This window comes from Rhinopithecus roxellana, chromosome 2 (assembly GCF_007565055.1).
Source record: "Rhinopithecus roxellana isolate Shanxi Qingling chromosome 2, ASM756505v1, whole genome shotgun sequence".
Taxonomy (NCBI): domain Eukaryota; kingdom Metazoa; phylum Chordata; class Mammalia; order Primates; family Cercopithecidae; genus Rhinopithecus; species Rhinopithecus roxellana.
The window spans coordinates 184,233,960-184,522,317 of NC_044550.1; the positions used below are offsets into that span (position 1 = coordinate 184,233,960).

At 40.8% G+C, this 288,358-nt stretch overlaps 4 protein-coding genes and 3 non-coding genes across 16 annotated transcripts in view; 2 read left to right on the forward strand and 5 right to left on the reverse strand.

The window, feature by feature from the left end:
* Positions 1 to 2,106: 2,106 nt before the first annotated feature.
* Positions 2,107 to 33,229, reverse strand: DCK (deoxycytidine kinase). The gene is made up of 7 exons (XM_010384070.2): positions 32,742 to 33,229; positions 28,464 to 28,579; positions 10,143 to 10,336; positions 8,984 to 9,131; positions 6,772 to 6,887; positions 5,951 to 6,041; positions 2,107 to 3,644 (listed from the first exon to the last, which is right to left on the reverse strand). The coding sequence occupies exons 1-7, from the start codon at positions 32,830 to 32,832 to the stop codon at positions 3,618 to 3,620; spliced, it is 783 nt and encodes a 260-aa protein (XP_010382372.2). The 5' UTR covers positions 32,833 to 33,229; the 3' UTR covers positions 2,107 to 3,617.
* Positions 33,230 to 38,779: 5,550 nt separating this feature from the next.
* MOB1B (MOB kinase activator 1B) lies at positions 38,780 to 122,344 on the reverse strand. 4 transcript variants are annotated; one of them, XM_030924883.1, is made up of 7 exons: positions 122,130 to 122,318; positions 74,366 to 74,477; positions 66,947 to 67,113; positions 57,086 to 57,179; positions 52,115 to 52,248; positions 47,578 to 47,741; positions 38,780 to 44,894 (listed from the first exon to the last, which is right to left on the reverse strand). In XM_030924883.1, the coding sequence occupies exons 2-7, from the start codon at positions 74,392 to 74,394 to the stop codon at positions 44,817 to 44,819; spliced, it is 666 nt and encodes a 221-aa protein (XP_030780743.1). In that variant the 5' UTR covers positions 74,395 to 74,477; positions 122,130 to 122,318; the 3' UTR covers positions 38,780 to 44,816. The 4 variants fall into 4 exon arrangements, with proteins under 4 accessions (XP_030780743.1, XP_030780745.1, XP_010382362.1 ...); XM_030924885.1 differs by lacking the exon at positions 122,130 to 122,318 and adding an exon at positions 89,883 to 89,901; XM_010384060.2 differs by lacking the exon at positions 74,366 to 74,477 and having other exon boundaries at positions 122,130 to 122,344.
* A 58,414-nt stretch (positions 122,345 to 180,758) lies between these two features.
* LOC115895879 lies at positions 180,759 to 180,864 on the reverse strand. Its single transcript, XR_004055960.1, has one exon. It is a non-coding gene; the product is annotated as a U6 spliceosomal RNA (small nuclear RNA).
* A 4,181-nt stretch (positions 180,865 to 185,045) lies between these two features.
* On the forward strand, positions 185,046 to 185,150 carry LOC115896011. The gene has a single exon (XR_004056044.1). It is a non-coding gene; the product is annotated as a U6 spliceosomal RNA (small nuclear RNA).
* An 8,561-nt stretch (positions 185,151 to 193,711) lies between these two features.
* On the forward strand, positions 193,712 to 214,225 carry GRSF1 (G-rich RNA sequence binding factor 1). The gene is made up of 10 exons (XM_010384050.2): positions 193,712 to 194,177; positions 197,219 to 197,375; positions 200,346 to 200,501; positions 201,187 to 201,330; positions 201,957 to 202,092; positions 205,011 to 205,195; positions 207,162 to 207,283; positions 208,359 to 208,494; positions 209,415 to 209,489; positions 212,899 to 214,225. The coding sequence occupies exons 1-9, from the start codon at positions 193,824 to 193,826 to the stop codon at positions 209,462 to 209,464; spliced, it is 1,440 nt and encodes a 479-aa protein (XP_010382352.1). The 5' UTR covers positions 193,712 to 193,823; the 3' UTR covers positions 209,465 to 209,489; positions 212,899 to 214,225.
* A 7,078-nt stretch (positions 214,226 to 221,303) lies between these two features.
* LOC115896278 lies at positions 221,304 to 221,405 on the reverse strand. The gene has a single exon (XR_004056180.1). It is a non-coding gene; the product is annotated as a small nucleolar RNA U13 (small nucleolar RNA).
* Positions 221,406 to 226,106: 4,701 nt separating this feature from the next.
* RUFY3 (RUN and FYVE domain containing 3) overlaps positions 226,107 to 288,358 on the reverse strand; it is a 106,892-nt gene continuing 44,640 nt past the window's right edge. For 2 of the 7 annotated variants that reach the window (XM_030924908.1, XM_030924931.1), the window contains 17 exons: positions 276,124 to 276,297; positions 274,781 to 274,898; positions 273,874 to 273,975; positions 269,518 to 269,641; positions 265,031 to 265,092; positions 263,350 to 263,415; positions 261,873 to 261,942; positions 257,425 to 257,517; positions 255,725 to 255,808; positions 251,384 to 251,551; positions 250,765 to 250,862; positions 246,157 to 246,276; positions 245,164 to 245,263; positions 233,709 to 233,773; positions 230,602 to 230,629; positions 229,180 to 229,248; positions 226,107 to 227,094 (listed from right to left, as the gene is read on the reverse strand). In XM_030924908.1, the coding sequence (XP_030780768.1) occupies positions 226,951 to 227,094; positions 229,180 to 229,248; positions 230,602 to 230,629; positions 233,709 to 233,773; positions 245,164 to 245,263; positions 246,157 to 246,276; positions 250,765 to 250,862; positions 251,384 to 251,551; positions 255,725 to 255,808; positions 257,425 to 257,517; positions 261,873 to 261,942; positions 263,350 to 263,415; positions 265,031 to 265,092; positions 269,518 to 269,641; positions 273,874 to 273,975; positions 274,781 to 274,898; positions 276,124 to 276,297 (1,685 nt within the window). In that variant the 3' untranslated portion in view covers positions 226,107 to 226,950. Of the gene's footprint in view, positions 227,095 to 229,179; positions 229,249 to 230,601; positions 230,630 to 233,708; positions 233,774 to 245,163; positions 245,264 to 246,156; positions 246,277 to 248,438; positions 249,136 to 250,764; positions 250,863 to 251,383; positions 251,552 to 255,724; positions 255,809 to 257,424; positions 257,518 to 261,872; positions 261,943 to 263,349; positions 263,416 to 265,030; positions 265,093 to 269,517; positions 269,642 to 273,873; positions 273,976 to 274,780; positions 274,899 to 276,123; positions 276,298 to 288,358 lie in introns of those variants that run through there. The other 5 variants (XM_010384001.2, XM_010383995.2, XM_010384036.2 and 2 more) reach the window with 3 other exon arrangements.

The following is a 288,358-nucleotide window of genomic DNA, read 5'->3' on the forward strand; positions in this document are numbered from 1 at the left end:
TTTAAAATGCAAAACTATAAAATTCCTAGAAGATAACTAGATGACCTTGGGCAGAACAATGACTTTTTAGCTACAACATCAAAGGCACTATCCATGAAAGAAAAAACTGATAAAACTGGACTTCATTAAAATAAAACACTTGTGCTCTATGAAAGACAATGTCAATGGAGTAAGACAAGTCACAGACTGGGAAAAAATACTTCCAAGAGACTTGAAAAAGGACTGTCATCCAAAACATACAAAGAACTCATACTCAACAATTAAAAAAATGAGCCCCAAAACACAAACAGAACCTCGCCAAAGAAGATATACAGATGGCAAGTATGTGAAAAGATGTTCAACATCATATCATTAGGAAATCAAAATTAAAACAAGATACCACTACAGATCTACAAGAGTGACCAAACTCCACAACAGTAACAACACCAAATGCTGCAGTGGGTGAGAAACAATGGGTACTTTCATTGCTGGTGGGAATACAAAATGGCACATAACCACTTTCAAATACCATTTGGCCATTTCTTATAAAATTGAATATATTCTTACCATGCAATCCTGCAATGCTCTCCTTGATATTTACCCAAAGGAGTTGAAAACTTAGTCCACACAAAAGCCTGCACACGGATGTTTATAGCTTTATTCATAATTGCCAAAACCTCAGAACAATCAAAACATCCTTCACTAGGTTTGTGGGTAAACTGTTTTACATCAGATGATGGAATATTATTCAGCACTAAAAATATATGAGCAATCAAGTCATGAAAAGACACGGAGGAAACTTAAATATGTATTACTAAGTGAAAAGTGAATGAAGCCAATATGAAAAAGCTACATACTGTATGATTCCAAGCATATGACATTCCAAAAAAATGCAAAACTATGAATATAGTAAAATGATTACTTGGCAGCGATGATGGGGATGAACAGGCAGAATAGGGGATTTTTAGGGCAGTAAAAACAATGGCAGATAAATATCATAAGTTTGTCTAAACCCACAGAATGTATAACACCAAGAATGAACCCTAATGTAAAACATGGACTTTGGGTAATATGTTGATGTAGGTTCATTAATTGCAACAAATGTACCAAGTACGGAAGGAAATGCCAATAGTAGGGATGGCTCTGGAGGGCAAAGGAGGAACAGTGAGTATATGAGATGTTTTACTTTCTGCTCAATTTTGCTATGAACCTAAAACTGCTTAAAAAATAAAGATGTTTTAAAGTTTATGAATTAAAATAAGACATAAAACTGGTAAAATACAAATTAGGTCTGTAGTTTAGTTAAGAGTAGTACACCAAAGTTAACTGTTTTCATAAAATATTATTGTTAAATAAAGTGTTATCATTGGGAAATAACTGAGTGACAGGTAAACAGGAATTCTTACAACTTTTTATGAGTCTAAAGCTATTTCAAAAAAAGCTTTTAGCGCAGGGCACAGTGGCTCATGCCTGTAATCCCAGCACTTTGGGAGGCCAAGGCAGGATGATCACTTGAGCCCAGGAGTTTGAGACCAGACTGGACAACAATACCCCATCTATACAAAAAATAATTTTAAAAAATTAGCCATCATGGTGGTGAAAGCCCTGTAGTCCCAGCTACTTAAGGAGCTGAGGCAGTACTGCTTGAGCCCGGGAGTCTAAGATTACAGTAAACTATAATTGCACCACTATACTCCGGCGTAGGCAACAGAACAAGACCCTGTCTCTAACAAAAAAAAAAAAAATTAAAAGAAGAGGTAAGTTAGTCAAATGAAGAAGGCTATTATTTACCAGAATTTATATACACTTTAATGTTGCAATGTATCTAGCATTTTTCTAAGGTAATAATATCTATATCTCTATTTTAGAAACATTTTACAACTCTGTTCTTTAAAATACGACAGACGTAAGTTCTTGGTGGCTCAGTATAAAGTTTTAGGCATAGCAGAAGAGAAAATTCTGGATGAGAAAAATAAGTCTTGTATTATTAATTACCTTTCTAGAAGAGCAAACTATAAGGAACAATATATAAATTCTAATGGAAGACATGATATAGGTAATAGATCCAAGAGATAATCCAGACCACCATTAGGCTCAATTCTCTTATGACCACCACACTGAGACAACTTTTGAGTCATGACAAACTAAATAATAAATTTTTATTAGCATCTTTTCAATTCTACAAATTTTAAAAGTCATTATACATTTTTAGAGGTTACTAAAAATTACTGAAATATGTCTCCACTTAAAAGGGAATCAAAGTAATTTATATAATTTTCACCTTTAATATTCATAATTTTTTACTTAAAAGTAGAATAAATTTTAACTCTAAAAAGATTATTACATCTTTTTAGAATTGAAATTACATTTCAATGAGTGTAGCTCTGCTGTAGTTCATGAGGTTTATACTTATTAAGAAATATTTAATTAAGTAAATGAATTCATTTATACCAAACCAAAACAAACCAAAAAAAATGTATATGTATAATGAGACAGTTTATGTATGGTAATTACAGATTGGAAATTAAATCCCCTTTGCAAAGATCAGTGCATCTGGACTGGTTAATCCACTAAATTATCATCTTCAAATAAGAAAGTGACTCTTCCCCTTATTTTAAAATACATAAAATTTTCTAAAATGTAAAATGGAAAGGCTTAATACACAGGAAAAACACTGCATATCTTAACTAAACAAACTAGAAAGAAAATATATTTATATACAGAACTAAGATGAATCCACGCATTATTTTTACAAATATTCACATAGATGGTTTAGAGATAAGTAGTTAAGTGTGTCTCATTAACTAATGGATGCTTTCTAGCCTCTGTCTTCATTAATTTTATTTTCTGATATTCAACAAAAAACAATGCTTTCAGGATATATTACATATAGAACAATATCATTTTTATCAGTAATTTGTCTGAAGAAGAGAAAAACTTAAAGCAGAAGCCTACAAAGCAAAGCAAAGTACAAAGCAAAGAGTAATCACAATGTTTGCAAAATAGAAATGTGTGACTTTAACTTTACAGCAGGCTGCCTAATTAATCCAGACAGTAGAGAAAGCAGACTGAGGCAGGAAGTAAGAGGTAGGACTAAACTGTTAAGAAGATAATCATTTAAAATAAAACTTTAGAATCCTTATTCTAGGAATTCCTTTAATTCTACTTTGCAACTTTTAATAGATACACTAATTTACACAGGACACACTACCATTTACTATGTAACATTAAAGCTTTCAGTTAAGAAACTGGTCACCAATGAGATGAGAGGCACCAGGGGAAAAAGCCAACCTGCTGAGGAAGACAAAAGAGGGGAAAGACGGAAGCTGGATCTTTTCTAATGTAGTTTAGCCACTACACTGATTCTGGAACTATCTACCTCTACACTTCCTGCTATGAGAAATAATGTCTTTGTCTTTAAATGTCTTTTTTTAAAAAAAAGAAAAGAAAAGAAGAAAAGAAAAGAAAACTGGTCAAAAAGTTTCACATAAGATTCATTTAAAAATCTTTTTTTTCCTTAGCACAAAAATGGTTAAAAACTTGGGTTTTCTAAAGAAACCTGTATTAATATGAAGCTACGAAGATACACAAAGCTGAAGTATCTGAAACCACTTGGCCGCCTGTAGTCTTCAGCAAGATCACAAAGTACTCAAAAATTCTTTGACCTGAGGAAAGGAAGAAAAAAAAAACAGTATAATTCCTTGACTAATTTGAGGTATCTGATATTCATCCTCATTTAAAAATATGTAATAGTTGAAGACCCCAGCCATATAAGTAACTATCACAATGCCATTGCATTTAGTTTCCAAAGAAATATTGTTAAGGCCGGGCCCAGTGGCTCATGCCTGTCATCCCAGTGCTTTGGGAGGCTGACGTGGCTGGATCACTTAAGGTCAGGAGTTTCAGACCAGACTGGCCAACATGGTGAAACCCCTCATCTCTACTAAAAACACAAAAATTAGCTAGGCATGGAGGCGTGCACTTGTAATCCCACCTACTTGGGAGGCTGAGGCAGAACTGGTTGAACCTAGGAGGCGGAGATGGCAGTGAGCCAAGATTGTGCCACTGCACTCCAGCCCAGGCAACACAGCAAGACTGTTTCAAAAAAAAAAAAGAAAGAAAGAAATATTGTTAAATACTTCAGCAGTAAAAGATGAATGACCTAAAAGGTCATTTTAGGAGTTATTCATTGCTCTGTCGCCCAGGCTGAGCACAGTGATGCAATCAAATCTCACTGCAGCCTTGAACTCCTGGCTAGGTGCACACCATCATGTCTGGCTAGTTTTTGTTTGTTTTTTTATAGAGATGAGGTCTCACTATGTTGCCCAGGCTGGTCAGGAACTTCTGGGCTCAAGCAGTCTTCCCACCTCAGCCTCCCAAAGTGCTGGGATTACAGGTGTGAGCCACTGTATCTATCAATTTTAGATACAGTTCTAAAATAGCTGTAACACCAATTTTATAATCTCTTTATTTAATATCATAGACCATTGACATATGCAGCTTTAACACTGATAACATTAATAAGCACAATAGTTCAAGCAGCTCTGAAGATCAAACACGTAGTAGATTTGTCATGTTTCTGAAGCACATATGTGAATCATACTCTGTAGTGTCAGTGTGTGGGGAAAATCATATAAGGAGTCAATGAACCTAGCCAATTGACCATAATGTAAGAATATGCTTGTTCTCCACATATTCTAGGCTACTCAATAATTCTCAAGAGACAAAGATTATTGCCTTGTAAAAACACCTTAAAAAGAAAGTCAACTGCTAGCATTATTAATAAAAGTAAATATAATAATGTGAAATGATTCTTAGTCAAAACAAAGAAGTGTTAGATAAAATTAAAAAGTGATTTACAAAGTCAGTTAAATTGATGGTTGGCTGTTAACACTTAATGCTGACTTAATTTCATTTAATAGTATTATAAGTTAATTTATCCTATATTTTTAACATCATTAATAGTATGAAGAGGTCACTGGAATTTTCCAGATAAGCTTTAGTTCATATCATGGGAAAAACAACTACATGTATACGCTACGGTAGTTACATAAAAAGTCAAGATTTTCAAAATCCTTGATATATCCCTTATGAATGTCAAGTCTCTATTAAACAGTAGACATTATGTCACAAAAGAAAGGAAAAACCAAATTTCTCTCAAAACTAAACCAAACAAATTGTGGTTTATTTTTTATAGCTTAATCACTGAGTTATCAACATGGGTATAGGGATATTTGTTATACAAATTCCCTTACTATTCTCTCTCAAATCTTCATCAATAAATTCTCACCCAGTCCCTTTATCAAGGGGCACCACTCACTTAACAGAATATGGTCAACTCCCAGTGATTTGGGCGATAAATGCACTGTGATTAAGACAATGACTCAATGATTAAGCAATGTCAATTAATCCTTGACATGATCCCAAATGAAACTCAAAACTAAAACCCTCAATCTCAAGACTTTAGCCAACGTAAAAATGGATGAGATCCATATCCTACAACTTTAAATATCCTCCATATTGAATTTAGTTGAAAAAGATAAATTTAACTTCACAAGCAGTTTATTATTAAAGTATCTAAAGATTGGTGGTGTAGGGAAGAGAGGAAGAAATGGGGACAAAGCAGAGAAAAAGGGGGTGAGAAAGAACTTTTGTTATTATGATTATCCCTATCCTACAGATAGAGGCACTAAAGGATTAAAACACAATCCTTGTTTTATTTTTATTTATTTAACTTTTTTCTAAAACATCTGTCAGATTCTGAGATTCCGAAGGATCTTTATTTTAACTCAGGCCACAAAGCTAGAATTTAGTCAGGACTGGAATCTAAACAGTCTAAAATCTTCTAGAGCTCTTAACTGTTTCTTAATGTAACTTTATGGAACCTTTTCTGTTAGAAAATTGTTTTCTCACAAGTCAGTACACTTTTTTAGAAAAAACAAATATTTGTTTGTAGTCTGTCTAAACCTACCTTTTCAACCAGACTTTCATGTTTGTCTTTAAAGTCTTCATTAACATCCAGTATTAAGATAGGCACCTCTTGAAGATAATCAAAGTCGGTTCTGTTTAAAAAGAGAGATTAATAAAATAATCAGAAATGTAAAAAAAGAGAGAAAAACATTAAAAATTCATTCGTATGTCCTCGGAAAAATCAAAATGTTGTCAATCATTTACACTAAAGTTACTCTGCAATACTTCATCTGGCAGCCCCTTCTTTCTCATTTAGATTTACCACATGGAGCCAAAGAACTCGGGTACAAATATATAAAGCTGGGTACTATAACATATAATTCTCTTCAAAATCAAAAAACAGATAACAAAGGAGGAATTTCTGCATTTTAAAGATGAGAAAACTAAAGTTCAGAATTGTCATTCTGAAGCTCAGAGGCTATCCAAGGTCACACACCAATAAGTAAGACTGGACTTGAGCCAAGATCTGACTAACAACAAAGTCTCTCCTCTCAACAACCATGCTATACAATGTCCCAAGTCAAAATTCTTTCTGAAAGAGTACCTAAATAATGTACAGATATATTTCCTACTTTATCACTTAAAGTGAAATTTCATATATTATACTATCAATACCACCAAGGGATACTAGTTATAAAAACTTTAAGGAAATAGGATCTCATTGCAATCAACAGAATCAAAATCTACACCTAGTTCTGAAAGATATCAATAAGCAAAATGACTGAAAATTTTACATGTTGCTAGTCATCTCTTCCAAATTTTAGATTAAAATTTAACAAAGGTATTTAAAATGAATAGTAAATAAAAATAAAGAAGTCTTACTTCAGTGTCCTATGCAGGAGCCAGCTTTCGTGTTTATAATGAAGCTTCTCTAAATATTCAAGAGGAATGCCTTGCTCTTCATTTCTTCCCCGTAAATATATTCTATGTAAGCATTTCTAAAAGCAAGTAATAAGAGATGGAAGAAAAAGGCAGTGAACAATTATTCTTGTCTGCTGCCATCAAAATTTTCTTTTCTGTGTCTCTCTACTCATGCTAGCCAAAATCTCTACTTATTACTTCTTAAAAGTTGAAATAATTCATTTTTCCCTCCATGAGCTTTTCAGCCACTTGGTGGCTCTAAGCCAAGTGGTAGTTTCAAAAATAAGTTAAAATAAGTCTATAAATTTTTGGTATCTACACATGAAATACACTAAGTTTGATAAAAAGAAGAAAAAAACTAAACGTCTACTTAAAATGTTTAGAGACAACAGCTAAAAGGTATGCCAATCTATAAACATCATCTTACTTTGCTGTTAACCAAACTTGACTATAAATATCTATGTTCAGTTCACATAAAACCACTAAAGGCAGTGGTTCTTAATGTGATGAAAACTCTATACCAGCACAACCAAAACAACTTTGGAATGTTTTATGCCTGTCCTATATCTGCATTATCAAATAAGGTAGCCACTAGCCACCTGTGGTTTTTCAGCACTTGAAATACGGCTAGTGTGATAACCAAGGAACTAAATTTCTAAATTTTAATAACCCTAAATTTAAATAGCCACATTGGACAGTGCAGCTCTAGATTATGTTCCCCCAAAAGCACACATACATAAAAAATTTTGTATAATTTGTGGGGGCTTATAGACCCTGAGAAACTCTTCATGCATTCCAAGAAATAAAAGCCTCCAACCTAAATGACATGCATAAGACCATCGCAGCATACAAACTGTGTTTCAAACTCTAAATTCTCTTTTCAATAAGTAATCCTTTCATCAAAAGATATCAGAAACAATATTGATGAAATTATCCATATCAAAATGAAATTATTAGTATTCTTTGTTTTTTGGTGTTTGTACTATTTTCATAACTTTAAGAAACCTTTTCAAAAATAAAAGTGAATTTCAAAATTATAATTGCTAAATTATAGCTTAATAGTGACTATAAATGTTTCAAGCAAAATGAAATTATTAGTATTTCTTATGCTTTTTCACATTTTTATTTACTATTTTTGTAATTAAGAACAAAAAAAATTTCAAAAATAAAAGTGAATTCCAAAATTAACTTTTGAAATTGCAAGAATTGCTAAATCCTCGCTTACTTAATGAAGAATAAAATCTTTACTTAATGAAGAATAAAATCATCTGTTGGAATCAGAAACCTAATTTCTTTGAAAACCCAGCTTTGACAACAACACAGTATTCTAATTTTAGGCCAGAAGTTATGACATTTACATTCATCAGTGCCTACCCTGTGACTTAAGGAAAAAATGAGAATTAAAAAACAGAAACAATAGAAATGCAAGCACCAAAACCAGAAAGCTTCTGATTAAATGTAAGATCTTAATATTTAGGTTAGTTTTATGAAAGGTATCTATTTGGTCTTCCTGTATTCATTATATAACATCATATGTAAATAGAATAGCTATGTTATATAACCTATCACAAAAAGCACTTTTTCAAGCGAGCTCCCTTAATGGAAAATGGCAAGGGTCCTCTAAGTCTTTTCCCAACTATAGCTGCCATTATCCACTCATTTCCAAGGCACAAACAACCATAATAAAAGATTTCTTGAAATGGACCTCCATCAACATCGCCATTCATTCAATAAATATTTACTGAGCTCCTACTATATGCTCCAACAGTGCCTACCACTGGGTATTCTAGGCACTGGAAATTCAACAGTAATCAAAATACGCAAGGTCCCGCCTCAGGAAGCCTATATTCTAGGAGTTGCTTGACCACATTCATTACTTTAACTGTGATGAATGAGAAGAGTCTGCAAATGTTGGGAAGAAATAATGAGTAAAATAAAAAAGGATTGAGGAAGCACAAAGAGCCTGAAAAAGCAACTTACCCAGGCCGGGATTCCAATTTGCTGAGAAAAAAGAATACTCCTATCTACACAGTTACAAGTTTCTAATTTAGAGGTAGGGAGTGGGAGGTTGGGAGGCTGGAGTTAAACTAAATTGCCCTGATTACATACCACTAAAAAGAGTTCTCAATATTTCTTTAAATTTTCAATGCAATACATTTTTATTGGGTTTTACCTCTGGAGTGGCTCGAAGATAAATGATTCCATCCAATTCAAGGCTTTGGCCAAATTGGTTATTCATCCAATCATGCCAGTCTTGATAAATTGTCCACTCTGTTTCATTCATGCATTCAGATTCATACAAATTAGATGCAAAAATATACCTAAAAGAGAGTCTTCATCAACACATGTATCATTTCAAAAAAAAAAAAAAATGAAGAAATAAAAAAGAAAACACGAATATGAAATATTCTCCTAAATCCAGTGGCACATAGTGCCATGGAAAGCAGAAAAAGACAGGAGTCTTTCCATCATGTTTTTGGCCAATGGTTCTCAAAATATGGAGTGAGGATCCCATGAATCCCCAAGATCTTCTAAGGGGTTCTGTGAGAGGCCAGATTACTTCATATACCAATATACTTCAAACAAACAAACATATCATAACAGACTAAATACAGAAGCATAAATAAAAATCCAGCTGTCTTTTATTAAGTGAGGCATTAAAGATATCTGCAAAAATGTAAAGCAATGATACTTTTCTAGCTACTTTTTATTTTAGAAAATATAACTTTTTGTGAAGTATATTTATATTAATATGTAATGAATTTATTATTGCTAGTTTTAAATCATTTTTGTGCATCTCAATTTCTAGTAACGCAAGTATCAATAGGACAAGCTCTTTGGATGCCTCGATAGTTATTAACAATTGAAAAGGGTACTGAGATCAAAAAGTTTGAGAACCTCTGTTCTGAGCTAACTTTGGAGGTCAAAAGAATCCTAGCATAAGTAGGGCAATTCTAAGGCCCCTTAGAGACTTTTATCTACTTGCTCCAGGTAAGAGTCTAGGATATAGATCCAGATTTAACCAGAGCAGATGAGAATTTTAAAAGGGTTAGAGGGAAAAACAACTTCTCTGCAAATTTAAATGAGATGGGCACCACCATATTCCCAACAGTTTCTATGGAAGCTGGGGATTAATAAATGCAATAACTTTCCTAATGCCATTAGTACCAGACTGCTGAGGGATTTTAAAGTCATTTTCCATCTTAAATCCCCAACTCAGCCATTCATATTACTAATTCCCAAGACACATTAAAAAAAAAAGAAAAGAAAAGGAAAAGTCCAGTTCTAAGATAAAAACTTCAAATGGCCACGTATAAGCCACTTATACATACCTGTCACTATACACAGATCGTTCAAAAAGTAATACAGGTTTCTCTGCATCTTTGAGCTTGCCATTGAGAGAGGCAAGCTGAGCTCTTATTCGACTGAGACAGGCATATGTTTGGAAGGTAAAAGACCATCGTTCAGGTTTCTCATACATCATCTGAAGAACATTCCCACCATTTTTCTGAGACGTTGTAAGTTCCTATTTTGAATGTGCAAAAAGAAAAGCAAAATTAATTATAGGGCTATTTTAATTTTTTAAGGCTAAAAAAGAAAAGTCAGATAAATAAATGCAATCATGATTAGCAAAACCAAGATGATTAAGTTCCCTTTCTCATACTCTTTCCCAATATATTTTTCAGATTGTCTGAGGTCTGGAAAAATCCTTAGATCTTTCTCACAAGAGGTTACAAACTAATAACCTATGGAAGAAATCCTTGTTTGGTCCAAAAGGCCTTTTTAAAACGTTGACTTAGTTTGTCAATATTATTGTCAGTATTTAAAAGCTAAATAACTTCACATAAAGTATTTGGATTACATCTTCTTTTTCTTTTTGAGAGAGAGTCTTGCTCTGTCTCCCAGGCTGGAGTGCAGTGGCACAATCTCAGCTCACTGCAACCTCCACCTACTGGGTTCAAGCAATTCTCCTGCCTGTCTCCCGAGCAGCTGGGACTACAGGCGCATGCCACCATGCCCAACTAATTTTTTGTATTTGTAGTAGAGATGGGGTTTCACCATGTTGGCAAGGATGGTCTTGATCTCCTGACCTCATGATCCGCCCGCCTCGGCCTCCCAAAGTGCTGGGATTACATCTTCTTTTTAAAAATGAAAAAAACCAAGCAGTACCGTGCCCATAATCCCTCTTGGCAAAAATCAGCTAGAGTCAAGTCACAGATGCCTCCTTTAGATGGGATATATGCTCTCCAGCTTATTAACCCCCACCATTCCCAGATGATTTTCATAACAGGCCTGATACATTCATATGGCTGTCTGGTACCTTTAGGCATTTGTATTTGTAACCCTCCAATCTTCTAATATAATAGAATAGTTCCTCCCCCAGATTTTGTAATTCAATACTCTTATTGTTAGAACCACATTTTCCATGTTGAAGAAAAACACAAATGTAAATTTTAAAATGAAGTAAAAACTCTTATCATCTTTTATCTGAGTTAGAACTAGCATCTGGAACACATGAATTATTTTTCTCTTTCTAGAGTTTTCCTAGTTCTGTCCACCAAAACGCCTATAAACAATGAGAACCTTGTAGGAATATACAAAAATATCACCCAGATTATAATCTCTAAATACCATTTTCCCACTGAAAGGAATTAGAATTCTGATTCTAAATCTGGGGAGAAAATATACAAGATGAGCTTCATCTTGTATATTTTAGGAAACTATTACAGACCACTGGGATTGTGTCAAGGACAAAAGATCCAACATAAATAAAGCTGCCACTGGTCAAACAAAGAATTTGAACATCGAAAATGAATGGGAGGCAAAAATCCATGAGTTTGTAATACTAAAAACAACAACAACAACAAACTTCTAGTCATGTTTTAAGGCTCCTAAGGCACAAATTATTCTGGGAATGTGTAGGTGAAAAGAAAAAAAAGTCCCATTTTATTTTGGCCTTTCCTGTATAAATACTTTCAGGGTAATAAAGTGGTATATGAGGAAGAGGTCTTCTTTCCTAAAGAATCTCAGCCAATAAATCTAGAAGGCTGGAGAAGGAATATCACCTTTTACAACACCTACTAATATACTGCAATGAGGCAACAATTAGCAATAGATGCTATTATTAAAGTTAATTGGGAATTTTATAACGGATGAATCAAGCTGACAAAACCTAAACTATTTGATTTTAACATCACAAAACACATCTTTTTGATTTAAAGAAATACACATCACCAACTAGGAATCTTGCCAAAAAAGAATTGAAAGTAAATCTAATCAAGTCTGTCTCTACCTGTAAATTTACTGGAAATACAGAGAACTGAAAAACATGTTAAATTTTACCAGAGAAACACTCAGCCAAAACCAGAATGAGGAAAATTATGTAGAACAAATGACCCTGTTTCTTCAACAAATAAATTATAAAGGAAGAAAAGGAAGAGACAACCAATAGATTAAAATTTAAAAGGCATATCAAGGCTGGGCCCAGTGGTTCACACCTGTAATCCCAACAACTTGGGAGGCCGAGGCAGGTAGATCACCTGAGGTCAGGAGTTTAAGACCAGCCTGGCCACCATGGTGAAACCCTATCTCTACCAAAATTATAAAAAATTAGCCAGGCATGGTGGCACGCACCTGTAATCCTAGCTACTCGGGAGGCTAAGGCAGGAGAATCACTTGAACTGGGGAGGCAGAGGTTGCAGTGAGCTGAGATCGTGCACTGCACTCCCGCCTGGGTAACAGAGCAAGACTCCATCTCAGAAAAATAAATAAATAAAAATAAAAAATAAATAAAAGGCATATCAACCACCAAATATAACGTGTGTGAACCTTGTTTGGTTCTTAATTTCAAAAAATTATGAAAACATTATTAGACAATAGGGAAATATGAACACAGACCGAATAAGATGATAAAAATAATTATTAATCTTTTAGATGATATTTTTTAAAAGACTATATTTCCAGAGTTCTCTTTGAGTCTTCGTTTTCTACAGATGAAGTAATATATTCTCTAAGATAGAGGTTCTTCAAAATACAGTAGGAAAAGCTCCAGGGGTCTCTGGATCTTTTCAGGAGGCTAAAATTCTGGAGATCTGTTCATAATGACCTAAATATGCTTTTAACATTACTGAGCTGTACACTTAAAAACGGTTCAGATGATAAATTTTATATTTTTGCCACAATAAAAAAATTAATCACTAAAAAAGACCACATACCTCATTTTATTTGAATTTCTCAATAAATATAATCTCTCTTGCCCAAAGCAATTTCAAAGTTTACTATATTAAAATAACTTAGAGAACCAATCTTGATTCATCACCTAACCAAAAAAATAATAAACTAGTTCTAAAAATACAAACATGTAAATTCAAACTGAATCAAAAATCTGAAACAGAATTTTCAGCTATGAAGATGTTATTGTCTCTTAGTTTAATAGTGTAAGATTAGAAAATTAACAGTAAGCCAGGGTATCATTATCTGGTTCTTCAGGATAATTTATGAGTCATATAAAGCATTTTCTTTTGATCCTATGATGAAATTTGAGACAAATTGCTAGGGTTTTTTTGTATGCAAGTACAAATGTTAAGAATAAAATACGTATTAAAAATTTATCCAGCCAGGTGAGACAGCTCAGGCCTATAATCCCAGCACTTTGGGAGTCCGAAGCAGGCGGATCACTGAAGCTCAGGAGTTCCAGACCAGCGTGGGCAACATGGCAAAACCCTGTCTCTACAAAAAATACAAAAATTAGCCAGGTATGGTGGCGTGCACCCGTAATCCCCGCTACTCCAGAGGTTGAGGTTGGAGAATTGCTTATGCCTCGGAGGTGGAGGTTGCAGTGAGCCAAGACTGTGCCACTGCACTCCAGCCTGGGTAATAGAGCAAGAATCTTGTCCAAAAAAAGAAGAAAAGAAAAGAAAAGAAAAGAAGAAAAGAAAAGAAAAGAAAAGAAAAGAAAAGAAAAGAAAAGAAATCTGAAAACTACTGTGCATCATCTTCACCAAACTGAATTGTTTATTCTATCAAGTTTTTCCCTCTGCAAACTATCCAGAAAAAAATATGAATGTGTCAGAGTGAAACTACACTAAATACAAATTGGTAGAACACTGTTAGATAGAAAGCAGTTTAGCTACATTTGTGGGAAAAAAAAATCTGTACCTTTTGGCCAATTAATTCCACTTTTGAAAATTTACTTCAAAGAAATAATCTAAGCCAGGCGCGGTGGCTTACGCCTGTAATCCCAACACTTTGGGAGGCCGAGGAGGGTGGATCACAAGGTCAGAAGATGAAGACCATCCCGGCCAACACAGTGAAACCCCATCTCTACTAAAAATACAAAAGAAAAATTAGCGGGGCGCGGTGCGGGCGCCTGTAGTCCCAGCTGCTCAGGAAGCTGAGGCAGGAGAATGGTGTGAACCTGGGAGGCGGAGCTTGCAGTAAGTCGAGATGGCTGCACTCCAGCCTGGGTGACAGACAGAGCGAGACTCCGTCTCAAAAAACAAACAAAAAAAAAGATATAATCTAGAATATAGATTTAATCACAAAGGTATTTATCACAGAGCTAAGCGAATAGGTTATCATTCCACTATTATTAGGCATTTATATTAAGTAAATAATAGTACATGCATACAATAAATTAGGCTGCCATTAAAAATCATTTACAGTAAATTTTTAATGACAATTTTAATTGCCCTGATATACAAATATTATGGGGGATGGGGAAGAAACAAAATACAAAACTGTATATACTGTTTTATCAAGTAAGATCTATGGTTATCTCTGGATAATAAGGTTATAGGTAAGTTTTATTCCCGTCTTTTGATAATTTCTAATATTTCCTTAACTTCAAACAGTAAACAAGTATTATTTTATAATATTTTTTAAATTATGTATCACCTCCACCAAAATTAATATATTACATTATTATTTCAACTATGTAAAAGATACATACAGAGTGGTAGGATTATGGATAATTTTTATTCTGTCTCTATAATACATATCCATTGTCACTTTATGAAAGAATACTTGTTTTATAGGAAGTACAGATTATTGCCAAGGTAAGTGAAAAACAGAAATATCAAGGTCAGCTATAAAATCATTTATCTATTTTAAAAATTAATTTTAAATCATAATTAATTTAAAATTAATTCTAGGTCTAATCTTTGTAAACGTTGCAAAAGAGTTGAATTAAGTTCAATTGTAAAAGATCAGAGTCTACCAAACAAGATAATTATAAAATAGCCAACAGACCAGGAATGGTGACTCATACACCTAATTCCAGCACTTTGGGAGGCCGAGGCAGGCAGACTGCTTGATCCCAGGAGTTTGAGACAAGCCTGGGCAACATTGGCAAAATCCTATCTCTATAAAAAATACAAAAATTAGCCAGGCATGTTGGCGCGGGCCTGTAGTCCCAGCTACTGAGGAGGTTGAGGTGGGAGGATCGCTTGAGCCCAGGAGGCGGAGGCTGCAGTGAGCTGAGGTTCACCATTGTACTCTAGCCTGGACAACAAAGCAAGACTCGAAAAAATACAAGCCAACCAAAGTTATCACATTAATTCAAAAGGTACAAGTGGAAGTGCTTTATCAAGCATTCTTAACTAATTTTCAAGAACGACTTATTGGTCCAGAGCAGTGGCTCACACCTGTAATCCCAGCACTTTGGGAGGCCAAGATGGGTGGATCACTTGAGGTCAGGGGTTCAAGACCAGCCTGACCAACGTGGTGAAACCCCATGTCTACTAAAATTACAAAAATTAGCCAGGCGTGGTGGCACACACCTGTAATCTCAGTTCCAGCTACTTGGGAGGCTGAGGCAAGAAAATCGCTTGAACCCGGGAGGCAGAGGTTGCAGTGAGCCAAGATCACACCACTGCACTTCAGCCTGAGCAACAGAACGAGACTCCGTCTCAAAAAAAAAAAAAAGAATGACTTATTAAAAGTAAAAAATATGCTGTTGTGTCATAAATAAGTATGGTTTACACCTTCTTTATCACAGTTACTAGTTTTTCAGTGGCTTACTAGTGGTAAGAAGTGTTGGATAAAAGTAAAATACTATTGGTAATGCATACGTTAATTAGCTTGGTTTAACCATTCCACAACGCAGACATATTTTAAAACATCATGTTGTATACCATAAATATAATTTTTATATTATATATAATTTACATATGAATATAATATAAAGTTAAATATAATTTTTATCTGTAAATTTAAAAATATCTTTTTTTAATTAAAAGTAAAATAGTACTTCACAATTAGTAACAGTGATCCTCCAAAATTATTCAGCTCAATGAAAAAAAAAAGACAGCTTCCTAGCAGTCTGCTTATCTCAAAAATAAGCTAAAAGGAAACAATTAAATCAAAGCTTTGGGCCTAAGTAATAACATAAATCACCATATAAAGTACATTATTATTATTTTAAAAAACATTCTAGACCACGATTGCTAATAATCTGAGTGGTATGTTTTAAAGATCATTCTTATCAAGAGTGATGTGGAGAAGGGAGAGATTACATAATCTTCTTTGGTGCTTTGCCTCTTACTATTTTGCCAAAATTAGTGGTAACTTATCAATAGTATAGCAACATTTCGGCCACTAGGTGGCAGGTTAAAAAAAAAAAAAAAAAACTGAAACAGCAAAAGCTAAGCTTACGGACATACAATAAGTTGCTAAAGGAAGAGATCAGAGGTACCAAAGGCCCAATTCTTCCAAATCTACAAATGCCAAGAAGTGTGATGAAATGAGAACATCCAAAGTAGGACCGACCTTGCCAAGGTCTGAAAACAGTCACTTCTCATCACTAACAGCATTCTAAGAAAAACTGACATTTGAATAGTCGGTGGTTCATACTATAACCTCAAGGAATACATCAAGGATGAATCTGGGGAAGGACTACTAGATGAAGAAATAAAATCTCACTTCTTGAGTTTAGTGGAAGAAAATATCCAAAGATACAGGGAAGCCACCCACCCAACCATCCTCATATTCCACCACTCTATCTCAGAAATACTATCTCCACAGTGTGAAACTGTTTACAGAAGTACAGAGAATTAACAATGCAGCAGTCCCCAATACACACAAAACAGCTGAAGCTACCTTCCAAGAATGTGCACCAGACTCCAACAAAGGTAATCAAATTGTAACATCATGAAGATACAACCAGATTACAATAAACTGTCTGATAAAAAAATACGTTAATAATAACAGGATCACCTGCATGCTAGTTATAAAGAATGGCCAGTTTGGCATTCTGACTCTAGTATATGGAAAGAAAATGCCCCATCCCATAAACATGGATATCAGATTCAGAAAGCCATTAAGTCTTAAAATGAAGACAAATGTATTAATGCATCATAATCTGATGACACAGTCTGATTAACATGATTTAACTAATTCCTCTGGGCTCTGATTCCAAGCTCAACAGATAACCTTATTATAAATTGTCTTGTCTTGTATATGAAAGGAATGTTTTTCAACTTCTCTGCAATCTAACTAAAGAGTTCAATATACTCCCAACAGTAACAGTGATTCACTAGGGTGATGACTTTTAACTAGGAGGTATCCCACATATTTGAACCTCCAAGGGATTATTTTAAAAAGCACTCAAATCCTTGAGATTCTTTCTTGTGTGTGCAAATTGTGGAATACATGAGAAATTCTGTACATGTACATAATGTGCAGTAATCAAATCAAGGTATTCCGGGTGTCCATCACCAGAGTACAATATATTTTTGCATTCTACTCTGCTATAAAACACTGAATTATTTCTTCAAGCTTCCTGTATGTCTGTATACTTTAACTCACTCCTCTTCATCTTACCCCTCCCCTCCACCTACCCTTCCTAGTTACTGTTATCTATTTTTCCACACTCTATCTCAAGTGTTCAAATTGTTTAGCTCCCAGAGATTCTTATGACTTACTTCCACTGGTTGAGAATTATGAACCAAATAAAGAATAAACTGATCTAAATTCAACTACCTTAATGATTACATTTCTTTCTGCAAATTAAAACTTTTGGCATTTTGGTTTTATATATCAGTTTCTGTGCCCTTGGTTAATGTGAGGCATGCTGAGAGTCAAATGCAAATGTGTCAGCAGACCTTAAATGGAGGTCACCTAGTCCAAAACCCTGTTTAAGGATACCCTCTATTTTCCAACATTGGTTTAATCTGGTTAGTTTCTAATACCTGGGGATAACTGCACTGACAGCTGACCCCAGAAATAAAAGGAAAAAGAATTGCTTTTAGAACTTAAGTCTCTCCTTTCAAAAGGTAAGCAAACTTGAGTAGGCACTTTAGCAAAAAGCTATATAAAAAATGCAGTGAGAGAAGACAGATGGCCCTGAGGAAAATGGGCAAAAAGACCCAAGTGGGCACTTCACAAAAATCAAAATGCCTAATAAACATATGAAAAGGAACACAGCCTCATTAGCAAGCGGGGAAATACAAATTAAACAAAAAAATAGTAAACACTCAGCAGAATGACAAAAATGAGAAAGCCAGACACTACTAAATGCTGGCAAAGACATGGATTAATGAGAGCTTGATTACACTGTGGGGAGAGAAAAGTGGAAAGCCAGTTGGGAACACAGGCATCATAACATTCCTAGTAATTTTACTTCTTATTCCTACAGAAACTTTTGCATGTATGCAAGTGAATTTACGTTCAGAGCAATGCTGTTTATATGAGCAACTAAACTGGAAATCATTCAAAAATCAATTAAAGGTATAAAATGAACAAACAGTGATATACAAATAAAATTAAATACTATAGGCCCCACATGGTGGCTCACGCCTGTAATCCCAACACTCTGGGAGGCCAAGATGGGCAGATCACTTGAGCCCAGGAGTTTGAAACCAGCCTGGGTAACATGGCAAAACCCCGTCTCTACAAAAAATACAAAAATTAGCCAAGCATGGTGGCACACAGGTGTGGTGGCCTATGGTGCTAGCTACTCTGGGGGCTGAGGAGGGAGGATCACCTGAGCCTGGGGAGGTCAAGGCTGCAGTGAGCCATGGCTGTGCCACTGCACTTCACCTGGGCAACCGAGTGAAATCCTGTCTCAAAAAAAACAAAATTCAATACTATATAGCTGAAAATAAACAAGCTATAGCTGCATATAACAATACAGACAAATTTCATAAATGTATTAAGTAAAAGAAGCGAGAGGAAAAAATACAAACAATGGAATTCCATTTATATAACTTTAAAAACAGACAAAACTAAATTATACTTAGAGGTATGTTCATGTATGCTCAAACAATTTTTAGGAAGCAGGAAAATTATTATCACAAAAGAATGGGAGTGATTACCCCTAGCAGAGTAGTAACGCAGGAAAGAAGATATTGTGATTGGAGAAGGCAAACAGGGATTTCTGGAATGATAATGTTGTATTTATAGACCTGGATAATGGTTATAAAGATGTCAACTTTAAAACTGTTCTTCAAACTGTACATTAGCTATCACCCACTTTTCTACAGATACATCATAATGTCAAAATGTTTTTAAAAAGAAGCAAATAAACAAATTTATCCACTTTAAAATTCTACTGTAGACTAACCTTGCCTTTCTCCAAAAATCAGATGTAAAACATCAATTTCTTAAGATAATGAGGTCTATATGGGAAGAAACCCCCTTTAAGATTTAGTCCTGGATATCCTAAGGATTGTAACATCATGTACTAAGGATTGTAACATCATGTGTACTGAATTAGGCCCTAGGTCTAAAGTTAGCTATGCCTGGCAAACAGAAGGTGTGTGAAAAAATATTTTTGATTATTCAAAACCATATATTCTCAAAGTCCATGGAATATCTTGCTAGTGATTCCTCTTTGCATATGTGATTTACATTTTAAATATTCAATTATTATTCCCAGAATTCCTTATACCAACGGCTAAATTTTTTTTTTAACTTTTTTTCCATTTTCTGTCCTCCTCTGATCAAAGTAACTTGCTAGCATACATTTCCATTTTTAAGGTTTCTGCCTTACTACTTTCAATTTCTTTTTTCTCTTAGACAGGGTCTTGCTGTCACCCAGGCTGGGGTACAGTGGCATGAGCATGGCTCACTCCAGTCTCAATTTCTTGGGCTCAAGCAATCCTACAACCTCAGCCTTCCAAGTAGCTGTAACCCCAAGTGCAGGCTACCACACCTAGCTAATTTTTAAATTTTTTGTAGAGATGGGGTCGCCCTATGCTGCTCAGGCTGGTCTCGAACTCCTGGGCTCAAACGATCCTCCGGCCTCAGTCTCCCAAAGTGCTGGGATTGGCTGCTCTGCCAATGGAGCAGCCGTTCTTTATTGCTTTACCTTCCTAATAAACTTGCTGTCACTTAAAAAAAAAAAAAAAAAAAAGTTCTGGGATTACATGCATAAGCCACCACACCTGGCCTTGCTTTCAATTTCAATTCTCATTTCTCCAGAAATAAAAATCTTAGCAATGTCTCTCTCACACATACAACCATATATTTTAGTATAAAAAGTGGAACTGAACTCTGTCATTCTCTTTTTTCCTATTTGCAGTGCAGAATGGAAAAAAGCTGGGAAATTAAAACTTGTGCCCAGAGTGAAAGTCTGGCAAGAATGAAAGTAAAAAGAAATGAGAGTAAATGACAAAAGGCTTAAAAGGTAAAACTCAGTTACTGAATAGTACTTTTTCTTTTTCTTTTTTTTTTTTTTTGAGATGGAGTCTTACCTGTTACCCAGGTTGGAGGGCAATAGCGTGATCTCGGCTCACTGCAACCTCCCAGGTTCAAGCAATTCTCTCGCCTCAGCCTTCCAAGTAGCTGGGATTACAGGCGCCCACCACCATGCCCAGCTAATTTTTGTATGTTTAGTAGAGACGGGGTTTCACCATGTTGGCCAGGCTGGTCTCGAACTCCTGACCTCAGGCGATCCGCCTGCCTCGGCCTCCCAAAGTGCTGAGATTACAGACATGAGCCACCACGCCTGGCCTTATTTGCTTGTTTTTAAACAAAATGTGAAAAGACACTGAAAGGCCGGGTGCGGTGGTTCATGCCTGTAATCCCAGCATTTTGGGAGACTGAGGCGGGCAGATCACCTGAGGTCGGGAGTTCAAGACCAGCCTGACCAACATGGAGAAACCCCGTCTCTACTAAAAACACAAAAAAAATTAGCCGGGCATGGTGGCCCATGCTTGCAATCCCAGCTACTCCGGAGGCAGAGGCAGGAGAATCGCTTGAACCTGGGAGGCGGACATTGTGGTGAGCCCAGATCGAGCCATTGCACTCCAGCCTGGGCGACAAAAGTGAAACTCCATCTCAAAAAAAAAAAAAAAAAATTAGAAAAGACACTGAAGGAATTTAATTTGCCGTTAGATTTTTTTAAACTTTATTTAACTTTTTAAAAACTTTTAGATTTCCAGGCAAGATGGCCGAATAGGAACAGCTCTGGTCTGCAGCTCCCAGCAAGACCAATGCAGAAGACGGGTGATTTCTGCATTTACAACTGAAGTACCCAATTCATCTCATCGGGACTGGTTATACAGTGGGTGCAGCCCACGGAGGGCAAGCAGAAGCAGGATGGGGCTTGGCCTCACCTGGGAAGTGCAAGGGGTGGGGGAACTCCCTCCCCTAGCCAAGGGAAGCCTTGAGGGATGGTGCTATCCAGCCCAGAATACTGTGGGAAGACTGTGGGAAGGCTTTTCCCACAGTCTTCAAAACCCGCAGACCAGGAGATTCCCTCGGGTGCCTACACCACAAGGGCCCTGGTTTTCAAGCACAAAACTGGGCGGCCATTTGGGCAGACATGGAGCTAGCTGCAGGAGTTTTTTTTCATACTCCAGTGGCGCCTGGAATGCCAGTGACACAGAACCATTCACTCCCCTAGAAAGGGGGCTGAAGTCAGTGCACCTAGTGGTCTTGCTCAACAGATCCCACCCCCACGGAGCCCAGCAAGCTAAGATCCACTGGCTTGAAATTCTCACTGCCAGTACAGCAGTCTGAAGTTGACCTGGGACGCTCCACTTTGTCGGGGGAGGGGTGTCCGCCCTTACCGAGGTTTCAGTAGGCGGTTTTCCCCTCACAGTGTAAACAAAACCACCTGGAAGTTTGAGCTGGGCGGAGCCCACCACAACTTGGCAAAGCCCTGTAGCCAGACTGCCTCTCTAGACTCCTCCTCTCTGGGCAGGGCATCTCTGAAAGAAAGGCAGCAGCCCCCGTCAGGGACTTACAGATCAAACTCCCATCTCCCTGGGACAGAGCACCTGGGGAAAGGGGCAGCTGTGGGTGCAGCCTCAGCAGACGTAAACATTCCTGCCTGCTGGCTCTGAAGACAGCAGTGGAACTCCCAGCGCAGCGCTCGAGCTCTACTAAGGGACAGGCAGCATCCTCAAGAGGGTCCATGACTCCCGTGCCTCCTGACTAGGACACACCTCCCAGCAGGGATCGGCAGACACCTCAAACAGGAGAGCTCCGGCTGGCATCTGGCAGGTGCCCCTTTGGGACAAAGCTTCCAGAGGAAGGAGCAGGCAGCAATCTTTGCTGTTCTGCAGCTTCCGCTGGTGATACCCAGGCAAACAGGATCTGGAGTGGACCTCCAGCAAACTCCAGCAGACCTGAAGCAGAGAGGCCTGTTAGAAGGAAACTAACAAACAAAAAGCAATAGCATCAACATTAACAAAAAGGACAATCACGCAAAAACCCCATCTGACGTTCACCAACATCAAAGACCAAAGGTAGATAAATCCACAAAGATAAGGAAAAACCAGTGCAAAAAGGCTAAAAATTCCAAAAACCAGAATGTCTTTTCTCCTCCAAAAGACCACAACTCACCAGCAAGAGAACAAAGCTGGACGGAGAATAAGTGTGACGAATTGACAGAGGTAGGCTTCAGAAGGTGGGTTAAAACAAACTCCACTGAGCTAAAGGAGCATGTTCTGACCCAATGCAAGGAACTAAGAACCTTGATAAATGGCTACAGGAACTGCTAACTAGAATAACCAGTTTACAGAAGAACATAAATGACCTGATGGAGCTGAAAAACATAGCACGAGAACTTAGTGAAGCATACACAAGTGTCAATAGCCAAATCGATTAAGTGGAAAAAAGAATATCAGAGATTGAAGATAAACTTAATAAAAATAAAGCGTGACGATAAGATTAGAGAAAACAGAATGAAAAGAAATGAACAAAGTCTCCCAAAAAATATGGGACTATGTGAAAAGACCAAACCTAGTTTGACTGGTGTACCTGAAACTGACGGGGAGAATAGAACGAAGCTGCAAAACACACTTCAGGATTATTATCCAGGAGAACTTCCCCAACCTAGCAAGACAGGCCAACATTCAAATTCAGGAAATGCAGAGAACATCACAAAGATGCTCCCTGAGAACAGCAACCCCAGGACACACAATCGTCAGATTCACCAAGATTAAAATGAAGGAAAAAATGTCAAGGGTAGCCAGAGAGAAAGGTCAGATTACCCACAAAGGGAAGCCCATCAGACTAACAGTGGATCTCTCTGCAGAAACCCTACATGCCAGAAGAGAATGTAGACTAACATTCAACATTCTTAAAGAAAAGAATTTTCAACCCAGAATTTCATATCCAGTCAAACTAAGCTTCATAAGTGAAGGAGAAATAAAATCCATTACAGACAAGCAAATGCTGAGGGATTTTGTCACTACCAGGCCTGCCTTACAAGAGCTCCTGAAGGAAACATTAAATACGGAAAGGAAAAACCGGTACCAGCCACTGCAAAAACATACCAAAATGTAAAGACCACTGACACTATGAAGAAACTGCATCAACTAATGGGCAAAATAACCAGCTAGCATCATAATAACAGGATCAAATTTACACATAACAATATTAACCTTAAATGTAAATGGGCTAAATGGCCCAATTGAAAGACACAGACTGGCAAATTAGATAGAGTCAAGACCCATCAGTGTGCAGTCTTCAGGAGTCGCATCTCACATGCAAAGACACAGAAAGGCTATAAAGGGATGGAGGGAGATTTACCAAGCAAATGGAAAGCAAAAAAAGGGGGGCTGCAATTGTAATCTCTGATAAAACAGACTTTAAATCAACAAAGATGAAAAAAGACAAAGAAGGGCATTATATAATGGTAAAGGGATCAATGCAACAAGAGCTAACTATCCTAAATATATATGCACCCAATACAGGAGCACCCAGATTCATAATGCAAGTTCTTAGAAACCTACAAAGAGACTTAGACTTCCACATAATAACAGTGGGAGACTTTAACACCCCACTGTCAATATTATGTCAACAAGACAGAAAATTAACAAGGATATTCAGGACTTGAACTCAGCTGTGGACCAAGCAGACCTAAAAGACATCTACAGAACTCCCTACCCCAAATCAACAGAATATACATTCTTCTCAGTAACACAATGCACTTACCCTAAAATTGACCGCATAATTGGAAGTAAACTATTCCTCACCAAATGCAAAGAATGGAAATCATAACAGTCTGTCAGACCACACTGCAATCAAATTAGAACTCAGGATTACGAAACTCACTCAAAACTGCACAACTACATGGAAACTGAACAACCTGCTCCGGAATGACTACTGGGTAAACAACAAAATTAGGGCAGAAATAAATAAGTTATTTGAAACCAATGAGAACAAAGACATAACGTACCACAATTTCTGGGACACAGCTAAAGTAGTGTGTAGAGGGAAATTTATAGCACTAAATGCCCAGGAGAAAGCAGGAAAGATCTAAAATCGACACCCTAACATCACAATTAAAAGAACTAGAGAAGCAAGAGCAAACAAATTCAAAAGCTAGCAGAAGACAAGAAATAACTAACATCAGAGCAGAACTGAAGGAGATAGAGACATGAAAAACTCTTCAAAAAAAATCAATGAATCCAGGAGCTGGTTCTTCGAAAAGATTAACAAAATAGATAGACCACTAGACAGACTAATAAAGAAGAAAAGAGGGAAGAATCAAATAGACACAATAAAGGATCACCACTGAACCCACAGAAATACAAACTACCATGAGAGAACACTATAAACACCTCCACGCAAATAAGCTAGAAAATCTAGAAGAAATTGATAAATTCCTGGACACATATGCCCTCCCAAGATTAAACCAGGCAGAACTCGAATCCCTGAATAGGCCAATAACAAGTTCTGAAATTGAGGCAGTAATATCCTACCAACCAAAAAAAAGCCCAGGACCAGACAGACTCACAGCAGAGTTCTACCAGAGGTACAAAGAGGAGGTGGTACCATTCCTTCTGAAACTATTCCAAACAACAGAAAAAGAGGGACTCCTCCCTAACTCATTTTTTGAGGCCAGCATCATCCTAATACAAAAACCTGGCAGAGACACAACAAAAAAAGAAAATTTCAGGTCAATATCCCTGATAAACATTGCTGCGAAAATCCTCAATAAAATACTGGCAGACCGAATCCAGCAGCACATTAAAAAGCTTATCCATCATGATCAAGTCAGCTTCATCTCTGGGATGCAGGGCTGGTTCAACATATGCAAATCAAGAAACATAATCCATCACATAAACAGAATCAGTGACAAAAACCGCATGATTATCTCAACAGATGCAGAAAAGGCCTTCGACAAAATTCAACATCTCTTCATGCTAAAAACTCTCAATAAACTAGGTATTGATGAAACGTATCTCAAAATAACAAGAGCTATTTATGACAAACCCACAACCAATACTATTCCCTTTGAAAACCAGCACAAGACAAGGATGCCTTCTCTCACCACTCCTATTCAACATAGTATTGGAAGGTCTAGCCAGGGCAATCAGGCAAGAAAAAGAAATAAAGGGTATTCGAATAGGAAGAGGGGAAGTCAAATTATCTCTGTTTGCAGATGACATGATTGTATATTTAGAAAACCCCATCGTCTCAGCCCAAAAACCCCTTATGGTGATAAGCAACTTCAGTAAAGTCTCAGGATACAAAATCAATGGACAAAAATCACAAGCATTCCCATACACCAATAATAGACAGAGAGCCAAATCATGAGTGAATTCCCATTCACAATTGTTTTACAAAGAGAATAAAATACCTAGGAATACAACTTACAATGGATGTGAAGGACCTCTTCAAGGAGAACTACAAACCACTGCTCAAGGAAATAAGAGAGGACGCAAACAAATGGAAAAACATTCCACGCTCATAGATAGGAAAAATCAGTATCATGAAAATGGCCATACTGCCCAAAGTAATTCATAGATTCAATGCTATTCCCATCAAGCTACCACTGACTTTCTTCACAGAATTAGAAAAAACTACCTTAAATTTAATATGGTACCAAAAAAGAGTCCATATAGCCAAGACAATCCTAAGCAAATAGAACAAAGCTTGAGGCATCATGCTACCTGACTTCAAACTATACTACAAGGCTACAGTAACCAAAATGGCATGGTACTGGTACCAAAACAGATATATAGACCAATGAACAGAACACAGCCCTCAGAAATAACACCACACATCTACAGCCATCTGATCTTTGACAAATCTGACAAAAACAAGCAATGGGAAAAGGATTCCCTATTTAATAAATGGTGTTGGGAAAACTGGCTAGCCATATGCAGAAAACTGAAACTAGACCCCTTCCTTACACCTTATACAAAAATTAACTCAAGATGGATTAAAGATTTAAACATAAGACCTAAAATCATAAAAACCCCAGAAGAAAACATAGGCAATACCATTCAGGACAGAGGCATGGGCAAAGACTTCATGACTAAAATACCAAAAGCAGTGGTAACAAAAGTCAAAATTGACAAATGAGATCTAATTAAACTAAAGAGCTTCTGCACAGCAAAACAAACTATCATCCAAGTAAACAGGCAACCTACAAAATGGGAGAAAATTTTTGCAATCTACCCATCGGACAAAGGGCTAATATCCAAAATCTACAAAGAACTCAAACAAATTTACAGAAAAAAAAAAAAAACAAAAAAAACCCATCAAAAAGTGGGTGAAGGATATGAACAGACACTTTTCAAAGGAAGATATTTATGCAGCCAACAAACATATGAAAAAAAGCTCATCATCACTGGTCATTAGAGAAATGCAAATCAAAACCACAATGAGATACCATCTCACACCAGTTAGAATAGTGATCATTAAAAAGTCAGGAAACAACAGATGTTGGAGAGGATGTGGAGAAATAGGAATGCTTTTACACCGTTAGTGGGAGTGTAAATTAGTCCAACCACTGTGGAAGACAGTGTGGCGATTCCTCAAGGATCTAGAACCAGAAATACCATTTGACCCAGCAATCCCATTACTGGGTATATACCCAAAGGATTATAAAGCATTCTACCATAAAGACACATGCACACGTATGTTTACTGCAGCACTATTCACAATAGCAAAGACTGGGAAACAACCGAAATGCCCATCAATGACTGACTGGATAAAGAAAATGTGGCACATAATACACTAAGGAATACTATGCAGCCCTAAAAAAAGAATGAGTTCATGTCCTTTGCAAGGGACATGGATGAAGCTGGAAGCCATCATTCTCAGCAAGCTAACACATGAACAGGAAACCAAACACCGCATGTTCTAACTTGTAAGTGGGAGTTGAACAATGAGAACACATGGGCACAGGGAGGGGAACATCACACACCAGAGGTTGGTGGGGTGGGAGGCAAGGGGAGGGATAGCATTAGGAGAAATACCTAATGTAGATGACAGGTTGATGGGTGCAGCAAACCACCATGGCACGTGTATACCTATGTAACAAACCTGCACATTCTGCACGTGTATCCCAGAACTTAAAGTATAACAAAAAAAAAAAAAGAAATTTTTATGAAAAAGAAAACTTTAAACTTTACTTGTGCATAAATCTTGAATGCATAGCTTGATAAATTTTACTTTCCTTTTTTTTTTTTTTTGAGACAGTGTGTCATTCTGTCACACAGGCTGGAGCACAGTGGTGCCATCTGAGCTCACTGCAACCTCTGCCACCTGGGTTCAAGAAATTCTCCCTACCTCAGCTTTATGAGTAGGTGGGATTCAGGTGTCCACCACCACGTTTGGCTAAATTTTGTATTTTTAGTAGAGATGGCATTTCACCATGTTAACCAGGCTGGTCTTGAACTCCTCACCTAAAGTGATCCACCCGCCGCAGCCTCCCAAAGTGCTGGGATTACAAGCGTGACCCACCAACCCCGGCCTCAGTGAATGTTTATACATACAGTCACCCCTCCTCAGTATCCTTAAGAATTGATTCCAGGTTCCACACAGATACCAACATCCATAGATGTTCAAGTCCTTTATGTAAAATGGTGTAATATCTGCATATACCCTATGCACATCCTCCCAAATAGTATAAATCATCTCTAGATTACTTATAATACTTAATACAATGTAAATGCTATATGAACAGTAATCCTGTATTATTTGCATTATTTTTTATTTTTGTATTGTTTATTTTTTTCTGAATATTTTCTGTTCATGACTGGTTGAATCCACAGATCCGAAACTCACTGATAAGGAGAGCCAACTGTATATATATCCATGTAACTACCACCTAGATGAAGATATAGACCTAAAGCGAGATTTGAAAACTTTTATTGAAAAAGAAAAAGAAAAAAGCCAAGAGATTAAGTACTACTGCTCCTCTAAACCAAAAGGCTTTTATCTACTTAAATTTCATTTCATACCTCAAATTCACCTTGAGTACTTTGAACATTGCACCATCTGGCAACAGGTTCAGGAACCACTTCCCAATCTTCACACACTTGTTTAAGGATATTCACAAATGTTGACTTCCCTGCAGCTGTTGTGAGGAAAGATAAAATTGAGGAAGAAAAGTTGTCAGGAAAGAAAGATGTTAAAGAGTCATTAGCTTTTGCAAGATTTACAATAGCAAGCAACACAAAAAACCCAAAACATTCAATTTTCTCAACTTTATATTTCTTTAAAAGAAAATTAAAAGGCTCCCTGCCCAATTTCATTAAGCACATTTTTTTATTATGTTTAGTTTAACAATACATTATATTTAGTAGTAGGGACAGTCTTGACCTAGAAGTAATACTCCTAATGGCCACCACACCCTTTATATCTGAAGTCACCAAATGTGGTTGTATCAGACATCTCTGGTTACCATAATGTTCTCTCTCTTTCCCTCTGTGTGCGTGCACACACACACACACAGATGAACATATAAATAACTTCATATACTTACAAGCAAAACTTCCTCTTCCTTATAAATTAGATCCATGGAGAGCAGAAAGAACTTACCTTTGACTTGCAGAACTATATTTAAATCTAGGACATTAGATAGGGCAACAGAAAGGAAGAAAAACCTTTAAGAACTTTAAAGAATCATGCACAGAGAAAAAAAAGGAGTGAGGCATTAAATAAGAAGGTGACACAGAGAGACAGTTTAGAAGAAAAACACAAAGTAAATTGGATCCAGAGGAGAGGAGAAAAACGTTTAAGGATAAACTGGATGACAATTAGATTTAATCATGGGAAAAACACTGGCCACCAAAATTTAGTATGGAGAGTGTAAGCTTAGGGACTGTATGGCATTTAGAAGAATGTTAAGTGGAAGTGGAAGCATATAGAAAGAACACCTCACATTCACTAAGCTAGATGGAAGCGGGAAAGGAGAACATGATATTCAGAAAGAGCACTCAAGGAACAAATCAAAAAATTAGGCATCCACAAGAGTCTGAAAGCACTTAAGGCTAGAGCATTCAACTTTCTTCTGACACTGCTTACAAACAGAAAAATTCATGTGGTCATACTTAAAAAGTCTAAGGTAAAAACGGTTACATTTAGTTCAAGCAGAGTAGTAACAGTTAGCTAGAGTTGCCAATCAGACTAACACATCTAGTTCCTTAACTTTTTGGTGGGAAGTGGGAGCTAGAAAATAAGCTAATTATTAAATTAATTTTCTATGAAGGCAAAGGAGAAAAAGAACCAAAGACACTGATGTTAATACTTTAAAAAGTCATGGAAACTAACAGAATTCCTAATGTCAAGCAGGCGTTGTAATGCTGAAAGTCATTCTGAACAGACTACTAAAATGAGAAGCAGGTAAGTCCTCCATCCATCTAACACAAGGGAACATTTGAATAACACAGAACATAAGAAGATGGGCTATATAAATATAAAACTAAAACGACCAAGTTCAAATTCTAGGAAGAATAGAGGAATTGCGAAATAGTTTACGCACAGTTTAACAATTTGTGCATTTATTGCTTATTTGGATCTGACAAATAAGGTGAAGAGGACATGAACAAAAGTGCAAGACCAATAATAAACAGCAACTAACAAAGTCTCAGTGTCAGGGAGACGAAAAATGGCAAGGAACATGCTCCATCTAAACACCAATCGCTGTCATACAGAAATGCAGGCCTGGTGTTAACAGATCTTCAGATTTTTCAAAAGAAGCCAATTATTTAACTGTTTATGGGAAATCTCAAAATGTTTTCAAGTTAGCAACAAATTTAATTTATTTTTCTTTAGACACAGGGTCTCACTCTGTAGCCCAGACTGTAGGACAGTGGCACAACCACAGCTCACGGCAGCCTCAAACTATAGGTCTCAAGAGATCCTCCAACTCAGCCTCCTGAGTAGCTAGGACTAAAGGTGCATGCTACCACAACTGGTCTATTTTTTTTTTTTTTTTTTTTTTGAGACAGAGTCTCACACTGTCACCCAGGCTGGAGTGCAGTGGTGCCATCTCAGTTCACTGCAACTTCTGCTTACCAGACTCAAGCGATCCTCCCACATCAGCATCAGCCTCCTGAGTAGCTGGAGCTATAGGTGTTATTCACTGAGCCTGACCTAATTTTTTTTTTTTTTTTTTTTCTTAGAGACTAGTTCTCTCTATGTTGCCATGCTGGTCTCAGACTCCTGGACTCAAGCAATCCTCCCACCTCAGCCTCCCAAAGGACGGGGATTACAAGCCTGAGCCACTGGGCACTAAAATTTTTTTTCAACCTGTGCAGGCCAATATTGTGCAATTGCGGCTATCAGTTTGCAACTCCTTTCAGTGTAAGTAAAGGTGAAATCAATGAAGAATTTTAAGCAGGGGATAACACATGACATTTGCATACAAAAAGACCGCTGCAGAAGTAGTTAAGAGAAACTGGAGATGGGATGATATATTAGGAAATTATTTCAGCTGCTGAGAAGATTAAAGATGCTTTGAGGAAAGATTTCTAAATATGATGCTACCTAACTGGATTAGGGAAAGGGAAAGTGGATGAATGTATTGTGGTATTGATCCAAGGGGTTATTCATTCAACTTCACTTTTTTGTTTTGTTTTTGTGTTTTTAACAGAGTCTTGCTCTGTCACCCAAGCTGGAGTGCAGTAGTGTGAGCACGGTTCACTGTGGCCTTGACCTTTGGGCTCAAGCAATCCTCCTGCCTTAGCCTCCTGAGTAGCTGGGACCACAGGCACACCAGCACATGCAGCTAATTTTTTAATTTTTTTTTGGAGATGAGTTCTCACTGTGTTGCCCAGGCTGGTCTCAAACTCCTGGATTCTAGTGATCCTCTTGCCTAAGCCTCCCAAAATCCTGGGATTACAAGTATGAGCCACCATGCCCTGCCTCAAATTTACTTTTCAGATGGCTTTGTTCAGTCATTTTCTCCTGTCTTTATATATGGTCTTCTTTATCCAGTAAGCAACTGTCAGGGATTCCATACTAGTAAACATGCACCGTCAAATAACTTACATTGCTAAGTATATTATATGGTCTTTCTACTGGTGCCTTAATTATGAAGCAATGAAATAAGAAGTCCTCTTTGAGAATGCAATTTTTTTCTATTGATTTGAATGCTAAGCATCTGCTTGCCTTGTCTTTTTCAAGAAGGTACAGTGCTTTGAATGTGGTAAGAATTTTTAAAAATTTGCTGTATGCATGAATGACCAGCACCCAACCTGGAGCTAAAAAAATTAAAACAAAAAACAATCTATCAAAACAGGAAGTTTCAGGGGTAGGTTTCCTGAGGTGGGAAATATAGAAGAATTGGACGTTGGTGTGTGTCTTGCAAAATGACAGGCATGGCCTAATCTGCACCCCATCTGAGTTAACAGAAACGTTAGTGGTCTTCGAATCATAATCCAATGTTTACTTGGATGTGGAGTAAGGGGTGAGGAACTGCATGCTATTAAGATCATTAAAGACCTCTTTCCTTGAATGTTTCGAGTTTCGTTAATAATATAGCTAAAATAATGTTTCGGTAATACCACAGCTAAAAAACTGTAAACAACCCAGAGGTCCACAACTAGAAAATCGATAAACGATGGTACATCCAGGTAATGGAATACTACTCAGCAATAAAAAAAAAAAAAAAAAAAAAAAAACTACAGACACAAGTAACATGAATGAATTTCAAAAGCATTATGCTAAATGAAAGACGCCAGACACAAAAGGCGATATAGCCTATGATTCCATGTATATGGCATTCTGGAAAAGGCAACACTTGCAGGGATAGAAATCAAATCAGTGGGTGCCAGGGAATAGGAAGGGTGGAGGGGGCTGACTACAAAGGAGCAGGTAGGAACTTTCTGAGGTAATGAAAATGTTCTGTATTTCGATCGTGGTGACAGTAAAACGCATAATGTTTGTCAAACCTCATAGAAGAGTACACCTAAAAAGGGTGAATTTAATGTAAGTTACACCTCAAGAAATCTGATACCCTTCCCCCGCAACAAAGAGGGCGCAGAGGCTCAAAGCGCGCCTCACAGAGACCGCAGGCCTGGCAACCAGTCTGACTCCGGGGACCGCAGTCACCCTTTGGCGCGGCAGGGAAGGGAAGGAAGCTCTGGGTGGGAAAGGAAGCCGAGGGCGCGTCCACACGGCCAGGCTGGAGGGAAAGCCCTCACTGAGTTGCTGCACAGAGATGCGGCGAGGGAAGCTTCAGCCACTGCCGCGACACCCCAGCCTTGCCTCCCACATTTCTGGAGGCTCCTTACCGATGTTCCCTTCGATGGAGATTTTCTTGATGCGGGTCCCCTCAGAGCTGGCTGAGAGAGACGGGCAGCTTCTCTTGGGCGGGGTGGCCATTCCTTAGTCTTGTGGCGGCCCAGAGCGCGTCCAGCAGAGAGGGCTAGGAGGCGACCACAGGTGCGCGCACTGGAGCTCGCGGCGCAGCCGAGGCAGATCCTGACCTGCCCGGTCCGCTAGTGAGTTCACCGGCCCGCCGGCGGGTGTCGGGGTTTGACTTTGGCGCGCGGAGGTAGCTGAGGACAGGGGCGGGCCTGTGGCGTGGCCCCGCCCTCCTCAACCCACCGATCTCTAGTTGCCCCTCGGCCCTAGCCCGCCTCCAACGCGAGTCCCCGCGTGCGCGCTCCGCACGCCACGTCACGTGGAAGCCGGGGCGGGGCCGCGCGTGTGGCGGAAGGCCTCTACCCTCGCAGCCAGGCGCCCGGGCGGGGCGCTGGAAGAGGTTCCGGAGTCGGGTGGGGAGGAAGGGTGGACGCCAGAGGCCTGAGGGCGTTGGAGGGCGGAGGGCGTCACCTGCAGTGGGCCGTGCCAGGCTTTGGAAAACCCGCCTCTCCAGTGGGCGTGCTGGAGATGAACAGACGCGTCTGGACAGAACTGGATAGACTTAAAGCTTTGAACTCATCAGGGGAGAAGGCACTGTGTGGTAGAAAAATCAAATGGATTTACCCTGGCTTCTCAGCCTAGAGGAAGACCATGAAGCGAAGTGCTGCCCTCGGGAATCGCACTGCCCACTTAGAGAGCCAGGCTGTCTTCCTCTATGTGCTTTTCATTAATTAAGTCTAGTGGCGGAGATACTGTCATTAGCCCATTTACCTACTAGTGGGAAAACAGGCACTGGGAGGCTGCTTGTTCCAAGTGTCAACGTCAATAAGTGAAACTGGGATGGGAATTTAGGTAGTCAGATGCCACCCACAGGAAGCCTTTCCAGATCTCCCATACCGCTTTCCATTTGATTTGGATGCACGACCATGCTGTATAGAAGTTAGCACGTTGGGTAGGTAGGTTTCTGTTCGGCTGTTAACTCAGCCTGCCTAACACCTGGCACATAGGTAACAAAATGTACTGTATGTTGAATTTTTGAAAGCCTACTTATGTGCCATGTACTCTGCTGGGACAAACGCAGTGTAGAATTTGTCCCAGCTAGATGAGTGCATTTTTAGTCAAGGTAAAGACCTAATGAGGCAAGAGAATAGGGAATTAGGGTAACCAAGGGTTAAGGCAGAAGCAAAAGAACAGCGGGTGCAGCCAGTTCTAGGCAAGACTAGGCAGCATACAGGCCACACCTTCACTCCTGTGATTACAAAACAAAAGTTTCCGCCGGGCGTGGTGGCTCACGCCTGTAATCCCAGCACTTTGGGAGGCCGAGGCGGGTGGATCACGAGGTCAGGAGATCGAGACCATCCTGGCTAACATCGGTGAAACCCCATCTCTACCGAAAATATAAAAAAATTAGCCAGGCGTGGTGGTGGGCGCCTGTAGTCCCAGCTACTCGGGAGCCTGAGGCAGGAGAATGGCGTGAACCCGGGAGGCAGAGCTTGCAGTGAGCCGAGATCGCGCCACTGCACTTCAGCCTGCGCGACTGAGCAAGACTCTGTCTCAAAAAAAAAAAAAAAAAAAAGACCAAAGTTTCCGCATCAGCCTGATTTTCTCAGCCATCTCCATTTCAGCCTCTGACTGATCGCAGGCCAATTTTTCATAGGGGGTAACCAATTGCCTAGGGGTCTATCAAATTCTTTTAGCCTAGTAAACCTTAAGAACACTGCAGTTGGGACTCTTGAAGCACTTCCTTCGCTTCAATAAATTTTGTGCTTTTGTTACTCCGTTCTTTTGTTGCTTTGTCTTTCGTTGCTTCCTTCTTTTGTTGCTTTGTTTCTACGTTTTGTTCAATTCTTCAACACGCCAAGAACCCAGACAACTCAGAGTCAAGACTCCCCATCCAGTAACACTAATAAACCGGATATTACCCAGTCTAGAAGTTATCTGGTCCAAATTGTCCACAGAAACCAAAGGCCTTGCTATTCTTTTTTTACATTGCAACTACCATGAGACCTGAAAAGGATCTAAATGTGTAGCCAGAAGGGGAAAATGGTGACTCCATCCTCAGAAATAAAGAGCAGAAATTAAATTTGAATCCTTGGCGATCACATTTTCCAGGATTAAACAGCAAGAATCATTCTATGTAACTGCCCTATATTACTGTTATGCAATTATTTTGTATGTATTACTTTTACTTATCCCCATAGTGATTAATAGCAAGATCCTAGGAATCGAAAAGGCCTGAACAGTTGTCATCAGGTATAGCAAGGAAGTTGGGAGAAAGGTACTGGGGAAGCTACTAGGTATCACATTCCACCGCCAAGCTTGGGGGAAAACTCATGAAATGGGAAGAGTACTGGCAGCTACCAAGAGAAGGAAGGCAAGTCTCTGAGACCTTCAACAGGAGAGCAGAGCTGGTCCTGGATGCATGTCATAAAGAGGCTTGGGGTTCCAAGGAGTAGAAATCTCCAAGTGTGGTTTCCACAAAAAAGACCCACACAGGAAGTATCTTACAATGATGAAGAGTTTAAGCACTGGAAAATGAGAGATGTCAAACACCAGTTCTACCAGTTTCTGGCTGTGAAAACTTGAATTCATCTAAGCTTAAGAGTATACTTTGAAAAATACAAACGTGGGAGGCCAAGGCGGGTGAATCGCTTGAGCCCAGGAATTTGAGACTAGCCTGGGCAACATGGCAAAACTCTGTCTCTACAAAAACTATAAAAATTAGCTGGGCGCCTGTAGTCCCAACTATTTGGGAGGCTGAGGTGGGAGAATTACCGCAGCCAAGGCTGCAGTAAGCCAAGATCATGCCACTGTACTCCAGTGAGACCCTGTCTCAAGTAACAACAAAGCAAACGGGGGAAGCAAAGAATCTAGCTTTTTTTGGCATTAAGTCCAGCATAATTTCCCATTTTCCTGCATGACCTGGGGGTACACAAGGAGAGACAGGGAAAAGCACTTTTCAAAACACCTTCTTGATTTTTGGTCCACAATCTCTTATCTAAAACCCTGGCAGCCAGATGTTTCAGAATTTAAAACTTCTAGAAAAGAGTTTTAGAAAAGAAATTCAGAACTTTGGAACTGGCTGGGTGCAGTGGCTCATCCCTGTAATCCCAGCACTTTGGGAGGCTGCGGCAGGTGGATTGCTTGAGCTCAGGAATTCGAGACCAACCAGGGAAACATGGCGAAACTTAACAGAAAAAATAGAAAAATCAGCTGGTTGTGGTGGCACGCACCTGTGGTCCCAGCTACTCGGGAGGCTGAGGTGGGAGGATGGCTTGGGCCTGCAAAGTTTTAGCTTTAGTGAGCTATGATCGCACCACTGCATGCCAGCCTGAGTGACACAGCAGCAAGACCCCATCTCAAAAATAAAATTTGGAATCCAAAATTAAGAAATACAGTGCATATACTGTATATATTAAGTAAGCACCCCCACTCCCCCTGCAGAGGTGTTAAATCAAATGCACAAATATTTTGCAGTGAAACATAAAGAGTGTTAACATTAAGTGGGATAAAGACTATTAACATCTGGTCAGATTATGATTACACTGAATTCAAAAAAAAAAAAACTTTTGGGGCCAAGCACAGTGGCTCATGCCTGTAATCCCAACACTGTGGAAGGCCAAGATAGACAGATTACCTGAGGTGAGGAGTTCAAGACCAGCCTGGCCAACATGGCGCAACCCTGTCTCTACTGAAGATACAAAAACTAGCCGGGCGTGGGGGCGCGTGCCTGTAATCCCAGCTACTCAGGAGGCTGAGGCTGGAGAATCGCTTGAACCCAGGAGGCGGAAGTTGCAGTAAGCCAAGATCACGCCACTGCACTCCAGCCTGGGTGAGAGTGAGACCCCGTCTCAAAACAAAAACAAACAAAAAAACTTTGGTTTTCTGAGCTTTTCAGGTTTTGAAACTGCAGATAAGAGACAGGACACAGAGCACCCAGCCAGTCATGAGTGTGCTGCCACCTTAATCCTTTCTTGCCAGAAATTTTACTACTCCTTCAGTTTGGCAATTCTTTTTCTCCTATGGGAATTCTAGTCTAAAGAATGAGACGGGGTCCTGACTGACAACATACAGGTTTATTAGGAAAACTAAATCAAATCAGAAAATAATAAAAAGAAAAAATAAGAGACCCTGAACATTGATAGTAAGTAGCGGTTACACAGCCCACGAGTTTGTCTACACAAATGCAACTACTTCTGTAAAATGATTTTTATCAACTTAGTAAGTTGGTTATAAATTTCCCCTTGTAATCTTCATTAGTGCCTAGAAAACAGGGGGTACAGAAGCAATCATAAATGCAAGAGTGGGAGTCAGGGTGCTTCCTGCAAATCTGAAATCTGAAAGCAAAATAACATACTAGAAGAGCACAGAAGTCATCAGATGTATATAGCTTAGCAAAGAAAACTGTTTTGCTACATGCTTATAAAGTGGATTGAGGTGAACAAGAAAATGTGACACTGTATTCACCATGCTGTAACAGGAGCATGTACAAGTTCTTAGTAAAACTTCTACTAAACATGGTTGTTTAAACCTTAGAGGAATAATTAGAATCTTTGTGTTGCAAAATGCTCATTGCAGATGTTTTGAGGGATTAACAACATATTATACATTTAGTACAATAGAGGTAAATGAACCTAATTATCAAAATGTAGATAATTTTACAATACATATTTCTTTACACACAATAAATGAATAACAGGGTATTTTTATTTTTTGAGACGGAGTCTCACGCTGTCGCCCAGGCTGGAGTACACTGGTGCAATCTCAGCTCACTGCAACCTCCACCTCCTGGGTTCAAGATTCTCCTGACTCAGCCTCCCGAGTAACTAGGACAACAGGCACACACCACTGTGCCCGGCTAATTTTTTAATATATTTTTTAGTAGAGACGGGGTTTCCCTACATTGGCCAGGCTGGTCTCAAACTCCTGACCTCGTGATCCACCCGCCTCGGCCTCCCAAAGTGCTGGGATTACAGGTGTGAGCCACCATGCCCGGCCCACAGGGCGTTTTTATAGCATGCAGACACAGTCCACAACAGCATTGGCTAGCATTTCAACTAGTCTTTCTCCCAAATATCATTAGTGACTTTGAGCAACTGTGGCTGCTACCACTAAATATTCTTAACCTAAAGATTCAAACACAAATGCCTCTAACATAAATACTTCTGATACTCTGAGAAGACTTCTAAAATACACATTTTGGCCGGGCATGATGGCTCATGTCTGTAACCCCAGCACTTTGGGAGGCCTAAATAAGACCAGCCTGGCCAACATGGTGAAACCCTGTCTCTACTAAAAATACAAAAAAATAGCCAGACATGGTGGCATATGCCTGTAATCCCAGCAACTTGGGAGGCTGAGGCAGGAGAATCACTTGAACCCAGGAGGTGGAGGTTGCAGTGAGCTGAGATCATGCCATTGCACTCCAGCCTGGGCAACAGAGCAAGATTCCATCTCTAAAATAAAAATAAAATAAAATAAAATACACACTTCTTTTTGGAACTTTGTAAATGATTCACCAATATTGTTTATTAATATTTCTTAATGAACTATAATGAAGACAAAATATTAAATAATAGCTTGATGAAAAGGTCAACAAATTATTATTACTGTGCTAACTGTTCTCACTGTAATAATAGTATATATTACAGAAAACATACACCTGCACACTGCAGAATAAAGAAAAAAGTGAAAAAAGGAAAACAAAAACACTGGTTTCAAGTTCAGGCATAGTACGGTTTTAAAACCCTAATCCAAATCAGTGATTTGTACAATTTCTGAGCTTTAGTTTTCTAAGGTGTTAAGACACTGAGATACTAATTTCCAAGGTTGTTTTGAACATTACAGAAAGAATGCCTAACATTTTAAATGTTCAACATATTCCATATACCCTCAATATTTCCCTTGGAATGTGTTTGGTGTGGGAAAGCCTATAGCAAAAATAAACAGTAATGCAAAGTCAGGATTCATGGCCAAACATAACTATTTATTCATTTTTTTCTTATAAACATTGAGTTACTTCTTTTAAAAAAAAAAACATCTAGAATTTAAATATTTCCCATCCCATCACATACAAGTCTGTATACATTATTTACATCTTTTGAATAAAACATATTACAGATTTTCTGACATTCAGTATCCCTTTTTAAACAAAAATGAAGCGATTAAACTTTGATCAGTGACAGTCACAATTTGCATAATCTGGCACAGTTTGTAATATAGCGCCTATGTTGAATTTCATAACTTAGATGATTTTTCCCCTTCTACTTCATTATGAGAAAAACTGTCTCCATGAGAGCAGTTCCGTGTCTTTATGTACTCTCCTCAATACTTGTACAGTGTAAATGCTGCCCTTATTCTTACATTACTTGGTACTGACAATATTCCTCTGCTTTTGTCTTCAGAAATGATTTCTATTTGAACTTTAAGTGTTCTCATATATACTGTTTTCTCTTTCAACCTAGATTTCATGATATTGTTCCTAGTGGTAATTCTAAGTAGTAACTTAAACTTATAGGAAAAGTTCACATAAAACATCAAGTAAGTGTTTCCTACAAGATTAGTGCCCTCACCACCCTGGTTATGCATGTACAATAATAACAAATACAAGTTAGTGGCTGCAAAAAAAACTGTTTTCCCTAAAAACAGTCATTTCTGCCAAACAATTTAAGGAGCAAAGCATCCTTAAAATGAAAATGCACTAATCTTTTTTATAACCTGCACAATTAAGTATTTCAGAAAAATAAAAACTTGTGCAAAATAATTTAATATTAAATCAGATAAGAACATGAATTTACAAATAAAAACAATATTAATATATGGAGAAATTAAATATTGAAATTTTGACTTTGTATCACTAATAATCTCAGCTTCAGTGAAATAATTTAAAGAAAGCTGTCAAACACTAATTTCCTAAACAAACTGAAACCTATGAATTGACAGTAAATACTTCAGAATCTCTAACAATGAAGACCTGCAAAATCAGCCTCATTATTTTCCCGTGGGTGTGTTACACTCACAGTGGAAAAACATACTGCTGGAAAAAGCCAGTGATTTTACTATCTACCTTTGAGAACTGTAGCCCAAAATTTTCAATTATTTAGTTCTATATGCAGAAAAAGTTGTATTACATTTGCAAAACTGATTTTTGTATTTTCTCTCTTTTGTCTAAATGTCAATCAGTTCAGCTACAAGTGACAGACATATACAGCAGTTTTATACCTTCAAACTGAATTATTCTCTGTGATTAGCCTATTAGGAAAGCCTTAAAAATTCAAAATCATCTCTGGTCAGAATTTTTGTTACATCTTCAAATTAAACTTTTCCATTAAATCTTAAGATAGCTTTACTGCTAAACATTTATATCATACACAATTAAGCTGATAGCTGAACAACAGTGATTTCCATGGTAAATTTTAGTATTACAACAAAACTCTGATATTTAAATTATTTAAGAGTAGTCCTTAAAGTGTTTCTAAGAATTGGTATATATTCTTTAATTTAAAAATAAGCTTAAAGTATAAATCTGTGTTTTTAAGAATTGGTAGATTCTTTAATATCCCAGATAAATTTCAAAATAAAGTAAGTTTTCTTATTGGTATGCAGTCACATTTCCAAATTATAAATATACTTTTGGTCCCACATCTTTTAAAAAGACATAAAAAATTATAAATGTATGAAAAGGTTACACAATTCTAAATATTTTGTGATATGTAGGCTTAAAACTCAGTATAATTACTATATGAAACTTATTCCAATTTCTTTGTACAATAATCACCAGTCTTTCATTAAAGTCAAATTGTTCATCTGAGTAAAAACATTTTTTTAAAAAATGGCAGTAAAGGCTGTTGTTTCCTTAAACTACTTCTGTCTTAAACATTGGATCCATTTTTCCATAGTATCCATTCAATCAATACTATCCGACAGTAGTCAAAATTAAATTGAAAAGTTTTCACAAAAAGGAATAAAAATAGAAAACAAGTTCTAGAGAAAGGACTTGTTTTTTTCCATTATTAACATACCTAAGGTAATTAAGGTAAGGTAATTAAGCTGAATTTTTTTAAAAAGTAAAACCTCCACATCCAAGTGATATTTTCCACTTCACAATAGTGATATCAGGAAACTATTCTTTTATTCAATGATGCTACCAATGCTTAAAACATTCTCTTGTGCAAATTCGGAAATATGGCACTTTCCTTTGAACTTCCCTAATGGTTTTGCTCTCAGAGAAGAGCCAAGTTTAAATTACAGTTGAGCTGATGATTAAGATAGGTCATACTGGCTGGCTGTAGTGGCTCACACCTGTAATCCCAGCACTTTGGGAGGCTGGGAAGGGCGGATCACTTGAGGTCAGGAGTTTGAGACCAGCCTGGCCAATATGTTGAAACCCCATCTCTACTAAAAATACAAAAATTAGCCAGGTGTGGTGCTGCCTGTAATCCTAGCTACCTGGGAGGCTGAGGCAGGAAAATTGCTTGAACCCAGGAGGTGGAGGTTGCAGTGAGCTGAGATCATGCCATTGTACTCCAGCCTGGGCAACAGAGCAAGACTCCATGTCAAAAAAAATAATAGGTCATATAAGCTGCCAAAAGTGTTTGGTGCAACTAAAATGATGAAATTGATTTTCCTGCATAATAACAAACTGCTTTTCACGTCATGATCTAGAAGAGTTCCAAAAACATTACACTTTTGCAGTATAGCTGGAATAAACAGTGTTCCCAAAAGAACCCCTCTGAAGATCAACTCTCATTTGGATGTTAAGGCATGACTTACTCACCTTAGAAAGAAAGTTCTACAACTCAATATTTGTATCTCACATATTCTACCACTTCAGTGGTTATCAAAACCTCTCTCAGACAGGGGTAAACAAAAGTATAAATGAAATGTTGTTTTGCTATTTTTCCTTAAGCAAGGAAAATGCTAATACATAAAATGGAGTCTGGTGGTTATATATGTAATATATAAATATCCACATCATCTCTATTTCCTGATAAGAGATTGTAGTGTTTTATCCATACTGATAAGCCAGGCAGTAACTCAGTCTAAGATATATTATACACAAAACATACCATCTCCTACCTAATACATTTTATGGTGACCATTTAGAATTTACAAATGACTAACAGAGGAAAGGTAGAAAGAGACTGCAATTAAAAATCTTCCAATTTAATCTAAATTAACCTCCAAAACCTCTACCAGCAACTAACATGCTGGTTATTTTAGTGCAGTCTAATGCCATGGTTTTTAAGGGAAAGGGAATAATCAAGTCAGCAAATGAAAGCCAGTAGCACCATCTACTGCTAATTAAAACATTTTCACTCTTTTTGTTATTAATTTCTCTCTAGCACCACTACTCCATCAATTGAAGTAATTCTAAAACATTGCTTCATATCAACATTTAACCAAAAAAAGCATTGTGTGTGACAATAATACTATGTTAACTTACTACTTTATATTTTATGGGATACTTTTATCAAAGTATAAGAAAAGGATAAGAAAACCAACTGTTGCTTTATAGCTATGTATTAATATAGAGAGCAAGGGGGAAAATAATTATCTTGGTTACTTACAAATTAATTGAAGAAATCCAAAATGAATCCAATAGACATTTATCAGCAAACTCTGCTGCAGAACAAAGTATTGATCCTTATATTTAAAAGGGCATCTTATTAACTTTCATGGGAACCAACCAATCAACCTTTTATTACATCAGTTCTTTCACTTTCTGATTTTTTCCTTACTTGTAGCCATGTAACACCATGTGCAATGCCAGGCCTCTCCCCTAGAGAACTGCTATGCTTTGTTAACATATATACACATATACACATATCCTTACTTCCCAGTGACTGTGATTAAAGAAATATTCTAAGCAGGCACCTGAGATTCTGGCACAGTGAAAACAAACTATGTACATATAGTGGGAAAGTAGGTCTTACTACTAAAAATAAGTACAGTGTACTACTGTATAAGGCTTGAAAGGGCAAGATTAACTTTTCACTATTCTCTCTACACTTGGCTACTGCAACTCCTTTGTTACTAGATGGATATGAAGTCAAATACAATATGGAAGACTGAGTAATTCTGTGCTTCATTTTCCTATATAGACAAGACTCAAAATCACCTCACAAATTTTATTTCTGAATCAACCCATAATGATTCATATTATCTATCTGAAAACAAAAAGATTTAAGGAAATTAACTAGCTCTGACTGCAGTTTATAAATAAGCTTTACGAATAAATGTCCAATATATTTAACTCTGCCAGGCTTTCCTGTTACTTCTACTGTTGGTACTCGGTGAATAATTCCTAGAAATGAAGTGGAGAAAAAGGCAGTTTCTAGTCAACATAATTGTAATGGCATTAAATTGTATCACTGCTCTACTTGTTAATGGCAAAACAAATTGATTTAATTTTAGTTTCTTTTCTACTGTTTTTAATCTATATTATTTAAGGGCAAGCATTTCTTCCTAGATGTGAAAAAGGTGTATATTTCAACTGAAGGAAGGGTATATATTTCTAACTGAAGAAAGAAGAGCTATTGGAAATGACAAAACTAAAACTGGATTTCTAAAATGGGTATTTCTCTAGAATAAAACTGAAAGAAAAAATTAATATTTATTCTAAAAACTAAGTTTCTGAACTTGTTATTTATGGTAATAATTCACTAGAAAGTCATGGCAAATAAAATTTAAAAGTTAGTAACTACTGAATTAGCATTTTTCATTATCTGGTATCACTGCAAAGAAAAACATTTCCTTTCACAGTGGAAAAACCAGAAGTCAGAATGCTTCAAATGGGGCCTATAATAACCAAAGAAGGTATGGTATCATCTTAAAATGACAGGCAAACATCAGCTCCATTCACTGAATGGAAATGCTAAGAAGTGATCAATTTCCCCCAACAGTCCTTAAATTCCACGTTTAATGTCTGTACCTAAAATTAATAATTTATTTTTAACTTCTCATGGAAGTTGGTTCCTAAATGGAAGTCTCTAAGACTCTGTTTATAAGTAATTGATTAAAATATTCACGCCATTCTATTCAAAGGTTTTCAGACAAAACTTTCTAGAACTTGGCTCCCCATCCCTAACTCCCATACAAACATCTCCATACCCCCAGCCAAATACACATTCCTATCCCCTCCTCTTCAAAGTAGAAGGGAATTCTGCAGACTTATGGCTCATTTGGCAATTGCTAGGAAACCTCACAGTTCAGCATCACCTCTGAAGATGGCAATCCTATAGATAACCTGAATTTTTACATCTACAGTGCAGTTAACATGTAGAAAGAAGCCAAAATGTAATACATTTCAACATCCTCAAGTTTCAATATCACAGATATCAAGAGGTGGGAAAAGACCAAGCATTGTTGAACATAATATATTACCATCAATATAAAAAATAATTAAGAAATATTTTTTATGTTCTACACGCATACCTTTACAAATTCTGTTTCTTCAAAGCAGTAAAGGCTGGAGATCACCATTTTAGGTAAACTATGGCTTTTATCATAGATATTTTACAACATGCACCAGTAAGTGCCCTGGGTAGTAATCCTAATATTGTTTTAAGCCCTGTTCAGTTCTATATCTATGCTTTGCACCTCAGAAGTGAGCCTGCCAAGGCACTTAAAAACATAAGTCGTTTGGGGACTTCAAAAATGGGCAATTTATACCACACAGAAACCAATCCATCGGCGGTTCAATCAATAAGCACTTTCTTGCAGCACACAATATTATTAAAAAACTCCTCAAGCAACCAAAACCAAGTTTAAAAACACTAAGATAAATTTACCCTTATCAAATGTATAGAGAATGGTTCTTGGCTTCCCCTAGCAATCGAATATGGTTTCATATAATCAGAATAAAGAAAAAGGAACCCAAACAAGCCCCCGCCCCCAAACCTAGGACAAAAACAATCCAGATAAAAACAAAATATAACAAAAACCCCAATACACTCCACACTGCTTCATTTGAGGAACAATGTGTACAGTTCTGCATCCTTTTATCTGTCCTTTGAGGTGAGTTTTTCAATCAGTTCTTGGAGTGGTGCAAGTTCTCTTCTTTCAATAAGGTTGAATTCCTACACATGATAAAGAAAGGCAGAATAAATAGCAAAAACATTATTTGCATCTTATTCCAAAGCAAATTACCACGAACATTTGTTGGAAATTAGCTTTTGAAGTAAATAAAAGTAGATTTTTTTTTCTTGTTCACTAGGTCTGTGTCTTGGGTAAATCACTTAACCACTCCTGATGTTATGTTTTTACATCTGTGACATTAGGATAAATCCCCCTACCTCATAAAATTATTGTGGGGGACTAAATGTGATACTGGATGTTAACTACTTCATGTAATGCCTGACATAAAGTAACAATAAATGGGAATTGCTGCTTCCTGTTGAAAGGAATGATCTGGACACCATTTAAGTACAGTCAACTAAGTAGAGACACACACACACAAAAAAACACTAGCATCTCAGGCAAACTCAGCATTATATGAAAAGCCAAAATCTGGTTACAAATTAACGTATCTGCAAGCTATCATAAGATATGGTAGGAAAATAACATGACTATGGTCGGATCCACAAATGACAAATTAAAGTACTGTGAAGAATAAATCAGAAAACCTGAATTTAATTTGTGCTCCTTTAGAAATTCCACCCCTGTCATTCTGAAGTTCACTTCTGAATAGATTCCCCTGAACTATAAACTATAAGGCTAGTAAATAGAGGCTTGTCTACATTTCTGATCTTCTGCTGCCATGGTAAGGCACTCTCAGCTTCCAATTTAATTTGTTTATTAGCATCTATCATGTGCCAAGCACTACAGTTAAATACTGGAGAGAAGCATTAGGGGGTATTTTAATAGCAGGAGCACGCCTAAGATTTGTAGAGTCTGGGCCAAGAATACAAATGGATATATATCATATGACTAAATTACTAAATTTTATATTAAGGTAGGATGTTGTTAAGAAAACATGTTCTATCCTTCTACCTTAACAAATATACTTTCACAGCAACCAGGAGAACAAACTCAAACTTAGAATTCTCCAGACTCCTCAGGATTCTGCACCTGGAAAGTAGTGACATGGGGAAAGCCAGCCCCGGGTGCCTGGCCCTTAGAAAACCTCCCTGCTTTTCCAACCCCATCCACCCTGCACCTCAGGAGGTCTCACATATGATTGTGAACACTTTGGGTAATGTTCACATTGCCTCTGAAACAGCTGCCATCAGCTACCCCTCAGGCCTAGAGGTATACATATCAGAGACGGGACCTGCCCTCAAAAGAATGGAGCCCAGGAAAAGATGCATGGAGACCGTGGAAATACATTTTGGACCATGTGGATAGAGAATTCTGAGGTTCAGGTACTCAAGCAAGCAACAGAAGGGATCTAGGTAGGTATATTCTTAGCCCTATGGATTCCTTGCTCTGTGGGGAGGGGTGCAGGCTGCAGAAGGACCACAGCACTCTCTAAATTGTGGGGTCCAAGGCCAGTGCCCCCTTTATTTAATCAAACAATGATACTGTATAACTAATAGACCTACCTTTAAGAAGTTCACAGTGTCCTGAGATACAAACAGGATCAGATGTGGTAAACGCTATGTATCGATCCCTTGCTACTTGCTAGGAGTTGGGAAACACAGTGTTAAGATCACTGAGTCAAGTAAAATTAACCCTTCTGGAGGGAGAATATACTCTCTTAAACCACCACACCTGAACTTTAGCAATCATGTTCTGCCTAAACCAAACACAGATGCGAGCTTTAGGACAACATTTTCTTTGTTCCTTAGTTCTGGACATGGGATACCACAGTAAAGTAACTGTTAAGAGCAACAGTTTTGGCAAGTTACAATCTCCTAAAGTACGTTTATATAGGTTAAATGTATGCCTTCAGTGTGAGGAGTGCGTACAGGGGGAAGATGGATACATATTTCTTAAGAGAACAGGGGAAGTGGCAATGGCATTTATAAATATATGCCTATAGATATACAAAAACAACACGAATTCAAGATGTTGAATTGTTTATTCTCCTGACGACCATCTCCCCTTCTCAACCTCCAACAACAACAACAACAACAAAAACTGGTCAGCTCTTTTATTTCCACCTCTTTTTCATTTTTGCCTGTTATTTCTCTTATTATTACAGCAAGGTGAGAATACTGTCACTGCTTAGTCTACATTTGTAAGGCCAGTTCTTTGAAGACTAAAAAAAGAGGAAGTCAACTAGGAAGTCAGACCAAAGACTAATGACCCTCTGGCACAGAAACATTCCTTGTGACATATTTTTCCCTCAGACATGATGGATAGTCCTTAACTTAAAACTTATTTAGAATGTGGTTTTTTAAAAAAAGACAAAAAATGGATGTGATATTCAAAACCCATTCCTGGGCCACAGTCCGCTAATAAAGATCCAGGGCAGACTGGAGTAGGAGAAGTACTAAAAAGTCCAGGAGAACCAGTTCATTCACAGATCTGCCAAACTAGTCAGATTCATTATCCAGCCCCTCCATATGGCCAGTTAACTGAAGCAAATCCAAAGCACAACTTTTCAAATCCATTTTAGACTGGCATACCATCAACTTGTAAACTAAAAAAATTTAAAAACCAAAAGCCAGTCCTTATCATCATGGAAAAGTGTAGAAGAGGATGCAGACCAGAGAGATATGGCAAATTCCATCCTGACAGTGTGGATGCAGTATTCACCTTAAAATTATGAAGATAAATGCTTACGTTGAGCACCAAAGGCCTCCTAATCCAACTTACCTGGACAAAAAAAATAAAGTGCTTGAAAGATGTATTTAGATGTGCTTCCTCCTGAAGTTGGATCACAGGGTCAAAATGCTGATGATAAATGTGAGCATAAACCCTAAAGAGGCGTTTGAGTATAGTTTTTGCCACAGACATGAAATTCTTTGGGAATGGGACACCTAGAAAAGAGATAAACAACTCCCTCTAGTAACAAGAGATGACAACAAGACAATATGAGTTTGTCGGCAAAGAGCAAAATAAATCACCAAGACAAGGCTGAAAAGAAGTAGTATTTATGAATTTATACATATACCCATTATACCTTTTCAGAAGTTCTCAACATGTCATGAATGAAAATAAACTTCAAAGTTTTTATGATAAAAGAATTAGTCTTCATTACAGCCTGTTATGTCTCTAACATACTACCACCGCATTTCTAAAACGAAACACACGCACACCCAAGATGGTTGTGGAGCTAAAACTCACACTCAGATCATCAGATTTCTTTTTTTCTTCCTTTTTTTTTTTTTTTTTTTTTTTTTTTTTTTTTTTGAGATGGAGTCTCGCTCTGTCGCCTAGGCTGGAGTGCAGTGGCGCGATCTCCGCTCACTGCAAGCTCCGCCACCTCCCGGGTTCACGCCATTCTCCTGCCTCAGCCTCCTGAGTAGCTGGGACTACAGGCACCCACCATGCCCGGCTAATTTTTTTTGTATTTTTAGTAGAGATGAGGTTTCACCATGTTAGCTAGGATGGTCTCGATCTCCTGACCTCGTGATCCGGCCGCCTCAGCCTCCCAAAGTGCTGGGATTACAGGCGTGAGCCACCGCGCTCGGCCAGATCATCAGATTTCTTAAGTCTCAATACAAATACGTGCTGAACAGAAATAATGCATTAACCACGTTCAGTTTTGTTTAAAACGCTTGCAGTTTATATTGTACCTTTTTCTGTGGGAATTATTTCATTACTACTCCAGGTCTACATTTGTCCTGAAATTAGCTGCATTCTCTATTTCACTGATTTGTAAATTACAGCACTTTTACAGCACTGAAATAACAAAAGTAGAAAAATACAAAATCCCTGTGGAGAAGAGGGAACTCATATACCATTGATGTGAACACAGATTGGTATGGCCACTATGGAAAACAGCATGGAGGTTCCTAAAGAATTAAAAATAGAATACCATATGACCCAGCAATTCGTCTTCTAGGTATGTACCCAAAGGAAATGAAATAACCCAGTCGTAAAGGTATCTCCACTCCTATGTTCACAACAGCATTGCCCACAATAGCCAAGATATGGAAACAACCCAGGTGTCCATCAACAGATGAATGGATTTTTAAAACTGTGCTATATATATACAATGAAATACTATTCAGCTACAAAAAGAGGAGAGCTTGCAATTTACCACAACATGGATAGACCTGGAGGGCATTACGCTAAGTGAAACAAGTCAGACACAAAAAGAAAAATCTTGTATAACCTCACATATGTGGAATTTTTTTTAAGTCAAATATACAGAGATAAACAGTGGCTACCAGGGAGAGTGGTGGAGCTAAGTGAAAGGATAGAAAAGTAGCAGATATGTAAAATGAACAAGACTAAAGATCTAACGTATAACATGAGGACCATAGTTACCAATAGTGTACTTAGTGTACTGAGGCTGGGCGGTGACTCACACCTGTAATCCCAACACTTGGGAGGATAAGGTGGGAGGATCACTTGAGCCAGGAGTTCAAGACCAGCCTGGGCAACATAGTGGCCCCTTGCCTCTACAAAAAATTAGAAATTAGCTGGGTATGGTGGTGTATACCTGTGGCCCCAATTACTTAGGAGGCTGAAGCAGTAGGATTGCTTAAGCCCAGGAGATTGAGGCTGCAGTAAGATGTGACTGTGCCACTGAACTCCAGCTTTGGCAACAGAGTGAGATCTTGTCTCAAAAAAAAATTTTTAAAGAAGAATAGTATATTGTATTCAGGATTTTTGCTAAATGAGTAGATTACAGCCGCTCTTACCACAGGGGGGAAAAAGGGTAACTATGTAAGATGATGGATATCTTAATCTGTTTCACTATAATAACCATTTTATTATGTACAGTCTCATAACATCGTGTTGTATATCTTAAATATACACAATAAAATTTATTTTTAAAAATGTATAAAATCCCATATTCTTTGTTAAACTTGCTAAATGACGCAGACTGGCAAAACAGCCAAAATTGGTACTACTGGGTTCAATGTCATCATATTGCCATCACATTGCTACTGCTCATTTAAAATTACTAGAGTTCACAAAGAGACATAAGACAAACCAAAGTGAAGGGACATCTATAAAATAATATGTACTCTTCAACAATATCGATGTCATGAAAAACCAAAAATGACTAAAGTGCACATTTCCAGATCAAAGGAGGCTAAAGAGACAACAAATAAATGAAAACAAATATAAAAGATTTCCTTTGCTATGAAGTACATTAAGAAAACCTGAAAAGCTCAAATAAGATCTATATAGTATAGCATCAATATAAATTTCCTAATTTTGATATCTGTACTGTGATTTTTTTAAGGAAATACATATTAAAGTTTTTAAAGGCATCATATATGCAACTTACTCTCAAACAGTTTAAGAAAAGGAATGAATGAATATATGTGTATGTGTGACAGAGGCTTGGGAAAGGGAGAGGGAAGGAGGAAGATGTTAACAACAAAGAATCTGGATATAGGATTTGTATGATTGTTTTTACATTTCCTTGCATAAGTCTTGCAAATTTTCTAAAAGTTTGAAATTGGATCAAAATAAAAATTTTAAAACTGTATTATGAGAGAGGAGAGATAAGGTGGGGACACTCATCCGACCCTTATGATACATATATACATATAAGTAATTATCTTAAAAAACTGCTCTTTTATTAAAGAAGTTCCAAGTGGTTAATGCATTCAATAAATATGTTTAAAATACTCCATAATAACAACTATTTATATTGTTGTCTTCAACACATTTTTTTTTCAAAAAACAATCATAAAATGTCAAAAAGTTCTAACATTACAAGAGCAGATTCTTAGCTTTTTGAGACAATCAGTTGTAAGTTGTAAGAAGTTTGAGAAGGCAAAAACATGACTGTCTAAATGTAAACAATTTCTAGTCTAAATGTAAACAATTTCTACTTACTCGGTAGAAATTGTAAGTAGAAATTATTTACATTTAGACAGTCATGTTTTTAAATATAAAATATTTATCTTTTTCACACCAAATTTATCATGAACGTTAAGGTAAACCCTTTATTTTATTTTATTTATTTTAATCTAACTTTTTTAGACAGAGTCTCTATCACCCAGACTGGAGTTCAGAGGCCCTTAAAAGTAAATACAAAAAGCAAAAGTCACTCAGCTGATGATAGGGCAACCCCTCAAATCTTGTTTTCTTCTCGCACAGCTTAATATTTGAATTTGTAAGATTCATATTGTGGGTCATAAATTCAAACTCCCTTTTGATCGCAAATATATTACTAAATAACACTGGATAGAAGCCATATGAACTTCCCTAAATAAGCAGATAAGACTGTGGCAGATGTTATTAGCTATCTACTCAATATCCATTCTCTTTGTTCTAAAACATGGGCCAGATTTTGTTACTATCCTAGATATACTGATCTCATCATTTAAAATTATAGAGGGAGTTCCCAGCACTTTGGGAGGTCGAGGTGGGCATATCACTTGAGGTCAGGAGTTCGAGACCAGCCTGGTCAACATGGTGAAACCCTGTCTCTACTAAAAATACAAAAAAATTAGCTGGGTGTGGTGGCGGACGTCTGTAGTCCCAGTTACTTGGGAGGCTGAGGCAGGAGAATCACTTGAACCTGGGAGGTGGGGGTTGCAGTGAGCCGAGATCATGCCACTGAACTCCAGTCTGGGTGATAGAGACTCTGTCTAAATACATTAGATTAAAATAAATAAAATAAAATAAAATAGAAGGTTTACCTTAATGTTCATGATAAATTTGGTTCGAAAAAGATAAACACCTTTAAGTGCATAAGATTAGAAATGTATGTTACGTATGGTACTTTACCATTGTTCCTGGAATAGGAATAACCCTCCAGCTAGAACTTTCTACTAAAAGGGCTTTTTAAGCCTTTCCTTTACTTCAGGGAAGTAAGTTTATTCTCAACGATGATCACAATTTTTTTTAAAGTATTAAAAAAAACTATCATTGTCTGAAAATAAACTCAGTGATACTTTAATCTAGAATATCATCAAAAAATAATTACCTTAAGAGAGGGAGATCATTTATTTTCTAATATACCTATCCTTTCAGCTAATTATGCATTTAAAAGCACTAAGTTAAAGGGGGAAAGCTCAATTCACATAGGATCACTTGCTTATTTTACCACTGTGTTAACAAACTTTTGTGCCTCTTCTTGGGAGGTGCATAACATATACATACATCAAAACAGCCATAAAGAACTCTCCAACTAGATATAGTGGAAAAAGGGAGGAAAATTCTATAAACATATAAAAGATAAATCATGATGGATCTCAATTACAAAAAATAATTATACCAATTTTTGATGGAAATAACGTCTCATCATCCAACTGGTCCTGAACCCAAGTCATCAAGTAATCAATATACTTTGGTGCAGAGCACTTTATAGGTTTCTTTATGTTCGTTCCATCTGCCCAATGATACTCATACCTGCATTGGAGAGATAAAAAGCACACAGAAGATTAGTATATACCTATACACAGTGTATATATTTTATGTATCTATATTACTAATGTACACACAGACATGTTTTCAACACTCTGCTCCTCCAAATAAAGATGTATTTTTAAATACCCAGTGGACTACTTTGCATTTATCACAATTCAAACTAAGTAGATCCCAACAAACTCATGTTTTGTGTTTCTATGCTCTCCTCACATGTCTGAATTTTTCTGCATAGCTGTCATAAACAGCATTTATATTTTAGAATCACACATTATTGTAGTAGAAAAACTAGCTTACTTCCTAGTTCTATGATGACTACTTTTGTACTTTATGGTTGTTTTTCTTCCTTAAAAACCACTTCTCCATACGCAGTACAATACTTTTTAACTTGGGGCTTTAAATATTTGGTTAAGGATAGAGAATGACACGGAAGCACCAAAATAAGATTAATGAAGATGAGAATGATTTCATATTTGAGTACATTTGGCTGAAGAGCTAAACATGTCTTTAAAGAAGGTCCAAAGAAAATTTGCAACCCAAATAAAGGCTTTTCGTATTAGCAGAACACCACCATCCTTTGATTCAACAAATATCTAATATGCACCTTCCATGTAAAAGATACTAAGAACAAGAAACACTAAAATGAAAGACACTTTCCCTACTTTCAAGGAAAATATGCTAGTAGAAAGGACAGCCTCAAAAGTGAAGATGTAAAAACAGTATGATAAGTACCCTAAAAGAGGCCAGGCATGGTGGATCACACCTATAATCCTAGCACTTCAGAAGGCTGAGGTGGGCGGATCACTTGAGGTCAGGAGTTCAAGACCAGCCTGGCCAATATGGTGAAACCCCATCTCTATTAAAAATACAAAAATTAGCCAGAAATCGCTTGAATCAGGGAGGCAGAGGTTGCAGTGAGCCAAGATGGTGCCCATCCCAGCCTGAGCAACAGAGCGAGACTCCGTCTCAAAAAAAAAAAAAAAAAAAAACCACAAACCCTAAAAGAGTTACACACACACACACACACACACACACACACACACACACACACACCCTGAATTTTGAGATAAGGAAGATGCATACAGGTGAAATTCCAAAGTGAGAAAATCTCTAAATTCAACTAGCATTTAGTATTTTAGTTTCCAAAAGGTTACTTCTGCTCCTTAACTTCTCTCCCTTTGATTCAATTCTACCCTTGTCCCCAGAGTTTGGGCTAAATGATAGGTCAGTTAGCCTGGGAAAGGAGATGACAACATGTAATAGAAAAATACTACAGGATATTTTAAACAATAACAATTATCTTTGAATAGGATAAATGAGGATGCTTTCTATTTAATCAGAACTACTTATACCTGAACAATAATATTAAACAAGATATACCTGAATTAAACATTCTGTAGACAACCTTCCTGCCAAAAGTGGGGCAATAGGGATGACTATCAGGTCCATTTTGAAGGTCTCCAAGGAGATACTTTCCAACACCTCTTGATACTCTCTTTTTACTGTTTAATCACTTTCACAGTCAAAAGATTCTTTCTAATATAATACTAAAGTTCTCAGTGCAGTTTAAGCCTATTGTATCTCCTTGTTTGCTCCTCTTAGGAGACAGAGACCATGAATGGTAAGATTTTAGCCATCATTATGCTTTTTTTATTTTTTATTTTTTTTGAGACAGGGTCTTGCTCTGCAGCTCAGGCTGAAGTACAGTGGCACGAGCATAGCTCACTGCACCCTTGAACTCCTGGGCTCAAGCAATCCTCCCACCTTGGCCTCCAAAAGTGCTGAGATTACAGGTGTGAGGCACCATCCCCAGACTGTAATTATTCTTAAGAGACAGGGGCACAACCCATGTTTACTACCTTATGTGAAGAAACCTTAACATTTTTAACTTTCCCTCACAATCATGTTTTTCATCTTGTCAATCATTTTCAGATGTTTCACATTCATATTTAAATGTAAAAATCAGAAACAGACAAGGTAAACTAAAGAATCATTTTCAATATTCTGAAGTGTTTTTAAAAAATATTAACTTTCTATATCCTAAGGCTTTTTGAAAAATAAAATAATTGCATATTGCTTAGACCTTTAGAGTTTACAACTATGACTCCCTAATCTCTTCTTTTTCTTTCGTTGTGTTTATACTTAGGATGACTTCCTTCATTTTGTAGCTCTATTTTGCCGTGGTGCCTTTCTCATTCTACCTTTGACAGACTATTCTCTTTGAAATGTATTTCTGTCATCACAGCATGAACTTGTAAACTGCAAACTCCAATGCACAATTTCTTTTTTAATAATAATAAAAATCAGTAACTGAGGGCCAGGCGCAGTGGCTCACCCCTGTAATCCCAGCACTTTGGGAGGCTGAGGAGGGCAGATCACTTGAGGTCAGGAGTTTGAGACCAGCTGGGCCAACATGACGAAATCCTGTCTATATGAAAAATACAAAAACAGCCAGGTATGGTGACATGCACCTGTAATCCCAGCTACTCAAAGAGGTTGAGGCAGGAAGCTCTCTTGAACCAAGGATGCAGAGGTTGCAGTAAACCAAGATCGCACCACTGCACTCTAGCCTGGGCAACAGAGCAAGATTCTGTCTCAAAAAAAATAAAATTAAAATTAAAAAACAGTATCTGAGAACAAAGTTCTATGAGCCATCATTCAATACTAATTTGCAAGGGGCTTAGCATTTATTAAGTATTAACAAATGCCTCTCCTAGGCACAATCCGGCATCTGCTGGTAAAAATGAAAAACTATGACAACAACTACATCTTCTTAGCACTAATGACTAGGAAATGTCAAGATTCTCCCCCCTCCCCAAAAAAAAGGAGAAAGGGAGGGAGGAAGGGAGAAAAGAAAAGAAGAAAAGGAAGAAGAAAAGGGATGTACAGAAAGAAGAAACAGGAAGAGGGAGAAAGGAAGGGAAAGAAGGAAAAAAGAAGAGAAAGAGAGGGAAGCAGGCAGGCAGGAGACCACACAGCTTTAACGTTATGTACGCATGCCTGCATGCATACAGGAACAGAGACAAACAGCTCTCAAGCCAGAAGAAGTGGCTTTCTTAGAAGGCAGTGCTATTTAATTTCTCAAGGTAAAACTGACCATAGAAAAGAAAAACTAAAAACATCTATTTTCACAAGTGAAGCTTAACCAAAGTGAACATCAGTAATATTGACAAGAATTAATACTAATACTAGTTTTCCAAAAGTATTTCATTTCTAAATGCCCCTGTTCCTCTAAGAAATCTTCCCAAAATAACAAGTAACAGAAACTCACACTCTACCTTTGACGATAAAACTAGGAGACACCTATGTCTTTAAATCACTTTTTTGTTGAGACAGAGTCTCACTCTATCAGTCAGGCTGGAGCGCAGTGGCACGATCTCAGCTCACTGCAACCTCACCTCCACCTCCCAGGTTTAAGTGATTCTCGTGCCTCAACCTCCTTAGTAGCTGGGATTACAGATGTGCACCACCACGCCCAGCTAATTTTTCTATTTTTAGTAGAGACGAGATTCACCATGTTGCCCAGGTTGCTCTCAACCTCCTGACCTCAGGTGATGATCTGCCAGTCTCAGCCTCCCACAGTGCTGGGATTGTAGGCGTAAGCCACCGTGTCCAGCCTAAACGACATTATTTTTTAAAGGGGCTATCTTGACTAGACTTTTCAAACAGGCGAGGTGGGGAGTACAACAGTTCATACAAGTTCAAATAGGGTGAGGAGAGAACAAAGGACGCACCTGCAACTACAAACCCCATATAAAGTCCACAGAAGACGTTGCTCCAAAGTAAACAGTCCTGTGACGGGTAAAAACCACAAACATACTTCTGCAGGAAGAGGTCTAAATGGAGGAAGGGAATTGACAGACACTAGATTTTGAGTAGCTCTGCAGCTATACTCATCTCCACGGGCTAGAAAGAAGTGAAGGTTCAAACACAGCTTTGTGTCTTTGCTAGTGTGATCTTCCTTTCTCCTTACTGAGAACTGCCAACTTATTTTACGTCTTCACATGGTATCTCCATATCTTTCCTGAGCTACAATATTATACTTCTGTTATGGGCTCTTTGATCATTTGACTAAATTCTTTGAGTCTATGGCAATGCATAGAGCAATATTTTTATAATGAATGTTGACATATGAGGTAAAAAATATGTATGAAAGGCCTTACATTTAGGTACCACTAAATAAATGGTAACTGCCATTGTTATTATTAGTAGAAGTAATAATAAAAGCCAGTTTCCAAAATATACTGATTCAACCCACACTTTTTGGATGTTAAAACAAGGTGGCAAGCTCTGTTCTTGCACCAAAAGGGAATTAAAAGAAGAACAAATCCAACAGGTTAAATAAAACATGTATGAATAGTGTAAGAAATATAACAAACAAATATCATTACAAAGGTAAAAAGTTAAATAGTCTGAGGAAATCAGAAGGCTTTGACAGAGAAGTATTTGAAAAAAGACTTGAAGATCAGTAAGATTTTTTGAAATATTGACAGAAAATGACAGGAGTGAAATGGGAGAGAAGAAAAATGTCCAAGAGAAGAAGAGAATAAGCAAGCTTCCAGAGAATGTAAGTAATGGAGATGGAATAGCAAGGTATTTCCAGTAATCCAGTTAGGATAGACCAGTGAAGACACATAAGCAAACAGAGAAAAGGCAGGATGGAGAGTCACAAAGCCCAAGCTAAGGAATCTAGATTAATAGTCACTGCAAACCTCAGAAAGAGATGCTAAGTAGAAAAAATTGCATGGTCAGAAACCCCGTTCTTCTCTAAGAACCATAAAATAATGTAAAAATAAGAAACTGATCATTAACTATGTCTTACTTTGGGCCAGCTGACATCACTGGACAACTCTCTTCTGTACAGAAGTCTGTGATGGTTCCATAAAGCATGTTGATCTGATTGAAGAAATCCACAGCTGTAAAGCAAATATCAGTTGTAAGTAAAACAAAATGGCTAAATTTAAAATGAAATTTTATTGTACTTGAACAGAATAGGCTTATCAGTGTTCTTTCCCCTACAAAGAACAGGTGAAAACCATACACAGAAGTCTCAACACACTGAAATGAGGAGCTTGTGTTTATCAAACAACTCCCTTGAGAGCAAAAAGGCAAGCACAGAGAGGAAGAAATTATTTGCAACATATACAAACAACAGAAACCTTTTATCCAGAATATATAAAGAACTCATATAGATCAGTAAGAAAAAGACAACACAGCTGAAAAATGTGAGACAGTTTTAAACTGTCACTTCACAAAAGAAATGTCCAGGTGGTCAAATGTCCTATGAAGAGATGTTGGTAATCACGGAACTACAAATTGAAATGAAATGCCATTCCATAGGCCCCAAAAAGGCTAAAATTTATTTGAAAATGCAACAAGGCAAGAATATCCAACACATTCTTAAAGAAGAACCAGGCTGGGCATGATGCATCGCACCTGTAATCCCAACACATTCACAGGCCAAGGCTGGAGAATCGCTTGAGCCCAAGAATTTAAGACCAGCCTGGGAAACACACTGAGACCTCGTCTCTGCCAATAAAAACAAAAATAAAATTAGTTGGGCATGGTGGGTGAATGCCTGTGGTTCCAGCTACACAGGAGGCTGAGGTGGGAGGACTCCTTGAGCCCAGGAAGTCAGGCTGCAGTGAGCCATGATCACATTACTGCACTCCAGCCTGCGTGACAGAATATGTCTCAAAACAAAAACTAAGGTAAGTATTAAGATTTATAAAGCACAATGAATAAAACAGTATGATTTTAGTAGACCAATGCAACAGAAGAGAGACCTAGGCAATTACAGAAACAGATGCGAACATAGATGAAACATTTGATTTATGGCATAGCCATCACTGCGGAATGAGCAAAGGACAATCTTTTCATAAATATTTCTGAGTCAACTGGTTATTGCTATCGGGAAAAAATAAAACCTGGCCAGGCACAGTTGGCTCACACCTGTAATCCCAGCACTTTGGGAGGCTGGGGCAAGAGAATGGCTTGAGGCCAGGAGTTCAAGACCAGCCTGGGGAACATAGCAAGATCCCACCTCTGCAAAAAAATATTTTAAAAATTAGCCAAGTATGGTGGTGTTCTCCTGCAGTCCAAGCCACACCACTCAGAAGGCTAAGACAGGAGGATTGCTTGAGCCCAGGAGTTCGAGGCTATAGTGAACTACGATCTCGCCACTGCATTCCAGTCTGAGCCAAAGAATGAGACCTTGTCTCAAAAAAATAAAGTAAAATGAGGCCGGGAGCAGTGGCTCACGCCTGTAATTCCAACACTTTGGGAGGCTGAGGCAGGCGGATCACCTGAGGTTGGGAGTTCAAGACCAGCCATGATCAACATGGAGAAACTTTGTCTCTACTAAAAATACAAAATTAGCTGGGTATGGTGGCACATGCCTGTAATCCCAGCTACTTGGGAGGCTGGGGCAGGAGAATCACTTGAATCTGGGAGGCGGAGGTTGCAGTGAGCTGAGATCGCGTCATTGCACTCCAGCCTGGGCAACAAGAGCGAAACTCCGTCTCAAAAAAATAAATAAATAAATAAAATGAAATCAAATAAAATTAGACTCTTCACTCATGTCATACCCAAAAAGCAATTCCAAGTAGACTGTACCTCTAAATGTGAAAGGCAAGACAATTAAGTTTAAAAAGAGCATAGGCCAGGCATGATGGCTCACACCTGTAACCCCAGCATTCGGGGAGACCAAGGCCTGGGGAGGATCACTTGAGCCCCAGAGTTTGGGACCACCCTGGGCAACACAGTAAAATCCCATCACTACAAAAAATTAAATAATAAATAAATTAGCTGGGCATGGTGGTCATGCCTGTAATCCCAGCACTCTGGAATACTCTAGTAGGCTGAGGTGGGAGGGTCACTTGAGCCAGGGAATTTCAAAGCTGCAGTGAGCCATGATCGTGCCACTGCACTCCAACCTGGATGACAGGGCAAAACCCCCTCAAAAACATAAAAATTTAATTTTAAAAAAAGAGAACAAAATGCACTAATCATAAAGGACTAGTTTTCACGTTTCATTAGATTTGTTCCTAGGTTGATATTTTTGATGCTATTTTTTTTTCCTTTTTGTTCATTTTTCTTTCTTTTGGCCTCTATTTCCTGGTGATGAGATATTCATAATTTTATATTGACCCAAGAGCTGACCACCTCATTAAATACATCTATTAGTAATAATAATCATGGTCTTTTAGATTTTCAACATATTTTCTTTTCCAAAAAGGGATTTTCAGACCAATCAACATATTTACTTTCATTGGCTATAAATGAAAAGAATAATTCTTTCTTCCTTTCCAGTCAGTATATTTTTTATTATTTTTCTTGCCTTACTCAATTGGTTAAGACTCCAGTAACTGGCCAGGCGCGATGGCTCACGCCTGTAATCCCAACACTTTGGGAGGCCAAGGCGGGTGGACCATCTGAGGTCAGGAGTTCGAGACCAGCCTGAACAATATGGTGAAACCACATTGTTCTACTGAAATACCAAAAATTAACCAGACATGGCAGTGTGAAACCACATTGTTCTACCGAAATACCAAAAATTAGCCAGACATGGCAGTGTGAAACCACATTGTTCTACCGAAATACCAAAAATTAGCCAGACATGGCAATGTGAAACCACATTGTTCTACCGAAATACCAAAAATTAGCCAGACATGGCAATGTGAAACCACATTGTTCTACCGAAATACCAAAAATTAGCCAGACATGGCAGTGTGCACCTGTAGTCCTGGCTACTCAGGAGGCTGAGACAGGGGAACTGCTTGAACCCAGGAGGCAAAGGCTGCAGTGAGCCGAGATCACACCACTGTACTCCAGCCTGGGTGATAGAGCAAGACTCCGTCCCAAAAAAAAAAAAAAAAGGACTAGTAACATATTGGTGGCGGATATCCTTGACTCTTTCCTAAATTAAGAAAAAATTTCAAAAAAAAAAGAAAAAAAGAAAAAATTTCAACATTTACTATTATACTGCTATAGCTATTCTGCAAATAGATATGCTTTAGCAGAGGAAAGTTCTCATCTATTACTTGATAACCCTTTTATTACAAATTGATTTTGAATTTTAACAAATGGTTTTTCTGCATGTATTGCTGTCATATGATTTTTTTCCTCCTTGATTTTGGTTAATGCAGTGAATTACAGTGACCAATTTACATTTGTTTTCTAATTTGTTTTTTTTTTTTTTTTGAGGTAGGATCTCACTCTATTGCCCACGCCTGGGGTGCAGTCAGAGCTCACTGGAGCCTCAAACTCCTGGGTTCAAACAATCCTCCCGCCTCAACCTCTTTGAGTAATTAGGACTACAGGCATGCAACACCACAGCTGGTTAACTTTTAAAATTTTTTATAAATAGTGGGATTTAGCCCGGCGCAGTGGCTCACGCCTGTAATCCCAGTGCTTTGGGAGGCTGATACAGGTGGATCACCTGAGGTCAGGAGTTCAAGACCAGCCTGACCAACATGGAGAAACCCCGTCTCTACTAAAATTACAAAATTAGCCGGGCACAGTGGCACATGCCTGTAATCCCAGCTACTCGGGAGGCTAAGGCAGGAGAATCGCTTGAACCTGGGAGGCAGAGGTTGCAGTGAGCCGAGATCATGCCATTGCACTCCAGCCTGGGCAACAAGAGCAAAGCTCCACCTCAAAAAAAAAAAAAAAATAGTGGGACTCACTATATTGCCTAGGCTGATCTGAACCCCCTGGCCTCAAGTAATCCTTCCACCTTGGCCTCCCAAAGTATTGGGATTACAGGCGTAAGCCACAACCTGATGCCCCTCAGATGTTAAACTAATCTTTGTATTTCTGGAATAAACTCAATTTAGTCATAATGAATTATATACACTTTTAAAATGTTATTCAACTCACTAATATTTTTATTAGAATTTTTACATCTACATTCATTTCAAAAGTTACATGACCTAATTCCCTTTCTTCTAATGTTCATGTAGAACTCATAAAACTAGTATTTTTTCCATTCTTTATAAGCGTCAAAGACTGGTGTTATTTCTTCCTTAAATGTTTCATGGAAATACTATTGTGGCAAGGTTTTTAAATAGATTACAATTTTTTTAAATTATAAGATTATTCAGATTTTTTATTCTAGTGTTAACTTTGATAAGTTGAATTTTTATAAGAATTCGGTTATTTCAGTTAAACTTTCAAATTTATTGGGATAAATTTGTAACTTGTTCACAATATTCTCTTACAACTTTTAATGCTATGTAAGATCTGGTGTGTATTTCCTTTTTTATCCCTGATATTGGTTATTTGTCCTTTCAGATATTATTAAATAATATTTTAAATTAATATTTTAAAAATATTAATATTTTTTTCTTGATCAATCTTACCAGGAGTTATAAATTTTTAGACTTTTCAAAGAATTATTACTATTTTTTTTTTTTGAGATGAAGTCTTGCTCTGCTGCCCAGGCTGGAGTTCAGTGCTGCAATCTTGGCCCACTGCAACCTCTGCCTCCCTGGGTTCAAGCAATTCTCTTGCTTCCGCCTTCCAAGCAGGTGGGATTACAGGCACCCGCCACCACACTGGCTAATTTTTGTATTTTTAGTAGAGACGGGGTTTCACCATGTTGGCCAGGCTAGTCTTGAACTTCTGACCTCAAGCGATCCACCCACCTCCGCCTCCCAAAGTGCTGGGATTACAGGCGTGAGCCACCACGCCCAGCCTGATTCCATTTTATGTTTATTTTCTATTTTATTAACTTCTGTTCTTTACTGATAACCTCTTTTAACTTTTTTTTTTTTGAGATGGAGTTTCACTCTTGTTTCCTAAGCTGGAGAGAAATGGCACAATCTCAGCTCACTGCAACCTCCGCCTCCCGGGTTCAAGCAATTGTCCTGCCTCAGCCTCCCAAGCAGCTGGGACTAGAGGCACGCCCCACCATGCCCAGCTAATTTTTGTATTTTTAGTAGAGATGGGGTTTTGCCATGTTGGCCAGGCTTGTCTCGAACTTCTGATCTCAGGTGATCCACCCACCTCGGCCTCCCAAAGTGCTGGGATTACAGGTATGAACCACTGCACCCTGGCCTCATCTCTTTCAACTTTCTTTGCATTTAATTTGCTGTTGTTTTTCCAACCTCTGGAGAATGATGCTTAGTTCATGAACTTTTAATATTTTTTCTATTTTTTTTCTTTTTTTTTTTTAGAGACAGAGTCTCACTCTGTCGCCCAGGCTGGAGTGCAGTGGGGAGATCTCCGCTCACTGCAAGCTCCGCCTCTCTGGTTCACACCATTCTCCTGCCTCAGCCTCCCAAGTAGCTGGGACTACAGGCGCCTGCCACCACACCCAGCTAATTTTTTGTATTTTTAGTGCAGACGGGGTTTCACTGTGTTAGCCACGATGGTCTCCATCTCCTGCCCGCCTGGGCCTCCCAAAGGGCTGAGATTACAGGCGTGAGCCACCGCGCCCGGCCTTTTCTTTTCTAATATATGTATTTATGTAAGGCTCTAAATTTCCTCTAACACAGCTTTAGCTATAATATATCCCACAAGTTTCCATATATAGTATTTTCATCACCAAATTTCAGTTCAAAATATTTTCTAATTTTCATTGAGATTTACTTTTTCCAAACATATAGAGATTTCTGTTTACTACTGCTTTCTAGCAAATTCCACCATGATCAGAGAATGTATTGGTTTCCATTTTTGAAATTGTACATATATATACTCTTAGATGCTTAGGTCATGTGCTCCTAGGTCAAGTCTGTTAATCATGCTGCTCAAATTTTTCTAATTCCTTACTGATTTTTTCTTCTGCATTTTCTATCTGTTACTGAAAGAGGATTGTTAAAATCTCCCATTATGACCATGGATTTTTTCATGCCTCAGCCTGCCAAGTAGCTGGAACTACAGGGATGCACAACCATGCCTGGCTAACTTTTTTTTTGTATTTTTAGTAGAGATGGGGTGTCATCATGTTGGCCAGGATGGTCTTGAACTTCTGAGCTCAAGTGATCCGCCCACCGGGGCCTCCCAAAATGCTGGGATTACAGACATGAGCCACTGTGCCTGGCCTCTTAAATTTTCATGAGGTCTAATTTATTTTTTCTTTTAAAAGCACACTTTTGGTTTTGTATGTAGAAACTCATCACCAAATCCAAGGTCATATAGATTTTTCTCTTTTTTTTTTTCTCCCTAGAAGTTTTATAGTATTGTTTTTTTTTTTAGGTCTATCATTCAATTCATGTTAATTTTTCTGAAAGGTGTAAATCTGTGTCTAGATTTATGTTTCTGCATCTGGATGTCCCAGTGTTCACCACCATTTGTTGAAAAAATAATCCTTTCTCCACTGAATTGCCTGTTCTTCTTTGTCAGTATCAGCTGATTCTATTTACATGGACCACTGGTCACTTTCATAACTTCAATTATATTTTTCTGTGTTCCTTTTTGAACATGTTCTCTTTGAAATCACATTTAGACATCAAAATAGTGTTATCAGGTACAGTTCTGACTAACTCGTGAAGCCTGGGGAGAGATCTCAACTATAGTTATGCATGCAAGAGTCCTTGATGGGTGAATTTTTATTTTATTTGTTTAGAGAAGAGGTCTCCCTATGCTGCCCAGGCTAACCTCGAACTCCTGGGCTCGAGCCATCCTCCCACCTCAGCCTCTGGAGTAGCTAGCACTACAGGTGTGAACCACCACTCCCAGCTAATTTATTTTATTTTATATTTTTGTAAAGACAGGTCTTGCCCAGGCTAGTCTCAAACTTCTGGCCTCAAGTAATCTTCCCACCTCGGCCTCCCAAAATGCTGGGATTATAGCGTGAGCCAATGCACCCAGTCTCTCCTTATATTCTTTAGGATTATTTTTTATTATTCTATTTTTCTCCTTTATTAGCTAAGTAATTATACTTTCACCTATCATTTGGATATAAATCTTTTTAATAATTCCCTTTACTCCTTTATGAACCTGAAATGTTTACTGAATCACTGCCAGTGAGTGGAAGTATCTGTCCTGACTCCAATCCTATTCACCTACTTCATCAAGTGTCATTTGGGAAGATTACTATAAATAAGGAAAATTTTACAGTCCAACACTTCAGTTAAATGTTGTATTTTCAAAACAGAGTATATCCTAAGCAGATGTTCTAATGCCTCAGTCCAGAGCAATCTGTGTCCAGCTGTAGTAAAATCATAGAATTACTGTGAAATTTTAAAAGTTCTCAAAGTTCTAGGTGTTTCAGTAGTACAGTAGTCCCCCTTTATCTGTGGCTTCACTATCCATGGTTTCAGTTATCTGTGATCAACCACGGGCTGAAAATATTAAATGGAAAATTTTGGAAATAAACAATATATAAGTTTTAAATTGTGTGCCATTCTGAGTAACGTGAAGAAATTTCACACCATCTCACTCCGTCCACTTGGGATGTGAAACATCCCTCTGTCTAGCTGTATACCTGCCCATTAATCACTTATAGTAGCCACTTTGGTTATCAGAGTGAAGGATTACAAGAAGGGTTAAGTAAAGCACAATAAGATTATTTTGAAAGAGAGAGACCATATTCATATAACTTTTACTACAGTATAATTGTAACTGTTCTATTTTATTAATAGTTGTTAATCTCTTGCTGTGCTTAATTTTAAATTAATCTTTAATAAATTTTAAATTAATCTTTATGAATTAAGCTTTATCATAGGTATGTGGTGTATAGGAAAAAACACAGTGTATATAAGGTTCAGTCCTATCACCGGTTTCAGGAATCCACTGGTCATCTTGGAATGTATCCCTAGCAGATAAGGGAGGTACAGACACTCAGTTGTGGCAATTGAGAAAGAGACAGAATACAGACAGAAAATGATAGCTTTTATATTTAAAAGTCAGAATCTACTGTGATACAGAAGCTCTATACAGCCATCCTTACATTTTAAACACGAGTGAATGAACTCTCAAATTTTACAAAAAGGCACAAATTCGTACAAAAAGAACATACACATATATTGGAGATTTGTTCTGAATATTGTCTTGGAGATGACACAGAACCATCTTGGAAATATGACAGGCCTCACCAATAAAGCAAATAAATCACTTTATTTCAAATAACTAGACTCTCTTGGTCCAGGAGGATAATCACATAATAATAACATGGCTCTGTGTAAATGCTGTCACAGTAAGTTTTAAGACATCATAATAAAATCTCCTGGTTCCTAAAAGGTTATTAGAGGGGGGCCGCTCAATTTATAAATTCCATGACATAGTTCAAATTATAATAAGAAGCCATCAAATATAAGAAAAATACTGTTTTGCATTTTCTTAAAGCCTAGACATTTTGCGTATGCTTTCAATTAAATTTCATTTTATTTTTACTGAATTCAAATCAATTTCCTTCAATTATAAAATTCTAATTTTTTTTTTCCCACTAATGTTGAAAAACCCTGAACCTTTTATTCCTCAACTTCCTCTGGCTTAATTCCCAAGAATATAATTACTATTCATACGTTATTCTCTGTAGGAGTTAAGAACATCTCATAAAGAGTTACATCTCAAGTAGTAAGATCACTACTTGATGTCTTTTTTAAAAAATAAGCACAATTGGCCGGGTGTGGTGGCTCACACCTGTAATCCCAGCACTTTGGGAGGTCGAAGCAGGTGGATCACAAGGTCAGGAGTTTGAGACTAGCCTGACCAACATGGTGAAACCCCATCTCTATTAGAAATACAAAAATTAGCCGGACATGGTGGTGCATGCCTATAATTCCAGCTACGCAGGAGGCTGAGGCAGAAGAATCGCTTGAACCCAGAAGGCAGAGGTTGCAGTGAGCTGAGATCGTGTCACTGCACTCCAGCCCAGGCAACAGAGCAAGACTCCATCTCAAAATAAAAATTAAAAAAAGCACAATTAGACAAATAACTGAGTGTGCCACTGAAAAAGGCAATTTACCATAGTGGTTGACTCCATAGACTCTGAAATTCTATAGTTGTACATTTGAGCCCAGGCTCTGCCATTTAATAGCTATATGACCTAGGCAAGTTACTAATTATCTCAACTTAATCTTTTAAACCAAAATAATAATCATACCTACATCGTAAGGTTATAAAGATAAAATAAAATCATCCATGTAGAAAGGAGACTGACGTGTCTATACAGTGTTTGATAAGTGAAAAATTATTATTGTAATGAAGATAGTAAATCTAAGCTTTGTATTAAAACAGGAAACAAGATTTCATAAAATTCCATATTCAGAAATAAAATAACAAGGACTGGATGTGGTGACTAGTGCTTGTAATTCTAGCACCATGAAAGGCTGAGACAGAAGGATCACTTGAGGTCAGTTCAAGACCATCCTAGACAACATAGTGAGAGCCCTATCTCTACTAAAACATGTTTGTAAATGAGCCAGGCATGGTGGTATGTGCCTACAGTCCTAGCTATGCTAGAGGCTGAGGGTGGGAGGACTGCTTGAGCCCGGGTGGTCAAGGCTGCAGTGAGCCATAACTGTGCCACTGTACTCCTGTCTTCCAGCCTGGGTGACTGAGTGAGACCCTGTCTCAAAAAATAATAATAAAGTAACATGAAGGTTAAAGTTAGATTATCACTCTTTTATGGTATTAGCTTGCTAACTAAATCCTAGGATGGATAGCACCAACACTCACCAACAATGAGGCTATGATCCTAATTCATAGTCTACTGAGAAATAGAAAGGCTACTTACTGTTAACTGCAACCCATTCATTTAGATCTTCCCCCTCAGGAAGCATGACAGCCATCCGAAGGTTGCCACTGCCAAGTGTGGCTTCTGCATGTTTTAAGAGCTCATACTGGTGAGAACCCTCTGGAATGTTCTTCTTTGGTTTAAAAGTTTTAGAAGAGCGACTACCACTATGAATAGAAAAGAAAAAAAAAAGGAGTTTAATATTTAAAGCATGACATTCAACAGGGTCATTCACCAAGCATTAGACCTAAACTGTATTGGCTTAAATCCCAGCAATATAATTGCTGTAACTACTGTGCTCTCCATCCAAAACTCCTACAAACTTTCTCTGCTGTCTCCAGTTAACTCACAAAAGAAAAAGTTTTTAAGCTGTAACTAACACCTCTTCTCAATAAATTAATGACTCAGGATTATAAATTGCAATCTAAAAAACAAACAAAAAAAACTTCCATGATAAGTTTTAGTTATTTTATTCCTTTCACTCCTATTCTAAGTCTCTCATTCTAATAAAATAAATTTGTTTCCTTCTTAAAATAAAGATACAGTTTGATATCAATAAAACATAAAAATTCTGGAACAAGAAAAAAAAGCTACATGTTCAGCCAGACACAGTGGCTCATGCCTGTAATCCCAGCACTTTGGGAGGCAGAGGCAGGCGGATCACCTGAGGTCAGGAGTTGGAGACCAGCCTGGCCAACACGGCGAAACCCCATCTCTACTAAAAATGCAAAAAACTTAGCCAGGCTTGGTGGCGGGTCCCTGTAATCCCAGCTACTCAGGAGGCTGAGGCAGGAGAATCGCTTGAACTCGGGAGGCGGAGGGTGCAGTGAGCCAAGATTGTGCCACTGCACTCCAGCCTGGGCGGCAGAGTGACACTCCGTTTCAAAAAAAAAAAAAGAAAAGAAAAGCTACATGTTTTTCTACCCAATTATAGGAAGTATCAGTAATCAAGTTTAGTCCAGAATTCTGGGTAAGCAGTTAAGTAGCTAGACATTCGTATGGCTGGTTTGCTCAAATTTCTGAATGCTTACACACATACAGAGACACAGACACAAGCACACACAGCAAATGTGTATGTGTATACATACACATAAATATTTTTTAATGGATCAACTGAAACTAGGCTTCAATGTGGTTTTAATAGTTTTTAAGAGAGCTGGGCATCTCTAGTTCCAGCTACTCAAGAGGATGAGATGGGAGGATCCCTTGAGGTTGTAGTGCACTATGATCACACCTGTGAATAGACATACCACTACCACTTGGGCAACAGAGCAAGACCTCCATCTCTGAGAAAAAAAAAAAAAGAGGCACGAAGCTGAGTGTGGTGGCTCACACTGGTAATCCCAGCTACTCGGGAGGCCAGAGGCAGGAGGATTGCATCAGGCCAGGAGTTCGAGACCAGCCTGGGTAACATAGTGAGACCCCCCCCCCCATCTCTAAAAAAATGTTTAAAAATTAAGCCAGGTGTGATGGTGCAGCCTGTAGTCCCAGCTAAGGACTAGGGAGGCTGAAGCCAAAGGATACCTTAAGACCAAGGAGTTCAAGACTGCAGTGAGCAATGATCATGCCACTCTACTCCAGCCTGGGCAACAGAATGAGGCCCGTCTCCTTAAGAAAAAAGAAAAGAAAACAAAAGAAAAGAATCCCAGCACTTTGGGAGGCCGAGACGGGTGGATCACGAGGTCAGGAGATCGAGACCATCCTGACTAACACTGTGAAACCCCGTCTCTACCAAAAAATACAAAAAGCTAGCCGGGCGAGGTGGCGGGTGCCTGTAGTCCCAGCTACTTGGGAGGCTGAGGCAGGAGAATGGGGTGAACCCAGGAGGCGGAGCTTGCAGTGAGCTGAGATCCGGCCACTGCACTCCAGCCCGGGCGACAGAGTGAGACTCCGTCTCAAAAAAAAAAAAAAAAAAGAAAAGAAAAGAAAAAAAAGAGGGGGGATTTTTAAATCTTCTGTTAATGCTAGCAAATTTTTATCAAATTAGGAGTCACCCCCGTCCATTATTCTCCTTCACTTCTTACGAAAAGAAACAGACTGGAAAAAAAGAGGTTGGATAAGTGGGAACTTTAACGTTATTAAATTCACATCATCAAAAACACCTAGGCATTTGAACATATGAATATGAAACAGGAATTCAAAAAAAAACCACATAAACGATGATTACACTTTCTAAACTCTGCAAAGCTTTTCACTCTACCTCCTCTCAAGTTTTCACCCCTCACCCCAATCCCTCCCTCTTTCCCTAACATAAACCAGTAGTTCTCAACCCCTGTCTGCATTATTATAATCATCTGAGGAGCTGTCAAAAAGTATTGAGGATCTTGAAATAAAATAAGAATCTACTAGTCAACCCGAATATCCAATTCAAATAACAGGTATTTTTCATTGTAAAGTACTTGCATTCTCATTTAAATGTAGGTCTCTCCACAGATGTTTAATTAGAATTAAACTGATGTTCCTCAACTCTAACACACACCCTCTCCTTAAGGATCACTTTAAAAACACTCATCACAGAGCCGGGCACAGTGGCCCACACTTATAATCCCAGCACTTTGGGAGGCCGAGGTGGGCGGATTGCTTGAGCCCAGGCCAATCTGGGCAACACGGCAAAACTGTCTCTACAAAAAATACAGAAATTAACCAAGTCTGGTGGTGCATGCTTGTAACCCCAGCTACTCAGGAGGCTGAGGTGGGAAGATCACTTGAGCCCAGGAAGTCGAAGATACAGTGAACCGAGATCACACCACTGCTTCCCAGCCTGGGTGATACAGCAAAACCCTGTCTAGAAAAATAAAAGTAAAAAATCGACCCAGCACAGTGGCTCTTGCCTGTAATCCCAGCACTTTGGGAGGCCGAGGTGGGAGGATTGCCTGAACCTAGAAGTTCAAGACCAACCTGGGCAACACAGCAGGACTCCCTCTCTAAAAAATATATTTAAATTTTTTTTTTCAACCAGAGAATCAGAAGCTAAAAGAAAAAAAACTAAAAATAAAAACACTCATTAGATTATGATACATCTCTGCTGAGAACCACTCAGTGACTTTCCAGTGCAAAATTGTAAATCCAAAGGTCAAATATTAGGTATATTCAAGCTCTAGACCCATACTAGAGTGCGGAAATTCTTCAGTTTAATGAGACAATGTATTAAACACCAAATTTGCTCCAAGCATCTCTAAAATATAATTATAAAAATACAAATGTTAGGTGTGGCAGTACATGCCTGTAGTCCCAACTACTGGGAAAGCTGAGGCAGGAGCATTGCCAGAGAGCAGGAGTTTGAGACCAGCCTAGGTAACATAGTGAGGCTCTGCCTCCAAAAAATAAAAATAAAATGAAATTTAAAAATTTATTTATATAAATATAAATGGTAATAACATAAATAGATGCATGCCCACCAAGCTTGAAACTTCATTTTCCTCTTTCTAACCCTTTAACAAAATTTTGCATAAGACACATACTTCACTGGGTTTAGTGGCTCCTGCCTGTAATCCCAGAACTTTGGGAGGCTGAGGCAGATGGATCACCTGAGGTCGGGAGTTCAACAGTCTGGTCAACATGGCAAAACCCTGTCTCTACTAAAAATACAAAAATTAGCCGGGCGTGGAGGTGAGCAACTATAATCCCAGCTACTCCGGAAGTTGAGGTAGGAGAATCACTTGAACCTGGGAGGTGCAGGTTGCAGTGAACAGAGATCGCACCACTGCACTCCAGCCTGGATGACAGAGCGAGACTCTGTCTCCAAAAAAAGAAAATCTGCCGGGCACAATGGCTCACACCTATAACCCTAGCACTTTGGGAGGTTGAGGTGGGTGGATCACGAGGTCAGGAGATTGAGACCAGCCTGGCCAACATGGTGAAACCCTGTCTACTGAAAACACAATAATTAGCTGGGCATGGTGGCACACACTGTAATCCCAGCTATTCAGGAGGCTGAGGCAGGAGAATTCCTTGAACCCAGGAGGCGGAGGTTGCAGTTAGCCGAGATCACGTCACTGCACTCCAGACTGGGTGACACAGCAAGACTCCGTCTCAACAAAACAAAAAAAAAGAAAGGAAAAGAAAAGAAAAAATAAAATCTGAGTTCAGTTTTGTGAAGGCCAACTTTGACACACATTAGTTACTATCTCGGGCAAATTACCTAACTTTCCAGAGCCTATTTTTTCTTTAGCAGTGAAAGCCTAAAAAAATAACAAAACATGAACACTACCTGTATCATAGGACAGTTGCAAAATGAGAGGATATATGCAACATTTAGTATTTTCATTATCCTTTCTTTTCTTGAACCACAATGACTCACAGAAAGAAATGGTAGTGCAATGCTAAAACCCCAAATCCTACTCTATCCTTCAAGACTGAATGGGGGAAAATATAATTAGTTCAGAAAGAAATAACTGTCATACATCAAGTTTAAAAGAAAAATTTTTAAATTTCTGGGTTTTCTTTTTTGGGGGACGGGGGGAGGTGCTATGCCCTATGCTGACCACAAGGTTCAAGCGATCTTGGAATAATCTTAGGGTTAGATTGGAAATCAGGAAAACAAGGTTCTACTCCCCATTTTGCAATTTTCTTTTGTTTTCTTATTTAAGTCAGAGTCTTGCTCTGTCAACCAGGCCGGAGTGCAGCGGCGTAATCTTGGCTCATTGAAACTTCCGCCTCCCAAGTTCAAGCGATTCTCCTGCCTCAGCCTCCCAAGTAGCTGGGATTATAGACATGTGCCACCATGTCCAGATAATTTTTGTATTTTCAGTAGAGACAGGGTTTCACCGTGTTGTTCAGGCTAGTCTCGAACTCCTGAACTCAAGTGATCGGCCCGCCTTAGTCTCCCAAAGTGCTGGGATGACAGGCATGAGCCATCATGCCCAGCCTGCAACTTTCTTCTTATGTTACTTAAGAAACCACAAATTATCATCTGGGCTTCCACTTTTTTTTATTTTGTTTTTTAAGAGTCCGGAAAATGACTTTTTACAAAAGTGTATCATTTAGGGATTAGATGTTTGTAAATGTTTTTAGTTCCCTGCAGCCTCTTGACTCTCTTCTCTGTTCCTCATTTCCACATACATTTATACTTTCAAATGCTTTCAAGTCCTGCATCTAATTTTCCTCCTGTCTAACCCGTCTGCTTTATTACTGCAGAATACACTAACCACTTAATACTTTTTAAAAATATTCTTTTAAAAATCTTTGTCAGGTTTTTTCAGCTGCTACCTGAATCTTCTCTTACCCGAGTCCACCCAACCGGGAAATGGTGGTGGTCAATAATGCTCCTCATTCCCAGGTCAAAAGACCTCTGACAGGCCAGGCAAGGTAGCTCATGCCTGTAATCTCAGCACTTTGGGAGGTTGAGGCAGGCAGATCACTTAAGGTCGGGAGTTCAAGACCAGCCTGGCCAACATCGTGAAACCCCATCTCTGCTAAAAACACAAAAATTAGCCGGGCATGGTGGCAGACGCCTGTAATCCCAGCTACTCAGGAGGCTGAGGCAGGAGAATCGCTTGATCCCAGGAGGCGGAGGTTACAGTGAGCCGAAATCGCACCACTTCACTCCAGGCTGGGCGACAAGGCAAGACTCCATCTCAAAAAAAAAAAAGACCAACTGACAAGAGTTTTCAAATTCAAAAGCACAAATACCCAAGCATGTACACAGAAGTCCTCATCAGTGAGTACAAGCTCTTGTAGCAACACTGTATGCCCAAATACATATATCTCACATATTTTAAGACATATGAATGCAAATCTTCACAAAAATTTTCAAAAACATAAAGTATGTTGCCCTCTCACCCCACCTACCTCAGAAGAAATTACAGTTTCTAGTATCTGGTTAAAGCATCAGGAAGTTTTGTGCCTGTTTTTGTTTGTTTTTACACAACAGCACCATAATGTAGTGTACTTAATCATGTTTTTCACTTAACATATCCAGAAGACTGTTATATTTAAGATACAAGTAGATCTACTTTATTCTTTCTAAAGACTGAAATAGCATTTCCTTATATAGATTATATAATAATATAGTTTGATCAGTCCTTTATTAAAAACATTTAGGTTGTTTCCTCCAGTCATCTGCTACCACAAACAATACTGCAGTAAGCATCCTTGTGTGTGTGCATATATGAAGGATAAATCCTAGAACTGCTGTTCTAAAGAGCAGTTACATTTTTAAATTTTATATAGTGCCTGTTTTTTCACCAAATAAATTGTACCCTTTTACAATCCCACTAACAATGTATGGGAGCAGCTGTAACATATGAGAGTCTTGAAGGACAGGTATTAGACTACTAATTTCCCTTGTACAGCTTCCAACACAGCATCCTAACTATGGAGAATGTTGTGTTTTGGTTTTTTTTTGTTTGTTTATTTGTTTGTTTGAGATAGGGTCTTGCCCTATTGCCCAGGCAGGAACGCAGGGGCATGATCAATGGTTCAAGTGATCCTCCCACCTCAGCCTCCTGAGTAGCTGTGACTACAGGTATATGCCACCATACCCAGCTAATTTTTTGTATTTTTATTAGAGATGAGGTCTCACTTCGTTGTCCAAGCTGGTCTCGAACTGCTAGGCTCAAGCAATCCTCCCATCTCGGCCTCCCAAAGTGCTGGGAATATAGGCATGAGCCACCATACTCAACCACTATGGAATGCTTTCTAACTAGAATGTGAATGATGTATTACATATTAGAGGTATTATATTAATAATTCATAGCATTACTCCACTGCTTTCCAAATAAACATCCATGATATTCACATTTGTTTTCTCACTCTTACTCGTATTTGAAGGCAAATCAATTTTTAGAGCAGGACAGGGTGATTTGTCTAGTAAACAACTTAGTCCTAGAGATAGCTCTGAATCCATCTCTTAGTCTTCCAATTTACCTTTTGCAAATTTCAACATCATTTATTTTCTCTTTGAGACTCTAAAACAGTGGCTCCCAACCTTTTTGGCACCAGGGACCAGTTTCACAGAAGACAATTTTTCCACAGGGGTTAGGGGCGTGCAGAGCTCAGGTGGTAATGCTTGTTTGCTGGCTGCTCGCCTCCTGCTGTGAGGCTCCGTTCCCAACAGTTTTTGTTTTTGTTGTATTATCCCTATTTTCTGTACCAGATACCTACATATTGACACTGAAGAATACGTAAATTTATTCAAAATTAAAAGCAAATTATTTGTGACATAAATGATTGCAAAATAAATGATTTGTGTTACAAATCATGTATTTGTGTCAACAGCTCCATCTCTTCAAGGTTAAGTGAGTTATTAATCTAATCACAGCTAGCTAAATGGCAGAACCAGGGTCTCGAACAAGTTACTGTTACTGAGTCTCAGCTTCCTCATCTATAAAGGAGATAATAATACCTACCTTACTACTGAAATTTATGGTAAGAACTTCACTACTATTAGTTCTCTTTGCTCCGCCTCTAGGTACTAACCTGTCATTCACATCAGTAGCTCCTTCCATAGGTCTAAGTCCAACACTACAGATCAGGTATTCGATAAATACTTGTTAATTGATAGTTCCAGTCAACTTCAGGCTGAGAACTCCTACATCAGGATAATAATGATGATTAATATTAACTAACATTTACTGCAAGCTTTGCACTGAGAATATATATGTGCAATACATCTCATTTAATCCCCATAACTCTGATATACATGCTATTATTTTTCTTTATTTTATGGATGACAAATTTCAGGCTTTAAAGTACTTACATACTCTGCTCAAGATTATAAAAGTGGTAAATTAAGAAGCCAAAATTTAAATCCAGGATTTAAATCTCTAAAGTCCATTCCTTTTTTTTTTTTTTTTTTTTTTTTTTTTTTTGAGACAGAGTCTTTCTCTGTCACCCAGGCTGGTGGGATGTGACTCAACCTTGGCTCATCCGCCTCCTGGGTTTAAGCGATTCTCCTGCTTCAGTCTCCTGAGTAGCTGGGACTACAGGCACCCGCCACCACGCCCAGCTAATTTTTGTATTTTTAGTAGAGACGGGGTTTCGCCATGTTGGCCAGGCTGGTTTCAAACTCCTGACCTCAGGATATCTGCCCGCCTCAGCCTCCCAAAGTGCTGGGATTATAGGCATGAGCCACAGCGCCTGGCCTAAAACCCATTATTTTACCCACTACCCAACATTACTCAATGCTTTACCTTTAGCTTCTACTCAATTATTTCTAACAATTTTCTCCCTTTTTCACCATATTTTACTCAAGTCATTCATGAACAACACAAGGCTAATTTATATCAAGGGTTATTAATAGGCACCTTTTTTTTTCTTATTTTTAAAACATTCTTTTTTTTCTTACCCTTGTCTCCACCCCTTTGTAATTTTATTTGTGTATTTTTTTGAAGACAGGGTCTCACTCTGTCACCTAGGCTGGAGTGCAGTGGCACAAACACAGCTCACTGCAGCCTCGACTTCCTGAGCTCAAACGATCTTTCTACCTTACCTTCCACCTCAGCCTCCCAAGTAGTTGGGACCACAGGTTCATGCCACCATGTCCAGCTAATTTTCTTGTTGTTGTATTTTTCTGTAGGGACGAAGTCTCACTTTGTTGCCCTGGCTTGTCTCCAACTCCTGGGCTCAAGTGATCCTCCCACCTTCACCTCCCAAAGTGCTGGGAATAGATACATCTTAATCTTCAAACCACCTAACTCCCCTCCTCATACCTTCTCTAATTTATATGAATACTCAGCACATACTCTGACAGTAAGGAAAATTAAAATTCCACCCTACACCAATTTCCCCCAAATGTTGCCAAACACATCCACGCTTTCAGAAAGGCAGATATCCATCTGCAAAAAAATATTAGCAGCTGTCAAAATAGAATGTGTTCTAGAAATAATAAGACTAAAAGCTAAAGGCTAAAAGCTATGAGTATTGAAAAGATAACCTTGTTTGAAGACAGACAGCCGTGTGAACAGACATCTACTTACATTTCTGCCTATAATCCCTTTTAAATCACTATTATTAGTGGCAGGTGGTATTCCTACTATTGTTACTGTTAGGAGAGTAAGAAATCCTTAACACGGCTAGAAAAAAAGAAAGAATGCTATCTGCTATCCGCAGTTCAGAAATTGAGGAATTCTTACCAGATTAAAAAGCTGATGAGACACAGTGACAGAGAAGTCAGAAAACCTAGCTTAGAATATGCCCAGTAGAGGTCTCTATGAAGGTAACAGTGATTCCTACTGTGCTCCAAACTCAGAATCCAGACTACAGGAGAGGACCCTGAGGGGATCTCCAGAAGATTATAGGGGAACTTGACCCAGGGTCTTTGCACAAGTGAATCCCAATACCCTTCTGACTGGCCTTTTTCTGAAAAGTAGGCAAGCACAGCCTAAGCTGAAGCTCAGAGCATGGTGGAGGGAGGGATTTTAACCACCTCCCCAGCAGGCAGGGGAGCTTGGCAGTCAAAAGAGAAAACCTACTGGCATACCTCTATACAGTAGGCAGCAGTTCCTACTCCTTCGTGTCACCAGAGGCAAGCTCCCATAATCAGACTATTCACCAAGAAGCAAACCAATATCCTCAAACACTCAAGTTGAGCAGACAATCCCAAATCACTAAATATTCCAGGAAAACCACCACCATGAAAGAACTACTCAACAATATATCTAATGCTAACGAAAACCAAGAATATATTAAATATAATCAATATCTTTAGAAATAACAGAGACACTTATATTCAAAAACAGGCAATTATGAAAAGAAACAATCAGGGAAGGATGGAGAAGTTGAAGTTCTCCTTAAGCAAGTGGTGTTAAGTCAAGAGATATTAACCGCAGTGAGGGGAATTGAAAAATTAAAGAATTCTGGTAAGATTAAAAAGTTGACTTTTTAATATAATTGACTGCGGAGATGGTTACTTAAAAACTGTGTTAAACAGTGCACTCTAAATGGGCGATTTGTAAGGTATGCGACTATGTCTAATTAAGCATTTTTTAAGGCACAAAGAAAAATATAACTGACGTTATAAAAGTGAACAGTGGACCATACAAATAGAGTCAACTGATACTGACAAAAGAGGAAAGGCAATTCAATGGGGAAAGGATGATCTTTTCAACAAGTGGTAGTTCTCTACTGCTTGGGACACTGGGACATCCAGAGGCAAAAACATAAATCTAGACACAGATCTTACACCTTTCACAAAAATTAACATGAATTAGATGATAGACATAAAACTACAACACAATACTATAAAACTTCTAGAAGAAAACATAGAAGAAAATCGATGTGACCTTGTATTTGATGATGAGTGTCTAGATACAAAAAAGCATCTTATGAAAGAAAACATTTATAAATTAGACTTTATTAAAGTTTAAAATTCTCCTCTGTGGCTGGGTACAGTGGTGCACGGCAGTAATCCCAGCACTTTGGGAGGCCAAGGTGGGCAGATCACTTCATCTCAGAAGGTCAAGACCAGCCTGGGCAATATGTCAAAATCCTATCTCTACAAAAAATTAGCTGGGTGTGGTGGCACACACCTGTTGCCCCAGCTACTCAGGAGGCTGAGGTGGGAGTCTGGGGGTGTTGAGGCTGCAGTGAGCCAAGACTGTGCCACTGCACTGCAGCCTGGGCGACAGAGTGAGACCCTGCCTCAAAATAAACAAACAAACAAACAAACAAAATTCTGCTCTATGAAAGACACTGTAAAGAAGGTCAAATATCAAGCTACCAACTAGCAGAAAATCTTTGCAGATCACATACATAGTTAAGGACTTATATCCAAAATATACAAAGAGCTATTAAAATTCAACAATAAGAGCCTGAGCAACATAGCGAGACTCCATCTCTGGGGTGGGGGTGGGGGGGGCCGAATCTAGCCAACTAGCCAGGGATGTGATGTCTGTAGTCCTAGCTACTCAGGAGGCTGAGGTGGGAGAATCACCCAGGAGTTCAAGGCTGTATGTAGTAGGCTGTGATCATGCAACTGCTCTCCAACCTGAGTGACAGAGTGAGACCCTGATTCTAAAAACAAAAACAAAAATCAACAATAAGAAGACCCAGTGTCTTGATCCTGCCTTTTCAGAGTCTATGACTCACTGTCATAACATTCCTGCAAAACTGGTGATATCATCCCCAATTTTTTAGTTGTAAGCTTAGGGAAATTGTGTAATTTGTCTGATATTTCATGGCCAGTTTCAGATCCTGTCTTTCTAACTTACTGGCTAAGAACTTCCTTAAGTTTAAAATGAAAAAACTGAGAATGACATCACCAATTTTGCAGGACTGTTATGATAAATAAGTAAATACATTTGAAGCACCCTAGTTTTGAGGTAGCAGTCACAGAGCAAACGCTCAGTATAATGTGAAAGAAAAATATAATCTTGGAACCCCAAACTAACTAGGCTTAAGAGAAAAGTGGCTGACTAACCAGAGCCTCCCAAGAATGTAACCACTTGCCTCACTGCCTACCCTCCTTCCTTTTTTTTCCTTCCCCTTCTGTTCGCTCTTCCCCCTTTAAATACTGAAGTTCCCAAAACCCTCTTTGGAAAAAGCACAGGTCAAAGATCCTACTGTGACTTGTGTTTCTTTTTCCCAGGCACATCCTCAACCTTGGCAAAATAAACCACTAATTGACTGAGATCTGCCTCAGTCAGTTTTTGGTTTACAATAGGAACTAGCATTTTTTAAATGTACAATAATAAATGACTATATATATATGCACATTTACATGCACTTATATGTGTATACATAAAATACCCTTTCTGACTTTATCCTGTTGCTATACTTCCACTAATCTATGAACGGTCAGCTTAAAATATGACCTCCTCCTGCTTATTTGTTTATATTTCTTTTTCCCTCTCCCTCTCTTTCACTAGATTGTGGGTTACTCAGGGATATGAGTCTTGTCTTAGATATCTTTGCATTCCCAATTCCTAACACAGAAGCTGAAACATAACAGAATGCATAATAAATGCTTATTATCTCAATTAATGATGTTGAAGAGGCCGAAAAATCTTCTTCTTATTGAGAGGAGCCATTGTTACCAATATTAAAGAAAAGGATCAATCTGTCATCTTTATTTTATTCACTATGACAAATCTAAAGGATTCCAATTGTGCAAGAAAAGTAACAGATTGAGGAATATTTCCTAGTCCTGACACCAAAATTTCATTTTCAGTATTATGGCCCTTTACAGTACTGCCATACTTAAACTTTGGTCAAAAAAAAAAAAAGAACAAAGAAAAACCAGCTTAGCCAAAGCATTTGCCTGCAAAAGGCGTTCAATGCAATCAGTGACACAGAAGTTGTATGGTCTAAATGCTTTGAAACCAAACTCTTAGAATACAGAAGCCAGCCTGATAGGAAAACACACACACACACACACACACACACACACACACACACACACAGTTAAAATCAGGTAGTGTCTACTTCTCCTTATCTCATACAATTTTAACTGCACTTTCTTTTTTCACCAAATAATGTCTAGTCATCCCTAGATAATCAGTGCAGGGGTAATCTTCCTCAGGAAGCTTCCCTGATATCCTAAGACAGGTTAAGGATGCCTTCTCTGTGTTCAGACAGGATACTATCATTGTCTGTTTTACATAGCACCATGAGATTCTCAAAGATAAGAAATGTTTCTAAGTCATCACTGCATCTCCAGAACCTACCACAAGGCCTAGGTCAGAAAAGAGCTTCAATGTTGAGCTAACTACCGAAGAATTCCAGGACAAAAATTTGAAAGTACAGCAAATACCTTAGACATTTGTCAAAATTTATATCTTCAGCTTATACAAATAGGCCTAATCATGATAGGTTCAAGTAGCATAGTACATAGTATGCATGCAGAATAATATATGTCTTGTATTGTAACTAACATTTCAGTAGGACAATGGAACAAACAGAATCCAAGCACAAAATTACAGTACAAGGCTATAGAATTACTTTACCATGAGAGTTTAAAATGCAGGGCCTTGGAAAGGGCCCTAACAAAAATCGCGAAAGCAATCCAACTACAATTGGTTAAAGAATTCTGTTCTGACTTCTGTTTCTGACTCCCTCTCCATCATACTTCCTCCTTGGGTAATCTGATATTCTGGGCATTGAACTAAGGGGAAGTTGAGTTGGGTATATATTTAGGTTTCACAGGATATATGTAGTGTGCAATCACATCCATGTATGACTAGATAATTGCTAGTCTGGGTACAGGAATGACATCCAGGAATATTCCTACCACCCATTGCACTGCCTTATCTGGTTATCATTAACACTAAGGCAGAGGGCCAGGGACATCTAGGTATGAGCTCCACATGATATTGGCACAGAAGTATGTAAAAACACTGCACTTCATATAAAACTTACCAACGGTGAGACAGTTTGGATATTTGTCCCTACCTAAATCTCATGTTGAATTGTAATCCCCAATGCTGGAGGTGGGGCCTGGTAGGTGTTTGGATCATGGGGGTGGGTCCCTCATGGCTTGGTGCTGTCTATGTGATAGTGAGTGAGTTCTCGTGAGATCTGGTCATTTAAAAGTCTGTTGCATGTCATCCCCTACTCTCCCCCTTTCTCTCTCTCCTCTCCACTTCCTCTCTCTCACACTGTCTTGCTCCTACTTTTGCCATGTGACGTGCCTGCTCTCCCTTTTGCCTTCTGCCATGATTGTAAGCTTCCTGAGACCTCCCCAGAAGCTGATGCCATGATGCTTCCTGTACAGCCTGCAGAACCTGAGCCAATTAAACCTCTTTTCTTATAAATTACCCAGTCTCAGGTATTTCCTTATAGCAATGCCAGAACAGCCTAACCCTAGGAGCTGTCCCAAATTTGAAAACAATCTTAAAATATTACAGACACTACCAATAAAACGAGTTGTGAATCTCAAACTTTTCTAAGCTATCAATAATAAACACAATTTGATCAGTCATGCTAGAGAAAAAAGTACACTGTTGACATATGAAGAAGTGGTCAAAAAATCTAAATAAAAAAGTATAAGAGGCTGGGCGCAGTGGCTCACGCCTGTAATCCCAGCACTTTGGGAGGCCAAGGCGGGAGGATCACCTGAGGTCAGGAGTTTGAGACCAGCCTGGCCAACATGGTGAAATGAAACCCAGTCTTCACTAAAAATACAAAACTTAGCCAGGCGTGGTGGCATGTGCCTATAATCCCAGCTACTCAGGAGGCTGGGGCAGGAGAATTGCTTGAACCTGGAAGGCGGAGGTTGAAATGAGCCAAGATCACACCTAGGTGACAGAGAAAGACTCCATCTCAAAAAAAAAAGAAAACAGTATTAGAGATATCTAGCAGTTGACATAAAAATGTTATTTTTCTATATTTTGTGATGTTAACCTTGTGTTATTAAAATTGTGATGTGATTTTTTCACTCTAAATATTCATTTTGACACCAAATTTTGCATTTATATATTTTTTCATTTTCTCAAAAAGGGAAATGTTTGGATTTTTTTTATTTTGATTGAAAAAGATTTTCCAAAAATCTAGATCTCTATCCACTTGAAGGCTTATTCATGCTACTCACAGAGGGAAAAACAGAAGTTATAGCTTGATATAACTGATTCCCTCAATTATCAATATATAAACTCATTTACGTACATGTATAGTCTTCTATTACCATATTTACCAAACTATGAGAAGTGTGTGTTAACTCCTGTCTCTTCTATTACCATGTACAATTTAGAAGCAGGTCCCATGTCTTACTCATTTGGGTATTTGTTCAGAAGCTACTTTCTAATGCAGATCAACAATTGTTGATTTTTTTTTTAAGTTACTCTACCTTCAACTACTGTCTTTAGAAAAGTTTATCAAAGCTCTTTCACTATTTTATGTCAGATGATTATTCATCATTGTGGGGTAAGAGGAAAACATGGTTAACTATAAGAAATGATGTGAGCTAATCTCTCTAAGGATTCAGGTGTTGAGATACTGAATGTCATCCCAGTTCTTTGCTCACCTCAAAGATCATCACAGTTGAAACAGTTGTGCTGTTCAATGGGCAAAACTAGCACCAAGTGCAAAAAGCAGGAACTAGCAAACTACTAGTTCCTCTTCCATAAAATCTGAACCACCCCATTTAGCTAATGGAATCTCTAGAACTATGTGAAATGGGAGTGTATGCTTATATAATATTATGTCAAAAAAAAACCATCAGAAATGACCCTATGGTTTTATTTTTAAAAGGTAAAGTACTTTCTAGGGTGACGGAAATGTTTCAAGTTTAAAAGCAGTGTGGTTTACAAAGAGCATACGCTTGTTTTTTTTTTTTTTTTTTTTTTTTTTTTTTTTTTTTTTTTTTTTTTTTTTTGAGACGGAGTTCTAGCTCTGTCGCCCAGGCTGGGAGGTGCAGTGGCGCGATCTCGGCTCACTGCAAAGCTCCGCCTCCCGGGTTTACGCCATTCTCCTGCCTCAGCCTCCCGAGTAGCTGGGACTACAGGCGCCCGCCTCGTCGCCCGGCTAGTTTTTTTGTATTTTTAGTAGAGACGGGGGTTTCACCGTGTAAACCAGGATGGTCTCGATCTCCTGACCTCGTGATCCACCCGTCTCGGCCTCCCAAAGTGCTGGGATTACAGGCTTGAGCCACCGCGCCCGGCCAAGCATACGCTTGTTTAACTACACGCTTAAGATCTGAGCACTTCATGTTTTATAAATCATATCTCGATAAAATAAAAATAACTTAGCAATGAACTCCCCGAACCTACTGAGATATATCTCTGAGCTACATAAAATGGAAATACCGCCACAATGCTCTTAAACATTTATCTAATAATTTTTTCTTTGCTGACTTCTTTGCCTCCAGTTCTTTATTTTGAGCCTTTCATAATATGACAATATGAACCTTCTCTCTAGAGACAAAAAACACAATATTAGGCCAGGCACAGTAGCTCACGCCTATAATCCCAACACTCTGGGAGGCCGAGACGGGCGGATCACAAGGTCAGGAGATCGAGAGCATCCTGGCTAACACGGTGAAACCCCGTCTCTACCAAAAAAATACAAAAAAGCTAGCCGGGGGAGGTGGCGGGCGCCTGTAGTCCCAGCTACTCAGGAGGCTGAGGCAGGAGAATGGCCTAATCCTGGGAGGTGGAGCTTGCAGTGAGCCGAGATCCGGCCACTGCACCCTAGCCTGGGCAACAGAGTGAGACTCTGTTTCAAAAAAAGGAAAAAAAAAAAACCACAATATTTTGCATACAGGAATTCAGGGAACGGGGTAAAATCTGTTCATAAATCCAGATACAGAAATCCTATCCTAGTTTGTATCTTTTCTCTGAGGCTATCATAAAAACATCAGTTACTCTTTAAATTTCTAATTTCTAATTAAATTTCTAATTCACATTTAATTTCTAATTCTACAGACATATCTTTTAGATAAAACACACATACATTCAGGATAGGTACAAGTTTTCTTTCAATTAAAAACTACAGTTTAGGCTTATTCTTTTTCTATTAAACAATGACTCTAGCAGAAAGTTTTAATCATATTTATAAAATAATTTATGTTAAAGTTCAAAATCAATCATGGCATGTATGAGAAATTCAATGCATTAAATTCATTCTTAAAAAAATAAAGAAATCCATGCTATTGCCTATAAAAAACTGATAAAATGTCCTATGAAATAACTACTTATTAAATGGCAATTCCACTTTAATCACATAGAAGATATTGGTAATACATACACAAAAGTTATAAACTATTTTCTCCTATAAATCTAACTTCAAATGCAGCTGACTTGAGTGTTTGCTTCTTAGGATTTTTGGTTTTTAATAACATAAGAATCATTACTGATTTGGAGATCAATTTTAACTAATGTGTAATTAAGGTCAAAGACATTGAGGATTTAAATAGGAGCTGCCAAAGCATGCTTCTGATGTATAACCTGAATAATCTGAAATACTAGCTAAGACTGATAATAATAATTAAATTATAAAACTTACTAAAGCCTTTTACAACTATTAAAACATTCTAATCAAAAGGTTTAAGAAATTTAGAGACAGACTAGATTAAGAAAATGTGGCACATATACACCATGGAATACTATGCAGCCATAAAAAAGGATGAGTTCGTGTCCTTTGTAGGGACATGGATGTAGCTGGAAACCATAATTCTCAGCAAACTATCGCAAGAACAGAAACCAAACACCGCATGTTCTCACTCATAGGTGGGAACTGAACAATGAGATCACTTGGACTCTGGAAGGGGAACATCACATACCGGGGCCTACTATGGCGGGGGAGGGGGGACGGATGGCATTGGGAGTTATACCTGATGTAAATGACGAGTTGATGGGTGCTGACGAGTTGATGGGTGCAGCACACCAACATGGCACAAGTATACATATGTAACAAACCTGCACATTGTGTACATGTACCCTAGAACTTAAAGTATAATTTAAAAAAAAAAAAAAAAAACCCAAAGGCAAAAACACACACACAAAAAAAATTAAAAAATTAAAATACCAAGTTTGTGATCTCAGTAATTAGCTTTACATTAAAAGATTACATTAGCATTTGAATGTTCAAATGTTAATTTTCTCTGAAAAGAAAGATACCAAAGTCTCTCTGAAAAGAAAGACACCAAAGAGAAATGTCACATGGAAGGACAGAAGAGAAGAAGGGAAAGAAGGAAGAAACTTATTGGCTGTGTGCAGTGGCTCACGCCTGTAATCGCAGCACTTTGGGAGGCTGAGGTGGGCGGATCATGAGGTCAGGAGATCAAGACCATCGTGGATAACAGAGTGAAACCCCGTCTCTACTAAAAATACAAAAAATTAGCTGGGCATGGTGGCGGGCGCCTGTAGTCCCAGCTATTCGGGAGGCTGAGGCGGAGAATGGCGTGAACCTGGGAGGCAGAGCTTGCAGTGAGCCGAGATCACGCCACTGCACTCCACCCTAGGCAACAGAGTGAGACCCCGTCTCAAGGAAAATAAAAAAGAAATTTATTAAGTTGCAGCAGATAAAAGTGACAAAGAGGTGAGCAGAAATTAAAGTATAGTACTGAGAACACATTTTATGTCTAAAAGGGCATCTGGAAATTCAAATTAACCTGTTAAGAAACAGCCACTACTACTGTGTCTGTATGGCATAGAAAAGAAAAAAAAAAAGAAATAGTCAAAGTAGTCGAGATATGATAGCCAGACACAAATAAAGAGAAAATCAGACAATGTACATGTGGCAAGAGATGTCTACTTCTGCAGTTATAGTAAGACAAAATACTATAGTTAAATTTGGTTAATCAAATCCTAAATTCAAAGCTGAGATACATTAAAAGACCAATTAATATGTAATGCCCTAATATTATTTTTATTATTAAACTGAAAACAAAAACGAAAGGAAACTTGTTCACCCATTTAGAATCAGATTTTAGAGACATTTAACTGATAACAATGTTGATACACGGACAGAGATTCATCTTTAATCGTCTAGGACACCTAATACTGGCAAGACATCACCATGTTAAGCACTGTGGGAAGCTAGCAAAACACATAACAAATATTCCTTGCAGTTCAAATCTGGTGGTTTGTTTTGTTTTCTGACATGGGATCTCACTCCGTCCTCACCCAGGCTAGAGTGCAGTGGCATGATTTCAGCTCATTGCAACCGCCATCTCCCAGTGGTATGGAAAGGAGGCAGAAAAGTGCTGGCTAGATAGAGGAAGGTGGGTCCCTGGAGAGGGTTCCATCCCTGGGCCTGTGCCCATGGACCTAGGTGAGGGCAGACACTCCTGCCTTCATGCCCAAATGCTGCATTTCTCCAGACCAGCTTGGCCCACCATGGCCCCATCCTGTGCCTATAAAAATCCCCGAGACCCTAACAGTGAGACACAAGTGGCTAGACGTGGGGGACGGGGAGGGGGAGGGGGAGGAGAAGAAAGAGAAGAAGAAGAAAGAGAAGAAGGAGGAGGAAGGAGGAAGGAGGGAGGAGGGAGGAGGGAGGAGGGGGGAGGAGGGAGGAGGGAGGAGGAGGAGGAGGAGGAGAAGGAGAAGGAGAAGGAGAAGGAGAAGGAGAAGAAGAAGGAGGAGAGGAAGGAGGAGAAGAAGAAGAACGACGACACAAGCGGCTGGGTGTCAAGAGGCCATCGATTGGAGCACGCCAGCAGAAGAGCAAACCAACAGACGCCGGCACTGGGCAGGCCATAAACCAGCAGAAAGATGCAGAGTCTGGCCAGGGGAGTCGGAGGAAAGACTGGGCCACAGCGTGGCCGGACTCCAGGGGAAAACCATCTCCCCCTGGCTCCTCCATCTTCTGATGGCTACTTCCACTCAATAAAACCTTCCATTCATTCTCCAAGCCCACCTGTGACCCAATTCTTCTGTATACCAAGGCAAGAACTCCAGGATAGAGAAAACTCTCTGTCCTTGTTAGGCAGGGGGTCTCAATGAGCTGATGGCTAAACTAAAAGAGCACCCTGTAACACACGCCCACTGGGGCTTCAGCACTGTATGCTCCACGTAGAGGTTTGAGCAGCAGGGCACCAAAGAAGCGAGCCACACCCCCACCGCGCACCCTTCAAGGGGGACAAGGGAACCTTTCCCATTTTACCAGGTTCAAGAGATCCTCCCGATCCTCCTGCCTCAGCTGGGATTATAGGTGCGTGCCACCATGCCTGGATAATTTTGTATTTTTAGTAGAGATGCGGTTTTGCCATGTTGGCCAGGCTGGTCTCGAACTTCTGACTTCTAGTGATCCACCCACCTCAGCCTCCCAAAGTGCTGGGATAACAGGCATGAGCCACCACGCCTGGCCCCTTGCAGTTCAAATTTGGATTAATCTGTTTTCTTGCAAAAATGAGAGTTGCTGAAGAGTCAAATTTGGAAAAAGGAAATATCAAATTCGTTGAAAAAAGGAATTTAAGAATATCTACTAATACACTGCAGTGATTCAACACAATAACACAATTTCCTTTCACTTAAGACACAACACAATTGCGAATGCTTAACAGAACATAACAATAAAATGGATCAGTACTTAGAAGAAAACTATTGAAGATGTTGGGCTGAAAACATACACTAGCCTCCACTTCCTACTCAAAGTCATAATAAAGTGAAGTTTTTTAAAATCATAATCTCATACAAATAAAAAGAATGAAAGAGAAGACAACAAAATTTTGGAAATTAAAAAGTAGATGAATAACTGATTTAATGTCCCTAAGAAAACCCAATCCTAGGCTGGGCACGGTGGTTCACACCTGTAATCACAGGCCAAGATAGGCAGATCACCTGAGGTCAGGAGTTCGAGACTACCCTGGCCAACATGGTGAAACTCCATCTCTACTAAAAACACCAAAATTAGCCAGGCGTGCTGGCAGGCGCCTGTAATCCCAGCTACTTGGGAGGCTGAAGCAGGAGGATCGCATGCACCTGGGAGGTGGAGGCTGTGGTGAGCCAAGACCGTGCCACTGCACTCCAGCCTGGGCAACAAGAGCAAAACTCCATCTCAAAAAAAAAAAGAAAACACCCAATCCTAAAATTAAAACCAATCCAATTTACATCATAGATCCCACAAAAATTCAGGAATTAAAAGCAAGTAAAAATAGAACAGGATTTTTACCACTCTGTTTAAAAAGCAGTTGCAACTCCAGATCCCCTAAACAATCTACACAGTGGGCTTCTGTACCACCCCAGCCCCAAGGAAAAACTGAAAGCTGAAGGTTTATTCTATGGAGAGGGCAAAACAGAAGGTCTCTGACTTGAGAGACCCCAGTATAGTTGCAGGCAAGTTTACCATACTTAACACAAGGAGATAAAGTGAATTTGAATAATCAATATTGAGACCCCTAGCCTATTCTGCTAACCAGAAACCTTACAACCAGGGATAATAGCCTCCAAACAAAGACCAGAAAAGCTTTTTTTTGGAGGGGAAGCAAATTGTACCATACCATGTATAAGACCCTGAAAAGATAATCACACCAGGAGTTCTTCAAGGAAATAACCTAGCTATATCATCCTTCAGCAAAGCCCACAGTTGATAAACCCTCCACACTCATGCATACAGAAATCCAATTAGCTTTTTAATTGCCCTACTTATAAATAAAAGCAGAAAGCAAAAGAGTTACCAGGCACTGGAAGGAAGCTTCTAACATGAGACGGGCACAGTGGCTCACGCCTGTAATCTCAGCACTTTGGGAGGCCAAGCCAGGCAGATAACCTGAGGTTAGGAGTTCAAGACCAGCCTGGTCAACATGGGGAGACCCCTTACTAAAAATTTCCCCTTACTAAAAATACAAAAAATTAGCCGGGTGTGGTGGCTCGTGCCTGTAGTCCCAGTTACTTGGGAGACTGAGACATGAGAATCACTTGAACTTGGGAGGCAGAGATTGCAGTGAGCCGAGATCACACCACTGCACGCCACCTTGGGTGACAAAGTGAGACTCCATCTCAAAAAACAAAAGAGATGGGAAAGGAGAAAAAAAAAATTAAGGACCAGTCAAGAAGCCTAACATCCAAGATACAGAAAATTCGGAAAGATAAAGTGTTTTATCAATAAATCAGGATATTTTCCTAGAACTGAAAATGCTCTTTTAGACTAAAAGAGAACCCACAACAGTGCATAAAACTAGACCCACACCAGAGGATGCCATTATGAATTTAGAAAAAGTTACAAAGGTAAGACCTTAAAATAATCCAGAAAAAAAAAAAGAAGTCCCATACAAAAGATCAGAAATAAAAAAAAAACAATAAAAAACTATCAGAGGCTGGGCAAGATGGTTCACGCATGTAATCCCGGCACTTTGGGAAGTTGAGGCAGGAGGATCACCTGAAGACAGGAGTTTGAGATCAGCCTGGCCAATATGGTAAAACCCTGTCTCTACTAAAAATACAAAAATTAGTGAGGTGTAGTGGCAGGAGCCTGTAATCCCCAGCGACTTGTGAGGCTGAGGCAGGAGAATAGCTTGACCCTGGGAGGCAGAGGTTGCAGTGAGCTGAGATCGCACCACTACCCTCCAGCCCGGGTGACAGAGCAAGACTCCATCTCAAAAAAAATTTTTTTTTAAACTTAAAAAAAAAAGAAACTCATTTAGACTTCTGAACAGCAAATGAACTTCGATCCCAGACAAATTAAAACTAAATTCTGTAGGAAAATTATTTCTACCCTAGAACTCTATACTCCTCTGACATAATGCCAATCAAGTATGAAGGTATGTTAAGATATATAAGGTCTTAAAATATTTACATTCCTTATTATTTCTACAGTTTTAGAAGATCTGCCTCACCAAAATAAAAAAGTAAACCAAGACATGAGATCAAAGAAACAGGAAATCCAACCCAAGAACTATGTAAGGGGAATCCCCTGGATGAAGGCTAAAAGAGATTCCAAATATGACAGCTATGGTGCAGGACTATATAATACCAACAATACAGACTGGAGCAGGTCAAAAAGTTCCAACACAGGCTTGTTCAAAAAGATCAAATGAGCCAGGCACGGTGCCTCATACCTGTGATGCCAGTGCTTTCAGAGACAAAGGAAGGACAGCTTGAGGCCAGGAGTTCAAGACCAGCCTAGTGTTTTGCTGAAAGTTTTACTTCCTGTTTGGGTTTGAGGATTTGCAAGCAAAAGAAACCACAATATTACACTTAAATGCAGTTCAAAGAAAAGTTTGATTAACATAGCAAGAGAGTATATTGGTGACTCACGCCTGTAATTCCAGCAATCCCAGCACTTTGGGAGGCTAAGGCGGGTGGATTGCTTGAGCTCAGAAATTCAAGACCAGCCTCGACAACATGGCGAAATCCCGTCAGTACTAAAACTACAAAAATTAGCCAGACATGGTGGTGCACGTCTATAGTCCCAGCTACTCCAGAGGCTGAGGCGGGAGAATCGCCTACACTCAGGAGGCAGAAGTTGCAGTGAGCAGTGAATGTGCCACTGCACTCCAGCCTGGGCGACAGAGTAAGACCCTGTCTCAAATTAAAAAAAAAAAGTATAATGGTTAACCTAGCAAAGACTAAAGTGAGAGAAAAGGAAAATACACACACACACAAACACACACACTCACCAAGTTGGGGAAAATACATTCAGATTAAGCAGTGCTGGGAAGTCCGACAACAGCCATCTGGAGTTCCAATTGAAATAAGTCCGGGCAATGTGTGTTTACTCCACTGGCGAGACTTCAGAGTGCAATTGGAGTGTCCCAGCTTATATTGCCAAGCCGCTAGCTGAAATTATCCGCTACGTGCAAATATGCAGCTCTAAAGGTTTAATTCATAATGCTTAATTTTTCACTTTGTGTGTCTTCGGAGGGTCTGAAACCTAGAGTATTGGCCAGATTCCCTAGGTTTGAGAAGTTCCACAGTACACTCCCTTTCTTTTTTGAAGTTCTTCAGAACTGGTGGGTGTTTAATCTCCACGTAGCCCACATGGGGTCATTTGTTGGTCAGAGGCCTAGCATTGCTTCTGAAGGCTGAACAAGAGTAATACAATTTTAAATTCCTTACACCTGGGCAACATAGCAAGCACTCATCTCTACAAAAAATTTTAAAACATTAGTCGGGCATGCTGGCATGCACTACACCTGTACTCCCAGCTAGGCAGGAGGATCACTTGAGCCCAGGAGTAGGAGGCTGCAGTGAGCTATGATCTGCCATACTCTAGCCTGGGCAACAGAGAGAGACCCAGTCTCTAAAAAGACACATACAAAAATAACAATCTTAAAAATTAAAAATAATTTTTTAATTATAAAAAAATTTAAATATGTTTGATGGTTAACTGGGGGCGTATTTGAGGATAAAAGACTTAATGAATACATATGAAATTAAACAAAACAATTACAGAGACAGCATAAAGTTATGCAGAAGAGGAAAAATTAAATTATATTCCAGGCCGGGTAGGGTGGCTCACACCTGTAATCCCAGCACTTTGGCATGCCAAGACAGGAGTTCGAGACAAGTCTGGCCAACATGGTGAAACCCTGTCTCTACTAAAAATACACAAAAATTAGCCAAGCATGCTGGCAGGCACCTGTAATCCCAGCTACTCAGGAGGCTGAGGCAGAAGAATCACTTGAATCTGGAAGGTGGAGGTTGCAGTGAACCAAGATTGCACCACTGCACTCCAGCCTGGGTGACAGAGCAAGACTCGGTCTCAAAAGAAAAAAAAAGAAAAATTATATTCCAGTACATGGCTCAACTGTCCACAGTGTTTACATAATATATATTGAAAAGTTGGCAGAATGGGGCCGGGTGCGGTGGCTCATGCCTGTAATTCCAGCACTTCGGGTGGCTGAGGCAGGCGAATCACTTGAGGCCAGGAGTTCGAGACCAACCTGGCCAACATGGGAAACTCCATCTCTACTAAAAACACAAAAATTAGACAGGCGTATGTGGTACATGCCTGTGATGCCAGCTACTCGGTAGGCTGAGGAAGGAGAATCACTTGAACCCAGGACACAGAGGTTGCAGTGAGCCAAAATCATGCCACAGCACTCCAGCCTGGGCAACAGAGCGAGACTTCACCTTAAAAAAAATACAAATAAATAAATAAATAAGTTGGCAGAATGAAAAGTATGTATGTGGTATTTGCAAAATAATTTTTTCTTCTTTGTAGACACAAGATGTCTACATGTTGTTGACATGTTGGCCATGTTGGTCTTGAACTCCTGGCCTCAAGTGATCCACCTGCCTCAGCCTCTGAAAGTGTTGGGATTACAGGTGTGAGCCAATGCACCCAGCCGTTTGTGGTGACAGAGGAGTGAAACCTTTTTCCTCCACGATGAGAATTCAATAATTGGCCAGGCACGGTGGCTCATGCCTGTAATCCCAGCACTTTGGGAGGCTGAGATGGGCAGATCACGAGGTCAGGAGTTTGAGACCATCCTGGCTAACACGGTGAAACCCCGTCTCTACTAAAAAATACAAAAAACTAGCCGGGCAAGGTGGCAGGCGCCTGTAGTCCCAGCTACTCGGGAGGCTGAGGCAGGAGAATGGCGTAAACCCGGGAGGCGGAGCTTGCAGCGAGCTGAGATCGTGCCACTGCACTCCAGCCTGGGCGACAGAGCGAGACTCCGTCTCAAAAAATAAAATAAAATAATAAAAAATAAAATGGATTATATATAGAAATGTTAGTAAACTGCTCTGTCTTTAAAACCTAAATATACTATATAATTGATATGGTTTGGTTTTGTGTCCCTACCCAAATCTCATGTCTTAGTGTTGGAGGAGGGGCCTGGTGGGAGGTAACTGGATCATAGGGATGGACTTCCCGCTTGCTGTTCTTGTGATAGTGATTGTGTTCTCATGAGATCTGGTGGTTTAAAACCGTGTAACACTTGCCCCTTTGTTCTCTCTCTCTCCTGTCACCATGTGAAGACCTACTTGCTTCCTCTTCCCCTTCTGCCATGATTATTAAGTTTCCTGAGGCCTCCCCAGCCATACCTCCTGTACAGCCTGTGGAATTGTGAGTCAATCAAAACTCTTCTCTTTATAAATTACCCAGTCTCAGGTATTTCTTCACAGCAGTGTGAGAACAGACTAATACAGTAATATAGATATATGATCCAGCATTCTTACAGTATACCATAGATAATAAGTAAGTCAAAACCATCTATACAAATGGAGACTTCTCATTCTAATGGCATCCTAATTAGCTAGTAGCTGGTAGCTGCTACTGTTATCATCCTTAGCGCTATTATCAAAATTGTTTCGAAAACATCCACATTAGAAATACTGCCACATTCAACCAATGTGATATACCAATGGCCCCTAAGGAAAACAAAAGACAAAAACATATATCCGGTTGTTATTTATAAAAGCAACAAGCAGCATAGGGCAGTGGAAAAACACAGACTGATGACTGGAGTCCTATAGCCCTGGAATCACACTGCAACTCCACAATTTAGTGAGAGACTTGATTTACTTCTCAGCCTCTCTAGAACCTTATTTGCCTCATTTACAAAATGGAGAGACCAACATGCTACAAGAGTTTTCTCAAGGATTAGAAATCAGAAAATAAAATACTAGTATGATGCCTGGCACAATGATCAACAAAAGCCATTTATTGTTATTATTTAACTCAGGCATTATCTACTTCATGTGGTTAAAAAAAAGAAAAAGAAAAAAAAAACCTTGATTTTTGCCGTTGGATCACCTAGACTGGAAATGCTGATCTGTCTAGTACTAGTTACGTGATTCCAGGTAAGCTATTTAATTGATTGATTGCAATCATTTTGATTGCAAATCATATAATCTGCATGGTGGATGATATGATTTCTCTTATCTGAAAATCAAATTATATATACAGAAATTCAGAGCACCACTTGGCATACAATCGATACTCAATAATCAATATCAGTTAAATAGATCTGTACCATCTCGTTATCCTTGGTAGCTAGAGGCCTGCTCCACAGACACAGGCTGAGTTATATCTATAAATTGTACATTTTTAACAATAAACTACAAAAAGAGCAGAAAACCAGCCAGGTGCAGTGGCTCACGCCTATAATCCCAGTAGTTTGGAAGGCTAGAGTAGGAGGATCGCTTGAGCCCAGGACTTCGAGACCAACCTGGGCAACACAGTGAGACCACATCTCAACAACAACAAAACTTAGCCAGGCATGGTGCACGTGCCTGTAGTCCCAGCTACTTAGGAGACTGAGATGGGAGGATTGCTTGAGTCCTCAAGTTCGAGGCTGCAGTGAACCACAATTGCCCCACTGCACTCCAGCCTGACAGTGATATCCTGTCTCTAAAAGAGTGGAAAATTGTCTTAACGTCATAAAATTCAAACAAAATAAGACACTTGGAATTCTTGGTAATCAAAATTAGTCTCACCAGAATGTATTGTTGACAAAGTGTGGCCTTAGAAAATCATAAAACCCAAAGCAAATATTTCATCCAAAAACAAAGAGGCCAGACTAGAAATATTTCCAACCCTAGAAAATCACTAAAGGTAAACAATTTATTCAGAGGTCTGATCTCATTCTGACCAGTTCCACAAGTCAATCATAAATCTTCTCTAACATCTTTAGGAAGAAAGCCTACATGTTGTCAAATAAAAACTGTTATTTTATGAATAAGAAAAAGAGACACAAAAGTACGATGATTTTGCCAAAATTATAAAAGTTTTGTAACCACCACTACCTTAAGTCCTACCTCTTTTGAGCCTGATTTACAGGGGCCTACACAGTTCTAGACATATTCTTTCAGAATGTAATTGCAAATCATAAGAACACTTGAATTCTTCTTCACAACTGAGCCAAAACATTTATTTCATTAAAGCTCATTTCATTCTCCCCTTTCTGTCTGGGAAGCTAAGAGATCTTTCAGATCACCAATGCTTTAAGCATGAGTTTATAGTACCCAAGCACAGGACAACCATGATTTCTCTAAACAAAGTCTAACAAGAGCAGTTAGTGGTTATCAGTATGATGTCAGGAAATGCCCACTGTGAAAGTAATATACAGATGCAATCAAACCTGGGACACAAGGCAGAGAAAGGGCTGTGTTTAAAAAAAAAAAAAAAAAAAAAAAAAAAAAAAAAAAAAAAGGTACAATTAAAAACGTTTAAAGAAGTCCCTTCAATGCTAATACAGTCAACTGCAAAAGTGACATTTCACATTTTTGAGACTTTGCAATGCTCCCCAATACCTAGAATGGGTTTCAACTTTGACCATTTAAACTAAGAGAGAATAACAGAAATAAGTGAAAACCATCAGAGAGAAAAAAAGAAAAAAACGCATAAAACTAAAAGCAAAAATCCTCCCTCTTCCTCTTTTTGAAATAAGTGAAATGCAAGCACAGTTGTCAGACCTGCCATTTAAAAAAAGAACAAATTCATTTAAGCTACCAGGGTTTCACACATACAATCATGCAAAGTGTTTACTGATTTTACTAACAAAAAAAGGTAAAGAGTGTTCTGAGTTGTCATAACACATAAATTACTCTTACTAGTTCAACCTATAAATACTCAAAAACAACAGGCATGCCATAAAAGCATATCCTTCACATGCGCTAGCCACTGAACACTACTGTTTACTCATACTTTAGGGAAAGAGTTACTAAAAGAAAAAAACTCTTCATCCTGAAATAACTCAGAAACTAAAAACCCTGGCATGGCTTTCTATCAGACTCCACGATAAAAGCAATAAATGAATTAAGAGAAGTGAGTGAAAAGTAACTTTAAATCTACCCCCAGAATCTAGTCATTTTTATAGCTCCATGTATGCCACCTACCTCCCAAACATGTTTATGTATACTAAATTATCAGTTTATTGTCTGTAGTAAAATATCAAAAAAAAAAACAAACTAAGAAACAAGATACACACTTTGAGTTAAATATCTCACTTCGTGAAATCCACCCTTATAGACTATACTATATGCTAATCTTGGAAAAAAAGCATTATTTTTCTAGTGAATTGTTAAAATTTCATTTTAAAAATTTAAATTTTAAATTTTAAAACTTCATTCTAGCCAGGCACGGTGGCTCACACCTGTAATTCCAACACTTTGGGAGGCTGAGGCCGGTGAACTGCTTAAGCCCAGGACTTCAAGACCACCCTGGGCAACATAGGGAGACCCCATCTCTACAAAAAATTTTAAAAATTAGCTTGGGGTGGTGACGTGTACCTGTGGTCCTAGCTACTCAAGAGGCTGAGGTAAGAGAATCACCTGAGCCCAGGAGGTAGAGGCCACAATGAGCAGTTTTTGGGCCACTGCACTGCAGACTCAGCCACAGAGCAAGACCTTATCTCCAAAAATAAAATAATAAAATTAAATTGGCCAGGTGCAGTGACTCACACCTGTAATCCCTTGGGAGGACAAGGTGGGCAGATCACTTGAGGTCCTGAGTTCAAGACCAGCCTGGCCAACATGGGAAAATCCCTTCTCTACTAAAAACACAAAAATTAGCCAGGCGTGGTGGTGCACACTTGTAATCCCAGCTACCTGGGAGGCTGAGGCAGGAGAATCACTTGAACCTAGAGTTCAAGACAAGCCTAGGTGGCATAGCGAGACTTCACGTCTATTAAAAAAAAATTGTTTTTAATTTTAAAAATCCAATAAATAGGTATTCTAAACTCTTCTGTGCACAGTAGTCACCTTTTAATACTTTCCCTAAAATCTTTACAAGGGAAAAATGCGGGACAGACTAAGGGAAATCACTCATACCCCACCACCCATGATGAAATTCTTGAAAATGTCAGGCCACGTGCAGTGGCTCATGCCTGTAATCCCAGCACTTTGGGAGGCTGAGGCAGGTGGATCACAAGGTCAAGAGTTCGAGACCAGCCTGAATAACATGGTGAAACCCTATCTCTACTAAAAATTAGCCGGGCACCAGTGGTACACACCTGTAATCCCAGCTACTCCGGAGGCTGAAGAAGAATCGCTTGAACCCAGGAGGCAGAGGTTGCAGTGAGCCGAGATCGCACCACTGCACTCCACCCTGGGCAACGTAGCAAGATTCCATCTCAAAAAAAAAAAAAAATTCTTGAAAATGTCATTGATTAGTCAGGAAAAAAACTGTTACTAAGAGGCATTATGCTAGGTGGTAGAGATTTAAAACAAACAGTTTTTGAAAATGCCCCCTCTTCAAAGAGATCATACACATGACAGTAGGGGTAATATAACGTCTTTTTGGAAAGGGCTATTATAAGGACTATAAAGGGCACTGAAATGGTATCTAACAAATTGGGAAGTGGGCTCAGGCCAGAGAAAATGTTGGCTTCTGAGCTAAAGAAATGGGGGTGGGGAGAAGAGCAGTCCAGCCAGAATAACAGGAACAGCATTTACAAAGGCAGAAAGACGTGGGAGCAAAGCAGGTTGAGAGAAATGCAAATAAAATCACCGAACACTGTGGGGGAGGGAAACTGGAGCAGGAAGGCACAGATGAGGCTGGAGTAGTAAGCAAACATCTCAGGGAGGCCTTCAATGCCTTGGAGTTTTGCAGACCACTTCCAGCCCATTCCAGTATCTACCTGAAACGTCCAAGTGAACTGCAGGAAGTGGGTGCACTGAAGGATTCCTGCCACTTCCTTTCCGTATTAAAAACCAAGATGCTCAAGTGGAACAGCAGTGGCAGCAATGCCAAGAACAAGCAGGGCAGGCTCCCGCATCCACACAGTAAAAACAGCCTCTGATTAAAATCCGGAAGCACAATTCGGCAAAATTCTTGTTTTGAAATTCTTGTTTTGAACAGGTAAATGTACTACACATATTTATAACTGTGGTATTGACAGAATTTTTTTTTTTTTTTTTTTTTTTTTTTTTTTGGAGACAGATTCTCACTCTGTTGCCCAGGCTGGGATCCAGTGGTATGATCTCAGGCTCACTGCAACATCTGTCTCCTCGGTTCAAGGGATTCTCTTGCCTCAGTCTCCTGAGTAGCTAGGATTACAGGCGAGTGCCACCACGCCTGGCTAATTGTTGTATTTTTAGTAGAGACGGGTTTCATCATGTTGGCCAGGCTGGTCTCAAACTCCTGATCTCAGATGATCTGCCCACCTCAGTCTCCCAAAGTGCTGGGATTACAGGCATGAGCCACTGCGCCTGGCTGACGGCAATTTTTTTTTCTTTATATTCCTAATTGTAGATGAACACAGACTGCAATTATACCACACATATACCCAAAAAAGTTTGCATACTCAATGCAATATCTTGCAATGCAAGAGTCTTTAACCATCATTAGCCAGAGGACTTAGAGCTAAGAGTTAAAAACAACCATTAAGGAGCACATCTATGTAACACGCTGGTTTCCAGTGCTAAGATTCTTGAGGACAGAGACTGCATCTTGTTTATTTCTAAACCCCTTCCTTTCTCCTCCTACCACGCCTAACACTTTGCTTTTATACACAGGAGGTATTCAATAAATGCTTATTTTATTATGCAATAATGCCATACATTTGTAAGACAGCTAAAAAAATTGGAATGCACAGTTTATACACTGGGCTTGGGAATTTCATGAGCAGAGATAATGACAGTGTTTATACAGGACTCTGGTTTATGAAAAGCTTTCATATACATTCTGTCATTCAAGTCTCACATTAACCCAATGGAAGAAGCATTCGTTACCCTCCAGTAAGCAGAGGAAACAGAAACTAAGAAACTAAGTCATCTGCCCAAGGTCACATAGCTAGTGACAGACCAAAGACTGTGAGTCTCAGGTTTCCTCACTCACAGGCCACTGTTCTCTCCCATGACAATTTTCAGTTAATTTAAAAAAAAAAAAAAAGGCTGTAATCCCACCACTTGGGAGGCCAAGGTGGACGGACTGCTTGAGCACAGGAGTTCAAGACCAGCCTGGGTAACATGGCAAAACCGTCTCTACAAAAAATACAAAAATTATCCAGGTATGGTGGCACACACCTAAAATCCCAGCTACTCAGGAAGCTGAGGTGGAAGGATCACTTGAGCCCAGGAGGTTGAGACTGCAGTGAGCTGAGATGGTACCACTGCATTCCAGCTTGGATGACAGAGTAAGACGCTGTCACACACACAAAAAAGAAAATTACTGAAAACATACTTGCTAAGCAATGTCCTAATGTGCTGGGAAATAAAACGGTGAACAAACCCTCAGTCCAGGAGGAGAAAACTTAGAATCCAGAAGGAGAAAAAAAGACCTCAAACAAGAAAATAATTTCAAGTATGAAAGGACAGTAAGGGGATCGACACTGAGGCTCCCTTATTGGGAATCTCTCAAAGACAGAACTGGTGTTGTATTGAATCCAAGGATTTTTCTTATTTACCTTATTTCAAACCATTTAAATTAATATACAGGCATCCACTTTGGAAGGTGCTTTCAAATCACCTAGGGATCTTATTAAAATGCATTATAATCCAATGATTAGAACCTGAAATCCTGCATTTCGAACATACTCCTAAGTGGTGCCAAAGATCCACACTTTAAGAATCTACAGCAGACTTCTCAAGGATTATAGTTATGTAGAGACACTGATCCCCTCAGTCCTAAGAGTACCTTCTGCCAAAAAAAATTGTTTTTAATTTTAAAAATCCAATAAATAGGTATTCTAAACTCTTCTGTGCACAGTAGTTACCTTTTAATACTTTCCCTAAAATCTTTACAAGGGAAAAATGCGGGACAGACTAAGGGGAATCACTCATACCCCACCACCCATGATGAAATTCTTGAAAATGTCAGGGGGCCAAGAACAGTTTTTCTTCTGCTACATAAAATGACAGTGGTATTTTTCTTCCTTAATGTTAAGTGATATTTAAAAAAAGGCAAAGACATCACTAACAAGTATAGTTATCCCTAGATGACACCTTACAAATACATCCCCACTTGAAAGAAAGCTAAAATCAATAGAGCTCACCAGGCGTGGTGGCTCATGCCTGTAATCCCAGCACTGTGGGAGCCTGAGGAGGGCAGACCACCCAAGGTCAGGTGCTCGAGACCAGCCTGGTCAACATGGTGAAACCCTGACTCTACTAAAAATACAAAAATTAGCCGGGCACACACCTGTAAATCTCTGCTGCTTGGGAGGCTGAAGCAGGAGAATCACTTGAACCCAGGAGGTGGAGGCTGCAGTGAGCCCAGATTGCGCCATTACACTCCAGACTGAGTGACAGAGCAAGATTCCGTCTCAAAAAAATAAAAATAAAAATAAAATAAAATCAATACAGCTCAACTAAAGCAAATTTTGGTTCCCAAATGTCTAACTGTTTAAAACTGTAGGTTTTTGGTATAGTTTGGTTCTAACTATAATTAGAAATATAATTTTTAAAAAATGTTGGTTCTTCAACCCAAATGTCCATCAATGATAGACTGGATTAAGAAAATGTGGCACATATACACCATGGAATACTATGCAGCCATAAAAAAAGGATGAGTTCATGTCCTTTGCAGGGACGTGGATGAAGCTGGAAACCATCATTCTCAGCAAACTATCACAAGGACAGAAAACCAAACACTGCATGTTCTCACTCATAGGTGGGAAGTGAACAATGAGAACACTTGGACACAGGGACTGGGAATATCACACACTGGGGCCTGTTGAGGGCTGGGAGAGGGACAGCATTAGGAGAAATACCTAATGTAAATGATGAGTTATAGGTGCAGCAAACCAACAAAGCACACGTATTCCTATGTATCAAATCTGCACATTGTGCACATGCACCCTAGAACTTGTATAATTTAAAAAAAAAAAAGTTGGTTCTTGATGGCTTGCTATTTTCCAAATGAAACACTGATGAGGATTAAAGGGCTGAAGAGTCTAAGCCACTGCAGCAGACCTCAAAATATTGCTCTGAATTGGTCTGCTGTCCACTGACTCAAAAGTACAATTCCTAAGAGTTGAAAATAAGACAACTGAGTATTTGGCAGGTACGGAGAAGGTTAATGACAATGGAACCAGGCATATGTGAGCAAAAACTATAACCACAGGGAGTTTCTAAACAAAGAGCTATTTCAGTAGTTAAATCTAACACTACAGAGCTCTAGCCAACAAATGGATTCCCTTAACAGCAGGAGGGTTATGCTGTTGCTCATCTCTTTGAAACATGATCCCAAACATCACAAAGTTGCCTTAAAATACCTTTCCCCCTATTGTTTCTATTGAATTACTCTTTATTTACAGAGGTTTACATTTCCACTAAGTTATACTGTTACCTATTTCTACAAAAGAAGATTTACATAAAAAATATTCCTCCTAATGCCCAATACTATAATACTATAACTACTAAACTATTATCATCAAATTTCAATTTGGGAACAACAAAAAGACTCAGGCAGACAGATACAAGGGTAGCAATAAAAGAAAATTTGACCAGGCATGGTAGCTCACGCCTATAATCCCAGCACTTTGGGAGTCTGAGGCGGGCAGATCGCTTGAGCCCAGGAGTTGGAGACCAGCCTGGGAAACATGGCAAAACTTTGTCTCTACCAAAAATACAAAAAAATTAGTCATTGGCGTGGTGGTGCGTGCCTGCAGTCCCAGTTACTTAGGGGGCTGAGGTGGGAAGATGGCTTTAGGCCAGGAAGTCAAGGATGCAGTGAACTGAGGCTGTGCCACTGCACTCCAGCCCTCCAGCCTAGGCAACAGAACAAGACTCTGTCCCAAAAAGGAAAATTCAACCTTTCCATTACAAATAGTAACAATAATGCTACTTGGCTATCAGACACTTAAGACTATGATAGGGTCTGGAGGCAGAGAACATAAGGCCAATTCACACTTCAGCTATGACAGGAAAATCCTCTCCATGGGACATAGCCAAGTAAATAACTTTGTAACTTTACTTCATCTCGCCATTTACACAGGGTATACCCGAAGTAACTAACGGAATCCTCTAGAGGATATTTAAACGCCCATGAATTCTGTTAACAGGGCTGTGAGCCCCTATGCTCAGGCCCGCTCCCACACTGTGGAGTGTACTTTCATTTTCAATAAATCCCGTCATGAGTTTCTTGCTTTGTCTGTGCATTTTGCCCAATTCTCTGTTCGAGACGCCAAGAACCTGGATACCCTCCACCCCGACATATTTTGGCAAGCCAGCCAGAAGGAGAGAGGTCAGCCCAAAGGGAATTATTATTCTCCTTTCTCCTTTTCCTTTCTGCTCCATACAGGGGAATCTCTCTCTCTTTTCCTTTCTGACTTGGGACCCTTGGTGGGCAGCACCTAAACAGAGACAACTACATGCTTCTGGCCATGGCCAGTGAAACTAAGAGGTTTCCATGCGGAGAAGCCTAACTGCCACCTTCCGGTTCGCTTAAGGAACCTGAGTCTTTTTCATTTTTCCTTTCTTTCTTTTTCAGTCTTTCAGCAGCTGTTTATAATTGCCATGCCCCGAAGGGGGAAGGACCTGTTTTGTCTTTTTTTTTAATCTTTTCCTCGCGTGGTCCCTGATTCCTACATTGGCACAGCTCAGAGAAAACTCCCATGCTTCAGACGACTTAAACCTTCTTTCTTATGCTAACTACTTCCCTTAACAAACTCAACTGGCTAAGGACAAAAAGGTCCACCTGACGTCCAGTTCTTCTCATTATACTTCATGGCTATTCTTAGCTCACATTAGGCTCTGGAGGTGAAAACCTGCATGTGGCACCTGGTGCCCACCTAAGGTCAGAGACATCTGACACACTAAGATCGGACCCCATAGGAGGACGCTCTGGGACATCCTGTGGACCTCAGCCTCCCCATAGAGGATGCTCTTGCAGAGGTTCTGAGGTCTAGAGGTTCTGAGCCCTCCTTAGAATTCTCTCGCAGTTGTAACGCTGCTTGGCCCCAAAACTGTTTGGAATCTGGAGCTTACTGTTTAATGGGAAAGGGGGATGGTGTTGCATGTATCCAGACTTTTGTGCTGCGGTTCTAAGCAGGGGGCCTAACGTGATGTTCTCCTTTGGTACTGTTTGGCCCCAGTGCTCTTCGGAGTCTGGGGAGGTTTCGCCTTTAATAATCAAACTGCCATGGAGACTGCTTTACCTGAAATTATGGTTCACAGCCTTCACTGGATTATCTATCGGAGCAAAGTAGAACTGGCAAGCTTGTATTGCTACCTCATGGCTAAGCTTCCAAGCAACTGGATCTTCGTTTGTGTGTATGTATACATGTCTAGATGTATTTATTCGTATGTACACTTATTGTTATATGTTGTGTCTACCAAAATTGGCTTATAAGAGTGCTCATAAATTAAGTCTAAGCAATTTTCAAGTTCATATGACTTAAAAGTAAAACTCCACTAAACAAACTAGCTTTAAAATTGTTGATGGAATAAAAATAGAAATGCCTTCAGAATTGTCAGCACACATTGTCTGAATTTTACGTTTGTCTTTGCTAGATATTTTTAAATGTCAGTGTTAATTTGAACTTGCCTCTCATTCTATTCAAAGTCTCACTGAGATAAATGCACATCTGACTGCTTCCTTTGGAAGGACTAATCAGAAACTCAAAAGAATGCAGCCGTTTGTCTCCCACCTACCTATGATCTGAAAGCCCCCAAGCCCCCTCCCCACCTCGAATTGTCCTGCCTTTCCAGAACGAACCAATGTTCATTTTACATGTGTTGGTTGATGTCTTGTGTCTCCCTTGTTAAAAGTAAAAATTAAATACAGCGAATGGTATAAATGTTTTAGGTAAACTTTTTGTGTAAATTAAAATTTTAAAAGTTATTTTTGATGCTCATTTAATATCTGGGTCACCTTCAACTAAGAAACTGGTTGTGATATGGGGAAATACGTTTCTAAAATTGTGGAATTGTTCTTATCTATAAATGCCCATATCTGATAGTTCAGGATTTTTTGCTTTTTAGGGTTTCACTAAAGTTTAGATAACTAACGATAAGAATTTTAGTTAACACATAATTCTGTATACAAAATGTGCCAGAAAGGATTATTAGTGGAAGAAATAATAATTTTGTATGATTCAGAAGTTATCTAAAAGTTAGTTCAAATTATAGATTTAAAAGGTTATTTATGAAACAATGTAGTAAGGAGTCATTAAGTAGGGGAGAAAGATGTGGGAAAAGTTTAAATAAAAAAATATTCTTTAAAACCTGATATAGAATTGAAGACATTAGGCTAATTAACATTTTCATAGTTAAAGCTCTTAGTCTTGATTAAAGTAAAATAAGAAGTACTGTAAAGAAATGTGGGCCAGGCACAGTGGCTCACACCTGTAATCCCAGCACTCTGGAGGCCAAGGTGGGTGACTCACCAGGTCAGGAGTTTGAGATCAACCTGGCCAACATGGTGAAACCCTGTCTCTACTAAAAATACAAAAATTAGTCGGGCACAGTGGCACGTGCCTGTAATCCCAGCTACTTGGGAGGCTGAGGCAGGAGAATTGCTTGAACCCAGGAGGCAGAGGTTGCAGTGAGCTGAGATTGCACCACTGCACTCCAGCCTGGGTGACAGAGCAATACTCCATCTCAGAAAAAAAAAAAAAGAATGCATCAGCAGTTTGGCAATTCTTTTTTTAATATAGTTAAGCTGAAGCTGGATTTACTGTGGAGCCAAATTTCACACACATGCTTGCATTGCTTCACACTGTTTACTGTTTTGCATGGATAGTGCTGGCACTGGAGTACTTACTGGTCATGTGCCTGACGTGGATTTCTTGATTGCATAGAATGTGTAAGAGTATTGGTAAACTAACGGATATTAAATTGTGTATCAGGAATAAAATATTCATTATGTGAGTTTTCTGGGGCCCTAGGTAACACTGTAGGAAAATTTAGGGTTGGTTTCCTGTTTGTTTGTTTTTGCTTCTAGTTTTCATTCATTTGCTGTTTATTCTCCTCTGGCTTTGCTTGTGTATGCAAATATTTAAAAAACCATGTTTTTTTAGTTCCTAGTGGAAGGCTTTTATTTGGTTCTGTGAATAGTTATTTTCTTTTTTTTTTTTTTTTTTTTTTGAGACGGAGTCTGGCTCTATCACCCAGGCAGGAGTGCAGTGGTGCAATTTCGGCTCACTGCAAGCCATTCTCCTGCCTCAGCCTCCCGAGTAGCTGGGACTACAGGCACCTGCCACCACACCCAGCTATTTTGTGTGTGTTTTTAGTAGAAACAGAGTTTCACTGTGTTCGCCAGGATGGTCTCGATCTCCTGACCTTGTGATCCGCCTGTCTTGGACTCCCAAAGTGCTGGGATTACAGACATGAGCCACCACGCCTGGCCAGTTATTTTGTTTCTGATGCATTTCTAGCAAGTCATCATTCGTTCCATTTATCTGGAATTCCTAAACTACCTTGATCAGGCAGTAGGAATTAATGGAGCACACCAGCTTTTTATCGTTAAACTAACTTTTTGGATTTTAGGCTTCCTGATACTTTAACTGTGTTGAGTATATTCTTGTAAATAGAATTTGAGTCATATTTATCTTTCTCTGCCTAACTTGCCCCCAAATTTGTAAACTATTTGTGAGTATTCTTAATTCATGGCAATGTGTTTGTCTGCATACAGTCAAGCAGGGTCGCTAGGACCACTCAGAGAACCCAGAAAACTGGCATGCTGGCAAAAGGGTAAGAATTTCTTACCAGTCAATCTCTGGCTTCTTTCTCTGTGCAAACTAGTTAAATATAAAGTAAAAGTCACTGTTTATCTCCTCTGTAAAGTTTTAAGTAAATTGCTTTAATAATAATAAGCTGGGTGCAGTGGCTCATTCCTATAATCCCAGCTCTTTGGGAGGCTGAGGCAGGCAGATCACCTGAGGTCAGGAGTATGAGACCAGCCTGGACAAGATGGTAAAACCCCATCTCTACTAAAAATACAAAAATCAGCCAGGCATGATGGGGCACGCCTGTAATCCCAGCTACTTAGGAGGCTGAGGCAGGAAATCGCATGAACCCAGGAGGCAGAGGTGCAGTGAGCAGAGTGTGAGACTATGTCAAAGGAAAAGGAGAGGAGGAAGAAGCAGAAGAGGAAGAGGAGCTTAAATCAAATATTTTGTCAGAAAAGTGAAAAGCGTAATGTCTTTTATTTAGTTCATGTGACTTGAGTAATTTTTGGAAAATAAGGATGGTTTTAAAGATTATTGGTAAAATATGTCTTCAAAATGTAAATATGTGGTCTAAATTATGTTCAAATATTAGGTTTGTTAGATGCTTTAGGGTCATAAGCTGCTTCATTGGTTTTTGAAAATTGTTTAACTTGCCTGTTTTCCAGCTAGGTAAGCCTGGGGACATGTGGAATTGGCCATACCACTAGCTATGACTATATATCAAACCTTACTGAACATAACTCACTTGGTCCTACATTAAAATTAAAATTGCTAAGAGTTGCCATTATAACATGCAATTAAGACTAGTAGAAACAGTTTTATAGCTGGGTGCAGTGGCTCACGCCTGCAATCCCAATACTGTGGGAGGCCGAGGCAGGCAGGTCGCCTGAGGTCAGGAGTTCCAGACCAGCCTGGCCAACATGTGGAAACCCCATCTCCACTAAAACTACAAAAATTAGCCTGGCGCGGTGGTGCGCACCTGTAGTCCTGGCTACTTGGGAGGCTGAGGAAGGAGAATCACTTGAACCCGGAAGGCAGAGGTTGCAGTGAGCCGAGATAGTGCCACTGCACTCCAGCCTGGGCAACAGAGCGAGACTCCATCTCAAAACAACAACAAAAAAAGAAACAGTCTTACATACGATGTATGTAAGAACAGTAGAATGTGGGGTTTTTTTTTGGTAAAAGGTTATAAAAGGTTTTCACTTCTTTAAAATTTCTGAGTCATCATTTTGGCAAAATAAATAATTTACAGGAATCTGGAATTCCAAAAGCAAACTTCAGTTTCAAAATTGTCTTCTTAATGCTGGCTTTGTGGATGGATCAGAGGGCCCCCAAAAACATCCCAAAAAAAGGTAAACAGGATTATCTGACATGTTTAGGTACGTGGGATTGCCAAAATTACGTTCAATCTTCTTTAGGATATATTTTTGTGAATAATATATGTTCCAAAATTGTATGGAATTTCTAAAATCCCAAAGTCTAAGTTTGGTTATTAAGTTATTGTAAACCACAGAAATAACCAAATTTCCTTGTATAAAGCTACTAACCCAAGTAAAACCAAAAAAAATTAAATATCAAGAAAATACTTTGTCCAATTTTCATTTTAAACCAACTGATACTGAAATTGTTTAAGATAAACATTTATCAATGCTTGATCCCACATTCCTGGGAAAATCATTAAAGCTTCAGATAAATTTGGCTACCTGGTGGGCCATTTAAACATTTTATAAAGGGATTTCATTAAATTGTTATTTTCAATGCATGTTTTCTGGTTGTATGAAAGTTTTCCCATGCAAGAGGACTGATGTTAAAACAGTAGATTATTATACTATGGTGTATTTTTACCAGGTAAAGACAGCTTTTTATGGTTTGGATCTCCTGAGAACATCAGAGAAAGACTGTCCTTCCCACCCACACTACAACAAAACTTCGGGACCCTGAACTTTGGGTTCATAATCTCACAACTGAGAGGGCTCCCTCCATACTTTTGGAACTGTGCACCCAGTTGAACCCTTGAGGTAAAGCTAACCAAGGAAATTTCTCCCAAGAAAAAGATGACATCCTTGATGTGAACAGTTCTTCCCCAAGTTCAGAGATTAAAACTTCTACTAACATGAAACTCTTATCTTTGAATGTTTTTCTTACTTATGCATCTATGAACAATAGAAGAGGAAAAGGGGACTGTTATGTGCACTAATGGGATGTACTTTTATTTTTGAAGGAGTTTGCAGTCAGCCTTACACTTTGATACATAAAAGATGAAGACCCAATGTAGGTAAGAAGCTTTAATGGTACATACATTGCCTCATAATCAGTCAAAAACAAAACACTGGTTCACTACTCTTAAACCATATCATGGGTTAAAGAGAACACTGTCAGGAGGCCTTCATTGTTCTAAAAGGGCACCATTTGTTAGGTTCTTTTCCCATGGTTTAAACTAAAAGAAGTAGTGATTAGAAATGTATCCCTCATAATAGACTCTATAGCAAATTCTACTGTAAAGGCTACAGTTACACAACAGACTTTAAATTCTCTTGTGAAAGTTATAATAGAATTGGCTGAACAGAGAAGTATGTGAATAGCTGCTGGCACTTGTGGCCTATGGAGAAACACATCAAATGAAGATTATAGAAATTCAGTGGTAGACCAGGTGCAATGGCTCATGCCTGTAATCCCAGCAGTTTGAGAGATCGAGGCAGGTGGATTACCTGAGGTCAGGAGTTCGAGACCAGGCTGGCCAACATGGTGAAACCCCATCTCTACTAAAAATACAAAAACTTAACTGGGTGTGGTGGCCCATGCCTGTAATCCCAGTCACTTGGGAGGCTGAGGCAGGAGAACTGCTTGAAATCTGGAAGGCAGAGGTTGCAGTGAGCCGAGATCATGCCATTGCACTCCAGCCTGGGCAACATAGCAAGACTCTGTCTCAAAAAAAAAAAAAAAGAAATTCAGTGGCAGAGGATTAACAAAGAAATTGCTTAGTCAAGTGAGTAAACTCTTTAGTTCATTTTTTGATCTATTTGATTTTAGGAGGTTTGTTTTATGGGAATCTTGGGTAAGGAACTCATGGTATTACCCTCCCAGTAGTCATAATAATAGTCTCTCTGGCACACTGCATTCTCTTAAAGGTTTTAAATGCTTGCATGCAGCCATCTCTAGAATGTCATATGGTCTCTCTTCAACCGAAATAAGAGCTGAAAGAAATGTGTTACCATGAGGACACCATAACCTATGAATGACGTGCTGAGACCAGAAACCCAAAATAATGGTAACTGAGGGTAATGCTAAGGCCCTACATTTTGGTCACACTCTCACCTAAGTGAGAACCTGACCAAAAAGGGGGAATTTTTTAAACAAAATTCTGGGAAGCCACTGTTTTGGACTAAGCTCATGCATGAGGTCCCAACAGACCAAACAAACTAAAATAGAGTTGTTCATGCTAAGACTTTAACGAAACACATAGATTCTAGAATAGACCAGGTTTTGTTTTCTCTCCTTTAAACTCTGTAACAAACATTCCTGACAGCATTGGTACCCACCCTCTGAAAGCCCCATTAAATCTTTTAACCAAATTCATTTCCTCTCGCCTATAGAACATCAAACTTCAGATGATCATGCAACAAAAGTTCCAGCCAGTTCCAGGTGAAGACACCACCCCTGGCCATCAAGGAGCTACCCTGCCTCCACTAGACAGAGAAGGGAGAGAGTTCCATAATCCCCAATAGGTAGGGACTACGCCTCAAGCCAGCATGAAACAACTTATAGAAAAAAAAAAAAAAAAAAGACCAACAGTCCCTCTGCCTCCCATCAAGATTTCTCAGGATCACATCTCTCAGGGGCAGATGAGGTAGGAAAATAGGGTCTGGAGGCATGGAACATAAGGCCAATTCACACTTCAGCTATGACAGGAAATATCCTCTCCATGAGGTATAGACCAAGTAAATGACTTTGTAACTTTACTTCATTCTCTCCATTTATATAGGGTGTACCTGAACTAATGGAATCCTCTAAAAAGTATTTAACCTCCCTTACATAGGGCATACTCGAAGTAACTAATGGAATCCTCTAGAAGATATTTAAACTCCCCAAAATTCTGTAACGGGGCCCTTGAGCCCCTATGCTCAGGCCTGCTCCCACTGTGGTGTGTACTTTCATTTTCTATAAATCCCGTCATGCCTTATTTGTTTTGTCTGTGGGTTTTGTCCAGTTCTTTGTTCAAGATGCCAAGAACCTGGACACCCTCCACCAGTGACACTATTACCCAAATAATGCTTGTTTACCTTCAAACTCTTGCTTTTAAGTTCTAACCTCAGAATATCAAAATAGCACTAACACACACCCTAACAAATCTATAGAAATTGGCTATGATTTAAATAATCATAAGTGGTTTATAAAAAAAAACAGCTGCTAGCAATCATCACTGTTAAGATAATGATAACCACCTAAGTATCACTGTCGCACATAAGTCCAGTTGATTGAGCTAGGCCTTCTACATTCAGTATCCTCCCAACATTTCTGAAGCATTAATCCTAAACATAGGATTCATAGAAAAAAACACATTACTGTCACACACGTACCACACACAACTGAATCTAAGCAGTTACTATGATGATTGCCAAAGTGCTAATTCTGTCATTGCTTCTAAATTAGTTGGCAATTTTACTGTAAGGAGGAATTTGCTCTTCCTTTTTTTTTTTAATGCCAATGTGTGCTTTCATCTTTTATATTGCTACAGGAGGGGCCCACACAGCCCCAAGGAGAGGAGGCAGGTCAGTAATGGTGACTATACAACAGCTTGGGCCCAGGCCAGAGAGGGTGGCCAGACAGGGTCAAGAGAACAGCTGTAGTACAGGGACAGAGCAAACAACTATCTGAGAATGATCAAAGTCAGGTTTCTTACTGACAACAAAGAAAAACATAGGAAAGGAGAAGGCTAGAATGAACCCTGTGCCACTGGCTTGCAACTGAAGTAGTGATGTAACTCATTTAATATACACAGATAGATATAGATAAAAATAGATGGATATAAATGAATATATTTTTTAGTACAGTCCAATAAGAGTGCCTGGGAGCAGCAACACATCTGTAATCAGCATACCTACACCTAGATTTTGGTTTCTAAATACCGTTCTCCACCAAGCAGAACCAATGTCCTCAGATAAATGTCTATTTCCTGGACTGGGGAAGAAAAAGTATAAGATAAAAAAATATTTTGTTGTGCCAGGAAGTAAGGAAGTGCTCAAAAGAGGATGGAAACAAGCCAAAGAAACACAGAAGCCAACTCACTGAAGAACATGGGAATCCTTATATCCACACTGCCTTAGTCACTTTAGGCTGTTATAACAAAGTACCTCAGACTGCGTAACTTACAAGCAACAGAAATTTATTGCTCACAGTTAAAAAGACAGTATAGTTCAAGATCAAGTCACCAGCAGATTTGATGTGTGGTGAAGTCCTCAAAAATGGCTCCTTCCATGTGTCCTCACACTGGTAGAAGGGCAAAGAGGCTAACATGTTTCCTCAGGTCTCTTTATCAGGGCACTAATACCATTATTGAGGACTCTAGCCCCCCACCTAATCACCACCCAAAGCCTCTGTCTTCTAATACTATCACCTTGGCGATCACTTTCAACATACAAATTTTAGAAGGATACAAACATTCAGATCACAGCACACATTGGCATTAAAAAAAAAAAGAAGAGCAAATTCCTCCTTACAGTAAAATTGCCAACTAATTTAGAAGCAATGACAGAATTAGCACTTTGGCAATCATCATAGTAACAATTTAGACAAGAAACATCAATGAACACTAAAACTAGTGTGTGAAAACAGAATGAGGAATGGGAGAACTACATACTACCAAAATATCTCCCCATAAAATATTAATAACAAAAAATAATAAGAAGAACCTTATAGTGGAGAATCCTGGTAAACACATTAATTAAAGGATCAGAGTTAACACCACCAATAATGGACAAATAGACACTATATGCATCTGATAAGATGCAGTAAGAAAAATGCACATCACCTGGGCACAGTGGCTCACACCTATAATCCCAGCACTTTGGGAGGCCAAGGAGGGAGGATTGCTTGAGTCCAGCAGTTTGAGACCAGCCCTGGCAACATGGGCTGTCTCTATAAAAAATTTAAAAATTAGCAGGGTGTGGCAACACGCACCTGTGGTCCCTGCTACTTGGGAGGCTGAGGTGGGAGGATTGCTTGAGCGTGGGACATAGAAGCTACAGTGAGCCATGGTCACACCACAGCATTCCAGCCTGGGCAACAGAGTGAGACTATCCCAAAAAATACATAGATACATACATACATACATACATATATATACACACACACACACACAAACATACATAAGAAAAACTTACATGGCTTCTGTGATATTGCTAAAATGCGTAACTCAAATGCACAAGGAAACATCAGAGAAACTCAAAGGGAGGAATGTTCTACAAAATGGTCTGTAATCCTCAAAAATGTAAAGGTCATGAAAGTCAAGGAAAGACTGACAAACTATTTCAGTTTGAAAAACACAGGCTGGGCCCGGTGGCTCACGCCTGTAATCCCAGCACTTTGGGAGGCCAAGGCCGGGCAAATTGCTAGAGCCCAGAAGTTCAAGACCTGCCTGAGCAATATGGTGAAACCCCATCTCCACAAAAAAAAAAAAGATTAGCCGGGCATGGTGGAACGGTGCCTGTAGTCCCAGCTACTCAGGAGACTGAGATGGGAGGATCCCTTGAGCCCAGGAAGTCGAGGCTTCGAGGCTGCAGTGAGCCAAGATTGGGCCACTGCACTCCAGCTCAGCAACAGAGCAAGACTCTGTAAGAAGAAAAGGAAAAAGAAAAACACTACAGACATATGTGGATGCAATACATGATTCATGACTGGATCCTTTTGCTGAAGATGACATTGTTAAAGCAACAGATGAAACTCAATGAGGTTTCTGGATAAGGAATACGTGGAGGTTCTTTACACTGTTCTTTGCAACTTTTCTGAAAGTTGAAAAATGTTTCAAAATTAAATTTAAGGCCAGGCATGGTGACTCACGCCTGTAATCCCAGCACCTAAGGAGGCTGAGGCCAGTGGATCACTTGAGGACAAAGTTGAGACCAGCCTGGTCAACATGGTGAAACCCCATCTCTACTAAGAATACAAAAATTAGCCAGCCATGGTGGCGGGAGCCTGTAATCCCAGCTACTTGGGAGGCTGAAGCAGGTGAATTAATTGAACCCAGGAGGCAGAGAATGCAGTGAGCCGAGACCGTAGCACTGCACTCCAGCCTGGGAGACAGAGTGAGACTCCATCTCAAAAAACAAAACAAAACAAAACAAAATTTAATTTAAAAATCACTTCTGTGGCCGGGCGCGGTGGCTCAAGCCTGTAATCCCAGCACTTTGGGAGGCCGAGACGGGCGGATCACGAGGTCAGGAGATTGAGACCATCCTGGCTAACACAGTGAAACCCCGTCCCTACTAAAAAATACAAAAAGCTAGCCGGGCGAGGTGGCGGGCGTCTGTAGTCCCAGCTACTCGGGAGGCTGAGGCAGGAGAATGGCGTAAACCTGGGAGGCGGAGCTTGCAGTGAGCTGAGATCCGGCCACTGCACTCCAGCCCGGGCGACAGAGCGAGACTCAGTCTCAAAAAAAAAAAAAAAAATAACACTTCTGTAAATGAATGTATTCACAGCTATACTTACACTAAAATGTGTTGTAAAAGATGGCCCTAAGGCTGGGCACAGTGACTCATGCCTGTAATCCCAGCACTTTGGGAGGCTGAGGCAGGTAGATCACTTGAGGCCAGGAGTTCAAGACCAGCCTGGCCAACATGGTGAAACTCTGTCTCTACTAAAAACACAAAAATGAGCTCGGCATGGTGGCAGGCGCCTGTAGTCCCAGCTACTCAGGAGGTTGAGGCGGGAGAATCACTTGAACCCAGGAGGTGGAGGTTGCAGTGAGTCGAGATTGTGCCACTGTCTCCAGCCTGGGAGAGAGAACGAGGCCCTGTCTCAAAAAAAAAAAAAAAAAAAAAAAAAAAAAGACGGCCTTAGGTTGGTTAATATTAAACAAAAATGAAACATAGGAAGAAAAGGAGAGGTAAAGTTCTCTACAGGACTCAGTTTGACATTCCCAACAGGTAGAACTGTTTCATATTTTTCAAGTAACATGTAGCTATTTTGCTTCAATATCTCCTAATCAAATATACAGTTTAGAGAAGTGCTACATGTATTAGACATGTGCTTTCATGTATCAGAAACTCCAAAAGTACGAAAACGGCAACTACACTTAGAGAAAGAAATCAATAATGGTAAAAGTAACTAAATGGCAATTATTTTGCACTCTGGTATGTGAAGAAAAAAAAAGCTACCTTGTATCAGATGATAAAAGTAAACTAAAGCCAGTCAGTACTGCAACTCCCAAAACTACAGTTCTTTCTGAAAAGATGACCATGTTCACTTCCACTCCCCATGTTCCCCTCAAAAATACAACATATTAAAAAGGATAACACATATTATATACAAAGATATAATATATATATACATATCTTTTTATATGTTGTATTACATTATATATATTCAATAATAAAGAAAAAAGAAAAAAGCAAAATAACCTTACAGAGGAGAATATATTAAAGGATATAATATATGATATCCTTTTTTATTGGGTTGTCAGATAAAAAACTGTAAGATAATACTTGGTCATCAGCCATTCAAAATGATGTTACAGAAGTCTATTCTCTAGCATAAAAAAAATTTACAAGTAAAAAACCTGATCTATGTACAGTGGAAATCCATTTGTATATTTTTAAATACATACAAACAAAAAAGCAATAAAAAAGATTCAGAAGAAGTTAGCCAGGTATGGTGGCTCACGCCTGTAATCCCAGCACTTTAGGAGGCCGAGGCAGGCGAATCACAAGGTCAGGAATTCGAGACCAGCCTGGCCAATATGGTGAAACCCCATGCCTACTAAAAGTACAAAAATTAATTAGCCGGGTGTGGTGGCGGGCGCCTGTAGTCCCAGCTGCTCTAGAGGCTGAGGCAGGAGAACTGCTTAAACCCGGGAGGTGGAGGTTGCAGTGAGCTGAGATCATTCCACTGCACTCCAACCTGGGTGACAGAGAGAGGCTCTGTTTCAAAACAAAAAAAAAAAGATTCAGAAGTAGTTATATCCCTAAATACAAACAACAGTTGTCTCCGAAGGTGTGATTATGAATGATTTTTATTTTCTTCCTTTTCCTACCATTATTTAGTGATTTCTCCAACATGTATATTATTTTTACACTAAAGATAAAGGTTAAAAATACTTGAATATTATATTAATTTAAAAGTTACTATTGTATCTTCTACTAGTGTATTATTGGTGAATCTTAGAAAAGAGTCCCAGCAGCATGAGACAATAACACCTGGTAACTGAAGACTTCTCTTAATAGCAAGGCCTACTTGAATATCAGCTTGGAGAAAAAACAGATAGATACACACACATATATACATATATGTACATGTGTATATATGTATATACACGCATGTGTGTGTATGTGTGTATATACATCTACATATATATATATATGGTTTTGTTAATTATAGATAAGATAGTATAAGGCAGGATCAGCTGGACGTAATGGCTCCCACCTATAATCCCAGCACTTTGGGAGGCCGAGGCAGGCAGACTGCTTGAGGCCAGAAGTTCAAGACCAGCCTGGTCAACATGGCAAAACCCCATCTCTACTAAAAATACAAAAATTAGCTGGGCGTGGTGGTGCACGCCTGTAGTCCCAGATACTCAGTAGGCTGAGGCAGCAGAGTCACCTGAACCCGGCAGACCTGGACCCGGGAGTTTGCAGTGGGTCGAGATCACACCACTACAATGCAGACTGGGTGACAGAGCAAAACTCTGTCTCCAAAAAAAAAAAAAAGGCCAGGCGTGGCGGCTCATACCTGTAATCCCAGCACTTTGGGAGGCCGAGGTGGGTGGATCACCTGAGGTCAGGAGTTTGAGACCAGCCTGGCCAATATGGTGAAAACCCTGTCTCTACTAACAAAAATTAGCCAGGCATGGTGGAGGGCACCTGTAATGGTGGAGGGAGCCTGTAATCCCAGCTACTTGGGAGGCCGAGGCAGGGAGAATTGCTTGAACCGGCGAGGCGGATGATGCAGTGAGCCAAGACTGTGCCACTGCACTCCAGCCTGGGTGACAGAGCGAGACTCTGTCTCAAAAAAAATAAAAAAAAAAGAAGTATTAAGACAGGATCTCTGGACCTAGACTTCCAGGACTCAAAATTCCAGCTACCCTATTTACTGGCTACATGATTTTGATAAAATATGTAACCTCTCTGTGCTAGTTTCCTTATCTGTAAAACAGGATTCCTGCTAGTTACTGAACTATAGGTAACTATTTAAAACACTTTGTCTCTGGCACATAGTAAACACTCAATGAACTATTATTGTTTTTTTTTTTTTTATGTTTTCTTTTTAGAGTCAGGGATCTTGCTCAGTCACCCAGGCTAGAGTGTACTGGCGCAAGTATAGCTCACTATAACTCAAATTGGCTCAAGCCATCCTTCCGCCTCAGCCTCCCAACGTGCTGGGGATTACAAGCATGAGCTACCACGCCTGGCCTATTTGATTATTATTTTAAATTATTAATTTTTTTTAAAGGTGAGGCTGCTGAAGCATTAAAATCAGTTAAATAATTTGCCTGAAAACAAGATGCTGGCTTTTGGGGTTTGGGGGGAAGTGAGAAACAGACAGAGAGACAGGGAGGCAGAGACAGACACATATAAACATAGCACTATCATGAGTCTCTTTTCCCAAACTGCTTTTTTTTTTTTTTTGACACGGAGTCTCGCTCTGTAGCTCAGGCTGGAGTGCAATGGTGCAATCTCGGCTCACTGCAACCTCCACCTCCCAGGTTCAAACGATTCTCCTGCCTCAGCCTCCCAGGTAGCTGAGATTACAGGTGCTCGCCACTATGTCTAGCTATTTTTCGTATTTTTAGTAGAGACAGGGTTTCACCATGTTGGCCAGGTTGGTCTTGAACTCCTGACTTCATGATCCACCCACCTCTGCCTCCCAAAGTGCTGCTAAATTGCTAATCTTTTTTTTTTTTTTTAAAGATGAAGTCTCACTCTGCTGCCCAAGCTAGAGTGCAGTGGCATGATCTCGGCTCACTGCAACCTCCACCGCACAGGTTCAAGCAATTCTACTGTCTCAGCCTCCTGAGTAGCTGGGACTACAGGCACGTGCCACCATGTCTAGCTAATTTTTTTGTACTTTTAGTAAAGAAAGGGTTTCACCATGTTGGCCAGGCTGGTCTCAAACTCCTGACCTCATGATCCAGCCGCCTCAGCCTCCGAAACTGCTGGGATTACAGACATGAGCCACCACGCCCAGACTAAATTGCTAATCTTAAGAATGACAAATGGAAGGTATGTAGCACAGTGCTCAGTAAGTATTTCCTTCCTTTCTTCCTTCCTTTCCCAATCCATTTGTTTCTCCCTGTACAGAAATAGACATAGTTCAGCTTTCATTGTTGACATAAAAAAAAAAGAAAGAAAGAAGAAATTGATCTGGTTCAGTCATTCACATTCCCAAATCACCTTTCCTACAGACTTTCATTTATAAGTTAACTGTAGCCAGGTGTGGTAGCATGCACCTATAATCTCAGCTACTCTGGAGGTTGAGGTGGGAGGACTGCTTGAGCCTATGAGTTTGAGGCCAGTGCGGGCAACACAGGAAGACCCAGTCTCTTTTTAAATTATTTTTTAAGACTGAGTCTCACTCTGTCACCCAGGCTGGAGTGCAATGGTGCAATCCTGGCTCACTGCAGCTTCTGCCTCCTGCGTTCAAGCAATCCACCCACTTCAGCCTCACAAGCAGCTGAGCACCACCACCACCTGGCTAATGTTTTTGGTAGCGATGGGGGTTCTGCCATGTTACCCAGGCTGTTCTCAAAGTCTGGGGCTCAAGGTTCCAACCCCTCAGTCTCCCAAAGTGCTGGGGTTATAGGCGTGAGCCACCAGCCCTTGGCTGACACTGTCTCTTAACAAGAAAAAGTTAAATGTACTTGTTTTAACTCCGTTCCAAATAAGGAGCCTCACATTAGGAAATTACACTTTGGTCTTTTCCAAGTCAAATTTTTTTTTCAGAATTCCATTAGTCAAAAGAGACCCATAACTTAAAAATGCTAGAAACTTACAGAACATGCAATATACTTTTTGAATGATTACTCAGAACTCACTTTTATCCTCAATTTCCCTGCCTTTCATATGCATAAAATGTCAGGAAAGAAAAACCCCTATGTCAAAAGACCAATTGTCCCCAGGCCAATAATTAGCCACCAACCCGAAGCTGGTGATTTTTGCCTCTTTAGCTAAAAGAAGTAAGCAGGCCATGTTACTAATAGACCCCTGTTAGCTCCAAAATTCTATGGCCTCTTCCACAAACAAGAAAGTGAACAATTCACAGGCAAATTCTTGACTCAAAGATGTTTCCTCTGACTATAATCTCCTACTTCCCCTTGTCTTCTTAGAGAGCTCCTGTTCACCTTCCATTAATTATCACCCACTTCTTTCATGAAACTTTCCTAAAGCCTAAGTAGAACAAATTGCTACACATACTATGGGCCCCCATGATTGTACTGCATCTGTCATAGATGACTATATACCATCCACCATCTCTGGAATCTCATATCTTCCTCAATGCCTGGCACACAGCAGGTGCTAAGGATGTGTTTAAAAGATTTGAGTCCACAAAATTAAATGAGGTCCCTGTGAAGTTTCCAGTATCTACCATGAGAGTTTACCTTAATCTGAAGATACACAGAGGCCAACCTGCAGCACAACCAAAGCTCTGTCCCAGCCAGACCCACATATGCAGTGCAAATTTATCCTGAGCGTTTATACAAAAGCTACACAAAGGTATTATTCCTGCAGATGATCTGGGAACCCACTCTGGGGATTACCCTAATCTGTCTCAACTCCCTATCCAAAAATCTCTATACCCTGCTCTCCTTTGTTTCATGGCACTTACAACCTTCTGCCATACTACATGATTTATTGATGTTCAGTATTTACAGATACTTACCAGAACGTAAGTCCCACCAATGCAGCGATTTTTTCTCTTTTGTCACAAATGGTGCCCAACATCTACATCAGTGCCTGGCACAGCAATTTTGTTTTCTCTCTTTTTTTGAGATAGTCTCACTCTGTCGTACAGGCTGGAGTGCAGTGGCACAATCTTGGCCCACTGCAACCTCCGCCTCCCGGATTCAAGTGATTCTCCTACTCAGTCTCCCATGTAGCTGGGATTACAGGCATCCGCCACCACGCCTGGCTAATTTTTTTATTTTTAGTAGACATGGGGTTTCATTTCTTGGTCAGCCTGGTCTCGAACTCCTGACCTCAAGTGATCCACCCACCTCGGCCTCTCAAAGTGCTGGGATTACAGGCCTGAGCCACGACGCCCCACAACCGGCCTTTTTTTAAAGACAATGTCTCACTCTCTATGGGCCAGGCTGGAGTGCAGTGGCGTGATTATGTCTCACTACAGCCTTGATGTCTTCAATCTCCTCAGGCCCCGATGACCCTTCCACCTCAGCCCCCAGAGTAGCTGGGACTACAGGCTCACACTGCCACACACCTGGCTAATTTTTGTATTTCTGGGGTAGAAACAGAGTTTTGCCATGTTGTCCAGGCTGGTGTGGAACTCTGGGCTCAAGTGATCCGCCCACCTCAGCCTCCCAAAGTGTTGGAATTACAAGCAGGAGTCACCGCGCCCGGCCCACAGTGCACCTTTTAAAAATCAGTAGTAATTCTTTCCTTCTATCTTAGAGGCCTCAAGAGTTATGAGTCACCACCTTTGCAGCCCTATCTTGCATTGCCCTTATTTCCTCTGCTCCATCCACTGACAGTAGGCTTCCCAATAAGCTTTCAAGAATGGGAGGAAAATATTTGTATTTAACTCCTAAGCTGTAACTCTTTCCTTCTCTGCTCATCTGTTGGTAAAGAAATAGTATTCAGACGGCCAGGTGCGATGGCTCACACCTGTAATCTCAGCCCTTTGGAAGGCCAAGATGAGTGGATTGTTTGAGCCCAGGAGACCAGCCTGGGTGACATGGCAAAACCCTGACTCTATTGAAAAAAAAAAAAATCAGCCAGGCATAGTGGCACATACCTGTGGTACCAGCTACTTGTGGTGGGGAGGGGGTTTCAGATAAAAGGATCACCTGAGCCTGGGAAGTCAAAGCTATATTTAGCTGTGACCATGCCACTGCACTCCATCCTGGGCGACAGAGTGAGGTCCTGTCTCAAAAAATAAAAAAACAAAAACAAAAACAAAAAAACAGTATTCAGACAGTTCTATCAAATAACAAATAGATGAAATAACCAAAGCTTTGTTCTTTCACTTCCAATAATAATCATTTCTATGTGGTGTTCACTTTGTATTTTTAATTGATGGTGGGCAAAGACCAAAACCAAAAATGTTGAATTAACTTTTCTGATTGTCAAGCACATGGGCTAAATATGTTGAGAATATATCAAATGCTAGATAGATGTAACCTAACTGAAAAATTGTGCTCCAAACAGTGCAAATGCTCTAAGGTGCTATATACATTAGTTACAGCAAGATTTCTTTTGTAGTTACTAACCTTCAGGAGAAATGAACTAATCCACCACACTTCTGAATCTATTAAATACTGAGCCATGTAAAAATAGGACACTACTGTATTTGTATTCAAAAAATAGCATCAGAACCTTCTCCATCCCCTAGTTTCAGCCAAATATGGCTCTTCCCTGCTTTAACCAATTTTTTTTTTTTTTTTTTTTTTGAGATGGAGTCTCGCTCTGTCACCCAGGCTGGAGTGCAGTGGCACGATCTCATCTCACTTCAACCTCTACCTCCCGGGTTCAAGTGATCCTCCTGTCTCAGCCTCCCGAGTAGCTGGGACTACCTGCACACCACCTCGCCCAGCTAATTTTTGTATTTTTAGTAGACACGGGATTTCAACATATTGGCCAGGCTGATCTCAAACTCCTGACCTGGTGAACTGCCCACCTTGGCCTCCCAAAGTGCTGGGATTACAGGCGTGAGCCACCGTGCCCGGCCTTGCTTCAACCAATTTAGCTTACTAGACACAAGCCCATCAGCAGTAATCATGGACATCATCTACAGCGCTATTTTGAATACAGCTTCTAAATTCTTGAAAAAAATTAAACATTAGCAACGTAAAATTAAGCTCAAGATGAGAAGCTTCAAGCTGAGATGCTTGAATATGGTGATTAGAACTAAAACAAGAAACTGCCCAGGCGTGGTAGTTCACGTCTGTAATCCCAGCACTTTGGGAGATCGAGGCGGACAGATCACTTGAAGTCAGGAGTTCGAGACCAGCCTGGCCAACATGGTGAAACCCCCATCTCTACTAAATATACAAAAATTACCCAGGCGTGGTGGCGCTGGCCTGTAGTCCCAGCTACTCAGGCGGCTAAGGCAGGAGAATCGCTTGAACCCGGCAGGCGGAGGTTGCAGTGAGCCGAGATGACGCCACCACACACTCCAGTCTGGGTAACAGAACAGAGACTCCATTCCAAAAAAAAAAAAAAGAAGAAGAATTAAAATAGGAAACAAGGACTTTTTTATAAAGTCACCCAGTCCTGTGATCTAGCCCTATGCCAATCTGACAAACTCAGAATCAACTTCTAGGAGGAGCCTAAGAAACCCCTTTCACAGTTTAAATGTTTTAGGCAAGTTGACACACGCTGGGTCCCCTGTGCATATTGGAAATAGCAAGTCTGCCCCTAGGTCAGCCTTCTGTGATTGTTCAGTTTTGCTTAAACACCCTAAAAAAAATATTCTAGATGTGAGCATGTGAAAATAAGGGTGAACTGGCAGGGTGCGGTGGCTCCCACCTGTAATCCCAGCACTTTGGGAGGCCGAGGCAGGTGGATCACGAGGTCAGGAAACCGAGACCATCCTGGCCAACACGGTGAAACCCCGTCTCTACTAGAAATACAAAAAAATTAGCCGGGCGTGGTGGCGGGTGCCTGTAGTCCCAGCTACTCAGGAGGCTGAGGCGTGAACTCGGGAGGCGGAGCTTGCAGTGAGCCGAGACTGCGCTACGGCACTCCAGCCTGGGTGACAGAGCGAGACTCCATCTCAAAAAAAAAAAAAAAAGAAAAGAAAAGAAGGGTGAATTAAATTCTCAGTATTCAGACGTCAATGTAATAACTAAAAATAATTAGTCAAGGAAAGAAGGGAAATCATAAGAAAATAATCTTTAAATGCTAATTTCTCCACAACAGTAAAAGAGTATATGGGATGAGTTTCAACCTCTGAGTTTTTATTAGTTTTCTAAACACAGACTAAACATGGAATGAGTGCATCACAACGAAGCCTTCAAAGGAGTTATTCCTCAGGGTGTAACCCCTGTTTTCAGAGGACCTGAGGCTTATCTACTGCCTCCATATCCGCATCTGGCCATCCCATCCTTCTGCCCTTCCCTCTCCACATTCCCCCCACTCGTCTGGAACAAACGATAAGTAATTGAAATAATGACCAGCACTAAATATGACGCCAAAGTTGGCATTTACAAATGCTTTTCCAAACAACTCCTCGGAGAACCTAATCAACCTAGGCAGGGCACACTATCCAAAACCTATTTGCTGATTGTCTAAAAAGATAAAACTCGTCTTCTTAAGGAAAGTACTCTGGCAGGAAGGGCGCCTCGAGGAAGCAAGGGGGCGGCTCCAGACCCCTTTCCTGGGGACCCCAGTCTGTGTCCAAGGGATCCTGACCCGCAAGCAGCCTTGTTTCAGTGTTACAAGTACAGAACTTGTCATCCCAACTTCCCAGCCCTAAGACGAAAGAGGAAGTTAAAAGGGTCCTGGGATGACGAGGGAAAAGTACGACAGTCTATCTTCTGTGCTTGGGACCCAGAAAAGAGCAATGGGCAGCCGCGACGGAGCCATTCGACCGGGCACTGGTTGGAGACGGATTGTGCAGGACAATGGGAGATACCCACGAGAAGCGCACAAACAAGCCCGGGAATGCGAGCGAAGGCAGAGACGGGGGTGATGAAGGAATCCAGGCGCTGGCCCCGGGCTGTGCTGGGAGGGAAGAACCTCCTCAGGGCTGGAGGAGCCCAAGCGTACTCGCAGCCCGATGGGGAAGCGGCGGTTAGACTAGTTGGAGCGCTCCGCGCAGTCCCGGGGCCCCGCTTGGTGGTGACCACGGGCCCGGGCAGCGCGGGGCCAGGAGGGTCGGGACGAGGAGGGTCGGGACGAGGGTGGGCGGCAGGCAGCGGGCGGGGGCCCAGGTCCACCCGAACAAAGCCGGCGCGTGCGGGGCCTGGCTACTCACAACAAGAAGCTCATGTTGGCCGCGGTGCAGGCTGCAGGGTCGGCGGTTGCGAGGCCTCGGAGCGGCGTCGGCCAGGAAAGAAGAGAAAACGCAAATGGAACAGGACACAGGGAGGCGGAGGAGGAGGTGCGGAGCCCTGGTTGCTCGGTGGCCGCAACTAGTTCGGCTCAGCTAGTTCCAATGGCAGGCGGAGGGGGCGGAAGTGGGTAGCGCTCGTCTTGAATCACTCCAGGGGAGGGGAAGGAAAGGGAGGCGGGGCAGGGCTGCAAGCTCTCCGCGCGCCCCTCCCCAGCTCCCGGCCGCCCCCACCTCACGAGCTCTCGCGATAAGCGGTGCAAGCCCACCCCTCTCCTCTGACTGCGGCCTGGGGTCCCTCACCTTCTGGTCTTCTCTGTTGCCAGGGTCTACGCCCAGCGTGTGCGCAGGGGCCACCCGGCCCCTCTGTCCACCCGGTTAGGGGTCGTGGCAGAGCGCTCGGAGACGCTCATCTGGGCTCCGGAGGTCAGGGGGGAAGTGGGCTTCCGCTCCGAGATGTCAGGGTCCCGCAGTGAGGGATGGAATTACCACCGGAGTTAGGCCCACAGTGAGTGCCCGGCCAAGGGCAGTGAAAGGTGATGGCATCTTTCTCTGCTAGCACTTAAAAACAGGAGGGAGTTTCATCAGATTGGAATGACTTGGAGGAAAAGGATCAAATGGGTTTTCAAGGTCTCTTTTTATGGTAATATTTTTAAACCCTGAACTAGGGGAAGGTCAGGGTCCCTGACTACCTGAACAGGCAAGCCAGGCTGTCAGCAGCAGCTGGGAAAAGTAAGCGAGCCAAGGAGGAAAGCTGAGCTCAGTTCACCGCAGAACCCAGCATGGTAGGGTGGTCATCGGTGTAACCACTTAGGGGGCCAAAGCTTGTAAGCATTCTAACGCACAGAACATCCTAGAAGCTAGAAGCTATTCAGACCCACTTGCAAAGGGACTTTTATTCTCACAGGGTTATGGGGCCCAGGGCAAGCCTTTATATTCTGTTTAAGAATCCTTCACATATCTTGAATATGCCACCACAGCATTACCAATTTAGGGGGGAAATATGGGTACCCAAAAGATGTCCATCTTCTTACAACACCCATGAAATCCACACGTTTTCAAAGAATCTGAGCAAAACAAATCATGTGCAGATATTAGCTCACCTTTGGCTTATTCCAAAGGGCAGAATACACTTTGAAGTAGGTACAGATATGAAATGTATTATACTGCATTTATGCACTATTATTTGGCACGTTGGTAAAGTGGTTAAAAAAATAAAAACTTTTTAGGCCGGGCACAGTGGCTCATGCCTGTAATCCCAGTACTCTGGGAGGCCGAGGTGGGTGGATCACATGAGGTCAGGAATTCAAGACCAGCCAAAGTTCAAGACCAGTTAAAGACGATGGCCAAGCCCAGTCTCTACTAAAAATACGAAAAATAGCCAGGTATGGTGGCACACACCTGTAATCCCAGCTACTTGTGAGACTGAGGCAGGAGAATTGCTCCAACCCAGGAAGCAGAGGTTGCAGTGAGCAAAGACCGTGCCACTGCACTCCCCCCTGGGTGACACAGTGAGACTCCGTCTCAAAAAAAAAAAAAAAAAAATTAATAGAAGAAAATACTAGAATCTTGCACTATCTCAGGAAGAGCAGAGGTTACTGGAATGAGAAAACTTACAGGCTCAAAAGATTACCAGATCAGGATAAATAGCTGATGCATGCACAGCTTAATACCTAGGTGATAGGTTCATAGGTGCAGCAAACCACCATGGCACACATGTTTACCTGTGTAACAAACCTGCATGTCCTGCACATGTATCCTGGAACTTTAAATTTAAAAATTTTTTAAAGATTCCCCAAAAAGAAGAAAGAGGAGGATTTATCTTAATGAAAAGAATAGATTTATGATATAAAACCCTGTGCTCCAAATATTGATACGGTACTGACTTACTGTATAATTCTTTTTTTTTTTTTTTCCGAGATGGAGTCTCACTCTGTCGCCCAGGCTGGAGTCCAGTGGTGTGATCTCGGCTCACTGCAACCTCTGCCTCCTGGGTTCGAGCAGTTTTCCTGCCTCAGCCTCCAAAGTAGCAAGGATTACAGGTGTGTGCCACCACACCCAGCTAATTTTTGAATTTTTAGTAGAGACGGGGTTCCACTGTGTTGGCCAGGCTGCTCTCAATCTCCTGACCTCGTGATCTGTCCGCCTCGGCCTCCCGGTGTGTTGGGATTACAGGTGTGAGCCACCACACCCAGCCCTGTATAATTACTTTTAAGGGTCTTCTGAAAGTAAGACTTGCATTACCAGGTTACTGATTATCTTTGGAAAGAGTAAGTGAGTTGACCTGTTATAGCCTCAGTTTTAGCCCAATTAAAGTGAGAGCCTTGTATCATTACATGATCTCTAAGGTATCTTTCAGTTCTAAAGTTCTCTCCTGCCAGAAGCATCCTTCAAATTACTGGCACACATTTCCAAACTGCTCCCTGATTTGGCTTAGGTAGCCTTAGTTTTGGTCTGACATAATTTAGATGTATCCTGTGACACTGAATAGAGGAAAACATTGGCAGAGGAAAAAATCTGCAAAAATACCTTCTGAGTATTTCTTTATGATACCACTAGGAGAGTTGCCTGGAATTAACACCTGATAAAACGTAAATATATTGGCCTAAATGTGAGGGAGGTGTCAGGTTAATAATACACAGTCTGATTCCAGCTTAGACTTTAAATCAAATGATGACTGTCACATAAAATTATTCAGTATGCCAAAAACATTGGGAATTTCAGAATTAAAGAGAGGTTATATTCAAATAGATATTTATAATTATCATTTCTCCCTCACCAGTCTACATTTCCTACTACATTCCTCCAAAAATTTCAATTTCAAGAAGCTACTCTCCTGACCAAAATCTAATAACCTTTTGTTTATGGAGCAAGATTATTAAAATTTCTGTTCTATTCAACTTGTCAAAGAATTGAAATTATACTATAACATGTACAGAATAGAACAGAACATGAGTGGGCATATGGTCTTTAAATATTCATTTGAATAAAGACACATGCACACGTATGTTTATTGCAGCAGTATTTACAATAGCAAAGACTTGGAACCAACCCAAATGCCCATCAGTGATAGACTAGATAAAGAAAATGTGGCACATATACACCATGGAATACTATGCAACCATAAAAAAGAATTAGTTCATGTCCGTTGCAGAAACATGGATGAAACTGGAAACCGTAATTCTCAGCAAACTAACACAAGAACAGAAAGCAAACACTGCATGTTCTCACTCATAAGTGGGAGTTGAACAATGAGAACACATGGACACAGGGAGGGGAACATCACACACCAGGGCCTGTCAGTGGGGTGGAGGGCAAAGGGAGGAAAAGCATTAGGACAAATATCTAATGCATGTGGGGCTTAAAACCTAGATGACAGGTTGATAGGTGCATCTAACCACCATGGGGGTTGATAGGTACAGCAAACCGCCATGGCACATGTATACCTGTGTAACAAACCTGCACTTTCTGCACATATATCCCAGAACTTAAAGTAAAATTTGAAAAAAAAAGGGAAAAGCAAATATATATATGTATGTGTATATATATTTATATATATTCATTTGAGGCTGGATGCCATGGCTCACACCTGTAATCCCAGCACTTTGGGAGGCCAAGATCAGAGGATTACTTGAAGTCAGGAGTTTGAGACCAGCCTAGTAAACAGCGAGACCCCATCTCTATAAAAAAGAAAAAAAAAAAAAGAATAAATATATCCTAAGTGTATTTCGGCATGCTACACAATCTCACTTAACAAAGCTAGCAATTCAACCTGACCCTTATCAGTGCTCCTTAGATTTTAATTCTATATCTTGCTTCATTAAAGACTAACCAATATACATTTTAAGTGCTTCTCAAGGACAGATTAATTTGACATAATAGAAAAGAATGGGCCAGGTGTGGTGGCACACACTTGCAATCCCAGCACTTTGGGAGGCAGAGGCGGGCGGATCTCTTGAGGTCAGGAGTTGGAGACAACTGGCCAACATGGTAAAACCCCGTTTCTACTAAAAGTACAAAAGTAGCCGGGCATGGTGGCACGCCCTGTGATCCCAGCTATTCAGGAGGTTGAGACACAAGAATCACTTGAACTTGGGAGGCAGAGGTTGCAGTGAGCCGAGGTCACGCCACTGCACTCCAGCCTGGGTGACAGAGTGAGACCCTGTCAAAAAAGAGAAAGAAAGAAAGAAAAAGAAGTGGCTTTTTCTTTCATCACAGTGGCTCATGACTGTAATCCCAGCACTTTGGGAGGCTGAGGCGGGCAGATCACCTGAGATCACGAGTTTGAGACCAGCCTAGCCGACATGGCAAAACCCCATATCTACTGAAAATACAAAAATTAGCCCGGCGTGGTGGCGGGTTCCTGCAATCCCAGCTACTCGGGAGGCTGATTCGGGAGAATCGCTTGATCCTGGGAGGCGGAGGAAGAAGTGAGCCAAGATCATACCACTGCACTCCAGCCTGGGCGACAGAGCAAGACTCCATCTCAAAAAAAGAAAAAGAAAGGAATGGAGACATGAAAGACTGATGAAGCTTGGTGTCTTTCAGTGCATTCATTTATTGCTAAAACCCACAAAGCATCAAAACACAGAGCCTGCCGGGTGCGGTAGCTCACGCTTGTAATCCCAGCACTTTGGGAGGCCAAGGCAGGTGGATCACCTGAGGTCGGGAGTTCGAGACTAGCCTGACCAACATGGAGAAACCCCGTTTCTACTAAAAATACAAAAAAAAAAATCAGCCAGGTGTGGTGGTGCATGCCTGTAATCCCAGCTCCTTGGGAGGCTGAGGCAGGAAAATCGTTTGAACCCAGGAGGCGGAGGGTGTGGTGAGCTGAGATCGTGTCATTGCACTCCAGCCTGGGCAACAAGAGTGAAACTCCGTCTCAAACAAAAAAAACAAACGAACAAAAAAACACAGAGCTTGTTATTTAATGTTTAAAATGGAAGAAGGAGGCCGGGCGCTGTGGCTCACGCCTGTAATCCCAGCACTTTGGGAGGCCGAGATGAGTGGATAACGAGGTCAGGAGATTGAGACCATCGTGGCTTACATGGTGAAACCCTGTCTCTACTAAAAATACAAAAAAATTAGCCAGGCGTGGTGATGGGCGCCTGTAGTCCCACCTACTGGGGAGGCTGAGGAAGGAGAAAGGCATGAACCCGGGAGGCGGAGCTTGCAGTGAGCCGAGATGGCACCACTGCACTCCAGCCTGGGCGACAGAGCAAGACTCCGTCTCAAAAAAAAGAAAAAAAAATGGAAGAAGGAATGTTCTATTGACCACAAACCTAACCCAGTACCGTCCCCTTCAAGCTCATTATTCTTTTGAATATGAGGTTTGCGCAGTAGGATAGCTAGATTTGGGATAATAATCATCTACTCAACAAGAAGTCATTGAGTGTCTACTATGGGCCTCTGAGAATTAAACAAAAAAAGGACTTAGTCTTTGCCATCTGAATCCTGTAGGTCACTGGGAAATACAAGTAATCAAATAAATAAAACCAAAATTAGAAACTGTATAAGTGGCATGAAAGAAAGGAACATGTTGTATATGAAGTCTTTTTTCTTTTTTCAGTCTCTCTCACTCTGTCACCCAGGCTGGAGTACAGTGGCACGATCTCAGCTCACTGCAACCTCCACCTCCAGGTTCAAGTGATTCTCCTGCCTCAGCCTCCTGAGTAGCTAGGATTACAGGTGTGCATCACCACACCTGGTTAATTTTTGTATTTTTTAGTAGAGACAGAGTTTCACCATGTTGCGCAGGCTGGTCTTGAACTCCTGACCTCAGGTGATCTGCCCACCTCTGCCTCCCAAAGTGCTGGGATTACAGGCGTAAGCCACTGTGCCTGGCCTGTATATGAGTATATATTGAAGGGATCTTACCTATTTTGGTGGTCAGAGAATTGGATTTTGTGTATTCAGAAGTTAATAGCATGTATATACTGCTTGTGTTATATTTAAATTCTGGTTACATTCATAAACAGCGTAATTTGATAAAATGACTTTCCTAATCATCATGCCAACTCCCTTTTGGTGTTTTGAAGCACCACAACATAAAAATTGATTTTTGTTTTCAAAAAGCCAGTCTTTCAGAACTTTTTAAAAAGTACTACTTTCTGTATAATTTTGTCCATAGGACAAAAATTATGAAAGATTCATTGGCCAGGTACAGTGGCTCACGCATCCCAGCATTTTCGGAGGCCAAGGCAGGAGGGTCTTATGAGCAGCCTGGGCAACATAGGGCAACCCTATCTCCACAAGAAAAAAAAAAAAAAATGCTGGGTATGCACCTGTAGTCCCAACTACTTGAGAAGGCAAGGCAGAAGGAGTGCCTGAGTTCAGGAGTTCCAGGCTGCAGTGAGCTGCGATCCAGTCACTGCACTCCAGTCTGGGTGACAGGGCAAGAACCTGTCTCAAAATAAAATAAAGTAAAATAAAAAGTGTCTTGCATGGGCCTTGTACTTGCTCAATAAATATTGAATTGAATTTCTTGGTACACCAAGTTTACCATTGCCCACAATTAATTGTTTTTCCCACTAAACTCAAACAACATAGCAGTAAGCTGCCATGGGGAGAAGGAGGGACTGTCCTTTTCGAGCCTCTTCAAAACAGCTTTTCCCAAATTGATAGGACATTACCAAGGTTGGAAAGTCTAAAATTAACTCCACCAGCTGTGTTTTGGTTTACTTCAGATAGCACATGGGCTCAGGGGGCTCAATTTGTTAGGCTTGTTTGTTGCTCCAATCTGCTGTGCTCTGAGAAAGTTTGTTTGCCTGGAAGTGCACATTGTGCAGAAGACATGGTAACTAGGCAGCTTGAAAGTATATTGGAACTAAACAAATAAGTCTCTCCTTGAATCTCAGAAAAGCCTAGCAACAATGTAGGGGGATGGAGGAGTTACTGCTGAGTAGATCAGATGAATGGTTTAACATTTAACCTTGCTGAAGTTTCCCAGAGAGCAGGCTGCTGAGGTGCTGACAGAGATGAAAAGATGACGATGTAGTTTCAAAGAGTCTGTGTTTTTAGCCCACCCATCTCCATGAGGTCCTTTAGCATGAAGGACCATATATAGACACAGCGAGTATCCCAACTGGGTGCAACTTAAAAATATCCTAAGTATCAGCAGCTGTTACTTTCACCCACACAAATTCACAGTTGGCTTAATTAAATAGTGCCTGTTCTCAAGAGCTGCAGCTCTTTGGGTTATAGGCTAGGTACTTATCCTGCTTCTCTCTACTTCATTTCCTTCCTCAAAATAACAAAAAGCGTAATGGATGAATGAAAGATCAATTATTAGCAGTTGAGGGTTTGCTTCTATGTAAATAATAGAATGTGGAAGTCAGATCTTCGAATAGGGTTTTGACTCCCTGCCACTGGAATCCAAGGACAACCACTGGAATCCAAGGACCCTATGCAGTCCTTACTCTTGGACATTTGTTCTCTTGTGCCCATCACCATCACCACGCCCTCTTCTTGGCATCTCTCTCATGTTTTCCAGAGTTGTCATAGTCACAACCATAGCAACCTGAGCAGGCCACAATCCTCTTATAGCTGGAGACATGAGATACTACGTTATACAACATAATTCCCCTGTCCGACACCAACAGGAGTCAAACCAATAGTGAAACCATTTGTTTTTCCTCAGGATGAGTATTTAAACCCTCCCTAAATGTCACTATTTTTGAGGTTTCTATGGCATCAAAGTAACCAGAAAGCATCCAAAGAGTGGAAAACCAAGTTAATCAATCCCACCTTGAAATCTGACCAAGTATTTCTAAATCCCTTATTTATGGGCTATACTCTGTGTTTCCACACAAATCATTCCATTTGAATACAGAATAAAGAGATTTAGCAAAAGAAAACATTAGTAGGGAGGAAGATTTCCTATCCAAAATAGTGCTTTTAAAGAAAATGATTCTGTAATGCACTCCTTAACAGGGAATTGTCTGAGACCTTTCTGGAACCCTGCAGGGTGAAGGACCACTTGCAAGATTCAGTCAGTTGTCAGTGATGTTTATTAAACATCTGCCATAAACCAGTCACTACACTAAGAGTGAGGATACAAAAGAAATACACAATATCAGCCGGGGGCGGTGGCTCACGCCTGTAATCCCAGCACTTTGGGAGGCCGAGGCTGCGGATCACAAGGTCAGGAGATCGAGACCATCCTGGCTAACACGGTGAAACCCCGTCTCTACTAAAAATATAAAAAATTAGCCGGGCCTGGTGGCGGGGTGCTTGTAGTCCCAGCTACTCGGGAAGCTGAGGCAGGAGAATGGCATGAACCCGGGAGGCGGAACTTGCGGAGATCGCGCCACTGCACTCCAGCCCGGGCGAACAATATCACAACCTCAAAGAACTCATTTCTTGTTTATTTTTGTTTTTTTGAGACAGAGTTTCACCCTGTTGCCCAGGCTGGAGTGCAATGGCACAATCTCAGCTCACTGCAACCTCCACCTCCTGGGTTCAAGCAATTCTCCTGCCTCAGTCTCCCAAGTAGCTGGGATTACAGGCATGCACTACCACACCTGGCTAATTTTTTGTATTTTTAGTAGAGACCGGGTTTTCCCATGTTGGCCAGGCTGGTCTCAAACGCCTGACCTCAGGTGATCCACCTGCCTCAGCCTCCCGAAGTGTCAGGATTACAGGTGTGAGCCACCGCGCCCAGCCCAAAGAACTCATTTCTTTTATTTTTTTGTCTTTTTTTTGAGACGGAGTCTTGCTCTGTCGCCCAGGCTGGAGTGCAGTGGCATGATCTCAGCTCACTGCAACCTCCACCTCCCGGGTTCAAGCAATTGTCTGCCTCAGCCTCCCGAGTAGCTGGGATTACAGGTGTCTGCCACCACACCTGGCTAATTTTTTTTGTATTTTTAGTACAGACGGGTTTCACCATCTTGGCGAGGCTGGTCTTGAACTCCTGGCCTCATAATCTACCCACCTCGGCCTCCCAAACTACTGGGATTACAGGCGTGAGCCACTGTGCCCAGCCAACAAAGAACTCATTTCTAATGGCAGAGGCTGACATGTAAACAAATCATTACAGGACAAAATGATTCCTTTTATAACAGGATTATACACAAAGGGCTACAGGGGGCCGGGCGCGGTGGCTCACACCTGTAATCCCAACACTTTGGGAGACTGAGGCAGGTGGATCACCTGAGGTCAGGAGTTCAAGACCAGCCTGGTCAACATGGTGAAACCCTGTCTCTACTAAAAATACAAAAATTAGCAGGGTGTGGTGGTGCATGCCTATAATCCCAGCTACTTGGGAGGCTGAGGCAGTAGAGTCACTTCAACCCAGGAGGCGGAGGTTGCAGTGAGCTGAGAGGGCACCATTGCACTCCAGCCTGGGCAACAAGAGCAAAACTCCATCTCAAAAAAATAAAAAAGGCTACAGGAGCCCAGCTGATTTTTTTTTTTTTTTAAGGATTGATTTGAGGAGGAAGATAGGAATCAAGGAGCGTTTTACCAAAACAAGGGGAGTTTTAAAGGATTATTATACCTTCTGCAGGTTCAGAAGAGGCAATGGAGGAGTAAAAGGCAGAGAAAAGGCATTGCAGAAAGAGGATGCAGCATGTATAAAGCCTAAAATGTGTAAAGGCATAAAAAAAAAAAAAAAGGGTAGACAAAGGAAATGCTGACCGCTACAATAATTGACACATTAATATAGACTCTGATTTGCTCATTCATTCAGCAAATATTTATTAAGCACGAACTATATACCACTTGTGTAAGTATACACTGGGGACATAGTAGGGTACAAAATAAAGTTCCTGCCTCTAAGAAGTTCACATTCTAGTGAGGAAGAGATACTCCAAATATGTCAGTGTATAAACTCCCTAGCTGTATTTGCATTTTAATTATCCCTAATTATGACATGAAAATCTCAGTCTTCTTAAGGAGTATTTTTTAAAAATCGAGGTATCAGGAATCAAGTAGGGGAGAAATTCTGGAATCACAGCATAAAGACAAAAGCTCTCTGATTACTAAACAAACAATAGTTCCAATGCTCATTTGAACTGTGATAACACAGAATCACAAGTTCAGTCCTGTAGGAAGTACTATGAATAATTAAAGTACAGCCTTTAGCTGTAAACTCAATGACTGCATAGCCATATGACCCATCTAAAATTAGAGCAGGTACGTGTATGTGTAAAGAAATCAAGATCAACCCATAATGGCATTTCTTTTTTTTTTTTTTTTTTTGAGATCGAGTATCACTGTGCTGCCCAGGCTGGAGTCAGTGGCGCTCTCTCTGCTCACTGCCACCTCTTCCTCCTGGGTTCAAGCCATTCTCCTGCCTCAGCCTCCCAAGAAGCTGGGACTACAGGCACACACCACCATGCCTAGCTGTTTTTGGTTTTTTTTGGGATGGAGTCTCGCTCTGTCGCCCAGGCTAGAGGGCAGTGGCGCGATCTCTGCTCACGACTACAAGCTCTGCCTCCCGGGTTCAAGTGATTCTCCTGCCTCAGCCTCCCGAGTAGCTGGGACTACAGGAGCCTGCCACCACGCCCAGCTAATTTTTTGTATTTTTAGTAGAGACGGGGTTTCACCATATTGGCCAGGCTGGTCTCAAACTCCTGACCTTGTGATCCACCCGCCTTGGCCTCCCAAAGTGTTGGGATTACAAGCATGAGCCACTGCGCCCGGCCCCCACCGCTGTATCTAAGAACAAATCCTCCCACTTCTACCCCGTGTCCTTCCACCTTCCGGAAACCTCCAGGGACTTGCATCACCTGTCAGAGTCACTGTCACAGGACCATTATGCTAGTAATTTACATAAGTCATCTCTGGGTAATCAACAACCCTTACCAGGCCACACAACATGGCTCAAAAGGCCAGTTCCTCACAGGAGATCCATGTGGTTACTCTGGATAGGACTGAAAGCAGCACTTTGTTCCCTGTGATACCCTAGGGCCAGCCTTGGCTGCCTTTCCTGCCAGGGCTCATAAAGAGCTTGCATAATCATGGACGCATATGAGCATCTAAGCCAGTGCCTGAAGGAGGCCACAGAATCTTCAGGAAACGAGAGGAACCAATATTTATTTTCTGTCCTGTATGAAATTTTCTGCCAGTTTTCTTGCAAGACTGTACATCTCATTCATTTCTCAGGACACTATGGGCAGATGTTATTGGCCTAGTTCTATGGATGAGAAAATTAAATCACATCTTGCACAAGACCAGTAGCAAGTAGTGAATCTATAATGTGAACCCAGTTATATCTGATTCATGTAGGATCGAATCATCCAGCTGGGCACATTTGCTCAAGCCTATAATTCCAGCACTTTGGGAGGCTGAGGCAGGAGGATCACTTGAGACCAGGAGTTCAAAACCAGCCTGGGCAAGATAGCAAGACCTCATCTTTATAAATATAAATGTAAAATATTTAAAAAGAAAAATGCAAGAATAATAGATTATTCAGTAAATGATGTTGGGACAACTGGAGAGCTATCTGAAAAGTCTAGGTTTCCTACCCGAATTTCTTATACCAAATTAAATTCCAAATGGTTCAAAGACAGACTGGGTGTGGTAGCTCACACCTGTAATCCCATCACTTTGGGAGTCCGACACGGGCAGATCACCTGAGGTCAGGAGTTCAAGACCAGCCTGGCCAATATGGCAAAACCCTGTATCTACTAAAATTACAAAAATTAGCCAGGTGTGGCAGCACATGCCTGTAATGCTAGCTACTCCGGAGGCTGAGGCAGGAGAATCGCTTGAACCTGGGAAACAGAGGTTGCAGTAAGCCGAGATTGCCCCACTGCACTCCAGCCTGGGAGACAGAGTGAGACTAGGTCTCAAACAAAACAACAACAAGAAAAAAACCCAGTCATTCAAAGATTTATGAATAACCATTTGGAATTTAATTTGGTGTAGAGAAATTCAGGCAGGGAACCAAGACTTTTGCATTTATGAATTGTATTCAAAAATCTTTGGACCATTTGGATTTTAATTTGGCATAAGAAATTCAGGTAGGGAAACAAATCAATTCTTATGAATAAAAATCAAACTCACGGCCGGGCGCAGTGGCTCATGCCTGTAATCCTAGTGAGAGGTAACAACATGCTAGCAGTCCTTGTTCTCCGTGCCTCCTCCGCCTCGGTGTCCACTCCGGCGGCACTTGAGGAGCCCTACAGGCTGCCACCGCACTGTGGGAGCCCCTCTCTGGGCTGGCCGAAGCCGGAGCCAGCTCCCTTTGCTTGCGGGAAGATGTGAAGGGAGAAGTGCCGGAGGGAACCGGGGCTGCGCTTGGCGTTCGCGGGCCAACACGAGTTCCTGGTGGGAGTGGGTTTGCCGGGCCCACACTCGCCACCAGCCCCAGGCAGTGAGGGGCTTAGCATCCGAGCCAGCAGCTGCAGAGGGTGCACCGGGTCCCCCAGCAGTGCCAGCGCGCCGGCGCTGTGCTCAAATTCTCGCCGGGCCTCAGCTGCCTCCTCGCTCGGCAAGGTTCAGGACCTGCAGCCCGCCATGCCTTAACCCCTGTGGTGGGCTCCTGCGCGACCGGAGCCTCCCCAACGAGCGCCACCCTCTGCTCAGCAGTGCCCGGTCTCATCAACTGCCCAAGGGTTGAGGAGTGCAGGTGCATGGCACAGGACCAGTGGGCAGCTCCGCCTGGTGCCCTGGTGCGGGATCCACTAGGTGAAGCCAGCTGGGCTCCTGGGTTTAATGGGGACTTGGAGAGCCTTTATGTCTAGCTAAGGGATTGTAAATGCACCAATCAGCACTCTGTCAAAATGGACCAATCAGCGCTCTGTAAATTGGACCAATCAGCAGGAAGTGGGTGGGGCCAGATAAGGGAATAAAAGAAGGCTGCCTGAGCCAGCCACCAGGGAAAGCGGCACATTGGTTTCCACACTATGGAAGCTTAGTTATTTCACTCTTTACAAACAATTTGTTGCTGGTCACACTGGGTCCACGACAGCTTAATGAGCTGTAAAACTCACCACGAAGGTCTGCAGCTTCGCTCCTGAAGCCAGCAAAACCACGAACCCAGCAGAAGGAAGAAACTCTGAACACATCTGAACATCAGAAGGAACAAACTCCAGACCCACCATCTTTAAGAACTGTAACACTCACCGCCAGGGTCCCCCGCTTCATTCTTTAAGTCAGTGAGACCAAGAACCCACCAATTCCGGGGACACTAGCACTTTGGGAGGCCAAGGCAGGTAGATCACCTGAGTTCAGGAGTTTGAAACCAGCCTGGCCAGCATGGTGAAAGGCCGTCTCTACTAAAAAATACCCAAAAAATCAGCCGGGCATGGTGGCATGCACCTGTAATCCCAGCTACTGGGAAGGCTGAGGTGGGAGAATCGCTTGAACACAAGAGGCGGAGATTGCAGCCAGCCGAGATTGTGCCATTGCACTCCAGCATGGGCAACAGAGTGACGCTCCATCTCAAAAAATAAACCACTCGTGACAATACTAGGAAAAAGGAGAAGAATTCTTAAATCTCAGGAAAAAAGCCTTTCTAGGCTAGCCATAACTCTAGAATCCACAGAGATGTACACGTAAGATACTGATAAATTTAATAAATGAAAAAAGTCAATAATAAAGTGATAACAGAATGTTAAGATCTACAGATTGGTTATATTCGCAATAACTATAGTTACGGTGCTTATTTCTTTGCTGTACAAACAACTCATAATTCAAGAAAAAAGCACAATTTTTTTTTATTCTTTGCTATCATTCAAAGTACACAATACGGGCTGGGTGTGGTGGCTCACGCCTGTAATCCCAGCACTTTGGGAGGCCAAGGTGGGCAGATCACCTGAGGTCAAGAGTTCGAGACCAACCTGGCCAGCATGGCGTGACCCCATCTCTACCCAAAATACAAAAATTAGCCAGGTGTGGTGGTGCATCCTTTTAATGGCACATTGTGCAACAGCACAATCTGGGGAAGCTGAAGCAGGAGGATCACTTGAACCTGGGAGGCAGAAGGTTGCAGTGAGCTGAGATCACACCACTGTACTCCAGTCTGGGCGAAGAGAGAGACTCCATCTCAAGAAAAAGCAACAAAACGAAGAACACAATACAATTTTTAAACGTAGGGAAAAATACATAAACAATACTCTGAAGCTGCAAATAAAAGAGGCAAATCTATATGAATTGATTTTATATTATCTTTTTCTATTTTATTTTTCTTTATTTGAGATGAAGTCTCACTCTGCCACCCAGGATGGATTGCAGTGGCATGATCTCGGCTGGCTGCAACCTCTGCCTCCCGAATTCAAGCGATTTTTCCACGTCACCCTCCCCCTCACCCTCCTGAGTAGCTGGGATTACAGGCATGCACCACCACACCCAGCTGATTTTTGTATTTTTAGTAGAGACGGGGTTTCACCATGTTGGCCAGACTGGTCTCAAACTCCTGACCTCAGGTGATCTGCCCACCTTGGCCTCCCAAAGTGCTGGGATTACAAGCGTGAGTCACCACAGCCAGCCATCTGTTTCATATATTAGGAAAAAAAGGCCAGGCATGGTGGTTCATGCCAGTAATCCTAGCACTTTGGGAGGCTAAGTCCAGAGGATCACTTGGCCTTAGGAATTTGATACCAGACTGGGCAATATAGTAAAGCCCTGCTCTGTGAAAAACCAGAGAGAGAGAAGAAGTGAAGAGAGGAGAGGGGAGAGGAGGGGAAGGGAGTGGAGGGGAGGGGAGGGGAGGGGAGGGGAGGGGAGGGGAGGGAAAAGTAATATAGGAATCTATTGCTAATAGAAAAAAATAAGGTAAAGGAGGTATTTGAAAGACCACGTATTAGTTTCCTATGGCTGCCATAACAAATTACACAAATTTAGTGGATTAAGACAATACGCATTTGTTACCCTATAATTCTCGTGGTCACAAATCTGAAGTGTCACTGGACTAGGATCAAGGTGTTGTCAGGGCTGCATTTTGTAGGCGCTAGAGGAGAATCTATTTCCTAGCCTTTTCCAGTTTAGAGAAGCCGCCTAAACTTCTTGGCTGATGGCACCACATCACTCCAATCTTTGCTTCCATCATTGCCGCTTCTCTGGCTCTTCTGCCTTTCTTTTCCATCTCTTAAGAACTCTTGTGATTACATTGGGCTTACCCTAGCAAAACTGCACAATCTCCCTATTTCAAGATTTGTAATTTAGTAACAGCTGAAAAAAATCCCTTTTGCCATATAAAGTAACGATATAATCACGTGTTCCAGAGATAAAGATATGGACACCTATAGGAAACGATTATTCTGCCTACCACACCAAGCAGATTGACAAACTGAAGAGAAGCAACTAAACAACTATTATAAGCAACAATATAATTCATGAGAGTTGCTGGAGATAAAATTAATATAAAATAGTCAATATCCCATTTATCTAACAACCAAAATGGTAAAATACATAGAAATATATATGCTCTCAATTATGCAAGAAAACTTAAAGATTGGCCAGGCACGGTGGCTCACGCCTGTAATCCTAGCACTTTGGGAGGCCAAGGCATTTGGATCACCTGAAGTCAAGAGCTCGAGACCAGTCTGACCAACATGACAAAACCTCGTCTCTACTAAAAATACAAAAAATTAGCCAGGCGTGGTGGCACATGCCTGTAATTCGAGCTACTTGGAAGGCTGAGGCAGGAAAATCGCTTGAACCCAGGAGGCAGAGGTTGCAGTGAGTTGAAATTGTGCCATTGCATCCCAGCCTGGGCAAAAAAAGTGAAACTCTATCTCAAAATAAATAAATAAATAAATAAAACTCAGGGATTAAACATAGGAGTATTTTTCAGCCCAGCATGGTGGCTTATGCTTGTAATCCCAGCACTTTATTTTTCTTTCTTTCTTTCTTTTTTGAGATGGAGTCTTGCTCTGTCACCCAGGCTGGAGTGCAGTGGCATGATCTCTGCTCACTGTAACCTCCGCCTTCCAGGTTGGAGCAATTCTCCTGCCTCAGCCTCCTGAGAAGCTGGGATTACAGGCAGGTGCCACCATACTCAGCTAATTTTTGTATTTTTAGTAGAGATTGGGTTTCACCATGTGGGCCAGGCTGGTCTCCAACTCCTAGCCTCAGGTGATCCGCCAGCCTCGGCCTTCCAAAGTTCTGGGATTATAGATGTGAACCACAGCGCCCAGCCTAGTCCCAGCACTTTGGGAGCGGGCAGATCACTTGAGGTCAGGAGTTCAATACCAGTCTGGCCAACATGGTGAAACCCCATCTCTACCAAAACACAAAAATTATCTGGGTGTGGTGGCATGCAACTGAAACCCAGCTAAGGCAGGAGAACTGCTTAAACATGGGAGGCAGAGGTTGCATTGAGCCAAGATCGCACCACTGCACTCCAGCCTGGGTGACAGAGTGAGACCCTGTCTCCAAAAAAAAAAAAAAAAAAAGGGAATATTTTTCAGTGTATGCTCTTTTGTATCATTTAAGCTATTTCATAGCCATCTTCTGTTGAACATGTGTATTAGTTCATTCTCATGCTGCTAATAAAGACATACCCAAGTGGGGAGAACATCAGGAAAAATAGCTAATGCATCACGTACTTAATACCTAGGTGATGGGTTGGTAGGTGCAGCAGACTACCATGTCATACGTTTACCTATGTAAAAAACCTGCACATCCTGCACATGTACCCCAGAACTTAAAATAAAATAAAATAAATTTTAAAAGAGCAGGCTTAAAAGATTCCCAACACATACAAGTAATAAATAGTGGAGGTGATGGATACCCTAAATATTCTGTCTTGGTCATTACATATTCTATGCATGTAACAAAATAATACATAATGTGCCCTAAAAATATGTACAAATATTATGTATCAAATAAAAAATTTAAAATCTCCAAAAAAGAAAAGCATACCTGTGACTGGGTAATTTATAAAGGAAAGAGCTTTAATTGACTCCCAGTTCAGCATGGCTGGGGAGGGCGGGGGGCAGGGGGCACGCAGTGGGGGAAGCCCCTTGTAAAACCGTGAGATCACATGAGAACTCACTCACTATCACAAGAACAGCATGGAGGTAACCGCCCCCATTATTCAATAACCTCCCACCCGACCCCTCCAACAACACGTGAGGATTATAGGAACTATACAGTTCAAGATGAGATTTCAGTGGGGACACGGCCAAATGATATTAGTTTATAAATCTGATCTTGTCACTGCCTAAAATTCTGTATTTGTTGTCTTGTTTTGTTTTTGTGGCTATTAACCAACTCCCCTTTCCTATTTTGGGGAAATCTGCCATTGTGTATGGTTTTGGTAGGATTCAGTGACCCACCTTTTACTATGAAACCTGAAGAGGGAAGAAATTGGATCCTCCTGCCCTGGGCACTGACTCTGGAGGCAGCTCCACTGAAGCCAAGGGACACTTAGATCTGTTCATGGGAACCTGCAGAAGCATCCCACAGTGGCCAGTCTGTTCTGACTGAAAAACGGCTGGTGTATTTTGTGTTTTTTGACCTGACAGTGTTCCTTGGCAGTCTTTCTGCTTTCCAAGTCTTACCCTCAGCCTCCTGCTGATTTTGTGAGTCCCACAAAACCATCCAATAACGTGGATCGTTTTTTCCTATTTCCTGCAATAAAAAAATATGACTCCAGATATCAGTCAGAGCCTTTTGCAAGTGCTACAAGGCCCCACCTTATTTTTTCTGGGTCTCCCTCGTGTCCAACCCTTCCCCAGTACATACCTGGATTTTTCATAATTTCTGAAACATGCTATGCCTTTTTTACCCCTTCATATGCATCCAGAATGTTTTCTTCCCCATACAGAAAAGCAAATCCTTCTGAACTTTTAATACCCATTTAATTCAACTATAATTTCTGCATATCATTCATTCATGTTACTTTCTTTCCTACTTTTATCGTCTATTACAATATTTATTATGCTATGTTTGAAGTATTTGAAGTATTTTGTATCAGACCAAGTGGTGCTTGAGGGGATCAGACCAACAGGGGCTGGTCTAGCACACAGCATATTGAGCCTCCTTAGTAAATATTCACTGACTGAATGAAGTTAATTAAATACATTTTTGATGATTCAGGATTATCATGAACACTCCTCCTTTCTTGGTCCATTTCACTGTAGCTCTTTAGGGCTACAGAGGAGTATAGGATGATTTGTTTCTTTAAAAATGTGTCTGAGGGCCGGGCGCGGTGGCTCAAGCCTGTAATCCCAGCACTTTGGGAGGCCAAGACGGGCGGATCACGAGGTCAGGAGATCGAGACCATCCTGGCTAACACGGTGAAACCCCGTCTCTACTAAAAAATACAAAAAACTAGCCGGGCGAGGTGGCGGGCGCCTGTAGTCCCAGCTACTCGGGAGGCTGAGGCAGGAGAATGGCGTAAACCTGGGAGGCGGAGCTTGCAGTGAGCTGAGATCTGGCCACTGCACTCCAGCCTGGGCAACAGAGCGAGACACCGTCTCAAAAAAAAAAAAAAAAAATGTGTCTGAGGCCAGGGTGGTGGCTCATGCCTGTAATCCCAGCACTTTGGGAGGCCGAGGCAGCTGGGTCACCTGAGGTCAGGAGTTCAAGACCAGCCTGGTCAACATGGTGAAACTCCATCTCTACTAAAAATACAAAAAATTAGCTGGGCATGGTGACTGGCACCTGTAGTCTCAGCTACTCAGGAGGCTGAGGCAGGAGAATCACTTGAGCCGGGAGGCAGAGGTTGCAGTGAGCCGAGATCGCACCATTGTACTCCAGCCTGGGCAACAAGAGCAAAACTTCATCTCAATAAATAAATAAATATGTGTCTAATATTTGGCAGCTTAAATAAAGTTTCATATGCATTTTCTTGTTGATTTTTGTTGCAATCATATGGGGCAAGCTAAGGTAATGAGTTTCAGAGTGATTGAGTAACTCTCCTAAGGTTACATGACTTTAAGTGGTAATAATAATGATAATAAAATAATAAAAATAAAACAAACAAAAGAAAAACTAACATTCATTTAATAATTACTATGCCTAAGCACTGTTTTCTGGTTTTTGTTTTTTTGTTTACCTTGCTGTATCTAATTTGATCCTTTTCACTATGTGGTAAGTACTATTATTATCTGCATTTTGTACATGGGGAAATTAAGATCTCTGTTGGGGTGGAATCACTGTCCCAAGTCATTATGCTGCGCTGGTATTTACTATGACCTCCTGATGATTCCTAGTGGTTATATTTTATGGCATTTATTTTATTTTATTTTATTTTGAAACAGGGTATTGCTATATTGCCCAGGCTGGTCTTGAACTTCTGAGCTCAAGCAGTCCACCCACCTCGGCCTCCTAAAGTGCTGGGATTACAGGCATGAGCCACTGCTCCTGGCCTCTATGACTATAGCTTCTCTTTGTGTGTCATTCTCTTGTTAGCATGCAGTGCCATCTTGCTGCCACTTATTTGCTACTTCTTATCTATGCTGGAAACCAGTTGAGTAAACTTAATGGTATTGTGTCTAAAATTAGGAGGAAATAAATGAATATCCATGGATTCTGAAACATTTTCTTTTTTTCTTTTTTTTTTTTTTTAAGACAGTCTCGCTCAGTCACCCAGGCTGGAGTGCAGTGGCATGATCTTGGCTCACTGCAACCTCAGCCTCCAGGTTCAAGCGATTCTCCCGTTTCAGTCTCCCAAGTAGCTGGGACTACAGGCACTTGCCACCATGCCCAGCTAATTTTTTTGTGTTATTAGTAGAGAGAGGGTTTCACCCTGTTGGCCAGGCTGGTCTCGAACTCATAACCTCAAGTGATCCACCCGCCTCGGCCTCCCAAAGTGTTTGGATTACAGACGTGAGCCACCGTGCCTGGTTCAAGTCATAGACCAGCCAGGTAAGGTGTTTGAGACCAGCCTACTCAACATGGTGAAACCCTACTACTGCCTCTACTAAAAATACAAAAAATTAGCTGGGCATGGTGGTGCACGCCTGTAGTCCCAGTGACTTGGGAGGCTGAAAGAGTAGAATCGCTTTAACCGGGGAGCTGGAGGTTGCAATGAGTTGGTATCTTGCCACTGTAGTCCAGCCTAGGTGACAGAGCAAGAGCTTGTCTCAAAAAAAAAAAAAGGTCAGTTGCGCAATGGCTCACGCCTGTAATCCCAGCACTTGAGGAGGCTGAGGCAGGCAGATCATGAGGTCAGGAGATCGAGACCATGGTGAAACCCTGTCTCTGCTAAAAATACGAAAAATTAGCCAGGCGTGGTGGCGGCCACCTGTAGTCCCAGCTGCTCGGGAGGCTGAGGCAGGAGAATGGCGTGAACCTGGGAGGCGGAGCTTGCAATGAGCTGAGATCGCGCCATCCAGCCTGGGAGACAGAGTGAGACTCTGTCTCAAAAAAAAAAAAAAAAGAATTTGACTTGATGTATTCAGTTCATTCCATGCATATTTACTGAGTGTTTACCATGTGCCCAGCACTCTACGGATATTAGATAAATATTAGTGAACAAAACTGACATCTGTCTATGGTATGCATCCTCACTCTATATTCAGCTATTATTCTAAATTTATAACCCAAGGTCATCAAAAAACACTGAAATTTTTATAGCAATGTGAAACTTCCCAGATATAAGCCCTTAAAAAGTAAGGGATCAACCGGGCGTGATGGCTCATGCCTGTAGTCCCAGCACTTGGGGAGACCGAGGCAGGCGGATCACGAGGTCAGGAGATCCAGACCATCCTGAATAATATGGCAAAACCCCATCTCTACTAAAAATACAAAAAATTAGCCAGGTGCGGTGGCACGCACCTGTAGTCCCAGCTACTTGGGAGGCTGAGGCAGGAGAATTGCTTGAACCTGGGAGAGGAGGTTGCAGTGAGCCAAGATCGCGCCACTGCATTCCAGCCTGGGTAAGAGCGAGACTCCATCTCAAAATAAAATAAAATAAAATAAAAAGTAAGGGACCAGGCCAGGCACTGTGGCTCAGACCTGTAATCCCAGCACTTTGGGAGGCCAAGGCAGAAGGACTGCTTGAGCACAGGAGTTCAAGACCAGCCTGGGCAACAAAGTGAAACCCTGTCTCTACAAAAAATTCAAAAATTAACCGAGCATGGTGGTGTGTGCCTGTGGTTCCAGCAACATGGGAGGCTGAGGCAGGAGAATCGCTTAAGCCCAGGAGGTCGAGGCTGCAGTGAACTGTGTTAACACCACTGCACTCCAGCCTGAGCCACAGAGTGAGACACTGCGTCAAAAAAAAAAAAAAAGAAAGAAAGAAAGAAAGAAAAAGTAAGGGGCCAAAGATAACTATTGGATGTTAGTGATGAAATAAATTTTAAAATAGGCATAATATAATGCTGCTCTACTGTGCCTTAAATTTCATTTTGTTATTTATTATTATATTTGAGATGGATTTTTGCTCTTGTTGCCCAGACTGGAGTACAATGGTACAATCTCAGCTCACTGCAATCTCCACCTCCCAGGTTCAAGCAATTCTCCTGCTTCAGCCTCCTGGGTAGCTGGGATTATAGGCGCACACCACCACGCCTGGCTAATTTTTTGTATTTTCAGTAGAGACGGGGCTTCACCATATTGGTCAGGCTGGTCTCGAACTCCTGACCTCAAGTGATCCACCCGCCTTGGCCTCCCAAAGTGCTGAGATTACAGGCGTTGAGCCACCGCGCAGGGCTGCTGTGCCTTAAATTTCATAAAGTGTTACATTAGTTTCCAATTGCTGCTGTAACAAATTACTATAAACTTGGTGACTTAAGTTTATTACCTTACAATTCTGGAGGTCAGAAGTCCAAAACAGTTTAACTGAGCTAAAATCAAGGTGTCATCAGGCTATGTTTCTTCTGGTGCCTCCAAAAGATGACCTGAAAGTTTCCTTGTATTTTCTAACTTCTGGAGGCTACTTGCATTCCTTGGCTCATGGCTCCATTCCTCCTTCTTCAAGGTAAAACACCAGTGTGTTAACTGTGATGCTATTATGGAATGATTTTCATATTCTTCTTTTCAGCATTTTCTGATGAGGCATGTACTCCTTTTATAGCATGAAAAAAGAAAATAACGAGAAGCTTCTCTTCAGAAAATAGTTTAGAGCTTGGTGCCAGTGGACAAAGTGCACATAGTACAGATCAGCAGGAATCAAGGCTATTGAGATCTGCTTGGAACTACATCATGACCAATTTTGTAGCCTGGGTAATAATCTTAGCTTGATCTGATAAGCAGTGAAGAACAATGGAGTTTTTTAAAGCATTAAGTTACCAGGTTTGTAATTTTAAAAGAAGCTGTAATGATAGATTGTATTAAAATAAGCTTTACTGCTACTTTGTAATCACCCCATTTAGATTTGCAAAGTATAATTTAGTTGTCTCTATTCTTAGTTTAGCCCATTTCTTTTTTTTTTTTTTTTTTTTTTTTTTTTTTTTTTTTTTGAGACAGAGTCTCTGTCTGTCGCCCAGGCTGGAGTGCAGTGGTGAGATCTCTGCTTACCGCTAGCTCAGTCTCCCGGTTTCACACCATTCTCCTGCCTCGGCCTCCTGAGTAGCTGGGACTACAGGTGCCCGCCACCACGCCTGGCTAATTTTTTTGTATTTTTAGTAGAGACAGGGTTTCATCATGTTAGCCAGGATGGTCTTGATCTCCTGACCTCGTGATCTGCCTGCCTCGGCCTCCCAAAGTGCTGAGATTATAGGCATGAGCCACCGTGCCCGGCCTAGCCCATTTCTTTATACCATCAGCACTGATATTCAACTTTTAATTCATTTTTCTTGGCAGCATTTTTATTTTATTTATTTATTTTTCGAGATGAGGTCTCACTGTGTTGCCACGGCTGGTCTCAAACTGCGGGGCTCAAGCAATCCTCCCGTCTCAGCCTCTTGAGTAGCTGAGACTACAGGCATGCCCAGCTAATTCTCTTTTCTATGCTATGAAGATAAAACATTTATTTTAGACTCACATGATAAATGGCAGCATTGTTCATTTTTCGCTTAAGACATAAACACAGATGACAAAAGGTATCTGGTTGGTAATATAACACTGCTATTTCCAGTGAACCAGGTTTTTTTCAGTGGAAAATTGAGGTAGGAAAAAATTTCAGCAAACTTTCATTATTTGTTAGTCCTCAATACACCATCATATGATATAGTATCTTCTTGACGTTTGGCCAGCGTAGAACAGCAGTACTTCAGTGAGTTTGATTCTGATGGGCAGAATCTAGGGAACAGATTTTCAGAAACACCGTCCTAGGGTCAGCCGAAGTTGCTGGGGAAGGAACTCATTGTGTGGGAATTCTGCCACCATTCCTACTTTGACACACGGAGTACCAAGGGAAATCTCCTTATCTATCTACTTTATAGTAAGTATTTATTAGGTCTTGTGTTAGATTAATTTGAAGGAAAAGACTTTGAGTTTAAAATTTTGGAACATACTATACTAGCCTTTTTTTTTTTTTTTCTCCCAGAGACAAGGGTCTTGCCATGTTAACTAGGTTGGTCTCAAATTTCTGAGCTCAGGCAAACCACCCGCCTTGGCCTCCCAAAGTGCTGGGATTACAAGTATGACACTGTGCCCAGCTCTTAACACTAGTCCATTTTTTTTTTTTTTTAGGGTGGCATTAGAAGCTAAAGCTCTCTACTCAATTTATTATGAAATAATGGGTAGACTACTCACCTAGCTTAGCTCTTTATTTATCCCCTTTGTGTTGTAATGGATCAAGTTGGCTGGGCAGATAGGAATTTAAAAGTTGGTTTCAAAAGCACATTAGGTATTTCAAATATTTAGGGACTAAAGGAAATTAATCAGTGTTCCTTAATAATTATCACCCTAACTGTCTGAAAAAAAATTGTATTTTAGAAATGACTTGCTTTGGTTGGGCGCGGTGGCTCACGCCTGTAATCCCAACACTTTGGGAGGCTGAGGTGGACAGATCATTTTAGGTCAGGAGTTCGAGACCAGCCTGGCCAACATGGTGAAACACCATCTCTACTAAAAATGCAAAAATTAGTTGGGCATTGTGGCATGCACCCGTAATCCCAGCTACTCAGGAGGTTAAGCCAGGAGGATCGCTTGAACCTGGGAGGTGGAGTTTGCAGTGAGCCGAGGTTGCGCCATTGCACTCCAGTCTGGACAACAGAGTGAGACTCCATCTCAAATCAATAAAAAATTAAAAAATGGCTTGATTCTGCTACTGAAAGCAATTTACCATCATGATGTAACCCAACAAACACAAATTATTATAATCGCTTTAAACAAAATATATGGTTATAATTTCTGGCTTTTAAAATTACCCAAAACACTTTCTTGTATGTAAATAACAAGGTACAAGCAAAACAACAACTGGATTTATTTCTCATTCCTGACAAAAGTAATCAAGTCTTCTTATCAAACGGTACACTGAAAGGAGAAAAGCAGATTATTTACTTTTCACTATATTAGCATAATTCTATTCTCTTGCTCGAGAGTGTATTTTGTAATGTGATCTTTTTAATATAAGAATTTTACTTTTTAAAAAACCAACTAGTGACTATCTAGCAATAGATGAGTTCTGTCTACTCAGCATTAACCTTCCAAAAAATTGATCTTCATTTTACTTTACTAAAACATTTTAATAAGTCAATGAAAAATCAGGCCCACATTTTGTATGAAATATGAGACTGCCTGTAAGTTTCTATTTAACTGCATGAAAGAAACGCCACTTTATTTTTTTTAAGTGGAATGGCGTAACTAAAGTCAAGGTTGCTTTCACACAAAGCACACATTGTATTGATGGAGCATATCAACATTACTGCAACTCGAACTCTACCTTTTGTGCAGGTCTAAGCTAATGAAACTAAATTTCAAATAGAAAAGATGATAGTTCTAAAAATATCTACTCACAGCAACCAGTTAACAAAGAAGGATCGGGCAAGGTCATGCATTGGAATTGAGCAAATATGCATCTTTTCCATTTTTTTGAGATGATAGTGATTTTTGTTTTCTTTTCCAGAAACTGCTTATCAGAGCGCCGGGCATGGTGGCTCATGCCTGTAATTCTAGCACTTTGGGAGGCTGAGGAAGGCAGATAACCTGAGATCAAGAGTTTGAGACCAGCCTGGCCAACATAGTGAAACCCCGTCTCCATTAAAAATTAAAGAATTAACCGGGTATGATGGCATGTGCCTGTAATCCCAGCTACTTAGGAGGCTGAGGCAGTAGAATCACTTGAACCCGGGAGGCGGAGGTTGCAGTGAGCCGAGATCATGCCACTGCACTCCTGCCTTGGCAACAGAGTAAGACTCCGTCTCAAAAAAGAAACAACAACAACAAAAAAACTACTTACCAGCTGGGTGTAGTGGCTCATGCCTGTAATCCCAGCACTTTGGGAGACAAAGGCAGGTGAATTGCCTGAGGTCAGGAATTCAAGACTAGCCTGGCCAACATGGTGAAACCCTGTCTCTAATAAAAAGACAAAAATTAGCCAGGCGTGATGGCGGGCACCTGTAGTCCCAGCTACTCGGGAGGCTGAGGCAGGAGAATGGCATGAACCCGGTTGGTGGAACTTGCAGTGAGCCGAGCCTGAGATTGCGCCACTGCACTCCAGCCTGGGTGACAGAGCGAGACTCGGTCTCAAAACAAAACAAAACAAAAAAAGTACAGAAATTAGCCAGGTGTGATGGCAGGTGCCTGTAAATCCCAGCTACTTAGGAGGCCGAGGCAGGAAAATCACTTGAACCCAGGAGGAGGCAAGGTTGCCGTGAGCCAAGATCCTGCCATTGCACTCCAGCCTTGGTGACAAGAGCAAAACTCTGTCTCAAACAACAACAAAAAACTTGCTAGGTGCAGTGGCTGATATCTGTAATCCCAGCACTTTGGGAGGCCAGAGGCGAATCACGAGGTCAGGAGTTCAACACCAGCTTGGCCAACATGGTGAAACTGCGTCTCTACTAAAGATACAAAATAGGTAGCTGGGCATGGTGTCGCACACCTGTAATACCAGCTACTTCGGAGGCTGAGGCAAGAGAATCACTTGAACCTGGGAGGCGGAGGTTGCAGTGAGCCGAGATCTTGCCATTGCATTCCAGCCTGGGCGACAAGGTGAGACTCTGTCTAAAAAACAAAACAAAACAAACAAAACGACTTATCAGAAGATTGGTAAAGGAAGAGCAGCAGAGCCTGAGCAGGCAAATGTTTCCTGGTTGAATTCTGACTTTGCCTCATTATTTTAGGGAAGCCAGTCCTCGCATCTCTGTCTACTAAAGTTTCTTAAATTTTTGAGGATATATTAATTATTGTAAGGGAGGAGACCACCCCTCATATTGTCTTTTTTTTTTTTTTTTTTTTTGTTGAGACGGAGTCTCGCTCTGTCGCCCAGGCTGGAGTGCAGTGGCTGGATCTCAGCTCACTGCAAGCTCCGCCTCCCGGGTTTACGCCATTCTCCTGCCTCAGCCTCCCGAGTAGCTGAGACTACAGGCGCCCGCCACCTCGCCCGGCTAGTTTTTTGTATTTTTAGTAGAGATGGGGTTTCACCATGTTAGCCAGGATGGTCTCGATCTCCTGACCTCGTGATCCGCCCGTCTCGGCCTCCCAAAGTGCTGGGATTACAGGCTTGAGCCACTGCGCCCAGCCTCCTCATATTGTCTTATGCCCGATTTCTGCCTCCAAAGAAAGAAAAAGTAAAAACTAAAAGGCAAAATTGAAATCCACAAGCAGACAGCCCAACGCCACACCCTAGGCCTGGTAGTTAAAGATCGACCCCTGACCTAATCCGTTATGTTATGTATAGATTACATTTTATAGGAAAGCACTGTGAAAATCCCTATCCTGTTTTGTTCCGATCTGATTACCGGTGCATGCAGCCCCCAGTCACGTACCCCCTGCTTGCTCAATCGATCACGACCCTTTCACGTGCACCCCCTTTGAGTTGTGAGCCCCTTAAAAGGGACAGGAATTGCACTCGGGGAGCTCGGCTCTTGAGGTGGGAGTCTTGCCTGATGCCCCTGGCTGAATGAATAAACCCCTTCCTTCTTTAACTTGGTGTCTGAGGAGTTTTGTCTGCAGCTTGTCCTGCTACAATTGTACAGTCTAAACTTGTTGCAACAAGGAGATCCTAAAAACAATACAGTGGCATAAACAAGAGAGACTTTTTAAAATTTTTATTTATTTATTTATTTTTATTTTTTTGAGTTGAAGTCTTGCTCTGTCTTGAGGCTAGGGTGCAATGGTACGATCTCGGCTCACTGCAACCTCCGCCTCCTGGGTTCAAGCAATTCTCCTGCTTCAGCCTCCTGAGTAGCAGAGACTACAGGTGCACACCACCACGCACGGCTAAATTTTTGTATTTTAGTGGAGATGGGGGTTTCACCATGTTGACCAGGATGGTCTTGATCTCCTGACCTCATGATCTGCTTGCCTCGGCCTGCCAAAGTGCTGGGATTACAGGCGTGAGCCACTGCGCCCAGGCTGAGACATTTATTATCTTTCCATTTTTATTTTTATTTTTTATTTTTTTTTGAGATGGAGTCTCGCTCTGTCCCCCTGGCTGGAGTGCAGTGGCGCGCTGCAAGCTCCGCCTCCTGGGATCATGCCATTCTCCTGCCTCAGCCTCCTGAGTAGCTGGGACTACAGGCGCCCCCCACGGGCGCGCGGCTGATTTTTGATATTTTTAGTAGAGACGGGTTTCACTGTGGTCTCGATCTCCTGACCTTGTGATCCGCCCGCCTCGGCCTCCCAAAGTGCTGGGATTACCGGTGTGAGCCACCGCGCCCGGCCTCAATTTTTATTGAGACATGGTCTCACTCTGTAACCCAGGCTGGAGTGCAGTTCACTGCAGCCTCAACCTGCTGGACTCAGGTGATCCTCCCACTTCAGCCTCCTGAGTAGCTGAGACTGCAGGTGTATACCATCATGCAAAGCTAATTTTTTTTTCTTCTTTTTTTTTTTTTTGAGACAGAGTCTCTCTCTGTCACCTGGGCTGGAGTACAGTGATGCAATCTTGGCTCACTACAATCTCTGCCTCCCAGGTTCAAGTGATTCTCCTGCCTCAAGTAGCTGGGATTACAGGCATGCACCACCATGCCCGGCTAATTTTTGTATTTTTAGTAGAGACAGGGTTTCACCATATTGGCGAGGCTGGTCTCGAACTCCTGACCTCATGATCTGCCTCAGCCTCCCAAAGTGCTGAGATTACAGATGTGAACCACCGTGCCTGGCCATGCCCAGCTAATTTTTGGAATTTTTTTTTTCAAGAGACAGGGTCTGACTGTGTTGCCCAGGCTGGTTCTGGCTTCAAGTGATTCTTCTATCTTAGCCTCCCCAACTGCTGGCATTATGTGCACGAGGCACCATGCCCAACCTCAAGATAGATATTTATATCTCTTTCATCTAAAGTTGAAAGATAGGTCGTCCTGGGCTGGTAAAGAGACTGCCATCTTCAACATGTGGCTTTTGTTTCAGGGTCCAAAGTGGCTTACTTTTGCGTCCCAGCCAAAAGAATGGAGGAAAGGACAAGTTGAAGGAATGCCAGTTTCTTTAAGGAAAAGACCTGCTAGCAACAGAAATATCTTCTGCTCACATTTGAACTTAGACAAATGGCCACAATTAACTGTAATAGTTTTGCTGGGTAGCCTAACAAAAATTCCAGAGTGTCGTTAAAGAATTGACTATCATCAGTCTCTGCTCTAATAATTTAGGTGTAGTCAAGATACTTGATCAGAGTTGTCTAGTTGTAGTGGCTCCAGGAAAGACATTGCCCTAGAACGAAACCTCCAGACTTTGGAAAAACACACTTCAGGAAAGGAGTATCAACACCTTGAGGCTGAAATCTGACCCCACTTCATATAATGTGTTGTCTGATCAATGATGTGCATCAGGACATTCTTGCTAATTTTTTAATTTGGGAAAAATATTCACTCCTAAGACTAATAATCTAAGGCTTTGCTTGAAGATGATCTGGGAGTGGGTGGTGACAGAAGTAGTATGTAAAAATGAAGCAAGATCGGCCATGAGTTGTTAATTGTTGAAGATGATGATAAGCACGTGCAGATTTATGATACAATTATCTCTTCTTCTGCCTATGTTAATTTTAACTTTTCCATATGACAAAGTTTAAAACGGAAATAAATAATAATAGCTAAAATCTATATAAGGAACTACAAATTTGTAAACCTTTTTCATAGGTATTATCTTCATAAGGACTGAATAAATTTCATGGCAATTGTGATCATTCTCCTCAATTTATCTTAAAGAAAGGAAAATGTGATTAAACAGTGTAAATGTATATATGAAATTCAAACAAATGTTAAAAGTGAAAGTTTAAAAGTGCTTAAAAATCATAGTTTTACTGTTTGTCATCTTTTTATTATCTATTTTTATTATCTTCCTAGTTAAATCCCTTTTAAGAATAAAATTCAGTCAGGTGCAGTGGCTCACGAGTATAATCCCAGCACTTTGGGAGACTGAGGCAGGAGGATTGTTTGAGCCCAGGAGTTCGAGATCAGCCTGGGCAACAGAGTAAGACCCTATATCTAAAATAAATGGCCGGGTGCGGTGGCTCAAGCCTGTAATCCCAGCACTTTGGGAGGCCGAGACGGGCGGATCACGAGGTCAGGAGATCAAGACCATCCTGGCTAACACTGTGAAACCCCGACTCTACTAAAAAATACAAAAAAAACTAGCTGGGCGAGGTGGTGGGCGCCTGTAGTCCCAGCTACTTGGGAGGCTGAGGCAGGAGAATGGCGTGAACCCGGGAGGTGGAGCTTGCAGTGAGCTGAGATCCGGCCACTGCACTCCAGCCCAGGCGACACAGTGAGACTCCGTCTCAAAAATAAATAAATAAATAATAAAATAAAATAAATAAAAAATTAGCTGAATGTGGTGGCATGTGCCTGCATTCTCAGCTACTCGGGAGGCCGAGGCAGGAGGAGTGCTTGAGCTCCAGAGGTTGAGGCTGCAGTGACCTGTGATTATACCACTGCACTCAGCCTGGTGATAGAGCAAGACCCAATCTCAAAAAAAAAAAAAAAAGAATAAATTTATACCATGTAATATCAGAGCAATTTATCTTCTGGGAAGAGAGGAAGAGAGTAAAGAACATAATCTTTTGTTACAATGTGGTGTAGTGTGAAGAGACTGAGGTGTGGAGTTAGAAATCTGACTTAAGTCTTTAAACTACTAGCTTTGGACTTTGGGCATGCCGCTTAATTTCACTGCCTCTTGGTTTTCTGATTTAACAAGTGGTGTTAGTACTTAATTTGTAGGATTGTATTGAGGATAGGTGCATAATAAATGGTAATTATCATTATAAACAAATAGATCTATTTCTTTTTCCCTTTTTGGTTGAGGTTCCCAAAGTAGTGTTTCAAGGAAAAATATTCTCCAATTTTCCTAGTCTCCTTCTACCTTTGATAGATTTCTGAAAGCGTTCAAGTCTAAAAAAGTGCTTTTGGGCGTGACGCGGTGGCTCAGGCTTGTAATCCAAGCACTTTGGGAGCCGAGGTGGGTGGATCACGAGGTCAGGAGATTGAGACCACCCTGGCTAACATGGTGAAACCCCGTCTCTACTAAAAATACAAAAAAAAAAAAAAAAAAAAATTAGCCGGGCGTGGTGGCGGACGCCTGTAGTCCCAGCTACTAGGGAGGCTTAGGCAGGAGAATGGCGTGAACCCGGGAGGCAGAGCTTGCAGTGAGCCGAGATCGCGCCACTGCACTCCAGCCTGGGCGACAGAGCAAGACTCCATCTCAAAATAAATAAATAAATAAATAAATAAATAAATAAATAAAGCTTTCTTAGTCTGTATTTTCGATAAAAAGAGGTTTATCACAGTTTCGCAGGCCATAGAGAAGCCTGGTGTCAGCATCTGCTTCTGCTGAGTACGTCAGGCTGCTTCCACTTTTGCCTCGCTGAAGGCTAAGAGGAGCCTGCATGTGCAGAGATCACGTGGCAAGAGAGAAAGAAAGAGGTGGGGTGGGGGATGTGTTTCTCACAGGCTCTTTTTAACAACCAGCTATTGGGGAAACTAATGGAGTGAGAACTTACCCCCAAGGTGGGGCATTAATCTATTCTTGAGGGATCTACCCCATGACTCAAACACCTCCCATTAGGCCCTATCTTCAACATGAAGGATCAAATTTCAACAAGAGGTTTGGAGAGGACAAATATCCAAATTATAGCAGATACAAAGCAATTTACCATCATGATATAATACGCCACCATGCCCAGCTAATTCTTGGATTTTCAGCAGATTTCACCATGTTGGCCAGGCTGGTCTCAAACTCCTGGACTTGGCCATCCACACACCTCAGACTCTCAAAGCTCTGGGATTACAGGTGTGAGTCACCGTACCCGGCCCCTCATTGATTTGTTATAAGTCTGGGCTTTAGTTTTTATATACATATATACATATGAATATATATACATTATTTTGCATATATATGCATATGTTTTACATATATATTTTCTTTCTTCTTTCTTTCTTTTTTTTTTTTTTTTTTTTTTTTTTTTTTTTTTGAGGCGGAGTCTCGCTCTGTCGCCCGGACTGGAGTGCAATGGCCAGATCTCAGCTCACTGCAAGCTCCGCCTCCCGGGTTTACGCCATTCTCCTGCCTCAGCCTCCCGAGTAGCTGGGACTACAGGCACCCGCCACCTCGCCAGGCTAGTTTTTGTATTTTTAGTAGAGACGGGGTTTCACCGTGTTAGCCAGGATGGTCTCGATCTCCTGACCTCGTGATCCGCCCGTCTCGGCCTCCCAAAGTGCTGGGATTACAGGCTTGAGCCACCGCGCCCGGCCATCTTTCTTTCTTTTTTTTTTTTGAGATGGAGTCTCGCTCTGTTGCCCAGGCTGGAGTACAGTGAGTACAGTGGTGCAATCTCAGTTCACTGCAACTTCCAGGTTCAAGCAATTCTCCTGCCTCAGCCTCCTGAGTAGCTGGGATTACAGGTGTCCACCACCACCCCTGGCTAATTTTTGTATTTTTAGTAGAGATAGGGTTTCACCATGTTGGACCAGGCTGGTCTGGAACTCCTGATCTCAGGTGATACACCCACCTCAGCTTCCCAAAGTGCTGGGATTACAGGCATGAGCCACCAAGCCCAGCCTACATTTTTCACATGCATGAAAATAATAAACTCTTCTTCTTTTAAAAATTTCCTTTTTTTTTTTTTTTGAGACAGAGTCTCGCTCTGTCTTCCAGGCTGGAGTGCAGTGGCTCGATCTTGGCTCACTGCAAGCTCTGCCCCTCAGGTTCCTGCCATTCTCCTGCCTCAGCCTCCCAAGTAGCTGGGACTACAGGAGACTGCTACCACACCTGGCTAATTTTTTTTTTTTTGAGACGGAGTCTCGCTCTGTTGCTCAGGCTGGAGTGTAGTGGCGTGATCTCTCCTCACTGCAACCTCCATCTCCCACATTCAAGTGACTCTCCTGCCTCAGCCTCCCGAGTAGCTGGGATTACAGGCACCTGCCACCACACCCAGCTAATTTTTGTATTTATAGTAGAGACGGGGTTTCACTGTGTTGGCCAGGCTGGTCTCGAACTCATGACCTCATAATCCACCCTCCTTGGCCTCCCAAAGTGCTAGGATTACAAGTGTAATCCACAGCGCCTGGCTAATTTTTTTTTTTTTTTTTTTTTTTTTTTTGAGACAGAGTCTCACTCCGTCGCCCAAGCTGGAGTGCAATGGCACGACCTCAGCTGACTGCAACCTCCACTTCCCGGATTCAAGTGATTCTCCTGTCTCAGCCTCTTGAGTAGCTGGGATTACAGGTGCATGCCACCACACCCAGCTAATTTTAATATTTTTAGTAGAGATGGGGTTTCATCATGTTAGGCTGGTCTCGAACTCCTGACCTCATGATCCACCCGCCTTGGCCTCCCAAAGTGCTGAGATTACAGGCGTGAACCACCGTCCCTGGCCTAATTTTTGTATTTTTTTTGTAGAGATGAGGTCTCACTGTGTTGCCCAGGCTGATCTCAAACTCCTGGCCTCAAGTGATCCTCCTGCCTAGGCCACCCAAAGTGCTGGGATTACCAGCATGAGCAACCATGTCCGTCCTCAATTTTTAAAATTCTAGGCATTATTCTAAGTGCTTTTCAGATAGTAATTCATTTTATCTTCATAACAACCCTATGATGTTGAGATAGTTACTATTACTTTTCCTTTTTTTATGAATGCCGAACTTGGAGCAAAGGTTGTTCTCTGTACTTGGAATGCTCTTCTCCCAGATATCCGCAAGGCTATTTCCTCATTTCCTTGAAAGTTTTGTTCAAAACTACCTTCTTATTGATGCCCACCCTCCTGTTACAAATTGAAATTCACCCCTTCTCCCAGTTCTTATCTGCCTTTCCTCTCTCTATTATTTTTTTCACCATAGCACTTATCACCTACTATAGTGGCTTTGTAATGTGCCTACTTGGCTAGACTGAACTACCTTTACCAGAATTATCTTCCCTGTACATTTTTAGAGTGGGCCACAGAGACATTTTGCATGAGATTTGGAAAGCAGAAAGGGAGCAGCAACATACTTTTTTCACTCTCAGAAGGTCAGCACAGGCTGGGCACAGTGGCTCATATCTATAATCCCAGCACTTTGGGAGGCCAAGGTGGGCAGATCACTTGAGGTCAGGAGTTTGAGACCAATCTGACCAACATGGTGAAACCCTGTCTCTACTAAAATATGCCAGGCGTGGTGGTAGACACCTAGTAATCACAGCTACTTGGGAGGCAGAGGCCCTGAATAGCTTAAACCTGGGAGGTAGAGGTTGCAGTGAGCCAAGATGGTGCCACTGCACTCCAGTCTGGACGACAGAGTGACTGATACAAAAAACAAAAAAGAGGTCAGTGCAGAGGCACCAAGTGTCTTTGCACATTACACATGTGTTATTTATCTGCTGGCTTATCTCCTTGATGTGGGACAGAAGCTGCTGTAGCTCCCCACTGCCCACTTCAGCTTCTCTGCCTCCTGGGCCAGGTGCATGTTTAGCCTCATAATGAGGGGTGCCAGCTTCTGCAGAATACCCACATCGTCAAAGTTGGAGGTTAGGAGACTGAACAACAGGTTCGTCTCCTAGTGGATTCCAGCTTGTGTTTGTGAATTCCAACTGTTTGTTGCTAGAGCCAATCACAACTAAGTCCCTTATTTAGAATTATTCTCTAGGGGGCTGGTTTATCATGTTGGACCACCTCCATAATGGAAGGGGTAGCACTTTGTTCTCACTGGAATAGATACTCTATATAGGGATTTTCTCTACCTGCAGATGGAGGTTATGCCAAAACCGCCATCCACAAATTTACCGAGTGACTTATCCACAATCATGGTATTCCATATAGCATCACCTCTGATGTAGGAAGTCTTTTTGTTTGTTTGTTTTGTTTTTCGTTTTGAGACAGAGTCTCACTCTGTCACCCAGGCTGGAGTGCAGTGGCAGCATCTTGGCTCACTGCAACCTCCACCTCCCAGGTTCAAGTGATTCTCCTGCCTCAGCCTCCCAAGTAGCTGGGATTACAAGCACACACCACCATGCCAAGCTAATTTTTTGTATTTTTAGTAGAGACAGGGTTTCACCATGTTGGCCAGGCTAGTCTTGAACTCCTGATGTCAAGTGATCTGCCCACCTTGGCCTCCCAAAATGCTGGGATTACAGGTGTGAGCCACTGCACCCGGCCTAGGAAGTATTTGTATAGAAATGAAATACAGCAATGGAATTATGCTTATATTAATAAAATTCAACAGTCTTGCCCTGTCCCCCTCATCCTAAAGCCGCTGGCCTGATGGAATGGTGGAATGGCTTTTTGAAGACTCGTTTCTGGCACCAGCTAAATAGCATATGGCATACCTTGTGAGGCCTAGACAATGTCCCCTAGGATGTAGTATATGCTCTAAATCAGAAAAAACATAGGTCAGATGCAGTGGTTCATGCCTGTAATCCCAACACTTTGAGAGGCCAAGGTGGGAGGATCGGTTGTGGCTAGGAGTTTGAGAGCAGCCTGGGCAACATAGCAAGATCCTGTTTCTACAAAAAAAAAGAAAAGAAAAGAAAGTAACATAGATGGTGCTCTTTCTTCTATAGCCAAGATTCATGGGTCTGGGAATTAAGGTGGTGGTGAGATTGGACATGACTCCTTTCATTATTATTATTAATATTTTTTTTTTTTTTTTTTGAGACGGAGTCTCGCTCTGCCGCCCAGGCTGGAGTGCAGTGGCCGGATCTCAGCTCACTGCAAGCTCCGCCTCCCGGGTTCACGCCATTCTCCTGCCTCAGCCTCCCAAGTAGCTGGGACTACAGGCGCCCGCCACGTCGCCCGGCTAGTTTTTTGTATTTTTAGTAGAGACGGGGTTTCACCATGTTAGCCAGGATGGTCTCGATCTCCTGACCTCGTGATCCGCCCGTCTCGGCCTCCCAAAGTGCTGGGATTACAGGCTTGAGCCACCGCGCCCGGCCGACTCCTTTCATTATTATTCTTAGTGATCCGCTAGGAAACTTTTTTTTGCTTCCTATCCCTGAGACTTTGAGTTCTGCTAGCTTAGAGGACTTATTTCCCAAAGTAGGATGCTTCCACTAGAGGACATAGCAATGGTTCCATTAAAGTGAAAGTTGAGACTGCCACATGGTCACTTTGGGCTCATCATGCCAATGAATCAACAGACAAAATAGAGCGTAACTGTTCTGACTACCTGGAGTGATTGGTTCTGGCTACCAGGGGAAAATTGGGTTGCTTCTACACAATGGGGATAGGGAAAAGTATGTCTGGAATGTGGGTGATCCTTGGAGTGCTGTTAATACTCCCACGTCCTGTGATTAAAGTCAAGGGAGAAACTCTAACAACCCAGTTCAGAGGGGACTGCTAATGATCCAGACCCTTCAGAAATGAAGATCTGGGATACCCTACCAGTCAAGGAACCATGACCAGATGAGGTGCTTGCTAAGGGCAAAGGGTCTATGGAATGGATAGTAGTCATAAATATCTGCTGTGACTAGGTGACCATAAGTAAAAATGAGGACCATAATAGTTATCAGTATTGTTTGTTTGTTTGTTTTGTTTTGAGACAGGGTCTTGCTCTGTTGCCCAGGCTGGAGTGCAGTGTTGTAATCTCAGCTCACTGAAACTTCTGCCTCCCAGGCTCAAGTCATCCTCCCACCTCAGCCTCCGGAGCAGCTGTGCCACCATGTTCAGCTAGTTTTTTATATTTTTGGTAGAGACAGCGTTTCCCCTTGTTGCCCAGGCTGGTCTCAAACTCCTGACCTCAAGCAGTCCACCTACCTCGGCCTCCCAAAATGCTAGGATTACAGGCGTGAGCCACTGTGCCTGGACTAATTATCAGATAAACTGAGAAAATTGCTCTAGCCACATTAGTAATTACACAAACCTCTGAATGCTTTATAGAGTTTACCTAGTACTGAATTTATTCTGGAATTTCCATTTCCAAGCAAAATAAAAATATTTTTTATTTTATTGTGATGATTTCCAAACAAAAAGAAAAATATTTTTAAAGCTTCCTTTTTTATTAGTTTAAGCACATTACATAATATTAAAATGAACCAACTAAATGTTGCCCACTAGAGATTTTGATTTAATATTTTACACATTCAAAATTAGCCCATCGGTCAGGAACAGTGGCTCATGCCTGTAATCTCAACACTCTGGGAAGTCTAGGCAGGTGGATCGCTTGAGTCCAGGAGTTTGAGACCAGCCTGGGCTACTTGGTGAAATCCCATCTCTATGAAAAAAAAAAAGAAAAAAGTTAGCCAGGAGCGGTGTTGCATGCCTGTAGCTACGCGGGAGACTGAGGCAGTAGAATCTCTTGAACCCGAAAGATAGAGGTTGCAGTGAGATGAGATCGTGCTGTTGCCCTCCAGCCTGGGCAACAAGAGTGAAACTCCGCCACCAAAAAACAAAACAAAACAAAAAACAAAGCCGGGTGCGGTGTCTCATGCCTGTAATCCCAGCACGTTGGGAGACTGAGGCAGGCGGATCACAAGGTCAGGAGTTCAAGACCAGCCTGACCAACATGGAGAAACCCCGTCTCTACTAAAAATACAGAAATTAGCCAGGTGTGTCGGCATGCACCTGTAATCTCAGCTACACAGGAGGCTGAGGCAGGAGAATTGCTTGAACTCTATAGGCGGAGATTGCAATGAGCTGAGATTGCACCACTGCATTCCAGCCTGGGCCACAGAACAAGACTCCGTCTCAAAAAAACAAAACAAAACAAAACAAACAAAAAAAACCTAGCACATCCAGGCACAGCTGAGGCACTGATTGTTATGTTAGTTTTGATAGCTCTTTGTAAATATCCCCAACACAATACTTATCACCTTATAGTCATTCGATCACTGATACAGTTCCCAGGCTAGACTACAAAGTCTATAAAGGCATTTTGTTGTTGTTTTGTTTTGAGACAGAATCTGGCTCTGCTGCCCAAGGTGGAGTGCAGTGGCACTATCTGGGCTCACTGCAACCTCTGTCTCCCAGGTTCAAGCGATTCTCCCAACTCAGCCTCCCAAGTAGCTGGGATTACAGGCACACACCACCGTGCCAGGTTAATTTTTATAGTTTTTTTATTTCAATAGAGGTGGGGTTTCACCATGTTGCCAGGCTGGTCTCGAACTCCTGACGTCAAGTGATCTGCCTGCCTCAGCCTCCCAAAGTGCTAGGATCACAGGTGTGAGCCACTGCACCCGGACCATAAAGACATTTTTTTGTTTTTATATCAAGAGTTCAGCTAATGTCCAGATCCTAGAAATACACTATCTGTGGAAAAAATAAGTTTTCATTATGTGTGGTTGTATAAATGAATGAACAGTGCACGTGTATAAATGAGTAATTCTAAAGTTACTAAAAACTGAGGACTGTAAGTAAGCATTCTTAGAGTCATTTAAGAAAGGTGTAGGGGCTGGGTGTGGTGGCTCACGCCTGTAATCCCAGCACTTTGGGAGGCTGAGGTGGGCGGATCACCTAAGGTCGGGAGTTCAGTACCAGCCTGACCAAGGGAGTTTCGGAGAAACCCCTGTCTCTACTAAAAATACAAAAAAAATTACCCAGGCATAGTGGCACATCCCTGTAATCCCAGCTACTTGGGAGGCTGAGGCAGGATAATTGCTTGAACCCAGGAGGCGGAGGTTGCGGTGAACCGAGATCACGCCACGCCACTGCACTCCAGCCTGGGCAACAAGAGCGAAACTCCTCCTTCAAAAAAAAAAAAAAGAAAAGAAAAGAAAAAAGAAAAGAAAGGTGTAATGGCCGGGCACGGTGGCTCACGCCTGTAATCCCAGCACTTTGGGAGGCCAAGTCTGGCGGATCACCTGAGGTCAGGAGTTTGAGACCAGCCTGGCCAACATGGTGAAACTCTGTCTCTACTAAAAACACACACAAAAAATTAGCCGGGTGTGGTAGTGGGTACCTATAATCACAGCTACTCGGGAGGCTGAGGTGGGAGAATCATTTGAACCTGGGAGGTGGAGGTTGCAGTGAGCCGAGATTATGCCATGACACTCCAGCCTGGGCGATGGAGTGAGAATCCATCTAAAAAAAGAAAAAAGAGAAAAAAAAAGAAAGGTATAATGAAAAGAATTTTGGAATCAGAGAGATGGGGATTTGAAAGCTGCGTTTGCAACTTTTTTTTTTTTTCCTGAGACAGAGTTTCACTCTGTCTCCCAGGCTGGAGGGCAGTGGCATGACCTCAGCTCACTGCAACCTCCACCTCCCAAGTTCAAGCGATCCTCCTGCCTCAGCCTCCCAAAAATAGCTAGTCTTGAACTCCTGACCTTAGGTGATCTGACTGCCTCGGCCTTGCAACTTATTCTTAAGCATTAGGCACCTCACTTAAGATTCTGAGAGTCCGGACGTATTGACTCACACCTGTAATCACAGCACTGTGGGAAGCTAAGGTGGGCAGATCACCTGAGGTCAGGAGTTCGAGACCAGCCTGACCAACAGGGTGAAACCCCATCTTTACTAAAAATAGAAAAATTAGCCAGGCATGGTGGTGTGTGCCTGTAATCCCAGCTACTCAGGTGGCTGAGGAAGGAGAATTGCTTGAACCTGGGAGGCAGAGGTTGCAGTGAGCCAAGATTGCACCACTGCACTCCAGCCTGGGCAACAGAGCGAGAGTTCATCTCAAAAAACAAACAAACAAACAAACCAACAAACAAACAAAAAGACTCTCAGATCTCAAGTTCCTCTTTTGCAAAACCAGATAATATCTTGCAGTGTGTGTGTGTGTGTGTGTGTGGTGTGTATATATATATATAGTGTGTATATACTGTGCGTGTATATATATATATACTGTGTGTGTATATATATACACTGCAAGATATTATCTCATTTTGCTATATATATATAAATATATATATATATATAAATATATATATATATATATTTTGAGACAGGGTCTTACTTTGTTGCCCAAGCTGGAGTACAGTGGCACAATGATGGCTCACTGCAGCCTTGATCTCCTAGGTTGACATAATCCTCCCACCTCAGCCCCCTGAGAAGCTGGGAATACAGACACAAGCCACCATGCGTGACTAATTTTAAATTTTTTGTAGAGAAAGGGGACCGGGGGGTCTCGTTTGTTGCCAAGGCTGGTCTTGAACTCCTGGACTCAAGCAATCCACCTGCCTTGGCCTCCCAAAGTGCTGGGATTACAGGAATGAGCCTCGACGCCCTGCCTTATCTTGCAGTATTGTTATGAGGATTAGAGATCATTTACAAAATCAACACAGTGCTGAGCTCAGAATAGGTGCTCAATGAAAGTTCTATTACTGTTTACTACATGTATCCAGGAATAATTCAACTAAACAAATCCTTAAAATATGAATTATGACAATTTCTGTATGCATTGAGTTTATTATAATTATTTAGAAAACAGAAAGCAATGTATGACACTATGGTTTATAGCTGGATTTTTTAAGAACTTAGGCTGTTCTTATAAACTTTGGGCAAGTCCCTCAAACTTGGAGTCTTGAGAAGTCCTCAACTATAAAATTAATAGCTCAATACCTGTCCTGTCTATATCACAGGACTGTTAGAAGAATCAAATATGAAAATGGGTTTTGTAAATTGTGAAGTGCTAAACAAATCCTAATTGTTTTTATATCTTCAATCTGAGTGCTTCAACTGTAATTATAAGAATATATATCTATTGTTTTGAGATGGAGTCTCGCTCTGTCACCCAGGCTGGAGTGCAGTGGTGTGATCTCAGCTCACTGCAAACTCCTCCTGCTGGGTTCAATCGATTCTCCTGCCTCAGCCTCCAGAGTAGCTGGGACTATAGACAGTCGGCTAATGTTTTTGTATTTTTAGTAGAGACGGGGTTTTACCATGTTAGCCAGGATGGTCTTGATCTCCTGACCTCATGATCTGCCTGCCCCAGCCTCCCAAAGTGCTGGGATTACAGGTGTGAGCCACTGCACCCAGCCAAGAATATTTTTTTTAAATCACTGCCTTATACCTTAAGGCACTTTTGCTCCCTTGTCCATTTTCTGTAGTTTAAAGTGAACTAAAACTTGCCACTTAATTCACAAAGCTATCATGAGGCCTGATGACCTAATGTTTATATAGATTTAAACATTTAGGGCATTGGGCATTTGCGTCAGAGTGACTTACCATCTGTCATTGTGGAACTCTGAAAGGTCAATTAATCAATTACAATAGTAGGTAAAATAATTTTGTGTAAATAGTCTCCATTTAACGAGGCTCCTTAATTTTTTTTTTTTTTTTTTTTTTTGAGGCGGAGTCTCGATCTGTGGCCCAGACTGGAGTACAGTGGCACAATCTCGGCTCACTGCAAGCTCTGCCTCCCGGGTTTACGCCATTCTCCTGCCTCAGCCTCCCGAGTAGCTGGGACTACAGGCGCCCGCCACCTCGCCAGGCTAGCTTTTTGTATTTTTAGTAGAGACAGGGTTTCACCATGTTAGCCAGGATGGTCTCGATCTCCTGACCTTGTGATCCGCCCGTCTCGGCCTCCCAAAGTGCTGGGATTACAGGCTTGAGCCACCGTGCCCGGCCTCTTAATTTCTTTTATAAACTTTGAGAGGTCTGCTCTGACTGGTATGCCAGGAGTAAAGTCTTATCCTAAGAGACATAGACATTCCAATTGCCAAGAAGTTTTTTTGTTTGTTTGTTTTTGTTTTTGTTTTGAGACAGAGTCTCGCTCTGTTGCCCAGGCTGGAGAGCAGTGGCGCTATCTCAGCTCACTGCAACCTCCGTCTCCTGGGTTCAAGCGATTCTCCTGCCTCAGGCTACCAAGTAGCTGGGATTACAGGCATGCGCCATCATGCCTGGCTAATCTTTTTGTATTTTTAGTAGAGATGGGGTTTCACCATTGCCAACAAGTTTTAAAGGCAAACTGTTATGTATCATTCTGTACTCATTATCATAGTTCTGCTCATTGAAAACTCACTGTTGTTTAAGCAGACTTAAAAACTTTCACAACGTCAGTGACACATTTCAACGGGTACCTAATATGTCACTGGCTTTTCCCATAACCTTTCCCTTAGAGACTTTAGGGCAAGAGCCGTTCATATGAACAAACTGTGATGGTCCTAGGCAGGATGGGAACATTGACTCTGTGTTTACGTGAGGTGGGGAAGTCATGTGGGGTTTTTTCGTTGTTGATGCTTGTTTCTTTATATGTGGCTTCATAGTTAACAGTTTCTGAACTTAGCTGCACATCAAAATCACCAAGGAATCCACCCCAGACCTACTGTGACAAATAATACAAGGAGGAATCCTAAAAACAGTATTTTGAACAAATTCCAGGTCCTTCTCCTATAATCAACCAAGGCTCTTTGTCTGTGGACCGCTGGGAATCTCTGGTTCACCTTGCCTTAGTGTTGCCTCCCTCTTCTCTATTTTTAGTGCTTTCTCCTTTGTTAGTGGTTCTGTATTTCCCAGGGTCCCCAGTGTCAGGACAAAATCTATCTGATATGTTGTTAACACCCTAGTGTGACTTCATTTAATGTGCTATTTCTTCAGAAATGCTAATGGTGGGATTTGAGACTCTATGACAGCTTGGGGCGGGGGTGGTTGAGGGAGGAAAGGCTTTGCTTCCTGGTCCCACAAATGACATTACTTAGGGAATAGCTTCCTTTCACCTATCCATAAAGTCAGTCCCACATATGCATCATTATACGGAAATGAATTTCAGGAAGACAGCGCAAATGAAGTCAATGGAAAATCTGGATGGCACCTGGAATCTTAATTTGCAAGTCCCTATTGAACAAAATTTCCTGGTTTTCTTTTCTTCTTCTTCCTTTTTAAATTAGAGCATACATGAGATTTTTTCAAGAATAGAGGATTGCTCTCACTGGAATTATTCAACACAGTCTGGATCCTAATTTAGCAGGGACATTTTAAAGAAGATTAAACATTGGATTTGAATCTTTAAATAATCCTTAATATTTTTTTCTGTCCCAAAGACTTTATGGTCCTCTGACATAGTAAAAGTTATTTTTTTGATTAGGCATTTCTCCAGTTGATGACAAGTAGGAATAAAGCCTTTATTTTGATGCATGTCTGTTAGCTGCTTCAGTTTGACCTGTACCTGGGAGCCCCTGCCCAAGGCTACCATAAGACTTAGAAAGGACCCTTTTCAGGACAGTAGGATTTCCATAGGAGTCCAAACAGTCCTTGAAATTGCTCTCTTGGCCCAGGTTCTGCTCTTTTCTCCTATGAATTATTGCGTTAGTTCCCTAATCAATAGTGGTCTCTTGTCTTCCTACAATCCCTCCTTCAAATTATTGCCAGAGTTGAATTTATTTATTTATTTATTTTTCCTGAGATAGGTCTCACTCTGTCACTCAAGCTGGAGTGCAGTGGTGTGATCATAGCTCACTGCACCCCTGACCTCCTGGGCTCAAGCAATCCTCCCACCTCAGCCTCCTTAGTAGCTGGGACTACAGCTATGTGCCACCACACCCAGCTAATTATTTTATTTTTTGTAGAGATTGGTCTTGCTATGTTGCCCAGACTGGTCTCAAACTCCTGGGTTCAAACGATCCTCCTGCCTCAGCCTCCCAAAGTGGGATTGTAGGCAAGAGCCACCATGTTCAGCACAGAGTTGAATTTCTAAATTTAAATGTGTTTATGTCACCTTCCTATTTCATTGGGCACCCTATCTTTTTCCAGATACAGTTCAAGTTCCTTAAGATACATTCACCCAGTGTACCCAAACCTTTTTAATGCTCTCATTTCCATCAGACTTTCCAAAATTCTCATTATGTTAGTATTCCTGCTATAAACCATCTGCAATTCCTTGAATTCTCTAAGTCTTCATGCTTCTGGGGGTTTTGCAAAAACTGTTTCCTCTGCCTGGGACAGGAGTCCCTCCTTCATTTTGTTTCTTTATTGATTTCTTCAAGACCCAATTTTGAAGTCAACTCTTTCTTTCTTTCTTTCTTTTTTTTTTTTTTTTTTTTTCAGCCTCGCTCTGTCGCCCAGGCTGGAGTGCAGTGGTGTAATCTCGGCTCACTGCAAGCTCCGCCTCTCCAGCCCGCGCCATTCTCTTGCCTCAGCCTCCCGAGTAGCTGGGACTACAGACACCCTCCACCGTGCCCTGCTAATTTTTTGTATTTTTAGTAGAGACGGGGTTTCACCGTGTTAGCCAGGATGGTCTCGATTTCCTGACCTTGTGATCCGCCCGCCTCGGCCTCCCAAAGTGCTGGGATTACGGGCATGAGCCAATCTCACTCTGTCACCCAGGCTAGAGTACAGTGGTGAAATCTTGGCTCACTGCAACCTCAGCCTCCTTGGTTCAAGCAGTTCTCCTGCCTCAGTCTCCCGAGTAGCTGGGATTACAGGCATGTGCCACCACGCCTGGATAATTTTTGTATTTTTAGTAGAGATGGGGTTTCACCGTGTTGGCCAGGCTGGTCTCAAACTCCTGACCTCAGGTGATCCACCCACCTCGGCCTCCCAAAGTGCTGGGATTACAGGCATGAGCCACTGCCCCCGGCCTCAATCAACTGTCTTTAAATCAGGTTTGATTCCATAGGAATGTGGAAAGTATCTGTCTTTTGAAGTCTGAGGGCATTCTGATATACCTTCACTATAGCTGTAGTTGCAATGTGCTGCAATTGATTTTCTTATTCACTTTCCTTACTCTGCTGTGAGGACCTTGAAAGCTGGAATTACTTTCATCTACATATTTCTCAGAATCTAGCATAAAAAGGCATATAACAAATAACTCTGGAATTAATGACCCTTAGAATAGATGACTCCTAACTCCAGGACCTTATGAAGCATGAGGGCAGATTCATGGTCAGCTAACATGGTCACCAACAGAAATTGTAATGAATGGAAAAACAACCACCAGATGACGTGGGAATATCCCAAAGGACTAGACCACAATGGGATATGATATACTATTGAAATATGGTTCAGCCTACACATTCTGGATGGAGAGAGACCTAAAACCTCAAGAAGATGTCCATAAAGTTGTAAGAAGTAGCATGGAATGAGAGTGGAGTTGGTGGTGATGGTGCAGAATGCAAGTATTTTCTTGAATTTGTGTAGAGAGAGTTCTTATGATAGCTTAAGTCCCCAACTATACCATGTTCCTACTTGAAGAAAAAATACCTAGAAGGCAGGTCCCACAGATTACAGTTGACCTTTTCCCCTGCAAAATCTTGAGTATTCACTTTTGATTATAATAGTAGGTAAAATAATTTTGTGTAAATAAAGTACAAGTGACCATAATGAAATTATACACTGGGTGAATCATGATCTCCCATACTATCCAACAAATAATAATGATATTGTACTTGCTTATGACCTTAATAGAAATTAAATGCCATATGTGTACTTCTAGCAGCTTCTAGTAAGTGTTTGTTATAAACGGAGCCTACAAATGCAGTGAAATTAAAAAAATACATTTGAAGATTATTTTAAAATATAGATTTCTATAGTCACTGGAAAAAGTCACCTAGCACAGTGGCTCACACCTGTAATCCCAACACTTTGGGAGGTTGAGGTGGCCGGGATTGCTTGAACCCAGAAGTTTGAGACCAGCTTGGGCAACACAGTGAGACCCCATCTCTACAAAAAATAAAAATTAACCAGGCATGGTGGTACGTGCCTGTAGTCCCACCTACTTGGGAGGCAGAAGTGGGAGAATTGCTTGAGCCCGGGAGTCGAGGGCTGCAGTGAGCCATGGTTGCACCATTGCACACCAGCCTGGGTGATAGAGTGAGACCTTGTTTCAAAAAAAAGAAAAGACAAAAGTACTACCCAATGTGCAATTTGCCATTCACTTTTTTCATCTTGTATTACTTCTTATTCAAACAGGGAGGTATTGTTTATAAACCAGCTTTAGGACAACTTCCATGTCCCTTAGTCTGCACATGTGAAAACATATGTACATAGAAAAGGTCTACTGATTTTAATTGAACAAACATTTATTTAATACTGATCATGGCTGGGTGTGGTGGCTCACACCTGTAATCCCAACATTTTTGGAGGCTGAGGTGGGCAGATCACTTGAGGTCAAGAGTTCAAAACTAGCCTAACCAATATGATGAAACCCCTGTCTCTACTAAAATTACAAAAAAAATTAGGCAGGCATGGTGGCGGGCACCTGTAATCTCAGCTATTTGGGAGACTGAGGCAGGAGAATTGCTTGAACCTGGGAGGCAGAGGTTGCAGTGAGCCAAGAGATTTCACCATTGAACTCCAGCCTGGGTGACAGAGAGAGACTCCATCTCAAACAAACAAACAGAAAAATTGATCATGAAAAAAAGTTTGTAGGTGTATGGTATATACCTATATGTGTGTACATATAGACACATACACACATATATATCTTCATATATGATATAAAGATTTCATTACAATGTGGAGCCTGGCTTCAAATGTAGTGGGGAACTAATACCGCACATATTAAATGTGGTACATAAGAAATAAGCACCTCCAAGATCTTTTCACAGTGAAAATTCTCATTCCTCTGATGTCCTTCAGATTGGTAGGGTATATCCTGCTCTAGACCCTAGGATATGCTTCAACAGGCCTCTCAGAGCTTAACTTGCAGCCTAGTGTTTTTTTTTCCACATTTTTTTTTCTTTTTTTTTTTGAGATGGAGTTTCGCTCTTGTCATCCAGGCTGTAATGCAATGGCGCAATCTTGGCTCACTGCAACTTTCATCTACCGAGTTCAAGCGATTCTCGTGCCTCAGCCTCCCGAGTAGCTGGGATTACAGGCACCCACCACCACACCCAGCTAATTTTTGTATTTTTAGTAGAGATGGAGTTTCACCATGTTGGTCAGGCTGGTCTCAAACTCCTGACCTCAGGTGAACTGCCCGCCTCGGCCTCCCAAAGCACTGGGATTACAGGTGTGAGCCACCATGCCTGGCCTTTTCATAGAATTTTTTTTCCAAAGAAAATTTATTTTCCCAGGAGTCAGCTGCCTTAAATCCTTTCAGAACCAAGACAGGTTAAAACAAATAAATATTGAGGTAGAACTGGAGTGGGAAAACATACAAATACAACTACCATTTCCTTTAAACAATATCTAAGAAAATAATAGTCACCACTTACTAGATTCTTCTATTTGGTAGAGCTATGTGCTAAATTTACCCATATTTACTTTACTGCCTTATCCCTTTCTGCATTTACAAAATCACCTTCCTATGTGTCTACCAATAGAGCTATTTGGTTCTTCCTATGTGTCAGCTATCTCACTAGCTCTACCAAATAGAAGTTGGTGAGATACCTAGCACATAGGAAGAGCCTAACGTTATCTCCATTTTTATAAGTTAGGAAAACAAAGCTCAGAGAGATAAATAACTTGACCAATATCACCATATAGCTAGACAGTGACATAGCTAGGATTTTATCAAAGTGTCTGACTCCGAAGTCTTATGTTTTTCCTAAGTCATGGTGTTAAAGAAGGGGAGAAATTAATCCAAATATCATAGCCAATTTACCTTTCCCTTCATACCTTTTTATTTTTTTATTTTTATTTTTTGAGATGGAGTCTTGCTCTGTCACCCAGGCTGGAGTGCAGTGGTGCGATCTCAGCTCGCTGCAACCTCCACCTCCCAGGTTCAAGTGATTCTTCTGCCTCAGCCTCCGGAATAGCTGGGACTATAGGCGCCCACCACCACGCCCAGCTAATTTTTGTATTTTTAGTAGACACGGGGTTTTACCATGTTGGCCAGGATGGTCTCCATTTCTTGACCTTGTGATCTGCCTTGACCTTGGCCTCCCAAAGTGTTGGGATTACAGGCGTGAGCCACCGCGCCCGGCCGCTTCATGGCTTTTTTCCTAATGTCCTTGTTTCCTGTGACACAGGCTCTCTTTGTCCATTGTGCTTCGTTTTCCTTTGGCTCTCAATTTAGGAACACACTGGCTTCAGAATATCCTTTCACAGTAGAAAACTTGTCAAAATCCCAAATACAGCAGAATTACCAAGTTTAAAAATGATGAAACATGGCACAGACCATATCTGAAGGAATATGCAAGACACCGGTAACAGCATCTTTGAGAACTGGATAACTAGAGGACTGTTGTTAGAGGCAAGCCATATTCTATGTGCATGTGTGCATATATAATTTTGCAGTTTGACTTTTTTTCTTTTTCTTTTTTTTTTTTGAGACGGAGTCTCGCTCTGTCGCCTAGGCTGGAGTGCAGTGGCCGGATCTCAGCTCACTGCAAGCTCCGCCTCCCGGGCTCACGCCATTCTCCTGCCTCAGCCTCCCGAGCAGCTGGGACTACAGGCGCCCGCCACCTCGCCCGGCTAGTTTTTTGTACTTTTTAGTAGAGACGGGGTTTCACCGTGTTAGCCAGGATGGTCTCGATCTCCTGACCTCGTGATCCGCCCGTCCCAGCCTCCCAAAGTGCTGGTTTCTAGGCCTTTTTCTCATCTTACTCTAAACTCGGTCTTAGGCAATCTCATCTAAACCAACAACTTCATTTATACTGACAACTCTAAAATGAATAGTTCTAGGGCAGACTTCTCTGGTTTAACACAATTGAATTTAACACAAAATGGGGTTGGTTTGCTTCTAGTATATCTGTTTGTTCTAAACTTTCCTGGAAATGAAAAGTCATCCCCATCCACTCCACCCAACTCCAAACAAGAGTAAAATAACAGGAAACACTACCCCCTCAAACAAGCCCCAAGTCCTGTTGATTCTATCTCTGAAAAAAAATTTCACAAATCTTTCTTCTTCTCTTCATCTCCATTGCTACCATACTAGTCAAAAATTGTCTCTCAATGTAAGTCTTTTGTCCAAGAGAGGCTTTTCACTTCCATAATAAAGAATTAAATAACTAGCACTAAAGAGGGTTAATTATGGCTATCTGGGCTTAAAACAATAATAACACCGCCGGGCACGGTGGCTTAGGCCTGTAATCCCAGCACTTTGGGAGGCCAAGGCAGGCAGATTACTTGAGGTCAAAAGTTAGAGACCAGTCTGACCAACATGGTGAAACCCTGTCTGTACTAAAAATACAAAAATTAGCCAGACGTGGTGGCATGCACCTGTAATTCCAGCTATTAGGGAGTCTAAGGCACGAGAATCATTTGAACCCAGGAGGCGGAGGTTGCAGTGAGCCAAGATTGTGCCACTGCACTCCAGCCTAGATGAAAGAGTGAGACTCTGTCTCAAAAATAAATAAATAAAACAATAATAACACATTTTTTTTTTTTGAGATGGAGTTTCGCTCTTGTCCAGGCTGGAGTACAATGGAGCGATCTCAGCTCACTGCAACCTCTGCCTCCCAGGTTCAAGCAATTCTCCTGCCTCAGTCTCCCAAGTAGCTGGGATTACAGGTGCCCACCACCACGCCCGGCTAATTTTGTATTTTTAGTAGAGATGGGGTTTCACCATGTTTGGCAGGCTGGTCTCAAACTCCTGACCTCAGGTGATCCGTCCACCTCGGCCTCCCAAAGTGCTGGGATTACAGGTGTGAGCCACCGTGCCCGCCATTAACACAATTTTTAAAACCTGGTGTTTCATAAGTTAAATCTAGACATATGTATATAGGCATACCATGCAGATATTGCAGGTTTGGTTCTAGATCACTGCAATAAAGTGAATATTGCAATGAAGTGAATATCACAATAAAGTGAGTTACACACATTTTTTGGTTTCCAGTGCATATAAAAATTATGTTTTTTTTTTTTTTTTTTTTTTTTCTGAGATGGAGTCTTGCTCTGCCGCCCAGGCTGGAGTGCAGTGGCCGGTTCTCAGCTCACTGCAAGCTCCGCCTCCCGGGTTTACGCCATTCTCCTGCCTCAGCCTCCCGAGTAGCTGGGACTACAGGCGCCCGCCTCGTCGCCCGGCTAGTTTTCTTTGTATTTTTTAGTAGAGACGGGGCTTCACCGTATTAGCCAGGATGGTCTCGATCTCCTGACCTCGTGATCCGCCCGTCTCGGCCTCCCAAAGTGCTGGGATTACAGGCTTGAGCCACCGCGCCCAGCCTAAATTATGTTTTTACTACACTATGGTTTATTAAGTATACAATAGCATAAACATTTTAAAATTAACCTCATTAAAACATATTTTATTACTAAGGAATCCTAACAATTATCTGACCCTTCAGTGAGTCATAATCTTTTTGCTGGTAGAGGGTCTTATCTTGATGTTGATGGCTGCTGACTGATCAGAATGGTAGTTACTGAAGATTGTGGTGGCTGTGGCGATTTCTTAAGATAGGACAACAATGAAGTCTGCTACACTGATTCTCTGTCATTCAAGAAAGATCTGTCCTTTATGCAATGCTGTTTGATAGCATTTTATACACAGTGGAATTTCTTTCAAAATTGGAGTCAATCCTCTCAAACTCTACCACTGCTTTATCAACTAAGTTTATGTAATATTCTGTTTTTTCCTATTTATTTATTTTATACGTAATATTCTAAATCCTTTATGGTCATTTCAACAATGTTCATAGCATCTTCACCAGAGGCTATGGTTTCTTGAGATAGAATCCTCAAAAAAACACTTTATTTGCTCATATTTAAGAAACTACTCCTTATCCATTCAAGTTGGATCATGAGGTTGTAGCAATTCATTCACATCTTCAGGCTCCACTTCTAATTCTAGCTCTGTTTCCACCAGCTTTCAGTTACTTTCTTCACTACAGACTTAAACGCCTCAAAATTGTCCATAAGTGTTTGGAATCAAGTTCTTCCAAATTCCTGTTAACGTTGATATTTTGACCTCCTCCCATGAATCACAAATGTTCCTAAAGGCATCTCGAATGGTGGATCCCTTCCAGAAGGTTTTCAATGTACTCTGCAGAGATCCATCAGAGGAATCACTGTTTATGGCAGCTATAGCCTTACAAAATGTATTTCTTAACTACTAAGACTTGAAAATCTAAATTACTCCTTGATCCATGAGCTGTAGAATGAGTATTATGTTAGCACGTATGAAAACAACATTCATCTCCTTGTACATCTCCATTCGAGCTGCTGGGTAACCAGGTGAACTGTCAAGGAGCAGTAACATTTTGAAAGGAAACTTTTTTTCCTGAGCAACAGATCTCAACAGTGGGCTTAAAATATTCAGTAAACCATGCTGTAAACAGATGTGCTGTCATTCAAGCTTTGAGGCTTCATTCACAGAGCACAGGCAGAATATATTTAGCATAATTCTTCAGGGTCCAGGGATTTTCGGAATGGTAAATGAACATTGGCTTCAACTTAAAATCACCAGCTGCATTAGCCCCTGACAAGAGTTAGCATGTCCCTTGAAGCTTTGAAGCTAGGCAATGACTTCTCATTTCTAGCAATGAAAGTCCTGGATGTCTTTCTTTTTTTTTTTTATTTTTTATTTTTAACCCCTGCGAAATATTGGAGTATCTGCTGATTACCAAGGAGATGAACATTATGAAAGGCAGTTTATTCTCTTTTTTTTATCATTATACTTTAAGTTCTAGGTACATGTGCACAACGTGCAGGTTTTTTACATATGTATACATGTGCCATGTTGGTGTGCTGTACCCATTAATTCGTCGTTTACATTAGGTATATCTCCTAATGCTAGCCCTCCCCCCTCCCCCTCCCCACAACAGGCCCCGGTGTGTGATGTTCCCCACCCTGTGTCCAAGTGATCTCATTTTTCAATTCCCACCTATGAGTGAGAACATGCAGTATTTGGTTTTCTGTTCTTGCGATAGTTTGCTGAGAATGATGGTTTCCAGCTGCATCCATGTCCCTACAAAGGACATGAACTCATCCTTTTTTAAGGCTGCATAGTATTCCATGGTGTATATGTGCCACATTTTCTTAATCCAGTCTATCACTGATGAACATTTGGGTTGATTCCAAGTCTTTGCTATTGTGAATAGTGCTGCAATAAACATACGTGCACGTGTGTCTTTATAGCAGCATGATTTATATTCCTTTGGGTATATACCCAGTAATGGGATGACTGGGTCAAATGGTATGTCTAGTTCTAGATCCTTGAGGAATCGCCACACTGTTTTCCACAATAATTGAACTAGAGTCCCACCAATAGTGTAAAAGTGTTCCTATTTCTCCACATCCTCTCCAGCACCTGTTGTTTCCTGACTTTTTAATGATTGCCATTCTAACTGGTGTGAGATGGTATCTCATTGTGGTTTTGATTTGCATTTCTCTGATGGTGAGTGATGATGAGCAATTTTTCATGTGTCTGTAGGCTGTACACATGTCTTCTTTTGGGAACTGTCTGTTCATATCCTTTGCCCACTTTTTGATGGGGTTGTTTTTTTCTTGTAAATTTGTTTGAGTTCTTTGTAGGTTCTGGATATTAGCCCTTTGTCAGATTAGTAGATTGCAAAATTTTTCTCCCATTCTGTAGGTTGCCTGTTCACTCTAATGGTAGTTTCTTTTGCTGTGCAGAAGCTCTTTAGTTTAATTAGATCCCATTTGTCAATTTTGGCTTTTGTTGCCATTGCTTTTGGTGTTTTAGACATGAAGTCCTTGCCCATGCCTATGTCCTGAATGGTATTACCCAGGTTTTCTTCTAGGATTTTTATGGTTTTAGGTCTAACATTTAAGTCTCTAATCCATCTTGAATTACTTTTCATATAAGGAGTAAGGAAAGGATCCAGTTTCAGCTTTCTACTTATGGCTAGCCAATTTTCCCAGCACCATTTATTAAATAGGGAATCCTTTCCCCATTTCTTGTTTTTGTCAGGTTTGTCAAAGATCAGATGGCTATAGATGTGTGGTATTTCTGGGGGCTCTGTTCTGTTCCATTGATCTATATCTCTGTTTTGGTACCAGTACCATGCTGTTTTGGTTACTGTAGCCTTGTAGTATAGTTTGAAGTCAGGTAGCATGAGGCCTCCAGCTTTGTTCTTTTGGCTTAGGATTGTCTTGGCAATGCGGGCTCTTTTTTGGTTCCATATGAACTTTAAAGCAGTTTTTTCCAATTCTGTGAAGAAAGTCATTGGTAGCTTAATGGGGATGGCATTTCATCTATAAATTACCTTGGGCAGTATGGCCATTTTCATGATATTGATTCTTCCTATCCATGAGCATGGTATGTTCTTCCACTTGTTTGTGTCCTCTTTTATTTCACTGAGCAGTGGTTTGTAGTTCTCCTTGAAGACGTCCTTCACAACCCTTGTAACTTGGATTCCTAGGTATTTTATTCTCTTTGAAGCTATTATGAATGGGAGTTCATTCATGATTTGGCTCTCTGTTTGTCTGTTACTGGTGTATAAGAATGCTTGTGATTTTTGCACATTGATTTTGTATCCTGAGACTGCTGAAGTTGCTTATCAGCTTAAGGAGATTTTGGGCGGAGACAATGGGTTTTCTAAACATACAATCATGTCATCTGCAAACAGGGACAATTTGACTTCTTCTTCTCCTAACTGAATACCCTTTATTTCTTTCTGTTGCCTGATTGCCGTAGCCAGAACTTCCAACACTATGTTGAATAGGAGTGGTGACAGAGGACATCCCTGTCTTGTGCCAGTTTTCAAAGAGAATGCTTCCAGTTTTTGCCCATTCAGTATGATATTGGCTGTGGGTTTGTCACAAATAGTTCTTATTATTTTGAAATACTTTCCATCAATACCGAATTTACTGAGAGTTTTCAGCATGAAGGGCTGTTGAATTTTGTCAAAGGCCTTTTCTGCATCTATTGAGATAATCATGTGGTTTTTGTCTTTGGTTCTGTTTATATGCTGGATTACATTTATTGATTTGCATATGTTGAACCAGCCTTGCATCCCAGGGATGAAACCCACTTGATCATGGTGGATAAGCTTTTTGATGTGCTGATGGATTCGGTTTGCCAGTATTTTACTGAGGATTTTTGCATCAATGTTCATCAGGGATATTGGTCTAAAATCCTCTTTTTTTGTTGTGTCTCTGCCAGGCTTTGGTATCAGGATGATGTTGGCCTCATAAAATGAGTTAGGGAGGATTCCCTCTTTTTCTATTGATTGGAATAGTTTCAGAAGGAATGGTACCAGCTCCTCCTTGTACCTCTGGTAGAATTCGGCTGTGCATCTGTCTGGTCCTGGACTTTTTTTGGTTGGTAGGCTATTAATTATTGCCTCAATTTCAGAGCCTACTATTGGCCTCTTCAGGGATTCAATTTCTTCCTGGTTTAGTCTTGGGAGAGTGTAAGGGTCCAGGAAATTATCCATTTCTTCTAGGTTTTCTAGTTTATTTGCATAGAGGGGTATTTCTGTGAGGTTGGTGGTGATATCCCCTTTATCATTTTTTTATTGCATCTATTTGATTCTTCTCTCTTTTCTTCATTAGTCTTGCTAGCAGTCTATTTTGTTGATCTTTTCAAAAAACCAGTTCCTGGATTCATTGATTTTTTGGAGGGATTTTGTGTCTCTATCTCCTTCAGTTCTGCTCTGATCTTAGTTATTTCTTGCCTTCTGCTGGCTTTTGAATGTGTTTGTTCCCGCTTCTCTAGTTCTTTTAATTGTGATGTTAGGGTGTCAATTTTAGATCTTTCCTGTTTTCTCTTGTGGACATTTAGTGCTATAAATTTCCCTGTACACACTGATTTAAATGTGTCCCAGAGATTACTGTATGTTGTATCTTTGTTCTCATTGGTTTCAAAGAACATCTTTATTTCTGCCTTCATTTCGTTATGTACCCAGTAGTCATTCAGGAGCAGGTTGTTCAGTTTCCATGTAGTTGAGCGGTTTTGATTGAGTTTCTTAGTCCTGAGTTCTAGTTTGATTGCACTGTGGTCTGAGAGACAGCTGGTTATAATTTCTGTTCTTTTACATTTGCTGAGGAGTACTTTACTTCCAACTATGTGGTCAATTTTGGAATAAGTGTGATGTGGTGCTGAGAAGAATGTATATTCTATTGATTTGGGGTGGAGAGTTCTGTAGATGTCTATTAGGTCCGCTTGGTGCAGAGTTGAGTTCAATTCCTGGATATCTTTGATAAGTTTCTGTCTCGTTGATCTGTCTAATGTTGACAGTGGAGTGTTAAAATCTCCCATTATTATTGTATGGGAGTCTAAGTCTCTTTGTAACTCTCTAAGGACTTGCTTTATGAATCTGGGTGCTCCTGTATTGGGTGAATACATATTTAGGATAGTTAGCTCTTCCTGATGAATTGATCCCTTTACCATTATGTAATGGTCTTCTTTGTCTCTTTTGATGTTTGATGGTTTAAAGTCTGTTTTATCAGAGATTAGGATTGCAACCCCTGCTTTTTTTTTGTTTTCCATTTGCTTGGTAGATTTTCTTCCATCCCTTTATTTTGAGCCTATGTGTGTCTCTGCATGTGAGATGGGTCTCCTGAATACAGCAAACTGATGGGTCTTGACTCTTCATCCAATTTGCCAGTCTGTGTCTTTTAATTGGACCATTTAGTCCATTTACATTTAAGGTTAATATTGTTATGTGTGAACTTGATCCTGTCATTTTGATATTAGCTGGTTATTTTGCTTGTTGGTTGATGCAGTTTCTTCCTAGCATCAATGGACTTTACATTTTGGCATGTTTTTGCAATGGCTTGTACTGGTTGTTCCTTTCCATGTTTAGTGCTTCCTTCAGGATCTCTTGTAGGGCAGGCCTGGTGGTGACAAAATCTCTAAGCATTTGCTCATCTGTAAAGGATTTTATTTCTCCTTCACTTATGAAACTTAGTTTGGCTGTATATGAAATTCTGGGTTAAAAATTCTTTTCTTTAAGAATGTTGAATATTGGCCCCCATTCTCTTCTGGCTTGGAGAGTTTCTGCCAAGAGATCTGCTGTTAGTCTGATGGGCTTCCCTTTGTGGGTAACCTGACCTTTCTCTCTGGCTGCCCTTAAGATTTTTTCCTTCATTTCAATTTTGGTGAATCTGACAATTATGTGTCTTGGAGTTGCTCTTCTCGGGGAGCATCTTTGTGGTGTTCTCTCTATTTCCTGAATTTGAATGTTGACCTGCCTTACTAGGTTGGAAAAGTTCTCCTGGATGATATCCTGCAGAGTGTTTTCCAACTTGGTTCCATTTTCCCCATCACTTTCAGGCACACCAATCAGACGTAGATTTGGTCTTTTCACATAATACCATATTTCTTGGAGGCTTTGTTCATTTCTTTTTACTCTTTTTTCTCTACACTTCTCTTCTCACTTCATTTCATTCATTTGATCGTCAGTCACTGATACTCTTTCTTCTAGTTGATGGAGTTGGTTACTGAAGCTTGTGCATTTGTCATGTAGTTCTCATGTCGTGGTTTTCATCTCTATCAGTTCTTTTAAAGTGTCTGCATTGATTATTCTAGTTATCCATTCATCCATTCTTTTTTCAAGGTTTTTAGTTTCTTTGCGCTGGTTACGTAGTTTCTTCTTTAGCTCTGAGAAGTCTTATTGACTGAAGCCTTCTTCTGTCAACTCATCAAATTCATTCTCCATCCAGCTTTTTTCTGTTGCTGGCGATGAGCTGCGTTCCTTTGGAGGGGGAGATGCGCTCTGATTTTTTGAATTTCCAGTTTTTCTGCACTGCTTTTTCCCCATCTTGTGGTTTTATCTGCCTTTGGTCTTTGATGATGGTGACGTACTGATGGGGTTTTGGTGTGGGTGTCCTTTCTGTTTGTTAAGTTTTCCTTCTAAGAGTCATGACCTTCAGCTGCAGGTCTGTTGGAGTTTGCTTGAGGTCCACTCCAGACCCTGTTTGCCTGGGTATCAGCAGCGGAGGCTGCAGAATATAGAATACTGCTGAATAGTGAGTGTTGCTGTCTGATTCTTGTTCTGGAAGCTTCGTCTCAGGGGTGTACCCAGCTGTGTGTGGTGTGAGGTGTTGGTCTGCACCTAGTGGGGGATGTCTCCCAGTTAGGCTATTCAGGGGTCAGGGACCCACTTAAGCAGGCAGTCTGTCCATTCTCAGATCTCAACCTCTGTGCTGGGAGAACCACTGCTTCTTCAAATCTGTCAGACAGGGACTTTTACATCTGCAGAGTTTTCTGCTGCTTTTTGTTTAGCTATGCCCTGTCCCCAGAGGTGGAGTCTACAGAGGCAGGCAGGCCTCTTTGAGCTGCGGTGGGCTCCACCCAATTCGAGCTTCCTGGCAGCTTTTTCCTGGGTGTCATCTTCTTCCCATATAAGGCTGTTTCGTCTACAGTGAAAATCTGTTTAGTGGGTTCATCTTTATTGATTATTATGCTAGATCTTCTGGATAGCTTGCTACAGCTTCTCCATCACCACTTGCTGCTTCACCTTGCACTTTTACATGATAGAGACAGCTTTTTTCCTTAAGCCTCATGAACCACCTCTGCCTAGCTTCAAACTTTTCTTCTGCAGCTTTCCAACCTCTCTTAGCCTTTATAGAACTGAAGAGAGTTAAGGCCTTCCTCTGGATTAGGCTTTGGCTTAAGGGAATGTTGTGATGAGTTTGATCTTCTATCCAGACCACTCAAACTTTCCCCATATCAACAACAAAGCTGTTTTGCTATTTTTTTTTTTTTAATCGTTCATGTGTTCACTGGAGTAACACTTCTAATTTCCTTCAAGAAGTTTTCCTTTGCATTCACAACTTGGCTAACTGATGCAAGAGGCTTAACTTTTGGCCTGTCTCAGCTTTTGACATGCCCCCTTCCTCATTAAGCTTAACTGTTTCTAGCTTTTAAAGTAAGAGATGTATGACTCCTCCTTTCATTTGAACACTTAGAGGCCACTGTAGGGTTATTAATTGGCCTAATTTCAATATCATTGTGTAGCAGGAAATAAGGATGCCTGAGGAAATGGAGAGAGACAGAGAATCGGCCACTCAATGGAGCAGTCAGAAATACTACTTTTTACTGCAATAAAGTGAAACACAATAAAATGAGGTATCCCTGTATTTAAACAATACTTTGATATCTAATCTGAAAACATATTATATCCCTGAATTCATAGGGCATAGCACAGTGCCTGGAACACAAAAAGCACTTAATAAATGTTTGTTAGATAAATGAATAATTGTTCAAAGTTAGTTTCTTTTCTCCTTTATACTCTCCCCAACTTCCTCTAAGTAAAAATTACAACTTTTTGTTTTAATGCTTAGGTGTTACTCCTTTCAAAAGTCAAAATTACAACAAATTTAGTTTAAAGAACTTAACTGGCTTTTCGTGTGCATGTGATTCATTCTGTAAAACCAAACTTCTTTGCTCCAGTGAGCTGAGCAAAGGAGTTTGGCTTTATAGAGAGAAATAAGCTGAGGAGCCTGGGGATGGTGGCTCACACCTGTAATTCCAGCACTTTGGGAGGCCAAGGAGGGTGGTCAGGAGTTTGAGATCAGCCAGGTCAACTTGGCAAAACCCTGTCTCTACTAAAGACACAAAAATTAGATGGGCATGTGCCTGTAATCCCAGCTGCTTGGGAGGCTGAAGCAGGAGAATCACTTGAACCTGAGAAGTGGAGGCTGCAGTGAGTTGAGATCGTGCACTCTAGCCTGAGTGACAGAGTGATATTCTGTCTCCAAAAGAAAAGAAAAGAAATGGGCTGAGGAAAGCAGAAACAGAATGAAAAAAAACCAAAAACCAGATTGGTCATTTCAAAGCTACTTTCCCTGTAAAGGTTAAAGCAGAAGGGACTTTTTCAAGCCAGATAAAACTGGACTATTGATTTGCCTATTAACTCCTGCTATCTTGAAGTGTCACATAAACAACTTAGCTTCAGTTTGTTGGTACGGAACTTCAGGACAAGTAACTCCATTTTGATTTGGTCTGTTGAGCCTAAAGAGATATAATTGTATTGAACAATTCCCCTCTTTTTGTCAGGGTCTCTCATAGGTGACAGTGTGACCAAGACTTAGGGCATCAATACAATCCAACAGTCACCATCATTTTGGGGTGTGCTCTCCATACATCATTCATGGGTAACATTGTCTTTCTTATCATGTATTTCTTTAAGTTTTCTTCATTCCAGCCCAAAAGACCATTTAGCATTCAGCAGATGGCTGCATGTAGATATTTAAGACTTTTTGAGAGGATACTGTGTACCAGGAAGACTAATATTGTGACCATCAGGAGGATAATACCAAAAATTTGGAGTATGCTTCTTACCCAGGGTCTCCATGAACTAAAGCAACTAAAATCAAACATATCTAAGAAAGAGCTAGATGATAAGTCTGCCTGTTTTAACCAAGTAGATGTTAATTTTTAATAACTGAGTCACTACAATACTTGATATGTTTACCTATGTGCAACAAGAAGTATCAGCAACTACACAGACTCCTTCCTGTTCAGCTAGTAGGTAATCTAGCATCCCACGACTGGGATAAATTAAGGCAGGAAGTGAGAACAAGTGGATCTAGAAGTCTTTTTTACAATAATATTTCATGAATTTGCATGTCATCCTTATGCGGGGGCCATGCTAATCTTCTCTGTATCGTTCTAATTGTTTTAGTATATGTGCTACTGAAGCTGAGCACTAGAAGTCTTACGTTATAAAACAGATCATGAAACTGGGCACGGTGGCTCACACCTGTAATCCCAGCACTTTGGGAGGTTGAGGCGGGCGGATCACCTGAGGTCACGAGTTCAAGACCAGCCTGGCCAACATGGTGAAACCCTGTTTCTACTAAATATACACAAAATTAGCCAGGTGTGGTGGCAGGTTCCTGTAGTCCCAGTTACTTGGGAGGCTGAGGCAGGAGAATCACTTGAACCTGAGAGGCAAAGGTTGTAGTGAGCCAAGATGTTGGCTAGGCTTGTCTTGAACCCCTAACCTCAAGTGATCTGCCTACCTCAGCCTCCCAGAGTGTTGAGATTACAGGTGTAAGCCACCAGGCCCGGTCCAACTTCTCATCTTGATTTGCAGTTTGATTGTCTCTGGTTATGGCATCATGCATTTTGGTGAAATCTCTATTTGGCCCACACATCAGTAATAAGACTTGTCCTTTAAAATTGACATTGAGTTGTCTAGCTTCTGCTTGTAGGGCTTCGGGAACAGAGTAGCTCTTATTTTTAGTTGGAGAGTTGTAGCCACATATTGGAGGAAACTAGAATAATTCAGAATCTAGTTTAGTCTACAGGTAGATGATAAAAAGTTGAGAACAAGGAACAGGGGTACACTGTAATAACAGGTATACTATAGCTTTCCTCAGAAACATAGTTTTTCTCTCAATAGCAGTGGTCTCCAACCTTTTTGTGGAAGACAATTTTTCCATAGACCAGGGTGGGGGTGGAGGGGATAGTTTCGGGATGAAACTTTCACCTCAGATCATAAAGCATTAGATTTTCATGAGGAGCAAGAAACCTAGATCCCTCACATGTGAAGTTCACAATAGGGTTCCCACTTCTATGAGAATTTTTTGTTTTTGTTTTTGAGATGGAGCCTCACTCTGTCACCCAGGCTGGAGTGCAGTGACTTGATCTTGGCTCACTGCAACTTCTGCCTCCAGGGTTCAAGGGAATACTGCTTCAGCCTCCTAAGTATCTGGGATTATAGGTGTGTGCCACTACACCTGGCTAATTTTTGTATTTTTAGTAGAGATGGGGCTTCACCATGTTGGCAAAGTTGGTCTTGAACCCCTGACCTCAATCCCCCCAGCTTGGCCTCCCAAAGTGCTGGGATTATAGGCGTGAGCCACCACGCCTGGCCTCTTATGAGATTTTAATGCTGATGATGGTCTGATGGAGTCGGAGCTCAGGCAGTAATACTCGCTCGTCTGCTGCTCACCTCCTGCTATATGGCCCGGTTCCTAACAGGGGAGCTAGGCATTGGGGACCCCTGCTCTACAGTCAGCCCCATTTCTACCAAAGATAATCAGAGTAAAAGTAATTTGTTTGCAAAATAAGCTTAGTCTCATCAAACTTGGGCTGTTTATTTATACAAGTTCAGCAAGAATAACAATTGACCACATAGGCTCTATTAAATGTTGCTTTGCTGGAACTTTTGATAGGAAATCAAATCCATTGGATTGGATTATTAACAACTTCTTGAGGCTATGAAGCCAAACCAAAGCATACTTCAGACTTTGTCTACAGTACCTGTAGATTCATTCTACGCACTTGTCAAATATGGTATCCCAGTGAAAAAATATAACTAATATTTTCAATTTTATCCTGAGAAAACAGAGCAGATTCTTGTTGAACTTAAGTAGGAAAATAACTATATTGCCATGAAAATAAAAAATTTCATGGATATTTCTAAATTCTGGAGGGATCAGGTAGGTACTGAAAGTAAATGTTTCAATTTTTGTTCACAAAAGCATACTTTGCCAAATTGCTGTAAGTTACAGGCAGCTTAAAAGAAAGAGTTGTCTTAAATCTGAAAAACAAAATATTAAAAAACCTGCAATATGGCTGGGCACAGTGGCTCACACCTGTAATCCCAGCACTTTGGGAGGCCAAAGAGGGCGGATCACGAGGTCAAAGATTGAGACCATCCTGGCCAAGATGGTGAAACCATGTCTCTACTAAAAATACAAAAAAATTAATTGGGCATGGTGGCATGCGCCTATAGTCCCAGCTACTCAGGAAGCTGAGGCAGGAGAATCACTTGAACCTGGGAGGCAGAGGTGGCAGTGAGCCGAGATCGCGCCACTCTACTCCATCCAGCCTGGCAGCAGAGCACGACTCTGTCTCAAAAACAAGCAAACAAACAAAAAACCTGCAATATTTCAAATAAAAATGCTGTAAAAACCCATAATTCTTCTTCATCAGTTTATTTAATCCCATGTAATTAATTTTTGTTCTGCTTGATCTTGGTTAGCAGCTCACGAACCCATCAGTTTCTTCATTAGAGTTCTGGAAATTTCTACCTAGTCCAGTGGTATGATCTTAAAGTTATCAGAAACCTACATTCATTTGTCAGAGTCCTCTCTATCCTTCTGTTAAAAGAAAAAGCCGAATTAAGTTTAAAGCGGTTTAATTGAGCAATGAATGATTCGCAAATCAGACAGCCCCCAGAATCACAGCAGATTCAAAGAAACTCCAATGGTGTCTCGTGGTCAGAACAAATTTATAGACAAAAAAAAGGAATTGACGTACAGAAACTGGAAGTGAGGCTCAGAAAAAGCTGAATTAGTTACAGCTTGGCATTTGCCTTATTTGAATATAGTCTGAACACCCAGCAGTGTATGAATGGTTGAAGTATGGCTGTACTGGCATTGGCTAAGACTCAGCTATTGTTGTAGGCACTATTATAACTTCTAAGTTAGGTTTTCAATTTTGTCTACTTATTAAGTTAGGTTGCAGTTCATCCACAAGGACTCAAATATGGAAGTACGGAGTCCTTCTCATTTTGTTTGCTTTAACACTTCCCATGAATCTTCGGAGTTTCCCTCCGTCGCCCAGGCTGGAGTGCAGTGGCATGATCTTGGCTCACTACAACCTCCATCTCCCGGGCTCAAGCAATTTTCCTGCCTTAACTTCTTGAGTAGCTGGGATTATGGGCGCACACCACCATGTCTGGCTAATTTTTGTATTTTTAGTAGAGACAGGGCTTCACCATGTTGGCCAGGCGGGTCTTGAACTTGTGACCTCAGGTGATCCACCTGCCTTGGCTTCCCAAAGTGTTGGGATTACAGGCGTGAGCCACTGCACTGGGCCACACTTCCCATGAATCTTCTTGAAGACACAACACTTTAGGATTACAGTTGTTTGCAAAAAGCTCACAGAAGGGCTGGGCAGGTGGCTCATGCCTGTAATCCCAGCACTTTGGGAGGCCAAGGTGGGCAGACTGCTTGAGCCTAAGAGTTCGAGACCAGCCTGGGCAACACGATGAAACCTCATCTCTACAAAAAAAAAATAGAAAAAAAAAATTAGCTGGGCATAGTGGTGCATACCTGTAGTCCTAGCTACTCAGAGGATCCCTTGAGCCAGGGAGGTGGAGGTTGCAGTGAGCCAAGATCATGATACTGCACTCTAGCCTGGGCAACAGAGTGAGACTCTGCCTTAAAAAAGAAAAAAAAGAAGGTTTCAGAAGAGCATGAGAATAAGGTAATTAATTGTGGACTTAAAATGACTATGGTTAAAAGTCTGATACAAGGTCAGGCATGGTGGTTCAGGCCTATAACCCCAGCATTTTTGGAGGCCGAGGTGGGAGGATCACTTGAGGCCAGAGGTTCAAGACCAGCCTAGGCAATATGACAAGATTTTGTGTCTACAAAAAATTTTTTAAAAAATTAGCCAGGTGTGGCTGGGCGCGGTGGCTCAAGCCTGTAATCCCAGCACTTTGGGAGGCCAAGACGGGCAGATCACGAGGTCAGGAGATCGAGACCATCCTGGCTAACATGGTGAAACCCCGTCTCTACTAAAAAATACAAAAAAACTAGCCGGGCAAGGTGGCGGGCACCTGTAGTCCTAGCTACTCGGGAGGCTGAGGCAGGAGAATGGCGTAAACCCGGGAGGCGGAGCTTGCAGTGAGCTGAGATCCGGCCACTGCACTCCAGCCTGGGCGACAGAGCAAGACTCCGTCTCAAAAAAAAAAAAAAAAAAAAAAAAATTAGCCAGTTGTGGTGATATGTGCTTGTAGTCCTAGCTACTTGGGAGGCTGAGGCAAGAGAATTGCTTAAGCTGAGGAATTTGAGGTTGCAGTGAGCTATGATTGTACCATTGTACTCCAACCTGGGTGACAGAAAAAGAACTCGGTCCTAAAAAAAACTAAAAATTAAAAGAAATCTGGTGCTTGCAATTAGAATGATACAGAGATGATTAGCATGGTCCCCTCCACAAGGATGACACGCAAATTTGTGAAGCATTCCGTATTTAAAAAAAAAAAATCAGGCTGGGCACAGTGGCTCACGCCTATAATTCCAATACTTTGGGAGGTCAAGGCAGGTGGATCACTTGAGGTCAGGAGTTTGAGACCAGCCTGATCAACATGGCGAAATCCTGTCTCTACTAATAACACAGAACTTAGCTGGACGTGGTGGTGCGCACGTGTAATCCAAGCTGCTTACTCAGGAGGCTGGGGCAGGAGAATCACTTGAACCCAGGAGGCAGAGGTTGCAGTGAGCCAAGATCGTGCCACTGTGCTTTAGCCTGGACAACAGAGGGAGACTCTGTCTTAAAAACAAACAAACAAACAAACTAGCTGAATGCCAGAATGCCATATTCTGGATAATAATATAGTCAGATTGGTGGCTTTTCAATTTTGCTTCTGTTTCTTAACAGGATTACTGAGTTTAGGGTGGAGTCCATTAACAAATAGGTCAGACAAATCATTTTCTATGTCTGGACTCTAACATTGAGAACTTTGAAAAAAAAAAAAGCAAAACTGCTTGACCTGAGGGTCTACGTTTTATAAAAAACACTTTTCCTGCTTTCTCTTAGTCTTTGGGGTATGATAGTAACTAAGCAAAAAGGTTGGCAGTTTCCATTTTTCTTATCAATTAATTACGTAAGCTTTTCACTTGCCTTTTGTAATAAGTCTTTTTTTTTTTTTTTTTTTTTTTTTTTGAGACGTAGTCTCGCTCTGTCACCCAAGCTGGAGTGCACTGGCCAGATCTCAGCTCACTGCAAGCTCCGCCTCCTGGGTTCATGCCATTCTCCTGCCTCAGCCTCCCGAGTAGCTGGGACTACAGGCGCCCGCCACCTTGCCCGACTAGTTTTTTGTATTTTTTAGTAGAGACGGGGTTTCACCGTGTTAGCCAGGATGGTCTCGATCTCCTGACCTTGTGATCCGCCCGCCTCGGCCTCCCAAAGTGCTGGGATTACAGGCTTGAGCCACCGCGCCCGGCCTGTAATAAGTCTTTTAAAAGAAGCAAGAAAAAATTTTGAAATCTTTTTAGAAGGTTCTGCATATCCATAGGCATCCCTGGGTGGGTCTAATTCAGGAACTCTCTCTCTCTCTCTCTCTCTTTTTTTGGAGACAAGGTCTTGCTCTGTAGCCCAGTCTAGAGTACAGTGGTGTGCGATCAGAATTCACTGCAGCCTCAAACTCCTGGACTCAAGAGATCCTCCCGTCACAGCCTCCCAAGTAGCTAGTAACTACAGGGGTATGTCACCATGCCCAGCTAATTTTTCAAAGTTTTTATAGAAATGTGGTCTATGTTGCTCAGGTTGGTCTTGAACTCCTGGGCCCAAGTAATTATCCCTCTTTGGCCTCACAAAGTGCTGAGATTACAGGTTAGAGCCACTGTGCCCAGCAGGAAACCTAATGTTTTTTTTTGTTTTTGTTTTTTTTTTTTTTTGAGACGGAGTCTCACTCTGTTGCCCAGGCCGAAGTGCAGTGGCATGATCTCGGCTCACTGCAAGCTCCACTTCCCAGGTTCACGCCATTCTCCTGCCTCAGCCTCCCAAGTAGCTGGGACCACAGGCACCTGCCACCACACCCAGCTAATTTTTTTTGTATTTTTTTAGTAGAGATGGGGTTTCACTGTGTTAGCCAGGATGTTCTTGATCTCCTGACCTTGTGATCCACCCGCCTCGGCCTCCCAAAGTGCTGGGATTACAGGCGTGAGCCACCACTCCCGGTCAGGAACTCTCATTTTTAAATATACTTCCTTTTCTTTTTTTGAGACAGGGTCTCCTTCTGTAGCCCAGGCTGGAGTGCAGTGGCGTAATCTCAGCTCACTGCAACCTCCGCCTCCTGAGTTCAAGCAATCCTCCCACCTCAGCCTCCCGAGTAGCTGGGACTACAGGTGCCTACCACCATACCTGGCTAATTTTTGAAATTTTTGTAGAAACAGGGTTTCATTGTGTTGCCCAGACTGGTCTCAAACTCCTGAGCTCAAGCAATCCACCCACCTCAGCCTCCCAAAGTGCTGGGATTACAGGCATGAGCCACCATACCTGGTCTAAACACACTTCTTAAAGTTGAATATCAGCCTGGCATGTTGGTTCACGCCTGTAATCTCAGCACTTTGGGAAGCCGAGACGGGCGGACCACTTGAGGTCAGGAGTTTGAGACCAGCTTGGCCAACAAAGTAAAACCCCATCTCTACTAAAAATACAAAATTAGCCTAGTGTGGTGGAGAACGCCTATAATCCCAGCTACTCGGGAGGTTGAAGCATGATAATTGCTTGAAGCCAGGAGGCGGAGGTTGCAGTGAGTCAAGATCGCGCCATGGCCCTCCAGCCTGGGTGACAGAGTGAGACTGTCTCAAAAAGGAAAAAAAAAAGTCAAGTATCATCTCATCTGGAATGGTCCACATAATGACCATTGTAATTTCAAGTAATCTTTAGTAAGATTTCACTGATTTCACCACCTTTATAAGTATTTTCAGCTACTGGGGCCTTATACTTATACAAGTAAAAGGCAGGTGTAGCTGGAAGGTGGAATATTCATTTCTTCAGAAATTTAGGATCTGGCCGGGTGCGATGGCTCACACCTGTAATCCTAGCACTTTGAGAGGCCAAGGTAGGTGGATCACCTGAGTCAGGAGTTCAAGACCAGCCTGGTCAACATAGTGAAACTTGGTCTCTACTAAAAATACAAAAATTAGCTGGGCATGGTGGTGCACGCCTGTAGTCCCAGCTACTCGGGAAGCTGAAGCAGGAGAATCGCTTGAACCTGGGGGATGGAGGTTGCAGTGAGCCCAGGCAACAGAGCAACACTCCAATCTCAAAAAAATAATAATAATAATAATAATTACGGATCTCATTTTTACATTGACTCTTGGATCTCTCAAAGTCAAGACAAAAGCCTAAGTGGGGGCCAGGCATGATGGCTCACACCTGTAATCCCAGCACTTTGGGAGGCCAAGGCAGGTTGATTGCCTGAGCTCAGGAGTTCAAGAACACCCAGGGCAACATGGTGAAACCCCATCTCTACTAAAAATACAAAAAAAATTAGCCAGGCATGATGGCGCCGCCTGTAGTCCCAGCTACTCAGGAGGCTGAGGCGAGAATCGCTTGAATCCCGGAGGCGGAGGTTGCAGTGAGTCGAGATTGCACCACTGCACTCCAGCTTGGGCTACAGATTGAGACTCCACCTCAAGGAGGGGGAAAAAAAAACCTAAGAGGGAAACATCATGGGGTTGGGTGGTATAATTCTTTCACAGTGTACCTCACTGCATAAACATTTTATTGAGGATGGCAACTGCTACCTTGTTTCATGTCTAGTTTATTCTAACAGTCTCATTTTTTAGTGGCCAGCACTCTAATAGCTCTTAAGTACCTGAACTGTGCCCACTAGTTAAATGGTGGCTTTGGCTCTGAGATCCCCTTGACCACCTTACCTAGTAATTTTTTCTCCTACCTAAGCAAGCAAGAAAACCTAACAAAAAGGATAGAATTAAAATTCCAGCAGATTCCAAAAGGCAGAATTCATGCCTCCTGCAGGAATAACCACTTAGAGCAACACTGTCTTAAAATGCAGCTCCTTGTTACCTGAGTCCATGAGTAAGGTGAACAACTAAAAAACAAACAAAACCAATGAAACAAAACAAAACAAACCAAAAACCTGCAGCTCTTAAACCAGACTTAATGGCACACACCTGTAATCCCAGGCACTCAGAGGCAAAGGCAGAAGGAACGCTTGAGCCCAGTAGTTTGAGGCAGTAGTGTCCTGTGATTGTGCTTGTGAATAACCACTGTACTCCAGCCTGGAAAATATTACCAGACCCCTGTCTCTTTTATTTGTTTGCTTTTTATTTTTGTTCTCTGGTTGTTTCTTTCGTTTGTTGGTTTGAGACAGACAAATGATTCTCACGCCTCGGTCCTCCCGAGTAGCTGGGATTATAGGGGCGCACCACCACACCGGGCTAATTTTTGTATTTTTAGTAGAGAAGGGGTTTTGCTATGTTGGCCAGCTGATCTCAAGCAATCCACCTGCCTCTCAAAGTGCTGGGGTTACAGGCATGCACCACTGCACCCAGCCAAGACAAAATTGCAGCTCTTGCCAATGACTTGCCAGCCGCTGCGAACCCCAAAAGGTCATGCACTGTCTCACAGCATAAACTAACCCTAAATTCAAAAGCCAAAAAGAAAAGGGGAGTCCACCTGAGAGGAACTTACCTATAACTCTTGAGGCTCCTCAATGAGGAAGACCAAGGATTTCAAAAGGCATCTGTGGCTCTGTGGCACCTCTCTGATATTCATCTGGGAGTCTCAGAAGTCATCAGCAGTGTCCTTCAGGCCCCTTTGTTGGTTGCCAGAACTGTCAAAAGACAAAATTACAATGAATTTAGTTTACATTTTTTTTTTTGAGACAGTCTCTCTCTCTGTCACCCAGGCTAGAGTACAGTGGCGCGATCTCGGCTCACTGCAACCTCCGCCTCCCGGGTTCAAGCAATTCTTTTGCCTCAGCCTCCCAAGTAGCTGGGATTACAGGCGTACACCACCATGCCCAAGTAATTTTTGTATTTTAGTGGAGATGGGGTTTCACCATATTGGCCAGGATGGTTTTGAACTCCTGACCTCAAGTGATCTGCCCGCCTCGGCCTCCCAAAGTGCTGGGATTACAGGCATGAGCCACCGCACGTGCCTTTTACAATTTTTTTTTTTTAGACAGAATTTCGTTCTTGTTGCCTAGGTTGGAATGCATTGGCACGATCTCAGCTCACCGCAACCTCTGCCTCCCGGGTTCAAGCAATTCTCCTGCCTCAGCCTCCCGAGTAGCTGGGATTACAGGCATGCGCCACCATGCCCAGCTAATTTTGTATTTTTAGTAGAGATGGGGTTTCTCCATGTTGGTAAGGCTGATCTCGAACTCCAGACCTCAGGTGATCCACCCACCTTGGCCTCCCAAAGTGCTGGGATTACTGGCTTGAGCCACCGCGCCCAGCCTCGCCTTTTACAAATCTTTTTTTTTTTTTTTTGAAACGGAGTCTCGCTCTGTCCCCTAGGCTGGAGTGCAGTGGCGCGATCTCAGCTCACTGCAAGCTCTGCCTCCCGGGTTCACGCCATTCTCCTGCCTCAGCCTCCTGAGTAGCTGGGACTACAGGCGCCCGCCAACGCGCCTGGCTAATTTTTTGTATTTTTAGCAGAGACAGGGTTTCACCATGGTCTCGATCTCCTGACCTTGTGATCCGCCCGCCTTGGCCTCCCAAAGTGCTGGGATTACAGGTGTGAGCCACTGCGCCCGGCCCATACAAATCTTAATTGACTTTTATTTTCTATTCTAGAATAGAAACATCTCATTCTATAAAGTAGAGTGAGTGTTTTGATGAGCTGAGCAAAGGAGGCTGGGTTTGTAGATAGAAAAGGGCCAAGGAAAGTAAAAACAGAGAACACAAAGCAGATTAGTTGTTTCAGGTGTTTTCCCTATAAAGGTAAATGCAGAGGGGACTTCGTCATCCTGCCAGCTACCACGGGTCTGTTCGAGGATTTGGCCGTTATCTGTCTCTCCTGATTACTCAGGTCAAATAAACTTAGTTTCAACTTGGTCTTGTGGAAAGTGAGTAACTCCATTTTGATTTGGTCTTTTGGGCCTAGTAGAAGAGCTCAGTCCAAACCAATGACCTCTTATAGTTTAATTTTATTTATTTATTTACTTTTGAGACAGGGTCTCTGTCATGAGGATTGAAGTGCTGGAGTGCAGTGGTGCGATATCGGCTCACTGAAGCCTCAACTTTGTGGACTCTGGTTTTAGGGTTAGTTTGTGCTGCGAGAGAGTGTATGACATTTTGGGACTACAGGCAGGTGCCACCACGCCCAGCTAATTTTTTGTATTTTTAGTAGATACGGGATGTTGCCAGGTTGCCCAGGCTGCCTCTTATTATTTACCCTCCTGATTATAAAGTACAGGATTTCTATCTATTTAAGTTTCCAATCCACTCAGATTTTTATGTTATAGATGATGACTGCTGCTATTAAGAAAATGAGGGCAAGAGTAAATATAGGCAGAGTCTAATACATCAGCAACCTGTTATTTGTAGTGATGATCTGTTAGGAAGGGCTAACCCATTTTCCTTCTTGAAAGGGAGGTTTACGAAAAGAAAAATAGGCCAGGCGTGGTGGTTCATGCCTGTAATCCCAAGCACTTTGGGAGGCTGAGGCAGGAGGATTACTTGAACCCGGGAGGTCAATGTTACAGTGAGTCATATTCCCACCACTGCACCCCGGCTAGGGCAAAGGAGCAAAACCCTATCTCTAAATAAATAAATAACTCTAGGTTTCCCAAATCTTGCAGATGAAGAAACCCTCTTCTCTTTTTTGGCTGGGGCGGGGAAGACTAGCCTGTTCTTTGTTTTCCTTGTGAAGTTACAGGGTTACTGATAAACAAAATTATTGTTCAGGGAAGAGACATCCAGTGGCTTCTATGTCCAAGCCCATTCCTAGGAACCACAGTTCCAGAGGGGCCTCAACCCCTGAGGCCTCACTTGGCCCCTTTCCAGGTATCCAAGAACAAATCACAAAGAAGTAGTGGGGAACAAAAACCAGCCTGACCTCAGCACCTGCTCTCACCCCAAAGGGAGGTGAGGGCTGCTGGCATGGGTGGGGCCCGGGCCTAGTCTCTAGCCAGAGGATGTGGGGACCTCTCTCTTGGGGGCCTGCCCTTCCCACACCCCCTCTCCCAGCGAGGCTGTCTTGGACATTTTGGGGACTCCTCTGAGGGATCATGGTTCCTGCTCTGGGTTTCTCTTTTGTCATTTTAACACTGAGGCATCCCAGCCTCCCTTCCTGGAAGATGGAGTATTTGCACTGTTGCCTTTTCTTTCGTCCCTGTTTTTGTACAAAAATGACAATACTCTCTGTTGGACTGTATTTTAACCCAAAAAAAGAAAACTGAGCCCCCTTCTCTTTGATACTGCAGGTTCATAGAGCCAAGTGTATCAATTTTTTTCTTGTTCTTTGTTTTCCGGTTGGGGAAAGGGTTTTCTAAGAAATACTGAACTTTCCTTACCTAAAAGTAGTACAGGTTAAACAAGTCAAACTTTAAATGTAATACCCATTGCTTTAAAATATTCTAGCAAAGAAAATAAGGTTTGGAAGATGGTGGCAGGGGATAGATGAAACAAGATTGAAGTGTTGACAATTTACGAAGTTCTGGAAATTCATTCTGCTCTTCTGTTTGACATTTTCCACAGTAAGAAGTTTTTAAAAATACTAGCTTTCTCTTATTTTTTACTCTAACAACTTCCTTTTGCTTGTCTTTGACAGGTCCTGGCCTCAGGAGGAGGAAAGCTGCACAACCAGTCTTTGTGTGTGTGTGTGTGTGTGCAAATCTCTGTGTTCCCTTGTGAATACAGTTTCATTAGGGGAGGGTTCACCTTTGTTATGCGCTTGATCAGTACATAATAAATATATGTTTTATTTTTTTAGTGACAGGGTCTCACTCTGTCACCCAAGCTGGAGTTCAGCGGTGGCAATCATAGCTTACTGCAGCCTCCACCTCCTGGGTTGAAGCAATTGGCCTCCTAAGTAGCTGGGACTACAGGCCCAGGCCATCACGCCCTGCTTTTTTTATTTTTTGTAGAGACGGGGTCTCCCTATGTTGCCCAGGCTGGTCTGCAACTCTTGAGATCCAGTGATCCACTCACTTTAGCCTCCCAAAGTGCTGGGATTATAGGCATGAGCCACCACACCGTGCCTGTATTTCATTTTAAAACAACGAAGAATGTTCTCCTTCCTCACATATCTCAAATTTGGGGCGTACCAAATCTCTGATATTATCCCAACGATTTTTTTATAACCAGAGTATCACAATTCCTTTCAGAAAGGGTTCTTTAGCCGCTCACACCACGGGTTTCGGTGGCACATCTTGGGGTGGCACAGACCTGTGCTATAGGTCTCGGCTCTACCCAGAGCAGGATGGCCCTCTTTTCTTTTTTTTTGAGATGGCGTCTCACTGTGTCGCCCAGGCTGGAGAGCAGTAGCACGATCTTGGCGCACTGCAATCTCTGCCTCCTGGGTTCAAGCATTTCTCCTGCCTCAGCCTCCTGGGTAGCTGGGATTACAGGAGCCTGTCACCACACCCGGGTAATTTTTGTATTTTTAGTAGAGACACAGTTTCACCATGTTGGCCAGGCTGGTCTTGAACTCCTGACCTCAGGTGATCCGGCCCCCACCCCCCCACCCCCCGTCGGCCTCCTAAAGTGCTGGGATTACAGGTGTGAGCCACCACACCCGGCCTAACTTTTTGTATTTTAGAAGAGACGGTGTTTCACCGTGATGCCTAGGTTGGTCTCAAACTCCTGAGCTCAGGAAATCCGCCCACCTCGACCTCCCAAAGTGCTAGGATTACAGGAATGAGCCACTGCGCCCGGCCCCAAGCCTCACTTTCTTTGGGCCTCACTTTCCCCTGCCTGAAAAAAGAGCAGATCGACTGCACCCGCTTCCCGGGGCCCCTCCCAAGCCATGGGCAGCCCCGCCCTAAGGGCGGAGACTGGGCGGAGCGTCGCGCTCTCCTCCGCCTCTTTCCGACTCACCGCTGCCCCCAGTGCCCGCGGCGCATGTGCCCGGCACCCCCCACCCCCAACCGGCCCTGGATTCCACTTCCGCTCCACTCGCGCTGCAGCCGCAGCTGCCTACAGGCCCCGCGCTGCCTCCGGAGTCCATGGCCGGCACGCGCTGGGTACTCGGGGCGCTGCTCCGGGGCTGCGGCTGTAACTGCAGCAGCTGCCGGCGCACCGGCGCCGCCTGCCTGCCCTTCTACTCTGCCGCTGGCTCTATCCCATCGGGCGTCTCAGGCCGCCGCCGCCTGCTGCTGCTGCTCGGGGCCGCCGCGGCCGCTGCCTCCCAGACGCGTGGCCTCCAGACCGGGCCTGTGCCTCCCGGGAGGCTGGCGGGGCCTCCCCCTGTGGCCACCTCTGCCGCGGCGGCGGCCGCCGCGGCCTACCCTGCCCTCCGTGCCCCTCTGCTGCCGCAGTCGCTGGCGGCGGCCGCGGGCCCGACGCGTAGCTACAGCCAGGTACGTGGGTGCCTCGGGGCACCTGGCGCTAGACCCCTCCCGGGCTGCGCGCACGCGCCCCCGCGCCCCTCCTTGTGCGCCTCGCGGGCGCGCCCGGGGGATCTTCGACACGCGCCGCACACCCTCCCCCGTCCACCCTGTGCTCCTGTTGGGCCCCGGAACAAGGGAACCTCTCCTAGGCGTCGGGTTTTCTCCTTGATTTGTTCTCCCCTCGATTCTGGGTCTGTTGGGCAGTTTAAGTGTGGCTGGGGTGAATGTTGAGGCCTTGTTCCCCGCCGGGCCCATGGTAGGTTTCGTGAGGCTGCTGACGCGCCCACCTTGCATCCCTCTTGCTTTCCGCCCGCAGGTTGTGAAGTTGCGAGGCCAGAGCCCGCCGAGGGTTGGGGGTTTCCGTGCAGCCTGAGCGCTAGGCCTGGGCGGCCCTCGGCGCCTCTCGGTGGGCCGCGGCTGGGAAGGTGCGCGCACACAGTTGCGTGGGCTGGCTTGTGGGGAAGGAACCTGTCCCCATCGCGCCCTTCCCTGTCCTGTCCCCAGGGAAAGACGAGCTGTCCCGGTTTACTGAAGGTCACCTCTGCAACTCCACTCATACAGAAGGTCTTTTAGGACTGTGTGTCGCCTCGTCTGGGAAAGCAGTTTGGGGATTTAGCTGTTGGTGGAAGGAGGTGAAGGGGAGGGAGCGTTGAGGGTTGAGGACACAATTTGGGGTCCCAGGAATGAATTTACAGTGTTCTCCTTTCCATTTTTTCTTTATTTTTTAGAAAAGTCGGTGTGTACTTAACTCAGACTGCCAATATTTTGTGCTTTGTAGATGAACGTTTCTCTTATTGTTATGTGGCATCCGGGAAGTGTCTGCACAGTTTTTAACTACCCAACCCCTGATTCTTTGGGTCATATTTATCTGAATTCAATTTGTGCTTCTCCTTTAACTTAGGGAGACTGGGAGGCTCATCAGCATGGCTGCTGTCTGCCAGTGGCTGAGATAATTGATTAGAATCCTGGCCCAATACTTTCCGATGCCTTTTTCTGTAAAAGCTTGTGATGCTTATGGACTTCTGGAAAAATAGGGAAAGTTGTCTACAAAAACCACAACAAAACAATCTCTAATAAACCTTTGTGAGCTGGCTTCTCTTTTTTTGTTTCTGTGAAATTGACGGCAGTGATATCTGTAGAGCATCTATGTGTTAGACACTACTTACATTTACTCCTTAAAACTAAACATTAAGCCTTCATGAAAATTATACATAGGGCCGGGCGCGGCACTTTGGGAGGCTGCGGCGAGTGGATCACCTGAGCTCAGGAGTTCGGTACCAGCCTGACCAACATGGTGAAACTCCATCTCTACTAAAAAACGCAAAAAAGCCGGGCATGGTGGCAGGCGCATGTAATCCCAGCTACTCGGGAGGCTGATTGCGCCGTTGCACTCTAGTATGGGTGACAAGAGCGTAACTCCGTCTCAAAAAACAAATGATAGATAGTACAAAGATACCTCTGTCCTTAGTCCAGTAGAGTGAAATGCCGAAATCTCAGCTCACTGAAACCTCCACCTCCCGGGTTCAAGCGATTCTCCTGCCTCAGCCTCCTGAGTAGCTGGGATTACAGGCACACGCCACTACACCCGGCTAATTTTTTGTATTTTTAGTAGAGATGGGGTTTCACCATGTTGGCCAGGCTGGTCTTGAACTCCTGACCTCGTGATTCGTCCACCTTGGCCTCCGAAAGTGCTGGGATTACAGGCGTGAGCCACCGCACCTAGCCCAGTAGAGTGCAAGTCTTAAAGCCTGAGTTGTCTTCTTAGGTTATGGTTGTAGTGCTTGGTAGATTCTTACTAAATTCCAGTTTTACTTAATCGGATAAAAGAGACTTTACAAGTCTTTAGCCTCACACTGCTGCTGTTGCCTTTAAGATCTTTCCCTTAATCACTTGATCTGGCATACCAGCTGACAGAGGAATCTTCCCAAGGCGTCCTGTCTTGTTGATTTACCCAGTCCTCAGTGTCTTTTATTAAATTCCCTTTGCCTACCAAGTGAAGGACACACATTGAGCTCCGCACTCAAGGCCCTCTGCTCTATGGTACCAACTTCCTTTTGCCAGGTCACCTTCTTTGGCTCCTAATTTAAACGGAATTAATTGGAATTAGTTGCTGTTTTTCAAATGGTCCTTTGGTCGTACTGCTTCTTTCTCTCGCCTTCAAACTGGAATACCCTATCTTTTTTTTTTTTTTTTTTTGAGATGGAGTCTCGCTCTGTCACCCAGGCTGGAGTGCAGTGGCGCGATCTCGGCTCACTGCAAGCTCTGCCTCCCGGGTTTACGCCATTCTCCTGCCTCAGCCTCCCGAGTAGCTGGGACTACACGCGCCCGCCATCTCGCCCGGCTAATTTTTTTTGTATTTTTTTAGTAGAGACGGGGTTTCACCGTGTTAGCCAGGATGGTCTCGATCTCCTGACCTCGTGATCCACCCGTCTCGGCCTCCCAAAGTGCTGGGATTACAGGCTTGAGCCACCGCGCCCAGCCAATACCCTATCTTTTATATCCTTCTAACAATTCTGTCCTTCCTTCAAGGCCCATCTCATGTCACGTCCTGATTCTTCTATTAGTCCTCTGATTTGAATTCCTGTAGTATTTTGTATCTTAATTATAGCACTCAGCATCTCATCTTGTATGCTTGTCGTATTCTAGATAGCTATTTCAGATGAGGGCAAACACTGTGTGTAGGGGCAATCAAATATTTGTCAAATTGTTGGGACCTTTCTTGTGTTACCTTAACTACACTATTGTTAGCTGTAATTTGGGGTCGATGAATTTTAAAACAAACCCTGAATGAAATTTATGTCCTGCCAAACCTTTAGGATATACCTGCTTACGGCTTTTGGATGTACAATTTAAGCCAAAACATGATGGGTTAGATTGGTGAAGTTTACTTTTTGCCTCTGAAATAATATCTAGAATATTAGTTTGTAGAATAAACATTTTCTAAGAATTTTTTTTTACATTTTTTACCTGTAAATGTAACTATTTTTATAATTCTTCATTTTCCCTGGAAGGAGTCCAAAACTACTTACCTGGAAGACCTTCCACCACCGCCTGAGTATGAATTGACCCCATCCAAGTTAGAAGAGGAAGTGGATGATGTCTATCTCATTCGAGCTCAAGGACTGCCCTGGTCATGCACTATGGAAGATGTGCTTAACTTTTTCTCAGGTATGTTTTATGTACGTTTTATTTATTTATTTTTTTCCTTATATTGTTTCTCACAAGCAGATATGTATGTTTTAAGTATGTGATTTTGTCTGAGTAAAAGGTAGTGCTACAAATCCACATCAGACTATGCTGTCAACTTCCTTTTTGATGGTTGGGAACTGTCTCATTCTGGTTGGTTGCATATACCAAGTGATACCATGTGTACTGTTTGTAGTATGTAACAAATTGAAAGACTTTGGGCCAGGGTCAGTGTCTCAGGCCTGTAATCCCAGCACTTTGGGAGGCCAAGGTGGGAGGATAGCTTGAGGCCAGTAATTCCATACCATACTGGGCAACACTGTGAGACTGTCTCAATTTACATATATATAAAGACTTTGAATGCAACAAAAATTATTTAATGCTAATATATTAATATATAATTGATATATGATGTGTAATTAATATAAATATATTAATGAATATATTAACAATTAATATATGTAATATAATATATAATTTATTAACTTTTACATATATAACAGGCTCAGGCCTGTAATATATATATAATTTATATATAGCATATATATAATCTGTATCTTAATATATTACTTATATATTAATAATTATACATTTATTATATAATTAATTATATAATTATTAATAATAAATGATATGTTAATATTATATGTAACAAATTTTATATAATATATAATTATATGTAATTATTATGTTTAGTTAATACTATATAATTAATATATGATTATATATAAATATATATTATATATGGTTATATATAAATATGTAATGATATATTTATTAATGTTATATATTAATTTATAATATGTAATGTTAAGACTACATAGTATAATGGAATTTATTTATTTATTGAGACAGAGTCTTGCTCTGTCACCCAGGCTGGAGTGCAGTGGCACGATCTTGGCTCACTGCAAGCTCCGCCTCCTGAGTTCATGACATTCTCCTGTCTCAGCCTCCCTAGTACCGATCACCACCATGCCCGGTTAATTTTTTGTGTTTTTAGTAGAGGCGGGGTTTCACTGTGTTAGCCAGGATGATCTCGATCTCCTGACCTCGTGACCTCATGATCTGCCCGTCTCCCAAAGTGCTAGGATTACAGGCCTGAGCCACTGCGCCCGGCTGGTATGATGGAATATTATACAACCATAACAAAGAACGAGATTATATCCTTTGCAGCAATGTGGGTGGTGCTGGAGACCATTATCCTAAGCAAACTAACATGGAACATTAAACTAAATATTGTACGTTTTCACTTACAAGTGAGAGCTAAACAATGAGAACACATGGACACAAAGGGGAACAACAGACACCAGGGCCAACTTGAGGGTAGGGGAGAGGATTAAAAAATACGTATCGGGGCCAGGTGCAGTGGCTCACGCCTGTAATCCCAGCACTTTGGGAGGCCAAGGCAGGCGGGTCACAAGGTCAGGAGATCGAGACCATCCTGGTTAACACGGTGAAACCCCATCTCTCCTAAAATTACAAAAAAAATTAGCCAGGCGTGGTGGCACGCTCCCGTAATCCCAGCTACCCGGGAGGCTGAGGCAGGAGAATCGCTTGAATCCAGGAGGAGGAGGTTGCAGTGAGCTGAGATCACACCACTGCATTCCAGCCTTGGCGACAGAGATAGACTCTTCTCAAAAAGAAAAATAAAAGTTATTGGGTACTATGCTTGCTACCTGGGTAACTACATGATCTATATACCATGCTCCTGTAACACATGGTTTACCTGTGTAACAGTCCTGTACATGTACTAAATAAAAGTTAAAAAACAAAATTGCATGGTTTGAAATTATTTTTCTCTGTGGTATTAATATATACATATCAAAAAGTCAAGCCTGTCAGTGGAAATATGGAATTAAGAGTGACTATTTAATACAGACATTTAGAATAGAAGGTCATTTAGTATCAAGGAATAAAGTTCCCTTAGTACCATGTTTGGAGAGTTTATGTATCTGTGGGATTTTTTTTAGTTTCTGTATCTGACTATGATTTATTTTTATGATTTTTTTTGAGATGGAGTCTTGCTCTGTCACCTAGGCTGGAGTACAGTCTCACGCAGTCTCGACTCACTGCAACCTCCGCCTCCTGGGTTCAAGCGATTCTCCTGCCTCTGCCTCCTGAGTTGCTGGGACTACAGGCACCTGCCACCACGCCTGGCTAATTTTTGTATTTTTAGTAGAGACAGGGTTTCGCCTGTTGGCCAGGTTGGTCTCAAACCCCTGACCTCAGATGATCCACCACTTTGGCCTCCCTATTTCATTAATTTTTTTAGCTGCTCTTTGTGGAGCAGGAGTAACTCCTAGGCAGTATGCCCAGAGTGAGCCTGGTCAAACATTTTTTAAAGCTTCTTGGCCACTTACTTCTTGGACTTACTCCCATTATAAAAAGTATGCAGTATGAAAAAGGCAAAAAGGCTAGGCGTGGTGGCTGATGCCTGTAATCCCAGCACTTTGGGAGGTTAAGGTGGGAGGATTACTTAAGCCCAAGAGTTCAAGACCAGCCTGGGCAACAAAATGAGACCCCCTTTCTACAAAAAAAAAAAAAATTAAATTATGGTAATAAAATTATTCTTAGAGGAAATATTTTAGAGTCCTATGGATATGATTTTAAAGGAAGACACGTATGAATTTAACTATATTGTATTTCCTTAAGTGATTGTAGAGACATTGGAATAGAAATAATGAATATTGTGTTGGGCCTATCCTTATTTGCCATTTAGTGGTCAGGAAGGAGATCATAAGCTTCTGTGCTAAGGTTTGCTTATCTTTTCTACTTGGAAGGTTTTAGAGACTAAATTCTTACTGGTGTTTGGATGGCTTAAGAGATGGGGATTCGTGTAAGGAATATGACACTTGTTTCCTGGTTTGTTGGAAAATTGCATTCTCATGACTTACATAATTGAGCTAAAAGTTTGATTTCTGTTTTCAATTGATTTTGCTCATACACTTTTAGACTGCAGAATCCGCAACGGTGAGAATGGAATACATTTCCTCCTAAATAGAGATGGGAAACGAAGGGGTGATGCCTTAATTGAAATGGAGTCAGAACAGGATGTGCAGAAAGCCTTAGAGAAGCACCGCATGTACATGGGCCAGCGGTATGTGGAAGGTATGTGAAGTCAGATTTTGACATTTTGGGTTCATTGCATTAGGTTTTATACTTTTCAAGGCAGTTTTTATTTGAGTCTTAATAATGAAGTATTTAGATTGTATGAATGCATTCTTTTATAGGTTGTGAGAATAAAACATAGATAAACTTTCTTATGAGAATATTGACCAAGTTAACCTTTTTTTTTTTTGGGATGGAGTCTCGCTCTGTCACCCAGGCTGGAGTGCAGTGGCATGATCTCAGTTCACTGCAACCTTCTACCTCCTGGGTTCAAGCAATTCTCCTGTCTCAGCCTCCCAAGTAGCTGGGACTACAGGCAAATGATACCCAGCTAATTTTTGTACTTTTATTAGAGATAGGGTTTTACCGTATTGGGCAGGCTAGTCTGAAACTCCTGACCTCAGGTGATCCACCCGCCTTGGCCTCCCAAAGTTCTGGGATTACAGGCATGAGCCACTGTAGCCGGCTGACAAGTATCTTACAAGCTGTGAGAATTAAAGAAGTTATGCCTGCATGGTAAATATGCAATAAATGTCATTTTTTATTTTCTCTAGAGAAGTGCATAAGGATTAAAATAATTAGTTTTTGAATTCTTGGATAACCCACCAAGTTGTAATGATTTTTTTAAATGGGTTTGTTCCTTTGTTATGTAAATTTTCATCCCTTTTGTGTTTTTTCTTCGTAGTGTATGAGATAAACAATGAAGATGTGGATGCCTTAATGAAGAGCTTGCAGGTCAAATCTTCACCTGTGGTAAATGATGGTGTGGTTCGTTTGAGAGGACTTCCTTACAGTTGCAATGAGAAAGACATTGTAGATTTCTTTGCAGGTATTTTGCAGTTATATTATGCTTAGGAGCTCATATCTTTTTTCCCTTGTTATCTCCTATATCTGAGATGAGCCTCTTTCTGGGCAATAGCATGCAGTTATATTAGGTTCTTTAGGGGAGAGCTCTTCACTTAAATTTCTAATCTTTATAGATTTTATATGTGTTTTCTATCAGGCAGATTTTAGGAGGGAAGTCAGATTTCAAAATAATTTCATGAGGGTTTTACTATTGAAGGAAATAACTTCTCATAATAGTGGCTATTTGTGTAAGACAATATAACAATTTATATAATTTAAAAGTATTATCTAATTCCTAGAACCATTAGCAGTGAAGTCTATGAGTTCTATTGTTTCCTAGTATATAATTAGCAGCAAAAAAAAAAAAAAAAAAAAATGATGGGGAGAATTGTATGTTTTGAGTGGGCTTCTTGGACCCTACCTATTCTAGAGATACGGGTATATAGGTGTTACTGACTTTTGACTGCATAATAATTTTTTTCCTATCAAGCATGTATTCAGTTTTGGGACTGGCAGAAGAATAAAAAATTTTATTAGTATTTGAATGATGGTGTTAATTCTGAGGTTAAAAAAACCTGCTAGTAGCACTAAACTCTTTTGGTGTCCTAGGACTGAATATAGTTGACATTACTTTTGTGATGGACTACAGAGGGAGACGAAAAACAGGGGAAGCCTATGTGCAATTTGAAGAACCAGAAATGGCCAACCAAGCCCTGTTGAAACACAGGGAAGAAATTGGTAATCGGTGAGTAAAGCAGATATTAATGATGCGGAAGTGTCACACATCAAGTCATTTTGACGAATGTGCTGTAATATGACTGTAAAGTTATCCACACATAGAAAAGTAGAGAGAGTAGTGTAGTGAGCCATCAAATGCCCATAATTTAGATTAACAATTTTTTTTTGACTGCTCCTTGTGGAGCAGGACTAACCCATAGACAGTGTACCTAGAGCAGCTAGATTAACACATTTATATATAAAATATAACATCTGTTATATTTATTTCATCTGGTCTTTTTTAGTATGCATCTGTAAAAAAAATTTTTTTAACATAATTTCTATGTTATATCTAACACCGTTATGAATAGTATATTATCTAATAACAGTTCATAATAATATTTTTCCAATTATACCAAAAATATCCCTTTTTTTTTTTTTGGCAATGGAGTCTCTCTCTGCTGCCTAGGCTGGAGTGCAGTGGCGTGATCTTGGCTCACTGCAACCTCTCTCTGCCTCCCAGTTTCAAGTGATCCTCCTGCCTCAGCCTCCCGAGTAGCTGGAACTAGAGGCATGCGCCACCACGCCCAGCTAAGTTTTGTATTTTTAGTAGAGGCAAGGTTTTACCATGTTGGCCAGGCTGGTCTAGAACTCCCGGACTCAGGTCATCCACCCACCTCCACCTCCAAAAGTGTTGGGATTACAGGTGTGAGCCACCACACCGGACAAAAATATCTTTTTTGAAACAAAATCCAGATAAGGTCTACACACTGCATTTGATTGTTATGTCCATAGTTCTCTCTGTGTGTGTTTTTTTCTTTTAAGACACAGGATCTCATTCTGTTACCCAGGCTGGAGTGCAGTAGCATGGTGATAGCTCACTACAGCCTTGAATTCCTGGGCTCAAGCAATCTTCTCATCTCACCCTCCCAACTAGCTAGAACTATAGGCATGTGCCACCACACCTCGCTCTGTGTGTGTGTGTGTGTATGTGTGTGTGTGTGTGTGTGTGTGTGTAGGTGGGGTCTTGCTGTGTTGCCCTGGCTGGCCTCAAACTCATGGGCTCTAGTGATCTCCCGCTTTGGCCTCCCAAAACGCTGGGATTATAGGCGTGAGCCACTGCACCTGACCACTGACTCTCTTGAACTAGAGCAAATCCCTCTTACTTATTCCCTCCGTCTTTTTAAAAGCAATTGACTTTTGAAGAAATTAGATCAGTTGTCTTGTACAGTGTCTCATGTTGACATCATATCATGATGCACATGATGATAAGTGGGTTCGTTTGTGTTTTAACTTTAGTTTTGGAGGTATAGTTTAAAATGTCAAATGTTAAATCACTGTTGGGTTACCTTTTTTGCTGTTTTCTGGCCTTTTAAATCAGCTCCTTTGAAGTAAACAAAATAGCCATTCCAAAGTCAGTGTTTCAGGATCTACTGATAGAAGTGGTTCAAAGGTTTTTTAGTTTCTTGAGACAGGATCTTGCTCTGTCACCCAGGCTGGAGTGCAGTGGCACAAACACTGCTCATTTCAGCCTTGACCTCCTGGGCTCAAGCAGTCCTCCCACCTCAGCTTTCCTTGTAGGTGGTACCACAGGCATGCATCACCATGCCTGGCTAATTTTAGACAGAATCTTACTCTGTTAACCTCACTGGAGTGCAGTTGAGTGATACAGCTCTCTGCAACTGTGGCCTCCTGGGCTCAAGCAGTCCTCCCACTTCAGCCTCCCAAGTAGCTGGGACTACAGGTGCATGCCACCACACCCAGCTAATTTTTGATTTTTGTAGAGACGGGGTTTTGCATCTTGCCCAAGCTGGTCTCAAACTCCTGAGCTCAAGTGATCCACCTGCCTCAGCCTCCCAAAGTACTGGGATTACAGGTGTGAGCCACTGCACCTGGTCTCCTGGCTAATTAAAAAAAAAAAAAAAGTTTTGTTGAGATAGTGTCTCACTTTGTTGTCCAGGCTCAAAGATTTTTTTTAAAGAAGTAGTGCATATCTAATCTTTATAGATTTGTAAACACAAGCTGTTTTTATAGCTCTTAGTTTAGAAAGCCATGTTAAGAAAAAGAAAACTGTGCTGAGCGTGGTGGCCAATGCCTGTAATCCTAGCACTTTGGGAGGCTGAAGTGGGTAGAATCACTTAAGCCCAGGAGTTCAAGAGCAACCTGGGCAACATGGCAGGAACCCATGTCTACAAAATAAAAAATACAAAATTTAGCAGTGTGTGGTGGCAGGTGGCAGTAGTCCCCAGCTACTTGGGAGGCTGAGGCAGGAAGATCACTTGAGTCTAGGAGGTTGAGGCTGCAGTGAGCCGTGTTCACACCACTGCACTCCATCTTGGGTGACAGCAAGAAACCCAAGTTTCAAAAAAAAAAAAAAAAATTGTTCCAGAAGCTTGGGTTTAATAGATAGTCCCCTCCACGGTGATAGCAAGTCATAATTGATACTTAGTTCTTGAATTCTCATTAGCCTTTTAGTGAAGTTCTGGGGAAGTTAACTCTTCTTTTACTGTGACTTTTAATATCTTATACAGATGTGATTAATTGGCACAGAATTGAATTTCAAGGCTTCAAGAGATTGTTAACCAGCTGTTTAAAAAACCCGTATGAGATTAATTTTTTCTGTATACACAGTTAATGTAAGCATAGTTCTCATGAAGCAAAACAGAGTAGAAAATATTGTTAAAATGTGTATGAAGAAAAAAAAAAATGTGTATGAAGAAAAAGTGTTACCTTGGTGCAAAAACTTAAATCAGTGACCTACTCTGTTGTATGTTTTCATGGGCTACTATCTGCATCCATTTCCCTACCTGTTATCTTTGGACACCTGTGTGGACACCTGTGTTTCATAAGCTGTTGGAAATAAAATGTATACATGTTTATTTTAAGTGAGTTCAGTATAAAGTTACTTTGCACCATTTGTGCCTGTTCACTTTTGCTTTGACATAGATACATCGAGATATTTCCAAGCAGAAGAAATGAAGTTCGAACACATGTTGGTTCTCATAAGGGAAAGAAAATTGCATCTTCTCCTACTGCTAAGTATATAACTGAGCCAGAAATGGTCTTTGAAGAACACGAAGTAAATGAGGATATTCGACCCATGACAGCTTTTGAAAGTGAGAAGGAAATAGGTAAGGTCCTGTCTCTTCTTGAGACTCATTGGGTCTATCTTGAATGTTTTGGATTTTGCAAAAAAATTTTTTTTTGTTTTGAGACAAAGTCTCGCTCTGTTGCCAGGCTGGAGTGCAGTGGTGTGATCCCGGCTGACTGCAACCTCTACCTCCCGGGTTCAAGTGATTCTCCTGCCTTAGCCTCCTGAGTAGCTGGGACTACAGGTGCATGCCACCATGCCCAGCTAATTTTTATAAGTTTAGTAGAGACAGGGTTTCGCCATGTTGGCCAGGCTGGTCTGGAACTCTTGACCTCGAGTGATCCACCTGCTTCAGCCTCCTAAAGTGCTGGGATTACAGCTGTGAGCCAACACACCAGGCCTAAAGATTTAATAGGTCTTTGAGTATAGTACATACTCTGAGTATATGCAGAAAAACTTAATTATTTTGCTAGGTTTTTCATTTAATCATTTTTATTAACTATATCAAAAGCTGGGTAGTAAAAATGTGATAAAAGGAAGTAAAATATTAATATTTAAATTAAGATGGGGAAGATTTGGGTAATGAGCAGGAATATTGACTGAAGTAAGGATTTTTTTTTTTTTTTTTTTTTTTTTTTGAGACAGAGTCTTGCTCTGTTGCCCAGGCTGGAGTGCAGTAGCACAATCTCAGCTCACTGCAAGCACCGCCTCCTGGGTTCACGCCATTCTCCTACCTCAGCCTCCCAAGTAGCTGGGAGTACAGGTGCCTGCCACTGTGGCTGGCTAGTTTTTATATTTTTAGTAGAGACAGTTTCCCTATGTTGGCCAGGCTGGTGTCGAACTACTGACCTCAGAGGATCTGCCCGCCTCTGCCTCCCAAAGTGCTGGGATTACAGGCATGAGCCACTGTGCCCACCAGAAGTAAGGATTTTTGTTTGCCTCTGGATTTAATTATTTCTTTGATTCCTAACTCAGAGCAACATTTGGAATCTTTTAAATTTGATAAATACTTTTTAAACTGGTACCCTGGGATTATCTTGTCACTATATATATGTGTGTGTGTGTATATGTATATTGTTTTTTGAGACAAGGTCTTGTTCTGTGGCCCATTCTGGAGTGCAGTGGCACAATCATGGCTCACTGCAACCTTGAACTCCTGGGCTCAGGCAGTTCTTCCACCCCAGCCTCCTGAGTAGCTGGAACTATAGACATGCATCACCATGCCCAGCTAACTTATTTTTCTTTTTCTTTTTTAAATTAATTAATTAATTAATTATTTTTGAGATGGAGTGTCGGTCTGTTGCCCAAGCTGGAGTGCAGTGGCACCATCTTGGCTCACTACAAGCTCTGCCTCCCAGGTTCATGCCATTCTCCTGCCTCAGCCTCCTGAGTAGCTGGGACTACAGGCACCCGCCACCACGCCCGGCTAATTTTTGGCATTTTTAGTAGAGACGGGGTTTCACCGTGTTAGCCAGGATGGTCTCGATCTCCTGACTTCGTAATCCACCCGCCTCAGCCTCCCAAAGTGCTGGGAATACAGGCATGAGCCACTGCACCCGGCCTCTTTTTATTTTTTGTAGAGACAGTGTCTCACTATGTTGTTGGCCAGGCTGGTCTCGAACTCCTGGGCTGAAGTGATTCTCCTGCTTCAGCCTTTCACAGTGTTGGGATTACAAGTGTGAGCTACCATGCCCAGCCTTTGTTCCTTTTTTTTTTTGTACCTATAATCTAGAAAGTCTCTTTTAGGGTTTAATTCATAATCATTTTATCTGCTCTCTGTTGTTACAGAAAGGGGTAAGTTCTTAAACTGGTAATGGTCTGAGGCATTCAGTGCTTATGGGTGTTCAGGTGATATTTGTTAAGTGGCAGAAATCTCAGATCATTTTGGCTTTTAAAGGTCTTAAGAGGAATTGAGGATTTGGACATAGAAGTCATACCTAATTAGAATCTGTTAATAACCCTTGAAGCTCTTATGTTTTAACAGTGCTTTCTGTTCCACCTCTCAGAATTGCCTAAGGAGGTGCCAGAAAAGCTTGCAGAGGCTGCTGATTTTGGAACTACGTCTTCTCTGCATTTTGTCCACATGAGAGGATTACCTTTCCAAGCCAATGCCCAGGACATTATAAACGTGTGTGGCAGTAAGATACCCAGTCTCAATAGATTTGAACAGAAGTTCTAAAATTGAACTTGTATTAATTTGGGGATGGTAGAGAAGAGAATATATAATGTTTCTGAGTTGTCTTTGGATAGTAAGATGGCATCTTCCTGGTTGCAAGGCTTGCTTCTTTTTCTATAGCTGAGAAGTGTGGCTTGGTATTACTTTTTTTTCTCTCTCTCTTTTTTTTTTTTTTTTTTTTGGTGACAGAGTCTTACCGTGTCTCCCAGGCTGGAGTGCAGTGGCTTGAACTTGGCTGACTGCAACCTCTGCCTCCCGGGTTCAAGCATTTGTCCCGCCTCAGTTTCCCGAGTAGCTGGGATTACAGGCATGTGCCACCATGCCTGGTCAATTTTTGTATTTTCAGTAGAGATGGGGTTTCACCATGTTGGCCAGGCTGGTCTTGATCTCCTGACCTCAAGTGATCCACTCGCCTTGGCTTCCCAAAGTGTTGAGGTTACAGGTGTGAGCCACTGTGCTCGCTGAGAGCAGACACTTTATTTTTTTTTATTTATTTATTTTTTTTTATTTTATTTTTTGAGACGGAGTCTTGCTCTGCCGCCCAGGCTGGAGTGCAGTGGCCGGATCTCAGCTCACTGCAAGCTCCGCCTCCCGGGTTCACGCCATTCTCCTGTCTCAGCCTCCCGAGTAGCTGGGACTACAGGCGCCCACCTCGTCGCCCGGCTAGTTTTTTGTATTTTTTAGTAGAGACGGGGTTTCACCGTATTAGCCAGGATGGTCTCGATCTCCTGACCTCGTGATCCGCCCGTCTCGGCCTCCCAAAGTGCTGGGATTACAGGCTTGAGCCACCGCGCCCGGCTGAGAGCAGACACTTTAAATGTCACTTTGAGTTCTGAGAAAAAGTAGAAAAGCCAGAAGACATACTAGATGTATAAATATATTACTGCTTAAAAAAGGAATTTCCTAGAAACAAATGTATCAAGTGTGTGAATCAAAGTCTGAAAGAAAGATGAAGAGCCACCAGACTTCTAGGCGGGTTTACTTACATCCATCATGTTCCTCTTGACTGCCTTTGTTTGTCATTTAGTTTTTTGCTCCACTCAAGCCTGTTAGAATCACCATGGAATACAGCTCCAGCGGGAAGGCCACTGGAGAAGCTGATGTGCACTTTGAGACCCATGAGGATGCTGTTGCAGCAATGCTCAAGGATCGGTCCCACGTTCGTAAGTCCTGCCTTTGGCTTTTGTTGTCATTTTTGATGCTTGTCTTTGCTTATAAATGTCTCTTTCTGTTTTGGGATTGTAGAATTTTTCCTTGGGAAATTTGTATTCTTTTAGTACTAGTAAATTAAATGTAACAGATAAAAACACTATAATTTAAAAACCATTTATTTGTCTGCTAATTATCCTGCAAATTTCTTTCTTTCTTTTTGTTTTTTTGTCACTCACGCTGGAATGCAGTGGTGCCATCTCGGCTCACCGCAGTCTCCGCCTCCTGGGTTCAAGCTATTCTCCTGCCTCAGCCATCTGAGTAGCTGGGATTACAGGTGCCCAGCACCATGCCTGACTCATTTTTGTATTTTTAGTAGAGACAGGTTTCGCCATGTTGGCCAGGCTGGTCTTGAACCCCTGGGTTCAAATGATCCTCGTGCCTCGACCTCCCAAAGTGCTGGGATTACAGGCATGAGCCACCGCACCCAGCCTGTTTGTCCATTTTACATTTTGTTTGTTTGTTGTTGTTTGAGACGGCGTCTTGTCTGTCACCCAGTCTGTAGTGCAGTGGTGTGATCTGGGCTCACTGCAACCTCTGCCTCCTGGGTTCAAGTGATTCTCCTGCCACAGCCTCCCGAGTAGCTGGGACTATAGGCACCTGCCACCAAACTGGCTAATTTTTGTATTTTTAGTAGAGAGGGGGTTTCACTATATTGGCAGGCTGGCTCGAACTCCTTAGGTGATCCTCCCCCTTAGCCTCCCAAAGTGCTGGGATTACAGGCGTGAGCCACTGCGCTGGCCTAGATTTTGTTTTTAATTAGGGAAGGGTAAGGGCAAAGAGTTTGAGTTGTTGTCTGAACTGTGAGAAAAATGACTGTAAAATTTTTCTGTCTTTTCAACTTTTTAAAACTAATCTTTCTCATTATCCTCAGATCATAGGTATATTGAACTGTTCCTGAATTCATGTCCAAAAGGAAAATAAGACTTCAGGGGCTCCAGATAATAAGGTAAATTTAAGAGGTAAAACTGTGGGCTGGGCGCGGTGGCTCAACACCTGTAATCGCAGCACTTTGGGAGGCCAGGGTGGGTGGATCACCTGAGGTCAGGAGTTAGAGCCAGCCTGGCCAACATGGTGAAACCCTGTCTACTAAAAACACAAAAATTAACCGGGCATGAAGGCTGGTGCCTATAATCCCAGCTACTCAGGAGGCTGAAGTGGGAGAATGACTTGAACCTAGGAGGCAGAGGTTGCAGTGAGCTGAGGTTGCGCCACTGCACTCCAGCCTGGGCAATAGAATGAGACTCAAAGGAAAAAAAAAAAAAAAAAAGAGGTACAACCGTGGAAATTATTTTGTATTGATAAACTAATAATCATCCACTCACTAATTTATAATATGGTGGAAACCATTCTCTTTTTATTTTTGAAATTTTTTTTAGGGACCAGGTCTCAGTTTGTTGCCCAGGCTAGCAGTGGTGTGATCATAGCTCACTGCAGCTTCAACCTTCTGGGCTCAGGTGATTCTCTCACTTCAGCCTCTTGAGTAGTGGGGACTACAGGTGTGTACCACCTTGCCTAGCTAATTTTTTAATTTTTTGTGGAGGTGGGGGTCTCACTATGTTGCCCAGGATGGCCTTGAACTTCTGGCCTTAAGTGATCCTGCTGCCTTTGCCTCCCAAAGTGTTAGAATTACAAGAGTGAGCCAGCCCACCTGGCACCATTCCTTTTTAATAAAGATCAAACTAATGATAATTGAAGTGTCAATATAAGGAATGAAAATTCTCACTCTGGCTTCTCAGATGTGGGGGCAAAAAAAAAAAATTCTCCTGGGAAATAAATTAATTATGATTTTTTTTTTCTTTCTTTCTTTCTTTTTTTTTTTAAATTTTATTTATTGATTTTTTTTGTGAGACAGAGTTTCACTCTCATTGCCCAGGCTGGAGTGCAATGACACGATCTCCGCTCACCGTGACCTCTGCCTCCCGAGTTCAAGAGATTATTCTGCCTCAGCCTCCCGAGTAGCTGGGATTACAGGCATGCGCCACCACGCCCAGCTAATCTTTGTATTTTTAGTAGAGATGGGGTTTCTCCGTGTTGGTTATGGCTGGTCTTGAACTCCCGACCTCAGGTGATCCACCTGCCTTGGCCTCCCAAAGTACTGGGATTACAGGCATGAGCCACTTCGGCCTATTTTTTTATTATTTTTGAGACAGAGTCTTGCTTTGTTGAGCAGGCTGGATTGCAGTGGCATAATCTTGGCTCACTGCAAACTCCGCTTCCTAGGTTCAAGTGATTCACCTGCCTTGGCTTCCCAAAGTGCTGGGATTACAGGGGTGAGCCACTGCGCCCAGCCATAATTCCTTATGATTTGTATAATAGCTTTGAGCATTGTCTCCATGTAGAATTTTTATGCATAATTTCCAACATCCATCATGCTATGTGCCAAAAAATAGCTGCCTTTGGTAGCTATAAATTATAGTAGACTGGATATATGACTTGCATTAGCTTTTTATTTTCCCACTTAAACTTACACCTTTTCCATTTTCTCAGATTTTTTATTTTATTTTTTTTTGATATGAAGTCTCACTGTTTTTGCCCAGGGTGGAGTGCAGTGGTGCAATCTCAGCTCACTGCAACCCCCGCCTCCCGTGTTCAAGTGATTCTCCTGCCTCATCCTCCCACGTAGGTAGGATTACAGGCACTCTCCACCACATCCAGCTAATTTTCATATTTTTAGTAGGGATGGGGTTTCACCAGTCTGGTCTCAAACTCCTGACATCAAGTGATAGCCTCAGCCTCCCAAAGTGCTAGGATTACAGGCGTGAGTCACCACGCCCGGCCATTTTCTGGTTTAAGGTATTTTTAAAAGGATATATGTGAAACCAGAGTGTTATCATCCATAAACACAGTTAATGTGTCAGTGTTTCCTTTTCCTAAAATGGCATTTTTTTTTTTGTGCCGTAGGAGGAACATAATTTTATAGTGCTAACTTACCCATGAGATTTGCTTAATACTTCTTGATGTTCCTTCCCTCGATTAAATATATGATGTCTTTTTTTTTTTCTCATAAAGTATTTTAAGTATTACTGATGTATTGCAGTCACTTTTCTACATGTAATGGCTCATTCTTTTGAGACACTTACCTGTAATGATTTCTTGAAAATACATGGGGCCGGGTGTGGTGGCTTAATCCTGTAATCCCATTACTTCAGGAAGCTAAGGCAGGCAGAACACCTGAGGTCAGGAGTTCGAGACCAGCCTGGCCAAAATGGTGAAACCCTGTCTCTACTAAAAATACAAAAATTAGCTGGATGTGGTGGTGCACACCTGTAGTTCCAGCTACTGGGAATGCTGAGGCAGGAGAATCACTTGCATCTAGGAGGCGGAGGTTGCAGTGACTGAGATCGTGCCACTGCATTCCAGCCAGCCTGAATGACAGAATGAAACTCTGTCTCAAAAAAAAAGAACAAAAAAACACGGGCATTCATTCTATTACTATATCCTATTCTATTGTTTGTTTTGTTTTGTTTTGTTTTTGTTTTTTGAGATGGAGTCTTACTGTGTCACCCAGGCTGTGATCTCTGCTCACTGTGACTTCTGCCTCCTGGGTTCAGGTGATTCTCCTGCCTCAGCCTACCGAGTAGCTGGAACTACAGGCGTGTACCACCATGCCCGGCTAAGTTTTTGTATTTTATTTTATTTTATTTAATTTATTTATTTTTGAGATGGAAGTTCTCTCTTGTTGCCCAGGCTGGAGTGCAATGGCAGGATCTCGGCTCACTGCAACCTCTGCCTCCTGGGTTCAAGTGATTCTCTTGCCTCAGCCTCTGGAGTAGCTGGGATTACAGGCATGCACCACCACACCCGGCTAATTTTTTATTTTTAGTAGAGACAGGGTTTCTTCATGTTGTCCAGGTTGGTCTCGAACTCCTGACCTCAGCTGATCTGCCCACCTCAACCTCCCAGAATTCTGGGATTACAGGTTTGAGCCACCGTGCCCCGCCAATTTTTTGTATTTTAGTAGAGACAGGGTTTCATCGTGTTGGCCTGGATGGTCTCGATCTCCAGACCTCGTGATGTTTCCGCCTCGGCCTCAAAGTGCTGGGATTACAGGCATGAGCCACTGCGCCTGGCCTCTTCTATTGCTTTTTTTGGATATGAAGTCCCACAATTCTGTGATGTTAAATACCTATAGTAGCTAAAATCTATTTAAAATATATTCTTAAACTGTGTTTTTTATACCGGCCTGTAAACACTAATGCCTAACTAGTTTTCCTCACTTTAACTTGGTTTATCAGATAACTTGCACTAAATTAGAAAGGAGAAAAATTTGAATTTGCGGTTTTAAATGGTATGGGAATGTGTGCTATCCTTTTTCATCTTGAGTAAATGTGCGACATTTTTTGTTTTATTTTTAGGGTGAAGCAAGAAGCATTTCATTTGCACATCTTTCTTGGACATGGGATATACAGTTCCAGTTTATTAGCAGCAACTGATAGGGAAATGATTTTGGTGTTTTGGGTTAATTGCTTCTAAGAAAAGTTTCATAGTGGACTGCTTAGAAGAAGAAATGAAAGATCCAGTTTGGGATTATGAAATAAACCACAAATTAAAATTTTTGTTTAAACCATCCAGGATCTGATTTAAAAATATGGTCTTTGTTTTATATGATTAAATGGTTTGTTTTCATAGATGATATGTTACCCATTGTAAAGACTACATATTCAGCAGTGTTCTTTAAACGCTTTCATTTAAAAAGTAACTTTTTTTTTTTTTTTTTTTTTTTGCCTGTGAATTGAGTGCTCTGATGTAAAACTTCTCATGGAGTAAAACAGTGATTTATTTTAACCAAACATTCACCAAAGCAAAGAAAGGTTTCAGACCTTTGAACTGGTATGGTTTGGCAGAATGGTTTTAAATTTTGCTGTATTTGATTACTTAGAGATAGGAATTTTAAAAAATCGAAACAAAAAATAAATACCACAGCTTAGTGAGTGTAAATGACAATTTGGCGGTTTTATGTCTTTAGAAATGTTTTGCCTTTCTAAGCCTTGTGCTAAAGACGTTTAACGTTGGTGCCTATCTACTTAGGGGGCATTCTAGTCTTAAAAGTTGTCTGAACTGTCCCTCCTTGGCGTCTTTTGGTTTGGGGTAAACCTAAGGGTGTTTGTTAGTCTCAAAACTGTGAAGTGACATGTCAGAACAGTCCTGACTGGTAAGAAAATAATGGCTTCACTTGAATTTAAACCAGCTTTAGATAGGAAAAAAATCAGTCTCCTCATTTGCTTTTTTAATGGAGTAGTACATCCCATATTTTAGGACAAGTAGGGGTGCCTTGCTTAAATAATAGCATTTAATGTATAATTGTGTGAAGGGTTTATGGATAAAGCTGTACTTCTGTCACAATGTGGCGGTACATTCTGCTTCAATATTAAACAGCTTGTAATTTAAATATTGGACAAAATGGCTGGCTTCAAAATATAGTCGTTAATAAACTATGTGCACCTGTGTAGGAGAATCAAAATCCTGTACACTTTCTTTGCCTTGTTCCTGTTCTCAGGGTGACGACTGCCACCAGGAGATGCAATTCTAGTTCTTAAAATTAAATTTGCCCAGATTTCTGACATGATATGTGGAAGAGAGACTATGTCTTCTCTTAATACATAACCGTCTTTGATTACCAGCTAAGATGCAAAATCACTGTACTGTAAGTAGTCAATAAATGAAGACTTGTTTCAGGCTGAAGATTACCTAAGAGTATTATTGGAGTGTGTGAGTCAACTATGAATATATTATTACCTCAAGTCCTGGTATATTAATATAAGTAGTAAGGGTTAATTTTTGTGTATGTGTTCTTTTAAATCCTGTGAACATGACTTAACCAGCTTAACATCGTTGGTAGTACTACTTAGATGGAAATGGCGTTTTCATATATGGTTGAATATGCCAAGCCTTGAGAACTGGTATCCGTAGTTGTACGAACTTTTAGAACGTGATCTTTGTTTCTCTTTCACATTTGGTATCTAATTTGCTGTGGAAAAGATCTGTGGGGTCTACTGTGATTGGGGTAGTGAGGAATTCATTTGCAATTGATTTAAGCTAATGACTTTTATTTGCACATCTGTGGGAAAAGAATGCAAGCAAAGCATTAAAATGCTATATGATGGGTAAGGTTGAACGGGTATATCTTCTTGCCACACTACAGGCTGAGTTTTCTGTACAAAAGGTGGCTATTATTGGGAAGTCATCTGATGTATTTGAATGCTCTGTTTTGTGTTTGTTCATAGTCTAGGCTAGTACGTAAGTGATTGCTAAGGTGAATGTAGTTATGGGAAAGGAAGAGAAGCACATAATAGAGTAAAAGTAATCTTATTTCCGTGCAAGTGGAAGACAGTACTGTCTCCCCACATTTGAGAAGACTGTGTTTTGCATCACTGTTTGCTTTTGAAGGAAGCATTGATGGTGAATTTCCCTCTTCTGTTTGGGTTCCTTGTGTCTATAGCTTCCTTTGTGGTGAAGCTATCAGGAAGAATAGTGGGAGTGGGGTATATGATGAGGGTGCTCATATCCTGCTTTAGCCTAGCTGCTGCTTAAGGAGCTGCAAGGGAGAACTCTCAGAAGCATTATGTAAATACCAAGGAGCTCATTGCTGAATATTGTGGTCTTATCTAAATATTGACACCAGACAGTGAAGCAGAAATAGAGTGTGTGTTCCTTTGTGCGTGGGTAACTGAAGCTTCTGTCACGTGGGAAGGGGGACCGAATCTTCCCTGGGAGGAAGGCTCCAAATTCTCACTACTTCTGTGTTATGTGAAGGGGGAAGCATAAGGAACCCACTTGGAAGGCAACATCGTGTGCCATGAATCTGCTTATTAATCAACATGCCTTGTTAATGTCCTCTGCCCTAAACAGCCCTTATTCAGTTCTCATTTGGAAATTTATTTTTTGGTGTTAACATCCTGTTTGTTTTGGAATTTAAAACACTCCATGGTGGGTCACTTGAGGTCAGGAATTCAAGATAGCCTGGCCAACTTGGTGAAACTGTCTCTACTGAAAATACAAAAATTAGCCACGTGTGGCACACGCCTGTAATCCCAGTTACTTGGGAGGCAGAGGTTGTAGCCAGCCAAGATCGTGCCATTGCACTCCATCCTGGATCCTGGGCAACAGAGCGAGACTCTGTCTCAAAAACAAAACCAAAAAAACCAAAACACAAACTCCATTGTTCTGAGAGTTTCCCCTAAATTATGGGAAGGCACTCACATTGAATTGGTAGGATATGTGTATGGAGGAGAATGGTATATATATATATCAGCAGTAGAGTTCCAATCCAAGTTGCTCTAACGCGTTAGAAATACATTACCCTCCCATCCCCCAAGTCCAGCAAATTAGAAGAGAATCTCTGAAGTTTGTAGGAAGGGAATAAATCTACTATAAATGTTTGTGTGCAGGTTTTTGTGTAGACTTGTTTTCAACTCCTTTGGATAAATACCAAGGAACCAGGTTGCTGGATTATAAGTTAAGAGTATGTTTAGTTTTGGAAGAAACTGCCAAACTCTTCCAACATGACCATTTTGAATTCCCATTGACAATGAAGGAGAGTTCTGTAGCTCCTCATCCTCACTAGTATTTGGTGATGTCACTCTTTCGCATTTTAGCTAATAGGTGAATAGTGGTGTCATTGTTTTAATTCCCAATCTCATAGTGATGTGGAGCATCTTTTCATATACTTAACCTGCCATCCGTATATATCGTCTTTGGTGAGGTGTCTGGGTTTTTGGCCCAGTTTTTTAGTTCGAGTGGTTTTCTTATTTTTAGAAAGGAAGTATAGGAAGGAAGGTTTAATCTGTCTTAAGCCTGATGATATGGAAACCAAGAATAGGCTAGGTGTGGTGGCTCACACCTGTAATTCCGGCACTTTGTGAGGCTGAAGTGGGAGGACTGCTTGAGCCTGGGAATTCAAAGCTGCAGTGAGCCGTGACTTGCGTTGCTGCACTCCTGCCTAAGTGACAGAGTGAGACCCTGTCTCAGAAAAATAGGCTCATTTTAAAGTTGTTTATATTTTATTTTTTGAAGGAAATAAACTTGAAGAGATACAAAGGGTATGTAGTGAAGATTCTCCTTCCCATCCTGTAATTCAGCTGTTTAGTTTCTATTCTCGCACAGCCCTGTCATCAGTTTCTAATGTAAGCTTCCTGTGACTTTTACTTTAAGCAAGTGTTAATGGATGTTTTCATTTCTTTTTAAAATGTAAATTATACTATATGTGCTATTTTGTGTTTTGGCTTTTTTCCCACCTAAATACCCTAAAGATCATTTTCTGTCAGTATATAAAATCCTGGTGATGCCAATGCCCATCCCTTAGATTCTACAAGTAGCATTTGCCATGCTTTATCACATAGCCTGCCTCCTGCAGTCTCATCTTTTCTTCTATATGCATGTCCAAGTAAGTTGTAGACATTTTTCACTTTTAATCCTTTCAGCATACATGTCATGGGAGTTTGTTTTTGTTTTTGTTTTTTTAGTTTGAGACAGAGTCTCTCTGTCACCCAGGCTGGAGTACAGTGACATGATCTTAGCTCATTACACTTCCACCTCCCAGTTTCAAGCAATTCTCGTGCCGCAGATTCCCAAGTAGCTGGGGTTACAGATGTGCACCACCACGCCCGGCTAATTTTTGTGTTTTCAGTAGAGATGGGATTTCACCATGTTGGCCAGGCTCGTCTGGAACTCCTGGCTTCCAGTGATTTGCCTGCCTCAGCCTCCCAGAGTGCTGGGATCATAGGCATCAGCCACCACACCCAGCCATCATTGGAGTTTTTTTGAGGGAGATTTGCAGTAAGGTGAATAAATGCTAAGTGTATCATTTGATGAGGTTTTTTTTTTTTTTTTTTGAGATGGAGTCTCATATCGCCCAGGCTAAAGTACAGTGGCCTACTCTTGGCTCACTGAAACCTCTGCCTCCTGGGTTCGAGTGATTGTTCCGCCTCAGCCTCCTGAGTAGCTGGGATTACAGGTGCCTGTCACCATGCCTAGCTAATTTTTGTGTTTTTATTAGAGATGGGGTTTTGCCATGTTGGCCAGGCTGATCTCAAACTCCTGACATTAAGTGATCTACCCATGTAGGCCTCCCAGAGTGCTGGGATTACAGGTGTGAGCCACCGTACCCAGACTCATTTGATGAGTTTTGATGTAAAAGCATGTAACTCAAACCCCTAAGTTTGGAACATTTGTATTACATCTGAATTTTTTTTTCACCTAGTCAATTCCTGCACCTCTTTGTCCTTTCTTCCCTCTCCTGGCAGTCAGCTACTGTTAGATTTTGTTCACTGTAGATTAATTTTGCCTATTCTGGAACTTCATATAATGGACTCACTTATGCAGTATGTATTCTGTAAGTTCCTTTTACTCAGCATGTTTGTATATTCATCAGTGTGTTTAAGCTTTGTTCCTTTTTAAGGCTGAGCAGTATTCTATGTATGAATATGCCACATTTTAACGTTTCACCTGTTAGGTGAACAATGAGCTGTTTCTAGTTTGGGGCTATCATGAATAAAGTTGGTATGAACATGTACAACCTTTTTGTGAACCTACATTTTAATTTAATTTAATTTGGATAAGTACTTAGGAGTGGGAATATCCTGAGTTGATGTATTTTAAATTTTACTAGAAGATGACAAACTTTTTCCTAAATGATCATCCTGTTTTACATTCCCAGAGTTCTAGTAGGTCCACATCCTTATCATTTGCTGTTGTCAAGTCTATAATTTTAGCCATTGTGTGTGTAGTGGTATCTTCTGGTTTTAATTTGCTTTCCCTGACAATGAATAGTACTTTTTCATAAGCTTACTAGCCATTTGGATATCTTTAGTAAAGTTGAAGTGTCTGTTTCTTCTCTTATTCAGGATGATTTGCCATTCATTTATTTGTTTTTATTTCTTATTTGCTGAAGAAATAAGATTAACCTGTGGGTTTCCATAATCTGAATTTGGCTGATTGCCTTTGTGTGATGTTTATCAACTGCTTTTCTATTGAGTACTTTGTTCCTATAGTGAGCTTTAAATACCTTTTTCCTCCCAGTTTGTCCTCTTTCTACATGACTAAACTCTTAAATCTCCCCTGTTATAGTTTCAAGGTTTTATGTCAGCATTAAGAACATCTCAGTGAAATGGTTCTGAAAGCACTTGGGGATAAAGCATGAAGGTGTATAACCAAGGTAGACTCTAGAATATGGATGGACTCATTGAAGGTCACAAGGATCACCAAGATAGTTTAAGAATCTTAATTTGAAGCCCACAGGCAAAACTTAACAAGTTTATTCAAAGACTTGTGATTTGAAAACATACCTGGTTATGGCCAGGCTTGGTGGCTCACTCCTATAATCCCAGCACTTTGGGAGGCCGAGGTGGGTGAATTACCTGAGACCAGGAGTCGGAGACTAGCCTGGCCAACATGGTGAAACCCCGTCTGTACTAAAAATACAAAAATTAGCCAGGTATGGTAGTGCATGCCTATAATCCCAGCTACTTGGGAGGCTGAGGCAGGAGAATTGCTTGAACCAAGGAGGCAGAGGTTGCAGTGAGCCAGGATCACGCCACTGCACTCCAGCCTGGGTGACAGCAAGACAAAAATAAATTGCGGAATACAAGCAATGTTATGCTAGAAGAAAGTAGTATTTGTGATAGATGTTGTAATTGAATATGAATGATACTTTACTTTTTCTTTTCTTAACTTTACCTTCCACCAGCACACTCCATAATGATACTTTTGTGCCATAAAGCAGCATCCAGAATGCTAAGTCATTACTGCTTTCTGGAGACTTGTACAGCTTTTTCACTCTACTTGCTCTTGCCCTTTGGAAGCCTGAGTTACCTCTTCTTTACCATGCTTAATTATTAAGTCTTAGGGATCTGATACCCTCAGCGATGCTTACAACCACTTGCTTGTTCTTTTTTTTTTTTTTAAAGACAGGGTCTCACTCTGTCGCCCAGGTTGGAGTGCAGTGGTACAATAATCTTGGCTCACTGCAACCTCTGCCTCTTGGGTTCAAGCAATTCTCCTGCCTCAGCCTCCCGAGTAGCTGGGATTACAGGCATGCGCCACCACACCAAGCCAATTTTTGTACTTTTAGTAGAGATGGGGTTTCACTACATTGACTGGTCTTGAACTCCTGGCCTCAAGTGATCTGCCTGCCTCGGCCTACCAAAGTACTGGGATTACAGGTGTGAGCCACTGTGCCTGGCCTACTGGTTCTATTTTTAAATTAATTTTACATTTCAAGATAATTCACTGACTAAAGTTTGTGCCACTTATTCTAGGTGTAGAAATTATGCTTGTCAGATACGTGGTTTCTGATTTGGTATATTGACTGACATGCTTACAAGAATCTTGATACCATAGTAGTGTGTTAACATCAAAATTAACCTGTTCTTGGCCGGGTGCGGTGCCTCACGCCTGTAATCCCAGCACTTTGGGAGGCCTAGGCGGGTGAATCACGAGGTCAGGAGATCAAGATCATCCTGGCTAACACGGTGAAACCCCGTCTCTACTAAAAATACAAAAAATTTGCCGGGTGTGGTGGCGGGCACCTGTAGTCCCAGCTACTCGGAGGCTGAGGCAGGAGAATGACGTGAACCCGGGAAGTGGAGCTTACAGTGAGCCGAGATCATGCCACTGCACTCCGGCCTGGGCGACAGAGTGAGACTCCATCTCAGAAAAATAAATAAATAAATAAATAATTAATTAACCTGTTCTTAGCATGGGAGACCTCAGTCATCGATGATAGTTCCCAAACCAGCTATTGTCTAAGAATTATTAAGATTTGACTTGGTATAACATTTTGGGTAATACATGAGGCTAAGTTAATTTGAAAGAAGTTTTACTGTAAATCAAAACAGGACCATTAAACTCCTGAAATATAATTATTTTAAAAGGGCCCCCATTTTTTGGTGAACAAAACTGAAATGAGGCTGTAATGCAGAGCCTTCTTTCACAGAATGGTTAAATCTTTAAGAGTTTCATTATATGTTTTTATAACTTGACTTACAAATAGTGGATGAACTAAAGACTTCCTCATAGTTCCGATCTGCTTATCAACCTTGCAAAACTTGGAGTCTGTTTGGAAATAAAAAAGAACTGAAACTGCATTTAGGGATGAGTTCAGTCAGGTTCTGTTGGGTTAGACTTTGAGTATGAAAGCACGATTTTTTAATATATAAACTTTATTTTAGAGTAGTTTTCGGTCACTGGGTGTGGTGGCTCATGTCTGTAATCCCAGCACTTTGGGAGGCTAAGTCTGGTGGATCATGGGGTCAGGAGTTCGAGACCACCCTGACCAACATGGTGACACCCCATCTCTGCTAAAAATACAAAAAATTAGCCAGGCATGGTGGCGTGTGCCTGTAATCCCAGCTACTAAGGAAGCTGAGGCGGGAGAATTGCTTGAACCCAGGAGGCAGAGGTTGCAGTGAGCTGAGATCGCGCCATTGCACTCCACCCTGGGTGACAGAGTGATACTCCATCTCAAAAAAAAAAAAAAAAAGAATAGTTTTAGATATACAGAGACGTTGCAAAAACAGTACATAGTCCCTGTATACACCTCACCCACCTGTATACCTACTGTTAGTATCCTGCATTACTATAGGATATTTGTCACAACTAAGCAACCAACTTTGATACGTTACTATTAACTAAATCGCACAGTTCAGATCTTTAGTTTTTTTCCAAATATTCTTTTCATTCCAGGATCCCACAATTACATTCATGTAACCACCTCAGATAGTTTTGTTTTTAATGACTTCAGATTCCCAACCTTTTTTTTTCACATCAGATGGGTAATGTCCTGATGTAACAAGGTGTGAAGGAGGCACATCTAACAACAGAAGTGTGAAAGCCCAATCATCATGCTTATGAACTACAGAAGGATCTCAGACTTGGTTTTGATGACCATGACAGCGTTAAGGAGTACTAGTTGGTTTTGTAGAATGTCCGTGAAGTTTTCTGATTGTTTTCCTTCTGGTCTTAGGAGGAAGACCAAAAAGGGGCATTTTCATCACATCAAGGGTACCTGTTGTTAATAGGGCTTATCACTCATGATATTAATACAAATGTTGATCACCTGGCCAAGATAGTGTTTGCCAGGTTACTATACAATTTTTTTTTCCTGTTTACATATTGTACTCTTAAAGCAAGTTACTAAGCACAATCCATACTGGAAAGGTGGGGAGTTAAGCTCCATCTCCTTGAAGTAGGGGAGGCGGTATCTACATAATTATTTGGGGTTTTTCTGTATAGGAGAGATGCTACTCCTCCTTCATCAGGTCATTTATGTCAATATGGACTCATGAGTACTTACTTTATCCTTTGGGTTATAATCCTAAGCTGCATTATTTGCTTTGTTGCTGAGATTTGTTTCATCTTTGGCCCTTGGGCATTCTATCAGTTGGCTCCCGTGCCCCTTTCACATACCTACATCCTTGTTTGTGGAACACTTCTTTACTTTCTGGCACCATAAGATACCCTCGACGGAGAATCAGCCATTTCTCTAGGGAGCCCTGATTCCTTTTCTTGGAGAACGGTATTAGAAAACAAGATCTGGGCATCGGATGTACCCGTTGCTGCTGGCGTGTCTGCTGCTAGGCCCTCTCAGTGAACAGAGATATATGCATGTGTAGTAACTGAAATATACACACATAATTGTAATTACTTTCTGAATCCTTCTGGGAAGCACAGTTTTTAAAAAAAACTAGTAAAATATACATAAAACCTGCTGTTTTAACCATTTTAAAGCATACGTTTATGTGGCATTAAGTGCATTCACATTGCTGTGCAACCATTACCACCATCTGTCATCGTAATTTTTCGTCTTCCTCCAACACAAACTGTAGCTATTAAACACTGATTCTCCATTCTGCTCTTCCTTAAGCCCCTGGGAACCATCATTTTACTTTATGCTTTTGACTATTCTAGATGCTTAGTGTAAGTGGAGTCATACAATATTTGTCTTACATATGACTGGCTTATTTCACTTATCATGTCCTTAAGGTTCATCTATATTGTAGCATGTGTCAGAATTTGTTCTTAAAGTTGAATAATATTCAATCGTATGCATATACTAAATTTTGTTTACCCATTCATCCATTGATGGACACCTGGGTTGTCTCTACCTTTTGGCTATTTTGAATAATAGGGGTGTAAACACAGGTGTACAAGTATCTATAGAAGTTCCTGCTTTGAATTCTTTGGGGTGTATACCCAGAAATGGGTTTGCCGGATTATATATGGCAATTTTTTTTTCTTTTTTCAGAAATCACCATACTGCTGTACCATTTTACATTCCCACCAACTGTGTACCTGAGTTCCAGTTTCTGTATGTCCTTGTCAACACTTGTTCTACTTTTTTGATAATAGCCACCTTAATAGGTTTATAAAGTGGTATCTCATTGTGGTTTTGATTTGTTTACTTCCCCAGTGATTACTGATGTTGAGCTTTTCATGAACTTCCTGGACATTTCTACATCTTTTTGCAAGAAGTGTCTATTCAAGTACTTTGCTCATTTTTTCAGGCTTTTTATTGTTGCAGGATTTCTTATTTACAAATGTTTTCTCCCATTCCTTGTGTTGCCTTTTCATTCTGCTGATAGTGTCCCTTGATGCACAAATTTTTAATTTTGCTGAAGTCCAATATATTTTTCCTTTTTTTGGCTGTGCTTTTGATCATACCCAATAAATTACTGCTAAATCCAATGTCATGAATCTTTTCCTTTATTTATTTTTTTTCTTTTTGAGACGGGGTCTTGCTCTGTCGCTTAGGCTGGAGTACAGTCTTGCAGTCTCAGCTCACTACAACCTCCACCTCCCAGGTTCACGCAATTCTCCTGCCTCAGCTGCCTGAGTAGCTGGGATTACAGGTGCCCACCACCACACTTGGCTAATTTTCTTATTTTTTGTAGAGATGGGATTTCACCCTATTGGCCAGGCTGGTCTCCAACTCCTGACCTCAGGTGATACACCTGCCTCGGCCTCCCAAAGTGCTGGGATTACAGGCGTGCACCACCACGCCGGGCCAATAATTCTTTTTCTTCTTTTTAAGAGTTTAATAATTCTAGCTCTGTTTTTCTTCCAACCTTAGTGGATGGAGCTAGTTCTTGATGCATTTTAAGTTAATATTTGCAGATGGTGTAAGGGTCCAACTTTTTTGTTGTTTTTTGGTATGTAGCTATCCAATTTTCCCAACACCATTGTTGAAAAGACCGTATTTTCTCCACTGAATGGCCTTGGCACCCTTGTCAAAAATCACCTGACCATATGTGTAAAGATTTACTTCTAGGCTCTTTTTCTATTCCATTGGTTTATATGCTAATTTTTATGCCAGTACCATACTGTTGGTTACTGTAGTTTTGTGTTAAACTTTGAGAGCTGGAAGTGTAAGACCTCCAACTTTGTTCTTTTTCAAGATTATTTTGAGTATTTGGCGGGGGGGGGGGGGGGTCTCTTGACATTCTGTATGAATTCTAGGACAGATTTTTCTATTTCCGCAGAAATGTTGGGATTTTCTTAGGAACTATTGAATTTGTAGATTACTTTGGGTAGTATTGACATCTTAACAATATTAAATCTTTGACTCCATGAAAATATACATCTTTTTTTCTTGGCCTCCCAAAGTGCTGGGATTACAGGTGTGGGCCACTGCGCCCTGCCAAATGTGATACTTCTTAATTTTGTATGGCAACATTTTGAAGTTTTCAATGTACAAGTCTTTGCCTCTTTGGTTCAGTTTATACTATTGTAAATGATGGAAAGCACAATTTTAAAGGAAGATAGGCATACCATTAAGTCATGGTATTCATGACTTGGTCTCCTTGCTTTTATGGGAGGCTGCTCTAATAACTAAAGATCTTTGGGATGCTGTATAATTTTTTTTTTTTTTTTTGAGATGGAATCTTGCTCTGTTGCCCAGGCTGAAGTGCAGTGGCGTGATCTCAGCTCACTGCAACCTCTGCCTCCCGGGTTCAAACGATTCTCCTGCCTCAGCCTCCCCAGTAGCTGGGATTACAGGTGCACGCCACCACGCCTGGCTAACTTCTGCATTTATTTATTTAGTTAGTTTATTTATTTTAGTTGAGACAGGGCTTCACCACATTGGCCAGGTTGCTCTTGAACTCCTGACCTCAAGTGATCCGTCCGCCTTGACCTCCCAAAGTGCTGGGATTACAATTGTGAGCCACCATGCCCAGCCTAAAAAATTTTTTTTAAAGCCTAATATTTATGTGTAATTCTAAGTAAAGTCTCAAGTGACCATTCTTCCTTACATTGTGTGTTACAAATATCTTTTTCAATTAATTTAAAATTAATTATAAAATAACTTTTGCTAATTTAGGGCAACATTCCTTTAGTCCATTTTGTTCTCCACATTATGTATAGCACCTAAGAGAGGGCTGGCTCATGTAGGTGGCCAAAAAACAAGGAGAGTGAAGACTCAAAACAGAAATGTTATTTAGGGTAAAAAAAAGACAATCAACAAACTAGGCTAGAATTATTAGATTTTATTTTTCTCCAGAACTGTTAAACTGCAGCTTCACCAAGTAACAGGCTGACTTTTGGAATAACAACTCTTTCCCAAGCTGTTAATTCTTTCCAAGAGACAGAATTTATTAAAAAACATGGTTCCAGGATATTTCCTCCCCAGAATTCTAAACCAGTCACAGAAAGAATCATACCTTCTTAGGTCTTGATTAGAATGAAACAATCTATAGACACATGTAACAGAATCAAAATAGTATATAATGTTCCTTGCCTTCTCTTGCTCAATACACTTCTCTCTTTTCCCCCAAAGAGTTTGTTACTCAAAGATGTGTAAGTACAGTCAGCCATCCATATCCATGGGTTCTGCTGCATCCATGGATTCAGCCAACTGCCAATCAAAAATATCCAGAAGAAAAAAATTCCACAAAGTTCCAAAAAAGCAAAACTTGAATTTGCCGAACACCCAGCACTATGTTGAATTCATGCAAATGAAGTGATGTGTAGGTATTTTATTAGGTATAAGTAATCCTCAGATGATTTAAAGTACACAGGAGGATGTATGTAGGTTATATGTAAATACCATATAACCCATTCTACATAATGGGACTTGAGTACCCATGGATTCTGATATCAAATTGGGTTCCTGGAACCAAACCCCCATGGTTACCAAGGGATGACTGTATTGCCCTTTCCAAGAAAGCATCTATCACCTCTCATTCATGACTCAGAATAAGGAACTCCTTATTCAAACAAGTATTCCGAGCTAACTGTTCTCAGCCATCAACAAATTAAACTTGGCCAGGTGTGGTGGCTCATGCCTGTAATCTCAGCACTGTGGAAGCAAAGGTGGGAGGACTGCTTAAGCCCAGGAGTTTGAAACCAGGCTGAGCAACCAATGAGACCCCACTGAAAAAAAAAAAAAAAAAAAAAAAAAAAAAAAAAAAAAAAAAAAAAGCCAGTCCCAGCTACTTGGGAGGCTAAGGTGGGAGGATTGCTTGAGGCCCAGGAGAACAGGGATTCAGTGAGCTGTGACTGCACTACTGCACTCCAGCTTGGGCAACAGAACAAGACCCTGTCTCAAGAAAACAAACTTATTTTACTCTATATTTGACTTTGCTTTAATCAATATCTTCTATTTGCAAAAGCCAAACCCTATTTTTAAAACTCCTTACAATTTCCATTATGACTTGGAGAGGAAGATGGAGGGAACTGGGAAGAGTTGGCTTATTTTGTGGAAGGAGATTCTGAAAAGGGCAGTTATTTACTTTGAAGTCATTAAGTAGCAAAACAAATACTCTTTGTTTTGATAATGAAAACCCTTGTAGGTAAAGACCAGAAAACTCTAGTCCTGAAATTATAATACATTACAATATTGTTTTCAGTACATTCAGAATTTATATTACTTTTTAATTTCTTTTCCCTGAGATTGGGTTCACAGTTTGGTAGAAATACTTTAAAGAGGTAGTTAGGGGTGAAGAGGAAACAATGTTTATGCTAACAGCACCTGGAAAAATAAGTAACATCTGTCATTTTGATCTCAGCATCTGTCTCTCCCCCTTGAATCTGCAAATGTAACAGAAGGAGATGATCATTTTCCTTTTTATTCTTATCTGCCTGGACTCTCTCCTATTACATCCACCCCAGTATCACTAATCATAAAAATGAGTTGCCCTTCCAAAGATATGCTATAAAGCAAACCCTCAATGTCAGGTTGTTTAGATTTAGAAGAGAAAGGCTCAAGTGAGTTCACTTTTATTCATACAGTCATTAGGGAAAATGAGCAAAATTTCCAGTAACCACTGCCTTTTCTCCCTGGACCTCGTTAATTCCTTATCAACTCTTAGTAGCTGACTCTTAAGAACTGGGCTCTATGAGATCCTGACAGCTAAAACACCAGTACAGAAGAGCCTGCATAAACGTTTTGGTCCAGGTCTTGGCCTTCAGTCTTATGATGGGCTGGTGGAATATTGCTTGATCAGATGCTTGTGACAGGGATTGCAAACTCGCTCAGGCTTGATACTTGAAGGAAGAGGCAGTTCATTTGTTGAACAGGCATCACAGAAGGTTCCTCTGCAGTTCTTACACACATTCTACGAGGAGAAGAGGAGGTTAGGCGGGGAATAGAAGAGGTGTAAGGCATAAGGATTCATGGGATATAAAAAGCCAAATGTGGCAAATGCTCAATGCCTAATCAAACAATGACTGGATGTTTACTATGTGCCAGATAGTATCTGAACACAGGCCCAATCTACAAAAAAGTTCACAGTCTAGTTTTTAGATTTAAATGAAAAGAAGCAGTGCCGTAGAGTTAAAAATAAAAACAGGTAACATAAAAATCCTTATATGTAGAATATACTTCACACATCTGTTCCCCATACTCACTTTGAGGTAGGTTAGTTTTAAAATCAGTTTGCAAGTACCTGTGCATACTCCAAATAAGGCAGTGAAAGAGCAATGGATTGAGTGAACAGGCTAGGATTAAAAAATGTGCTGAGTATGAACTGAAAGTGTAATTCCTAATACACTGATGTGCTTAATGCTTTCCTGTGATCTCTGGTGCTCTAAGCACATCCGCTGGGTTATCAGTGCAGCAGGAGCACAGCTTCCTGCATCTTGTTGATAGGAAATTGTTTTGTTTTCCTAAACGTTTTGCATCTTTAATGGTCAAGCACTGAGAGAGCAAGAAGTCACTATAGCAATGTCAGCAGTAAGGCTGTGATAGGGTGGTATACACAAAGCCCCAAGCATCCTATATAAAAAGCTGTGAAGAATAATTTCTCCCATGAAGTGCTATCTTCATCCCAAATAATTCATGTTCCTGAGGGTGAGAGGAGTAGGGGGTTGCTTTTATTTGAAAGCCTGAGAAGAATTTTTGTCAGGTGTTAAAGTTGCATGGCTTAGAAGAGGAAAGCCAGAATGAACAGTTTCTTCTATTTTGTAACATGTTTCTATAATTATAACTTCCATTTCTATAAGGGCAGTTCATCTGTTCTCTGACTCTGTGAATTTAAGACTAGTTCATACCATAATTTCTTTTGTTAAAATTTGGCACGATCACAGATGGTGCTATGCAGGTTGTGATCCAGAATTTGAGCCTGTTTCCTGTATCTCTTCCAAGCACGTGTTTCATACATTCATTTGTATGTAACTTTTCTTGAGCATCTCCTATGGATTGGATACCATATTAGATGCTGGGGGATTCTGTGAACAAGACACAGGTCCAGCTATCAAGGGCACTCGTTCTCTCTGAATACTTCCTTAACTCTGCCTACCCTAGGGTAACAAACTGGGAAGGTACTCAGGCAGACACCCTTGAGGATCGGGTGGAAAACAAGTGGTCTAGCGGGGAGAGTTCATATTCTGTTCTGAGGAGGATAAAGTGCTGAAAGGACTGTGGACTTTGGAGCTAAAGCTAGGTTGGAAGCTGGGCTTCATCACTTATGACTTAACTTTGGGAAATATAGTTAGCATTAGATGTTCAACGTTCTCCATTTATAAAATGACAGCTATGAAGGACATAAGCTTGAAAAGAACAGAGACTTGGTCTACTTTGTTCATTACTTTTTCTCCAGCACATTCTATACACCAGGCACTCCATATTTACTTATACATTTCTATCTGCTTATTTGTTTTAAATTACATAATTTTTTGTTTATTTTTTTTAGACAGAGTCTCGCTCTGTTGCCCAGGCTGGAGTGTAATGGCGCGATCTTGGCTCACTGCAACCTCTGCCTCCCAGGTTCAAGCGATTCTCCTGCCTCAGCCTCCTGAGTAGCTGGGATTACAGGCACCCGCCACCATGCCTGGCTAATTTTTTTTTTTTTTTTTTGGTATTTTTAGTAGAGACGGGGTTTCACCACGTTGGTCAGGCTGGTTTTGAACTCCTGACCTCATGACCCACCCACCTCAGCCTCCCAAAGTGCTGGGATTACAGGCATGAGTCACCGTGCCTGGCTGCTATTTATTTTAATGGGAATTTACTGACGTGAATTATTATGACTGAAAAAAGAACAGGTACCCAGTAAATGCTTGCCCCTTTTGCTTTTCACCCCACCCCCAGCACTGTGAGCATGCACTCTGCACTCCATGCAGCAAAGTCCCTGTTACTCCTGGGGAAAGACTGGGGGGTGCTATAGACATTCCTATGAAAAACCTGTCCATTTCTCACCAGTTACCTTTGTTAGGCTGCCATCTTCCTGGCATAGCTGACACACCTGTGGCCTTTCAGAGAGCAGCAGTTGATCCTAAACCACACAGTGAGCTGGTTAGTTTTTCTTAGTGCCAGAAATATTAGTACTTTCAGAATACGCATTTTTTACTTACAATATTAATATAATCACACTATAGACTATCTGGAAACTAAATAAACCAATTACAAATAGGTAGTCCTACCCCCATAATACCACTCGGAGAATCCTATCATTATGCTTCCAGCTCTTAGTTTTTATAATAACATGATTTTATTTCTAAAAAGAAAATTCGAACACATGCAAGTATAGAGTAAAAAGTTTTAACACCCATTCCTCTTGCTTCACTCTACAATCAAGAATGGAATGCACTGGGGGCTGGGCCTGGTGGCTCACACCTGTAATCCCAGCACTTTGGGAGGCCAAGGTGGGTGGATCACGCGGTCAGGAGTTCAAGACCAGCCTGGCCAACATGGCGAAACTCCATCTCTACTAAAAATACAAAAAAAGCAAAGCTGGACATGGTGATGGGCACCTGTAATCCCAGCTACTCAGGAGGCTGAGGCAGGGGAATCACTTGAACCTGGGAGGCAGAGACTGCAGTGAGCTGAGATTGTGCCACAACACTCCACCCTGGGTGACACAGTGAAACTTTGTCTCAAAAAAAAAGAAATGAAAAAAAAAGAATGGCAAGCATCGGGCATGGAAGCTCACACCTGTAATCCTAGCACTTTGGGAAGCCAGGGTGGGAAGATCATTTGAGCCCAGCCTGGGCAACATGATGAAACCTTATCTCTGTAGTCCTAGCTACTCGGGAGGCAGAAGTGGGAGGTCTGCCTAAGTTCGGGAAGTCGAGGCTGCAGGGAGCTGAGATCATCTACTGCACCCCAGCTTGGGCAATACAAGTGAGACCTTATCTCCATTAAAAAAAAAAAAAAAAGGATAGCAGTAGGATTTATTTTATTTTATAACCTAAGAGGTAAATGACAGGGTGACTCAGACATAGTAGCATTCACTGTCTTTCTCATGGGCTTGTCATAAACTATTAGATTCACAAAGTGTTTTATAATCATTTATGTTAGCTTATTTCTAAGTGATCAAAGCATCTTTTTTCTCTCCATTTTATGTAAGAGAAAACTAGAGGAAAGGGATGTAACGTGAACTCTCCTAGGTCTTATGTCAGGGATAATTTAAAATAAGTGAGAACTGATGTTTACTTAGTAAACTGTTCAAAGCTGTGCTACTTCCTGTGCGAGCTTCAGGCAATACGTATTTGTTCAGGGTATTGTTAGAAGGATGGTACACTGTATTCACGCATCTTCTGCCCATGCTACCTTATTTGCTGGCTAGGCACGGTTCAACCAACTTCATAATTTATACAAGATGTTTTGAAACAGGAGGCTGTGTTACCTGTTCATCCGTAGGGTGGGGTTGCAGCCTACAATGGAGAAGTAAAAAATCGTGACAAATAGGAACTTTATATTTCCATTTCTATCATTTCAATTAAAAGCTCAGAATACAAACATTTTTTCAAACAAGGAATACTGTGGGTCTTTTATATTACTAAGAACAACATAATTATTAATTTTGACCTCCAAGGAGAGGAAATTTTGCTTCTTAAAATGAATCACTAGAATCTGACCCTTGACTTATTATATTAGGGTTCCCATTTAAAAACAGATGAAGTTATATTTTACATTCCTTTTTGCTATCAAAATAGTTAGCCTTTATGTTTCCCAATGGGTAAAACTCCAATGGTTCACTGGCCATGTATTTTAGTAGCTTTTTTCTATTTGATATTATGGAAATCTATACATTATCCATTATCACGTTACATATTAGTCCCAAATATTCTTAAGATGTGAGCTTTAGCAAATTAATCCAAGAAGGGGAAATGAGACTGTCACCAGAAAATGACATTCAGGTTGAAATATTTCTTCATGAGACTGAGCTGAACTAACTCTGATGTTCCCAGCACGGACTAGAGCCTAAATGAGAGGCGAAGCAAAGCCCGCTCTCGGTTACAGGGAAAATGCACTACAGATTGCAATGGTTCCTATTCTTTTCACTTGAGTAGCAGTGTGACCACCAGACATACACCATGGGGTGACCAGATTTTCTGATGTTCCTTGCCATCATAATCCTAGGAAGCCTAGTATGTCTAACGATAGCAGCTATGACCAGAATAAGTCCTGGAAGTTGCTAATAGGTAGTGCAGAGCCAAAGGACTTAAAAACAGTAGACATGATAAACAGAAGCGACTTGGATAAGTCACTCAGCCTCTCTGTGCTTCTCAGTTTTCTCATCTGTAAAGTTGCATTAGACACTTTTGTAAGGAATATTAAATCATAAGGAGATAATGAATGTAAAACAAATTCTAAGTTGCAGAGCACAATTCAGATAAAAGGAAGCACTATTCTATATTCTCAGGACCTAAATCAGAAGTTGGCATTTAATAGACACTCCTGATTGCTCAAGTAAATGACTTGATGTTAGTTTGGAACTAGGCTGACCCTGAAAGGCACCTGGAAGCCCAGGTTAATTTTATGGCCATTCTACTTCCCTTCTCTTTGCTTGCGCCAATCTGTAATGTGAGATGGGTGACAGTTTAAGGTTAGCTCTAGATCAAACCATGCTCTTTGGGAGCAAAATTAAAGACTTTGGAATCATTCTGGCCTTTAAGGCAAGAATTGGGCATTTAGGCCAAGCACCTGCATACTGGACTGTGTAATTTCTCTTCTCCAGCAGCTACTTTTGCTCCAGATGACATACTACCTCATTCTTTTTTTTTTTTTTTTTGAGATGGAGTCTTGCTCATTGCCCAGGCTGGACTGCAGTGGTGTGACCTTGTCTCACTGCAAGTTCCACCTCCCGGGTTCACACCATTCTCCTGCCTCAGCCTCCCAAGTAGCTGGGTCTACAGGCGCCTGCCACCACGCCCGGCTAATTTTTTGTATTTTTAGCAGAGAGAGGGTTTCACCATGTTAGCCAGGATGGTCTTGATCTCCTGACCTCGTGATCCGCCCACCTTGGCCTCCCAAAGTGCTGGGGTTACAGACGTGAGCCACCGCGCCCAGCCACTACCTCATTCTTAAGGTGACAAAGCCTGGCTAGGAATAGTTGTATAGTTCTCTCAAAACCCCACTATGGTATCATTCCTCATCACTAACTGCTTCTTCCACCTTTTAAAGTAGACCTTTATGTTTAGAGCAGTTAGGTTCACAGCCAAATTGAGTAGAAGGTACAGAGACTTCCCTCATGCCTCCTGCCCCATCCCCGGCCTCTTTATCAACATGCTGCACCAGAGTGGTACATTTGTTATACAACTGATGAACCTACACTGACACATCATCATCACCCAGAGTCTACAGTTCACATTAAGGTTCACTCTTGGTGGTGTCTATAGTCTATGGTGTGGTCAAAGGTATAATGACATGTATCCACCATCATAGTATCATACAGAGTAGTCCACTGCCCTAAATATCCTCTGTGCTCCACCTGTTCATTCCTCCCTTCCCTTACCACTGGCAACCACTGATTTTTTTTTAATTGTCTCCATAGTTTTGTCTTTTCCAGAATGTCATATAACTGGACCTCCTTCACTTTTTAATGCAGTGGCACTATGTAATATTTAATTATATTTCTAACCTGGTAAAATAGCTACAAAAAGTCGGCTTCCTTGAAACTATCCTATGCTCTTCATCGTGAGCAAATCAGATAGAGTTAGGAAAAAGGAATAGAGTTAAGCTGTTTGAGATTCTCAAGAGAAAGAAAAAATGAGAGATGAGAGATAAGAGAAATCAGAGTACTTATTTATTTATTTATTTATTTTTTTGAGACAGAGTCTCACTCTATTGCCCAGGCTGGAGTGCAGTGGCGCTATCTTGGCTCACTGCAACCTCTGCCTCCTGGGTTCAAGTAATTCTCCTGCCTCGGCCTCCCAAGTAGTTGGGATTACAGGCAGGTACCACCAGACCCGACTAATTTTGTATCTTTAGTAGAGACAGGGTTTCACCATGTTGGCCAGGCTGGTCTCGAACTTCTGATCTCAGGTGGTCTACCTGTCTCGGCCTCCCAAAGTGCTGGGATTATGGGCATGAGCCACTGCGCCCAGCCACTTATTTGAAATTCAGCACGTAGGTAGAAACAAGTCATACTCAAATATATTTAAGAAGCTAAGAAATGCTATGTATGACTTATACTTTATTCTCCTGGGAAACCAATTCAGTAAAGGTGGGAAATAACCTCTTAAGTGATCATTTGAGCTCGGGAATTAATCAGGGAAAAGAGAGAGGACAGCCTTATCATCCTTTCCTCTGAAATGGCCTAATGGGTTTGGTTTAATACATGTTATATGGTTTATTATTTACTAACTTCCACTTCGAATGTCTTCCTGGCATATTAATATTATAAGTCAGTGTCTGGTCGGTGTCAATGCCAATGTATATAAAAAACTCCCCCCTTCCCACCACCCCAGAATAACTTTACATCTTAGTTAATACTTGATTAACAAACACCTGTGGCTTTCTTCCAGGGGCTTTTTTAGTTTAACATTTTCCTCTTGCATTTTGTGCTTCCCATCCTGCCAAAAGAAAACAGCCCAATTTATTAATTATTCAGAATGCTAAACAATGATGATATTGCACATATTTTCTTCTGCAATGCCTTAGTTTGGGTATAAAGCTAAGTAACTTTTTTTTTTTTTTTTTAATCAGGGAAGGGATCTAACTTTCAAGCTATGTTTCCTCATTCTTTGCTCTAAGTAGTTTCTTAACTATTCTGATAGTTTGTGACAAATGATTTTCAAAGTAGATATTTTAATTCTTGAGATTCAAATAAAATTCAGAATGTATTCTATTTACTTGCAAAGTTGGCTCAAGATATCAGTTACTTCTTACAGGAAGTATAATTTTTCTTTCCCCCCAGACTGAGCTCTGAAAAACTGGTAAAACCAAGGATGCCCATATCCATCAGACTATAATCCTCTGGATGTTCAATCAAATTGATGCCCCAGGGCCATAACTTTTTTTTTTTTTTCCGAGACAGGGTCTCGCTCTTGTCACCCAGGCTGGAGTACAGTGGTGCCATCTCGTCTCACTGCAACCTCTGCCTCCCAGGTTCAAGTGATTCTTGTGCCTCAGCCTCCTGAGTAGCTGGGATTATAGGTGTGCACCACCATGCCTTGCTAATTTTTGTATTTTTAGTAAAGATGAGGTTTCACCATGTTGGCCAGGCTGGTCTTGAACTCTTTACCTCAAGTGATCCGCCCGGGTTCAAGTGATTCTTGTGCCACAGCCTCCCGAGTAGCTAGGATTACAGGCAGGCGCCACCATGCCCAGCTAATTTTTGTATTTTTAGTAGAGATAGGGTTTCACCATGTTGGCCAGGCTGGTCTCAAAGTCCTGACCTCAAGTGATCCATCTATCTTGGCCTCACAAAGTGTTGGGATTACAGGTGTGAACCACCCAGTGCCACTATCTCTATAGCCTGTTCAACTCAAGGAGTTTTCTACTTGGCAGGACAGATGTAAAGTTTCAAACTGCATTTCTTTCTTTCTTTCCTTCTTTTTTTCTTTTTGAGATGGAGTCTTGCTCTGTCGCCCAGGCTGGAGTGCAGTGGCGTGATCTCGGCTCACGCGATTCTCCTGCCTCAGCACCTGAGTAGCTGGGATTATAGGCACCCACCACCACGCCTGGCTAATTTTTGTATTTTAGTAGAGACGGGGTTTCACCATGTTGGCCAGGATGGTCTTGAACTCCCAACCCAGGTAGTCCACCCGCCTCGGCCTCCCAAAGTGCTGGGATTACAGGCGTGAGCCACTGCGCCCAGCCTCAAACTGTTTTTCTACCAATACTCTTAAGCTCTGCCTGGGCAAATTTTGTTTGTTTTGGAGACGGAGTCTCGCTCTGGCACCCAGGCTGGAGTGCTGTAGTGTGATCTTGGCTCACTGCACCCTCTTCCTCCTGGTTTCAAGCGATTCTCTGACCTCAGCATCAAGAGTAGCTGGGATTACAGGTACACACCGCCAGGCCCAAACACTTTTTTGTGTTTTAGTAGAGATGGGGTTTCACCATGTTGCCCAGGCTGGTCTTAAACTCCTGAGCTCAGGCAATCCACCCACCTTGGCCTCACAAAGTGCTGGGATTACAGGCGTAAGCCACAGAGCCTGGCCAGGTGCTGAGCAGTTTTCAGGGCTACATTTTTTTCTGTGGTACACACACCCACTGCTGCTTGCCTTCAACTGTTGCCCATGTGCATCCAAAAGTGGAACGTGTATTCTTTTTGTTTGTTTTTTGAGACAAGGTCTCATGCTATTGCCCAGGCTGGAGTGCAGTGGCATGATCACAGCACACTGCAGCCTCGACCTCCTGGGATCAAGTGATCCTCCCACCTCAGCCTCCTGAGCAGCTAGGACTATAGGCACGAGCCACCACACCCAGATAATTTTAAAATTTTTTTGTAGAGATGAGGTCTCCCTATGTTGCCCAGGCTAGTCTCTTACTCCTGGGATCAAGCAATCTTCATGCCAACGGCCTCCCAAAGTGCTAGGATTACAGGTGTGAGCCACCCAGCTGAAACGTGTGTTCTTACACCACTCAAGTATCAAGGAAGAGAGGTCAATACTTATCCTCCTGGAAATGCCACTGCAAGTAACAACTGGAGACTGAAAAACTTAAAACCTCACTGGAAAAATAGGGTGAGATAGGTCAAGATTTTAAGTAAACTCTTGTAAACTTTTTAGATTTTATGTTCACTAAATTAAAATAATAAAGATAGCATGCTACAGAGAGTGGTTATTTTAATTATATTTATTTATTTATTTTTGAGGTGGAGTCTTGCTCTGTTGCCCAGGCTGGAGTGCAATGGCATGGTCTTGGCTCACTGCACCCTCTGCCTCCCAGGTTCAACTAATTCTCCTGCCTCAGCCTCCCTAGTAGCTGGGATTACAGGAGCCCACCACCATGCCTAGCTAATTTTTGTATTTTTAGTAGAGACGGGGTTTCACCATGTTGGCCAGGCTGGTCTTGAACTCCTGACCTCGTGATCTGCCCACATCGGCCTCCCAAAGTGCTGGGATTACAGGTGTGAGCCACTGTGCCTGGCCTAGAGTGGTTCTTTGTACACTTTGAATTATTTTTTTTTTTTTTTTTTTTTTTTTTTTTTTTTTTTTTTTATTATACTTTAAGTTCTAGGGTACATGTGCATAACGTGCAGGTTTCTTACATATGTATACTTATGCCATGTTGGTGTGCTGCACCCATCAACTCGTCAGCACCCATCAATTCATCATTTATATCATGTATAACTCCCCAATGCAATCCCTCCCTCCTCCCCCCTCCCCCCTCCCCATGATAGACCCCAATGTGTGATGTTCCCCTTCCCGAGTCCAAGTGATCTCATTGTTCAGTTCCCACCTATGAGTGAGAACATGCGGTGTTTGGTTTTCTCTTCTTGTGATAGTTTGCTAAGAATGATGGTTTCCAGCTGCATCCATGTCCCTACAAAGGACGCAAACTCATCCTTTTTTATGGCTGCATAGTATTCCATGGTGTATATGTGCCACATTTTCTTAATCCAGTCTGTCACAGATGGACATTTGGGTTGATTCCAAGTCTTTGCTATTGTGAATAGTGCCGCAATAAACATACGTGTACATGTGTCTTTGTAGTAGACTAATTTATAATCCTTTGGGTATATACCCAGTAGTGGGATGGCTGGGTCATATGGTACATCTAGTTCTAGATCCTTGAGGAATTGCCATACTGTTTTCCATAATGGTTGAACTAGTTTACAATCCCACCAACAGTGTAAAAGTGTTCCTATTTCTCCACATCCTCTCCAACACCTGTTGTTTCCTGACTTCTTAATGATTGCCATTCTAACTGGTGTGAGATGGTATCTCATTGTGGTTTTGATTTGCATTTCTCTGATGGCCAGTGATGATGAGCATTTTTTCATGTGTCTGTTGGCTGTATGAATATCTTCTTTTGAGAAATGTCTGTTCATATCCTTTCCCCACTTTTTGATGGGGTTGTTTGTTTTTTTCTCGTATATTTGTTTGAGTTCTTTGTAGATTCTGGATATTAGCCCTTTGTCAGATGAGTAGGTTGCAAAAATTTTCTCCCATTCTGTAGGTTGCCTGTTCACTCTGATGGTAGTTTCTTTTGCTGTGCAAAAGCTCTTTAGTTTAATTAGATCCCATTTGTCAATTATGGCTTTTGCTGCCGTTGCTTTTGGTGTTTTAGACATGAAGTCCTTGCCCATGCCTATGTCCTGAATGGTACTACCTAGATTTTCTTCTAGGGTTTTTATGGTATTAGGTCTAACATTTAAGTCTCTAATCCATCTTGAATTAATCTTCGTATAAGGGGTAAGGAAAGGATCCAGTTTCAGCTTTCTACTTATGGCTAGCCAATTTTCCCAGCACCATTTATTAAATAGGGAATCCTTTCCCCATTTCTTGTTTCTCTCAGGTTTGTCAAAGATCAGATGGCTGTAGATGTGCGGTATTATTTCTGAGGACTCTGTTCTGTTCCATTGGTCTATATCTCTGTTTTGGTACCAGTACCATGCTGTTTTGGTTACTGTAGCCTTGTAGTATAGTTTGAAGTCAGGTAGCGTGACGCCTCCAGCTTTGTCCTTTTGACTTAGGATTGTCTTGGCAATGCGGGCTCTTTTTTGGTTCCATATGAACTTTAAAGCAGTTTTTTCCAATTCCGTGAAGAAAGTCATTGGTAGCTTGATGGGGATGGCATTGAATCTATAAATAACCTTGGGGAGTATGGCCATTTTCACGATATTGATTCTTCCTATCCATGAGCATGGTATGTTCTTCCATTTGTTTGTGTCCTCTTTGATTTCACTGAGCAGTGGTTTGTAGTTCTCCTTGAAGAGGTCCTTTACATCCCTTGTAAGCTGGATTCCTAGGTATTTTATTCTCTTTGAAGCAATTGTGAATGGAAGTTCATTCCTGATTTGGCTCTCTGCTTGTCTGTTGCTGGTGTATAAGAATGCTTGTGATTTTTGCACATTAATTTTGTATCCTGAGACTTTGCTGAAGTTGCTTATCAGCTTAAGGAGATTTTGGGCTGAGACGATGGGGTTTTCTAAATATACAATCATGTCATCTGCAAACAGGGACAATTTGACTTCTTCTTTTCCTAACTGGATACCCTTGATTTCTTTCTCTTGCCTGATTGCCCTAGCCAGAACTTCCAACACTATGTTGAATAGGAGTGGTGAGAGAGGGCATCCCTGTCTTGTGCCAGTTTTCAAAGGGAATTTTTCCAGTTTTTGCCCATTCAGTATGATATTGGCTGTGGGTTTGTCATAAATAGCTCTTATTATTTTGAGGTACGTTCCATCAATACCGAATTTATTGAGCGTTTTTAGCATGAAGGGCTGTTGAATTTTGTCAAAAGCCTTTTCTGCATCTATTGAGACAATCATGTGGTTCTTGTCTTTGGTTCTGTTTATATGCTGGATTACGTTTATTGATTTGCGAATGTTGAACCAGCCTTGCATCCCAGGGATGAAGCCCACTTGATCATGGTGGATAAGCTTTTTGATGTGCTGCTGAATCCGGTTTGCCAGTATTTTATTGAGGATTTTTGCATCAATGTTCATCAGGGATATTGGTCTAAAATTCTCTTTTTTGTTGTGTCTCTGCCAGGCTTTGGTATCAGGATGATGTTGGCCTCATAAAATGAGTTAGGGAGGATTCCCTCTTTTTCTATTGATTGGAATAGTTTCAGAAGGAATGGTACCAGCTCCTCCTTGTACCTCTGGTAGAATTCAGCTGTGAATCCATCTGGTCCTGGACTTTTTTTGGTGGGTAGGCTATTAATTGTTGCCTCAATTTCAGAGCCTGCTATTGGTCTATTCAGGGATTCAACTTCTTCCTGGTTTAGCCTTGGGAGAGTGTAAGTGTCCAGGAAATTATCCATTTCTTCTAGATTTTCTAGTTGATTTGCGTAGAGGCGTTTATAGTATTCTCTGATGGTAGTTTGTATTTCTGTGGGGTCAGTGGTGATATCCCCTTTATCATTTTTTATTGCATCTATTTGATTCCTCTCTCTTTTTTTCTTTATTAGCCTTGCTAGCGGTCTGTCAATTTTGTTGATCTTTTCAAAAAACCAACTCCTGGATTCATTGATTTTTTGGAGGGTTTTTTGTGTCTCTATCTCCTTCAGTTCTGCTCTGATCTTAGTTATTTCTTGCCTTCTGCTAGCTTTTGAATGTGATTGCTCTTGCCTCTCTAGTTCTTTTAATTGTGATGTTAGAGTGTCAATTTTAGATCTTTCCTGCTTTCTCTTGTGGGCATTTAGTGCTATAAATTTCCCTCTACACACTGCTTTAAATGTGTCCCAGAGATTCTGGTATGTTGTATCTTTGTTCTCATTGGTTTCAAAGAACATCTTTATTTCCGCTTTCATTTCGTTATGTACCCAGTAGTCATTCAGGAGCAGGTTGTTCAGTTTCCATGTAGTTGAGCGGTTTTGATTGAGTTTCTTAGTCCTGAGTTCTAGTTTGATTGCACTGTGGTCTGAGAGACAGTTTGTTATAATTTCTGTTCTTTTACATTTGCTGAGGAGTACTTTACTTCCAATTATGTGGTCAATTTTGGAATAAGTGCGATGTGGTGCTGAGAAGAATGTATATTCTGTTGATTTGGGGTGGAGAGTTCTATAGATGTCTATTAGGTCCGCTTGGTGCAGAGATGAGTTCAATTCCTGGATATCCTTGTTAACTTTCTGTCTCGTTGATCTGTCTAATGTTGACAGCGGAGTGTTGAAGTCCCCCATTATTATTGTATGGGAGTCTAAGTCTCTTTGTAAGTCTCTAAGGACTTGCTTTATGAATCTGGGTGCTCCTGTATTGGGTGCATATATATTTAGGAGAGTTAGCTCTTCCTGTTGAATTGATCCCTTTACCATTATGTAATGGCCTTCTTTGTCTCTTTTGATCTTTGATGGTTTAAAGTCTGTTTTATCAGAGACTAGGATTGCAACCCCTGCTTTTTTTGTTCTCCATTTGCTTGGTAGATCTTCCTCCATCCCTTTATTTTGAGCCTATGTATGTCTCTGCATGTGAGATGGGTCTCCTGAATACAGCAGACTGATGGGTCTTGACTCTTTATCCAGTTTGCCAGTCTGTGTCTTTTAATTGGAGCATTTAGTCCATTAACATTTAAGGTTAATATTGTTATGTGTGAACTTGATCCTGCCATTATGATATTAACTGGTTATTTTGCTCGTTAGTTGATGCAGTTTCTTCCTAGCCTCGATGGTCTTTACATTTTGCCAAGTTTTTGCGATGGCTGGTACCGGTTGTTCCTTTCCATGTTTAGGGCTTCCTTCAGGGTCTCTTGTAAGGCAGGCCTGGTGGTGACAAAATCTCTAAGCCTTTGCTTATCTGTAAAGGATTTTATTTCTCCTTCACTTATGAAACTTAGTTTGGCTGGATATGAAATTCTGGGTTGAAAATTCTTTTCTTTAAGAACGTTGAATATTGGCCCCCACTCTCTTCTGGCTTGTAGAGTTTCTGCCGAGAGATCTGCTGTTAGTCTGATGGGCTTCCCTTTGTGGGTGACCCGACCTTTCTCTCTGGCTGCCCTTAAGATTTTTTCCTTCATTTCAACTTTGGTGAATCTGGCAATTATGTGTCTTGGAGTTGCTCTTCTGGAGGAGTATCTTTGTGGCGTTCTCTGTATTTCCTGAATTTGAATGTTGGCCTGCCCTACTAGGTTGGGGAAGTTCTCCTGGATGATATCCTGAAGAGTGTTTTCCAACTTGGTTCCATTTTCCCCCTCACTTTCAGGCACCCCAATCAGACGTAGATTTGGTCTTTTTACGTAATCCCATACTTCTTGCAGGCTTTGCTCATTTCTTTTTCTTCTTTTTTCTTTTGGTTTCTCTTCTCGCTTCATTTCATTCATTTGATCTTCAATCGCTGATACTCTTTCTTCCAGTTGATCGAGTCGGTTACTGAAGCTTGTGCATTTGTCACGTATTTCTCGTGTCATGGTTTTCATCTCTGTCATTTCGTTTATGATCTTCTCTGCATTAATGAGTCTAGCTGTCAATTCTTCCACTCTTTTTTCAAGATTTTTAGTTTCTTTGCGCTGGGTACGTAATTCCTCCTTTAGCTCTGATAAGTTTGATGGACTGAAGCCTTCTTCTCTCCTCTCGTCCAAGTCATTCTCTGACCAGCTTTGATCCGTTGCTGGTGATGGGCTGCGCTCCTTTGCAGGGGGAGATGCGCTCTTATTTTTTGAATTTCCAGCTTTTCTGCCCTGCTTCTTCCCCATCTTTGTGGTTTTATCTGTCTCTGGTCTTTGATGGTGGTGACGAACTGATGGGGTTTTGGTATAGGTGTCCTTCCTGTTTGATAGTTTTCCTTCTGACAGTCAGAAGGACTCTCTGTTGGTCTGTTGGAGATTGCTTGAGGTCCACTCCAGACCCTGTTTGCCTGGGTATCAGCAGCAGAGGTTGCCGAAGATAGAATATTGCTGAACAGCGAGTGTACCTGTCTGATTCTTCCTTTGGAAGTGTCCTCTCAGGGGTGTACTCCACCCTGTGAGGTGTGGGGTGTCAGACTGCCCCTAGTGGGGGATTTCTCCCAGCTAGGCTACTCAGGGGTCAGGGACACACCTGAGCAGGCAGTCTGTCCGTTCTCAGATCTCAACCTCCGCCTTGGGAGATCCGCGGCTCTCCCCAAAGCTGTCAGACAGAGTCGTTCGCGTCTGCACCGGCTCCCGCTACTTCCCCTGTTGGTCTTCAGCTGTGCGCTGTCCCCAGAGGTGGAGACTACAGAGACAGGCAGGCTTCCTTGAGCTGCTGTGAGCTCCACCCAGTTCGAGCTTCCCAGCGGCTTTGTTTACCTACTTAAGCCTCAGCAATGGCGGGCGCCCCTCCCCCAGCCTCGCTGCTGCCTTGCGGATAGATCGCGGCAGACTGCTGTGTTAGCAGTGAGGGAGGCTTCGTGGGCGTGGGACCCTCCCGGCCAGGTGTGGGATATATTCTCCTGGAATGCCTGTATGCTTACAGCGCAGTATTGGGGTGGGAGTTACCCGATTTTCCAGGTGTTGTGTGTCTCAGTTCCCCTGGCTAGGAAAACGGATCCCCTTCCCCCTTGCGCTTCCAGGTGAGGCGATGCCTCGCCCTGCTTCAGCTCTCGCTGGTCAGGCTGCAGCAGCTGACCAGCACCGATTGTCCGGCACTCCCTAGTGAGATGACCCCAGTACCTCAGTTGAAAATGCAGAAATCACCGGTCTTCTGTGTCGCTCGCGCTGGGAGTTGGAGACTGGAGTTGTTCCTATTCGGCCATCTTGCTCCGCCTCCACACTTTGAATTATTAGTAGTGGTACTATTTAATACATTTCCACATACCATCGTTTTCTATTTGCCAGTAAATTAGCAGCTCACTCTCTAGAAATTTTAAATAGTTTACGAACTCTTCCTGCTTTGTTGTATACTAGAGGTATTAAAAAAGTTCATGGAAAATGCGTATTACAAAAAGACTGTGCATGGACTTCAAAAATTTTTTGCAGCAAAACAAACTTGTACTAACTTATTTTAATATATCTGACCAGGATTTGGTTTGAGTCACTAAAAAGGATAAGACATCAGTTTGAAAAGAACCCCAGGCTGGGCATGGTGGCTCGTGCCTGTCATCCTAGCACTTTGGGAGGCTGAGGCGGGCATATGGCTTGAGCCCAGGAGTTCAAGACCAGCCCGGACAACATGGTAAAGACCCCGACTCCACCAAAAAAATACAAAAATTAGCTGAGTGTTGTGGTGTGTGCCTATAGTCCCAGCTGCTCGGGAGGCTGAGGCGGGAGTATCACCTGAGCCTGGGAAATCGAGGCTGCAGTGAGGCATGATCGTGCTACTGTACTCCATTCTAGGTGAGAGTGAGACTGTCTTAAAAAAAAAAAAAAAGAAAGAAAGAAAGAAAAAGAAAAAAGGAAGAGCCCCTATCAGAGTAACATGAATTCTGCTAAAATTGAAGCAAGAACAAACATCAAATTGATGGTGAAGCATGGATGGAAGAATTGTGAAAATATTGATGCTTTACAAAAAGCTTTTGGGGACAATGCCCCAAAGAAATCAGCAGTTTACAAAAGGATAACTCATTTTAAGAAGGGGCCAGATGGTGTTGAAGACGAAGTCTGCAGTAGCAGACTATCCACATCAATTTGTGAGGATCTTATTCATGCTCTAATTAAAGAGGAACAACGATTAACAGCAGAAACAACAGCCAATACCACAGATATCTCAATTGGTTCGGCTTATACAATTCTGGCTGAAAAATTAAAGTCGAGTAAACTTTCTACTTGATGGGTGCCAAAACTGTTGTGCCCATATCAGCTGCAGACAAAAGTATAGCTTTCAATGGAAATTATAAACAAGTGGGATCAAGAACCTGAAGCATTTGTTTGAGAAATTATAACAGGAGATGTAACAACTTCATAGTACAAACCTGAAGACAAAGCACAATCAAAGCAATGGCTATGAAGAGGTGGAAGTGGTGCAATAAAAGCAAAAGCAGACAGGTCAAGAGCAAAGGTCATGGCAACAGTTTTTAGGGATGCTGAAGGCACTTTGCTTGTTGACTTTCTGGAAGGCCAGAGAATGCCAACATCTGCTTATTGTGAGAGTGTTTTAAATATTTTTTTATTTTTTGAGATAGAGTCTTGCTCTGTCACCCAGGCTGGAGTGCAGTGGTGTGATCTTGGCTCACTGCAACCTCCACCTCCCAGGTTCAAGTGATTCTCGTGCCTCAACCTCCCACGTAGCTGGGACTAGAGACTAGAGGCACATGCCACCACATTCGGCTAATACTTGTGAGTCTGTTTTGAAAAAGTTAGCCAACGCTTTAGCATAAAAATGCCCAGGAAAGCTTCAACAGAGAGTCCTATCCCACCAGAAATATGCTCCTAACTCATTCCTCTCATCAAACAAGGCAATTCTGTGAGAGTTACGATGGGAAATCATTAGGCATCCACTTTATAGTCCTGAGTTGGCTCTTCTGATTTCTGTTTCCTAATCTTAAAATATCATTAAAGGGCACCAATTGTTCTTCAGTTAATAATGTGAAAAGATTGTATTGATATGGTTCAATTCCTAGGAGCCTCAGTTCTTTAGGGATGGCCTACATGACTGGTATCATCACTTACAAAAGTCTCTTGACCTTGATGGAACTTAGGTTGAGAAATAAAGTTTATATATTTTTACCTTTTAATTCCACTTCCCAAGATCTTTTTGAAGTCCCCTTGAATAATAAGTACACACAGGAGGCAATTTTTTCACTGTTTGTCACAGAAAAAGTTATTTCATGTTTTTCTGATTTCATTATTTCCTGGGCCCCAGAGATGATTTTACCCAATTTTAGCTCCTTCACCACTAATCTCCTTCTAAGATTATTATGTAGAAATTTCTACTTTTGCTCTTTATTGTATATTACCTTCCCTTCCTCAAGCCTAGTTCCCGCTCTGATTATTCCCATGAGAAGTTCCTTAAGGATACTCAAAGTGAAATCCTCATGATTTGAAAAAGATATACAGAAGCAAATCCACATTGTGGAAAATTCTGTTAAAGGGAATTCAGGGTTGGAGAGGGATTACTATACTATTTTATTAAAATTATTATTTAGCAGAAATCCAAGAAACATATATTTTTGTTAAGACATCAAAATAATCTTACTTAAAAAATTATTAAAAGGGAAACAGGGTCACTGTGATTATTAAAATCCCCCTTTCCAAATGAAATCAACTTAGAGAAAGTATCCTAGAGGGAGACCCAGAATCAAGCTTTCATCTGTTCACACAATTACTGGTTGCTATCCATATACTTAAGGACACAGTCACAAACTATGTGATCTGTAAAGGAAAACTGACAGGCCTATCAAGGTAGCCTCTAAAATTTAAACTGAAATTAAGTAAAAGAACAAGGGAATAGCAAATATTACCATCTTGGATTCTGGCTTCTGGGAACCCCTTCCTGGGATGCTCCTGTCGTTTTGTAATCTTCTTTCTTTCTCCTGTTTTAGTTCTAACTCAAGCTGGTTCCTGAGGTAAGTTGGAGAGGAAAAGGATGAAAAACTGGAATTCTATACAGACATGTTCTCTAAAGAATGCCAACCCCTTGTTTTACAGTGCAGTAATTAAAAATGGTTAAGGGCTTGTTGTCAGAGAGACAGGTTTTTAAATGATAATGTTGCCACTTCTAAGCTTAACTATGTGAATCTGGACACATTTAACATCTCCAATCTCTACTTTTTTTTGAGACGAGTCTTGTTCTGTTGCCCAGGCTGGAGTGCAGTGGCATGATCTCCGGTCACTGTAACCTCCGTTTTCCAGGTTCAAGCAATTCTCCTGCCTCAGCCTCCCGAGTAGCTGGGATTACCAGCACCCACCACCATGTCTGGCGAATTTTTGTATGTTTAGTAGAGATGGGGTTTCACCATCTTGGCCAGGCTGGTCTGGAACTCCTGACCTCAGGTGATACACCTGCCTTGGCCTCCCAAAGTGCTGGGATCACAGGCATGAGTCACTGCGCCCAGCCTTAAGCTCTACTTTAATCTGAAAGTGGAGGCAATAATATTGCTAATAGGGTTGATATGAAGATATTAGGAGAGTTTGCATGTGAAGTGCTTTGTAAAGTATCTGGCACACAGTAAGAATTCAGGAAATATTATATATTATTATTAGTGTTATTTTGGCTAATAATTACTATTTATCTGGGATCTTGGGCTCTAATTTTCTAATTCTTTGATCACAAAGCATGTTGATCGGATTTGGTGAATGTTGAAGTACGTGAAGCTTTCTGAATTCCAATTCCAGAGAAAGGACATTGCAAAGACAGAGCCGACCTGGCTGGAAGTCATGAGACCCCTCTTCTTGCTGTCTACCCTAAGAATTACCCATGACCACCCTGTCAGCTCAAGCTGCCCCCTCTTCACCGCTGCCTGGTGAGCTCCTCGACTTCCAGCTGCAGACTGTTGATCTTGTCTCCAAAGTCCTGTTTGAAGAGCCGGTTGTCCAACTCAGCAGACTGGCGGCTTCGCTCAGCCTGGCGCAATCTGGATGTGAGCCACATGAACTTGTGATAAAAAACAAAAGCCATGGTGGGGAGAAAGACCAAGTTCACAACACAACATAAAATAACCCAAGGAAGAATGCACAGAGAGACAGAGAGAGGAAAAAAACTTTGCAGGACACAGGCAAAGAAATTATGAAGGGGGAAAGATGGAAAAGAAACAAATTCTAAAGAAAAGTAAGATGAAGGTGAACCAGGCAGAGGAAAAGCTGATTTTCCATTTTTTTTTATTCTAGTACTACAGTTTACAGCCATTAGATGATAAACAATAAAACATCACTTTTTAGAAAATCCATATCCAAAGCCAACCTCAAGTACACAGTAATTTAAGTTAAATCCACTTTTTAAAAAAATTTCCTAATAGGTTGGTACTTAATTTTTCTGTTTTACACACATAACTGGAACTTGTAAACGGGCAACTACCTTCTTATATGTGGAATTACAGTTTTTTCTTGTCCTTTCCCCCAAACCACATATATTAAATCATGGGACATTATATATCAACCCTCACCCAGGCTTTGGGTTATTCTATAAGGAAAAGCCTTTGTCAGAATTTGGCTGTCTCCTTCCTTTCCCATTCCCACAAAAAATGTGTGACTAAGTGGACAAAGAACTCAGCACTGGGCCTGTTTAAGACTCTGACCATATTCTCCAGAAGATTCTGATGGATGTTTTCTTCTAAATATCGTATAACTTTGCACCTATACTGAAGCATGTTTTAGAAGGTAAAACACTTGGGGCTTTATATAATAGAATTTAAAAGCATGCTATGTGTAGGTTTTAGAAAGTTTAATTTTGGTATTTGATCACTCCTTCCAAATGCTTATAGAAAAGGCAACCCATCACCACAAAAGGTTGACGAAGAGAAGAATATAGCAGGAGCTTTGTTCATATAGGTGCAAATTATAAGAATTAAAATAAGTTCAAGAGCACAGGATCTTCCACTTCCATGAAGTTGGTCTAAACATATGTTCTTTGACTTGATTTTAGTTCAAGTCCAATCTGTGCAGGGACCTATATAAGCATACATGGAATCCATCGTACACTCTTAATTCTGGTTTTGCCAAGAAAAAGATAAAGAATTTTAAGAGCTGGAAGTGAAGGGGTTATCTGTGTCCCCACCTAAGCAGCTGAAATGCTGCAAAGCATACCAGAAGGAAAAAAAAGAGAGAAAAAAAACCCAAATATTTTGTCAGGACCTTTTGAAGGAATGAAGGCTTATGTAAAGCCCATCTCTTCAAATCAAAAATCATCTTAAAAAATCAAAGTATTGGCCGGGCGCGGTGGCTCAAGCCTGTAATCCCAGCACTTTGGGAGGCCGAGACGGGCGGATCACGAGGTCAGGAGATCGAGACCATCCTGGCTAACACGGTGAAACCCCGTCTCTACCAAAAAAATACAAAAAACTAGCCGGGCGAGGTGGCGGGCACCTGTAGTCCCAGCTACTCCGGAGGCTGAGCCAGGAGAATGGCATAAACTCGGGAGGCGGAGCTTGCAGTGAGCTGAGATCCGGTCACTGCACTCTAGCCCGGGCGACAGAGCAAGACTCCGTCTCAAAAAAAATCAAAGTATTTATAGGATTATTTACAATGTTAAAGCCTAGAGAGGGTTAGTCTGTGGTCACATAGAAACAGAAGCCCTGCTAATATTGCTTGTGGATATCTACTGGGAATCTGTATTTTTGTACTAAATAATAATAAAGAATATAAGTTTATCATTTATTTCCTATTCTGAAATGTTTTTCTAATAATTCAATTATTAGCTTCCCAGAACCTTTAGCAAATCTCCATCTGAACAAAAAGTAACAGAAACTTTTAAGTAAATGTTTCCAGGTAAGAAATGACAGGCCAGGCAGAATATCAACATTCATGTCTATACCCTGTCCTTTTTATTCCAATAAGAAAAGCAGGATAAGAAAAATGGGTACTGCATCATTTTTTTAATAGGAGAGGAGTGTTTCTATTAGAATCATTCTCTCTGAACTGCCTAAGTAGGAAGCGGAACTGCAGGAAAATGGCAGAGGTAGAAGATGACAAACATAAGGAGGGTTTCCCCAAGCGTCCACATTATTATGTTATCATAAGTTACCTAATTACTAACTTCATCTCTATGTATTTTAAAGAAATATAAGGATGCTGTTTTTTCTTTTTTTCAAAAGTCACTAAGGCAAAAAAAGTTGCAAGCAATCTTGGTTACTGAGAATAGAAGTGTAGTGAAAGTGAAATACTAAGTACTATCCTTGTCTTGGGGATTAAACCTATATAACAAAAGTGAAAAGGGGTCATGGTTTAAGAGACACAGAACTATTTTAGAAGAGTCCGAGTTCACGTGGTAGTTACCTCTAGTTCATTACACTGCAATGGCAGAACAGGCTTGCAGATACAGACATGAACAATGCACCGAGAATCTGATATTATCAATGATTGGGTTGTAAAGGCATCATTAATATATGTACAGAGCTTCAATTCCCTAGGCTTTTTCAAAAAAGTGGTATTTTTATTTATTGGTCAACTCAGAAATAATTTCTCAAAGTTTACTCAGCTTTTAGTTAGGAACTGATACCAATTTTTCTAACCCTGGGGAGAAAACAATAAGAAAAACACCCAACCTACATCTCCAAATGGTTTTTTAAAAGTCCAACAAATTCAAAGTCAACTTTTTGGTGACATTTTATAGAGAATCAGAGCTTAAATGTAATAGCTTTCAGATTTCTTCCTTTTATAATTAAGTTGTGATATCAGACTTGTGACGTGACCAACTGAAAAATGCCTAATGATGTTTTGGGATCAGTTTATTTGCTGCACTATTTAAGGTCTTTGCCTGTTTCACCAAATCCTTTTCACTAAATAAAATAAAAATGACAATGAAGTGAAAGGGGAATGAGAAAATGGATAAACAGGAAACACAAAAATAGCAAGAGAATAGGTCAGCTTAATATTCAAAGAGATAAGTCATTATTTCTTTCTGTTTGCTTTAAATTCCAAGTCAAAGCATCATTGAAAATGAATTTGATACATTTCACTTCAAAAGCACAATTTATGAACAGTAAAATCATTTTGTTAAATCATAAACATATAACTATGTATGAGCAAGTATACAACCGTCTTTCCTAGGTAAGACTGATACATTTTTATTTGGCTATATAAGAGGTTTCAGGCTTATTTATAAATTTGCCATTAAGTTTTGAGTTAACATTAATATGCATTGTTGTTCAGGACCCTTACTAGTTAAGAATCATCTGAATATAAGAAGTCACTCATTAATCCATTCATTCATATATCTACTGAATGAATGCTTATATATTCAAAGCACTGTGACAGATCTAAATGAGTGAACTCAAAAGATTAGTTAACTAATCTCAGGGAGCTTACGCTTGCATCGGAGGACACATATATAAAGGGTTAAAATGTAAAGTAGACAGTGAGAAGAGCCATAAACAGTATAGATAAATATGAATATGAAGCCACGGGAATTCCCAGAAAGATCATTTCTAGCTGCAAAGAGGTATCAGAGGAAACTCTGGGGAGGTGGCATTTGAGCCTAAACTTAAAAATGAAGAATAAGGGAGTGGGAAGAATTAGGACATTTCTAATTGGTGGAACTATCGGGAAAGAAATGAATGAGAAAACTGGGAAGTACATCCAGGGACCAGTAGTTTAGTTTTGCTCAAGTGCAAGAAGGGTGACGAACAGGTGTTGAAGGTAGAAACATCAAATGACCTTGGGTGCCATGTCACATTCAATCTTGAAGACTCAGCCATTTCTCTTGGCTGCTGAGTTGCCAGACAGAAAATGGTAGTTTCACACAAACAGAGAAAGAGAGTAGCATAGGAAGAAGATGTGCTTTGGGCAGACTAAATTGTAGATACTGGTGAAAGATAGCTGCCCAAAGGATGAAAACTCAAGACTGGCCTCCAGATGAAGGTAAGAGCTGGGGAAACACACTGGAGGTGACAGTGGAAGCTACAGAACTACCCAGGAGAAAGAAAAGGGAGATAAAAAGAAAAGGGTTAAAGAAGGGAAAGATCCAGAATAGATCCTTGGAGGACACCTATCTCTCACTGCCTCTATATACCCCAGCATCCAAGTATTCAAAGACTTTTGTGATGAACAATAAAATCACAGAATTACATACATATATTTAAGGGTCCTTTCATGCTTTTAAGTATCCTTCCCCTAACCTATGATTCTGATAAGGGTTAAGAGTTCTGATGTTCAAAACAGTTGTCAAAGGCTGACCTTTCCTTTTTTTATTTTTTTTAAGGCTAGTCAAGTAACTGACATTTCCTAAAAACATTTCAGTCCTACCTTAGAAAACATACATAATATTTAATTGGCTTTTTTTCTACCAGAATGTCCTATGCTAATTTGGAAGAATTTCATATATTTTCTGTTTGCTGAATGTACAGCACATTCTCTTCACTATCAGCACTGACAACCAAAGTGTTTCATTAAAGAACCAGGACTTTTACCTTTGTTCAAGTTGTTTAATGGTAGCAGCCATCTGATTAGTCTTCTCTTCCAAGCGACTGTTTAATTCACTTTTCTGTTTTACTCCTAAGTCTGAACTCTGTTATGGAAAATAATGATAAACAACCTGTATAACATAAATCCTAAAATTACAACCACACACGCCTTTTGAATCTAATGGTAAGTGGGAAAACAGAAATGTTCATATATTTTGATATCAGTTAATCCTCAAATGGAAAAAAAGCAATTTATCTAAAGTTAGCATTGTTATTTGCAGTGTTATCACAGTAATAGTTCATCAGTGTATCACTTTCCAGTGTAAAAGCTAATAGAATATATAACTCAGCTGGCATGGTAGACTGCAGAATAGAAATTATACTATAGGATAAAAAAGACCCTCACCCTCTATTATAATGTGAAAAGTGGTCATGGTTTTCTATAACAGCAATACAGGATCCCATGAGAGTCTGATTCTGAAAGTAGTTTATTGGCAGCTAGCATTAAAATGAGATGTGATTCTTTCCTCTTGTAATTAAAGTGTGATTCTGGAGGATAAGATGGGAGAAGGGGAGCCCCAGGATTTTAGAAAGCCAGTGAATCTATTCCTCATACTTCCCCTACCTGCAACTTAAAGGCAAGTTCGTGCTTGAGAGCTCTGAGGTCATCCAGCTGCTGCCGAAGAGATACCAGGGCATCCTGCTTCTCGCAGACATCCTTCTCCAGCATCTTCATGGCCAATTCCATCTCCTGCCTCATGCTGATCTGCATCTCCAGCTCTTTTTCAACATCCTGCCCCCAAAGGTAAGTAAATTGCTTACACTCTGTTTCTTCAACTAAGTACAAACCATAATATTTCACAGGAAAAAGTATACCAAAACTCTCAGGTCGAATATTCTAGCAAAACAGCTTAAGCTACCATTCATTTTCAGAAACATTAACAATAATTAATTGATAATGAACAATAATTAGAATACACAATAACATTTGCCCAATAATGTACAAATCTGAAAAACCTGCTAAGCCAAAGGTAGTGCTATTTTTTTTTTTTTTTTTGAGACGGAGTCTCGCTTTGTCGCCCAGGCTGGAGTGCAGTGGCGCGATCTCGGCTCACTGCAAGCTCCACCTCCCGGGTTCCCGCCATTCTCCCGCCTCAGCCTCCCAGTAGCTGGGACTACAGGCGCCCGCCACCGCGCCCGGCTAGTTTTTTGTATTTTTAGTAGAGACGGGGTTTCACCGAGTTAGCCAGGAGAGTCTCGATCTCCTGACCTCGTGATCCACCCGCCTCGGCCTCCCAAAGTGCTGGGATTACAGGCTTGAGCCACCGCGCCCGGCCGGTAGTGCTATTTAATATGTCTAAAATATACACATATTTGAGACACTTCATTAGACCTTAAGACAACTGATGGTCATATCTTATTATAGAAATATACATACAGGATTACAGTAGTCAGCACAAAATGAATCCCCCTAATGTGAATCTTGTTGATATATTCAAGAGCCCAGGGAACCCAGAGGACCATCTGGGTCCCTGAGGTAACATCGCAATTACTGAGGATGACTAGTATGGTTAAGAGGCTAACAGAATTTTTTTTTTTTTTTTTTTTTCTTTGAGATGAAGTCTAGCTCTGTCACCCAGGCTGGAGTGCAGTGGCTCGATCTTGGCTCACTGCAACCTCCACCTCCCGGATTCAAGTGATTCTTCTGCCTCAGCCTCCTGAGTAGCTGGGACTATGGGTGCGTGCCACCACACTCGGCTAATTTTTTGTATTTTTAGTAGAGATGAGGTTTCACCATGTTGATCAGGCTGGTCTCGAATTCCTGACCTCGTGATCCACCTGCCTCGCCTCCCAAAGTGCTGGGATTACAGGCGTGAGCCACTGTGCTCGGCCGCTAAGAGAATTTTTAGTTCACTTAACATAAAACTTCTTTTTGTCTCAACCATTACTGCAACATTATTTGGGTGATCAAAGACACAAAGACCTGAGGATCTTCTGCAACTGCCTTGTGTCTTGGGCTCACCTAGGACCTCGCCTACTTTCTTAGTTTCCTTCCTTCTTAACAAACATTTGTCTTACTGTGATAAAAGGATATGAAAAATTTTAAGATTTTTATTATGTGCCACTTCACTGAGATTCTCGTTTTACATGATTAGCATTATAGAAAACGAATCACACCCCCTCTTAAAATGCTGACATATATTATTTCTGCGACCTTTCTTATGAAAAGTATTACATTTTGAGATCTCAGTCACAAACACATAGAAGGCAAATGCTAAGTATTTTAAGGATGTTAAAATAACACCACTTTGCTTTCAAAAAATCTGAAATTCTGGCTGGGTGGGATGGCTCACACCTGTAATCCCAGCACTTTGGAAGTCTGAGGTGGGTGGATCACAAGGTCAGGAGTTTGAGACAAGCCTGGCCAATGTGGTGAAACCCCGTCTCTACTAAAAATACAAAAATGAGCTGGGTGTGGTGGCAGGTGCCTGTAATCCCAGCTATTTAGGAGGCTGAGGCAGGAGAATCTCTTGAACCCGGGAGGTGGAGGTTGCAGTGAGCTGAGATTGCACCACTACACTCCAGCCTGGGCAACAGAGCAAGACTCCATCTCAAAAAACAAAACAAAACAAAACAAAACAATAAATAAATAAATCTAAAATTCTGTTATATTCTGTCAATTTGTAACATACATATATTTTTGAGAGGGTCTCCCTCTGTCACCCAGGCTGGAGTGCAGTGAGATCTTTGCTCACTGCAGCCTTAACTTCCTTGGGCTCAGGTGATCTCCCTCCTCAGCTTCCCAAGTAACTGGGAATACAGGCATGCACCACCAAGCATGGTTAATTTTGTAATTTTTGTAGAGATAGGGTCTCCCTATGTTGCCCAGGCTGGTCTCAAACTCCTGAGCTCAAGCAATCCTCCCAAAATGCTGGGATTACAAGTGTGAGCCATGGCACTTGGCCTGTAATAATTTTTTAGTACAAGTTAAGTCACTCCTTACTTGCAGGCTCCTCCTTATTCTTAAAGACTTTCTGGGGAGTTCCTTGTGTTTGTTATACTATATAAACTCCAGAAGAGTTAATACGTGGAAACCAGGGGTTATTAATATAGTAACACTAGCACCTGGAGAAAATCCAGTACAGGAACAGTATCCCTTATTATAAATTCTTTTTTAAAAAAGCATGACTGACACATAGTAATTTATGGTGTAGAACATGATGTTTCGATAATATAAAAATTGTGTAATGACCAAATCAGAGAAATGAACGTATCTATCATCTTAAACATTTATCATTTCTTTGTGATGAGAATATTAAAAAGTCTCTTTTCTTTCCAGCATAAAGAAAAGATGAATATTTAAGGTGATGGGTATCCCAATAACACTGATTTGGTCTTTACAAATTACATGAGTATATTAAATTATCATATGTACCCTGGAACTATGTATATCTATTATGCATCAATAAAACAACAACAACAAACCTTTCTTCTAACTATTTTAAAATGTATATTAATGTTAACTCTAGTCACCACATACTATGCAACAGAGGACCAGAACTTATTCCTCCTATCCAACTATAGCTTTGTACCTGTTGACCAGTCTCTTACTATCCCCTGCCTCCTCTCCCCCTAGTAACCACCACCTTACTCTCTATTTTTATGAGAACATTTTAGGTTCCACATATGAGTGTTATCATATGGCATTTCTCTTTCTGTGTTTAGCTTATTACACTTCACATAACGTCCTCCAGGTTCACCCATGTTGCCACAAATGACAGGATTTCATTCTTTTTTATCGCTGAATAGCCTCACATTGTGTTTATGTACCATGCTTTATCCATTCATGTGTTGATGAACACTTAGGTTGATGCCATATCTTGGCTACTGTGAATAATGCTGCAATAAACATAGGAGTGCAGATTCTCTTTGATATACACCCAGTAGTGGGATTGCTGGATCATATGCTAGACTGATTTTTAATTAATATATTTTTTATTTTTTGAGACGGAGTCTGGCTCTGTCGCCCAGGATGGAGTGCAGGGATGCAATCTTGGCTCACTGCAGCCTCCACCTCCCAGGTTCAAGCAATTCTCCTGCCTCAGCCTCCCAAGTACCTGGGATTACAGGTGCATACCACCATGTCTGGCTTTTTTTATTTTTTTTATTTTTTTTATTTTTAGTAGAGACAGGGTTTCACCATGCTGGTCATGCTGGTCTCGAACTCCTGACCTCATGTGATCCATCCACCTGGCCTCCCAAAGTGCTGGGATTACAGGTGTGAGCCACCGTGCCTGGCCCGATTTTTAATTTTTTAAGACAACCTTCATACTGTTTTACATAGTGGCTATACTAATTTATATTTTCACTACTAGCAGTGTGTAAAGGTTCTCTACATCCTTGTCAACACTTATCTTTCAATTTGATAGTTGTCATTCTGATTAGAGTGAGGTGATATACTCTCTATCTATATATTTATATGTATTTTTTTAATTTCTAAAAAAATCTTAAGACTAATACTGGATGATAAGTTTTCTATTTATATCTAACACCAATAATAAATCAGAAATAAAAGCTAAAAATAAAATAGAGTAATCTTACATTAACAATTCTTTGTAAAGAAAAGAGGAGCCGCCACTCCAAGAATCTTTGCAGGGATAAGGACTTAGGTAGGAGTGAGACTGCATAGTTTAAAAAAGTAGGTTCTGTATACTTAACATTGTTGTAATACAAACTACAAAAGCAAAAAAATAAAAATTAAAATCTTATTGTTGAGAATACTCAGAAAAAGATTGAGAAAATATGATAAGGAATGTGGTTTAAAAAGAGATAAACCATTTTATAGGATCTATAGTTTTTCAGAACACTACTGATATTTCTAATCTTGGTCTGTATGATAAAACGTGTAAGTGGGCAGTTACCTTTTAATATATTACTGAACTATTAGAAATTAAGCAAAGTTTACCAATCGTAATTGTGTCTCTTCTTTTAAATGCTTTCTTGCTTCACTTAGTGCTTGTCCTTCTGCAGTTCTGTCTTGCTTGGGACCCTCGAAAAGACAAATAACATTGTACATATTTAAGGATTTGATCTATACAGAATTAGTAGACACTAACACTGCTACTTAGTAAGAAACAAAGATCATACTGAAGCAGGTATCATAACGTACAAACACAACAAAGAAATTGAAGAAGTCTAGTGTATTTTTAAAGGTTAAGCTGAATTGGGGGTTTCCTGACACTTTATTTAAAATCCTAAAACAGGTTACCAAACCAGATAACAGAAGTTTTAAAAATCAGCCTCTAAAAATAACATAGTATTCATTTCAAAATATGAGTTGGGTTATAGGTTTTCTTTTATTTTCTTTTTTGAGATGGAGTCTCACTCTGTCGCCCAGGCTGGAGTGCAGAGGCTCAATCTCTGCTCACTGCAACCTCCACCTCCTGGGTTCAAGTGATTCTCCTGTCTCAGCTTCCCGAGTAGCTGGGATTACAGGCGTGTGCCACCACGCCTGGCTAATTTTTGTATTTTTGGTAGAGACGAGGTTTCACCATGTTGGCCAGGCTGGTCTTGAACTCCCGACCTCAGGTGATCTGCCCTCCTTGGCCTCCCAAAGTGCTGGGATTACAGGCGTAAACCACTGCACCCAGCCCAGGGGCTATAGGTTTAAATGTTAATACATTCAATCTCCAGAGAATTCACAATTGGTATCTTCAACTATCCAGCAAGATCACAGATAAAAACAAGCAGGTCATAAAAAAATTATTCTGAGCAGTCATGAAGTCCATGCATTAAAGTCAATCACTTTACTCATGGAAAACTGCTTTTGTCCCCTCGCAGAGCCTAGTAACTCTTTAAGAACAATTTTAATAACTATGGATTTGAATTCCTAGGGACAGTAGATTAGAAGCATGAAGATAAAAGGAAGTAGAGAGATCATCCTAGGGATAACAACACTAAGCATCAATAAAAAGTAAGAGATGCTAGTGAATACAAAAAAGATAGGGAAAAAAACATCCACAGAAATCGGGGAATATTTAAGTGTAGGTGTCAGAAGCTCCATCAATTTCAATAGCCTCCTAAAGTGGCACTATTATAATTTAGTAGAGAATTGTCAATGTTGGTAATTATGATCCTCAGTCATCATAGAGGGCTAAATGTATTAAATTATGTCCTTAATTAAGAAGGCTCAGAATTGTACAAAACATAAAGGTTTACAAAATTCTAATCAGACATGTATAAAAAGTTTGGTGCTTTAAGGAATTAAGTTATCTAGAAAATACATTTATATGGTAGCTCTTTCCCAGTGATATATAAATGAGGTGTCACTTCTTATAAAACAGTAACATGGTGTAAAAGTAATATTATATTTAACATAACAAATTGTTAAATACTGTATGAATCATTAGTACATAAAAACAAGAAACTGAATTAGACTGTTTTGTGAAGTCTCTAAACAGATGTAGGTGGCTGTGAAGCCAAGAAGCATCTTGTAGGAAAAGGCGCATAACCCTCCCACAACCTTCATCACACATGCATGGAGTCTAAATAAAAAGTGTACTTGATACAGGCCAGCTGATTAAAATAGTCCTTTAGAGACTCCCCTTTACCACTAACAAGCTGACATGCTCTCAATGAATATTTTTTAAATCCAGTAAGATTAACCTTCCGATTGGATTCCAGTATGTAGGAACTTTCCTCTTTAACTCGTTCCATTTCTTCTTGTAAGGTAATGATCCTGTTGTTTGCAACTGCAAGCTGTGGATAAAATTTTAAAAATAATCTTTTATCTTTTTAAAATTAACATAGTATAAGATAATTCACAATCTGCTAGGATGTAATTCTCGGGCTTGGATATTCTTAGAAAGCAAGCAAGCTATAACCCAATAAAAATGTTATTATAGGAACTCAAAAGAAATATTTCTCTTTCTTTATTTTTCTGAGACAGGGCCTCGCTCTATTGCCCAGCCTGGAGTGCAGTGGCATGATCTCGGGTCACTGTAACCTCTGCCTCCTGGGTTCAAGTGATTCTCATGCTTTAGCCTCCCAAGTAGCTGGGACTACAGGCATGTACCACCATGCCCAGCCAATTTTTGTCTTTTTAGTAGAGACAAGATTTCACCATATTGGCCAGGCTGGTGTTGAACTTCTGGCTTCAAGAGATCTGCCCACCTCGGCCTCCCAAAGTGCTAGGATTATAGGCGTGAGCCACTGCGCCTTAAGATGATCTCAAGGGTGTTCTTACAGATATACACATATTTAGTAAGAAAAAAATATATTTATTAAGAACATCTATTTCTAAAATGTTTAATAAAGGGGTCGTGTCACACCATGGAACCCATGTGACAAACCCTCTATAAGATCTTTTATAGATGATTTCTTAAAAGATTAAAGACATGAACTCCAAAGTTCTCATGCTAAAAATTCCATTAAGCATTGAGGCGATTTTTCATTTCAATACCTAAAAAGATCAGGTAATGTTATTAGCAGTAAACTGCTATGGGGAAACATTTATATCTCTTTCTTAGAAGGAAAAAGTAAGGTGGAAACACTTTTTCCTTCTCTGCATCTACTAAACTCCCAGAGAATATGAAGGTGCCTGCACATGAGGCTGGGAGGAATAACCAAGCAGGCTCCTCTCAGCCAGGCTAGTCTCGCCTTCTCAGTCATTGTCTCCTCACTAGCAGTAGGTTCAGGCTCTGTTCAGTTCCTGTACTAACATGGTAAGCACAGAGAAGCTCATGCTTTCTAGGGGCAGGTCTGAAAACCCAGTTCTCTCTCAGATCCTGTGGCCTAAAAATGTACATGAAACCAATTCTGGGCAAGTAGGTCTCCTCTCTGGATCCAAGTATGCCCTCAGACAGGTTGTTCCAAAATCTTGATTTAAGAGAAACTATTGGGAAACCTGATTATGGCTGCAGATCACAGGAGGCTTTCCAATTCAGCTTTACCAAAAATGAAGTAGACATTTATTTATCTATATATATATTTATTTATTTGAGACAGGGTCTCCCTCTGTTGCCCAGGTTGGAGTGTGGTGGCACAATCTTGGCTACTGCAGCCTTGGTCTCCTGGGCTCAAGCAATCCTCCCGCCTCAGCATCCCGAGTTGCTGGGACTACAGTGTGCACCACAACACCCGGCTAATATTTTTGGTGTAGAGACGGGGTCTCACTATGTTTCCCAGGCTAACCTTGAACTCTTGGCCTCAAATGATCCTCCTGCCTTGGCTTCCAAAGGGCTGGGATTACAGGTGTGAGTCACCATGCACGGCCTGAAGTGGGTATTTATATCTGCATCTGCTTAATTCTTCTTAGTCTGTCATTCAGATTCAAAACCCAGGAGGGGAAAAGAGGTCTGCTATCTTTTTGACCGGCCTTTTTTTTTTTTTTTGAGATGGGGTTTCGCCATGTTGTCCAGGCTGGTCTTGGAATCCTGGCCTCAAGTGATCCACCCACCTTGACATCCCAAAGTGTTGGGATTATAGGCGTGAGCCACCATGCCTGGCCTTACTGGCTCTCTTAACCCAAAACGGAAATGGGCAAAGGCAGAACTAATCCCATCTGCTCCCTTAGAGCATATTTTCTTTAAGAAAGTAAGTGTTGTTGGTAAAATAAATAAGTAAATGAATAAATATTGTTAGTATTAATATAACTCTAAGGAAGACGAGTCTTATGACTGAGAGAATAAAATTAACAACTATATTTATTGAGTGCTTATGATGTGTTAGGTGCTGTTCTAAGCCCTAATCATGTATTAAATCATTTCATTCACACAGCAATCTCACAAAATGTTATTATTGCTATTTCCATGTTACAGATAAGTAAATCAAGGAATAGAAGCTTAAGTAATTGGCCCAGGATTAGAAGACTAGCAAGTGGCTGGGTGCAGTGGCTCATGCCTGTAATCCCAGCAGTTTGAGAGGCCGAGGTGGGTGGATCACCAGAGGTCGGGAGCTCAAGACCAGCCTGGCCAACCTGGTGAAACCCTGTTTCTACAAAAATACAAAAATTAGCCAGCTGAGGTGGTGCATGGCTGTGGTCCCGGCTACTCGGGAGGCTAAGGCAGGAGAATTGCTTGAACCAGGAGGCGGAGATTAAAGTGAGCCGAGATGGCGCCACTGCACTCCAACCTGGGTGACATAGCAATACTCCGTCTCAAAAAAAAAAAAAAAAAAAAAAAAAAAAAAAAAACAAAAACCAAAAACGAAACAAAAAGCCCCCAAAAAACTAGCACGTGCCAAAGCCAGGACATGAACCCAAGTAGCCTAACTTTACAGAGCATGCTTAATTGCTATGCTGTACAGATTCAACAAAGTAGCAGCAGAATAACAGTAAAAAATCTGTGCTGAACATTCCAAAAGTCTATATGGTAAGATTCTAAGGACCATAAGCACAAATTAAAGTTTTAAGATTTATAAAATTTAAAAATTTTTGTCCAGAAGTAAAGGCCACAGAGCTGAGTAATAAAAAAGGAATTTAAAAACTATAATAATGAAAATGTTCATTCTAAAGAAAAACCGATTAAAAGCATCTTCCTGACTAGTGCTTCAATTTGATTTTATTTAAACTAAATTCATCCCATGGGGTGTAAGGGCATCATTACAATTAGAAATAAAGAAGGTGGGCCAGGCACAGTGGCTATGCCTAGAATTCTGGCACTTTGGAAAGTCGAGGCAGGCGGGTTGCTTGAGCTCAGCAGTTCAGGACCAGCCTGGGCAACATGGCAGGACCCCCTCTCTACTAAAAATAGCCAGGTGTGGTGGTGTGTGCCTGCGATCCCAGCTACTTGGGAGGCTGAAGGTGGGAGATCACTTGAGCCTGAGGGGCAGGGGTTGCAGTGAGCCATTGTGCCACTGCACTACAGCCTGGACAACAGAGTGAGAGCCTATTTCAGAAAAAAAAAAAAAAAAAGAAAAAGAAAGAAAGAGTAAACTCTTTGCCATCTGGACAATGTTATCTAGTATTTTTCATAAAAACATATAATGCTATTTAAAGAAAAAATATCTGTAGCTAAGGCTTTGGCAAGTTAAGGAAAAAAATATTTTTATTAGAAGTAAACGATGAGGTTATTTTTCTGTTCTTATTTTAGGGACTTTTCTAAGAGTTTTCATATTCCTATCTGATCTTCAGAGTTAATTGTGAGGCTGAAAAGGAAGTATATTGTAAACACTCATTTTCCAGTGACAGAACTGAGCCCCTTGGAGGTCAAGTGACTGACTTACTCAGGAGCACATGAGTTACATAAGCATGATTTGTAGGCAGGGATTACAGATCTTCTGACCAGTACTCTTTACCTTATCTATGTAACTGTCCCAGGAAGAAAACAAGGACAAAGTGGGTGGGGAGTTTGCTAATTTGGAACATAAATCAATGTCTGGCACATATAAATATTTGTCTAGCTCTTGCACATAAACAGTGTGTGAAATGTTCACTGAATGAATAAATGATGAATATGCTATATGTTAAACATTTAGTCTAAGCTAGCCCAGAAAAAACATGCACACAAAAGAAACCAAGATATGCCATCAACCAGACAACATGCCCCTACACAGTCTAACTGGGTAAATGAGATCCCTGCAATAAGCCAACTGGCCATTCTAGTCAGAATAAGGAGTTATGGGCCGGGCGCAGTGGCTCACGCCTGTAATCCCAACACTTTGGGAGGCCGAGGCTCACGCCTGTAATCCCAACACTTTGGGAGGCCGAGGTGGGTGGATCACCTGAGGTCAGGAGTTCAAGACCAGCCTGACCAACATGGAGAAACCCTGTCTCTACTAGAAAAATACAAAATTAGCAGGGGTGGTGGCGCATGCCTGTAATCCCAGCTACTCGGGAGGCTGAGGCAGGATAATCGCTTGAACCCAGGAGACGGAGGTTGTGGTGAGCTAAGATCGTGCCATTGCACTCCAGCCTGGGCAACAAGAGCGAAACTCCATCTCAAAAAAAAAAAAAAAAGAAAAAGAAAGAAAAGAAAAAAGAATAAGGAGTTACGTACTACAGTTGATATTATTTGAAAAGTCAAGTTCTTTCTTTCCAAGGTTACATAAAAATTATTGGTTCTACTAATGCATATTAAATTCTATAAGTCAATCAAAGAATTTCCAAAACTTACCTCCTCTGTCAGTTTAGTGTTGGATTTTTCTAATGCATCTACTTTTGCCTGAAGGTTGTTTACAGTAGCACTATGAAGAGAAAAAAAAAACATATCACTTTTGAAAAACAGACAATACCCTGTACCTTCCTTTTTAAACGCTTCACACTTATCCTTCACTGTCTAATGTTCACAATTTTTTATTTTATTTTATTATTACTTCTTTAGACGGAGTCTCGTGTCGCCGAGACGGGAGCGCAGTGGTGCGAGACTACAGGCATGCACCACCAAATCCAGCTAATTTTTGTATTTTTTGGTGGAGATGGGGTTTCACCCTGTTGCCCAGGCAGGTCTCAAACTGCTGACCTCAAGTGACCTACCTGCCTTGGCCTGCCAGAGTGCTGGGATTACAGGCATGAGCCACTGAGCCAGGCCTTAATGCTCACAAATCTTGACCTCTAAGCTTACAAAAGGCGTTATCAGCTTTAACTGCTATATCTTTGGCATTTGAGTTTTAATTCAATAAGTATTTATTCAATGAAATAAAAGAGTTCATTCCCTACAGAGTAAACTTTAAGGTTTATCTACATATGATAATAACAGGCTATAAGAATTAAATGCTTACATGCGCCAAACCGTCTTCTAAATTATGTTATTTGCGTTATTGCATTTATTCCTTTCAACAACCCTTAATGTCAGGTATTCTCATTTACAGATAAAGAAACTAAGGCATAGAAAGAGTAAATAATAGTGCCATTGTTTTTTTTTTTTGTTTGTTTTTTTTTTTTTGTTTTTTTTCAGGCAGGGTCTGGCTCCGTAACCCAGGCTGGGGTATAATGGCAAGACCAGGGTTCATTGCAGCCTCAACTTCCCAGGCTCAAGTGATCCCCGCACCTCAGCCCCACAAGTAGCTGAGATTACAATCGCACACCCAGCTAGTTTTATTGAGTTTTTTAATAGAGACAAGGTCTTGTTATGTTACCCTAGCTCATCTTGAACTTCAGAGCTCAAGCAATCCTCCCGCCTTGGCCTCCTAAAGTGTTGGGACTACAGGTTTTGAGCCACCACACCTGGACGATATGATTAATTTAAAGGTACTAATATAATGAGTGGTTTACACAAGATCAGCCCTGAAATATGCAGCTATATCTACTCAACTGAAAAAGCCACCCATTTCAACTGTATGTCACACATTTAAAAATTCTTAACTGAATGTATTTATTTATTTATCTATTTAATCACTAGAGTTATAATTACGTACATAATATTATATACTGCTATTTTATATTATATATAACATTATATACTGCCTTTCACTAAAGGTCACCAAAACTGTTAAATGCCATTTATTTATCTAGTGCCTAACTCAGTGCCTGGCAAGCAGGAATTCTACAAATATTTGTTGAACGTTGTCTGAATTTATCCTCACTGCTCACCTTACTCTTCCATTCTCCTTCAACAATTCCCCAGTAAAGTAATATATTTATTCATTATTTACCTTAAATGTCTGTTCAGTTCTTCTACATAGTTCTTCTGGTCCAGAATTGCAGTAATCTGACCGTCTCTGGGGGAAGGGGAAGAAAACAGAAATAAACTAAATAACATAAGAAATATCAAGATCCCAACCCTACTTCACCCCATCTTTTCATAAAACATGAGAAAAAAATTGTGGCACAGATACACTGAACCGTAAGACAGATTTGATGTAAAACCCTCTTGACATATCAACAAGAGTCAAGAGTTTAAAAATGACAAAACCCCACACTAATAAAGCTCTTGTTGTAGCTTACAAACCTTAGTATTAATAATTTAGGTCACAGGTATGATGTTGCAATCTATTAGACGCATTTAAAGGATAAAAATTTTCTTGTTAATAGGTTTTTCAGCTTCAGTAGTAGTACTTAATAGTAACAATTTCCAGTCGTCATAGGACTTGAATAAAGCTCACTCTGATGTAATATAGCTGTTCTCAAGGGCTAAATATTTGTCTGTAAGTGCTATTTAACGTTTAAAGTGAATGGTTAAAAAGGCTTTCATAAAGATCAAATGTTTATATTATATATAATACATATTTAATATTATATATATTTAATATTTTATATATATTTTATATATATATATATATATATATACGGATTTTTTGTTTTGTTTTAGTTTTCTTGAGACGGAGTCCCGTTCTGTCACCCAGGCTGGAGTGCAATGGTGTGATCTCGGCTCACTGCAGCCTCCACCTTCTGAGTTCAAGTGATTCTCCCGCCTTAGCCTCCCAAATAGCTGGGATTACAGGTACCTGCCATCGTGCCTGGCTCATTTTTTTTTTTATATTATTGTAGAGATGGGGTTTCACCATGTTTCCCAGGCTGGTCTCAAACTCCTGATCTCAGGTGATCTGCCTGCCTTGGCCTCCGAAAGTGCTGGGATTACAGGCATGAGCCACCACACCCGGCCCAAATGTTTATTATTACATGAAAAAAAAAAACTGGATAAAGGAGGTTCGCAACTACAACCAACTAATCTATAGTGACAAAAGATAAACAGCCAGATTTTTCAGCTGAAAGATAAAATTAAGGCCCCAAACCTATACAACTACCAAAAGAACAGTGAGACAATCTTAGCTCTGTGTCAAAAATCAAAAACATCAGACTAATTATGCTTTCAATGGCTACACTTATAGAGAATAGATGTGCTTCTGATCTCTAATTACTAAGTACCCTAATGAATATTTTAATTTTAGATTTACAAGAAGAGGTATAAAGGCAGTACAGAGTTCCCATGTACCTTCACTCAGTTTCCCCTAATGTCAACATTTTACATAACCTCACGGTGCATATTTCATATTGCCAATTTTAAGCAAACTGAGAATGCAACTCCTCTGGTCAAAATGACCATGTTTTTAAACCCTGCTATAAGACATGCAGAATTGGAATCCTTTAGAAAATTTTTATTTTCTTTGCCCCTGAACCACATAGCAGGAAAATCATTAAACAAACAAAAAAACCCTTTTAGGGTTTAGTGGTAGGCATAATAGTCAGATATTTCTGGCAAGACTTTATTAAAGCTATATGATCAGAAATTCTTTCAGCAAGTCTGTTAAAACAGTGTTGTAAACTTTAAATACTACCAAAGGAAAAAAAAATACTACATCAGGAGAAAAGAAACCTAATTTTATTTGTACGTACCCTTCAGTACCCTTACTGCTGTTCCCGTCCTTGAGATACATTGAAAAATCTATAACTCCAACCTACAGAGAGAATTTTCAGGTTTTAATACAAAATTAGATACTCTTTACAAGACATAACACAATGTCTCCTTCTAGGCACTCAAAACAGTAATACAGTCATGACACTTACTAGAAATGTATGATTAAAAATTTACTGTTTTACTTTCAGTTTAATCAAGAATTAACAAGGGCGGGAAGTAAAGAATCAAGATTATGTCAATAAGACTAGAAGACCAGATCACAACTAAGACAGTCAACGGAATACTTAATATAAATAAGGTCTAAAGTTTCTTTCTCTTTTGCTTATTTCGAGTATTCCGCTACTGAATCCCTGTTCATTTCTAGAAATAACTTTTTAAAAATTAGCACATTTCCCCTGCAGAAGTTTCAGAAAATACAGCTAAACAAAAGGGGAAGTAATATTAAACACTCATAATCCCAACCACCATAGATGACCATTGCTAACATGTTGGTGTCTATTCCTCCAAGCTTTCACTGATGTATACGTGTTCATTTTTCAAGATTGCCACTTTATGATTTAGCTTATTTCTTTTTAAAAATCCACGCCAAAGGCCGGGCGCAGTGGCTCACGCCTGTAATCCCAGCACTTCGGGAGGCCAAGGCAGGTGGATCACCTGAGGTCAGGAGTTCGAGACCAGACTGACCAACATGGAGAAACCCTGTCTCTACTAAAAATACAAAAATTAGCTGGGCATGGTGGCACATGCCTATAATCCCAGCTACTCAGGAGGCTGAGGCAGGAGAATCGCTTGAACCCGGGAGGTGGAGGTTGTGCTAAGCCGAGATCTCGCCATTGCACTCCAGCCTGGACAACAAGAGCAAAACTCCGTCTCAAAAAAAAAAAAAAAAAAAAAAAAAAAAAAAAAAAAATCCACACCAAAAAATCGTACTTCCCTTTCTATTTTACCAGAATAAAACATAACAGAAGTTTGTGATGGAATTTCATACAGAAAGGGTGAGAAGTAATTAAAGTGAAAACATTATTTATTGGGCAATTAATATATACTAGGCCCTGTTCTAACTGCATTACATCAAGAAATCTGAAACAAGAAACTAAGTAATTATAAAATATATTCAGCTAGAAAATGAGGAAGCCAGAATCCAAAACTAGACAGTTAGCTTCAGAGCCTCTACTCTTAACTACCATGCTTTAATGGCCTGCAGTACAGTTGGCTCTCCTTATCAGCAAGTCCTAGAACCCAGGGACACAGAGGGCTGACTTTAAGGGGCTTGAGCATTGTGAGTGTTGGTATTCACAGAGGTCCTGGAAACAATCTCCTTTGGATACTGAAGGACAACTGTCCAGTTGATCCCTGAACAACACGACTTTGAACTGTGCGAGTCCACTTATATACTATATATACACAATATAAAATATGTATTTACATTTATATTATATTATTTTATTTTATTTTTGAGACAAAGTCTCACTCTGTCATCCAGGCAGAAAAAAATAAAGGTTTTCCTCCATCTCTGCCATTCCTGAGACAGCAAGACCAACCCCCTCCTCTTCCTCCTTGTCAGCCTGGTTAGTGTGAAGACCTTTATGATGATCTGGTTCCTTTATGATAATCCATTCATTTAAATGAATAGTAAATATATTTCCTCATCTTTATAATTTTCTTATAACATTTTCTTTTCTCTAGCTTACTTTATTGTAAGAATACAGCATATGAAATATACAATAGGCCAGGCACCATGGCTCATGTGGGATGTTTCTACCATGTGGTGCCTTACTCTGGTGTTCAAGAGTCAACTGCATATATTTTAGTATACACACATGCACACACACCTCATTTTATTGCCCTTTGCTTCACAGATATTGCACTTTTTACAAATTGAAGGTTTGTGGCAACCCTGCGTCAAGCAAGTCTATTAGTGCCATTTTTCCAACAGCATGTGCTCGCTTCATGTCTGGGTTTCACATTTTGGTAATTCCCACAGTACTTCAAACTTTTTCATTATTTTTATATCTGTTGTGATAATCTGTAATCAGTGATCTTTGATGCTACTATCAAAATTATTTTGGGGCTCCATGAACTACACCCATATAAGATGGCAAGCAATCCATAAATGTGTGTGTTCTGACTGCTCTACTTACTGGCCGTTCCCCCATCTCTCTCCCTTCTCCTTGGCCTCCCTATTCCCTAAGACACAACAATACTGAAATTAGGCCCGTTAATAACCCTGCAATGGCCACTAAGTGTTCAAGTGAAAGGAAGAATTGCACATTTCTTACTTTAAATCAAAAGCCAGAAAAAGTAAAGCTCAGTGAAGAAGGCATGTCGAAAGCCAAGATAGGTCAAAAGGTAGGCTTTTTGGGCCAAACAGCCAGGTTGTGAAAGCAAAGGAAAAGTTCTTGAAGGGAATTAAGTGCTACTCCAATGAACAAATGAATGACAAGAAAGCAAAACAGCCTGATTGCTGAAAGGAATAAAGTTTGAGTGGTCTGTATAGAAGATCAAACCAGCCACAATATTCCCTTAACCAACACCTAATTCAGAGCAAGGCCCTAATGCTCTTGAATTCTATGGAGATTGAGAAGTAAAAAAGCTGCAGAGGAAAAGCCTGAAGTTAGCAGCGGCTGGTTTACGAAGTTTAAGGAAAGAAACTGTCTCCATAACATAAAAGTACAAGTTGAAGCAGCAAGCGTTGATGTAAATAATAGAAGCTGTAGCAGGTTATCCAGAATATCTAATTAAGATAATTGATGAAGGTGGATACACTCAACAACAGATTTTCGTTGTAGTCAAAACAGCCTTCTATTAGACAATGCCACCTAGGACTTTCATAGCTATAGATGAGAAGTCAATGCCTGGCTTCAAGGCTACAAAGGACAGACTGACTCTCTCGTTAGAGGCTAATGCAGCTGGTGACTTTAAGTTGAAGCCAGTGCTCATTTACCATTCTGAAAATCCTAGGGCCCTTAAGAATGATGCTAAATCTACTCTGCCTATGCTCTATAAGTGGAATAGCAGGCTGGGCGTGGTGGCTCATGCCAGTAATCCCAGTACTTTGGGAAGCCAAGGCAGGGAGATCACTTGAGGCCACCAGTTTGAGATCAGCCTGGGCAACATGGCAAAACCCTGTCTCTACTATAAATACAAAAATTAGCCGGGTGTAGTGGTGGTGCATGCCTGTAGTCCCAGCTACTCAGGAGGATGAGGCATGAGGATTGCTTGAGCCCAGAAGGTGGAGGTTGCAGTGAGCTGAGACGGTGCCACTGCATTCCAGCCTGGGTGACACATCAAGACTCTGTCTCAAAAAAACAAAAAACAAAAACCAAAAAAACAACGGGTACAGCAAAGACAGCACATCTGTTTACAGCATGGTTTACAAGAGTATTACATAAACTTAGTTGATAAAGCAGCAGCAAGATTTGAGAGGACTGATTCCAATTTTGAAAGAAATTCTACTGTGGGTAAAATGCTGTCAAACAGCATGGTATGCTACAGAGAAATCTTTTGTAAAGGAAGCCAATTAATGTGGCAAACTTCACTGTCGTCTTATTTTAATAAATTGCCACAGCCACCTCAACTTTCAGCAACCACCAAGCTCAGTCAGCAGCCATCAACACTGAGGTAAGACCCTCTCCCAGCAAAAAGATTACAACTCACTGAAGTCTCAGGTGATTGTTAGCATTTTTTAAGCAATAAAGTATTTTTAAGTTAAGTTATGTACACTATTTTTTTACACATACACTATTACATACTTAATAATAGCATAAACAAACTTTTTATTTAAAAAAATTTTTTAGAGTTTTATTTTGAGACGGGGTCTCACTGTCACCCAGGCTGGAGTGCGGTGGCACAATCATGGCTAACTATAGCCTTGACCTCCCAAGCTCAAGTGATCCTCCTGCCTCAGCCTCCCAAGTAGCCACCAGAACCAGCTAATTTTTTATTTTTTGTAGAGTCGGGGTCTCACTATGTTGCCCAGGCTGGTGTCAAACTCCTGGGTTCAAGCGATACGCCTGCCCCAAAGTGCAGGGATTACAGGTGTGAACCATCGCACCTGGCCTAGTATAAACAAACTTTTACATGTACTGGGAAACCAAAAAATGCATGTGACTTGCTTTATTATGATATTTGCTTTACTGTTGTGATCTGAAACCAAACCTGCAATATCTTGGGTTTGCCCGTGTTTGTGTGTGTATGTGTATGTAAATATGTATGTGTGTGTGTATATATATATTTAACAGAAAGTACAGCCAAGACAAAAATCTGAAAAACATTCGTAACATATAAATGAGTCAAACTGGAAGGAAAAACAACCTATTTTTTTATATTCCCATCAAAATGGAAAGAAATCCTGTTTATGACACATACAATATGGCCTAATTTGGTTGGTATAACCTAATCACATCCACTTCTGAGATAGCAGAACTCAGAGTGACATGTATGGTAATGAGTCTCTTTCCCATACCTGAGAGTCCAAGTCTTCTCCTTTCATACAGAAATTGGCATCAATGACATTCAGACCCACCAACAGACCAGCAATTATGGCTCCTTCTTCTTCCATCATGAGGGCATTGGGTTCATAGAATTCACTGTAAGAGAAATCCACGGAATTCCTTATTGTAACAAAAGTCTTAAAAATTCAGTGATGTAATCATGAGACAAGGACAAAAATGCTTGCTTCATGGTTGATTATAGTCATCTACAAAAATAGTAAAGAAATTACAAAAAGAAAGGCTTTAATAAATATTTTATTTTTAGATAACAGGTGGATGTTGGCAAGTGGAACTGGAGAAAAATTTTTTTAAAAGAAAAAAGATAATAGGTGCATGAATAGATTCTTTAGATAATAGTCTCGCAGAAAGACACGTGATTGAACAGTATTGTGGTTGAGGCAGGTATTCAGACTTTTCTGACATCTTTGTACTTGTGATGTACCGTCACTTAATTTTGCAATCTTTTACGCATCTTAAAGCATTTGTTTGGTAGCTCGGTGCGGTGGTTCGCATCTGTAATCCCAACACTTGGGGAGGCCAAGGCGGGAGGACTGTTTGAGACCAGGACTTAGAGACCAGCTTGAGCAACACAGTAAGACCCCATCTCCATTAAAAACAAAAAAAAAATCTGAATGGATAAAAATTATTGGCTGGGCACAATGGCTCATGCCTGTAATCCCAGCACTTTGGGAGGCCGAGGCAGGTAGATCACTTGAGGTCAGGAGTTCGAGACCAGCCTGGCCAACATGGTAAAACCCCATCTCTACTAAAAATACAAAAAATAACTGGGTGTGGTGGTGCACGCCTGTAATCCCAGCTACTCAGGAGGCTGAGGCAGGAGAATCGCTTGAACACAGAAAGCAGAGGTTGCAGTACTCCAGCCTGGGTGACAAAACAAGACTCTGTCTCAAAAAAAAAAAAAAAAAATTTGTGAAGACCCATAGATAATTAAATACTGCTTATAATGCACCTAAATTACTAATACACACACAAAGAAACCAGTGATGTAATTCATATGATTTAACTATTGCATTCCTTGGTATTTACCCAAATGAGTTAAAAACTTATGTTCACATAAAAACCTGCATACATGTGTTTATAGCAGTTTTACTCTTAAATGCCAAAATTTGGGAGCAACCAAGATGTTCTTCAGTAGATGAATGGACAATGGCATATGACTGAGCACTAAAAAAGGGAGCTATCGCTGGGCGCAGTAGCTCACGCTTGCAATCTCAGCACTTTGGGAGGCCGAGGCGGGTGGATCACCTGAGGTTGGGAGTTCGAGACCAGCCTGACCAACATGGAGAAACCCTGTCTCTACTAAAAAAAAAAAAAAATACAAAATTAGCCGGGCATGGTGGCACATGCCTGTAATCCCAGTTACTCGGGAGGCTGAGGCAGGACAATTGCTTGAACCTGGGAGGCAGAGGTTGTGGTGAGCCGAGATTGTGCCATTGCACTCCAGCCTGAGCAACAAGTGTGAAACTCTGTCTCAAAGAAAAAAAAAAAAAGAAAGAAAGAAAACAGGGAGCTATCAAGCCATGGAGGAAACTTAAATGCATATTACTAAGTGAAAGGTGTCAGTCTGAAAAGGCCATATACTGTATGATTCCCACCACATGACATTCTGGAAAAGGCAAAACCATAGAGACAGTAAACCCCTGGAAACCACAGTACTCTCACAGTACGATCAGTGGTTATTAGGGGTTGTAGGACAGAGAGATGAATAGGCAGAGCGTAGAGGATTTTTTAGGGCCGTGAAACTACTTTGTATGGTATTATAATGACATATGGATACATATCATTATACATCTGTCAAAATTCATAAAACATACAATACCAAGAGTAAACCTTAATGTAAACTATGAACTTTGGGAGATAATAATGTGTCAATGTAGGTTCATCAATTGTAACAAATGCACCACTCTTGTGGGATGTTGATAATGAGGGAGGTTGTGCAGGGGAGAAGGGTATATATTAAAAATCTCTGTACCTTCTACTCAATATTGCTATAAATTTAAAACCACTCTAAAAAATAGTCTTTTAGATTTTTTTTAAAAAAACCAAACAGGCCGGGCACGGTGGCTCACGCATGTAAACCCCACACTTTGGGAGGCTGAGGCAGGTGGATTACTTGAGGTCAGGAGTTCAAGACCAGCCTGGCCAACGTGGTGAGACGCTGTCTCTACTAAAAATACAAAAATTAGCCAGGCGTGGTGGTGCATGCCTGTAGTCCCATCTACTCGGGAGGCTGAGGCAGGAGAATCGATTGAACCTGGGAGGTGGAGGCTGCAGTGAGCTGTGATCGCACCACTGCACTCTGACCTGGGCGACAGAGCACGACTCTCTTAAAACAAAACAAAACAAAAACCAAAAACCCAGTGACTTGAAGTGTTCATTTTCAGTCAATTTGACATGATTGAAACAACACTGCAATCAATTTGTTTTCTTTTTCTTTTTTTAGATGTTGTCTTGCTGTCACCCAAGCAGTGGTGTGATCTCGGCTCACTGCAAGCTCCGCCCCCGGGGTTCACGCCATTCTCCTTCCTCAGTCTCTTGAGTAGCTGGGACTACAGGCGCCCACCACCACGCCTGGCTAATTTTTTATATTTTTAATAGAGACGGGGTTTCACTGTGTTAGCCAGGATGGTCTTGATCTCCTGACCTCGTGATCTGCCCGCCTCGGCCTCCCAGAGTGCTGGGATTACAGGCGTGAGCCACCGCGTCCGGCCAATCAATTTGTTTTCAACAAGTTACCTGGGACTACTGAAGGTCAACCTCAATCACTGTTAATAATCAATATAATTCACTGATATTAGTTCCTTATTTATTTTCTGATTCTCTCTAAAAGATATTAACAGGCTGGGCGTGGTGGCTCACGCCTATAATGCCAGCACTTTGGGAGGCCAAGGTGGGTGGATCATGAGGTCAAGAGATCGAGACCATCCTGGCCAACATGGTGAAATCCCATCTCTACTAAAAATACAGAAATTAGCTGGGCGTGGTGGTGTGCACCTGTAGTCCCAGCTACTCGGGAGGCTATGGCAGGAGAATGGCTTGAACCCGGGAGGTGGAGGTTGCAGTGAGTGGAGATTCCGCCACTGCACTCCAGCCTGGCGACAGAGCGAGACTCTGTCTCAAAAAAAAAAAAAAGATATTAACAAATGACAAAATTGCACAAAAACAGCACATGAATGAGCTGCAAATTTACCGTTTCTCTCAAAAACTGATCATATGCTGTATTTGTTCTTTGATAGCCTCTGAAGGAAACTGAGTAGAACTAGAATGAACAAGGTTCTTTGACAGTTTATTGTCCCAAAAGCCTCACCTTATGAATTGGTCAGAAGCGGAATATGGCTGAATTCCAACATTCACACATTTCCAAATCTCAGGTAACTAAATGTCCGTTCCATGAACTTTCACAAAAACACATCTGTGTAATCACTATCCTGATCAGGAAAGAGAACAGTACTGGAATCCTAGAAATCGGTTCTTTCTCTCTTCCAATCTCTACCCGCACTTCTCCAAGGTAACTATTATCCTGATTTCTATCACCATAGATTGATTTTACCTATTTTTGATCTTTATACAATGGAATCATATAATAAAGATGGATAAAACAAAATAATGCTGTTTTGCCTCTCCTAGTTGTATCTATGATCTATCTGGAAGATTTTGTGATCATATATATATATATATATATATATATATTTTTTTTTTTTTTTTTTTTTTTTAGACAGAGTCTCACTCTGTTGCCCAGGCTGAAGAGTGGTGGAACGCTCTTGGCTCACTGCAGCTTCTGCTTCCTGGGTCCAAGTGATTTTCGTGCCTCAGCCACCCAAGTAGCTGGGATTACAGGTGTGCACCACCATGCCCGGCTAATTTTTATATTTTTTTAGTAGAGACAGGGTTTTGCCATATAGGACTCCTGGCCTCAAGTGGTCTGCCCACCTTGGCCTCCCAAAGTGCTGGGATTACAGGTGTGAACCACTGCACCCGTCCAATTTTGTGCTATATTTGAATTTAATGCTACATGTCAAGTTCTTGTCTTATTGAGCCTGGCACATGCTAAGGTGCCTTCTGTTTTCTGGAGGTAAGTCTTGGCCTGCCCTGGAAAAGACCAATATATACCACAGTGACAGACAGAACACACATAACATAAATCATCCATTTGGGAGTATATGTGTGTGAGGTATGAGAGAAAGTATCAGTGAAGCTGTTATGAATCAACTGTTTCTGATCCACAAAAATGGTGAACTTACATGGTTTGACTTTATATGATGTAGAACATACCAAGGAAAGAACAAAGTTCAAGAAGGTGTTCATACCTGAGAAGTTCTTTCTTATTGATCAAAGCTTTCATATATTCTGAAAGTTTCTTTTGCATTAATGCCAAACGAAGCCAGGCTCTTCCTCTACCTACTGGTGTCCTACAACAACACAGAAATCAAACAACTAAAAACATAAGCAACAGAAGCAAAGGCTACAGCAGAATCAGTTCACTTATTCTTGCTAATAGTGTTCCAGTGTAACAAGCACACTGAGGTACTCCTTAGGACCTCTCCCAGCACATTCCCGGGCAAGGAATTTCTGTGTGTGGGCTAATGCGACCAGGGGGGTGTTTGGGACAAATGCTTTCAAAAAGAGTTACTGAATGTAACTACAATTTGAAGACCCAGCCTCTGGGAGACCCAACTAAAAATGTTCCATCAGATTAATAATAGCAAATCCTTATAAATTCAGGTGGATTATATAAATGTCCAAAGCATGAATGTGGACACAGGCAATCTAGGCCTCTATCTGATTAAAATTAAACCAGTCTCATTTGGGAAGGTGGTCACTACTTTATAGTTCTAAGGCAGGCTACACTCACTAGCTCTTCAGGTTAATTTGACAGCTGTTTTAATCTTGACTCTCAAACCCACTGAATAGCTTTTTTCCCTAAGTCAAGTCCAGCATGCCACCCCCTTAGATACAATTTCTTGAGACACACTAAGTGATTCTCCCAAGTGCTTTAAAAAATAAAGAAATGTTTGGCGTTTCAACAAAAAGACAACCTCTCTTAGATGAATAATTATCCCTCAAGAACACATTTTTCTTAATATTCTGTATACCAGTTCTCTCATATCAGCACCTATTCAGGACATCATGCATTTTGGATTGGAAGTCTTGCTCTTCAAGGGAGAGTTAATAAGAATGCTATTCCTGAGAAATGGAATTCAACCTTAGACTTACTTAAGTCCTGGAAGATCTTTAACACTTGCTGTTATCTCTGCAGCTTCTGGAACAAGCTTTTCTACAAGTTCTAGAGGTCCCCAGAAGGATTTATTTTGTCCAAGAAAAGTTTTTTTAGCTAAGGCAACAAAAATAAAACAGTATTTTAATATTCTTTACAACATAAGCACCCTCTCAACACATACACGCACACACACACACACACACACAACTTTTCAGGAAATCAATCCCAGGTTATAAGATAGTTTTAGATTCATTCATGCTTGTAGAATAGATAATATAGGCCGGGCGCGGTGGCTCAAGCCTGTAATCCCAGCACTTTGGGAGGCCGAGACGGGCGGATCACGAGGTCAGGAGATCGAGACCATCCTGGCTAACACGGTGAAACCCCGTCTCTACTAAAAAAAAAAAATACAAAAAGCTAGCCGGGCGAGGTGGCGGGCGCCTGTAGTCCCAGCTCCTCGGGAGGCTGAGGCAGGAGAATGGCGTAAACCCGGGAGGCGGAGCTTGCAGTGAGCTGAGATCCGGCCACTGCACTCCAGTCCGGGCTACAGAGCGAGACTCCGCCTCAAAAAAAAAAAAAAAAAAAAAAAAAAAAAAAAAAAAAAAAAAAAAAAAAAAGAATAGATAATATTTTGTGAAAATAAAAAATTCTCTACTTCCCAAGACTGAGCCCTTCTTCTTTCAAGAACAGTTTGTGGCCTAGCCCTATAATATAATAAAACATTTTAACAATTTAGTGCCTAAAATTGTGTGGTATTAATGAAGAAAACAGCTCAATAGAAAAGAATATGTAATCCAGAAATAGGCTATGGAATATTGGGAAGTTGGTAAGCACAGGCACACAGATTTTAAAAAAAACAACCAACCAAACAAAAAATAACAGGAAAAGAATATTGAGGAGGCAGCAAGAAAGGAAACAAGGGTAAACAAGACCAGATACTGCCCTCAAAAGCTTATAGTTAAGTGGAAAGAACACTGAACCAAGAGTCGGGAGACCTGAGTTCTAGCACCTACTCTGCCACAACTCAATGTGTGACCTTGGCCAAGTCATGTCTCATTCTGGGAAGGCCTATTTCCACCTGTCAAACAGAATTACTGTACTGGACTTGATTACTTATAATGGCCCTTCCAACTGTAACATTTAATGATCTGTATTTTTAAAGCCCTATAAGTCCACTGAGTCAATCATAACCCTGCTCCTATATAGACTCCATTCCAATGGATTAATATTATTAATTTAAGCCTCTTATTCTTTGGCTCCACAAAGAATGCTTTCTTCTACAGTATGCATTTCTAGAAAACAGCTGCATGCATATTTGCATTTTGGGACGATGGCCTACCTTTCAAGCCATGTTTCAGACAGTGCTCCATCACCACAAAGAATTGCTGGAGAGGTGCATAGTCAGAGTCAAGAGTCCTCCCCAGGTTCAGAGCTGATTCAATCAAGCCCTTGATACTCAGCTTGGCCATGTTCATGAGGTTCATGCGTTCGTTAGCCATGAGATAATTAGGATCTGCAGTCAAAGGGGAAGAAGATGAAGCCTGGTTACTAGAAATAGCACATTTTAAAATTCAGTATTAGTTGTATTCTTCTCCACCATGTACTCACTGTGAAAAAAATGCTAGTTTCCTTTAAGAATATCCTCAATGAAGCGGTAAAATGAACTATTTTATCAAATCTCAAGCCTTTAGTTGTCTTTTCTTTCTTTTTTTCTTTGAGACAGGGTCCTGCTCTGTCACCCAAACTGGAATGCAGTGGCATGATCATAGCTCACTGTAGCCTCAACCTTCTGGGCTCAAGTAACCCTTCTGTCTCTGCCTCCCAAGTGGCTGGAACCATAGGCGCACACCACCACACCTGGCTAATTTTTGTGTTTTCTGTAGAGACAGGGTATCACTTTGTTGCCCAGGCTGGTCTTGAACTCTTGAGCTGAAGCAATATTCCCACCTCGACTTCTCAAACTGTTGAGATAATAGGCGTGAGCCACCGTGCCTGGCTGAGTAGTCTTTTAATATTCTCACCACCGCCTCTGCTATCACCCCAACCTGAGGGTGTCATAACCCCCTACTGTACTACCTTCACACCGCTCTCTCTGCTTCCATTCCTGCCTACCCCTCTCTTCTCTGCATAATTTGTGACGTGCTCTAAAAATAAAGTCCCAATGGAGGAAGAAAAGGGTAAAGGGCTTAAACAAACTTTGCATTATGGTATTTTATTATTCTTTAAACTATGCACTAGCATTATTAGTATAATGCAGTACTATAACTTAATCAACTCCCACATTTTTAAGTCTTAGCATACAGTGTGTATGGCTCACATCAACCAGACAGATAAACTATTTGGGGAAAGGGGCTAAGTGACACATTTTACTGTACTCATTACCTTCATTTATTGGTGCTTACACTGTGCCAGCACTGTGGGCTGCCTCTTACAATTATGATCTCTATCTCTCCTTACAACATGCTGTGAGACAGTCACCAATACAACGGTTTTACAGGGAAGGAAAATGAGACTTGAGTAAAGCTTCAACTGCTCTGCCCTGACTCACTGTATGACCTCGGGCAAGTCACCATCCCATTTTAGGTCACTCAAATAGTTGCACCTGGCCCATGGGCACAGCCAGTAATCAATGACAGAGCCAGAGGCCAGACTCCTCCTGATCATTCTTTTATATGATTATTTTACCTACTTATTCTCTCATCATATTTAGGTATTCTCCCTTCTTTCCGGTGCTAAAAAAGGCCCATAAGAGCTAGGTGGTCCAAGGTGTAACAGTTTATAAGTGGCAGAATCTGGACCTGGATCTGACATGAAAGCTAATGCTCTCTTTACCTTATGCCACGTGTATCCTCTCAAATATCAAATATACCAAATTTGTACTGAAAACTAAAGAAGGCCTAGAGCTCTATGACATATTCCATTTCTTCTTAGGAAGACTAAAAATACTAATAAGGCTATGCTTTCATAATACAAATAAGTCACTTAACAAAAAACAGACTGTTTAATGCAAATTATCCCAAGCAATTTTCTTCATACAATGTTTTTATTTATATCTGCTTTCAAAGTTAAATGAGCAGAGTCAAATGGTCAAATTCTAAATTAATCTTCTCATTAAGTTTAAGGACTTATGGATTTGCAATTCCAACTATATAAATCTTGGTTTGTTGTCATGTTGTCTGAGGTTACTTTTGGAGAAACACTTTATGTGAGAGTCAGAATTGGTATACATTACCATTAATTCTTTCTTGCATAACAACAAACGTTTTAGGGTCATAGCTTAAATGTGGGTCTCTTTGTTCATGATAGATCAACTTGTCAAGGGTAGTATTCTCACAAAAGGACAGTAAAATACATGGAAAACTATGCCCTGAAAGATAGCCATGAAGAACAACTATCAGATAATTTCCATTTATTACCAGCATGTATGTACATTCTAGTGTTTCTGACCTTCTATAACTACTCGAAAAAAGGAATAGAGCAGGGGTGTGGGTATGAATGTGTGTAGAGGGCTACTAGCCTTCCCACCTAACATCTCCCAGTAGATGGCAGGAGACTATGGTTGGTGCTGGATAACTGCCTGCCCATAAGGTAACTCTGAGGCATTCACTCTGCCTCAAGCCTAAAGACCATTAATTCAGGAACTTATAACAAGATTAAACAATGCTGCTAGTCAAAGTTTATAAGCTGATTCCAACATAGTGAGAACTAGTCATGTGGGGGAGAGATAGACTTGGGTTAAGTAAAAAATATCATATTGAGGCATTTTTCCAAAAGTAGTGATAGATTTATACCAACCCATCTACGTTTTCTCATGTTGTTCTTCTTATAATCTGCAGTAGAAATGTTTAAGACATCTGGCTGAGGTCTGGAGTGCATGAACCACAGACAGGTTAACTAGCGTCTATGGGAATTAAATTTCTGATACCATGGACTCCATTAGTAAGGTGCTATAATCTATTTAAACTAACTTCCATCAAACATAAACAACCCACCCATTCTTTAAAAAACACTACTCTCAACCTTGGCACTGCTGACATTTTAAGCTAGATAATTCATTTTTACGGGGCTCTGTTCTGAAAACTGATTTTCACAGCAACCCAGTTGTGGGTAACACTAGATGTCAGTAGCACTGACAGCTGTTTTTGGTGGGTTAAGACAACCAAAAACATCTCCAGACACTGGCAAATAATCTTTGGGAGATTAAGTCAGGTCCTTCTACATTGAGAACTACTAATCCAAACAAATGAAAAGTCAAACAAAAATCTGTTATAGTAATTTGATGGTTAGATATAAGAGCTTAAAAGTAACAATTCACTCCAGTTAGAATGGCTATTACTAACAAGACAAAAAATAAAAAATGCTGGTGTGAATGCAGAAAAAAGGGAATTCTTATACACTGCTGGTGGGAATGTAAATTAGTATAGCCTTTATGGAAAACTATACGGTGGTTCCTCAAAAAACTAAAAATAGAACTACCATATGATTCAGCAATCCCACTACCGGATGTTTATCCAAAGGAAAGGAAATCAATATAACAAAGAGATATCTGCATTCCCATGTTTAATTCAGCACTATTCACAATAGCCAAGATATGAAATCAACCTAAGTGTCATCAACATGAATAAAGAAATGTGGTATACACAGATACACACACACACACACACACACACACACACACACACACACACACACACACAATTCAGCCATGAAAAGAATGAAATCCTATGATTCATGGCCACATGGAAAAGCCTAAAGGACATTATGTTAAGTGAAATAAGTCAGGGACAGAAAGATAAATACCACATGCTCTCACTCATATGTGGAAGCTAAAAAAGTTGAGCTCATAGAAGTAGAGAGTAGGCCGGGCGCGGTGGCTCAAGCCTGTAATCCCAGCACTTTGGGAGGCCGAGACGGGCGGATCACGAGGTCAGGAGATCGAGACCATCCTGGCTAACACGGTGAAACCCTGTCTCTACTAAAAAATACAAAAAAAACTAGCCGGGCAAGGTGGCGGGCGCCTGTAGTCCCAGCTACTCGGGCGGCTGAGGCAGGAGAATGGCGTGAACCCGGCAGGCGGAGCTTGCAGTGAGTGAGCTGAGATCCGGCCACCACACTCCAGCCTGGGCGGCAGAGGGAGACTCCGTCTCCAAAAAAAAAAAAAAAAAAAAAAAAAAAGAAATAGAGAGTAGAATTGTGGTTTTTAGAAAATGAAAAGTATGGAGGAGGGGAAGATAGGGAGAGGTTGGTTAACAGATACAAAGCTACAACTAGATGAGTAAGTTCTAGTGTTCTGTAGCATTGAACTTTTAAAATATTTTCAAATAGCTAGAAGAGAGGATTTTGAATATTCCCAAAATAAATAAATGAGTGTTTGAGGTAAGAGATATGCTAATTACCCTGATTTGATCATTACATTGTATACATGAGCCAAAATATCAGTCTGTACCCCTAAATATGTACAATTATTGCACATCAAAAATTTAAAAAAGAATTTATTGCTCATTGTTAATTAACACAAAAGCTAAAATGAGTATTATTTAATGCTTATTATTGACATTTTTGTGCTGAATAGTATACAAAAGTATGGCTATTTAGTCTTGCTATGTTGCTCAGACTAGTCTTGCACTCCTAGCTTCAAGCCATCCTCCCATGTTGGCCTCCCAAAGTGCTGGGATTAAAGGTATAAGCTACCACACCTGGCCTACAAATAATGTTGGCTGCTAATAATGAATATTAAATCATTAACCTGATTTGTTACAGAATATTTTCTATTCAACATTACTTGTCTTAAATCCTATTCAAGTATAAAACGATTTTGCAAAACTAACCTATCCTGTTAAAAAGGGCTGCAATGACCTGACAGAGTATGGAGGGGCTTCTGAGGGCAGGTCAAGTTCTGTTTGTTGGTGGGTGTTTATTATGTGAGCATGTTGAGTGTGTAACATTGTACTGAGCTGAATACTTATAGGATTATTTTCTGTGTATTTTGTACTTTTAACTATATAAAGTAAAAAAAGATTCTGTTATATTGTATAAGCCAGAAAGCCATTTTAAAACATGCATGACTTTCATGATATCATCAGTCAAGCTTTTCCTATGAGTAAAATGATTTAAAATTTAAAAATGTTCACAACACTGGCATTTAACACCATTATTCCAGTAGAGAACTTTCATGCAATTATTTTTTCAATACATATTGAACATCTACTATGTGTTAGATATTGTGTTTCATGTTAGAAATAACAGAGGTAATAATAGACTTAGTCCCTGCCATCAAAGTGCTTACTATTTATCAAACTTGGTTAATATAAACTTATAGAGAACAAATAGGGCAGTGTACAGCAAACACCTGAAATTCCAGGATAAACGTAATCATATTTAACAAGATCAATTTTATTCCATGACAAATAATTTTTTTTTCTGATTTTTAATTTTTCAGAAGGAGTTTCACTCTTGTTGCCCAGGCTGGGGTGCAATGGCATGATCTTGGCTTACTGCAACCTCCTCTTTCAGCGTTCAAGCGATTCTCCTGCCTCAGCCTCCCAAGTAATCTGGGATTATAGGCATGTGACACCACGCCCAGCTAATTTTGTATTTTTAGTAGAGACGGGGTCTCACCATATTGGTCAGGCTGGTGCTGAACTCCTGACCTTGGGTGATCCACCCGCCTCGGCTTCCCAAAGTGCTGGGGATTACAGGTGTGAGCCACTGAGTCTGGCCCAGGACAAATAATTTTAAATGTTCCGTTTGTTTTGTTTTGATTTCTGAGGCAGGATCTTGCTCTGTCACCCAGGCTGGAGTGCAGTGGCACAATCACAGCTCACTGTAGTCCCAACCTCCCAGGCTCCAGTGATTCTCCCACCTCGGTCTCCTAAGCAGCTGGGATAATAAACAGGTGTATGCAACCATGCCCGGCTAATTTTTTTATTTTTATTTTTTGTAGAGACAGGGTCTCCCTATGTTGCCCAGCTGGTCTCAAACTCCTAAGATCAAGTGATCCTCTCACCTCAGCCTACCAAAGTAATGAGATTACAGGCATGGGTCACCACACCCAGCTAATTAAAATTTTGTTGTTGTTGTTAAATGACATAAACCTATTCTATGGAAATGTTAGTTTTCTGTATTTCTTAAAACTAAAATAATTGATATGTCATTAATTTAGGGTTTCAGGCAGGCTGTAAGCATAACACAATTTCCTCTGACATTGGGTACACTTCTGTGGAGAAGACTGAGAAGTACTGCAACTACACTGCAGTAAGAACTCCAACAAAGGCATACACAGGATACTGGGGGAATATGCATAGGAGAAAGGTATCTGACCTGGTTCCCTATTTTTCCTTCAACTTTAGGGGGCCAGGTGTGTTTCTATATCTATCTATTCTTAATGGCATCTCAGGTATCATATTTCTACTCAAAAATAAGAAAATTTACTTAAGTACCACTTTCTCTAGATTGAAATCTGTTAAAGGGGTTTGTCAAAAAAAATTTAACCAGCCAGGCGTGGTGGCTCACACCGGTAATCCTAGCACTTTGGGAGGCCGAGGCAGGTGAATTAACTGAAGTCAGGAGTTCGAGACCAGCCTGGCCAACACGGGGAAGCCCCATCTCTACTAAAAATACAAAAGTTAGCTGGGTGTGGTGCTGGGCACCTGTAATCTCAGCTACTCAGGAGGCTAAGGCAGAAGAATCACTTGAACCTGGCAGGCAGAGACTGCAGTCAGCCAAGATTGAGCCACTGCACTCCAGCCTGGGCGACAAGAGCAAAACTCTGTCTTGGAAAAAAATAAAAATAAAAAAAAAACTCATGAATTTACTTGTCCTCATTGCTACCTTTTCTTGGTAACAGTATAATCAATGATGAACTTCACTGAGTTAGGACTTGTCATCAGAAAGGATTAATATACTCATCTATGGAGTCAATTAAACTATTATATGACTTCAGGCAAGAAATCTCACCTCTTTGAAGCCTCAATTTCCTCATCAGTAAAATGAGAGGGTTGGGCTTGTTCAGTTTTTTCCCTTGGAAACCATGCACATTCATATCAGTCATAATGACATATAGCAGCACTGATTCTCAAAGGGAGAGACATATTAATATACCTGGAACCACAGAAATGACATGTTCTGTTTGGAAAACCCCACAAATGACTGATAACAAATGAAGTAGATCCTTTCTACTCTCTGGTCTCGGAACATCAACACTGGCATAACCAGGAAAGCTTTTAGATATGGGAAGCTGTAGAGGTTTTGCACTTTTACTAGATCCCCAGGCAATCTGTGTGTGCATTAAAGTTTGAGAAGCATTGACCTAGATCACTCTCCTAGCTAGCATATTATAATGCCATGATTTCACAGTTGGCTTCATCAAGGGCATACATGTATATAAGTAGAAAGCCCTAGAAGGAAGGAAATAATAAAGATTAGATCAGAAAAAAAAAAAATAAACAGCAAAAACAACTACTGAGAAAAATCAATAAAATCCAAGGTTGGTTCTTTGACAAGATCAACAATATTGACATTTAGCTAGGCTGATCAGTAGAAAAGGGAGAGGATTCAAATTACTAAAATCGGGAATGAAAGAGGGGACAGTAGTATTGACATTACAGAAACAAGGATTATAAGGGAATACTATAGACAACTGTATGCCAATATACTAAATAATCTGGACAAAACAGACAATTTCTTAGAAAGACACAAACTACCAAAACTGACATAAGAAATAGGAAATCTGAAGAGACCTACAACAAGTAAAGATCCTGAATTAGTAATAAAAAAAAAAATAGCACACAGAGGAGGCCAGAACCAGAGCCTCATTGTTAAAATCTACCAATCATTTAAGGAATTGACACCAATCCTTGACAGATTATTCCAAAAATAAGAAGAGAGAACTTTCTAACTTATTATATTACAGTAATATTACCTTGAGACCAAATCAGATAAAGATATCATAAGAAAACTATAGATCAATACTCCGTATGAATACAGACACAAAAATCCTAAACAAAATACTGGCAAATCAAATCCAGCAACATATAAAAAGGATTATATAACTGGACCAAGTGGGATTAATCACAGAATGCAAGGTCGGTCCAACACACAAAACTCAATCAATGTAATACACCAAATTAACAGAGTAAAGAAAGACATCACATGGTCATTTCATTAGAAACAGACAAAGCACTTGACAAATTCCAATAGCCAATATAACAAAAATGTTAATGATATAAACATTCAACAAACTAGGAAGAGAACTTCCTTAGCTTGACAAAGGGCATCTACAAAAAACTCACAGCTAACAAACTTGATGGCAAAAGACTGGATGGTAAAAGACTGAAGGCTTTCTCAAAGATCAGGAATAAGACAAGGATGTCCACTTTTGCTACTTCTAACCAAATTGTATAGGAGGGTCTTGCTAGGGCAAATAGGCAAGAAAAGGAAATGAAAGGCATCCAGTTTGAAAAGAAGTAAAACTATATTTGCAGATGACATGATCTTATATATAAAAAATCCTAAGGAATCCACACACACACAACGTATGTAAATAAAATCAGTTTGGCAAGGTTGTAAGGTACAAGATCAACACACAAAAATTAATTATATTTGTATACATTAGCAACAAACAATTCAAAAAAGAAATTTAAAAACAATTCCATTTATAATAGCACCAGAAAAATATTTACCAATAAACTTAACAAAAGAAGTGCAAGACTTGTACATGGAAAACTACAAAACTTTGCTGAAAGACATTTTAAAAGATCAGGCTGGGCGCGGTGGCTCACCTCTGTAATTCCAGCACTTTGGGAGACCAAAGTGGGTGGATCACTTGAGGTCAGGAGTTCAATACCAGCCTGGCCAACATAGTGAAATCTCATCTCTACTAAAATTACAAAAATTAATATTTGCAACAAATGGTGGTAGGATAATTGGATATCCAAATGCAAAATAATTTTTTAAAAAAGCTCAAAATAGATCTGAGACCAAAGTATAAGAGCTAAAACTATAAAACTCTTAGAAGGAAATACAGGTCTAAATATTTTATAACCATAGACTAGGCAATGGTTTAGCAACAAAAGGAAAAATAGGTACGGTGGACTTCATCAAAAATAAAAACATTTGTGTTTCAAATGACATCATCAAGAAAGTGAAAAGACAACCTACAGAATGGCAGAAAATATTTGCAAATCAGATCCAATATCCAGAATGTATAAAGAATTATTATGGTTTAACAACAGAAGAGAAATAATCCTGGTAAAAAAGAATGGGCAAAGGCTTGAAATATACATTTCTGCAGAGAAGAGAGACAAATGACCAGAAAGCATATGAAAAGATGTCAATTAGAGAAATACAAATCAAAATTATGAGATACTTTTCACACTCACTAGGATAACAATAATAATTATTATTCATTGAAGGAAATGGTATTAGCAAGAATGTGGAAAACTGGAAACTTTTGTGCATTGCTTGTAGGAGTGTAAAACGGTCCAGCTGCTTTGGCAGTCTGGCAGTTCTCCAAAAAATTAAACATATGAGTTATTTGACCCAGCAATTCAACATTTTCAATATGAAAACATGTCCACACATCATAAAAATGCCAACAATAGAGACTGAAGACTACTAGAGGGTGGTGGGAGGGAACCAGAAAAACTAACTGTTGGGTACTATGCTCACTACCTGGGTGACAGGATGAATCATACCCCAAATCTCAGCATCACACAATATACCCATGTACCAAACCTGCACATGTAGCCCCTGAATCGAAAACAAAAGCTGAAATTATTTTAAAAATATATCCACACAAAATGTATACATTAATGTTCACAGTAGTAGTATTCATCATTTGCCCCAAAGTGAAACAAGCCAAATGTCCACCAACCGATAAATAGACAAAATAAGATATGCCCATACAATAAAATATTATTAATCCATAAAAAGAAATGAAGTTACGATACATGCTACAACATGGATAACCCTTGAAAACATATGCTAAGTGAAAGAAGTCTGACACAAAAGGCCACATATTTTATGATTTTGTTTATATAAAATGCCCAGAATAGGCAAATCTACGGAGAGAGACATAATGTAAATACTTGAAGAAGCTCCTCAAAAAAAAAATCTGCAGAGACAGAAAATGGACTAGTGGCTGCCAGTGGCTGGGAGGAGGAAGAATAGAGAGTGGTTATTAATGGGTATAGAGTTTCTTTTTAGAAAAGGTGTTGAAAATATTCTCGGATTAGAGAGTGGTGATGGATGCACAACTTTTTGACTATACTAACCACCACTGAATTATACTTTAAAGTGATAACCTTTATGGTATATGAACTGTACCTCAATAAGGCTATTATTAGAAAAAAAAACTAAAATATTTAGATGCAATAATAATATATATCTTGTATGTATCTTGATTCAAATAAACCAACTAAAAAAAGACATATTTGAGACCATCAACAGACTTTGAAAACGGGCTGAGACACTATAAGACTTTGTTGTCAATTTTGTTAGTTGTGACACTGAAGGATTTACAGGTGTTGAGATGTAATGTTTGGAGTTTGCTTTAAAATGCTCCAGAAACAAACATGGAGGTATTAAATAAGATTGGCAATAATTACTGAAGCTGGTGATGGAGATATTTGAGCTCATTAAGCTATTCTTTTTACGTAATATAAAAAGTTGTGTAATTAAGCTGGGCATGGTGGTATGCACCCATAGTCCTAGCTACTCGGGGCTGAGGTAAGGTAGGAAGAGATCAAAGCTACAGTGAGCTATGAGAGCTATGATCATGCTACTGTACTCCGGCCTGGGCAACAGAGTTGAGACTCTGTCTCTAAAAAAAAAAAAGTTCCATAATTAAAAAAGTAAAAAATGTAAAGTAAAAGTAAAATTCTGGCTGGGCACGGTGACTCACTCCTGTAATCCCAGCACTTTGGGAGGCTCAGGTGGGAGGACGGCTTGAGCCTGGGAAGTGGATGCTGCAGTGAGCTGTGCCACCATATTCTAGCCTGAGCAACAGAGTGAGATCCTGTCTCAAAAAAAACAAACAAACAAAAAAAAAAAAAACAAAACAAACAAACAAACAAAAAAAAAAAACAAGAAAAGAAAAAAGACATTCTGCTTTCTCTTGCTCCAGGTCAAGGTTTAGCTGCTGGCCTCCTGTATATAAACAACAACAACAAAAAACCCTTTTGATGGGCTTTAGCACTGAAATGAGTCAGCTTATTTAACCAAAACCATTCTTTTTATATACTCTTACTCATTCTTGGTTAGGTGTACATTTCTCTAATCTTTAATAGAGTTTTTTAAAAAAAATATTAGCTTGCACAAGAGCTCCCTAGGAAACACACTGATTTCTTCTTCACTGGGCTCCCATATCATAATATAACAATTTTAGTTTTGGAAAGTTTCCCAGACTTCTTCAGTTTCCTTTACCTGAGCATTCCATGCTGCAGAAGAATATCTAGATTTCTGGAAACATTTAGAAGTTAGGACAACAGTTAACCTTCTTTGTTTTGATACAACATAAGAAATTTAGGGGGTAAATACAACCCAATAGTTCCTTGCTTTGCTCAATTTATTGCATAAAAATAATTTAAATGTTTTGGGCTTTACCTAGTATAAAAAAAAAAAAATAGAAAAAGAAACAATTTAAATGGATGTGAGAGGGCCATGATACGATCTCGCAGTTAGATCTATGATCTAGAAGGGTTAGATCTGTCTCTCTCATATTCCCTGAGTGATGTTGGGGGAAATTCTCATTCTTCTGTTTCATCTGTAAAATGTTGGGGGAGACAATCCTCCTTGGACCTCTTGTGTGCCTACATTTCTTTACTGGGTTATATCAAGACTATAAGGCCCTGACCACTCTTTCCTGGGCCATTTATGGAGCTGATAATGAGAGAGGAGGCTTTCCTACTGCTTCCTATAAAAACAATGGGTTCTCCCAACTTGGCCTTCTTCATCTGCAACACAAACCTACCACGTGTGAGCATGTCACTGAGTCATACAGTGTCACCCCATGGGACTCTGGTCCAAGAGGAACTGGCACAGATATGCAGATGCTCAGGCTGCTTGCACTGTCATGAGTAATAAAGTCCTTTGCCTCTGACCTAGGAGTCTTGTATTTTTTGCCAGTATCCAAGAAACAGTAAGAGGCTTTATTAGTTTGCTAAAGCAGGTAAACCTCAGATCTGACAAAAACCATGAATAATCGCTGTCCTTAGTTTAACTCCCTGGAATATTGTACATTTGTACTCCAAATGAGATAACACCAAAAGTAATATGAATAAAAGCATGATAAATCTCAATCTACTGCAGTACTTGAGGTAGATCCTAAATGTTGTGGTATCACAGAACACGTGAAGGACAGTATTCCAAGTGGTTGGAATGGGTGTGTGAGGTCAGGTGGAGAAAATAAGAGTGGAATGGGGAGTTCTCACTGAGGAGAACTGGAAAACACAGGTAGGGTAGAGTCAGATAAAGAGGTCTCTGAAACTAGACTTGGATATTAATGAAGGAAGCAATGGGAACCACTGTAGTTTTGAGCAGGGAATCAGCGTAACTAAAATTCTGTTTGGGGATGA

Coding starts and splice junctions, on each gene's coding strand:
- GRSF1 (XM_010384050.2), top strand. CDS start 193,824: ATGGCCGGCACGCGCTGGGTACTCGGGGCGCTGCTCCGGGGCTGCGGC. Junction 200,502..201,186: donor GGGCCAGCGGTATGTGGAAG/GTATGTGAAGTC, acceptor TTTTCTTCGTAG/TGTATGAGATAAACAATGAA. Junction 201,331..201,956: donor CATTGTAGATTTCTTTGCAG/GTATTTTGCAGT, acceptor TTGGTGTCCTAG/GACTGAATATAGTTGACATT.
- DCK (XM_010384070.2), bottom strand. CDS start 32,832: ATGGCCACCCCGCCCAAGAGAAGCTGCCCGTCTCTCTCAGCCAGCTCT. Junction 6,888..8,983: donor ATCTTCGAGCCACTCCAGAG/GTAAAACCCAAT, acceptor ACTTGCTTTTAG/AAATGCTTACATAGAATATA. Junction 6,042..6,771: donor CTCCTGCATAGGACACTGAA/GTAAGACTTCTT, acceptor CTTTTTAAACAG/AACCGACTTTGATTATCTTC.
- MOB1B (XM_030924883.1), bottom strand. CDS start 74,394: ATGGAAGGAGCTACTGATGTGAATGACAG. Junction 67,114..74,365: donor GCTACTGATGTGAATGACAG/GTTAGTACCTAG, acceptor TTCTATTCATAG/TGGTAGTCGCTCTTCTAAAA. Junction 57,180..66,946: donor TGAATGGGTTGCAGTTAACA/GTAAGTAGCCTT, acceptor TTTGCTTTACAG/CTGTGGATTTCTTCAATCAG.